General features: G+C 43.9%; 3 protein-coding genes, 1 long non-coding RNA gene and 1 pseudogene across 13 annotated transcripts; 2 read left to right on the forward strand and 3 right to left on the reverse strand.

Moving 5' to 3' along the window:
• The first annotated feature begins 18410 nt into the window (after positions 1-18410).
• On the forward strand, positions 18411-75006 carry ADRA1B (adrenoceptor alpha 1B). Of its 2 annotated transcripts, XM_016954140.4 has the most exons (3): positions 18572-19944; positions 27586-27693; positions 73873-74522. In XM_016954140.4, the coding sequence occupies exons 1-3, from the start codon at positions 18996-18998 to the stop codon at positions 74478-74480; spliced, it is 1665 nt and encodes a 554-aa protein (XP_016809629.4). In that variant the 5' UTR covers positions 18572-18995; the 3' UTR covers positions 74481-74522. The 2 variants fall into 2 exon arrangements, with proteins under 2 accessions (XP_016809630.4, XP_016809629.4); XM_016954141.4 differs by lacking the exon at positions 27586-27693 and having other exon boundaries at positions 18411-19944; positions 73873-75006.
• Positions 35101-39849, reverse strand: LOC134810125 (uncharacterized). The gene is made up of 2 exons (XR_010157397.1): positions 39735-39849; positions 35101-35776 (listed from the first exon to the last, which is right to left on the reverse strand). It is a non-coding gene; the product is annotated as an uncharacterized LOC134810125 (long non-coding RNA).
• Positions 51699-53486, reverse strand: LOC129144112 (glyceraldehyde-3-phosphate dehydrogenase-like; annotated as a pseudogene).
• Positions 75007-89700: 14694 nt separating the features above from the next.
• On the forward strand, positions 89701-167437 carry TTC1 (tetratricopeptide repeat domain 1). Of its 2 annotated transcripts, XM_001140840.6 has the most exons (9): positions 89701-90642; positions 110956-111189; positions 112495-112853; positions 137105-137165; positions 138648-138760; positions 145096-145132; positions 151415-151563; positions 153027-153081; positions 166825-167437. In XM_001140840.6, exons 3-9 carry the CDS (start codon positions 112524-112526, stop codon positions 166956-166958), a joined length of 879 nt encoding a protein of 292 aa, XP_001140840.2. In that variant the 5' UTR covers positions 89701-90642; positions 110956-111189; positions 112495-112523; the 3' UTR covers positions 166959-167437. The 2 variants fall into 2 exon arrangements, with proteins under 2 accessions (XP_001140840.2, XP_009448346.1); XM_009450071.4 differs by lacking the exon at positions 89701-90642 and having other exon boundaries at positions 111093-111186.
• Positions 164716-221081, reverse strand: PWWP2A (PWWP domain containing 2A). Of its 8 annotated transcripts, XR_010157395.1 has the most exons (5): positions 220365-221049; positions 194689-195653; positions 191098-191202; positions 182530-182649; positions 178707-180048 (listed from the first exon to the last, which is right to left on the reverse strand). XR_010157395.1 is itself a non-coding variant. In XM_009450066.5 (4 exons), the coding sequence occupies exons 1-4, from the start codon at positions 220946-220948 to the stop codon at positions 180035-180037; spliced, it is 1683 nt and encodes a 560-aa protein (XP_009448341.1). In that variant the 5' UTR covers positions 220949-221068; the 3' UTR covers positions 178707-180034. The 8 variants fall into 8 exon arrangements, 6 of the variants coding, with proteins under 6 accessions (XP_009448342.1, XP_009448341.1, XP_009448343.1 ...); XR_010157396.1 differs by lacking the exon at positions 182530-182649 and having other exon boundaries at positions 220365-221081; XM_009450066.5 differs by lacking the exon at positions 191098-191202 and having other exon boundaries at positions 220365-221068.
• Between the last annotated feature and the right edge of the window lie 67277 nt (positions 221082-288358).

Here is a 288358-nt window from a genome sequence, read left to right on the forward strand (position 1 = left end):
CCAGAGGCTGGGATGACAGAGGGCTCGGGGCTGGCACAGCTCCCGCATCTTATGCCATAGCTAATAGGGCTCCCTGCCACTTCCGGCTCCCATTCCCTTCCCTCTCTTCCCCTCTCCTCACCCTGCCCAGCCAGGCAGGCAAACCACAGGCAGAGAAGCCCTGGCGAGCCTGATCTGTGGTGTCTCTGCTGGCTCTGTTGATGATTCCACTTAAAGGAACCAGTTGTGTTGGCATCTGGGTCCAGCAAATGTGTTTGGTTGCTTCTAGAATGCCAAAGGGAGCCACTGAAGCTGCTCTTAACCCCTGCTGCCCCCACAACCCTGCATATCACTGGTTCCCTGTGAACACAGAGAGCAGGAAGAGTGGGAGAGAGACTGACTCAGGAGACAGCTGTAAGACAGGAGGGCAGAGAGAACTATCGCCCATAGATTTTAGCAGCTTCTGGATCACAGAAACTGATTCCCAGAAGTGGGGTGTGTGTGTGTGTTTGATGACTGAAACTCTGATAAACATATGATTCTCAACAATACTCAGCAGTTTATATCTCTAATGTATGTTTGGAAACTAGGGGTTAGATTGAGAATACATTAGAGGCTGTTAGCAAAACAAACACATGTTTATAGATTTCAACAAGGTGATTTTTAAATAGTTCATTGTTATTTGAAAATACTAATTATTGGCAGTCACTATCTAAAGATTTTATCTGCATTTTTGCATTTAATCCTTAAAGCATCCTATAATGTTACCATGGCCGTATTGATTGTTTTGTTTGGCAGTTTCATCACATCTATGTTGGTATCAATGAATAGAAGCTGAGAAGAGACTTGGAAGGGGGATCCTTCTGAGGACAAATTTGAGCTACTCACTTAAAACAGTTAAAGCAAATGGATTTTATTTAGTTCAAGGGCCAGCTACAATTGAAAACTAGTGGAGGCCAGGAGCAATGGTTCATGCCTGTAATCCCACATTTGAGAGGCGGAGGCAGGAGGATAACTTGAGCCTAGAAATTGAAGACCTGCCTGAACAACATAGTGGGACCCCATCTCTACAAAAAAAAGTTTTTTAATTAGCCAAGTGTGGTGGTGCACACCTGTAGTCCCAGCTACGTGGGAGGCTGAAGCAGTAAGATTGCTTGAGTCTGGGAGGTTGAGGTTGCAGTGAGCCTTGATCATGCCACTGCACTCCAGCCTGGGTGACAAAGTGAGACCCTGTCACGAAGGAAGGAAGGAAGAAAGAAAAGAAAAGAAAAAAAGAAAAGAAAAGAAAGAATGGAAGAAAGAAATAAAAGAAGGAAGGGACGGAGGGAGGGAGGAAGGAAGGAAGGAAGGAAGGAAGGAAGGAAGAAAGGAAGGAAGGAAGGAAGGAAGGAAGGAAGGAAGGAAAGAAGGAAAGGCAACTAGTGGAAGAACTGGGTTGAGATATCTTAGAGGATTTGGTTGGGAAAGATTCTGAGATTAAGTCTGGGCTCAGTGGGAAAGACTAACATGATTGACAGCCAATGCCTGGAGAATTGATTGACAGCCATGTGTACTGGAGAAAGAAGCTTCACCGCATGTCATAAGTATTTATCATCCTTGCTGAAGAATGAATTCCAGATCCATCCTCCTGAGCAGGACTCCTAAGTATGCCCATACTGACAGTGCTCTGCACAGCTCCAAAAGGGTACCACTCATATAGATTTTGATGTAAATGGATCCCCCTGAAATGGTACAGTCATAACCTGCACAACGGCACCCGGCAGCCCTGCTCCTGTGATGCCTTATGGAAATGAAAACTGTGGTAGGAGGCAATGAACTGGACTGTAAAGATGGGTCCTTAAAGGGTAGACAGCTCCAAATCGGAAGTAAAGAGTCCTTGGCCCTGCTATTAATGTGTTGTGTGTCCTCAGGCAAGATCTTTCTCCTTTCTGTATCCGTTTTATAGCCTGTGAAATGACTGTTTTAGACCACAGGATCCCCAAAATCTCTGCCAAGAGATTTATCTGGAATGTATAGTGGATGTAAGATGAGAAGTAAGGCTGTAACTTTATTTTTTCCAAATACCCAATTAATATATTGATAAAGGTGATATTTCCTTTCCTCACAAATGCCTTTATCAACACAGTAATTCTCATACGTGCTGAATCTAGTTTAAATAGTCTATTCTAGTCCAATAATCTGCCAGCCTGACCTTCTGCCAGTAGCACTGTTTCAACTACAGTTACATTATCAAGCCTTTTAATCTGGTAGGGAAATTCCCTCCACCTAACCTTTTTTTCTGAAAGTTTTTGGTTATTCTTAAGCATTTATTCTACCAGAAGCACTTTGGAATCATTTTATTAAATTCCCTCCAAATTCCAGTGATATTTTCAATGGAACGACATTAAATTAATAGGTTAAATTGAGAAGCATTGACATCCTTACAGTGCTCCCAGAAGTGGAATACATCTTTCCGTTTATTCAAGGCCTCTTTTATTCCCCTCAGTAAAGTTTTGTCACTTTCTTCATATAGGTCTTGTACGTTCCTTGTTAAAGTTATTCCTGGGCATTGCATATTTGGTTGTTATGGTGAGTAGAATCTGTTTTCTTTTATATTTTACAGCAAATTCATGCTGGCATATAGCAAGCCATTGATTTTATTTTTATAGATGTATTTGTACTACTAGATCTGTCCGGTGTAGTGAGAGCCATGAAAGTGACGAACCTTAATCAGAAATAGCCCCTGAGGGAGAGAGAGAGTCAGCAAAGGGGAGCAATGTCCTCACTTCTCTTGTCTCTCTCCCTTCTGCCATACCCCCCACTGACAAAGCCCAGCTGGCAGCCACATGACAGGGAGCCTGGTTGGGGGGTGGGCAGCCCCCCAGCCATGCAGAGCAGTGCAAGACAGGCCATGGAATGGACTTGGGACAGACAGGCTAAGGACCAGCTCAGAGTGTCTTCATAAGGACTGTGGATTGCTTCTGAAAATTACATCTGCTCTCAAAGAATGAGTACTTAATTCCACCATGATGGTCACAAGAATGTGCAAACTGGTTTGAGAAGAATAATGAAAGAGGAGAGAAAATAGTTTTAATTGGACTATGAAAACAAGCTTATGGCCTCCTGAGGTGACTACTCCGAAGGGGAAAACCTGCCTATGGATATACTTATTATTATATATTCATTATATTATGTTTTACTATTATACATGTTATAGATATTAGACATATAATATATATGTACTATTTTTAAGTAGGTACATTAACTTATAATTATTTATTATGTAAATTCCAACAAGCTCCCAAAGAGTCAGAGATCAAAGATAATCCATTCTCTTGAAGAACCCAGAGAAATCTCATTTTCCTCCCTCCTGCCTTCCTCAGAGGATAAAGGCAGAGGGAGAAGTGAGGGGTCTTGTCAGCAGGTGCACCCTTCACCCTTTGCTCTTCCAGCACAGCCAAGTAAGTCAAATAGAACCCCACTAGGATCACTACAAGAAGAGGAAGGAGGAGGAGGAGGAGGAAGGGGAGGAGAAGGGGGAGGGAGAGGGGGAGGGGAGGGGGAGGGGAGGGGGACGGGAAGGAGAATTTCTGAATACCAGTATAAATTGATGAACCTGTTATAAGTTATAATTTTAATTTCTGTATAGTTCAAATTTCTTATAATTAACCAGATATGTTGCTTTGAGAAAAATCTCAAAAGCCTTCCTGAAAGCTTCTTGAGGGGCTTCTTGTTCATCTCAGCTCTTCTCGGCATGTAGAAGTAGATGCTCAAAGAATGTTTGCAGTGACAAATAGCCCAATTCAAAAGTAGACAAAGAATAGACATTTCTCCAGAAGAGATATGCAAATGGCCAACAAGCATAAGAAAAGATACTCAACATTAATAATCATCAGAAAAACTCAAATCAAAACCACAAGATATCACCTCACACCCATTAGGATGGTCACTATTAAAAAACAATAACAATTGTTAGTGAGGTTGGGGAGAAATTGGAAGCCTTGCACACTGTTGGTGGGATTGTAAAGTGGAACAGCTGCTATGGAAAATACTATAAAGCTTCCACAAAAAATTAAAAATGGAACTACCATATGATGCAATAATCCCACTTCTCAGTATATATTAAAGGAATTGAAAACAGTATCTCCAAAAGATATTTATGCACCCATGTTTGCTGCAGCATTATCCTCAATGTTGTGGAAGCAACCTAAATGTCAGATGAGTGAATAAAGAAAATGTGATATATACACTATGTACACACAATGGAATATTAGCCTTAAAAAGGAAGGAAATTCTGATGCATGCTACAACATGGATGAAACTTGAGGACATTATGCTAAGTTAAATAAGTCAGTCACAAAAAGGCAAATACAATATGATTTCACTTACATGAGATAAGTAGTTGAATTCATAGAAACAGAGAGTAGAATGGGGCTGGGGGAGGCGGAATGGGGAGTTGTTGTTCAATGGGTCTGCAGTTTCAGTCATGTAAGATGAACAAGTTCTACAGATCTGCTGTACAAAGAAGTCCATAGAGTTAACAATGCTGTAATGTGTACTTAAAAACTGTTAAAGGGGTAAATAGATGTTATGTATTTTTTAACCACCATTTAAAAAAAAAAAGGAATGTTTGAAATGAGGTGAAGTTGAACCTATTCAAAGACAAATGACTGACATGCTAACTCCTGGGGCCCTCCCACTCTTCAAGGCCCCACCCTGGGTGACATTTCCTGTTGCCATATCTTAGTCAACAGTCCAGTTGATGGTAGAGTCAGTGTTTTTCCCAAGTTTGTGTCTCCCACACAATCCGACATGATGCCTGGCACAAAGCCCTTGCTCAACCGATGTCCATGGAACAAATGAAAGAGTGGATGTAATGGATCCTCACTTTCCCCATCTATAAAATGTGGAAAACACCTGCCTTTTAAGCAGTGTGTGCAGTGGAGAAATTCCTCTTCATCCCTTTGCTGGTGGGAGGTGAGAATGTGGGGGTTTTCCTTCCTCCTATGCCTCTGGCGTGTGTCTATTCCCCTCCTGATGAGTCATACAGGAATCAGACACTGTCGCTCTCGGACAGAACACGTCAGGTACTTGCTTGGGAGCAGCAGGCCCATGAATCTGTGCTGCATCCCCCGCGGTTACCTAGGGAACTCTGGGGCACAGCCAGGAAGGGGGACTCTGCAGACAGAGAGGGCTCTGGCCAGTGTCCCCACCTCTCCCTCAACAGCCCGGCAGGACCTTACCATTCTCTAGTTTGGAACCAGCATCCTGTCCCTCTGGAGGACCCAGGCAGTCCCCAGCCAAGAGGCCCTGAAAAGCATCAAGGTTCCCACCCCAAATGTTCAAACAGGCAGAAGCAATCAGTTAGCAAATGACTGCACCAGGAATCAGGGCAGCTGGGACCTGGCCCTGCGTCTTAGCCCTTCTGCGTACACAGGCAACAATAAGTAAATCCCTCTTCCTTCCACTCTCTGTCCATGTGAAGCCTAAATGACGCATATACTAAATTGCTTAGCATAGCCCTGATATCTAGCAAACAATTAATAAAAGCAGCTGTAAATTTAACTACTATTTTTGTTATTAGTAGGAATAGTGGTATATTATCCTCACTATGATCCTCCAAGTGTTATCCCATTTTACAGATGAGGAAACTGGACTCAGTGGTTAAGTGACTTGCTCAAAGTCCTTCAGCTAAGAATTGGATCCACTGGTAATGGCCAAGTAGCCACTTTAAAGGGTAGAAATTATTCTGGCAACTCCCGTGGGAGTGTGTGGGAAGGGCGGCCACATTCACTCAGCTCCATTCACACCCAGACAGGCTCTCTTACTGTGGCTGCATAGCAACCACAACACCTCCAGACCTGGCTCCAAACCTCACATCCCCTCATCTTCAAATCCCATGTCTTAAGAGCACCTGGGTACTCCTTGGCTCTGATTGGGTCAGGAGTCCTCCCCTAGAGCTGGAGGGGAGGGTCCGCCTGGGCCTGACAGGTGGAAGACTCAGGGCACAGCTTCCGTTACAAAGGGAGGCTAAAAGTAGGCTGGGGTCCAAACAAAAGTCACCTGACCTGTACACACACACACCTGTATGTGTGTGTGCACGTGCATGTATGCGTGTGTGTGTGTGTAAATACTAGAAAGCATTTGTTGAAATGTTAACAACGATGTTCTCTTGATAGTGAAATGAGGCTGATTTTCTTTTCATTTTGTATGTCTTTCTATAGTTTTGCAATGAGCACAATTTACCTTAATAATTTTTTAAAAGCTGCTTGCATTTGTTTAGTATTTAAACAATGAAAATAGCATACAGTTATTTTTAAGACTATGGGGCTGGACATTAGAGACCTCAGTTCTGGTTCTGGCTCTGAGTGACCATGGTCAAGTAACTTGCCTGGCCTCAGTTTCCCCACCTGGGAAATGAGGAAAGGGCTACACAATTTCTACAGTCCCTTCCAGCTCTGATTCTAAATGCCTCTCTCCTATGAAGGCACAGCACATGAAAAAGTGTGGATAAGCTAGGTTCTAGGAGACCTGCTTTAATTCAAGGAAAGTAGTTTTTCACAAAAAGAAATTAATCCTGAATGCAAATGGGTACATTTGTGGAACTGAAAAAGTTTCCTTACAAATCGTGTGTGCTTCCCAGAACCTTAATGGAAGGCGCCTCCTCAATGGAGACCAGGTGACCTACTCCAGCCCAGAAAAATCTCTCCCTCCCTTAGACGGAAGAAGGATTAGCATTACTGAGTGAGCCTACTATGTGTCAGGCCCACTCCAAAGTGCATTATACACACTGTCTAATTTAAATTCATAGCACTTGTGATCATCAGTTGTTTGGCAAGTAACAAGATACTGAAGTCTCCTGAAGTGTTGTTTAACTGCCACACCATTATTGAATGTGAGTCCATGACTCTCTTCCCATAAAGAGCCTTGGGAGAAAGAAATACTTTTAATTCATCCTTGTATGAACTTCAGACCCTAACACAGTGCTCAATAAATATCTGCTAATCACTAGAATCTTCCTCCTATCATCAGTGTTTGATGGGCTCCATAGAGTCAAGAATTTGACCAGCTCATTGGAGCACACAGCTTTAGTTAAGAAAGTGATGATCTTAGTTAAAACTGAAAGGAGAGGAAGAGGAGCCAACAGATCAAGTCACTATCCAGTGTTAGCAGGAACCTATCTCTTTGAAGAGTTCATAACATGCACCAGGCCTGTAGGAAATAGGACATTGGTAGACTTTGAGAACAAAAGGTTAGAAAAGGTCAGATTTGGGGGTTGCTGGAAGCAACAGGAGACCATTGGGATCTTGGGGAGGGGTTATAGTTGAAAGGAAGAGAGGGTTGCAGAGAGGAGAATAGGTTTCTAACACAAAATTCACTACAGAAATAGAAAAATTGTGATAGACACATAGACAATCAAACAAAGCAAGCCTCCTCCTACACAATTTTGCATGCTGGAAGCTAAGGTTGCAGGAATGCAATGGGCATTTGGAATCAAAAAGGCTGGGCCAGAAACAAGAATGATAACTTTAAAATGTCTAAAAAGAGAATGCCATTGAAAGACAAAAGTTTCACAAATACTGCTTTATTTTGACTTTCAGTTAAGGCTGAGATCAAACTGTCCTTTTCATTCATTCATTCATTCACTCACTCATCTAATAAATATTTACTGAGCACTTACTAACCATTAGACAATGCACTAGTCCCTTGGAGGAACAAAAAGAAACACTGCCCTGCTCTCATTGAGCCTGAAGCCTAGGGAGAGAGACAGAGCGTGATCAAAGAGTCATATGCAGAAGTATGTAACCACAAACCATGGCAAATGCTATAAAAGAGAGAGAGGTGATTTTCTGGGTGTGGAAAACAAAGGAACCTTGCCTAGACTGAGTGGGGAGGGGCAGGACAGTCTTCCCTGAGGAAATGACCCTGAGCTGAGGTGTGATGAATGGAGACACTAGGCAAGAATAAACTACAGCAAGTGAAAGTCAATGCCATTTTTTTTTTTTTTGAGTCAGAGTCTTGCTCTGTCACCCAGACTGGAGTGCAGAGGTGCAATCTTGGCTCACTGCAACTTCCGCCTCCCAGGTTCAAGCAGTTCTCCTGTCAGCCTCCCAAATAGCTGGGATTACAGGCACACAGCACCACACCAGGCTAATTTTTGTATTTTTAGTAGAGATAGGGTTTCGCCACATTGGCTAGGCTGGTCTTGAACTCCTGACCTCAGGTGATCTGCCAGCCTCAGCCTTACAAAGTGCTGGGATTACAGGGGTAAGCCACCGCACCAACCACAATGCCATTTTTAATGAGCCCAGTGGAGGCAAGACTGGCCAGACTGGCAATCAGAAAACCTGGGTTTAAGACCTGCATCCTATAAGAATCCTCTCTATGAGACATTCAACCAAGTTAAGAACCCTCTCTATAGACATTCAACCAAGTTATGCATATAAGAACCCTCTCTATGAGACATTCAACCAAGTTATGTGTATAAGAACCCTCTATATGAAACATTCAACCATTTTACAGATGACCTCCATTGGATCATCTGTAAAAGTGGGGATGTTGGACCAAAATAATGTTTCTTAAAATGTAGTCTTCTGCAATCAAATCATTGGGTTACTTACAAAAATATAAATTCCTGAACCCCATTTCAAACCTGCTGAATCAGGATATCTAAGGCTGAAGCCCAGGAATCTGCATCTTAAGGCTTGCTCTAGATGACTTTTATTCCCTGTAAAGTTTGAGCATAGCTGGCTATGCAGACAAACCTTTGCCTACTCAACATTCTACATTCCTTCCTTTCTAAATTCCAGGCTCTTGATGGAGCAGGACCAAGAAGGGGAAAAGTGAGCAGTTCCCTAGACTGAACAAAGGAAAATTCTAAAGTTTTTGAGTGGCAACAAAGGGCCAAACTTTCGCACCCAGAGATGATCCAACTATTTTAAGGAGAAGTTCCCCGGCTTGACTTGAGAGCTCCAGACTGAATACTCCTTTTTCTTTTCCATTTAGTCCCTGGGATTTAATTGAAAATACAAATTCCCTGGCTTTCACTCCCTGCCCTTTGCTTCCTTCTCTTCATCCCCTTCCCAGAGGACCTGGAAGATGGAGGTTCACATGAGTCCCCCTGCCTTCCCTGCCCTTCTAGGGTATGAATGGCCAGCCTCCAATGAGATGATTTATAGCCTTCGAGCCTCTTTGGTCTGATACACAAGGAAAATTCCTGTTGACACTAATTGTACCAATGGCCATGAATTATAGTCCAAGGACCTGCCACTCCACCTGCTGAACTGAGCTGGGTTTCTCTCCCAATGCACAGCAAGTTCACTGGCCAACTGCCTGCCACACCCCATTCCCCAAGCTCACCAACACCCACACCGGCTTGATCTCCAACCTCACTGTGGATAGAAATATTTCCAACAAGCCCTGGCTCTCTGGATATGGCAATTTCAGAAGTTGCCTCTCAAAGGCCAGATATATTATTTCTGCCTACCTGATAAGATTCTTGTATTAGAATGAGATAATTCATGTAAAGTATATAACAGATGCCTAGTACACAGAAGTTCTCAACAAATGTTAGCTGTTATTATTTGTATTGTTGTTCTTTTACCAGCCGCTGTTTGTTCAGGGCAATTTATGTCAGAAAAAAAAAATGCATCAGTGACGTCATTTGGCAAGTAAAGCTCTGTAAGGATAGCTGAGAGATTAACAGAGAAAATCTGTACCTAAATACTCCAGATACTGAGAAATCTTTTGTGTGTTTTTAAGATTATACAAAAATATCCATAATAACTAACATTTATTGAGAGCTTTCTAGGTGCCAGGCACAGTTCCATTGAATCTTCCCAACAACTCCATGTGGTAAATACTATTAAAATCCCCATTTTACAGATAAACAGATGGAAGCTTAAATAAATAAAGTAACTTGCCCAAGGTCACAAAGCCAGGAAGTGGCAGGAGCTAGAATTTTATCTGTCTAGATGAAGCCAGTTTGGTGTTTAATAAGCTACCTCCTTAGGGCTAACTGGCATTTCTCATGCTGTCTTTGTCTTTGGCATCTATAGCTGTGTGTTCTCTCTCTCTCTGTCTCACACACACACACACACACACACACACACACGCAGAGTTGGTTGCCATCATGGGACCAATAATTTTTGCCCTCCTTAAAGACAATTATTGAATCAGGTCTCCCACCCTTCTTGGAAGAGTTAAGGCAGGATCCTGACATAAACTCACTTAAGGTTCCCCAGGAAGTGTTAGGAGGAGAGATTCAATCCTCAGACCTCACCATGGAGACGGGCACATATTTGTGTTGTGCACACAGCCCAGCACAACTTCTGCCTCTCTGGACTGCCTGTGCTCTAATCCCATTTCTGAGTAATTTTGGACAAGTTAATGAATCTCTCTTATCTTCAGTTTTCTCACCTGTAAATTGGAGCTAACGGTATCAACCACGCTATGGTTTGAATATGGTTTATTTGGCCCCATCAAGTCTCATGTTGAAATTCGATCCCCCAGTGTTGAAAGTGGGGCCTGGTGGGAGGTGTTCGGATTTTGAGGGAGGATCCCTTATGAATGGCTTGGTGCCATTCTTGCAGGAGTGTGTGAGAGCTTGTTGTTCAAAAGAGCCTGGCACGTCCTCCTCTTTCTTCCTCTTTCCCCACGTGATGCCAGCTTCCCTTCCCCTTCCACTATGGAGTGGAAGTAGCCTGAGTCCCTCACCAGAAGCAGATGCCTGTACCATGCTTCTTGTACAGCCCCCATAAACCTTTCTTCTTTATAGATTATCCAGCTTCAGGTACTCCTTTACAGCAGTGCAAGCGATTAAGACATACCACGGAAGTGTTGTTCGGAGAATTAAATGAGATGACGCATATGGATTCACTTGGCACAATGCTGCATGCATAACTGCACTCAGTAAGTCATAGTTAATTCAAATGGGGCCAAAGAAAGCAGGCAATGCTTACCTGTAAGTGGGTAGCACTCCAAAGGGCAGGGGAAATATTTGGGGCCCTCCCAGGCACTTGCAATTCACACCTCATAGCTAATTGCCATTATACCAGGCTGCTCCTGTCTAAAAGTCTCCACAAAATCTCCCCCATTCCCCAAGCACTCACTCAAGAAGTGCCACAAGAAGCCAAAAAACCAAAATACTGCCTCTTTCTCCCCTCATCTTTTCAGGACTCCCAAGGCAACCTTCCAAATCTTTTGGTTTGGTGTCCAGTAAACAGCAGAGACACACTGGGCATTTCCTGTCCCAGCATTCCTCAATGCACGATGAAGATGGGCAAAGGAAACTGCCTCTTTCTCACGCTGCTCCCCCCTTCACTATGCTCCCCGTTCCCAAGTCATGCCACATGCTATTTCCCAAGCAAGCCCACACTCATTCCAAGACCCTACACTGCCACCTCTGCCAGACAATGGAGATGAGAAGGCAGAAACCGCCTTCTGACATCACTCCCTTGCCTTGCTCCCCTGGGGCCTGGTCTGTCCTCTCCAAAGCTGGGCTCTAACACTTTGTCCAGATACAATTTTTAGATGACCCCAAGGAAAGGTTCCCACCACTTCCTTTAGACTTTTCTGAACTTGGTAGCTACAAGTGAAAATCCCCCAAAAGGGTTGGATGGTTTGGTTCAGAGAGCACAAAAAAAGGAAGAAGAGAAAGGATGGAGAAACTTGAGATTTGTGTCATGTATTTATTTCCTTATTTAACTCACATCCCTGTTCAATGTCAGACACAATTCTCTATGCATCCTCCATTGCACATTCCCGTTATTTATCTTAGACTGTAAACTACGGGAGGACAAGGAAGGCCGGCATCAATTCACTACATTCAGTTCAAGTTCTGTTCCATAATAAATGGTGAAACACTTAATTAGTTCTATTGCCCAAAAGTGAAAGAGGTTATGCCTAGACAAAGAGAGTTACAACAGAGAGGCTCCTCAAACAAAAATAAAAGCAACGAAATGGAAATCAATTGATCAAGGGGCCCTGCTAAGGACTTGGCACTTAGGAAGCCCCTATAAGGAATTCAGGAAAAGTGTAGGGTAAAGAACGTATCCACAGCTGCATCCACAGCTTGCAGCAAATTCTCAATAAGGTCTAGAACCCAAAAAGTTTTAAGAACCACAGGTAAAAGACAGCCTTTTCCCTTAAGAAATTTGGAGTGGAAGAGATACGTCTTATATATACATACATACATATACACACACACATATATATCCTACATACATACAAACAGGTTTAAATTATAGAGAACATCAATATAATAATAGTAGAGTTCTTTGTTGAGTGTTTTTACGAGTCAGCTCCCAGCCTGAGCAACACAGACTATATACAGTTCATTTAATTTTCACAACCACCTAGAATGTGCATTATCTCAAGAAATAGAAAGCATTATCCTCTGGGCACAGATGAAAATAAAGAGGCTGAAAGAGTTTATGTAGCTTGCCCAAGGTCACACATCTGGGTCAACTAAAGCCGGGATTCAAACTCAGAATCTGTGCCATGCTGCAGAAACAGATGAAAGTGGTGGCAAAAACAAGTTGTGGGCATGGAGTCAAATCTCCTGGCTAGTGACCCTGGCTCTACCTCAGACAAATTTCTCCCTCTTTCTGGGCCTTCTGTGTTCTCATATGCAAATTAAGAGCATTAGACTAGATGAAAGGTTAACAAATTTTTTCTGCAAAGGTCCAGGGAGTAAATATTTTAGGCTTTACAGGACAGACGGTCTCTGTTGCAGCTACTCAACTCTGCCATTATAACCTGAAAGCAGCCATAGACAACACGCAAACAAATCAGCAAGCTGTGTTCCAGTAAAACTTTATTTGCAAAAATAGGCACAAGGCTGGATTTGATGGATGAATTGTAGTTTGCAGACTCTGAACTAGATGATCTCTAGAGTTTTCTAGTTCTGACACTTCTGTAGTCTCTGATCCTGACTTGTGGCAGTGCAGCCCAGAGGGACCAAGGCCCTGAAATGTCAGCTGTAAGGAACCTATTGCCATAGGTATTTTTTGCTGTTTTTTTGTTTTGCTTTGTCTTTTGTTTTTTGCAGTTTTTTCTGTTTGTTTGTTTTTTGCCTTTGATGACTTTAGGACGTGTGGTTGGGAAATAGATCCTGGCAGTAGCAATACCAAGGAAGCTTGGGAGGACTTTTGCCCCAGTAAAATCTCTATCAGCTCCCTGCCCTGGATCTGTGATGTGAACAGTGACATCTATCATGAGAAGGTCATGGGGCAAACGGCTGCATGCCCACCTTCAAACCAGACTGCAACTTTAAAGATCTTTTCCAGAGAAATTCTGGAGGCACCAGATTTTTGGGCAAAGTGATAGTGGCAAGCCCATGGCCAGCAAGGGTCAGCCAGAGCCATTCAAGAAGGCAGCACACACTCCCCTTCACCCTCGATTCTGTAGCAGCATGGGTGGGTTTTGGCAGCCTGTTTACACTGTCCCACCAGAATAGCACGAAGGCATAAGAGAGAATGGATCTGCTCTCTAGTTCAGAGACAGCAGGCCTTTCGGATTCTCCCTCCGGCACCCTGTGCCTTCACACCCCAGCCCCCGCCTCACTCCCCAGCTCCCAGGCTCTCCCCAAACATGTGATGTGCATTCAGCCCCTGGGTGACTTTCAACCCCTGGGTGACTTGCCAGTTAATCTTTACCAGCCTGCTGCAAAGGGCTGCCACTGAGCTCTCTCTGCCTTACCAGGGAGTGCTGTATGACTGGCAGTTCTGGGTTGGGGGAATGCATGCTCACCAGAGAGTGACAAGTTGTAATTACCAGAGAGAAAACAGTCCTGCCCAGAGGGAGCTGAAATTCCTCACTCTTGGGAGCCTCTGACCTGCTGCCTTTGGAGGTAGAAGAGAAGGCTTTGCTGTAGTTAGTGTACCCCACCCAGAAGAAAGAATGCATCTCATCCTCCCACCAGGGTACAGGTGGGGCAAAAATTCTTCTTCGAGTCCCCACAGACCCTAGTGTACCTCCTAAAGCAGATGCCTCACTCCTCCAATTCCTTTTTTGTGTTTAGCCTCATTTACTGGGTGTTGTGTATTTCAGCTGTGCCACTTGTTAGTCCTGTGGCCTCAGGCAAATCGTTTAACCACTCTGGGCCTCAGATTCCTCATCTATCAAATGTCAATAATAATAGTACCTACCTCATAATGTTATCATTAGGATTAAATGAGATAATGTACAGAAGGCACTTTGGGCCCAACGCCTGGCACCTAGTAAGTGCTAACTCCTAACAGATAGTATTACTATTACTCTGTGCTGAGCACTTTACACACATTTTCACATGTCATCCTCACCATAGCCCTGTAGAGCTAGGAACTATTCTGATCTTCATTTCACAGGTGAGGAAACTGGGCCCAGAGTGGTTAAGTGACTTGCCCAAGAACACACAGCTAATAAATTAGTGGAACTGGGACATAAACCCAGGTGTGTCTGATCCAGGCTCTTCATCACTTCACTCTCCTGACCAGGGTCATAGTAAACATTAAATGACAGAAGTGCAATTAGAATCCAAGTTAGCTCTCAACTCCCTCAGCAGATCAAGTGCTGGCCTGGAAGGCAAGGAAGACTAACCTAAGGTGCTCCGCTGGGGAACCTTTTCTCCCAGACAGCTCTCCCTTTCTCTCCCCTCCCTGACCTCTGCCTTACTCAGGACCCTGGTCACATTCTGTTCTCTGCTGTTATTTCCTTCAGGCTAACATTGAACCTTCTGCTGCCTTTTTCTTTTTTTAATCTCAGTCTGGTGCAGAGAGAAGGATGCAAGCTTTGGAGCCAGACAACAATGCTTTGAATACCAATGCTACTTACTCACTGAATGGCCTTGGCCATGTCACAGAACCTCTCTGAACGTCAGTTTCCTCATTTGTAAAATGGAGAGAATTCCTCCCTTGCATTGTTGTGAATTTGAGTAAATGCACATAGATTGCCTAACACAGTGCCTGGCACATAGTAGGTACTCTCTGAAAGGTGCTTTAGCATTATCATCATCTCCCACAGCACCTAGCTCAGTGTTAGGTTATTGTTTGCTTGGTTTCATTCATCTTTGGTTCACCCATGGTACTTAGCATGGTGCTTACACAGAGTACATGCATCTCTATATGCCTGGTCGAATTGAAAGCTAGAGAGAGCACCATGAAAAACTGCATGATCACAGGTGACAGATCTCCTCCCATAGATGTCTTAAGCAGATCCTTGAATCTCCCATAGCTTCAGTTTCTCTACAGGTCAACTTCAGTGGCAGCTTCCCCTGGAGGGTTCGCAGAAATGGGAGTTCTGCAACATCAGAGGTTTCTAATGCAATAAGATGGATAATGAAAAGATTCTTCTTCCACAAGCGTCGAGTGAGTCAGAGCTCTGTGCTTGGCTTTGCCCCAGGGAGTACCGAGAAAATGAAATATCGTCTGTATTCTCATGACACCTAAACAAATGGTCAAGTCCATGGGTCAAAAATCAGCCAGAGGGGTTAAGAGGCATCTCTAGCAAAGGAAGGGGAGGAGCAGCAAGGAAAGCACCATTAGCAAAGGTTGCTGTGTGGGGTCCTGCTACACGGCTGTTATTAAGGCTAATACCTGTTCCCCTTACAGTGAGATCTTTGTTTTGCCTTCACGAAACACACTGGTAAATGACAACAAGTCTGAAATCTGCAAGGATTTTGAACTTGTCAATCTGGCTCAATAATTTCTTCCACATCCTGACACCTGAATCAAGACATAAGTTCTCATCTAGGTAACAAACTATTTTCTTTCACAATGAGGATAAACCATCTCTGAATCTCAGATTTGCTCTTTTTTTTTCATCCTGGCCTTTTGCCACCACAGAAAAATGTCTGATAGGCTGAGTTTTCACATTGCAGCTGGTTACTGTGATTATGTAGACACAGCCTCAGTAAATTCAATGGTGTGTTGCTGGCTGTTCAATAGCTGGTGAAATTAATGCCCAGGGAAGTGGGAAATGGGCCACCACAATCAAAATGTGGATTTGGAACTTGCTCTTTATTCTATCCCACCCTTACCCTCCCCTACACCCCTGTCTTTGTGCTAATGCCAGCTACGTGCCAGGTTACTGGTATTCTCTTCCTCCTCCCTCTCCCCTTATAAGTAAACCAGCTCAAGAGAAGCCCCATTATCTTAGACTTAATGATACATTGGGAATGGTGGGAACTGAGTTCATGATACCTCACTCTCACCCCTACCCTGGAAGATGCATGAGAGAAAGGATAGCAGGTGCCTTCGGGGGCCACTTTATCCAGCAAGAGAAGCTGACCACCTGGAGCTACGGGATCTCAAAGATCATCTAAGCCAGGTCCTATCTGCAGACAGACTAGTCTGAGCCACCCAGGACCAATGACAGCCTCTCCTTTTAATAAAGACCCCTGACAGAGGGCTGCCAAGTTCTTCCAGTCTCACACCCCACTGTGTAGGTCACGAGTGGCTGCAGGAGCAGAAGGAGCACTGTCCTGTAGGCCAGGGAAACAGAGTTTCCTAACCAGCTCTGCACCTGACCATCTTGCCAAGTCTCTTTCCCTAGTGCACCACCTCCAACACAGGAAGATAAGCAAACCAAGGTTCTGAGAGCTTCTGAAGATCTAAATCACTATAAACTTGTGAATCTCTTATTATCAAATCTTCAAATACAGCTTAGGGCAATTTAATTATAATAGAAAATAATCCATTTTCAGGACTGTCTCTGCCACAGATTTCTTAACCCAAGGGAAATCCCCTGAAATTGTGTATTTTGCACATGTGTGGAGTCTGTGCACTTTGCTGGGAGTAAATTAAAACCTTCGATACGTGTATGATAACCACCTGCCTCCCTTCTCAAAAAATAAAAATAAAAAGAGGTTAAGAACTTACCTCTAGGTTGAGAAGCTTAGATGTAAGTCATCCTGAGTGACTTCTATTTTCCCCACCCGTGAATATCAAGTTATAACAAGTATCAAGAGCAGAAGGTGAGAAACCCAAGATGCAGGCTTGTGAACTGGAGTAAAAGAAGGTATCAGGCTTTACTTTTCAATCTCCAGCTGCCACTGCCCATTGCTCTGACATATATCTGCTAGCCTATGACCTCAGGAATCAACTGACTCTCTCTGAACCACTGTTTCTCATCTCTCAATGAACAATGGTTTTGCTTCTCTCAAAGAATTGTAAAGTCTCAAAGAAACTGAGTAAATGCATGGCTATCAGTAAGCGCTCAATTCATGGGAGTCCCTGCCCAGCACCAGTGGCTCAGGCCCCAAAATTAACTACTCAAAAGGCAGCTCCATCTATAACAGTGGTTCCATCCCCTACCTTGCCCCGGGGGAAAAGTATGACACAGTAGCTGAGTACCCAACTTTGGGAGAGACCCCACAGTTGAGTTCAGTTCCCAGCAGCTCTCCTCCATGCCTTTGTGAACTTGGGCAAACAGCTAAACTTCCCCATAATTTGGTGTCTCATCCATGAAATAGAAATGGTGAAGAGTGTATTCTTTCTCTCATGAGAGTCATGAGAAAATGCAAAAAGAACTCAGCACACTGTCTAGGACAAAATAATTGTTGGATAAATGTGAACTAACATAAAGTTCTTTGGCTTTTTCTTTCTTTCTTTCTTGGCCCATACTTTCTCTTCTAAGTACCATTCACCCACCTTTGGGAGTGCGTCCCTGTGACTGAATGTCCAACATGGATATCAGACAGAAAGGAAAAAACTCAACAAATAACCAAGATCTTCTACGTCCCTTCCCCAGGTCTCTGACCTCCCTCACCCCCACTCCCAGATAGCCAGCTAGCTTCCTCCCTCAATTCCCTTCATGTTTCCTCAAGTATCACTTCAGTGACATCCCAAGCACCCACTTAACATTTCAAATCCACTCCACAAACACCCCACTGCATTTCCCCCTCCTTACTTTATTTTCAGCCTAACACCTGTCATCACATTACACACCTCATCATTTGCTTATTTAGTATACTGTCTGTCTTCTGCCGGGAGAAGCTACGCTCCTAGAGGGCAGGAGTCCGTCTATTTTGTTCAGTTGCTATGTTCACAGCGCCCAGAGCCAGGGCAGAGAGTGGAGACTCAGTAACAATCGGCTGAATAAATGAGTGAATGCCTGAGCGAATGAAAGGATGAAGAGAAGCCAGATTTTACTGGGGCCAAAGAGTTTGCACGGGGCGAGGGGAGCCAGATGAAGGATGAGGGCTGGCCTCAGATCCGACTCAAGTCCCTCCCACCTGCCCAATCCTAGAATTCTCTTTCCCTGTTTTAGGTGCTGGACAAGTTGCATATCCCGTTAAATCCGGGGCCCACTCCGGGAGCCCCCTATTAAAGGTAAGCAGCCCCCAACCCACCTTTGACACGGAAGAGTGACTAGCGGGGAAAATAACGCCAGCGGGCCGCCTAGGGGTGGGTGACCCGCGATCTCCACGCCCAGGTCCCGCCCTCGTGGCCCCTGCCCCCGCCCCGCCCCCCGCAGAGGGCGCGCCCTGGGAGCGGCGGGGGACGCGGCTGGCTTCCCGGCTTGCCGGGGTGGCGGCGTCGGGGCTGCGGGCGCCTCGGCTGGACCCGCATTGCCCCCTAGTGCCGCGCGGAGTCAGGGCGCCGGGCTCCCCCGCCTGATGTCACCGCCGTGCAGTCAGCCCAGAGGCGGCTCATTGAAAGCAGACCCTCCTCGGCGCTCGCTGGGCGGAGGACGCGCCGCGGTCCGCAGACCCGAGCGAGCTGGGCACCGCCGGGCGCCCCCGGCCCTGCCGCCCCCTCCTCCCCGCCGCTCCCCCGCGAGCCCGGCCAGGCGCGCCTGACGTGGACCATTAAACTTGGAGCTGCCGCCTCGTCCCCTCTCCTCCTCCTCCTCCCTCTGACAGGCGAGCGAGCGGCTCGGTGCAGGCAGGAGACGTGCTGCCGGGCTGGACTGCCCGGGGGAGATGACTCCTCGCCAGGAGGGCGCCTCTGGGAAGAAGACCACGGGGGAAGCAAAGTTTCAGGGCAGCTGAGGAGCCTTCGCCGCAGCCCTTCCGAGCCCAATCATCCCCCTGGCTATGGAGGGCGGACTCTAAGATGAATCCCGACCTGGACACCGGCCACAACACATCAGCACCTGCCCACTGGGGAGAGTTGAAAAATGCCAACTTCACTGGCCCCAACCAGACCTCGAGCAACTCCACACTGCCCCAGCTGGACATCACCAGGGCCATCTCTGTGGGCCTGGTGCTGGGCGCCTTCATCCTCTTTGCCATCGTGGGCAACATCCTAGTCATCTTGTCTGTGGCCTGCAACCGGCACCTGCGGACGCCCACCAACTACTTCATTGTCAACCTGGCCATGGCCGACCTGCTGTTGAGCTTCACCGTCCTGCCCTTCTCAGCGGCCCTAGAGGTGCTCGGCTACTGGGTGCTGGGGCGGATCTTCTGTGACATCTGGGCAGCCGTGGATGTCCTGTGCTGCACAGCGTCCATTCTGAGCCTGTGCGCCATCTCCATCGATCGCTACATCGGGGTGCGCTACTCTCTGCAGTATCCCACGCTGGTCACCCGGAGGAAGGCCATCTTGGCGCTGCTCAGTGTCTGGGTCTTGTCCACCGTCATCTCCATCGGGCCTCTCCTAGGATGGAAGGAGCCGGCACCTAACGATGACAAGGAGTGCGGGGTCACCGAAGAACCCTTCTATGCCCTCTTCTCCTCTCTGGGCTCCTTCTACATCCCTCTGGCGGTCATTCTAGTCATGTACTGCCGTGTCTATATAGTGGCCAAGAGAACCACCAAGAACCTAGAGGCAGGAGTCATGAAGGAGATGTCCAACTCCAAGGAGCTGACCCTGAGGATCCATTCCAAGAACTTTCACGAGGACACCCTTAGCAGTACCAAGGCCAAGGGCCACAACCCCAGGAGTTCCATAGCTGTCAAACTTTTTAAGTTCTCCAGGGAAAAGAAAGCAGCTAAGACGTTGGGCATTGTGGTCGGTATGTTCATCTTGTGCTGGCTACCCTTCTTCATCGCTCTACCGCTTGGTAAGTTGGGGACTAGCAGGAGGGGGACTGGGCATTTTTGGACCTTGGGTTTACTGATGAGCTTACTCTAAAGTTTTTTGTGGGTTTTGTTTCTTATGCAGTCTGTGCGTGTTCGGAGATTGAATAATATTGTTTGTTCTGCAAAGGGTTTGCAGATTGGGGAGCTGGCTAAAAACCAACTCAGGTGTTAGTAGAACACGCTAAGGTACTAGCTTCTGGAAATAGAACCAGGGAAGGAAAATCTGGTATGGGGAATGACTCACTCAACAGCCTCGGTTTAATAATTAAAAAGGATATTCACTGGGCTTGAATATCACACCGGCGTTATTTCAGTAGTAATGATGTGTCGGCTAAGGCAGCGTCACTAATGCAGCATACAAAATAGTTTGTAGTTACTGCAGACGCGGCATTTGGGAAGCAGGGAGGCAGCTCGTACACAGAAAGGCAGCATTCATTCAGCATTTCCAGGGCTAGAGCAGAAGCCACGCTTCTCAAGAGCTTTGCAGAGGCTGCATTCTCTCCCTCCCCTCTTCACTGACAGCTATCACCCAGATATACTACGTTCATTATCCGTTAATAAGAGCATTTTACAGCCACACAGCCCCAACCAGCCTTTAAGTTATTGAAAGCTTGAGATGTGAAAGAGAAGATGACTAGAGGGTCACACATTTTTAGTTTTTACCCAAAAATGTTTCTAACTCTGGTGATTTATGGAATGCCCAGAATCAAATTATAGTTGTCCCTCATCTCAGCTGACAGACACCAAATCCTGGTAAGATGGAATTCAGTTGCGTCCTCCCCCTCTTATGAAAACATGTTCGTCTTCTTTTTGTTTGGTGGTCCTACTAACTGAATTGTTCAAAAGGCTACCTGATGTTTTCTAAGGAAGAAGCCAAGGTCTGGTTAGCAGGTAAACCTAAAGGGGGGCATCTGTCACATGCTGTCCACATGGCCTGGGGATCCCTTGTCCTTCCTCTGAGGCACTGATCTGCTTTGATTCCTTCTCCTATCCCTGGAGGACACTACAGAAAATGAATGGAGGGAGGTTATCATGACACAGTCATGTGCCATGATATCAGGAGAGGTAACAGCTGCTATATGCCTCGGACCACATATGCCTGCAATCACACCGGAGTCTCAGGTCAGACCCAAATATAACCAAATCCCTCAAACAGCTATAAATTCTGAAGGCACACTGCTTTCAAGAGAAAAATGCAAACAGAAAGGAAGCAAACAGATATCGAGTTTCCATTTAAAAAGAAAGAAAAAGATTTTCAAAAGCCGTCTAACCTTTTCTCCATGTCATCTTTTCTAAAGCAGGCCTGCAGGCTAATGCCTTTCAGAAATATTTTCAATGGTTAGTGTTAAGCAGAAAGGGTTTGAAAAAGTTCTACTCCCCAGGCGTGATCACATACCATTGCAGGGAAGCTTGCTTTTCTTTCCCAAGGTCTCAGGGTTCTTTTGCAGGCTTGTTCGGTTTACAATGGATGACAGTTCACACTGCATTGGGTCATTACAAAGATCATGGTTGTACATGGAGCTGATGGAGGTGATGTGGCCTCTTATTAGCCATATGACCTTGGCCAAATGACCACTCCTGTATGAGCCTCAGTTTCTTCATCTACAAAACAGGGCTGATTAATATTTGCTCCATGGAGTTTGCATTAATGTATAGGAAGGACTTAGCACAGTATCTGGTGTATAGCAGATGCTCAATGAAAGTTAGCTATGAGCAGTACAAACCAAACCCCAATCTCCCCTTCGGTATAACTGTGTCTTTTCTCCTTCTCTACACATTTGCCAATCCCACACCTGTTACTAAAGTCTTGGAAGAGAATTGAGTCTTTCTTCCTTTGCCCCTGGCCTCCAGCCTGCAGAGGCTGTGACCAGAGCATGCTCAGGAAGGAGAAGGCCTCAGCAGGATGCAGGAATGGATCAAAGGTGCAGGCTTTGGCTTTTAGGGGCAGGGGAAATAGCTCCAAACAGGTAAGGAGGCTTCCAGCATATTCAAATGCGAAGAACACGGCTCTGGTGATCAGGAGCAACAGAGTTCCCATTTGAGCTTTGCCATCAATTAGCTCTGTGGCTCTAGGCTTGCTGCTTTGCTTCTCTAGGCTTCAGGCCTCACACCTGGAGAACGAGGAGGTTGAATTAGATTAAGGGATCTCAAACTTTGAGAACTATCAGAATCACTTGTGAAACTTAATAAACAATGGTAGCTGCCTGGGCCGAACCCCCAGCAAATAGGATTCAGTAAGTCAGAAGGATACCAGGAATCTGTAGGTATAATCAGCCCACCAGGTGATTCTGAAGAGGTAGTCCACAGACCAGGCTTTGAGAATCACTGGCCAGAAAATTTCTCAGTTTCCTTCAGGCCCAGCTCCCTGGAAGCCAGGGTTTTAAATGCTGCCAATCTCAGACCTTTCCCAGCCACATCGTAGTGTGAGATGATGTGGCTTCTCTCTGGGTCTTGCTCTTCAAGTCATCAAGCCCACCCTCAGTTTCTTCTTACTCACATTACCCCCATTGTCTCTCTCCTTTCTGTCTGTGCCTTTCTGAGACTTTGTCCCCCTAGCATCTCAGGTCCTGAGCTTCCACACAATAAAAGGTGAGAGGTTCTTGCCACCTTGATGCTATCTTGTTTCTCTTCTCCTTGCGATGAAAACTTTCCGACTATCATGCGACGATCTCCCAGAGATCTTCCAGTGATTTGTCCCTGAGCCGACCCCATCAACATCCTTCTTCCCTGAAAACCTAACAGATAATGTGGGGAATGTGGACTCTAGGACTTGAGTTTGAGATGGGCTTCAAAAAGTACTCAAGAGCTTCAAACAAAGAAGGTACTTAATTACTGTTTTCCTAATGATTCAGGAAGAGCATTCCAGCAAAATAGAGACATGAGTTTCTACTTCCTCTGAGTTGAAATAACACCCAAGCAAAAGCAGCATGATATAGAACAATAACTTCTTTGGAATCTGAAGAAGGTTCCAAATTCTAAATTTTCCGTGAAAACTTTTTCACTCATAAGGGGAGGAAGCAGATGTGGGGGAGGACTGTGTTTGGCAAAGGGAGAAGTGCAGGTAGGAGCAACTTCCAATCGGTGATAGACTTTCAGGTGCCAGGATGGCACAAGATTTCCATAGCTGTGTTTGTTTTCTCCGTGGGAGAGAAGGGTTGGGATCTCTCCTGGGAAAGAGGGAAAATAGCTGTGCCCCCTACAGGATCCTGTTCAGGGGCCCCATTTGTTTTCCTTCATCTCTTATTTTTTATTTCTGGGAGCAGGGTTGGGCTGCCTGCAGAGCAGGGCCTCTTGTCTCCTCCTGAGTTCTCCCCACCTGGGACACCCTCTCCAACGTCCTCCCCACCCTTTCCCTGTGGCCTCAGACCAAGTTGGACCAGGGACCAGTGCTCACTTACTCAGGAGCAGGAATGGACTCCACCAAACAAGGACCTCTTTATTTGGCCCCTGGAATCAGGCCAGGGAGGGACAGGAAATAATTGGAATAGAATATAGCAGTATTTCTTACTCCATGAGCCATTTGCAAGATGTCAGAGAATCTTCAGCTGCCCAGCATTAGAATGAAGACTAACTTCCAGCCCACCTAGAGAAGGCCTTGTCAGGGTCTCAAGAAGTGGCTGAGCTATTGAGGATGTGCGTTGCAGCAGTGGGGGAAATTGGGGGATGCAGAGCCGGTAGCAGGAAGTGCTCGGCAGCCAACCAGTAGCTGGGCTTAGTGAGTTGTTTAGAAAACACTGGAACCTTGCCTTGCTCCAAATCTTTCTTCTGTCTTTTAAAATGCTGGAAGGCACCAGGAAGCCATTATTGAACTAACTGCTTTCCCCTCCAAATAAATGAAGGTCAATTTCAAAGAAACAGTTTTGTTCTCCATAGTATTGGAACAAAATAGAAATCCCTCTCTCCATTGATTTGATCCTCCAGCCCTTTCATTCAAATGGGGGCTGACGAATTTCTACCTTCCACAAGCACAAGGTTCTCAGAGATGACTCAAGACAGAGCCACCCCGACAAACACACATTAATCTTCCAGCTCTGAGATTTCAAAACACAGGGATTTGAGTTGCCCACAAATAAATCAGTTGGTTTGAGTACTTGGCAAGGGGGAAGTTTTTACACACGGGAATCCTTCCTGGAAGAGGGAAATCCTACTAAAGTAAAACCCATTTGACCATGTATTAAATCACTAATAAGGACTTCCTAAAGCATCTACTACATGCCAGGCACTGTACCAGACACTGGGTTATCAAGCCAAAAACAAACATGGCCCCTGATTGAAGAAGGCTTACAGCCTGGTGAGATTGTATTTGTTATTGGATACATACCATGTACCAGACATTCTGCTAGGCCTCCTACAGACGTTATCTCATTAATCCTCACAGCTACTCTAACAGGCAAAAGTAACTGCTCCCTTTTTATGGATGAATATACTGAAGCTCAGAGAGGTAAAACTTCTTGTCCAAGGTCACACATCAAATAAGTGATAGGGCCAAAAGTTGAATCCAAGTCCGTCAGAACAGACCCATACCTGTTCCAGTACACCAAGGAAATGTCTGGCCCTTTTGCTGTCTGATAGCAACCTGTTTTCATAGCACATGTACTCCAGGAAACCCAGAACCACCCTGTCAAGAACTAGTAATGATGCTTCTGTTGCAAAATCTGCCTTTCTTCCACTGCCTGCTCACTTCTGAAAAAATAACCAACCTATGACATATCAGGGCAGGTCATCCATGTTCTAGCTCAGGGCTCGATGTTCTCCTGTACTGTGTATGACAAGGGTCTCTCAGGATTGGGCATTTTGTCAGCCACCCCAACCAAAAGAAAAAGTGGGAGGGACCTTGCCCTTCTAGTGATGTGGGTTCACATCTTTAATCATTCATCCATTCACTGGATAAATATGTATCTATTCAGTGGGTACTGTGTCCAGGCATTATACTGACGATATAATGGTGAGCGAAATACTTAATATTTCATAGAATTTGGCTCTAGTAGGGAACACAGAGATGTTGAAAAACACACATGCACAAACAAACATGAACATAAACTGCAACAAGTGACTTGAAGAAAAGGAGTGTGATGCTGCTAGAATTCTAAAACAGGGGTTAGTACATCACAGGTCCCTGAGGCAGTGACATTTAAGTGGAACCCTCAACGGTATGGAGAAGCTAATTCAGTGAAGGGGGCTGATAGAGGAAGAAAAGTGTGGGCAGGAGGAGGGGCACACTTGAAAGTCCTGAGGCCAGAGAGAGTGGAGAACTAACAGAGCCCAGAGAATTAGAAGGGAGGCAGGTGCGTGTCAAGGCCAGAGGCATGGGCAGAGGCCGGGCCATGCAAGGGCTTTTAGGCCACATTAAGGACTTTAGATTTTTATCTTAAGTGCGTTGGCCACTACAGCAGGGTTCGAAGCAGATGAAAGATACTGTCTGAATCATGTCTTTTAAAAGTGACTGCAGCCACTGTGTGGAGCATACACTTCAGACGAGACAGGTAGGAGGCTTTGCAGTGGCAGTGAGAGATGATGATGACCTAGACTAGGCAGGGGCAGTGGAGGTGGAGAAGCAGACAGCTTCAAGACCTGGGGATGGGTTGGTGACGGCATAAGAGAGTCCGCAAGAGAGGAAATGTGTTCAGAATAACCCTGGGGTTTCTAAGTAGATGGAGGTACCATTTGTTGAGAAGGGGAACAGAGTGGGAAGGGGGAGCCTGAACACAGCAAACAAGATACCTCCCAAGATTTTCCTCTGAATACATCATGCTAGGAACAATCTGCCAGACACTCTCATAAGTCAAGTAGACAGAATGTCCAACCCAAAAGCCAGGGGCTGTGAGCAACAGCAAATCTAGCTGCTCATCAGAAACATCTGGAGGAGGGGGCTGTTTTTAAAAGAATAGATCCTTGGACCCCATTGTAGATCTCTTGCATCAGAGTCTCTCCTTGTAGTGCCAAGAATCTTAATTTTAACAAGTTTCCCAGGTGACTCTTATGCAGCCAGCACCGCACAAGTCCTCCCTATGCCTAGAAACCCCTGGAAAGCTTTGCAGAGCAAGCATCGTCATCCCTGTCTTTACAGTGAGGGAACTAGAGTTCAGAGAGGTTCAGTACCTTGCCCAAGATCACACAGTTAGTAAACGGTAGAGTCTATCAAACACCACATTTGGCACTCAATAAACATTCATTATATTATTCCTATTGTTAGTACACTTCTTCTCCAACATTTATCTGAGATCTGGCACCCAGAGATTTTACTGGCTTATGACGAATCAGAAAGTTAGGAAAATGCTGTGTTCTTTTAAAAACTAAATGTATTTCATGTAAATGATTGTCTTTTTCTTCTAAAGACTGTCTTTTCTATTTGGGGACACTGAAATAGCACTTCTTTGATGGAACGATGGTAATTAGTGGCAATAGTGTGTGAATGTCTCTGTGCGTGTGTATGTGTGTGTTGATATCCTACTTGGCAAAATTAAAAGTTAGTACCCTATGTCAATCCCTTTCAGAAATTTTTTTCAAACTTTACTGAGTCTCCTAAAGTCTTGGAATCACAGAAGACACCATGGCGGCTAGACACAACAAATATTTGTGAGGAAAACGGGAGGGAGGAAGGAAAGAAGTGACGGCAAGAAAGAAGGAAGGAGGGCTGGGTGAATGAGTTAGCCTCAGCTTTGATGTGAGATTCGGAGATCTGGGGCAGAGGGGCAGGGAGGGGAAGAATGATGTGTGAAGAGCTATGCCTGTCAGGTCTGACAGGATGACGGGGCCAGTCCTGGTGGCACCCACCCCTGCTGGAGCAAAACGGCTCACAGAAATGCCAGCAGGTGCGTGTGTAGCTGCAGTGCCATCACGGATGCATCTATTAAGATATGTTATGCAGGAAATGCCTTTACCTGAGTGTGTGTGTGGCTAGTAAAAATAACTGATGTCTGCCGGGCAGCACTGGAAGTTGCTTTCTGCCATATCTGCAGAATGTTTCTGCAGTCACTGTGCTTCCTAACCACATTTGATAATAGTAATACTAATAGCTACCATTTATTAGGTCTCATCGAGTGCCAGGCTTACTGTGCTCTCCATGCTGGCAAGGGGTTCTTTCTCTGTATTCCCTCATTTATACCTGTCCACAGGATTGTGAAGTGGGCACTGGTATTGTCCTCATTTTACAGATGAGGAAACAGAAGCTCAGAGAGATTGAGTGATTTGCCTCAGTTTACCCAGCTGATCAATGACAGAACATGGACTCTAATGCAGGCAGTCAGATGGGTTCATCATTGGAGCTCTCCTAGAGGTGGGGCTCTGAGCCAGATTTAAGAAAGTGCAGGAAGGAAACTGGGGAAGCCAGAGTTTATTCTAGAAGGAGGAAAGAAAAAGCATGTGGCTGCCCGTCATTCAGCAACCAAGAGGCACCATATCCTGGTGAGACCATAAAGAAGATAAAAATAATTGGGTCGTTCCTCTAGGAAGATAAGTCAAAATTTCTCTCGTATAATTGATGCTTTAGAAGACTTTTTTCAGCTTCACAACTTATTATTGGTAATGTCACATACAGTTTTCAGATTTTTATCAAATTTGGAGAAACACATAAAATTTAGAGGACTTTTTTACAGTTTAGTTTCTGGCTGCATACATTTCAGACCCGGATTCACCACCACCCACCCACCTATGTGTGGTGCCAGCACCATGGGGACACTCTTCCATCATGAATCTGCCTCTGGTCCTGCCTCTTGATGCCACAAGATCAGGTGAGTTGGCATCGTGGGCAAGAGAGTATTTCTAGAAGCTGTTTTTTCACTTTGGAGTTACTGTGGCTAGTGGTGACCTAGCTATACAGAAAGAAAAGACTGTAAACCACATACGTATATTCAACAGAACCCACACAAAATCTGTCTTAACTCAACTCTTAGCTGGTTCCCAAAAACATCCATGGCCCCTATATTACCACCTGCATACGGAGAAATAGGAATAATATTTAAATAAGGGGAATAACCAATTGCATTAATAAACCTTACTTCTGAAAACTTTGTGTGGCCATGGTGGGGGCATTGCAGGGCCCCTGCTCAGGTCGTGTAGGGTCCCATGAAGAGGGAAGCCCTAAGGCTACTCTCCTCAGGGCTCTCTCCAGCAACCTCGTGACTGCTCTTTCTCCTCTACCTACTGTGGACGTCTAAGCAGTGACCAACTCTCTGCCGAACACGGGTGCTCACACAAGCTGAATGAATGAATGAATGAGTAGTACGGAGCCTAGCAGAAGAATTAAGAGTGCACTCAATTGAAGTAAAATTATTTGCCACTTCCCAAATACACTTTGCATTTTCTTTTTTGTGTGTGCATTTGTTCCCTCTCCCACCAGTGTGTTTCTCATACCCTCTGAATATCCAGTTCCTGCTCGTCTGTAAACATGCGATTCTGCTGACACCTTTCTCGCGAAGTCTTCCTGGATCCCACCCTTTTCCCCATCAGTAATCACTCCCTTTATCCCTGGTTTATGGTGCTTGTCATGTTTCTCTCTGGGGATAAAGATGGATGTGCACAACTTTTGCAGCACTGCCAGGCTGCAAACCTTTGCAGGGTCCAAGTTCGAATTGTCTTCTTGTCCTTCGTGCCGAGGGATGTGTACATAGTAAACTCAATAAAAATAGCAATGACCAATAGGATTCATACAGCGTGTACCAGACTTCTTCTAGTATTTGAACCTCCCACGGCCCACCAGATAGGTATTCATGCTCTGCCCATTTTATAAATAAGGAAATGGGGCCGGCCATGGTGGCTCAAACCTGTAATCCCAGCACTTTGGGAGGCCGAGGCGGGCGGATCACTTGAGGTCGGGAGTTCGAGACCAGGCTGGCCAACATGGTGAAACCCTGTCTCTACTAAAAACACAAAAATTAGCCGGGCGTGGTAGCGGGCACGTGTAATCCCAGCTACTTGGGAGGCTGAGGGAGGAGAATCACTTGAACCTGGGAGGTGGAGGTTACAGTGAGCCAAGATTGCACCACTGCACTTCAGCCTGGCAGACAGAGCAAAACTCTGTCTCAAAAATATTAAATTAAATTAAATTAATAAGTAAACAAATAAGGAAATGGGCTCAGGGGGGTTAAGTGGCTTGTCTCATTCCTCAAAACTACCACAAGTTCATTAAAAAGAGACTGTCATAGACTGGTATTCTAAAACCAAAGTGCCAATCTGGGCCTGGTCATGAAGCCAGTGAAGCGAGATTGGCTAGGTCAAGACCCGTGTGGACACAAGGTAGGATCTTGAAAATGGATGGCCTCTTCATTCTTTATCAAAAGGCTGCCGTTCCACCTGCCTCTGGGGGAGATTGTCCCATTGCCAATTGGCCCTTACATTCCCTCACCCTCTAGCCATGGTCACCTGCCTCTCACCTCTGAGAGGGATATGGTCAGAGTTGATCCCTGCAGAAGCAGGAAAAGAGGAAACTATTCCAGTGACTTTATAGCAGAGCCAGATAGAGACCTCTAAAGGCCTAAGGTATTGAAAAGGGAATAATAAAATTATAAATTAAAACATGCACACACACACACACACACGTATGCATAGAGCCCTAAAAAAAAGGTAAGGAAGGCCAACAATATTCTGATTCTTTCCATGGAGGTAACTTTGATTTCTTTAATATCAGATTATTTCACCAAAAATACAGGTGCCCCAGCTTTGCGAATGCTCTGAAGACACACTGGGTCTTTCTGTTGGGTAATACATCACTGTTTTCTAATAGGGTGACCATATGTCCCATTTCACTGAGATGGTCTCCTTTTATGCCTATTATCAAAGCATAATTATAATTATTATAATAACCCTTTCTTATTTTCAAAAGTGTCTCAATTTGAACAATAAAAATGTCTCCCTGTTTTAAAACCTGGAATAAGGGTGTTTATAGTGCAGACATCAAATAGTACACCAGTTTCACACCAGAGCCTGAGATGGGGAGGAAAGAGAAACTGGCACTAACAGCCTCAACAGTCCAGGGAAAGATTCATGATGAGAGAGCAAAGCCATCATCCGTTTAAAAAGGAAAAATGTGACTTACTATGTGTGTATTTTGTGGGAAGCAGGAGTTTTGCAAATGTGGGCTTGAAATTTTTAAATAAAGTGTTCATTTATTTTACTTGCCGTGATGACATGAGTGAGTGGCTGAGCTGAGATTTGAATCTATGGCTGGCCAGCCCTAAATACTTAGGGAATAAATGATTAAATGAAGGAATGGATCAATTTCAGCACAAGCTAAAAGGTGCCATCTGAATGATGGGTGTCTCCAGAATGCAGAGGAGACAGAAAGAAGAGTGGGCTGAAATAAGATTTGGGGGAGGAAAAGGAAAGTGAGCTGTGTTTTAAGGACTTGTAAGGCTGGAATCAGTGCAGGGGGAGGGCCATCTTCACCCCACCCATCATCACCCCTCCTGGCATGACAGCACCATGAGTCAGCTCAGGATACAGTAGAATCTGTCCACATTGGCAGGCTCTGCTCTTACGACTCTATTGACAGCACACTCCTGGCCACACTCACCCGCAGCTCATCTGACCACCCTTTGAACACTCAAGTGCCCCTCTCTGGTGCGAGCACAGGAATTGTGCTATAAAAGTTGCACCAACGAGCAGTTCAGTTTAAAATGTTCAGAAACAGAATGTTCTAGCACATGTAAGTGGCCCATTCCTCCTAGAGCCCCATTTAACTTTTTCCAAGTGTGTCTGCCTACAGTGTCTTGCTCCCCGCTAAGCTTTCTCTCTCCTGTTGGGATGAATTTGGGGCTTGGTTTTGCACAAGAATTTTTTGAAATTCTTCAAGACAGAGTTTCCTGCCAGGCTAATGTGCATTGCTTAGAGGCTGAGCTTAGCACCCTGGCCGTGCCCCAGAAGGAGGTTAAAATGGGACCAAGGGCAAGCCGGGCTCACTGTCATTCGCAGGCGTCAGCCCCAGGGCTCACACCACCAGCACTGGGCCGGGCAGAGATCCAGGGAGGCAGCTGGTTGGGGAGGAGGAGGATCCACCAACTGGAACAGCAACAAAAAATTGCATCTCCGATTCATATATTCAGGCCATTAATCAGCCCCCGGCATCAAGAGGAAGCAGTAGGGTCCCTTCTCCCAGCTTCTAGGGACACTCCCCACAGCGCCCATTTGTGATTCCTTGTCCCCAACCCTTTAGCATTTACCTTAACACCAAGGTTCCTTGGCTCCATTGTTTCGCGGACCCCTTTAGCAATCTGATGAAGCCCCTTCTCACAGTCAACACATCAAATAAAAGACACAGGATTTCAAAGAAAACCAATTATATTGAAATACAGTTATAATGTTGAAAAAACAAATTTATTATAGAGTAAAAAAAGTCCTTTAACATATTAAATAAACAAGATCTAGCAGCAAGTCAAATAAATAACTACTATAATTTTGAAGTACTGACAAGTGGAAATATTTCAAGATATCTGCAACAAATGTAATGTTATATCACAGATCTGATTTCTATTGGTGACAAATCCTGCTGACTCTAGTGTGGCTGCTTGCCCACTTTCCTATCAAAGGCAATGCAAACTTTCAGCCAAAGTTTAGTTTGGGTTTTTTTTGGTTTTTGTATTTTTTTTTTTTTTAAAAAGAGGGTTTTTTTCTCACCCAAGTTTATGGACCCTCTAACTCCAGAATAAAAACCCTGCCTCGGGACATTACAAAGATGTACTTCAGGATATGAGATTTTCTATACTTTTTTTCTTTACAATGTTTTGTAAAGAATGCCTGTTTTTAGACTTAGGACCACAGGGAACTTGGACCGTGCCATCATGCCTTGTAACTATTTTGCATGATTACTTGTAGCAATTTTTAAAAATCAACTAGTTTATTTTTTAATGATGCATAGATTCTTATTTGAATCAGAAAAAAAAATGAAAAAATTATTCTGCTCTTACCTACCCCACGTTCACACCCAACACTCTCAGTATTTTTTCTCCTGAAGTAAACATTGTTACCAGATTGTGTATGCTTTCCAAAATAGTCTATTTATTTGTAAGCATACATATCCACATGCGTATATGTATGTTTGAGTGTTTTTGCATGCAGAATGTGTGTGTTTTCACTCTGTTTATTTTGATTCGTGGTGTCATTTTAGAAACACTTCAGTGAAAGTTTCATTTTTCACTCAACAGCATAGCATATCTTAGACATAGTTCTGTGTCAGAATGCATAGAGTTACTGCTGGTTTTCATGGCTGCGTAATAATCCATTTTACAAAGTGTCCTATTTTACTTACCAATTTCCCAGTTGATTGACATTTAGGTTATTTTTGGTCTTTTACTACAAACAATGTTGGATGAATACTCTTGTATATATGTCTGTGCCCACATATTCAGGATAAATTCCTAAAAATGTAGTTGCTGGGGCAAGGAAGATTTGGTATTTTAGGTTTAACCTGATTATGCGTAATAAGAAATTTAAACTATAGTAAAATGTAAAGTGGTGTTAAAACAAATAGGTTAGGCCAGGCGCGGTGGCTCATGCCTGTAATCCCAACACTTTGGGAGGCTGAGGCAGGCGGATCACCTGAGGTCAGGAGTTCAAGACAAGACTTCCAACATGGCAAAACCCCTTCTCTACTAAAAATATAAAAATTAGCCAGAGAATCGCTTGTACGCAGGAGGCGGAGGTTGCAGTGAGCTGAGATCACACCACTGCACTCCAGCCTGGGTGACAGGGTGAGGGTCCATCTCAAAAACAAACAAACAAACAAAAAAAATAGGTTAGATATACATCTACTAATCTGTCAGGAGGATTGCTCATGATATCTAAGTAAAAAAGCAAGTTATAGAGTAATGTCTAACCCAACTTTTAAAAGCTATTTATTAGTTTAGTTACCTCAAGGGATAGGATGGAGTGAGGAGGAGTAGATTATTAGCTTTTTTATAACCTCTGTATTATTTCACATGGTGCAATAAGCAAATACTCTATTTGTGATTAAGAACATCAAATTAAGAAAATGTGATAGAATACAAATTGGGTTTCAATAGAATTATAGTGGGGACTATTAAACATTTTTATAATTTTGGAAGAAAAACTATCAATGGCCAAAAAAGAAGATTGTTGTTCTTAGTCATTTTCAATCTAATTTAACATATATATAATATATTATATATTTTTTATAATATTTACTATATACATTTTATAATATATATATTATATATTATATATATTTAATATATCTCCCGCTCTGTGATTACCAGCCCCGGAACACTTAGAAATTGCTTTGGCCCATGCTGGGAGCAGTGACTCATACCTGTAATCCCAGCAATTTGAGAGGCTGAAGCAGGAGGATCACTTGAGCCCAGGAGTTCGAGACCAATCTGGGCAACATAAGGAGACCCCCATCTCTACAAATAAAAAATAAAAATTAGCCTCATGTGGTAGCACAGGCCTGTAGTCCCAGCTACTAGGGAGGCTGAGTCGGGAGGATTCCTTGAGCCCAGGAGGTCAAGGGTACAATGAGCCATAACCACACCACTGTACTCAAGCCTGGGCAACAGAGTAAGACTCTATCTCAAAAAAAAAAAAAAAAAAAATGAAGAAATGACTTCAGCCCTTTCCTCTGCTGGTTACAGCCCTGCTCATTCCCCCAGTTCAAAATCATGCTGTCAAGTTGTTGATTTTTTATTCATTTCAAAATGAGAAGAATTTTCTCTTTCTTGGTAGCAAAAGCTAATTTATATGTAACAGCAAAATATAAAAAAGAAAGGAAAAATCATCCATAATCATATCACCTGCCTCAGCCCATTCAGGCTGCTGTAACCAAATACCTTAGACTAGGTAATTTATAATAAATGACAGAATTTATTGCTCACAGTTCTGGAGGCTGGGAAGTCCAAGATCAAGGAGCAGGAACATTCAGTGTCTGGTGAGGACCTGCCCATAGATGGTGACTTCTATGTGTCCTCACATGGCAGAAGGGGCAAACAGGCTCTTGAATGCCTTTTATAAGTACACTGATCCCATTTATCAAAGTTCTGCCCTGGTGACCTACTCGCCTTTCACATGACCCACTTACCAACACCACTGCACTGGGGATTAAGTTTCAACATATTACTTTTGGGAGACACAAACATTCAGACCATAGCACCATCGATATAACCATGTTTAGTATTTGCCTATGCAACTTTGCAGAATTTTCTATGTGTGTTGTTGTGTGTATTAACACAAGTTGGATCACCCAGTGCTTTTTTCACTGATCAGCAAGTCATCCTGACTGACTTCTTATCATATCGATGAATCTGAGTCTTTTCATTTTTTTGTTTTTCCTTTTATTCTTTTCTTTTTTGCTTTTAAAGACGGAGTATCACTCTGTCACCCAGGCTGGAGTGCAGTGGCACAATCATAGCTCACTGCAGTCTTGAACTCTTGGACCCCCTTACTTCATCCTCCCAAGTAGCAGGGACCACAGCTGTGCACCACCACACCCAGCTAATTTGTAAATTTTTCTGTCAAGATGGGGTCTCCTCATGTTGCCCAGGCTGGTCTCAAACTCCTGGCTTCAAGCGATCATCCTACCTCAGCCTCCCAAAGTGCTGGGATTACAAGCATGAGCCACCCTGCTCAGCCTTTCCCATCTTTTTAATGCTGCACTGAATTCCATAATAGAAGGTATCGTAATATACTTAACCAATCCACTTACGTAAACAAGCCATTTACACCAATAGATAAGACACACACAAGGTATCAATTTACAAGGTACAAATGTGGAGTGAAGAGTCTGTCTCTCTCACTTCCTTGGCCCCAGTCATCCAATTCCCCTCCATGGAGGCAACTACTATTATCAGTTTATTATATATCCTTCCAGATATGTTCTATGCATATATAAATATATTTATATAATATTTTTAATGGAAATAACATAAACACTATTCCTCATTTTGCTTTTTTCACTGAACAATGTATCTTGAAGTTCTTTCAATTTCAATGGAAATTCCATTTCCAAATAGAGTAGCTTCATTCTTAGTAGCTCCATAGTATTTCTTTTTTTTCAGATAGATCTCCATGGAAAGACATTGTAGGTTATTTTAAATTTTTGTTACTACAAAACAGTATTTTTATACATCACCAATTTCCACATGAGTAAATGTATCTGTAAAATTTTGTAAGTGAACCATTCTGAGTAAATGTTTTCATGTTTATAAATATTACCAGGTTGTCTTATGTAGAGATTATATCAATTTACATTTCAATAACTGACATTTGAGGGTGCCCACACATTCACTAAGAGCTGTTATCAAACTTTTGGATCTTTGCCAACTTAACAGGTGGAATTTTTGTGAATGAGGTTAAGCATGTTTTCATATGTTTAAAATAATCCATTCCCTCTTGATGTGCAATTTGTTTTCAGTTTCTAGCTGTGATAAATATTCTGTTACACACATTCTTTTCCTTAATATCTTTAGGGCACTTGCCCTTTAGGATTTCATTGGGATAAAGTCCACTTTGAATGGTTAGATCAAAAGGCAGACTCCCGGGAAAGGCCTCAGATGTATATTGGCAAATTACTCTCTGGGAAGGGTGTAGCAATTTGGACATCCACAAAGTCTGTTTCAACACTGATGAAGAAGCCAGTTTTTATGCTGATAGCTTCTCACTGCCTGAGGCACAAGAAGTTTCAGGCATCTACGTTGACTTCCTCCTGAGGTGATAAGATGTCTTGAAAGCTTCAAATCCTTGCAGCTAATTTGGTGTCAGTTTTCCAGAGTTCAGGGCTAGCTAGCTGCCCTCTTGGGATGCAACACCCATCCATCAGAGGAGCCAGAGGAGACAACAGCTTCAGAATGTGTGTATTTTATCCAGGAGCTAAGAAAAAAAAGCAGTCAGCCACAGCGTATAAACAGATTTGATCTTTCACACGTGGTGGGCTGCCAGGCCCACCACAGTCCACATCAGTGGTTCGAGGCTCCAGGACTGACGTCCCAATTTAAAACCATAACAAAATAAAAGAAAACACTGTTGCCATCCCCAGGAAAACAATGCAGTTGGGGGCACTCAAAGGATGAGTTAATAAGGAAGGATTCCTCTAGGCATCCAAGCTCACCCCTACCCCACCGTGGGGGCCTGTGTGGATTGAGGGAATGCAGTAGACAGCCTATATTTAGATCAGGGCATGGCAAATGCACCACATTTTAGTTGCAAAATTCGGATTGGCCCTGGAAGATGCCAGACTCACGAATTGAAAATTCAATTGAGCACCACTCAAGAAGCAAGGAGCTGGCTGCTTGAGCAGATTCTGCCAGGGAAGGAGCCCTTTTGAGAGGGAGCCAATGGGCCCTGGTCAGTCAGAGGCATAATTTAATCCTACCCTTGAACTACTGATCTAGAGGGAGAAGCTGGGTTATCTTTAAACTGTACTAAATCTAGAGGTGTTGGAACCAGCAACTAGGACAAGGCAGGGGCTGGGTGAACTTTGACCCACTTGCCACAGGGTTGGGAATGGCACTAAGCCAGAGGCCTGGGCTCACCAAGTGATTCCCAGAATCTGACCAGGAAAGCCCTTCCTGTCACCTGCCTCTGTCACCGCCTTCCCACCCCCTCGTCTTGAGGAAGACGGCTGGCACCTTCTCTTCTCTGAGACACCCTTGTTAGCTCTTCAAGACTCCTGCTTGAGTTGCTGTACTAGAAGGAATAGGGACTTGAAGGCCAGGTGGTGGCTCACTCCTATACTCCCAGCAAGCACTTTGGGAGTCCGAGGCGGGCAGATCACTTGAGGTCAGGAGTTTGAGACCAGCCTGGCCAACATGAAACCCCGTCTGTAGTAAAAATACAAAAATTAGCCGGGTGTGGTGGCAGGCACCTGTAATCCCAGCCACTCAGGAGGCTGAGGTAGGAGAATCCATCGCCTGAACCCAGGAGGTGGAGGTTGCAGTAAGCGCCGAGATTGCACCACTGCACTCCAGTCTGGGAGACAGAGCCAGACTCCATCTCAAAAAAAAAAAAACCACAGGGACGTTGAAATCTGACATATCTGTCTGGCTCTGCTGCTCAGCTTACTAAGCCTCAGTTAACTCATCTGTAAAACGAGACCAAAATCATCAACCTCAAAGAATTGTAGTGAGGAATAAACAAGAAACGGATGAAAGGGACTCAGCTGGGTGCAAAACACTAGTAAATATTTCATAAACGTCAGCTATTAATAATATACACGAAGCCTCTAATCTGGCATCCACTTCAGAGGAGATATTTAAGTACCTGTTAATATTATGATCATGACAAATTCGATGAATGGGCTATGTGTTTTGAGGAAACAAAAATGAGATAGGTTCCTTCTCACTGAATAGTTGGGAAAATCGTCTGTTAGAAAAGGGCAAAAGAGTAGAAAGCTAAAGTTTTTTTAGAGTGCCAGGTATGATGTTCACATGGTCAAAAATAGCAGATGACTTTACCTAACATTTACGGTCATGTTTCTCTCTTTTTAAAATTGTTTCAATATTTAGATTTGTGATATTTCAGTCATTCCAAAAAGTACAAAAGTAATTTGGGACACCCATGAGTCTTCCATCCACATTTAACATGTTGCTGAATTTGCTATACATCTTCTTTTAAGAAATAAAAATGTTACAAATATATATAAAAGGCGCCCCACCCCTCATCTCATTTACCTCTCTCCTTCCCAAAGGCAATTACCACAATGTCTGTGATCGAATGGACTTTCTTCTCTACAATTTTTTTTTCTTTTGAGATAGGGTCTCGCTCTGTCACCCAGGCTGGAGAACCGTGGCGCAATCTCGGCTCACTGCAATCTCCACCTCCTGGGTTCAAGCCATTCTCAGGCCTTGGCCTCCCTAGCAGCTGGGATTACAGGCATGCATCACCACACCTAGCTAATTTTTGTATTTTTAGTAGAGACAGGGTTTCGCCATGTTGGCCAGGCTGGTCTCCAACTCCTGATCTCAAGTGATCCGCTCACCTCAGCCTCCCACAGTGCTGGGATTACAGGCGTGAGCCACCGCACCTAGCCTCTTCTATACATTCTTAAATGTATACTCTTAAGAAGCAAGAATAGTGGTCGAGACTGAGGCTCTGGCTTGTCAGTCCTGGGTTCAAACTCCACTCCTGCTTCTTTACTACCTGTGTGGCCTTCAGCAAATTGCTCAACTCTGTGATCCTCTTTTCTCCCATCTCTAAAATAAACAAACAACAGCTAATTTTGTTGGGTGTTGCAAAGATGAAATAAGACTATTCATGTAAATCAGTAGTTCTCAACCAACAGCAATTTTTCCCCAGGGGACGTTTAGCAATGTCAGGAGACATTTTTTATTGTCACACTGGGGATGCTACTGGCATTAACTGGGAGAGGCCAGGTATGCTGCTAAACATCCTACAATGCAAAGGAGATCTCCCACAACAAAGAATTACCCAACCCAACATGTCAATCATTGTTGAAGTGGAGAAAACCTGACATCAAGCATTCTGTCACTTTATAAGGGCTCAATGAACATTTGTTCAGTGAACACAATAACATAAATTATTATAATTTGTTCTTTGAAAGACATTGTGTTAAACAATTTTACATAAATTATCTCACTGGTATCCAGTGAGTTGCACCTTCTTGATGAAAAGAATGATGGACAGCAAGCACTGTTATTTCTGCATGTCTGAGGATGTCTATACCATTTGTTAAATCAAAATGATAAGCCTATTAATAATGTAAACTTTCAGACTGATAGATTAATTGGAAGTTGTTACTTGGAGCCTATCTTCTCTTTGCTCTCCGTGAAAAACAAATTGTATCAGTGCTTTTAGCCAAAACATTAGTTTATTCAAACCACAAAAAAAAATCCCTTCAACCTAAGCAGGCCCAGAAACTGGCGTGGCTGTAAATAAATAAATAAGGCATCAAAATTAAGAGAATATTTTTGGCCCCTGTTCACAAGGACTGGCTCTCAAGGACTCAGGAAGCCACAGAGGCAGGGTAGAAAATGGGAAAGAGGAAAACAGCCAGAGCTCTGCTTCTCTGACTCACCCCAGGCTCAGGTGGACTTGGAACACTCTGTCCTGGAGCTGCTGACTGTGTTGTCAGAGAGCATCCACTGTGAGTGGCCTTATCCAGCGGGTCTTCAAGCGGGGTCCTCAGCGCAGCAGCATTGACATCACCCAGAAACTTGTTATAGATGACAAATCCTAGATCCCACCGCAGAACAACTGAATCAGAAACTGGAGGTGCACCCCAAGCAGTCTGGGTTTTCCCAAGCCCTCTGGGTACTACTGATGCATACTTAAGTTTAAGAACCACCAGCCTAATAAGAACAGACCTGAAGTTCCCTGTATGTGTATTTCCTGTTTTCCCACTATAGCCATGAAGCACTCCAACACCAGCTCAGATGTGGAGGAATCCCTGCTCGCTGGCACTTGCCTGGTGTCAGATGCTTGGCACATATTCCATAACTCCCAGCAGATTATGAGGAAGTTGCTATTATCTCCTTTCCCGATGAGAAAACCACAGCTTAGGGAGTTTAAACAACTTGCCCAGGGTCATACCTGCACAAAAAGGCTGGAACCAGGATATGTGAATCTCAGTCGGCCTCATGCCAGATCCTAGCCTCTCTTTTGTTTTTTTGTTTTTTTTTTTGAGACAGAGTCTCAGGAGTCTCGCCATGTTGCTCAGGCTGGAGTGCAATGGTGCGATCTCGGTTCACTGCAACTTCTGCCTGCCAGGTTCAAGCAATTCTCCTGCCTCAGCCTCCCGAGTGCCTGGGACTACAGGCGCGCACCACGTGCCCGGCTAATTTTTCGCATTTTAGTAGAGACGGGGTCTCACCGTGTTGGCCAAGCTAGTCTCGAACTCCTGACCTCGTGATCCTCCCACGTCGGCCTCCCAAAATGCTGGGATTACAGGTGTGAGCCACCATGCCTGGCCCAGATCCTAGTCTCTTAATGATGACATCATACTATGACATCACACTGCCCATTGAGGATGAAAAGAAACAGAACAAAAGAGATCAGCACTGCTCAGGCCAAGTTGTGAGCCCTGTCAAGTTTGTCTTTAGTGACCCATAGTCACTGGTCCTGGGGTTTGCCTGGCCTCAGGCAATCCTCTGAAGTTGTTAACCCCCCAGGTCATGACACTGCCCCACTGGAGGCCAAAGCTTCCCACACCTCAGTGCTCTCCTAGGCTTTTCCTCTTACTAGCTGTGTGATTTTGAAGCTGACTCTTCTCTTCTTATTATCAGTGATAATAATACATTCATATCAAGGTTGTTAAAAGAATTAAATGAGATAATATATGTGAACATATCTAGCCCAGTGACTGTTGCACAGCAGAAACGAATTAACTCTTGGTTTTCTTTCATCCTCCTCTACACACCAGCAACTATCAAAACTCCATCCAGAATCCATTCTGTTGAAGTATCTTGTATTGACCAATTAGCTAATATGATGAGCTAATCCTCAGGTGTTAATTCATAATAATGGTTTTCTGCATTTGCCTCCAAAATGACATCTGCATTTCAACCAGGGGCCCTTATCCTCAAAGTCTTCCAACCATGGAGTGATTAATGATGGAAACGTTAGGGAATATGGAAGACCACTGGGGGGAGATTTCCTAGCCTTTCTCCACCCCACATATCACTCCAATATCATATCATTAGCGTAAGTGGATGGGGAATCCCAGAGAATGGGTAATGAGACTAGAACAGAAAATATGCCTTCAAGGCTGCACCTGGCTTCAAAGTGGAAAAATGAACTACAGGCATCTGAATCTCAGGATAGATGTGAACAATGCAAAAAAAGAAGTGAAATCAAAGACTAATGGGTCATTTGCCAACATTTAATACAATTGCTTAGGATTTCCGTAGTTGAATGTAATAAAGCTTCATTAAAAAGTAGTTATAACAACTAAGAAGACCCTAATTAAATTAGCCTTCACTGGGCAAGCTGCTTGCGAGGTCCTAATTAGGTTATTTGCGGCCATTGGCCTAGCCTGAAAACCAAAGAAGACTCTTAAGTCCTCAGCGATGCCTAGAAAATCCAGTCTCTGGCCTTATGCAGGAAATGCTGAGAGACTCTATCTAAATTTGGGGGCAGCCAGTCCGAACCTATCTTAGCTTTCCAAAAGTCACAGTACGTGGCCAGAGTGAAATCCCTTAATAGGTCCCACCACTCTTAGGAATCAGACAATTTTAAAGATGGAAAGGGCATGTAAAGGTGGAAATGCCAAGAATTTCATTTTACAGATAAGAAAACTGAAGCCATGTGAGAAGCGATTAGTCCAAGGTCCCTCAGCAAGGGGCAGTGTCCCCAGCCCCTCTAGTCTTCTTCCACTGTGATCTGGAATAAACATAGAACTCAGAGCTACTGGTTTTCATTTGAGAAGGAAGAGGGAAACAAAGAGTGCTGGATTCTCAGAGGCTCCTTTCTTTGAAGGAGAGAGAGAGAGAGAGAGTGTATGTGTGTGTGTGTGTGTGTGTGTGTGTGTGCGCGCGCGCGCACAATGCACTGAGGATAGTTCAGCCCAAGGTAAATTGCTGACCTGCTTACAAACTGTCTTTGCAAAGATCTTCCTAGAGCACAGATCCGCTCAAGCTGGTACCCTGCTGAATTACCCCAAGGTGACTTCTGAACTTCTGAGTGTGACAGAAAAGACTCTTCGCAATTGGAATCTAACCTACCCCATCTCCCAAGATAGGGCTTTGTGCTCAAACAGATCAGAATCTCAGCCCTGTCCCTCACTAGCTGTGCAACCTCAGGCAAGTTACTTAACTTCTCTCAGCTCTCATTTTTTCTGCCTGTAAGACAGAGATGACATTTTACTTACCTTGTTGGGGTGATAAGAGAATTAATAGACAGTAAGGCAGGCAATCACACGTGGCCCCTGCTATTGCTCCTCCAGCCACACAGGAGCAGTCTCCCTTCCCTGAACACACCTGGCTCTATCATGTCCCAAGCCTTTGCCAGTGCAATTCCCTCTGCCTGTAACACCCTTCCTTCTCTCCTGTGCACTGTGAATTCCTCCAGCTCAAATTTAATGTCTCCTTTGCTGTCTTCCACGATTCCCCAGGCAGTGGCTACTGTCTGTGCGATCTCTGTCCTCACTCCATGCCCATCAGAGCCTTGTCACACTGGGCTTCTTGATGTCCATCTCTCCCAGGAGACTGGCTCTCACCTAGCATGGGCCTGGCACAGGGACAACTCAGTAAGTGAATGAAATCTGATCAGAGCTGTGAAGAGGAACTGTGAGGATGGAAAAAGATTGATTCCAATGTCACTTCTGCTCTTCTACCAAAGCTGAAATATAGTTGAATTCTGTGTGTACTGGCAAAGACTTTGCTTGACCGAACTTTAGTCTAGCTCCTGAATCTTCTTCTAGACTTATCTGTGCACTTCTTTGTAAAACCCAGTTTTAGGAAGAACCATGGTGAGTCAGTTCAGAAAGAACCACCCACATCGATATCTAATCAACCTCAATATCTAATCACTCTCAATATCTGATCAGGCCTCTTATCCTCCAGTATCCCCCCAAGTGACATGTGATTACCCTGGCCTGCCTTCAGCAAGAACCCTGTTAGTTCGATTTAGCCAGAATCACCCTTACTCCTGATGTTTTATCTTAGTAATTTTCCATCCACTGCCCCCAACCCTGCTCCTTGGCCATAAATTCCCTCTTGCTTATTCTATATTCACAGTTGAGCCCAGTTTGTCTCCCCCACTGCAAAGCCCATTGCAGTAGTTCCTAAACCTATCTCAATGGTTCTAAATAAAGTCTTCTTTACTGTGCTTTAAGAAGGATCATTAAATAACATTTTCTTTAACAGTATATATACACACACACAAATGCATACACACACACATGCATATACACACACTTACACATACACACACACTCCCCCTCAAGATTTTAGCAGCAATTATCTGTGGTAGTTTTTATTTTCTTTTCCTGCTTCTCTGTAGTGAGCATGAATTGCTCTTGTACAAAGAAACAAAACAATATAAAGACAGTTCTTTAAACTGGTGAGCTAAAAGGAGATACATGAAATGCCAGCTTTCCAAGCATAACTCTGCAAAAGTTGGGAGTTACCTGAATTTCAATGTGGTACAATTCTGATTTAACGCATGACAATCTCTGAATTTCTTCTCTGTGTTGTCTGTGACAAGAGCTAACTTGGAGTTGCAAGGTGCATACTAGAAGGTGGATCACTTCTCTGATAACTTTATGGGGACCTCTTGGGTACTGTCAGTCTTTACACACAGGAGAGAATAAGTACTGTGCTATCCGATACAGTAGCCACTGGACACATGAGTGTAATCATATTTAAATTAATTAAAATTAAAAATGCAGTTCCTTGGCCACAGGAGTCACCTTGCAAGTGTTAAACAGCTACATGTGGCTAGTGACTGCCATATTGGACAGCACAGATTTAGAACGTTTTCATCATCACAGAAAGTTCTGCTGGACAGTGCTGAGGTGTTTTTCAGCTTGTTCCAAATATGGCTGAGATGTCTCAAGAATAAACACATCCATTTGGCCCATGAACATGTTCTTCCTTGTTCTTGTTCTAAAAACTCACATTTATGGCAATGTAGAAGGGCACAGCCACTTTGAAAAACAGTTTGGTAGTTCCTCAAAAGTTAAACAAAGGGTTGCCTAATGACCCAGCAGTCCCACTCCTAGTATACACAGGAGAGAATTGGAAACATGTCCTCACACAAAAACTTGCACACAGATGTTCACAGCAGCATTATTCATAATGGCCGAAAGAAGGAAATAACTCAAATGTCCATCTGCTGAAGAACAGATATGCAAAATGTGGTATATCCATACAATGGAATGTTATTTGGCCAAAGAAAAGAGAACAAAGTATGGACACATGCTACCACACAGATGAACCTTGAAACCGATACGCTAAGGGAAAGAAGCCAAACACAAAAGGTCACATTTTGTCATATAATTCTATTAAAACAAAATGTCCAAAATAGGCAAATGCACAGAGAGAGAAAGTAGATGAATGTTCGCAGAGACTGAGGAGAAGGGGAAATGAGATGAATGCTAATGGGTACTGGGTTTCTTTTTTTTATTTTTTTTTGAGACGGAGTCTCGCTCTGTAGCCCAGGCTAGAGTGCAGTGGCGCGATCTTGGCTCACTGCAAGCTCCAACTCCCAGGTTGACATCATTCTACTGCCTCAGCCTCCCGAGTAGTTGGGACTACAGGCGCCCGCCACCATGCCCGGCTAATTTTTTGTATTTTTAGTAGAGACGGGGTTTCACCGTGTTAGCCAGGATGGTCTTGATCTCCTGACCTTGTGATCCGCCCACCTCGGCCTCCCAAAGTGCTGGGATTACAGGCGTGAGCTGCCATGGCCGGCCGGATACTGGGTTTTTTTAGGGGGTGATGAAAATGTTCTGTAATTAGATAGTGGGGTTGGTGTACAACTTTGTGAATTACTAAAAACTGCTAAATTGTACACTTAAAAGGGTAAATTTATGGTATGGGAATTATATAGCTCAATATGGCTTTTTGAAAAAAAGTACTGTTCTAATTGGGAAACAACCTAAAAGTCTATCCATAAGCAGGTAAGGAAATAAACTCTCACACATTCGTACAGTGGACTGTGATACAGCAGTTAGAAGGAATGAATTAGATCTGGATACTAATTAAGAAAGATCTTTAAGATAAATTGTTGGCTGGCCACACCTGTAATCCCACCACTCTGGGAGGCTAAGGCGGGAGGAACACTTGAGCCCAGGAGTTCCAGAGCAGCCTGGGCAACACAGTGAGACCCTCATCTCTACAAACACACAAAAAAGACAAATTGTTGGGGGGAGAAACAAGTTTCAGAGCATTGCATATAGTATGAAATGTTACATTCTTTAAATCCCAAATATTCTATTTTCTATGAGTATGTGTATGGAAATACATAGAAAAAAACTGGAAGGTAATACACCGAAAAGATGAAAATAGTTCCCCATAAAGGAGGGATACGAAATTAGGGATGGTAGTCAAAAAAAATTGTTCTTAATTTTTAAAAGAAAAAGTATTCATTTATTACATGTGTAATTAATAATTTGTAATGCTTTCTTTATTAAAATAAAAACATAAATTAGATCATCTTTGGGAGGCCAAGGTGGGCGGATCACCTGAGGTCAGGAGTTCGACCAGTCTGGCCAACATGGTGAAACCCCGTCTCTACTAAAAATACAAAAATTAGCCGGGCATGGTGGCGTGCACTTGTATTCTCAGCTACTCGGGAGGCTGAGGCAGGAGAATCACTTGAACTCAAGAGGCGGAGGTTACAGTGAGGCGAGATTGCACCACTGCACTCCCGCCTGGGTGACAGAGCAAGACTCTGTCTCAGAAAAAAAAAACAATGAAAAATGAAAACTAAAAATAAATAAATTAGATCATCTCAGTGGAGGATAAAGAGAAATATAATACAGAACAAGTTTCAATATTATAAACTACCTAACTATAATGAGGTACTTTTTCTGTTTGTAAATCGAGCTCTCATATTCTCCCAGAGAAACAAACTTACTCTTAAACTTTGCTTAGCTCTGAACTCTCTAGGGCTGAAAGTAAACCCACGGGGCCAGTTCCTCTAGTTTAAGACCCTGATGAAAGAATGCCACACATGAATGTCCCTAACTCCACAGCTCCAACCTGATTAAAGATCGTTAGTCTAATGACTTCCACCCTGTGTAACCCGTCAGCATCTCTCCCTAACCAGATCTATCTAGGTAAAGCCTCAAAATTCTTTTATGCTTGCTGTAGGCTGAGCCTCCACTGAGACGATTGAGAATACTGTGTGTGGCCTACTTAGGGGATTTCAGGGGTTGGGGAGAGAAAGAGATTTGCTTTTCATTTGATTTTTTTCCCAATCTTTTCTTCCTCAGATCATAGGAAGAAAAGATAAAATTTTAAAGGAACACGATGAAACATTTTCTCATTTTGTAACTAAAATTTTGTGATGATTTCTTTCCAATCAGTATATTGTTACCTGGGTGACTGACTGACTACCACAATTGGCTCTCATTCTCTCTCTCTCTCTGTCTCTCTCACACACACACACACACACACACACACAAACACACACACACACACACATTCTCACTCCCCAGTTTTATTCTTCTTGGTTCTCTCTTCCTTTAAAACCAATACCTCTTTACCATTCAATGAGGTACCTTACCCAAGATTTGCTCATTTATTTATATCACATCTTACAGAGACCATTTTCACCTTTACGAACTCAGATTCTTAATGTGGCAGGCCCTGTTTCCTTCTGAACCTTTCATGCAGAGTTTTTTTGTTTTTTAACAAAACTCTTCTAAAGACACCAATTTACTCAGGATGCCCCAGGAACAAATGGCCCCATTTGTCACAGTGGAGAGCCGTGGCTATCAGCTTTCTCGCTGGCCACTGGCTCCTGGCCAGAGTGTCGTGCTCCTGTGCTTTCGTTTATTACCTGTCTGACCATGGTGCAGTGTCCTGCAGGCTACTCATTATTCTAGATACAAATTCCATCTGCAGTGCCTTTTAAAGAATGATCTGAAGTAGCACAAGGTCTCTGTTAATCAGTTAATTATTGTACATCACACAGAGAAAGGCTAACACTTAGCCAAAGAAACATCAGAATGATGCTGTGAAACCTGGTCTCTCGACAGGCTGTGTTACCATTTTGTCAAAGGGCCACTAATAAAAGATGATTGCTTGCTCATGATGAATGAATGAGAGAAACTAACAATGCCTTACAATTAGCACCCAGGGAACACAGCCACCATTTACCATGTGCCAGGCACTGTGCTAAGTGCCTCATATATATTACCTCCTTCAATCTTTACAACAACCCTGGGGGAGATGGGGGGTGGGGGGAGAAGCTTGTTATTAGCCTAAATTTACAGATATGGAAATTGAAATTCAGACAGTGAGAGGCTTGTAAAGATCACACAGCCAGATATCTATTAAGTACCTTCTCTGTCTTGAGTACTCTTCAAGGCACTGCAGATACAAGAGTGAAAAAAACAGGCAAAGCCACTGCCTCCATGAAGCTTACAGTCCTGAGGGGTGGGCATGGACAAATCGTACCTATAAATAAGCATGTGATATCAGATAATTGCAGGTACTATAGAGGAAATATGATGGAGTGGTGTGCTAGAGAGGAGCAGGGTGGTGATGATCAAGAAAGAGCATGAGCTCAACCTGAGGAAGCTGATTGAAAAAGAAAATAATTAATTTTAAGGAAAAAGAGGGCCGGGTGCGGTGGCTCACGCCTATAATCCCTGCACTTTGGGAGGTCAAGACGATCACTTGAGGTCAGGAATTTGAGAGCAATCTGGCCAACATGGTGAAACCCTGTCTCTACCAAAAATACAATAATTAACCAGGCACGGTGGCACGAAGGCTGAGGTGGGACAATTGCTTCAACCTGGGAGGTGGAGGTTGCAGTGAGCCCAGATTGCACCATTGCACTCCAGCCTGGGCAACAGAGTGAGACTCTGTCTAAAAAATTAATAAATAAATAATAATAAGGAAAGAAAAAGGAGAGAAAGCTGCTTGTTGAGATCATGGGCTTGAGTGACTAGAAGGAGCCAGCCCTGCAGGAATCTGGGGGAAAGCATTACAGGCAGCAAGGACAGTAAATGCAAAGACCCTGAGATAGGAATGCATTTGACATGAGTGACATGGAAAATGGCAGCCAGAGTGCTGGACTGCACAGAAGGAGGAGGAGAGAGGTGGCAGATGATGTCAGACAGGAAGGAAGCATGGATATCCTGTGAGGCCTTGTAGGTCATGATAGAAAGGTTAGCATTTTCTCTAAATGCTATTGAAAATCATGGGAGGGTTTTGGAAAGGGAAATAATATAATCCGATTTCTGGTGGGTTTTTTTGTTTGTTTTTTTTTTTTTGAGATGGAGTCTTGCTCTGTTGCCCAGGCTGGAGTGCAGTGGCGCGATCTCGGCTCACTGCAAGCTCTGCCTCCCGGGTTCACGCCATTCTCCTGCCTCAGCCTCCCAAGTAGCTGGGACTACAGGCGCCCACCACCATGCCTGGCTAATTTTTTGTATTTTTAGTAGAGATGGGGTTTCACCCTGTTAGCCAGGATGGTCTTGATCTCCTGACCTTGTGATCCGCCCACCTCGGCCTCCCAAAGTGCTGGGATTACAGGCGTGAGCCACCGCGCCCGGCCCGATTTCTGTTTTTAAAGACTTCATTGGGTAAGTGGAGGATGGATTGTAGAGGCTTAAGGGTAGAGACAGGGAGGTCAGTTGTGAGGCTGAGGCCGTGCTCCAGAAGAGATGATGGTAACTTTGGATTGCATTCTGTTCTTACCTATAAAAATCTAGACCATCCAGGAAAAAGCCTGATCCGGGATTTACAGAGAATTCCCTGGTAAATTGACATGAGGCTTCTCCAGGATTTATCCCACCTCATGCTGAATGCATACAAACTGTGTGACATTTATTTCTCTTTAAATAAACTTTTTATTGAAGTATGACATGCATACAGAAAAGAGCACCAATCAGAAGGGATGGCCGTGTCAATATTCACAAAATGAACACATCCCGGTAAGCAGCACCAAAATAAGAAAGAAAAGATTACCAGTACCCGCAAAGCCTCCCCATTTCTCCTTCCAGTCCATCTCTGGCATTCCAAGTGTGTGTCTGTCACATGTTTTGCCAGAATGACGTGCTGTAAATCCATATTCTCAGTCTTGCTTATCTCATGACCTCTTTTTCTAAACCAAAAGTTGCATGCCTTCTGCAATCAGAGATTTCTGATACTACCAGCCACAATGATTTGAATTTTGTATTCTGTGATATATATTATGAAAACAATTAAAATTATAGTATAATATTGAATATGCTTAGATTCTATTGTTCCCTCTCTTAAGAATCAGAGCTCATACATAAACATGGCATAGATTCTGGAAAGACTGCAGGTTACCTTGTCTAGAATCATCTGGAATCCAATGGCACAGAGTGTAGGACCATGACACATGAGTTTGCAGCATAGAACAAAGACATGATTTCAGGGCTTTGTCCAGAAGACAAGACACTGGTGGAGAACTAATATTTACTGAGCACTTATGATGTCCCTAGCAGTGAGCTAGGTGTTTCAGTATGTTATCTTATTTAATCTTCACAACCCTTTGAGGATGGCATAATTGTTTCCATTGTACAAATAAGAGAACCATAGTTAGCTGGGTACGGTGGCTCACATCTGTAATCCCAGCACTTTGGGAGGCCGAGGTGGGCAGATCACCTGAGGTCAGGAGTTCAAGACCAGCCTGGCCAACATGGCAAAACCCTATCTCTACTAAATAATAGAAAAATTAGCCAGGTGTGGTGTGGATGCCTGTAATCCCAGCTAGTCCAGAGGCTGAGGCAGGGAGAATTGCTTGAACCTGAGAGGCAGAGGTTGCAATGATACGAGATCGCACCACCGCACTCTAGCCTGGGCAACAGAGTGAAACTCCATCTTAAAAAAAAAAGAAAAGAAAAGAAAACCATGGCTCAGAAAGGTAAAATAATTGACCCAAGTTCTCAGGGCTCATAAGTGGCAGAGCTGAGCTTGCAACTAGCTCTGTCTGCCACCAAATCCCATGCTTATTTCACTCAACCAATGCAGCCTCTATACCATTTTTTTTCATTTGATCTGCATGAAATAGATTGAAGTATTGGCCTCAATACTTGGTTGTTGCAATAAGCCTCATTTCTTTTAATGGTTTCCCTTTTACATTCTTTTTTTCAATACACTGGCTTTCAAATTAACGCTAAAGCTATTCATAAATGAAATGGGGGACCTGGCTATGACTTTGCTTCTTTCCAGAAAGCAAAGGCTCTTTAAGCTTGAAGACGTTGAATGCTTGCTGTAAATCCAGGAAAGAAATGAATGAGCACAATTTAAATCTCTCCAGCCTAGAGTCTGGCCACGTGAGGGACACGGGAGCTACATTGCATCACCATATTATCCGTTTTTGAGAAAGGAGCCAGCAATTAGCACAAAAATTTAGATTAACCACGTTAACATCTCTGGGAGAGGGATTCACATTCTCTGGCTTTCTGCAAGCTCTTCCAAGCTCAAGCTGTCCCTGGATTCTTTGGCTTTGCGTCATGAAGGGAATTGATTTGATCAATTACATTGCTGCTGTCTAATTAGTAAGCATGGCCACACTGGCCCATCGGTTTCACAGAGATTAAACTTGGAATCCTGACTGCAGACCGATTTTCATAGCTGAAAGTCTCTGTACCTTCATCCTCAATCCATACCAGTTCCCTGGAGTTAATCATAACAGGACTTTGACCCAGGGCTGGAGGCATGTTCTCCAAGTCCGGACAACAGGGCTTCCGGAGTCTTCCTGCATTACAGCACAGATTATTTTGTGAAAGCTCCGCAGGTTAAGAAGCTGGGCCTTTTCACACATGCTATGCACTGCCCTTCACAAAGCACTTTATGCTCACCCTTTCATTTGAGTTTCCTGGTATCTCAACAAGGAAAGAAAATATAACTCTCATTTGAACATGAAGAAAGGAACCTTCACAGAAATGATGATTCAAAGCCACAAAGCGTTTTTCAACAGAAATCAGTCATCATGTTTTCAAAAAGTAACTTTTATTGGGTTAGTTACGTTTTATTACAAGAAGTTATATGTGTGTTTTCATTGTAGAAAATTTAAAAGAATCAGAAAAACAAAAAAAGATAATAAAAAGCCACCCCTTAAACATAACCACTGAAATGTTGAAAACATATTTATTCAGCCACTTTTCTATGGCATATCAAATGTACTATTTTGTAACCTGTTCTTTGTCTCTTGACGTATTATGAACACGTTTCTAATCATATTCACTGAGTTAATTTTTACTGGTTGAATTGTATGTGTCATTAAGCCAGTCACTTATGTTGAATATTTGGGGTTGTTTCCAATTTTTAGTTATGATAAATAATGTGCCAATAAAATCCTTGTATCTAAATAATAACATTTATTGAGTATTTATTTTGTCTCAGATACTGTACTAAGTGTTTTACATGTATTATCTCATTTAACCCTTCCAAGAACCCTATGGATAAATAATATTATCTCCATTTTATAGATGAGGGAACTGAGTCCTAGAGAGAGGTTAAGTAACTTACCCACAGTGACATAGATAATAAGTAGTGATGTTAAAATTTAATTCAAGTCAGCCTGACTGCAGAGCTAGCACACTTAACCACTAAGACAAATTCTTAAAATTGTAATTTCAGGGAAACTAAATACATAAAACTGTAAGGCTTTTGAATCACCTTACTCAATTACCCTCCAGAAAGCATATTCCAATTTATACTCCCACCCTCAATGTATGAATGCCCATTCATTCACATCATCATCAACATGGGGTACTACTCAATTTGTATTGTTCATTAGGGAAAAATGAAGCCAAATCTTCTGATAGCTCGTTCACGCTTTTAGAGCATGCATGCAACATGGTTCCTGATCAAAACAGTGATTTTCTCTAAATCAATGGCTCTTATTCTTTTTTTGGTACATGGGCGCTTTTGAAAATCTGAGGGAAGCTATGAAACAGCTACGCAGAAAATGTACATATGCACATCAAATAACCTCTTATTTTTCAGTGGCTCACAAACACCATTAAGAACTTCTGGGCTTGCCAGAGGATTGATGCATCAACAACATGAAAACTAAAACTAAAAGCAGGACTAATACACTCATTCTTCAAATGCTGGTCTTGCCAGATTGTTCTTTTAAACAATCCTGAAGCATAAGAAACCAGATCAGGAGACACTGGAATGAAATGCCCAGGCACTATAACAGTGTATTTGCCATGTGGTAGGAGGTACTAGGTCAAGACTCTCTCCTGAGGTCATGCTGTCCTCCACTAAGATCAGCAAGATCTCAGAGCAGATGGACCAGCCGGCACCAGCCTGCCTCCATTTGTGCACTTCAGCAGCCTCAGAAGAATAAGTGTTGGATTCTCTTGCCAAATGCACTTCTTCACACGCTGGCGTTTTTCATTATGTCCTCTTGCATCCTGCTCCTTTATGGCTTGCAAAGCCTCGTCCCAGATAAGTCAAACCTCCACCAACCCTACCCACTCCCCTCCTGTCACAAGCAGTGGATCAGGGCAAGCAGGGAAGAGAGAGTGAGGTCCAGGGCCTCGCCTGTCCATCTGCTCTGAATGCTGTTGTGCCAGGCAGATCTTTCTGTGAGCCCTCCTTGACCAGAGCACGTGCTCCCTGGGAGGAATGGGGCAGTTTTTTGTAATGATCCATCAGGGAAGTTTTCTGTAATAATCCATTGAGGCTCAGTGACATTTCAGGATTAGGGGTGAAACATCTGGTTCCAGCTTGCAAGGAAGGAGGCGGACAGAGGAATTAGCAAGCTTAAGTGATCTGCCCTTTTGGGTGACCCTAGTGGAGAATTTTTTCTTTTTTTGGCTGAGCACAGGGGACTTTATTGATAGTACATGACAAGGTGGGGCTCCCTAGGCCCCTCCCTCTTCAGGGGGTCTGTATGGAAACTGTGAGGAGGGGAGAGTCTCAGTGTCATGGGGGACTGTGTGTGGCAGGGACTCCCCATCAGTGAGGGCTTCTCGCTTCCTCTCATGCTCTCGCTGGGGCTGGTGGTCCAGGGGTGTTACTCCTTGGAGGCTATGTGGGCCATGAGGTCCACCACCCTGTTGCTGTAGCCAAATTCATTGTCATACCAGGAAATGAGCTTGACAAAATGGTCTTTGAGGGCAATGCCGGCCCCAGCATCAAAGGTGGAGGAGTGGGTGTCTCTGTTGAAGTCGGAGGAGACAACCTGGTGCTCAGTGTCGCCCCAGATGCCCTTGGGGGGACACTCCAATGCTCACTTCACCACCTTCTTAATGTCATCATATTTGGCAGGTTTTTCCAGACGGCAGGTGAGGTCCATGACTGACACGTTGGTGATGGGGACACAGAAGCCCATGTCAGTGAGCTTCTTGTTCAGCTTAGAGATGACCCCTACCCACAGCCTTGGCAGTGCCAGTAGAGGCAGGGGTGATGTTCTGGAGAGCCCCGCAGCTGTCGCACCACAGTTTCCCAGAGAGGCCATCCACAATCTTCTGGGTGGCAGTGATGGCGTGGACTGTGTTCTGGAATCTTTCCACAATACCAAAGTTGTCATGGATGACCTCGCCCAGGGGCACTAAGCAGTTGGTGGTGCAGGAGGCATAGCTGACGATATTGAGTCTGTTGTCATACTTCTTGTGGTTCATGCCCATCATGAACATGGGGGCATCAGCAGAGGGGGCAGAGATGATGACCCTTTTAGCTCCTCCCTGCAAGTCAGCCCCAGCCTTCTCCATGGTGAAAGACGCTGGTGGACTTCACAACATATTCAGCGCCAGCATCGCCCCATTTGATTTTGGAGGGATCTTGCTCCTGGAAGATGGTGATGGGATTTCCATTGATGACAAGCTTCCCTTTCTCAGCCTTGACAGTGCCATGGAATTTGCCATGGGTGGAATCATACTCGAACATGTAAACCATGTAGCTGAGGTCAATGAAGGGTCATTAATGGCAACAATATCCACTTTACTAGAGTTAAAAGCTGCCCTGGTGAGCAGGTGCCCAATACATCCAAATCCGTTGACTCCAGCCTTCACCTTCACCACGGTGTCTTGGGGATGCAGCTGGCAATGCACAAGAAGATGTAGCTGTCTGTCGAACGGGAGGAGCAGAGAGCCCCTAGTGGAGAATTTAGCACGGTCTGGATGGATAGACGAGACCACTGTGAGACAGGGGCAAAGAATGCAGTCTGCTCCTCGGGCCGGAACCTGAGCTGCCCTGGCCTGGCTACCCACCCATAGCCACCTTTGGGGTCTCACTGTGCACAAAACCACCTCATCCTAGTCAGAAATACGGAGCAGAGTGGTGAGGGGAACAAGGGCTGTTGTGCCCTTTTATTGTCTGGCTTAGTTCTATCTTTTCATCCTTGCTTATATTTTCCATCCTTTGAAAACTCACTCTTTGCTCTGTCCTCTCACTTTTGTTGCTGGCATTGCTCGTCCACAGATCATGGAAGGATTTTTGAGTTAGGCATCTCTTCTCCCTCCACCTTCTTGGAGGCCCAGAACTTACTTTCACAAGGCCTGGAGATGGCAAAAGGATGACTTTTCAATTCTAAATTATTACAGTTTCTCCTGGATTTGGCTGGGAAAATGAGTCATCTGAAAACTAGTGTATTCACAGTCAAACGCTTATCCCCTACACTTTTCAGTCCCCTGTGTAATCTGCTACACTTTCTTAAATTGCCTTTTGGTACAGGAGGCCCTTCTTATTCTTGGGGGATATGTTTTAAGAACCCCAGTGGATGCCTAAAACCGTAGATAGTACCTAACCCTATATACACTATGTTTTTCCTATGCATACATATCTACAATAAAGCTTAATTTATAAATTAGGCACAGTATGAGATTAAGAATAATAATAATAAAATAGAACGATTGTAATAATATACTGTAATAAAAGCTATCTGAAAGTGGTCTCACTCGCTCTCTCAAAGCATCTTATTGTATGTAATATAATATTTTTGGACTGCAGTTGACCTCAGGTAACTGAAAGCATGGATGGCGAAACTGTGGATAAGGGGGAAACTACTGTCCTTGGCTTCCTAGTGGCCTGCCTCACCGGGTTAAAACAGCAGCACATGGGAGAGCAGGAGCTCATGGGTTGTACTGAGATAGCTCCGTGACTGAGTAAATTACTTCTCTTATAAGTGTCAATTTCAACATCTGTAAAATGGGGGCAGTTAATTGCATCTCCCACCTAGAATTGTTTTGGGTATGAATGAGAGGTGCATGTTAGGGGTTATTACAGTGCTTGCCACCTATAAGCTCTCTGTACATGATAACTACTCTTATTGTCATTGTTATAAAATTCAGATCCCCACTATCTTCTGTATTTTTCTTTGAATTTTGTCATAAAGACAGAGTCCATTTCTAATTATTGTGAGAATCAGCACACATTCTCCACCTTCTCTGTAATCAGGACACTGCGTAAGAAGCCAGGCCTCCCCTCTCAAGAGCTGAATAACCTTCTTACATTATAGGCTTTCTGAAACACACTTGCCCTGTTGCAGTTACACAGGGGGGATGCTATTTCCTGCCCTTCCAGCTCCTATGTCCTCAAAACGTGAATATGGAATCACTTTTATAGGAACGTTCTTTGAAAGTGACAATGTCAAGAGCTGGATGTGGTGGCTCACATCTGTAATCCCAGCACTTTGGGAGGCCAAGGCAGGTGGATCACCTGAGGTCGGAAATTTGAGACTAGCCTGGCCAAGATGGCAAAACCCCATCTCTACTAAAAATACAAAATTAGCTGGGAGTGATAGCACACACCTGTAATCCCAGCTACTCAGCAGACTGAGGCAGGAGAATCACTTGAACCTGGGAGGCAGAGGTTGCAGTGAGCCGATCGTGCCACTGCACTCTAGCCTGGGCAACAGAATAAGACTCTGTCTCAGAAAAATAAAAAATAAAAAAAAAGATAGTGGCAATGTCAAATAATGCCTCCTTTCCAAAGTATCCCCACCACACATCTCTCCATCCCTGCATGTAACCAGCACCTCCCCATCTTCTTCTAGGCACCCCCACACTCAGTGTTCCAAGGGAGTCACAAGTCTCCAGTCTGTGGCAATCAGCACTGGGGTGTGGAAGGGCCAGTAGCTCTGGGTCAGGCCTCAAATTGAAGCCTGTCTCTACCACTGTGTAATCTTGAGCAAATTCCTTAATCAGGCTGAGCTGGCATTGTTTCATCTATAAAATGGGCTAATAATTATGCCCACCTCAGAGGCTTGTGAGGACTGAATAATTAGTGAAATCTCCTTGCTTCCTGAATCAGTGTTAATCTCCTTGCTCAGATGCAGGCATCTAAGAGATGTTCAATACAGACTTGCTGTGAAGGGGAGCAAAGCTCGGGGACCTCCTGCTGAGGGCGATAATCCAAAACCTATGCCAAATTGAGAATGGAGCATTTATCTATGTGAAAAGAGCTGGTGAAAAAAAAAAAGAAAGAAAATGAAAGCCATTTTCTACCATCACCATTCCCAACTCTCTCTCCCCGGCTGCCTCTCAACAAGGCTGACACCAAAGCTGCCAGAAGACAGGACAGAAATGCTCGCCTGAAAAGAGACATACGAAAAGTGACAAAAGACATTTATATGAATTTGGAACTCCTGGAGCAAACTGGGAGGGAAAGGGAGAGGAACGGAGATGGGAATGGACAAGGAGGGGGTCAGTGAGATCCGCATCAATAGTTCTCCTCCATGCTTGGTGTCTGAATCAGCTCCAGCTGCTGTAACAATGTACCTTAGACCAGTTGGCTTATCAACAACAGAAATTTATTCCTCACAGTTCTGGAGGCTGGAAGTCCGAGATCAGGGTGCTGCTATGGTCAGGTTCTGGTGAGGGCTCTCTTCCAAGCTGCAGACAGATGCCTTCCTGTTGTGGCCTTACACGGGATAAAGATGGGGAGGAAGCTCTCTGGGATCTCTTTTATAAGGGTATGAATCCCATTCATGAGGGCTCCACCCTCGTGACCTAATTACCTCCCAAAGGCCCCACCTCCTGATACCATCACGTGGCAGGATAGGACTTCAACAAATGGATTTTAGGAGGACAATCACTCCATTGCGCTTGGTATGAGTGATTTTTCTCTTATGGAATCATTGCCTCTGTGTGGTGCAAATAGAGGAGGCCACCAAGGGAAATGGAGCCCATGAGTCAGGAGAGGCCACAAGGAAGGTAGTGTCCCTGCCCTACGACAGGAATCGGGGGACTCCAAGGGAGGATTTTGAACTTCCAGGGTTATGGGAAAGGGATACAGGAGACAATCTCACCGAACTTTCAAGGAGTAGGAAGGCCTCCTCCACCTGGCATCCAAGCTACCATATGTAGCCAGCACAGGCAATAACACTGAACACATTCAGACCTTTTATCATTGAGATTCTCAGAAAACATTCTTGTATGGCCACAGTAAGCCCACCCAGCTGGGTGTCCTACAGGACATCTTCAAGTTGTACTGCTACCTGGAAGGTTTCCCCGCTGTAAGGAGACTTTGAGGGCTGGAATTTTGGGGTCATTTATGGCATGCCGGTAGACCTAGACTGAGAAGCAAGATAAGGGTTCATCTTGCTGGAACCTGGAGAATGGCATGCATTCAGCAGCAAAGACTAATCATTTCATTATACAATATTTATGATGCCAGGCAATGTGCTTAGCCTTCAGGATACAGAAAGACAAGAAAGGGCTCTGGTGAGAAGACAAGACACCCTGGAGATGGTGTACCAGCGTCATTCACTCTGTATTGGAGAAGTCCTGAGGGCTGCGGGTGTCAAGGAAGGTATGAGTCCCAGATGTGGCCTCCTCAGGGAGGAATGTGTGCCAGACTGAGCCAAACAAGCAAGAGGTGACACAGAGCCATCCAGGGGTCCCGACATAACCTTAACCTGTCATATCAGTTTGGATGCAGGAAAAGTTTTGATGCACACCAGCCAAAGGACAGAACAAAGGGATGAGTCAGAAAGAAGAGGGCAGGGAAATCAGCGAACAGCTGCTGAGAGGAGAGATGAAAGGGACTGCATGGAGCCTAATGGTCTAAGTGGCCCAATCTCAGTGTTTTACCATCTGATTCCCCAAGGCTGGAAATTGTCCCTGTTCTCTTGTAGAGCCTTTCATCCTAAGACACCTGTGCCTCTCTGCCAGCCAGCAGGTTCATCTACTGCTTAGGAAGGAAGGATTCAGTTCTGTGTGGCCTGTTTGTCCTAGGCTCAAAGAAACTCTGGCTGGAGAAATATCTGCACCTTTTTCCCTAATTTCCATTCTACCTCTAAAAGCTGAACACAAGGCTAAGAGTCAGAGAAGGAGGGGGCCCTGGTAGCTAATGCGACCCCCTTGTTTTGTACATGGAGAAGCTGGAGCCCAGAAAGGCCATGACCCAGCTTGAAGGTCTACCAGCTACTAGCCCTCTTCTAGCTCTTTTCCCATCCCTATATTTTTGACCTTTGTCTCTCCCTCAATCTTTCTCTTTGTCTCTCTCTCTCTCTCTCTCTCTGATTACCAAAGAAATATTTGAGGCCAGGCATAATGGCTCCTGCGTGTAATCCCAGCATTTTGGGAGGCTGAGGCAGGAGGATCACTTGAGCCCAAGGTTTTGAGACCAGCCTGGGCAACTTAGGGGAGATCCCATCTCTACAAAAAAGTTTTCAATTGGCCAGGCCTGGTGACACTGAGTAGTCCCAGCTACTCAGAAGACTGAGGCAGGAGAATCTCTTGAGCCCAGGAGTTTGAGGCTGCAGCAAGTTATGATCACATCACTGCACGCCAGCCTGGATGACAGGGGGAGACCCGTTTCAAAGTAAACAAACAACAAAAATGTTCATTGCAAAAAGAATTTTAAATACAAAGTGAAAATGTTCACATAAACACATTCCAGAGATAACAGCTATGAACAGTTTGGTGTATACTCACCCAGATTTCCAAATTTTATTTTTTTGTTGGCTGTAACTATACCAAAACACACACACAGAGGTTTTTTTAATAGAAATCCAAAGCATTCTAAGCATTCTTCCCTGAAATTTGCTTTTTTGCTACTTAATTTTGTTATGGACAATTGTTGACAGCTTACCATTTTAATAAATGTATGGTTTTTCATTATGTAAATGCTACATGGTTTAAATTATTTCCTATTTGTGGAAAGCATTACTGCAATTTTTTATACTGTCATCTTTGCTGTCTTTCAAGAATACTTACGTAGGCTAAATTCCTGAATGTCAAATACTTAGATCAAAAGCCATGCTCATTTTAATTTTATTAGATAATGCCAGTTTTCCACCCAAAATTTACATCTCCGCCCAGAATGTATGACAATGTCTGTTTTCCCACACACTTGCCAAATTGAGTATAAGCACTTTTTAAAATATCTTCCACAAAAATATACCTAAAATATTTTAATATTTAATATTTTGCTTTTTTTTCCTGAGACAGGGTCTCGCTCTGTCACCCAGGCTGGAGTGCAATGGTGCAATCTCAGCTCACTGCCATCTCCACCTCCCGGGTTCAAGCAATTCTCCTGCTTCAGCCTCTCAGGTAGTTGGGATTACAGGCATGCACCACCACGCCCAGGTAATTTTGTATTTTTAGTAGAGATGGGGTTTCGCCATGTTGGCCAGGCTGGACTCGAACTCCTGACCTCAAGTGATCCGCCCGCCTTGGCCTCGGAATTCAAAAGTGCTGGAATTACAGGTGTGAGCCACTGTCCCCAGCCTTATTTTGCTGCTTTTTAATTTACATTATTTATTTTGTAAAGAAATTTCAGGCCAGGCATGGTGGCTCACTCCCATAATCCCAGCACTTTGAAAGACTGAAGTGGGCAGATCACTTGAGCCCAGGAGTTTGAGACCAGCTGGGGCAACATGGTGAAACTCTGTCTCTACCAAAAAAAATACAAAAACTAGCTGGGTGCCATGGTGCGCACCTTTAGTTCAGCAACTCTGTAAGCTGAGGTGGGAGGATCACTTGAGCCCAGGAGGTGGAGGCTGCAGTGAGCTGAGATCATGCCACTGCGCTCCAATCTGGGCAATAGAGAGACTCTGTCTCAAAAAAAAAAAAAAAAAAAAATTTATATTTTTCATTAATTCATTGGGTGTCAATTATACTTACTCTTCTTATTTGTTTATTCATATGATTTAGTTTTCTATTGAGTTTTCTCTTATTTATTTGAAAGAGAGCTTTGTGTGTTAGAAATATCATTCCTTGGCCAGGATCATGCCCGTAATCCCAGCACTTTGGGAGGCCAATGCAGGTGGATCACCTGAGGTGAGGAGTTCGAGACAAGCCTGGTCAACATGATGAAACCTTGTCTCTACTACAAATACAAAAAATTAGCTGGGCATGGTGGCAGGTGCCTGGATTCCCAGCAACTTGACGCCAGAGAATCACTTGAACCCGGGAGGTGAAGGTTGCAGTGAGCCAAGATCACACCATTGCACTCCAGCCTGGGCAACAAGAGCAAAACCCCATCTCAAAAAAAAAAAAAAGAAAAGAAAAGAAAAGAAAAAAGAAAAGAAAACAAATATCATTATTTTACTGTCATTTGAATTACACATATTTCTCTCAATTCTTCTTTTGTTTTTGAAATTTGTAGCCTTATAAAAATGTCTAGACAAATTCATCAATACATTTATTTACAGATCCTGGACTTTTAGCTGTGCTTAAAATGGTCTTTCTTATTTCATACTTATAAAAATATGTACCTATATCCTCTTCTAATACTTTAACAATTTTTCTATATTTAAGATATTGGATCTGTCTAAGTTTATTTTAATGTAAGAAATAAAGTAGAGATCCAGCCTTATTTCTTTCTTAAATAGCTATCCTGTTGCCCCAACTTACAGTCTGTTTTTTCCCACCACTTAGTCTGTTTTTTCCCACATGCATTGAAATGGCATATAAAATTCTCATGGATATTTGGTTCTCTTTCTAAACTACATAATTTCATTGATCTTTCTTCTGCCTTTTTCTGCACTTCCTGCCCTAGGATTTTTTTTAATTACTATGATTCTATGACAGGTTTTAATATTTACAGAGCTGAGTTTACCCATTTTCCTCATACCCACTCTTTTACCTTTCCTCTTTATTTCCATTGATCTGGATATTTTTCTCATGGTTATTCTTCCAAATTCCATATTCTTCCATAAATTTGGTTTTGGATTATTTAGCTCTCCACACAACAAAAACAACAACAACAAAAACCTGTTGGGATTTTAATTAGACTGTTTTGAATTTTCAGATTAATTTGGGGAAAAGTGAAGTTATCTTGGATAGAGACTTCCTATACAAAAGCAATCTATGTATCTTCATTTATAGATGTCTTCTTTTATGACCCTTTATAAAGTTTTATAGCTTCTTCATGGTAAGTCCCACCAATGCTCAGTTTCTAAAAGTGTTCTGCAGGGAAATTACTATTTCCAATGAGGTCAAAGCATGGAACAAACTCAGTCTGGCATCAAAGATGGAAGCTTAGTGCTGCAGAAACCATTTCATCCCATCTGCTTTCAACTCTGGGCTTAAGCCAAAAGGTAGCTCCCCTACTGGAAGTTGGAATGGGTCAATCAGTTAATCAGTGGTAATCAATGGGCACTGACTGCATGCCCAGGCCTGTGCTAGAAGGGCAAGACACAGACCTCATCTTTAAGGAGCTTTTACAGTTCCCAAAGAGTTAAGAGGCACACCCCCTAACAATGGCACTTTATATTAACCCATGTACTATGGACTCTCTTTGATGGTAAATAAAAAAGAAGAAGTCTGGAGCAGTCAGGAAGGGTTTTGGGAGGAGATGGAAACTGAGCTGTGTGTTGGCACATGAATGTCATTTAGGTAAGTAAAGAAGGGAAAGGAATCAAATACAGGCAACAACCATTTATTCAGCACTTATTATGAACCCGATACTGAGTTAGGCACATGAAAAGGACGTTATGTGCTCAACAAGTATTTTTACACATTCACTGTAACAAGCTCTGTGTTGGGTGCTAGAGAAACCAAGACAAATAAGATTGACCCTAGCCTTAAGGAGCTTGTGAACAAGAAAGACAAACCCGTAAATAAGTTCAACTGTTATGATGGAAATCTGTAGAGAGAAGAGCAGAGACTTTTAATCTGGGGACTGTGTACTTCCTGGACATCCGTGGATGAGATTCAGCAGGGCTGTGAGCCCCTGAAATTACATGGCACTGAATTATCTGCTTAACCAGTATTGTCAAGTTAAAAGTGACACAAAATTCCTGGCTTCTAGATACTTGCATTTTAATAGCCAGATAAAATATATGTGAAGATATCATTACTTCTAGGAGTTGTCATTTGTAGAAGCAAAATAATATTAATTGTAATAAAAATTTTAAAAATGTAAAAAAAAAAACCATTACAAAAAAACCTAAGTACCTAGTTCTGGCCTTCCCCACCCCAGAAGTATTCTCAGAGTTTAGAAATAATATTGCGTATTATGGAAACTAATTTGAGGCCAGGAAGATTAGCGTTTCGATCATAACTCTACCACTTAATATCTGTGTCATATTGGGTGAGTTCCATACACTCACAGCTTCCATTTCCACATTTGTAAATTGGGAGTTACGGAACCCAAGGCACCCTCGTGCCTATTGTGAAGATGAAAACATTAATAGGTTGGGTGTGTAAGTCATCTGGATCTTAGCGGGTCTTCTCATGCTGTTCATTCCTGCCTTCTGCTTTCACACTTCAGAGGAAAGTTGTTATGAGAAGAAAGAATTTGAGCCAGGCCTGGAAAGGATGGAGAGAAAAGGGTATCTCAGACCAGTGTGGACAGCGTGAATAAAGGGAAAGGGGCCAGAAAAGTCAATGCTCTTGCAGAGAATCAGTCCATTGCAGCCACGTTGAATAGGTCTTACGTTCTAACCTAAGCAGTTTGAACTTTATCCTATAAACTAGAGGAGTCACTGGAGGATTGGGGCCAAGGGGGTCAACCCCATAGTGAGGTGGCTCTCAGCCCAGCCTGTGCTCACCCATGAATCCCAAGATACACACAAAAACAGTTCTTAAAAGTAAAATTGTAATGCAGGCTAAGGCAATACTTCTCACCTCAGGATCTTGTTAAAAAGTAGATTTTGTACTGAACATGGGGACACCTGCCTGTAGTTCCAACTACTCAGGAGGCTGAAGCAGGAGGATCACTTGAACCCAGCAATCAAGGCCAGTCTGGCCTGGGCAACATAGCAAGTTCAGATCCAGCCTGGGCAATACAGCAAGACCCCAGCTCTAAAAAAAAAAAAAAAAAAAAAGCAGATTCTGATGCACTGGATCAGAGATTCTGCATTTCTAACCAGCACTCAGGTGCTGCTTATCCATGAACCTCATTTTGCATAGCCAGAGGCTAATGCATTTTGGTTTTATTATTTTTATCACTATTATTCATGCAACACCTGTTGGCTGAGTGCCTTTCACGTGTCAGGCACTGTGCTAGGTAGGCCTTGGGCACAGAGAGAAGAGTCAGACATGAACTCTCTTTTCTAGTCATTCATAGTCTAATCAGAGGAGATGAGATATAGACCTAAGCAATTGTAATCCAAGGTTGAAAGGGATAAATGCCACATTTTAGTTTCAGAAAAAGTGCTTTGACAATTCAGCGTTCCCAGTTAAGGGAGAAATCCCCTAGTGTTTAAGGAAATGAATAAATGCTCCTTTTCCTTATTATTAAACGAGTAAAAACCCACACTTCAAAATTGGATTTTAATTACAGTCCACCACATACTAGGCATGTGACCTTGTTAACCTCTTAAGCCTTAATTTCCTCCTCTGCAAAATGAAATACATAGTAGCAGGGCTGTTGGAGAATTACAATAGAGAATGTTTGTAAATGTGGTACCTTAATAACTGGTTTTGGAATGGAGTTGTTGCAAAAGGTGGCTCTGGTTATTATTGTTTTCAGCATTTGTTTTAAAACTTAACATGGCTCTATTGGCCCAAAGATATTGTATTCATTGGACAAGTTTATGATCTCATTCCAGGGTTAAGTGGCAAATAAAAATGGAAAAACCTTGAAGGGAATTTCCAAATCCAAGGAAACCTCCTTTTACAAAGCTGGTGCTGAAAGAAGCAGCATATTATTGTAAATTTTTCCAGTTTTTACTGGACCAAATTGTTTCAGCTGAGGAGATGTGGTTTGGCTGATGGTGTAGCCAAATGCCCCTAATAAGAGCCACACTGCAAAGGAGTTCCACTCCATTTACAAGAGGATCAAAACAGTTTCTCCACCCACTGACTCCCCTGAGGTCATTGGCTTGTTTGACACTGACTGTGAAATAAATCAAATCAAATTTACAATCCCAGAGTCCCAGAATGTCAGGGCCCAGAGGGATGTTAGAAACCACCCAGCCCATGGTTGGCATTTTGTAGACCAGATAAATGATGCTTTAGGTCCCCATGCCACACTGCAGTCTCTGAGCCTGCTCATTGCCTCATTTCTTCAGCCAATATTGAGTGAAGGCCAATGGATTTAAGAATATGTAAAGTCAGCGCTTTGGGAGGCCGAGGCGAGGTTAGGAGTTCAAGACCAGCCTGGTCAACATGATGAAATCCTGTCTCTATCAAAAAATACAAAAATTAGCCGGGCGTGGTGGCATGCACTATAGTCCCAGCTACTCGGGAAGCTGAGGCAGGAGAATCACTTGAACCTGGGAGGTAGAAGTTGCAGTGAGCCGAGATTGCACCACTGTACTCCAGCCTGGGCAACAGAGTGAGACCCTGTCTCAAAGAAAAAAGAATATGTAAAGAATAAAAAGATTCCTCCATTTATGCCCCACAATAAGGAGATAGGGACAGGGGACCACAGGCACATCAGGAACTAACGAGGGGGCTGCTGGGGGCTTAATAACAAAAGATTTCATTTAAAAACTGTCTTTCTCAGGGACCTCAGACTGGTGCTGCCATCTGTCTGAGTGGTGCTGCCGTCCGTCTGATTTCATTTCAAACCTCTCAAATCATCAGGTTTCATTTTCATTTCAAATCTCTCAAATCATCTCATTTCATTTTAAACCTGTCTCTCACTTGTGAGGGACCTCGCACTGGTGCTGCCGTCTACCCATTTCTTCATCTGTAAAATAGGGATAATCCCACCCTGCTCAGGGAGCTGTTGTCAGGATTAAATGAAACAGGAGCTAAAAAAGTTGACAGCACATAACAAGGACCCAATACGCACAGCATCTTTTGGCTTGTTTTTCAGCTTTTTTTTTTTTTTTTTTTTTTTTTGAGACAAGGTCTCGCTCTATTGCCCAGGCTGGAATGCAGTGATGCGATCATAGCTCACTTCAGCCTCAACCTCCTGAGCTCAAGCAATCCTCCCACCTCAGCCTCCCGAGTAGCTGGTCCACAGGTGTGGGGGCCACCACACCTGGCAATTTTTTTTTTTTTTTTTTTTTTTTTTTTTTACTTTTTGGCTTGTTTGGTTTTTAGCTTTTATTTCTTCTTTTTCTTTTCTTTCTTTCTTTTTTTTTTTTTTTTTTTTGAAACAACGTCTATGTTGCCCAGGTTGTTCTCAAACTCCTGGACTCGTGCGATCCTCCTGCTTCAGCCTTCCAAAGTCCTAGGATTATAGCCATGAGCCATTGCACCTGGCCTTTTAGCTTTTAGATAACATTCATTGGATTTTCCCCAGTTACAGAAGGAATTTGTGTTCATGGAGAACATTTTGGAAAACACCGAAAAGCACAGAGAAGGAAAATTCACCCATAATTTCCCCACACTCAAAGATAAGCACAGTTGACATTCCAGGACACACCCTCCCAGACCTTTCTATACATGAGCATTATGTTGAGACTTGACAGTGAATAAACAAAAAAAGTATATATATATATGTATATCTCCACACACGTAAGTATGTATATTTTGTTTTCCTGTGAGCTGCATTGTGGTGATTAAGAGCCTCTGTCACAGCTGCCTATATTTAAATTCTAACTCTATTAGCTACTAGCTCTGTGGCCTCGGGCAACTTACCTATCAAATTTGAGTTTCTGTTCCCCTGTGTGTAAGAATCATGGCCCCCCAGGCCAGCCATGCAGGTTGGACGCAGTCATCAAGAATTGTTGTAAATGACAGTATGAATGGTGCCTTCTAGAGCACAGTCATGAGGGACTGCCTTGGGAACAGTGGCTGTTGAAGGAGTAACTGGCCCAACAGTGGTTAAGCACTTAGCCCATCACCTGGCACAGAGTCAGAGCTTGTTAAATGGTAGCTACTATTCTACAGACATGCCCTGAGGTTTTGATGAGTGGCCCTCAGGTTCACGGAGGGTTGAGACCTCCACTGTTCATTGTTCACTGTTCAGATTTGTTGAATGGCACCTTAAGGATGACCTGCTGGGGCCATGTCCAGCCAAGAAATGTTTTTCCCTGTGTATATCCTGCTCAATGTGAGCCTTTGATCCTTGCACTTCTCAGTCCCTCTAAATCGCCCTTGGGCACTCAAAGACTAAGTGATGTGGGGGGCTCACGGCAACATCGATTTATCCCTCCTCCCCTCACCACCCCACCCCGGAAAAAAAAGAATAAAATAATAGAAATGCTTCCCACATGTGGTTTCCCAGGGCTGCACCTACATAGCAGGTGAAATTCACTATGGATTTGGGTGATGTGCAAGATTGAAATGACATCTAGAGATAGCACAAGAAACCGTGAGTCACATATTCAGTCAGTCCATCAGTGAGCAAATATCTATTTCAGCACCTACTACGTGTGCCAGGGCCTGGGCTCTCCAGAGACAAAGTGGTTCCCTGTTCACTTCTCTTTCAATCCTTTAGGTTCCTCAGAGAGCAGTGCCTCTCAGTTTAGGGCCAAAATGTCTTCAGCACCTCTCAACCACTGCTAATCTCCCTTTTCGAGAAACAGGGAGCAGGCCTCATTCACACCACAGTCTGGAGCTATCCAGGAGGTACAAACATTGTTTTGTTTTCATCTTATTTTCTCCACCATGATGTTTTATTTATAGTAAATGATGCAAGTTTTAAAATAGAGATAGAAAGCTTCCTTCAAAAGAATTGAGATACCAAAAACTAATTGACGCAAAGAAAAGCGCTAAGTAAATGGTGGTCCAGGTGGCAGAATGATGAATGCTTAGCAAGCTTTAGACCTGGGATGGGGGAGTCTCAACCCTTTGAGGGTTACTGATCCCTTTTAGACCATGATGACAGCTATGGACCCTAACCAAGAAAATATAGGAATGTTGCCCACAATTTTAGCAGGTTCAGGAACCACGTGGAGACCATAATTCAGCTGGTATTGGAAAGAGCAGTAGGGTAAGTCTCAATGCCCACACAGCACATAGACCTCATCCTCTTCACCACCTTCTTCATCTTGGTAGCAGTGGTACTGGTGGTAACAGCGGTGCTGGCAGTTGTAACAGTAGCAGCGCTCAAAGCAGTCATCATAGCTATACTTATTGAGTGCTTTCAATGTGCCAGGTACTTACCAAGCCTGAGCTCACCTCATCCATACAGAAAATAATTATTACCCTCCCCATTTTCCAGGAAACGAAGCCTCACCAAACTTAAGGATCTTCTCCAAGGTCGCCCAGCTGAGAATGCCAGGGCTAGGGTTTGAACCCAGATCTACCTACCTGTGATGTCTGAGCAGGTCCTTAACCACTAAACTCCACTGCCTCAATAAATATTTGCTGAAGCAAATGAATGGCAACTTGAACAGGTCGTGGTGGCCACTCTGCCATTCACCAGTTGAGTGACCTTGAGTGAGTCACTCCCCTCACCCTCACTGGCCCTCCATTAAGGAAGGAGGCTTCCCAGGCCTGGCGAGCCATGATTCCAAGAGGCAGGGCAAGCAGCATCAGGAACATTCCATGAGCAAGGGAAGCGGAGGCAGGCTCAGGGCCAGGCTCGGGAACATGCACAGGGGGTTAGTGGCATTGTTCAAGAGCCCAGCGCAGCCCTGACTTCCAGCACAGAGTGTCCAGGCCTTCCAGGAACCCACACTTCCTGTTGTATTTACTCCCCTCACCCAGCAGCTTCACCCACCACACTCTTCTCCAGTGACAGGTCTGTTTGGCTGCCCAGGGGAAACGATCCCTGTCACACATCCTCTTACATGCCTAACAGGCTTAGCATCTTGTTACTTAATGACAGCTTCTTGGTTTCCACCAAGGCAGGCCAGTGCAGCAAACAGGACCCCCCTAATCCCAGCAGCTACTGTGCTGGCAGAGGAAGAAGGAGGAAGGAGGGGGCCGAAAAATTTGTGGCATCTGTGGCAGCCTGGCGGTCCAGTCGCTGACCCACACTGCCCCGCTGTGGTGAAAGTCTAGGGAAGCAGGCACGCCCCAGCAGGGATGGGCAAGGCTTTGGTCTCTGACTTCATGAGGGATCTGAATTTATTATTTATTTATTTTTTTTTTTGACACAGACCAGGCTGTAGAGCAATGGAGCGATCTCAGCTCACTGCAACTTCCACCTCCTGGGTTCAAGCGAGCATTTTGGCTAATTTGTGTATGTTTAGTAAAGACAGGGTTTTACCATGTTGGCGAGGCTGGTCTCAAACTCCTGACCTCAGGTAATCCGCCCTCCTTGGCCTCCCAAAGTGCTGGATTACAGGTGTGCGCCACCATACCCAGCCAGAACTCTGAATTTTAAGGCTGAAAAAGACCCAGCTCACACCACTCAATTAAAGAAAGAAAACAGGCACAAAACTGGAAAGCAGTTCACCCAAAATGATACATGTAGTAAAATAGACCCCAAATATGTTTCCTAAAATTAGATTTCCAGCCCAATCAGGGATTTACAGGGACAATAATTATTATTTAGTTAATTACTATTCATGCAGAGTTGACTGAGTGACAGACACCTGGGATCCAGAGTGCTCATAAGGACTCTACATGTTTTTACCTTGCTTAATCCTCACAACAATCAGAGAGGTCAGTGCTATTATTAGCCCATCTTACTGATGAGGAACTAAGGCTTAGGGACAGTATGAAACTGGCCCAAGGTCACATGGCCAGAGCCAGGATTCTATTCCAGGGAGTCCCATTCCCATAAAAAAGGGGACTCCCTGTCAGAAGTCACTGAGGACTTGTTCAGGGTGCAAAGGAGGACAAAAGAAAATGAAATGCAAATGGAACAAGAGGGCAAGATCAGTGTTCACCTACCAAACAAGTGAGGATTAAAAAGGCTGAAAGAGCCCAGAGGTGGGGAGTTGTAGGGAAAATGTCAGATTCAGGCACAGTTGATAGGTGGGTAAATTAGTACAACCAGTTCAAAAGGCAATTTGGCTGTCAGGGCTTAAATGTGGAAATGACCCAGTGATTCCTCATGTGGAATTTATTGCACAGAAACACCCAAATGTGCATGAAAAAGTGAATGCATGTGGCTTTTCATCACTGCAGTCCGTAATAGCCAAAAATTGGAAATCACCTATAGAGAAGGCATTAAATAAAACTACCATCTATCCAGACAGTAGGATGTAATGCAGCCCTTGTGGGGTGGGGAGAGAAGTGAAATAGCACGACATACTTTGACAAGGAAATATCTTTTACATACTGTAAGCAAAGAGAGCAATTTGGGGAAAGGTATGTGCAGTATGACCCCATTTTTTTAAATCTGGAAGGATTCCAAATAAAACTGTTAACTCTGATCCCTTCTGCTTAAGTGGAGTATTTTCACTCTAGACTTAACAGATTTTTTGTAATACATATTTTTTAAATTCAGCATGTATTACTTTTGAAATAAAAAAAATATACAAATCTGGAGGGGAAAAGAAAAGAAATGAAGATATAGCTCCTTTCCAGAAGGAATTTACAATCTAGGTGATGAACTAGGATTCAGCCAGACCTGGGATGGCTTAACATGAAAAAGCAAACAATAAAATAACAAAATATGATCTGCTTGTATGAATTCTATGGGGTGCAGAATAAATAAGTCCATCTGAGTTGGGTGGGGCTAATTAGGGCTGAGTTCCTGGAAGAGAATGGGTCAGGATATAAAGTATATTTAGAAAATGGTCACTATTTATTATTTTCAAGATGCCAGACTCTGTGTCAAGTATTTTACATGGATATTTTCATGTGTTCACAGTAACTCTATGACACAGATATTGTCCCCATTTTACAGATGGGAAAATTGAGGCTGAGATGGCTAATTAACTCTTCTAAAGCTGAACAGCCAATAACTCAAGAGAGGTTTCAATACGGGTCTGTGTCATCCCAAGTTCTGGGTTCCAGCCACTTGACCACACTGCCTTATCAGCCAAGGGCAAAGAATGGCCCTTGGCTTCTTCTTCTCAGAGGAATAAACAGTGTAATGAGCCCAAACCCAAAATGTGGCAGTAAATGCCCATGAGAAAAGTTGGCATCACCCCCTCACCTTTGGCTGAACACTTCTCAAGGCCATGGTCCTTGGAGGGTACATTGTAAGAAAACAGAGGCAAAAATCTAGCCCATCATTGTCCCTGACAAGGTGCTTCCAGTGTGATGAACGTGAAGAACAACCAAAAAACGTATGCCGCGCAGACATAGGGGGAAAGTAAAATTTATGCCCCCTTCCTAATGCTACATTTGTTCTGTTGAATGGCCTCTTAGCTGCCATGGTGCAACACCACACCCCAAACTCATCTCTGCATTCCCACAGCTTGTCCTCATGCCTAGCACTTAGCAGGAGCTTAGTGTTTGTGGAACGGATGAATGAATGAACAAGTGAATGGACATATAAAAAGCTAAATAACTATGACTATCATATACTGGTCTCTTGATCCAAAAAAATGGGACCAACAATAGTACCTTCCTCACTGGTACCTTCCGATTATAATTATTAAATAAGCTAGCGGTGTGAAGAGTCAGCACAGGACCTGCAGAGCACACACACAAGATAAATGCTGGCTATGATGAATCTTAGCTATTAGCATTATTGATATTTGTGTAACCTTTAAAAGAGCCAGTTTCTCAGGTTGCATCCCCATTAATCCATTTATCGCCTATTTCACAACCACCTTCAATGGGGTTGGCACCAAACAAAGTTATAATTTTTTCCTCAACAAACATGCTTTCCTGCTCTAGATCCTGTCCATGGTTTTGCCATGTTGGCCAGGATGGTCTCGAACTCCTGGTCTCAAGCGATCTGCCCACCTTCGCCTTCCAAAGTGCTGGGATTACAGGATCCCACCTCGGGCCATGGCTCCAGCCTCCATCCTGGGCCCTGTGTGTCCTCATGCAAAGTAATGTGCTGCCTGTATACACACTCATCCCTGTGTAATGCACAAGGCTTCGAAACTTTACCTCCCTCACTCTACTTCTTCCCCAAATTTTCTTTTTTGTAGAGACAGGAATCTCACTATGTTGCCCCGGCTGGTCTCAAACTCCTGGTCTCAAGTTATCCTCCTGCCTTGGCATCCCAAAACGCTGGGATTACAGACTTGAACCACTATGTCTGGCCCTCTCCAAAATTTATTCTCCAGTTTCCCATTTTGTCAAGGCCAGTTTCCTATGTTCTTCAGACTCAGTGACAGAAATAAGCCCATCCCTGTGGACAGAGACAACTCCCCGCATCAGGGAATACTAGGTGCTCATACACCATAGTTGCATTTCGGCTGGGGCCTTCTGTACAGAGTCTTAATCCAAAAGAGTAGCTCCAATGGTGAGACCCAAATCTAATGGTGTGAGTCTTGTCACAAATCGGGTCACAAAATAGTGCCCTCCCTTGTCTCACCTAGACCAAACCTAGAAAGTAGCCCACTGCCTCATTTCCCCCAACCTAAAAAGAGGTCAGTACTTACACTTGGCACTTACATCCAGGTATGGATAACCCTCTTTCTAAGTTGAACTCCTGGCTGACTTACTCCTGCACCAGGAGCCCAGCCGTTGCCCCCCAGCAGCCACTACTGAGTTACTGGGCAGAGAATTAGGAGTCAGGCTCCTGTATTTCTTCTTCTTGATTATTTGAGGTTTGAAACAGGCCAAATCTCAAATAATCAAGAAAGTGAAATGCTACAGAGAAGAAATTCAAGAGCAATCCAAAATCAAAGATGGGAATCCTTGTGGCATCTGTGCCAACCACCTCAGAGATTTCCAGCTACTCTCTAGGTCTTGGTGTCTCCACCTGCAAACTAGTTGGACTTGGCAGTTGCTAAGATCCCTCCCATTCAGATATGCTCTAAGAGTGTTGGCTCTTCTTTTCACAAATAGATTCAGTGATGATCCCAAAGACCAGGCCCTTGGGAAGCTCAGTATGACAAGTCAGGAATACAAAATATGCCACAAGCCACGTGGCAGGGACAGAGACATGGTTAGAAGGTACAAAATGTTCTAGAAATTATTCTATTTTTTAAGATATTTAAATTTGTATATACAAGAGGAAAAATCTGAAAGTATACACACCAAAATATGGTATTTTGGCACTGCAGAGTTATATGTGCTTTTAAAATAGTTTCTCTTTTTGCATTTTTATATTTTCTCATCTTTACACAGAGTATTATTAATTGCATCTTTTTTAAAAAAAACACATTTTTATTCAAATAGAATTTAGTCTAAATCCCAGATATATTACAAGCATGCTGTGTGACCTGGGGCAAGTCATTTCACCTCTCCAAGTTTCAGCTGACTTATATTTAAAATGGAAATTGTTTTTAATTTAATATTGCCATAAAATGTTTTGGGATCTCACATTCAGAGGGGTGAGTTAATCATGTTTCTTATTCATAACGTCTCATCATCATGAGTCTATGCCAGGCCTCTCTCTTATTATATTGATTTATTTCCTTTTATTCCCATTCCCATTTCCCTCTGCCTCCACCCCTAGGCATTCTGTCTTTAATATGTTTTTGTTAATTTGAATGTGTTTTTGCAAAATGCATGTGGTTGTTTGGTGAGCTACTTAAATGGCATTATGTCATAAATCTCATTCTATTTCCTACTGTTTTCACAAAGAACCATGTATTTCAGATCTTTCCACGTGGTCATGTGGACATGTCACCCTGGGCCTCTAAATGCTGCATAATATCTAAGAATGCATCTACCCCATTCTACTTTTCCCAGGGAGGGACATCCAGGTTGTCTCCCACCTCCTGTCACTACAAACAATATTGCCATGAGCCCCCTCATATATGAACCCTTATGGACTTGTGTGAAAATTCATTGAGATCTGTGTCCTGGAGCAAAATGGCTGAGTCACAAGGTGTATGTATACTTAGACCAAGTGCTAGCAGAGTCATCTCCAGGATGTGTGTACAGCCTGTGCCCCCACCAGCCATGCACAAAGCTCCTCGTGTCCCCACACCCCACACCCCTGTGTGAACTTGGAACTATGCAGCTTCCTAATTTTTGCCAGCCTATCAGGTATGTCCCTTTGTGGTTTTCGTTTTCGTTGTTGTTTTTGGAGAGACAGGGACTTGCTCTGACACCCAGGCTGGAGTGCAGTGCCACGATCATAGTTCACTGCAGCCTTGAACTCTTGGGCTCAAGGGATCCTCCTGCCTCAACCTCCCAAGTAGCTAGGACTACAGGCACGCACCAACACGCCTGGTTAATGCTTTCTTTTGTAGAGATGGGGTCCCCCTGTACTGCCCCGGCTGGTCTCAATCCCTTGGGCTCAAGTGATCCTCCTGCCTTGGTCTCCCAAAGTGCTGGGATTACAGGCATGAGCCACTGCACTCAGCCTCTTTGCGGTTTTTATTTGATTGCCTAATATTTTGATTATCTTTTCATATGTTCATTAGCCCTTGCGTTTCCTATTTTGTAAATTTCCTGCTACTTTCCATTGCCCACGTTTCTACTGGGAACACTTTTTCTTGCTGATTTGTAAGAGTTCCTCACATATTCTAAATATCAATCCCTTGACTGTTTTGGTCATTGTAAATATCTTCTCAGATTCTTGCCTCATGATTCGTCCTTTTGAAGTATTGTTTTTCTTCACCCCTAGATCAAAAAAAATAGTCTTTTATGTTGTTCTCTTTTACCTTTAAAACGTTACCTTTCACATTTAGGTCTTTAATACACCTGTTTTCCACGGAAATAAGTCGGCATCTACTTCATGACGTTTTGTGAAGGATAAACTAATATCGGGAAAGCACCTAGCACAGTGCCTGACCCAAAAGAGATGTGCAATTGTGGGCGATTATTGTTATCACTTAGCTTGAAGGTGGCAAGTGCTGCCGGAGGAAATTATAGGAGCTTAGATGCTGTTTAACTAGATCAAGAAAGGTTTCATGGACAAAGGCGAAGTTATTGAGGCTGGCCCTAAAAATGAATGTAGGATTCATTCATTTTGAAATGCAAAGGGAAGTATTCCGGGCAGAGGAACTGGCTCGGGGAAAGGCCTGGCGGCAGGAACGCTGCGGGTTGACAATGTTGAGGAGAAGCATATTGGGGCGAGAGCTTGACTACTCACAAATTGCTGTCTTTCTGCCCGTGCCCACCCCCCTCCCCACTGCAGGCTCCTTGTTCTCCACCCTGAAGCCCCCCGACGCCGTGTTCAAGGTGGTGTTCTGGCTGGGCTACTTCAACAGCTGCCTCAATCCCATCATCTACCCATGCTCCAGCAAGGAGTTCAAGCGCGCTTTCGTGCGCATCCTCGGGTGCCAGTGCCGCGGCCGCCGCCGACGCCGCCGCCGCCGTCGCCTGGGCGGCTGCGCCTACACCTACCGGCCGTGGACGCGCGGCGGCTCGCTGGAGCGCTCGCAGTCGCGCAAGGACTCGCTGGACGACAGCGGCAGCTGCCTGAGCAGCAGCCAGCGGACCCTGCCCTCGGCCTCGCCGAGCCCGGGCTACCTGGGCCGCGGCGCGCCGCCGCCAGTCGAGCTGTGCGCCTTCCCCGAGTGGAAGGCGCCCGGCGCCCTCCTGAGCCTGCCCGCGCCTGAGCCCCCCGGCCGCCGCGGCCGCCACGACTCGGGCCCGCTCTTCACCTTCAAGCTCCTGACCGAGCCCGAGAGCCCCGGGACCGACGGCGGCGCCACTAACGGAGGCTGCGAGGCCGCGGCCGACGTGGCCAACGGGCAGCCGGGCTTCAAAAGCAACATGCCCCTGGCGCCCGGGCAGTTTTAGGGCCCCCGTGCGCAGCTTTCTTTCCCTGGGGAGGAAAACATCGTGGGGGGGAGGGGAGGGCGGGGCGGAGGGGGGAGGGGAGCGTCCACGCCGGGTAGACGTGCGCCCCAAGGGGAACCGGGGGGAGGGCCGGGGAGAGGGGCAGCTGCTTTTCTGGCAGGGGCATGGGTGCCAGGTACCACGCGGAAAGCCGGGCCGAGCATGCTGAGAGCCTGGGGGACCCGACGCCGCCGGGATTTACCTCTCTCTCTCCCTCTGTGTATATATAAACGAGTCCCTCTCTACTTGTATTTAACCGTGGGTGCACGTGAGTGTGTCTGTGCGGTGTGCGTGTGTTCCGCTTGTGTGTGTGTGTGCGTGGGGCCGCCCTGTGAGGGCGCGGCGACTGTGCGCCCAGGAGGCAGCCGGGGGCGTTGTGTGTGTGTCGTGACTTCGTACCTCTCAAGCCCCTCCTTGTACTTCACTGAAGGATGGCACTTTGGTGGGGTTGGAAACAAAGTCGACATTAAAGGTCATTTCTCCTGTTCGGCTTTGAGTGGTTTGTGGACGAGCGGCAGGCAGAGCCTTGCGTTTCCTCTTCCTTCCGCTTCGGATTTGACCCGGTCCTAGGTCTTAGGGTCCTTCGCTTTCCTTTCCCCTGCCCTCCAGTCTCCACCCCAGAAGAGCCGCTCTCACCACGTCCTGAGGACAATTAGTGCTGGCTCCCTTAGGTCCCATTGACGCCTTTGCGGTTACTGACCTACAGGGCTGCACCAATCTGGCCCTGTGGCTGAACGTGACGCCCTGGACTTGCCTAATAAATCCTGCTTACCTGCTTTTGACCCTTAGCAGAATCTGAATCCTCCTGCGGCTCCTTCCTGCTGTGACCAACACTGAGCAATGTCTGGCTTGGTCCTGATCCCTAGAACCCCAACCCCAGCTGGGGTTCCCCGGCCAGTCCCCTAAATGGGCCTGTTTCCTGAGAGATGATGAAGCTCAGGCAGAGAGAGGGGCTGGTTCCCTTCCCCTCCCCTTTGCATCCCCAGGCCAGCACTCCACTGATTGTTTGCCTGTGCCCACAGAACTTGAAAAGACATCCAAACTGCAGACGTTTCTGGATAAGATATGGATCCTTGGGGCCCAGCAACATGCAGGGTCACAAGAACCCTCCCAAGCTCTGCTGACTTGTGACCCTGCCTGGAAAAAAGCACTGAGGAAGGTCACACAGAAAGGTGGAGCATTCTTTGGAGTCGATAACTTGGGTTCTAGTCTCAGTCCTACTACTGATTTATTGTATGAAATGCAGAGACTTACTTCCCTCTCTGGCTCTTGGTTCCCCATCTGTGTAATGGTGGGGTTGACTCTAAGGTCTTTGCTGCCTCTGAAAGCCCCTAGTTTGAAAAGAGAATAAAGGACACTGAGCAAAATATGAAACATTTTTCTTCAGAGATTCAGAAAAGCCTAGGAGGAACGCTCTTCCCCCATCCCATCCCTTTTTTTCTTTCTACTTTGCTTTTCTAAGTTGAGCTTCATAATTTTGCAAATGGCAAGAACCTCTTCCAATAATATTAGCACATTGATCATTCATTCTGTAGGTGATTGAGAGAGAAAATACTTAAAGGGGAAAGAGCCAGTGATGGATGTAGTTGAAAAGTATAGGGGTGTCAGGTATGGCTGGATCCAGGGGCACAAACAAGATTGTCAAGTTACTCACAGTCTCTTACTCCTTCCTGTAGCTTCCATCTTTTAGTTCTGCTTATCTTTGTGTATTACCCTAGTTTCCTTATTGCAAATGCCTTCCTCATAACATTCTTACAACTTGATATCCCCAAACGGAGAAACAAGATTGCCCAGCAGTTCTGTCAAAAAATGAAAAAGAAAAAAACCAGCTGGGTGCAGTGGCTCACGCCTGTATCCCAGCACTTTGGGAGGCCGAGACGGGTGGATCACCTGAGGTCAGGAGTTCAAGACCAGCCTGGCCAACAGGGTGAAACCTCGTCTCTACTAAAAATACAAAAAATTAGCTGGGTGTGATGGTGGGCACCTGTAATCCCAGCTATTCGGGAGGCTGAGGCAGGAGAATCGCTTGAACCCAGGGGGCGGAGGTTGCAGTGGGCCGAAATCACACCATTGCACTCCAGCCTGGGTGACAAGAGCAAGACTCCGTCAAAAAAAAAAATCCTAGGAAGCCAGAGATTCTGTATAACAAACCCCTTAAGACTTTGATGAAGGCTATAAACTCTGTTTCCATAAAAACGCACATACCAAAAAAAAATTACATTTTCATTCAATTTTAGATGCCGTACCCTTGTGTAAGATCTCACTATCCATGGTTTATATGCTCTGAACTGGATTTTAGTAATTTTCTAGGCCAAATCCCTCAATTTTACACATGGGGAGACTGAGGTAAATAACTTGACTGGGTCACACCAAAGCTGTAGAACCCAGGTCTTCTGCCTCTTTGTCCAGTACCTTTTACGTTCCCCTGTGCTTTGTCCAGTACCTTTTACATTCCCCTCTGCTACCATCCTGTAGTTAAGTACATCCTCCAACAGAGAGCAGTCCTCTTCTTGCCTGAATAGAGAAAAGGGGGCCCTAGGAAAAGAAAAGGCCCAACTCCATTCCCGGAGAACAAGGGATCATTTGGGGAAGTTCTGAAAACATTGTGTTAGGATCACAAATCTTCTAACAAATCTTACACAGAAATCTGATATAAGATCAGCCCATAGTGGAGTGGAGAGAAGACAGAGCCTCCTCAGCCTCCTCCTCTTCCTGAGACACTTGCTCTGGCCTGCCCCAATCACCCTGGGGTTCCACAGAATGATGTTTAAAAATCACTGGTCTAGTGTAAGCAAATGGAATTTGGAGTCAGTAGGGCCTTGGTTCAAGTCTTGGCTCTGCATGACCTTGGGCAGTTCATCTTGCCTCTTCTGGTCTAGCAAATGGACATAATCATCACAGCCCACCAGGACAAACAAAGGATTCAACGAGATCATTGTAGTATAAACACCGAAATGCAAATCACTGGGCAGATGCAAGTTATAATTTGGACCTTGGATATTTGAAGCCACAAGGCACCAAAGGCATTTCCTGAGCTGCTCAGTTCTGATGATCTCATTCATTACTGGTGTTTGGAGGTCACCCAGGCAGCATAGAGAGGCGGTAGCAGCCTCCTGTTTCTTTCCAGAAGGAAGACTGGCCAAGTAGTGGCTTACATCCCCTAGAGGGTGCTAGGGTCCAGATCTGGCCCTAGCCAGAGTCTACATTTTGCTGGCCTTTCCAAGTCACTTCCTTGTAGCCAGGCCCTAGGAGGACCCAGAGTTCATCAAGAACCCCTCAGGCAGACAGGTCCTCTCTGTTCTGATCTCCCAACTAGCAGCAAAGCAGCCGTAATTTTTCCTCTCCAGCCACCCAGACTGCTGGGTCACTGTCACCACTGAAGCATGCACAGGAATAAATCTGCCAACCCCAGTCAAGAGGCCAGTGGCTTGGCAAGTGGAATACTAGTTAATTTTCCAGACCTGGACTCAAATTCCACCTCTGCCAGTTAGTAGCTGTGTGACATTGGGCAACTTACATCATGGGTCTAAACCTCCATTTCCTTAACTATAAAATAGAGATAATAATACTAATTACTTCATAGGGACATTGGGGGATCCAATGAGATCATGAGGCTAAAACAGTTGACACCATGCCAGGCACTCGGTGAGCATCCCATGAACAGTAGCTATTAACAGAGGTAGTCATTCTTCAATTATTTACTTGGATGTATGAAATTTGGAAAATCTGGATATAGAGACAAAACAATTCAGGTTTTTTTGGTCAGATTCTAGGTTTTAGGACTTAGGGTCCACCGTGAAGAAGAAAGACATAAATTTATCACGGAGTAAAAGAATTTTGTTGGCTGGGTGCAGTGGCTCACACCTGTAATCCCAGCACTTCGGGAGGCTGGGTGGATCATTTGAGGTGGGTGGATCATTTGAGGCCAGCAGTTCGAGAACAGCCTGGCCTACATGTGAAACCCTGTCTCTACTAAAAATATGAAAATTAGCCAGGCGTGGTGGCATGCACCTGTAATCCCAGCTACTCGGGAGGCTAAGGCAGGAGAATCGCCTGAACCTGGGAATCAGAGATTGCAGTGAGCCAAGATAACTCCCAGAACGAGTTATCTCACTGTCTCAAAAAAAAAAAAAAAAAATTGTCCTACAGCATGAAGACGCATTACTTAAAAAGGTCATCAGTCCAAACTAAAAATAACATTTAAACATTTAATAAAAGTTATGGGACATTCCAGGTGACAAAACCAAAATGGGTAAGGGAAGCATACACGTGTTAGGATTAGCACATCCTGTGTCAGAAGAGATGGAGGAGGGGACCAGGACAGTGGCCCTGAGCATGCAGCTGGATTCAAGGCCCAGCTCTCCTACCCAAGTCAAGCACTTACCCTCTTGAGGCCAACCACTTTGTCTGTAAATTGGGGATGCAGTTAGCAGCTACTTCACAAGGTTGGGATGAATAATAAGTGAGAAAAAATATGAAAGAGCTTGGCACAGAGTGGACACTATTTTTATTAACTATGGGGGACCTTGTATATCCTCCATTCCAGCAGTTCTCAACTTTTCCTGAATCAGCAGTTCCTTTAAGAATGTAATAAAAGCTAAAGAAAAATGAACATAGCAAGCTCAGACTTCACCTATTATTCCCACCCCGCTAAATCTCCCAAAGGACACATGGAACCCAGGTTATAAACTTTTCAACAAATATGGCTTCCTCAATATATAGAAGAAGCCAGAGAGAACATACAAGAGTGATGAATCTGGCCCCGTGTTAGACATGTGAACACAACACGGAAGGAGACCAAGACCCAGGCTCAGGGAACTCAGCCTGGGTGAGAGGCAGCAGGTCAGCAAGCAATCCCTTCAAGTACATCAAAGGTAGAGGGTGGCCCACTGGAGTCCTCACTTGGTGAGACCCCAGTGTCAGGCTCCATCTCCCATTGGAGGGATGGGGGTGATGGTGAAGTGCTCCAGGCTCTTGCGAGGAGGTTGCCCCCCAAGATTGGTTGGATTTGGAAGAATTAGCATCCTTCCACAGTTTTCCCAGCATATACCTGGACCTGCCTTTTGAAAGTTAAGAGCCGAGAATTTGACACTTTTTTCTTCAGCTTCCCGTTGACAGCCATTCCCTTGGGCAATGAGTGGCTGACTTCCAGCCGACTTGGCTGGAGTCAGAGGTTAAGTGTCCAAGCTAATTCACTGAAGTGTGGGTGTTGAGGTGAGGAGGGGGCACACAGGAATGACCTGCCCTTGTTCCCTCTCTGATCTTCTTTCCTACCATCCCAGTTTGCTACTCTTCAAATGATAGGAGCAGTTGGAGCCTCACAACTCCCAGCTCAGGGACTTTGCACTTGTTGTCCCCTCTGCCTAGAGCCCCTTCTTTCCATGTGGCTTCCTCCATCACCTCCTTCTCCTCTTTGCTCAAATGTCACCTTCTCGGTGATCATCCGATTTCTCTGACTGTCCAGTTTAAAAGTGACTTCCCTACTGCCAACACTGTCCAGCACTCCCTATTGCCCTTTCCCACTTAATTTTTCTCCATAGTACTTATCACCACCTGACATATATTTTTTAAATTTATTTACATGTGTATTGTCTGTTTCCCCCCACACACACTAGAAATGTATATTCCATGAGAGTGGGGATATTTGTCTGTTTTGCTCACTGTTGTGTATTCTCAGCACTTCATGTAGTACCTGACACATTGCAGGTGTTCACTAAATATTCTTGAGTGAATAAATGTGTACTACCCTGCCATGACTGTGAAAATGCTATAATAGCAGAATAGAGTGCTATGGGAAGCACATGGCAGGGGGTCCTACCTCTAAATTGATGGAGCAGTTCTGGTCAGGGAGGGCTTCCTGTAAGAAGTGGCATCTGATGAATGTCATCTGGGACTCATTGCCTGGCAACCCTGGTGTTTCCATAGTTAGTGCTCTCCCTTGTGCTCCTAAGTGGGGATGGAGTCTGAAGGCCTGCCGTCTGATTCTGGCTCAGCCCCTAAGTCCCTGGCCCTCTCTAGGGCTCTGTCTATTATCTGTACTAAGCCAGAGACAATAGCTAAGCTCTGTGGATCTGTCACTCCAGCTTTTGTTCTCCCCTCCTCATTGCACAGTCCTCAGATAAGCTATCTTTGGAGACAACTTCATTGGGATTAGTAAGACAAACAGCTTTGGCCCTTGCTCATGGCCTTATTCAGAGAAACAGCATCTTCACAAGAGATTTACAAAACTGCTTGGGAGCAGAGGAAAACGCTAAAACCTAGTGAATGCTCTCAAATATTGTGTCAGCCACTACTGTCAGAAGCATGCTATGTCCTCACCAAACAGCACCTGAAACCCAATCAACCACTGACACCTGTACGGTACTTCATTCACTCATTTGTTTTTTCATTCATTCATTCTACAAGCTATTTATTCTTAAACACCTACACAAAGCTTGGAGCCAAGGACTTGAGCAAACCCTGTCTTTGCTGTCATGAAAATTTCATTCTAAAAGGGGAGCTTGTACAGTCATCTCAAAATGGCCAGATGTAGTGGCTCACAACTGTAATCTCAGCACTTTGGGAGGCCGAGGCAAGAGGATTGCTTGAGGCCAGTACTTTGAGACCAGCCTGGGCAACACAGTAAGACCCTATCTCTACAAAAAAAAATTAATTTAGAAAAACCTTACATACAAGGTAGAAAGACGTTTGTGTAACACACGAGTTAAGTATTAGAACCATAGAATCAGCTAGAACTGGGTGACAATCCTGATTTTCCCATTTATTAGTTGTGTCTTCTTGGGCATGTCACCTATCCTCTGAGAGGGTCAGTTTTCTTATTCTGTAAAATGAGAATAATACCTATCTTAAAAGGTTGTCATGAAGATCAGTTACACTTGGGATGTAGCATGTTTAGTACAGTACCTGGCACATGGTACTTGTTCAGTAGATGGAAGTTATTAAGCACCATTGTAGGCATACCAAGAAAGGGCTTTGGGAATCCAAGGGTTCATGTCCATTTGCACAGAATCAGAAAGGCTTCATGGAGGAAGTGGCATCTGAGATGGGTCTAAAAGATGTGGCTGGCTGGGCATGGTGGCTCACACCTGTAATCCCAACACTTTGGAGGCCGTGGAGGGCGGATCACCGGAGGTCAGGAGTTCAAGACCAGACTGGCCAACATGGTGAAACCCCATCTGTACTAAAAATACAAAAATTAGCTAGGCGTGGTGGCACATGCCTGTAAACTCAGCTACTCTGGAGGCTGAGGCAGGAGAGTCACTTGAACCTGGGAGAAGAAAGTTGCAGTGAGCCAAGATCATGCCACTGTACTCCAGCCTGGGCAACAGAGCAAGACTCCGTCAAAAAAAAAAAAAAAAGAAAAAAAAAAAAAACACGTGGCCAAGTAGAGAGGGCAAGAAGGAGAGCAGAGGAGACAAAGCATGATGAGGAAGAGGAGAAGATGGGGCTGGGAAAGGAAGCCAGAGGCAGATCAAGGCAGCAGAAGGAGCCCCACCAATGTAAGCGGACCATCGTGTGTGGAGAGCCTAAGATTTGCCATAGAAGAGGGAAAGTCGTGTTTCAGGGGGTCCACTGGGCAGCAAAAGAGAAAGGTGGAAGGAGGGACTCCAGGCTAGGAGGGTAGTTAGGGGGCCCTGACAACTGGCCAGCAATGAGGATTCAAGCAGGGAGTTTCAAGGTGAGATCTGTGAAAGGTGGCTGGATGGGTGGTCACAGAACTGACCCAAGAGTTTCCATGTCCGTAGAGTTGCCCCATTACGGTTTTCATGTGACAGGCTGAACAGGTACAATAATCTCCACCCGAAAGAGGAGGAAAATGACACTCTAAAAGATTTCTTTCTTAGGTCACATAGCTAGTGTGAGGGAGAGCCCGAACAAGACTCCACACTGCCTGGCCCCAAATGAGAAATGTTTTCTCTTACTAGATCTTTCTATGTGACAGATGTGTTTCAACCCCAGATTATGATGCCCAAAACATAGCTCAGATGAGTAGTATTACAGCCTGGTCATTAGGACTTGGGCTTGTGGTCAGAAAGAACTGCACTCAAATCCTGGTTCTGCTACTTGCCAGCTATGTGGTCCCAGACAGGTGATTTAACCTCTCTCAGCCTCCGTTTCCTGATTGGTAAGACTGGCAGAATAATAGAATCTTCTTCACAAAGTTGCTATGAGAAATAAATGAGCCAATGCATGTAACTGAGAAGTACTGGGCATATATAGGAAATGCTCAACTAATAGCCAACAGTATTAGTGATTAGCATTATCTAGTGTGAGGAAACAGGAAAAATGGAGACTTAGAATTAGCCATCAGGGAAGCTCAAACCTCTCTGAACCAGGGGTAAGAGGTATTAGAGGACTCTCTCTCGAGGGTACATTATGAGATGCTTCAACTCTTCTGAGATAAGTACTATTTTGGGAGACCTCACAATAAAAAAAACCAGAAGAAAACAAATCATAAATCCAAATCATCTGAGCAAGGGCAGATACTAACTGGGGCTAATGAGCAAATGTTGGGGGCAAAACAAGGTCCAGGAGCTGGACTCATGAAGAGACTTCTAGGCCAGGGGCTCTCAAACTTTCCAACTGAAACCCATAGGATGAAATACATTTTACATTACCACCCAGTATACATAGAGAAATACAGATATGCAGATATAGATACAGACATAGATCAAGATTTCTGAATCCCGGCACTATTGAAATTTTGATTTGGAGAATTACTTGTTGGGCAGGAGTGGGCACTTTTTGCAAATTGTTGAATGTTTAGCAGCATCCCTGACCTCTATCTACTAGATGCTAGCAGCATCTCCCACCATCAGCTGTGACAATCAAAATTGTCTCCAGCCAAATACCTTCTGGGGGGTAAAATAGCCCCCAATTGAAAACCTCTGATGGATAGACATGTAAGAAACAAAAGTTTCATGAAGGTTACCCATATTTACAAAATGTACTCTAATAGTTCCCATTTTGTATTATTAGATGTCACTTTTTGTTTGTTTGTTTGTTTTAAGATGGAGTCTTGCTCTGTCACCCAGGCTGGAGTGCAGTGGCGCGATCTCGGCTCACTGCAGGCTCCGCCTTCCAGGTTCACACCATTCTCCTGCCTTAGCCTCCCGAATAGCTGGGACTACAGGCACCCACCACCACGCCCAGCTAATTTTTTCTATTTTTTAGTAGAGATGGGGTTTCACCACGTTAGCCAGGATGGTCTCGATCTCCTGACCTTGTGATCCGCCCGCCTCGGCCTCCCAAAGTGCTGGGATTACAGACGTGAGCTACCGCACCCAGACTAGATGTCACTTTTTTAAAAGTGCTAATTTGGGGCTGGGCACGGTGACTCACGCCTGTAATCCCCAATGATGCATACTTAGAAAGGTCTGGTGGTTTTAAAATATTTCTGCAGATTCTTTGGCGCTCCTGTCATTAAGAGGTGAAGCCTAATCACCCACGCCTTGCATGTAATGCAGCAGAAGTGACCTGTGGGACTTCCAAAGTTACATAAGGTGATTCTGTTTCCACCTGTCTTTCTTTCTCGGAATGCTCACCCTTGGAACCCATCCATCATTCTATGAGAAAGTTCACGCCACATGGAGATGTTCCTACCAGCTAAGGTCCCGGCCAACAGTCAGCCTCAACTGTCAGACATGTAAATAACTCCTAAGTGAGAATCAACTAGCTGAGCCCAGCCAATCCCCATAATGGTGATGAAAGTAGCAATAATAAATGACTGGACACCTAACAGGTGCCCTAGAAAAGTCCATGCTGTCTTGACAGAGCTAATAAAATGATGGGAAATATTTGAGGTCTGGTATCTTCTGGTCTTGACTTGCAAAGGAGTCAGAGGGCATAAAGCCAGGAAGAGATGTGCTTTCTTGTTTGACTTTTTTCCCATCCAATTTAGGTAGGCAACTTTGTGTCTCGGGGACCTCCAAAACTTAATATCAACAACCCAGAACATTGGGACTAAAACCACAATGTTAGAACAACACATCAATGAGGTAGGCATTATTACTGTCTCATTTTTAGGCTTAGAAAAGTCAAGGTAATTAGTCCAAGATAACATGGCTTCTAGGTGGCAGAGCCAGGATTTGAGTCATGCAGCCAACCAACCTTGTTCTGTGCACCCCCAGCCTGGACAATCCTCCTTTGTACCTGGGAGGAAGCACCTCTCATCCTCTTGCTCCTCCAAGCTCCCACCTACCTCTATCCTCTTTCTGGTCTCTAGCTTTTAGAAAACAAAAGCCAGGAAAATTGCAAGTTTCTCCTGCTTCCCTCCCTCCCCAACACCTCACTTGAAGGAGGGAGGCACGAAGCCTGCTACCTGATTGAATCCAGGGAAAGGATGGGTGGGGGCAGAAATATGAATGAATATCACAAAATATTATCCAGTCACTCACTACCTAAATGTTTCATCAGTCCCTATCCGAAGGCAGTTACTAAGATGCTCTGAACGTGCGTGCACACACATGCAGGACGTGGCTCTGACTCAATCTGATGTGGATGACGTTCAGTTAATCCTGCTGAAGGCCACTCCTCAAAATCTTATGTAGTGCAGGGATTGATGAGGATGCACCTGCTGCAGAATTCAGGGTTGAAAGTAACCACCTTCCTTCCCCTTCAACCTGACCCAGGATGAGCCCAAAGGTTTCTCATGAAGGGATTCTAAAGGCAGAGGCTGGTGGCTTCCCCACCAGGACAGGGTGAGCAGGACTTCCCTGTCCCAACCAGATCCCTCTGCTGCTTCAGAAAGCCCCAAGGGCCAGCTAGTCCAGGGCTGTGATCTGTCCAAGAGAACACCCTGGACAAGGCTTTCCTCTCCACCATCCCCCATCCCCACCCGGAAAACTCCTGCAGAGAGATGTCAGAGAGCACCAGATGCCTTCTGTTAGGATTCTCCCCATTACAAGCCTTAAACCCCATGTGTTCTGGCACCACGGTCTCTCACTCCCATTACTAAGGTAACAGAGACAGGTATTCCTTCAACACCCGCTCACCGCGTGCCACTGGGGCCTCTTCTCAGCCAGACACGCTTAAGATACAGTGATGAACAACGATCTTCATCACCGCCTTGGCCATGGGAATGTGGCAAGGGTGCCAGCCGAACCGAAATTAGGATTTGAAGTTTGATTGTGTCTGCTGCATTAGTGACTCCCAGGTCCTCCCAATCATCTGTTTGCATAAAATGGCATGCATGGGTCACAGGATTCTGCAAGAAGTGGAATTTTGCAGGTGGGTCTCTCGGGGCAGAGAGACAAGATTTTTTTTTCTAGCATCACTGATCTCTCCTTTTCTTCCTCTGTTGACCCATGTTGCCTTCCAGTTACCAAACTACTCTGGTATTTCCCCTAATTAAAGCACTCCACGTTTATATTCCCTGACTCCACTTTCCCTCCCCGCGTTCTTGCTGCCATCCACTGAAGATGGCTTTCATCCTTACTTCTCCTTGAGAACCCTGCTTGTCAAGGTCATTAAGGGCCTTGATGCTGCCAGAGCCAAGGCCTCACCTTCCTGCACCTCTCAGCAACATTTGGTGTGACTGATACACTGCTTTTTATTTTTGAGCACTTCTTTCATACTGCTTCCAACCTCGCTGACCACTCCTTCTCAGTGGAGAAACTTCTCCTCTTCCCAATCTCTAAATGTTGAGGTTTCTAGGACTCAGTCCTTAGGCCTTTCTCTTCACTCCCTGGTGACCTCCTCCACTCCCATGACTTTAAGTTTATCCACAATGGTGACTCCCAGATTATGTCACCAGCTCAGGCTTTTCATAGGCATCTCAAACTTAACATGTTCCAAACTGACCTTTTGTTTCTTTCCCACAGTGGCTGCTCCCCCATCTCAGGAAATGGACCAATGTTCCCCTGATTGCACAAAATAAAAAATCCTAGAGCATTCTTGACTTCTGTCTGACTCTTAAACCCCACATCAAGCATCAGAAGCTGCCCAGAATCCATCCATTTTGCACCACCTCCACTGCCACCACCACTGCATCTTCTCCAGCCTGAACAACTGCAGTTGCCTGCTAACTAACCTCTGTGCTTCCACCTCAGAAAACTGTCAATTTGCAGCTCCTCCCCAGCTACCAGAATGATCTCTTTGAAAAGTAAATGAGGCCGGACGTGGTAGCTCACGCCTGTAATCCTAGCACTTTGAGAGGCCGAGGTGGGTGGATCACCTGAGGTCAGGAGTTCGAGGCCAACCTGGCCAACATGGCGATACCCCATCCCTACTAAAAATACAAAAAAAAAAAAAAAAAAAATTAGCCAGGCATGGTGGCGAGTGTCTACAATCCCAGCTACCTGGGAAGCTGAGGCAGGAGAATTGCTTGAACCTGGGGGGCGGAGGTTACAGTGAGGATCAGGCCACATCACTCCAGCCTAGGCAAAAGAGCAAAACTCTATCTCAAAAAAAAAAAGAAAAAGAAAAAGAAAAGAAAAGTAAATGAGACTATGCCTCTGCTGGAACCCTCCAGTGATTTCCCATCACAATAAAATCCACACTTTGCAATGGTCTGCCCCTCTCTGATTGCTCTCCCACCTCTTCTGACACTACCCCCTCCCTCACTCCACTTCAGCCACATGGGTCCCCTTAATGAACACACCAGGGACAGTCCCTTCTTAGGGCCTTTGCTCTTGCTGTTTCCTCTGCCTGTGCTCATTCCAGATATTTACAGGTTTCACACCCTTCAGGACTCAATAAGTGACCCCCTAAAAGAGGCCCTGATTACCCATTCTAAAACAGATCATCTGTCACTCTGCAGCTCTTTACCTGGTTTTACCTTTTAATTATCACATGTAATGAACTGATCTATTATTTATTTCTTTATGGGTTATCTCCTCCATTGGAATATGAAATCCACCTTAGCAAGTACTTTAATTACTTTGGTTACTTCTGGATTCCTGTATCAGGGAATAATAACTGGCACACAGCAGACACTCATTAAATATTTATTGAATGAATGAATGATGTCTTAATATCTGGTCTCTGGCCAGGCCCCAAGTAGTAGCATGCTAAAGCTGACTTGTACCGGCTCAGAGCAGTTTATAAGCATCTCTGTTCAACTTTGTGTTCAGTGACATTGTACCGACAGCTTGAAATATGCTGATGGGAATATGTACACCACAGAAATTGACAAACACTACAAATCAGGGCTCCTTTTTCTTTTCTTTTTTGTAGAGCTATTTACCAGCACACCAAAGGGTCTGGAAAAGGACTGGAAATAATCTTGGAAGAAACTCTTTCCTCAAAGGACTCTGGATCACTGAGAGGCCAAGCAGTGCTGCCTCTGGGCCCTGGTGACAAAGCCTGATCCTGCATTGTGAAGAGGAGCATTCTGCTTGGAACAAGGCACTGTGGGACCTGAAGGGAAGAGAGTTCCATCTAGCCCTTGAGGCTTTGCAGCTTTGGGAGGGCTGGGACATAGCATAGCCCTGAAGGAGGAGGAGAGCTCACAGAAGCACCAGAAGAATCAGCAGCAGTGACTACTCTTTAATGCAACTTGCTGAAAGCAGTTATTAAGAAGGTGGTGGGAAGAAAGGAACCCACAGGGCCCCCAGAAATATCTAGGGAGCCTTTTTAAGAGGGCCTGAGTTTCACAGGTGAGGACTAATAGACAGATTTTCTTTTAAGAGACAATGCTCACCCAGGCTGGTATGCAGTGACACAGTCATAGTTCACTGCAGCCTCGAACTCCTGGCTCAAGGGATCCACCTCGGCCTCCCAAGTAGCTGGGACTACAGGTGCATGCCACCATGCTCTTCTAATCTTTAAAATTTGTAGAGACAGAGCCCCACTATGTTGCCCAGGCATATCTCAAGCTACTGGCCTCAAGTGATCCTCCTGCCTTGGCCTCCCAAAGCACTGGGATTACAGGTGTAAGCCAGTATATCCAACCTAGACAGAAAATATTGATTATTCACACTCACATGACCTAATTTGCACCCTCTGACTTGTGAGACTAGAGAGAGTCATCTTGGAAAAGAGGTGTGTGCTCTGAGGCTGGCTCTTTAATTTGAACCGACAGCTTTTAGTACCAAGAGCTGGAGCTGTGATTCTCAAACTCAGAGAGGAGAAGAATCCCTCAGTGAGCTGATTAAAAATACCGACTCACAGTCATCTCCAGCCCCGTCTAACGGATTTAGCAGATAGAAATAAGACCCAGTAATCTGCGTTTTAAAGAAATGATACAGTTGGTCCATGGACCAGATATTGAGAAGCATTGCACAGATGGTCAGTGACTCAGGAGGGCTCGATTTACGATCTATCCACTTTACGATGGGTTTTTGGAGACGTAGCCCCATCGTAATTCCAGGAGCATGGGTGATCCAGCTTACATTGCCGGGTAAGGGCTAGGTTTTACTCCCCCCTCAACGGCGCCTACTGTCTTAACGGGGCCCACTTTGCTAAACACCGAGTTGGAAAAGTAGCTTCCTCTCTTTCCCAATCTCTGATGGTGCTGCTTCCAGGTGTAACTTCTACCTGCCCTCTGCCTTAAGGGTCCCTAGAACCCAGGATGGCTCCAGAGAAAGTAAGCTTGTCATCGACCCGTCACTTCCCAGGTGGTTAACGTCCACACCCTGCCCCCAGCGGCGGGGGAGTCAGGCCTACGGGCTAAAGGACGGTGTTGTAAGAAGCTGGACGAGCCCGGTTCCAGAAACCAAACAGCAGTTGTTATCATGCCTTTTAAATCACGCGTAGAGGTTTCAGTTTCTTCCTCTGCAGGCGCGTAAATATTTGCCTTTGGGTTTCTGTGTTTTCTGCCGTTGCCAGGAGCTCCGATCCTCCTGCGGCGGGGGCGCCCAGGTGCGCGGGTCTCTCCTGCGGGCTCAGCGGGCCGGCGCCGCGGCGTCTCCAGCAGAGCGCAGCAAAGAAGACGAAGCCTCCCGGGGCCTCTCCTCGCCGCCTGGAGCGGGGCATCCTTCCTCCGTACGTGCAGAGACTGGGAAGCAGCTCTTTAGACACTGCAGTGACCGAGCCCGCTCCACGCCCCTTTCCCCTGAGCAGGTGCTTGACGTGGGGCATGCTCGGCGTTGAGGTGGACCCGCGCGCCACCCGCTGGCCAACGCGCCTAAGCGACAGGAGTGCAAAGAAACGAGGCTGCTTGGCAATTCAGCTGGTGCGGCCCTGCGGCACTTCCCTTATTCCTTCATAGATGCAGCCAGATATTCTAGAATTCTAGGTTAGGAATGCTTAACCTGGGGTCCGTGCGCTGGCTTCAGGGAATCTGGGAGCTCTCTAAAATGCTATAAACAATGTAATATTTTTCTGGAAAAGGGGTGCACACTTTTCATGAGTCTGACTAATTTTATATGGTCTGTGGACCAAGTGCCAGGCAATGTGCAAGCCATTGGTGGTAAGTGGTGATCAAGCAGACGTGTCACTTCTCCTCGTGGACTTTATAGTCTTTGTGGTAGGCTGAAGAATGCCCCCCCTCCTCGGCCGGCCGCCCAAAATATGTTCACATCCTAATCCCTGGAACCTGTGAATGTTACCCATTATGGCAAAGGGGACTTTGCAGATCTAATCAAGTTAAGGATCGTGAGATGGGGGAATTAGCCTGGATTATCCTGGTGGGCCTGATATCACAAGGAGTCTTATAAGAGGAACACAAAAGGAGACAGACAGAAGACAATGTGACAACAGAAGCAGGAGAACAAAGGGACAGACATTTTAAGATGCCACACTGCTGACTTTGAAGATGGGAGACTTTGAAGATGGGGAAAGGGGGCCGTGAGCCAAAGGATGTGGGCAGACTCTGAAAGCTTGAAAGGTCAAGGAAACAGCTTCTCCCCAGGAGCCTCGGGAAAGAATCCCACTGCTGACACCTTGACTTTAGCCCAGTAAAACTGACTGTAGACTTCTGACCTCCAGAACTGCAAGATAATCAATATGTTTGTTGCTTTATGCCACTATTTTGTAATGCTTTGTTACAGCAGCTTTAGGAAGCTAATATGCATCTCAGCAGGTGTCAGACTCTAAAAGTGGTAAGAGACCACAGTCCTTTACAATGCTGAGATTCTCTGTATCACTGGCCCTTCCCCTCTCCAGAAGGAGACAACCAAGAAACAGAAAGTCCAACTGACACTACAGAAGTAGATTTACTGAACTCACCCATGCCATAGAGGTACGTCTACACCTGAGTCCCTTTCCTAGAGAGTTTCAGAACTAGTTAGGGAGATAAAATTCAAATTACATCTGTGACCGGGCATGGTGGCGCATGCCTGCAATCCCAACAGTTTAGAAGGCTGAATGGGAGGATCACTTGAGCCCAGGAACTTGAGACCAGCCTGGACAACATAGCAAGACCCCATCTCTACAAAAAAAATTTTAAAAATTAGCCAGGTTTGGTGATATGCACCTATATTCCTAGCTACTCAGGAGACTAAAACAGGAGGATTACTTGAGGCCATACATTGATGGCCATTTGGGCTGCTTTCTACCTTTTGGCTATTGTGAATAATGCTGCTATGAGGATGGGCATATAAATATCTCTTCCAGACACTGCTTTCAATTCTTTTGGATATATGCCTAGAAATGGATTTTTTTGAGGAACTCCAATACTGTTTTCCATAGCGGCTGCACATTTTACATTCCCACCAACAGTGCACAGGGGTTCCAATTTTCACCACCTCTTCACCAACTTTGTTATTTTTCTGGTGTTTGGTTTTTTTGTTTCTTTGTTTCTTTGTTTGTTTTTGAGATGGAGTCTCGCTCTGTCGCCCAGGCTGGAGTGCAGTGGTGTGATCTCGGCTCACTGCAACCTCTGCCTCCTGGGTTCACAACATTCTCCTGCCTCAGCCTCCCGAGTAGCTGGGACTACAGGTTCCCACCACCACGCTTGGCTAATTTTTTGTTTTTTAGTAGAGACGGGGTTTCACTGTGTTAGCCAGGATGGTCTCGATCTCCTGACCTCGTGATCCACCCGCCTCGGCCTCCCAAAGTGCTGGGATTACAGGCGTGAGCCACCGCACTCTGGTGTTTGTTTTATAGTAAGCACTCTAATGGGTGTGAGATGATACCTCACAGAGATTCTGATTTGCATTTCCCTAATCATTAGTGATGTGGAGCATCTTTTCATGTGCTTATTGGACATTTGCATATTTTCTTTGGAAAAACATTTATTCAAGTCCTTTGCTCATTTTTTAAATCAACTTATTTGTGTTTGTTGTTGATTTTCAAGTAAGTCTTTTAAGTCAGTTTTTTTGGGGGGGTAGGATTTATATAAAATAAAATTCACTATGTAAAATGAATTTCACTATTTTAAGTGTAAGATTTTAAGTGTATGATAGGTTTTGACAAATGTATGCAATCATATAACCAACACCACAATCAAAATACAGAACATTTTCATCACCCCAAAAATCTCTCTCAGGCCCCTGTGCCGTTAAACTCCTCTTCCTTCATCAGCCCTGACAACCACTAATCTCCCCTATAGTTTTACCTTTCCCAATTGTCTTATAAATGAAATCATACCCTATGTATCCTTCTATGTCTGGCTTTCTTCCACTTAAAATAATGCCTTTGAGATTCATCCATGTTGTTGTATGTGTCAGTAATTCATTCATTTTTATCAGTGAGTGGTATTCCAGTGTATGGATATACTACAATTTGTTTATTAATTCACCAGTTTATGGACATTAGATTGTAAATAAAGGTGCCATAAACATTTGCATACAGGTCTTCCTTTCTCTTGAATGAATACCTAGGAGTCAGATTGCTGGGTTGTATGGTAAGTGTATGTTTAATTTTATAAAAGCTGCCAAACTGCCAGGTGCAGTGGCTCACGCCTGTAATCTCAGCACTTTGGGAGGCCAAGGCAGGCGGATCACCTGACGTCAGGAGTTCTAGACCAACCTGGCCAACATGGTGAAACCCCGTCTCTACTAAAAATACAAAAAAATTAGCCAAGCATGGTGGCAGGTGCCTGTAATCCCAGCTACTCGGGAGGCTGGGGCAGGAGAATCACTTGAACCTGGGAGGTGGAAGTTGCAGTGAGCCCAGATCATGTCACTGCACTCCAGCCTGGGCAACAGAGCCAGACTCCATCTTAAAAACAAAACAAAACAAAAAAAAAACCTGCCAAACTGTTTTCCAAAGTTGCTGTGCTATTTCATGTTTCTCCAAACAATGCATGAGATTTCTGGCTGCTCCACATCCTTAGTAACACCTAGTATATTATTCTGTTTCATTTTTAGTCATTCTAATTGGTTTGTAGTGCTCTCTTGTGGCTTTAATTTGTATTTCCCTAAAGCCTAATAATGTTGAACATCTTTTTATGTGCTTATTTGCCCTCTGTGTCTGTTTAAATCTTTTGCTCATTTTTATTGGTGATTTTGCTCTTCTTATTGAGATGTAAGTTATTTATTTACATTATGTGTAATTCTTTTAACATATATATGCTTTGCAAATATTTTCTCCCAGTCTTTTCGTTTCTCCTGTCTTTTCATTTCTTTAATAGTGTCTTCTGAAAAGCAGGCATATTTAATTTCAATGAAGTGCACACTTTTTATTGTCCTATAAGTAATTTTTTTATTTAAAAAGAAAGCAGGCTGGGTGTGGTGGCTCACGCCTATAATCCTAACACTTCGGGAGGCCAAGGTGGGAGGATTGCTTGAGTCCAGGAGTTTGAGATTAGCCTAGGCAATGTAGGGAGACTCTGTCTCTATAAAAAATGTAAAAATTAGCCTGGCATAGTGGTGCGCACCTGTAGTCCCAGCTACTTGGGAGGCTGAGTCCAGAAAATTGCTTGAGCCCAGGAGTTGGGGGCTGTAGTGGGCCATGATTGTGCCACTGCATTCCAGCCTGGCTGACAGAGCCAGACCCTGTCCAAAAAAAAAGGAAAGCAAAAAACCCTGCTTGCTTGATGAAGCTTGTGGGGAGAAACAGTTGGTCTTTCAGTTAAGGAATGCAGAGTAAGGAGAAATTAGAGTGAGCCTTCATTGGACCAAACGGAGAGGAGAGGAGACAATTGCTTTAGGTTCAAACAACTTCCAAGCCTTCATTGTCTCTCTCTGCCTCATAAGCGGGGGAAAGTGGAGCTCCCCCATATAATCAATTAATGGCGTGAATAAATGTATAATTGCAGACAAGAGTAAGTATTACAAAGGAGAGATGCACAGTGCTCTGAGGGCTGATCACCAAGTCCCAGGCCTAGTTGGAGGTAGGGAGGGAGGAGATGTTCAGGGGTGACTTTCCTGAGGGAATGGAGCTTGAGCTAAGCTATTTTATTTTTATTTTTTTAGAGATGGGGGTCCTACTATGTTGCCCAGGCTGGCCTTGAACTCCTGGGCTCAAGCAGTTCTCCTGCCTCAGCCTCCTAAGTAGCTGCTACTATAGGTGTGCACCATTATGCCTGGATTAAGCTGAGCTTTAGAGGTGGGGTGGGAAGGGAGCATTGCAGTCAGAGGAAACAATTCAGGCAGTGGCTTTCGCCGGAGGGTGCTTTCTGAAAGGCCAGTGTGGATGGTACTGATTGAAGGAGAGAGAGAGAGTCATAAGGAGGCTGGGAAGGTAGGCAGATCTTGAGGGTTTTGGGTGTATTTTTGTCTTCATCCTAAGAAATTGGGAGGCAAATTTCCAGTTTTGCAGGTGATGTGATCCAGGTGGGCATTTTGGAAAGCTCAATCTGGTTGGGGGTGGAGGGGTGATGGATGAGAGAGGGAGTTTGTGCTGCATTAAAGTTAATTTATCCTCCTCACTACGGTGGGTATAATTTTTTTTTAGTGAGAACAAGTCTTGACAATGATGCGGAGAAATTAGAATCCTTGCACACTGCTGATGGGGATGTAAAATGGCAAATCCACTACAAAAAAACATTTTGGCAGTTCTTCAATCAGTTAAACATAGAATAAGCATTTGACCCAGCAATTCCATTCCTAGGTATATCCCCAAAGGAACTGCAAACAGGTTACTCAAAAACTTACACACAAAAGTTCATAGCATCTGTATTCATAGTAGCCAAAAGGTAGAAACAATTCAAATGTCCATCAACAGATAAAGGGGTTTTTTAAATGAGGTATATCCATACAATGGAATATTATTTAGCCATAAAACAGAAAGAAGTACTGATATATGCCACAACATAAACAAATCTTGAAAGAAGAAGCCAAACACAAAAGCCTACATGTTGTAGGATCCCATTTATGTGAAATATCCAGATTAAATCTATAAAAACAGAAAGCAAATGAGTGGTTGCCAGAGCGGGGGAGAGGGAGAAATGAGGAATGACTTAATAGGTACAGAATTTATTTTTGGAGTGATAAAAATGTTCTGGAACTTGGTAATGGTGATGGTTGCACAACATTATGAATGTATTATGTGTTACTAGTAGGAAATTTTATGTTATATGTATTTTACTGCACTGAAAAATTTAAGTTATTTTGTCCTCACCTCCCCCTTGGGACCCTACTTCCCTCATCTATGCAAGAAGGAAGTTGAGCTCACTGTGCCCTTCAGGTTCTAACTTTCTAAGACACCATAAACTGCTCAGGTAGTGTACTTTGCACTCTGCCTACCTATAGGATAACTTAAGTAGAGTACCAAATAGGCAACAATAATACTAAACCACAAAATTTAAAAGTTACTCTCTTTTCAGTCTCTTTTGCTCTTTCTGATTGCGTCAAGTTGAAAGTCTTGCTTTGGTGCTAGTGCAAAGCAGGTTCACTGTGCACCAATTGTTTGCCAAGTTGAGATAGAAATTCACACACACAATCCATTACATGAAATGGGCTTATTACTCACAGATAGGCAGCAAGGGACAACAGAAGCCCAGGATTCACAATTAGCCAGTCCCTCAAGGCTCAGGAAAAGCTGCCTGGGGCAGATGAAGGCTCTTCTGCACATGCCCCTCTTGCACCACAGCTGAAGGACCTTGGAAAGCAGCTCATCCTGGGTTTTATATCAGGGAATATGGGACTCGCTGAGCTAAAGCATTGAAGTCCCTCCTGTTTCTAGGAGGGACTGAAACAAAGCCCAAGCTGTTCCAGTCAGCTTCTCCAAATCTTAGGATGTTATATTCCCAGAACATTCTATAGTTATTCTTGAGAACTATAAGTAAGATGAGGGGGAGAACTAGGTCCAAGGCTACCCAGAGAACTGTCTTACTAGTAGACACCTAACACCCCTCTAATACTTGCTAATCTCTTTATGTGTGGGTTTTTTTTTATTTTTTACTTTTTTACCTTTTTGTAGAGACAGGGTCTCCCTATGTTCCCTAGACTGGTCTCAAACTCCTGGCCTCAAGGGATCCTCCTACCTTGGCCTCCCAAAGCACTGGATTACAATCCTGAGCCGCTACCCCCAACTTGTTTGTTTCTTTAAGTAAAGAGATATCAGACCTCAGCCTCAGAAATTTAGGCAGACAACCTCAGAGCTCAATTTTAATAACATTATTTTGTTTCTATTTTACCTATTTCTACTAAAAACATCCTTTTAGCACAAGTGACACTAGTATTTCAACTGTACAGATGACATAATATTTTTATTCTTAAAATAAATTTTACTGAGTCAAAAAGTGATAGAATTATTTTTAAATTTACTTAAATAACAGAAGATTGCAGAAATACAAAAAATCATAATGTAGATATGCTAATCACTGACGTTTGAGAAACAGTACACTATTCAATTACTGATGCTACTACTTGGGAACTGAAAGCAGGACTTACAGCCCATCAATCCTTTAGAAATTATAGGTTGTTGGCTGGACACAGTGGCTCACGCCTGCAATCCCAGCACTTTGGAAGGCTGAGGCCTGCAGATCACTTGAGGTCAGGAGTTCAAGAGCAGCCTGGCCAACATGGCAAAACCCTGTCTCTACTAAAAATATAAAATTTAGCCAGGTGTGTTGGCAGGCGCCTGTAATCCCAGCTACTCAGGAGGCTGAGGCAGGAGAATCACTTGAACCCAGGAGAAGGAGGTTGCAGTGAGCCAAGATCATGCCACTGCACTCCAGCCTGGGCAACAGAGCAAGACTCTGTCTCAAAAAAAGAAAAAATAAGAAATTACAGGCTGTGGACAAAGCTTTGGCTAAGAACAGATCATACCTGCTTCATCCACCCCACTGTGTCACTTTGTGGAGCAACAGCAATGGGCCAGGGAGGCCTGCAGTTTGGAAAATAAAGCTGAGGAGACAGAAACTGGCTTCAGGTCCAAGACCTTTTGTGTAGGCCCTAGGAGTAACTGGGCACACTGATGTGACTGAATCACAGAAGCCCTCAGCATGGAAAGGGACGGCAGGGAAGAGAATGCCCAGTCACTCTCACTGCCTCCCATATTTCACCTATCCCGCAGGGGTGAGAGAATCTTCTAGAAATAGGCCTTCATAAGTTGTGCTCACACCGCTGGTCATACTCACCCTTCCAAGGGGATGCTACTGGCGGTGTCAGTTCCTGTAAGAAATAAGCATGGTCAAGATGACTCTCAGAGCACCCCCCACAAGACTTCATATTCCTTCTCATCATTCATCTTGTGCCAAGAGCCGTCCAGAGCAGTAATTACTAAGGAATCCCAAATGAACATTATTTCTAAATCTAAGATCTAAAGGGCTGTTCCTTACAAGGAATAACAAAAGCAACTCACTGTGCCTTAGCCCTTAGGAAAATCTCCCTAGATAAGAAAATGGAAATTTGAGAGTTTTCCTCATGTCCGTCAAGCTGATGCCTTGAAAGCCCCCAAATTTTCGTATAGACAGCTGGATTAAGTAGCAAAACAGAGCTCCCTGGGGTGGTTGTGGGGAGAGGAAAGGAGAGGGAGAATCTCAATAAATGCTAAAACATCACTGGGATAAATTACAGGAAAAGTTCATTGGTCTCATTCCTGTTAATATCACTTCTGGAGAGTGGTACTGGGGCTCCAAGTTAGTCCTATTTTAACGCTTAGATTTTTAAAATTGTGTTATTTTTATAAAGATGATGATGATAAAGGGATATTAATTAGAAGGGATTCCAAATTTTAGCCTGCCCAGTGTACTTCTGGGGACCCAACCAGCCCCCAGTAGAGAGAGACGTGTGCCTCACTTCTAAGCCCGACATCTAAGGAAGCCACTTTGGCAGGCATTAACATCTTCAGTGGTCCCTAACCATCAGTGCTAAGGAAGTAGTGTCAAAGAAAACAAAAAAGCCAGGTAGATAAATGGCACCATCCTTCGACAGAACTGTAGGCCAAGTGTGCCTTCGGGAACCACAGGCCATCCTTGCCCCTTGAACCCTTGTAAGTCCTACGGGCTCACGCATGCCCCGCACGACCCACATGGCCCCAGCTCATATGGAAGAAAGCCTAGCAGAGTGGTCACTGGAACAGGGAAGGCATCTGGAGTCCAAAGCTTCTTCACAGCTCCTACAAATTCTCTACCACTTCTCATCCCACTTTCTTCCTGTAAAGTCAGCACTGCTGGCAGAAGAACTATCTCGGAGGCTTAGGCAAAACATTTGAGGAATAAATGAGAAGTTGCTTTAGTCCCCTCAATTTACACAACCCTCTTAATTGCCTCCATGCCTGTGGTTGTTAGCCACTAATTATTAGGTGTTTCGTCTGTGTCAGCATTTTCATAAACTTTTCCTCTCCCTGGGACATGGTAAATATTTCCTCAGGCTGACTTTGAGGCAGTGGACCAGAGCTGCAGCTGGAGAAAGCAGGCTGGGGTTGGGGAGGGCTTAATGGGATTTTGAGTCTGTGTGAGTGATTTTTAAGCTGTGAGTCAATTTGGTAGAAAGAGCACTGAACTGCAATCCACTGAAACAGTAATAATAATAACAGCTGCTTTTTGCTGTGCCAGGCACTGCCTAAGTCCTCTGTATCTTCTAATCCTCACCAAAAAACCTTAAATGAAGGACTTAGGGCTCAGAGAGAGTAAGTCACCCAGCCAGGAAGAGCTGTGTATCAGTTAGGGGAGTGAGTTTGGCTGCACATAACAGAACACACATAACAGTGGCTTGAACAAATCAAAAAGGGCTGTTTGTTTATTTTTTCTCTCATATGAGAAGTCTGGAAGTAGGCAGTCTGGGGACAGTGGGGACAGTATGGCAAATCCACACTGTCAGGAGAGGCCCATGGCCCTTCTAGTGTTTCCCTACTCTGTCCTTAAAATGTGGCCATAATGTCCCTCTTCCAGGCAGGAAGAAATATGGCAAAGACAAAAGGCACATACAGGGCCAGGTGTGGTGGCTTATACCTGCAATCCCAGCCACTCAGGAGACCAAGGTGGGAGGGTTGCTTGAGCCCAGGAGTTTGAGACCAGCCTGGACTACATAGCAAGATCCCCTCTACAAAGAAATTTAAAAACAAAAAATTATCCAGGCATGGTGGTATGCCCCTATAGTCCTAGCTACTCAGGAGACTGAGGCAAGAGGATCACTTGAGCCAAGGAGCTGCAGGTTGCTGTGAACTATGATTGCACCACTGCACTGCAGGCTGGGCAACAGAGTGGGACTCTGTCTATAAAAACAAACAAACTGGCCAGGTGTTGGCTCATACCTGTAATCCCAGCACTTTGGGAGGCTGAGGCCAGTGGATCACCTGAGGTCAGAAGTTCGAGACCAGCCTGGCCAACATGGTGAAACCCTGTCTCTATGAAAAATACAAAAATCAGCCGGGCATGGTAACGGGTGCCTGTAATCCCAGCTACTCGGGAAGCTGAGGCAGGAGAATCGCTTGAACCCAGGAGGCGGAGGTTGCAGTGAGCCAAGATCGCGCCACTGCAATCCAGCCTGGGTGACAAAGTGAGACGTCTAAAAACAAACAAACAAACATTCTCCTCCAGTGTGGCAAAAAGAATTTTTGAAATCAAATAAAAACAAACAAAAAGACACATACAGCTGAGTTTGCCCTCTGTTACAGAGATTTCCAGAAAGTCTCATCTCTCTGCTTCTACTGTGTTGGGTGGCCAGTTTTCTACAAATGCCTATTGTGTCACTGGCACTGTGCTAAGATTTTACATATATTGTTACATTTATTCCTCATAACAGCCTTATAGAGAAGGAATTACCAACCTCTGGGTTCTAGCTTATTCCCTGCTATGTGGCTAAAATGTCTTAGATAAATCACATTCCCTCTCTGGACCTCATTTGTTCATCTGCTTTATGAGGGATTGGACTAGATAAGGAGTTCTTAACTTGAGATCTACAAACCCCTAAAGGGACAATGGATAAAATTTAGAGGGAAGGGTCATGACTTTAGATGGGGGGAAAATTACATTCTTATCTTCACTAACTTTTTTTTTTTTTGAGACAGAGTCTTACACTATCACCCAGGCTGGAGTGCAGTGGCCCAATCTCGGCTCACTGCAACCTCCGCCTCCCAGTTTTAAGCAATTCTCCTGCCTCAGCCTCCCGAGTAGCCAGGATTACAGATGACCACCACCCCGCCTGGCTAATTTTTGTATTTTCAGTAGAGATGGGGTTTCACCATGTTGGCCGGGCTGGCCTCAAACTCCCAACCTCAGGTGATCCTCCTGCCTCGGCCTCCCAAAGTGCTAGGATTACAGGCATAAGCCACCACGCCTGGCCTCTAACTTTTAACTGAAATTTAGTTTTTCCTTCTTTTATGAACTTAGCCAATAGACCATAGTAACATTAGCAGAGCTTTTGACTTTATCACCAAAAGAATATCAGATATTTCATAGCATATTACAGTTGTTTCAGATGACTTGAAATATTCAATATACTCATCACTACTTCAAAATTGTGGTAGTTATTACACCTGCTATACTTAATGTGTTAATAAAAAGGAGTGTGTGTGTAGACAGAATATATAGATATGTAGATATATATATCTTGCTAATTTTATTGTTAGTATTATAGGAACTGTATTTCAATATAATTTATTTCTTTCATATTCCAGTATATTTTGTTTTATGCATTTAAAAAAATTTCTCTGAGAAGGGATCCAGAGGCTTCAGCAGCCCACCAAAGGAGTTCATAGAACAAATGAGATGAAGAACTGGACAGAGATCTCTTTGTCCCTCCGGCTATAAATATAACTCTGTCATAAGCTATCGTGGTCCTCCTGATCAAGTCCTTTCAGCTCTCAATTTCCTCAGTTTCTCTTCTGTAAAATGGAAGTAATACTTGCTTTGTCTAGCTCAGAGCTGTTAGGGGAACCAAAGTAATCTTCATGTAAGCACACACGAATGCAGAGCTTACGCATTTTCAATTACACAGGATCGGCTTCTGTAGTGCTGAGTGAATGTTGAGTCTTACTATATTCTTCAACTTGAGACCTATTTCCCAGAGACGCTGATGTTTTTCTGTCACTTCCATGTAAGTGTCCTGCTACAACCATATATTATCTTTTTAGTGCCAGTTTAGGACTGAATTCATATAAAATTCAATAATAAAGGGGGAAATGCATCTTAAGTGCACTTGGATGGAACTACTTACGAAAATAGAAGATAAAATGAGATTTCGCCAATGGGTCTTGTAGCTCCAATTATCTTAGGCTCTTTGAAAAGCTTGAGTCAATGTACTGTGATTTTAAGTTATAGATCAAACACAGTTCATTTTGTCTACAACTTCTAAACCGGGATAAATGGACAAAGGACAGAAAAATAAGGAAAGTTGGTTTGTCTTGTTCATAATCTGTGTCTTTGGATATCTGTGAATATTTATTAAATATTCATCTAAAAGTCAGCTTAGGTGGCTATAATTAATGTTTCAAATAGCCAAATAAAGATCTACAAATATATTTTGTTTGTTTGTTTGTTTGTTTTTAGGACAGAGTCTTGCTCTGTCGCCCAGGCTGGGGTACAGTGGTGTGAACACAGCTGTATTAATCCGTTCTTGTACTGCTATAAAGAAATACCTTACACCCTCTACCTTTGTAGCAGGGGATCTTGCTATGTTGCCCAGGCTGGTCTCAAACTCCTAGGCTCAAGCAACCCTCCCACCCTGGTCTCCTGAGTGGTTGGGATTACAGGTGTGAGTCACCACACCTGGCCCTGTATATGCCTTTTATCTTTGTCACATTTCTTCCTGCCTGAAAGAGGGACATTATGGTCACATTTTAAGGACAGTGCAGGAAAACACTAGAAAGGCCATGGGCCTTATCTGACAGTGTGGATTTGCCATTAAAAAAAAAAGTGGGTATGCCACACACTTTTAAACAAGCAGATCTCACGAGAACTTACTATTGTGACCACAACACCAAGGGGGGTTGGTGTTAAACCATGAGAAACTGACCCCATGATCCAATCACCTCCTATCAGGACCCACCACCAGCACTGGAGATTACACTTCAACACGAGATTTAGGTGGGGACACAGATCCAAACCACATCAAAAGCTCACTGAAACTTCAATCTCCTGGGCTCAAGTGATCCACCCACCTCAGCCACCCAAGTAACTGGGACTACAGGCACATGCCTCCACACTTGGCTAATTTTTCATTTTTTGTAAAGATGGGGTCTATGTTGCCCAGGCTTGTCTTGAACTCCTGGCCTCAAGTGATCCTCCTACCTCAGCCTCCAAAACTGCTGGGATTAGAGGGATGAGCCACCATGCCCAGGCTATGAATATCTTATTTGTTAAATTATGTTTAAGAAAGTACTTCAAATTATGTTTGAAGTACTGCTGAATGCTTTCATAGTCTTTAACTAAAAGACACAGGGTACTGTGAGTGAGGTAGTCTACATGGACAAGCAAGATAGTTCCTAAACAAGCTACTATTTTGATCAGTTTCTCCAAATATTTATGGAAATACTCTGAGATATTTATGTTGGGGAGGATGTTTGATTTGCACACTGGAAGCTATTCTTTTTTTCTCGCTTCAAGAGAATTTCAGGATGATGTTGGGGTTTGAGTCATATAAATAATGCCGCTAAAAGTCAGGCTTGAGGAAATTTCTATGCTACTAAAAAAGAAAAAAGAAAAGCCTATTTTTTTTTTTTTTTTTTTTTTAGACAGAGCGTCTCTCTGTCACCCAGGCTGGAGTGCAATGGTGCAATCTTGGCTCATTGAAACCTCCACTTCCCAGGTTGAAGCAAGTCTCTTGCCTCAGCCTCCCGAGTAGCTGAGATTACATACGCCTGCCAACACACCCAGCTAATTTTCTTATCTTTAGTGGAGATGGGATTTTACCATGTTGGCCAGGCTGGTCTCAAACTCCTGGCCTCAAGTGATTTGCCCACATCGGCCTCCCAAAGTGCTGGGATTACAGGCACGAGCCACCATCCCGTCCTGAAAAGTCCACTTTTATATGTATTTTTTAAAAAATCAACTGATTATGCTGGGGGAAGTGGCTCACACCTGTAATCCCAGCACTTTGGGAGGCTGAGGCATGTGGATCACTTATTTTTATTTTCCTTACACAGGGTCTTACTCTGTTGTCCAGGCTGGAGTGCAGTGGCTCAATCATGGCTCACTGCAGCCTTGAACTCCTGGGTTCGAGTGATCCTCCCACCTCAGCCTCCTGAGTAGCTGGGACTACAGGCATGTGCCACCACACCCAGCTGTTACTTTTTAAAAGACAGGCTCTGAGTATTCTACATATGTTAATTCTCTTATGCATCCCAGGAGCCCTGGGATGAAAATACTGTCATTGTCTCCATGTTACGAATAGGGAATCTGAAGCTTACTTAAGTTAAGGAGCTCGTCCAAGGTGATAGGACTTGTTGGAGCAGAGCTGGGATTCAATCTTGGCCAGTCTGATATCACAGTTCATCTCTAAAACAGGAGTCAGCACATTACAGACCACAGGCCAAGTCCCCCCTGATGCCTGCTTTTATAAATAAAGTTTTATTGGAACACAGGCATTCTTGTTCATTTATGTGGTGTGCATGGCTGCTTTTGTGTGACAACGGCGTTTGAGCAGTTGTGGATAACTGGAGTGGTGGAGGGTACAGTCATCCTCTTTAAAATGTGAGCCCCCAGAGTGGGAACTTCCAAGCTGAGATCTCAATCCCCAGAGTGAGCTTGTTGCTGAGGAATTTGTAGTTTAGTCAGCTCCCCAAAAACCCACTATCTCTGCTTTGACCTGAACAGAGGATGACAAAGAAACCTGTCTCCTTTCTGGAGTGAAAATATTTCCTTCCCCTTCAAAATGAGTCGAAATGACAGCTGAAGGTGTTCTGTGCGGTGCTTGGCACCCAGTCAGCACTCAGCAAATGTCCCCTTCCTTCCGACACCTGCCCTTGCCACCAGCTGGACCAAAATTGGCCACCTGCCTAAACTTGCAATGGTTTGTATATCATGGGACACAATGCTTTATGCTTTAAAACAAACATTGACATTTCATATAATAAAGTGAGGGTTGGAAGTAAGTTTCACAACTCAGAATAAACTGGGTCCAGCTGATGAGTGCGAGGGTGGGGGGTGCAGTGAGGGGAATATGCTAGGTCAGCCAGGTCAGCCATTCCATTATGGTTGAGGCAGTGAATTATCTTTCTTTGTCCAGAAGACCAAGGTGGAGGGAAAAAGGGGAATGAGCACTCAAGTGAGTGGGAGCAGAATGCTTGCCTGGGCAGCCTCTGGATGACTCTTTCGAAGAGTGTGTCAGTCTTGGTCCCTCCACCCATCCAACACCAGCATTAAAAGCCTAATCTTTAACCAGGCTCTGAGCCATTTGCCTGACACTGAAAAACGGCTGAGTTTTCCTGCCAAATATATATCCACATTTTTTTTTATAGATATAAATCACCTTCAAGTCACTTCTCTTTGCAGTTAAGGTTACTAAATCTGCCCAGCACTTTTGTTCTTTAGAAGAATATAGACTTTGTGGTTAGACTGGGTTTTAAGTCCCTGATCCATTCTACTAACTGTGTGACCTTGGGAAAAACTTTTAACCTCTCTGAGCCTCAGTCTTATCATTTGCAATAACAGTACTTACCAATTTCATCCACCTGCATAACAAATATTTGAGTGCCTATTGTGTGCCAGACACTGTGAAAAGCTATAAATTTCACAGCAAATAATACAGACAAGATCCTTATCCTTGTGGATCTTACCATCTAATAGAAGGCACTATAATAATCAAGTAAATAAGATTATTACAGATGGTGATAAACGATACGAAGGGGATATAGAGGGTGATGTAATAGAGTGAGCCACTTAAGTGACATTGAAGACCTGAAGTGTGAAAATGAGCAATAACCATGGGAAGAGCAGTTAATGGTATCAAGCCACAGGAACATGGAGCACAGAGGTGTGGGGATGGGAAAAGAGGTGTTGTTTTAGGGCCGGGCGTGGTGGCTCATACCTGTAACACCAACACTTTGGGAGGCCGAGGTGGGCAGATCACTTGAGATCAGGAGTTCAAGACCAGCCTGGCCAACACGGTGAAACCTCGTCTCTACTGAAAAAAAAAAAAAAAGTACAAAAATTAGCCGGGTATGGTGGTGTGCGTCTGTAATCCCAGCTACTTGGGAAGCTGAGGTGGGAGAATCGCTTGAACCTGGGAGGTTGCAGTGAGCCAAGACTGCACCACTACACTCCAGCCTGGGCAACAGAGCAAGACTCCATCTCAAAAAAAAAAAAAAAATGTTGTTTTAGGAACAGAGAGTAGTATAGTACCAAGAGGGAAGGTGGTACGAGATGAGGTCAGAGAGGGAGGCAGAGGCCTGATCACATGGGCTTTATGCATAATGGTAAGGATTTTAGATTTTATTCTAATCAGGGTGGGAAGTCAATAAAAGAATTGTACAAGGTTCATATTTTCTTTTCCTTTTTTTTTTTTTTTTTAATCTCTGAGACAGGGTCTGGCTCTGTCACCCATGCTGGAGTGCTGTGGTGTGATCATGGCCCACTGCAGCCTTGACCTCCTGGGGTAAAGGAATCCTCCTCACTCAGCCTTCCGAGTAGCTGGGACGACAGGTGCGTGCAAAGGCACCTGGCTATTTTTTATTTTTAGAAATAAGGTCTTACTATGCTGCCCCAGCTGGTCTCGAACTCCTGGCCTCAAACACTCCTCCTGCCTGAGCCTCCCAAGGTGCTGAGATTACAGGCATGAGCCACCATGTCCAGCCATGATTCGTGTTTTGAAAAGATCAGTTTTGATGCTTTGTGAAAAGATTATAAGAAACAAGAGAGGTCAGGGTTACTGTAAAGATTACCTGCAATTACAAATGTAATGGGCACAGCCCCTGATGCATGTAAATTCTCTATGAATAATAGTTAGTTGTTCTGGAAAGTCTAAGCCTGTCCTGTCCAGTACACCAGCCATTCTCCACATGTGATTACTGAGCATCTGGAATGTGGCTGGTGCAACCAAGGACTTAAATTTCTGATTTTATTTAATTTTAATTAATTTAAATTTAAAAACTGATATTCAATTCAGTTACTGGGAAGTATGTTTGAAAAAACTTACATATATGAATCAATTTTTTAAAATATAGATTTTATGAAATGTGAATGCAGACTCAAGTATTTCTGATGAAAATTTGATGTCCAAATTGAGATACACTATAAAATACACACATGACCCCAAAGACTTAGTAAGAAAAATAGAATGTAAAATAACTTGTTACGGCTGGGTACGGTGGCTCACACCGGTAATCCTAGCTCTTTGGGAGGCCGAGGCAGGCAGGTCACCTGAGGTCAGGAGTTCAAGAGCAGCCTGGCCAACATGGCGAAACCCCGTCTCTACTAAAAATACAAAAAATTAGCTGGGCATGGTGGTGCATGCCTGTAATCCCAGCTACTCAGGAGGCTGAGACAGGAGAATCACTTGAACCCAGGAGCTGGAGGTTGCAGTGAGCCGAGATCGTGCCACTGCCCTCCAGTCTGGGCAACAGAATGAGTGCGACTCCGTCTCAAAAAAAAAAAAAAACACACTTGATAAACATTTTTATATTCATCACATGCCCAAAGGATATTTTAGACATATTTGATTAAATAAAACATTAATTGCATTTAATAATAGTAAATATTAAATTAATTTTACTTATTTTACTGTTTTTAATGCCGATACCAGGAAATTTAAAATTTGACCAGGTATAGTGGCTCACACCTATAAGCCCAGCACTTTGGGAGGCCAAGGCTGGAGGATACCTTGAGGCCGGGAAATCAAGACCAACCTGGTAAAAATAGCAAGACCCTCTCTCTACAAAAAAAAAAAAAGAGGCACGATGGCATTCGCCTGTAGTTCCAGTTGCTTGGGAGGCTGAGGTGAGAGGATGGCTTGAACCCAGGATGTCAAGGTTGCAGTGAGCTATGATTGTGCCACTGCACTACAGCCTGGGTGACAAGAGTGAGGCCCTGTCACAAAATAAAGATAAAGTAATAAAATATGTGTGGCCCAGTACAGTGGCTTATGCATGTAATCACAGCATTTTGGGAGGCTGACATGAGAGGATCACTTGAGGCCAGGAGTTTGAGACTGCAGTGAGCTAGAATTATGCCATTGCACTCAGCCTGGGTGACAGAGTGAGATCCTGTCTCTAACAAATAAATAAATTACATATGTGGCTCACATTGTATTTCTATTGGGCATGCTGATCTAAGGGAAAACAAAAATGTAGACATAAATGCACAGGATGCTAATTCTTGATTATGTCTCATCAGAAATTTTAATTCAAAGATTGGAACTGGGAAAAAATACGAAACAAAAGCATCTTTTGGAAACACTGTAGGAATGCATAATCTACATCATAATTATTTATTTATTTTTATTTTATTTTATTATATATTTTGTTTGAGACAGAGTCTCACTTTGTTGCCCAGGCTGGAGGGCAGTGGCGTGATCTCAATTCGCTGAAACTTCTGCCTCCCAGGTTCAAGCGATTCTTGTGCCTCAGCCTCCCGAGTAGCTGGGATTATAGGCCTGTGTTACCACATCCAGCTAATTTTTGTATTTTTAGTAGAGACAGGGTTTCACCATGTTGGCCAGGCTGGTCTCAAACTCCTGGCCTCAAGCAATCCTCCTGCCTCCGCCTCCCAAAGTTCTGGATTACAGGCATAAGCTGCCATGCCCAGCCTTATTTATTTTTATATACATCTCATTCTCAAGGAGTTCTTTTAGCATCCCTGACTGTTCCTGGATTTTAGACCCTCCTTTGGCAAGCTCAAGAAGCTCAGTCCCGGGGAAACAGAGAGAATGGAGCTCAGGACTTAGAGGGTCCCAGAATGTAAGGTTTTATCCCCAAAACCAACTGGGCTCAATACAACTGATTAGGTGATGGACATGTGTCATTAAGAAACCACTGACCTGCTCCCCCCCCAAAAAAAACACTGAGGGAAACTGATTCTTTTGCTACTTTCTTGATTTATTGCTATACCCACCACTGGACCTAGTATGATGCCTAGCATTTATTCATTATTCAATAATTTATGTTCAGCACTGATTCTTTCAATAAACTTGGGTGCTCAGTTCCCTATCTGGGGGGTGTGAATGAAACCTTCACAAATATTGCCACTATTAATAATAGTAGTAGTATTCATTAACAATAGTAATAATAAAATCACTATTAGTAATTAATCATAATAATGGTAATATCTATGAGACCTTCATTAATAGTAATAATGATTACAATAACAACAAACACTTATTGAGTACTTACTGTGCTGGGTGCTATTAATATTAAAGCGGCCAGATGCAGTGGCTCACTCCTGTAATCCCAGCACTTTGGGAGGCCAAGGCGGGCGGATCGCTTGAGCTCAGGAGTTTGAGACCAGCCTGGGCAACATGGCAAAACCCCGTCTTCACAAAAAATACAAAAATTAGCCAGGTGTGGTAGTGAGCGCCTGTAATCAGTCCCAGCTACTCAGGAGGCTGGGGTGGGGAAGATTGCTTGAGCCCAGGCGGTCAAGGCTGCAGTGAGCCGAGATTGTGCCACTGCACTCCAGCCTGGGTGAGAGAGAGAGAACCTGCCTCAAAAAAATTTTTAAGTATTTTTTCTATCTTGAGCACTTCATTTTCTGTGTTTTAGATAAAACATGACACCATTTAATTCTTACAACAACCCTATAACTCCAAAAGTGTCAGTATCTGCTTACTCAACTCAGAGAGCTGAGTGGCCAGTGTTTTGGCCATAAATTTCTGAAATAGGATGTTCACTGATCCCTTACAACTGTAAACAGGGCAAACATGGTCTCTGCCCTGGGAAAATACAAACAGAACCACCCTCTGAATCAAAAACATTTCTTGTCCTTTTACAGGATAGTTGTAAGGACTAAGAAACAAAATCTTCATGCTTCCAGGAATGGATGAGTTGGCTTTCATCATTAAAAATTTGTTTTTTGCTTTGTGTTCTACATACACTTAAACAGCATCCAACTACTTGTTGTTCCTAAAAATGCTTCTGATATTTTTATGCTCCTGATTCCATGTCCTTCTACCTATCCTGGTTTTTTTTTTTTTTTTTTTTCCCCACTAAGTGAACTATTCCTCTTTCTACAGCCTAACTCGAGTATCTTCTTAGTGAAGACCTACCAAATTGGGCCAGTTGCACTTTGGTTTCTTTTGGCATAAAAAGAAAGGCAGATTGCTCTTCTTTTGGGCTCAGTAACTTCTTTATTTCCCTTCTCCACTCCCCCACTAGTCTGTGAGCTCCTGATGATGGGGAAGGGCAAGGATTCTGTCTTATTAGGCTTTCTGTCCCCAGCTACTGGCACAAGACCTGCCATATAATATTTTTGTTGCTAATATTCATTAAACACTGTGTTCCTTGTCTTCTAGATATTTTTTTCTCCCGCGCCCTGTGCTCCTTGTCTTCTAGGTATTTTTTCCTCCCAACAAGCTTGTGAGGTAGGTACCATTGTTACCGATCCCAATTTTTACACATGAGGTAAATTTATACATTAAAAAGTTGGCTGGGCCCTGTGGCTCACATCCATAAATCCCTGCATGTTAGGAGGCTGAGGCGGGAGGATTGTTTGAGCCCAGGAGTTTGAAACTAGCCTGGGAAATGTGAGAATTTGTCTCTTAAAAAAAAAAAAAAAGTAAAATAAAAACCTTAGAAGCATAAATAACTGGCCCCAAAATCACACTGCTACTCAGTGGCAGAGCCTGAATTAGAACTCAGTAATCAAATAAGCCACCTAAAGCATTTTTCACAGCATGCGGTGCTTAATAAGCGTATAGTCTATGAATATTAGCAATGGGAATTATTGTTTAGAGTTGTACAGCTAGTAAAGGAAGCTGAGACCGTAACTCAAGTTTTATGGGTTTAGTTACTTATTTATTTAGCTCCAAAGTTTACAGTCTTTCCATTACACCAGAATTGAATTAACAGGGCCGCTTAAAGAGGCTTAACCATTTGCTTTTTTTTTTTTTTTTTTTTTTAAATATAGACAGTCTCCCTCTGTTGTTCAGGCCAAAGTGCAGTGTCGTGATCACAGCTCACTGCAGCCTCTGACTCCTAGGTTCAAGCATCCTCCCACCTCAGCCTCCTGAGCAGCTGAGACTACAGATATGCGCCACTGTGCCCAGCTAATTTATACACACACACACATATGTATATGTATATATAGATAGAGATGGGTTTTGCCATGTTGGTCAGGCTGGTCTCGAACTCCTGGCCCCAAGAGATCCTCCCATGTCCACCTTCCAAAGTGCTGGGATTACAGGCATGAGCCACCACACTCAGCCTCCATTTACACTTTTTAAATTCTGGGGGTATTTTTTAAAATTCAGAAATACTAAAACCAAAATAGGATATATTTTTGATGTTTTCTTTTAGCATATAAAGCTTTCAACTTACAAAAAAATACAACTGTATGCATAATCTCATTTAGATGGAAATTCAAGAAACAAGTTTCATACTCTTCCTGAAAAAGTCTCTTCCAGCTATCTATCTCTGCAATAGGTTCTGTGAATTACAGAAAACGAATTCTCTGCTGTCATTGCTGGTTACCTGTCTGGCTACCTTGAGGATGGGTACTATATTTCAATTCTGTGATCCCAGCACAATGCCCAGGGTCTAATAAACATTCAGTGAACATTTCTCGAATGAATGCATAGGGTAACCACTCTTGGTCTCAGGGTTCCCTTATGGTCTTAAATATTATTGAAGTTGGTCTGAGTGCAGTGGTGTTTACAACTAACTGATCACAACCAGTTACAGATCTTTTTGTTTCTTCTCCACTCCCACTGTTTGACTTGGCTAGCCCTTGAAAAATAAAAATGGACCGGGCGCGGTGGCTCACGCCTATAATCCCAGCACTTTGGTAGGCCGAGGAGCGAGGATCGCTTGAGCCCAGGAGTTCGAGACCAGCCTGAACAACATAGTGAAACTCCGTCTCTACTAAAAATACAAAAAAATTAGCTGGGCGTGGTGGCGCGCACCTGTGGTCCCAGCTACTCGTAAGGCTGAGGCAAGAGAATCGCTTGAGCCCAGGAGGTTGAGGCTGAAGTGAGTAGAGGCTGTGATTGCGCCACTGCACTCCAGCCTGGGCGACAGACTGAGACTCTGTCTCATAAATAAATAAATAAATAAATAAATAAATAAATAAATAAATAGTGAAACGAACACCACAGGGACAGACTTCCTTTTGTCCTTTTTTCTCTTCGTGCAGAGTAACGCGGAGTCTTGCCGTAACCCAAGATGGCAACCATCTCTCAAATGTCACGCCGTACAATGACGTCACACAGCGACTATGCCTTTCCTCCCTGAGAGTTTCGCTACATTTCCCAGGATGCTTTGCCAAATAGCGACGCTATTAGTCGTCATCGACGGAAGTGCACCTGACTGAGCGGAAGTAGGAGCTCTCAGAGGCTAAGAAGGTGGAGACCGGAGAAGCTGTGAGGTTGTGAGTAACCCCGTGGGTCTAAGCGTGTTGGCTGTGAGGAACAAAGCTAGGGAATAATCTGCTGGGAAGCGCGAGGCATCACTTCCCTAACTGTAGGAGCTCAAACTCCTGTGTTCTTCCAGTAGACCTGGGAGCGAAGAGAAGCAAGACATTGCTGTGGAGGCGAAGTCTCCGTATTAAGATCTTGCTGGTTTTTTAAGTTTTCTTGGCACATACTAGGGCAAATTCAGACTCTTGTCGTGATACAAGGGTCGTTGGCGTGATTTTGCTGCGACTAGAGCAATTTACGTTCTTGCAAATCTGTCGCAAATTTTTGCAAATATCTGGGCTGCTGATGCTCTGACTCAGCTTCTACAGCAGTGGTTCGCAATTGGCTGCATATCAGAATCACCTGGGATGAAAACATAAATAAATAAATAAATAAACCTGATGCCCTTGCTTGACGCGACACTAATAAATCAGAATTTGGTCAGGGTCTGAGCAGTGGTATTTTCTAAAGTATCTCTAGTGTTCTCTTGGGCAGCTAGGGTTCAGAGTCACGCTTTCTAATGCCTGACTCTGGCCCCCACGGTAATCCTGATTAGGGTCACCTGCGCCAGGGTTCCCCTTCCAGTGTAAGCTGCGTGGGCTCTACCACACGCATTTGGGTTAAAGTAATCACAATTTTGGCACGGATTTTATTTTGAAGTCTACTAGAAACGTATTCTTGGGCTTCCTGTGGTGGTGCTAAAAAGACGGACCGTAGTTTCTTACTCGTGCCTTGGTTATTCATTCTGAATGGAGATTAGGGCTGCTTCCTTTTTCTTGTCACTGTTTTAGTTTCTGCCTAATTTTTGCTATCCAAACAGAACACGAACGGTGGAACGTGGAAGAGTTACATTAAAAACGGCTTCTTTTGTTGCTTTTAAGAAGTTCTGGGCCAGGCGCGGTGGCAGGCGCCTGTAATCCCAGCTACTCGGGAGGCTGAGGCAGGAGAATCGCTTGAACCCGGACGGCAGAGATTGCAGTGAGCCGAGATCGCGCCACTGTACTCCAGCCTGGGCGACAGACTGAGATTAAGTCTCAAAAAAAAAAAAAAAAAAAAAAGAATCTGGTACCAGATTTGACCAGAAAAGGGGTCTCAGTTAAAATGACGATTTGACATTATTATTACTTATGATAAGCTGTATTTTTAAATAATGAATTCCAGTGAAAGGAAGTTACGGTGTGGTTTTTGGCTGTAATGCAGAGGTTTGTTTAGGTTTGAAACAGAACTTCTAAAAATATAAGCACCATTACATAGCAGTTTTGTTTTGTTTTCCCCAGCTTTAGCGTCACCTCCCTCACTGGGCAGCATGGGGGAGAAGTCAGAGAACTGTGGGGTTCCAGAGGATCTGTTAAATGGTTTGAAGGTTACAGATACTCAGGAAGCCGAGTGTGCTGGCCCTCCAGTTCCTGATCCCAAAAATCAGCATTCCCAGAGTAAGCTGCTCAAGGATGATGAGGCCCATCTCCAGGAGGACCAGGGAGAAGAGGAGTGTTTTCATGACTGCAGTGCCTCATTTGAGGAGGAGCCAGGAGCGGACAAGGTTGAGAACAAATCTAATGAAGATGTGAATTCCTCTGAACTAGATGAAGGATACCTAATAGAACTGGAAAAAAACATGTCGGATGAAGAGAAACAGGTAAGTATTTTATTTATTGTGCAAGATCTGCCACTTACACTGCATTTTAAAATGTGGTCGATACTGTATCATAGACCACCTCATCTGTGGTAAAGAATAACTTGCCCCTTTGTCTTCTTATGGCTTTAGTAGTGTTGGATCTGAGATAAATCGGTGGCGTGACAGGGAAGCACTTGAGTGTGTCTGCTTAACAAAGAAATTTTCATTATTTTCTGTGAACCTTCAGTTATGTTCATCTTGTACTTCAGGAGTCTGTAATGTAACAGTCTTTTTGTTTATTTTCAAAATGTATATATACTTTTTAGTTTTCTGTTATGACCTTTTCTATGGTTGGCTGCTGAGATTTCTGTAATGAACATTTTATCTTTATGCTACATTTATGTTTATGAACATTTCCTGTTTATGCTAATCCCTTGTTAGCAAAATATGACTGCCTGAATATCTTGGTGGGGTTTTGGTTGCAGAGGTCTTGAGGAACAGAATTGTGTATGATTATAGCTAGCTATCCTTTGTTGAATGCCTACAATGTGCCATCCACTGACTTAAAATGTTACTTGTGTTTTCATTAATCATCACAACATGCCTATGAGATACATACTGTTATTTCCCATAAGGAAACAGCTTAGAGGGATGAAGTAACTAGCCCAAGATCAAACACCTAATGAATTGCAAAACTAATTCTCAAATCAAATCTGTTGGATTCCAAAGCTAGAGTATAATGTATAATGTAATAACAAAAACATCTGTCTTCCTACAAAGCAGATAGACTAATAAAATGTACACTCTCCTGTTTCTTTGCCCTGGGGCCACACCCTTAACTGGGCAAGCCTTCACTTTTGGAGACTGAAGTCCTGCTGTCCTACTTCCTTCTGATTGCACAAGCAAGGTAGTCTCTGAAGAGTTACTGTAATGTCTTGAGTTTGTCTACAAAGAACTTGAACTAGATTGTAGTTTATGCCACTAAGGAGCTTACTCACTGAACAGGTTGTGATACATTGGTATTGAGATGAGATAATAAATGCTCAGCCTAAGCCTAACAGTGGGGGTGGGAAGGTAGCCTGGGGTGGGTAGGAGCATCTTCTCTTTCTCTCTCCTTAGACGCTTTTCATTATCAAATCAGTTAGCTTTAATGTGAACGTGTTCGCTTTTGTGCTAGTGTGCGCCACCAGAACAGGAGGAAAAAGGGCAAAAGTGAGCCAAGTTCATAAACTACCACAGCAAATACAGCTCAAAAAAATTAACTACTGTTCCATAACATTATAACAGGTTTCAGGCTTTTTAGAAACACTGATTATGCATCTATGTTAAAAAGTTAGTAGTGCTTTTCTGATACCTTAATATATTTTGCCCTGAAATTATATTAATTTTCTAGTGCCCTCTGGATTTGACAGTTGAATGGTTTGGCTCAAGGTGTCACAAAGTCTGATCCCCACCTCTAATTTAGTAAAACTTTTTTTGTGTCTCCTAGACCAGAAAATCATACTTTAAGTTCTATAAATACTTTTATGATTTTTTTTTTTTTTTTTTTAAAGACAGGATCTCACTGTGTCATCCAGGCTGGAGTGCAGTGATGTGATCATGGCTCACTGCAGTTTCAACCTCCTGGGCTCAAGTGGATCCTCCCACCTCAGCCTCCTGAGCACCTGGGACAACAGGCTTGCACCACCCTGCCTGGCTAATTTTTGTGGGTTTTTTGGTAGAGACAGTGTCTCACCATGTTGCCAAGGCTGGTCTCCAACTCCTGGGCTCAAGCAGTCCTCCCACTTTGGCCTCCCAAAGTGCTGGGATTACAGGCGTGAACCACCACACCCAGTGAGGATAATTATTTTTATTGCCTGTAAGTTTAATATTCTAAGTAGAACAATACTTTTTTTCACTTTTTTCCCTCCTTTTAAAAATTGAGATATAATTTAGTGAAACTGTATATCAGTTCTCATGTGTAGAATGCAATGAGTTTGACAATTGTATACACCTGCATAGCTCACGTTTCTATCAAGATAGAGAACATTTCCATCATGTCAGAAACTCCATTTGTGTGCTTTATCAGTCATTCCTTTCCCAACCCCGCCAGTCTCTGGTTAACCACTCTTCTGATTCCTGTCCCATAGGTGGTTTTTTCCTGTTCCAGACATTCATATAAACATAATCATACAGTAGTATTCATGTTTAAAACATAAATATTTTCTATTCATTTATATATCAGTCTAAGTGTTTTCATAGCTAATTTGAAAATTTGTAAGAATATCTCATAACAGTAACATACTGCAGTGCTAGTCTTATTATTTAGAGAAATGTAAGCCACTGACTCTACTTTAAGGAAACAACCTGTAAGAGTGCAGATTGCCTTCAGCTAACTGTGGTACTACTCTTATTAGGTGTTTGTATGCTATTTTGATAAATATCTTTCCAAAATTTTCAAGAAGCCAGCGAAACAGATTGAAGAAATGTCTTCTGCATATATGGTTTGGCTTTAATAGCTCATCAGAAACAGGATAGTGTTATATTTGAATCTTTTAAAATAAAGTTCAGATAGTTCAACAATGACTAAAAAAAAAATGGTCAAAAAATGTGAAAAGACTCAGCCTCATTAATAATGATGAAAAATACAGGCTGGGCGTGGTGGCTCACGCCTGTAATCCTAGCACTTTGGGAGGCCAAGGCGGGCGGATCATGAGGTCAGGAATTCGAGACCAGCCTGACCAACATGATGGAACCCCATCTCTACTAAAAATACAAAAATTAACTGGACGTGGTGGTGTGCGCCTGTAATCCCAGCTACTTGGGAGGCTGCGGCAGGAGAATCGCTTGAACCTGGGAGATGGAAGTTATAGTGAGCTGAGATCAGGCCTCTGCACTCCAGCCTGGGTGACAGAGCAAGACTCTGTCTCAAAAAAAAAAAAAAAAAAATACTAACTAAAACATTATGTCTCATCTATCAGATCAGAATATTGATCTGATGTTGACAAGGAGAGGATGTTGGAACTCATATACTAATATTGGGAATTTAAATTGTTATGTCACTTCATGGGATGCAGATACCAAATTTTTATGTGACCATTTCTTTAGATAGGGCTATCAATAGACTCTTCTACAATGATAGGAATGTTCTACATCCTGCACCATGCAGTATGGTAGCTGCTGACTACATCAGGCTGTTGAGCACTTGAAATGTGGCTATTACGGCTGAGGAACTGAATTTTATTTTAATTAATTTAAATAGTCATACGGGATGGCTCACACCTATAATCCCAGCACTCTGGGAGGCTGAGGCAGGCAGATCACCTAAGGTCAGGAGTTCGACCCAAGACCAGCCTGGCCAACATAGTGAAACCCCATCTCTACCAAAAATAAAAAAATTAGCCAGGCCTGGTGGCGGGCTCCTGTAATCCCAACTACTCAGGAGGATGAGGCAGGAGAATTGCTTGAACCCAGGAGGTCGAGGTTGCAGTGAGCCGAGATTGGGCCATTGCACTCCAGCCTGGGAGACAAGAGCAAAACTCCGTCTCAGAAAATAAATAAATAGTCACATGGGCCAGGCATAGTGGCTCATTCCTATAATCCCAGCACTTGGGAGGCTGAGGCTGGAGGATCACTTGAGCCCAGGAGTTTGAGACCAGCCTGGGCAACATAGTGAGACCCTGTCTTTCAAAAAAAAAAAAAAAATTTTTTTTTAATTAAAATTTGTTAAAAAGCCTTTAAAAATAAAAATAAAAATAATCACGTGTGGCACAAGCCTGTAGCCCCACCACTCAGGAGGCTGAGGTGGGAGGATCCCTGGAGCCTGGGAAGTCAAGGCTGCAGTGAGCCATGATCACGCCACTGCACCCCAGCCTGTGCAACAGAGTGAGACCTTGTCTCAAAATGAATAAATAAATAATTTTAAAATCGTCACATGTGGCTAGTAACTACCATATTGGACATGACAGCATTAACACTGATTCTCTTGTAGCCATTTATTTCAAGGAAATTATTAGAAATATACACAAATGTATATACATAGATGTGTTGCAGCATCATTCATAATTTTGGAAAGCTAGACAGTGTTAAACAGGGTATTTGTAGTATAGTAAATTTATTTGGTCTTTGTCCCTGGTTCCTGTTACAGAGCCACTAGAACCCTTGGAATTTTCTGATAGTGTAGTGTATTTTTTTGTTATTCTTAATGTACCCCTTTTGATGACACCTGAGTTCATCCTAATGAGATAACTTTTAGGATCTGGCCTATCTATAGCCTAAGGAAGGATGGGGCCAGTCACCAAAAAGACTAAGTGATTAGAGGTTTAGAGGGTTGGAACTTTTGGCACCACCTACCAAAATCCAGGAAAGGAGGAGGGCAAGTGCTGGAGATTAAGCTCCGTTAAAGCTTTTTTCTTCTTGTGTTTTGAGCCAAGTCTCGCTCTGTTGCCCAGGCTGGAGTGCAGAAGTGCGATCATAGTTCACTGCAGGCTTCAACCTCCTGGGCTCAAGCAATCCTCCTACATCAATGTCCCAAGTGGCTGGGACCACAGGCGCCTTGCACCACACCTTGCTAAATTTTTTTGTGTTTGAAATGAAGTCTCACTATGTTGCCCAGGCTGGTCTCGAACTCCTAGACTCAAGCAATATTCCCATCTCAGCTTCCCACAGTGCTAGGATTACAGGTGTGAGCTGCTGCGCCTGGCCTATAAAAACTCTTGAACTAGAAATCTGATGAGCTTCCAGGTTGATGAGCACATGGAAGTGTTAAGAGGGTAGCACCCAGAGAGGGCGTGGCAGCTCTGCACCCCTTCTCCCTCTACCTTTCCCTGTGTGTCTCTTCACCTGGCTGTTCTATATCCTTCATAATGTCCTTTATAATAAACTACTAAGTGTAAGTAAAGTGTTTCCCAGAGTTCTGTGAGCCATTCTAGCAAATTATTGAACCCACAGAGGGGGTGGTAAGAACCCTGTGCTAACCATTCAGTCGGAATCATAGGTCACAACCTGGGACTTGTGATTAGTGTCTGAAGTGGGGCCAGGCTTATGAGACTAAACTCTTAACCTGTGGGATCAGATACTGTCTACCTGGAGATAGTGACAGAACTGAATTGAATTATAGGACACCCCGTTGGTGTCCATTGGAGAATTGTTTAGTGTGGAAAACACTCTCATCTGGTGTCAGACCTATTGGGAGGGTATAGTAGGAGAGAAAAATGTGTTCTTCCCAGAGTATTACTTAAATTTTGTTGTTATATTTATGTAGTGTACAATGCAGTTGTTAAAGGTAAATCTTGGCCGGGTGCAGTGGCTCATGCCTATAATCCCAGCGCTTTGGGAGGCCAAGGTGGGCAGACCACTCATGACCAGGAATTCAAGACCAGCCTGGCCAACATGGTGAAACCCCATCTCTACTAAAAATACAAAAATTAGCCAGGTATGGTGGTGCGCACCTATAGTCCCAGCTACTTAGAAGGCTGAGGCACGAGAATTGCTTGAACCTAGGAGGCGGAGGTTGCAGTGAGCCGAGATCACGCCACTGCACTCCAGCCTGGGTGACAGAATGAGACTCTGTCTCAATAAATAAATAAATAATTTTAAAAATTTTTTTGAAAAGATGAATCGTAGGTATTGACCTGGGAAGCTCCCTGTAATATAATGTCAAATTAATTAATCAGGTTATACAACAGTGATGATTTCTTTTAAGGCTATGTGAAAATATGTTTATACATACAAATTTGAAGGGTATACACCAAAGTGTAAGCAGTAAGTAACTTTGAGAGGTGTGATTATTAGGGAATTTTAATTTATATGTAATGCAATTTTGTAATATTTGCTTTTTTTTCAGTAAGCCTGTATTACATTATTCCATTTTAAGAATATAAATAAATAAAAATTGATTACTTTACAACCAAACTGTGTGCCCTACCACAAAAGCACATGAAGCTGACCCCTGATGATTTGGGAAAGAAGTGCTATTCCGTACAGGGTCTATGTATTATTAAAGGTTTCTTGTTGGACACAACCAAATAATAGTAGCCAAAGTCTGTTAATCAAGCTAACTTCACTTGTCCTGTGGCTGGGAAGATAATTCAGGCTCAAGTGTAGTGTCACTTCTCAGCAGGACTCATAAATCAAGAATAATTGAGGAGGAAAGCAGTTAAGATTTGGTAAAAACAGGAAAAGCTCTCAATGAGAGTATAGTGTATTTGTGTGTTTATTTCAGCAGTAAATCTTAACTATTTGTGAAAGCTTAAATGTAGATATAACTACCCACAGGAATGGAATTTTAGCTAACATTTGAGATGTACTAGGTATGTGAAGCAAATAACTGGTTCTGAGAGGCTTGGCTAAGGTGAAGGACAAATGTAGCAGCAGAAGAGAATTGCAATAATAACATTATGATACAAAAATGCTATCTTAGTATGTTGAAGCTGCTATAACAAAATACCTTAGACTGGATAACTTATAAATAATAGAAATTTATTGCTCATAATTCTGGAGGCTGAGAAGTCCAAGATCAAGGTGCCAGCAATTATAGTGTCTGGTGAGGGCCTCTTCCTTACAGATGGCACCATTTGTGTCCCTACATGGCAGCAGGGGCAGGGCAGCTCCCTTCAACCTCTTTTATTAGGACACTAATCCATTCATGAGGTTGGAACCCTTATGACTTAATCACATCCCAAAAGGACCCACCTCTTAATACCAACACAATGGGGATTATTTCAACATGAATTTTGGAGGGACACATTCAGACCATAGCAAGTGTTTATAGTATTAGGACCTATGGCACATACTGCAGAATGCTAGTATTGATTCCATAAGAAAATCGCCTTTTATGGACTGCTTGTCACAGTGCAGTTTCTTAGGTCTCATGTGTAAATTTCCTAGGTAATTCATATGCACATGCTGAGGCTTGAGGACCACTGTCATGGGTTTTGCACAATCTTCCTTCATTAAATAGCTGTTGAATGAATAGCATCTTTTTCTCCCCCATGAGAGCCAATAATTGGCCTTACAAGTTACAGAATTTTTTTTCTCACATTTATTCAAGTAATATTTACATTTCTTCCACCCACTAGACATTGTTTGAGGCCCTGAGGGATACAGTGGTGAACAAGACAGGGTTTCTGTTCTCTCATTGGAGAATTAGGACAAAATGTTAAGATGAAGGATGGGTTGGGTTGGAAGGATGATGCTATGGTTTGAATGTTTTCCTCCAAAATTCATGTTGAACTTAATCCTCAATGTGTAGTATTAAGAGGTGGAGCCTTTAGAAGGTGATTAGAAGAATTAGTATCCTTATAAAGTATACCAATAAAAGACTTGAGGGAACCTGTTGGGCCCTTCTACTCCCCTTCCACAAAGTGAGGATGCAGAAAGAAGGCACCATATTGAAGCAAAGAACAAGCCCCTTACCAGACGCGAAATCTGCTGGTGCCTTGATCTTGGAATTTCCAGCCCCTAGAGCTGTGCAAAATAAGTTTCTATTATTTATAAATTACTGAGTCTGTTATTTTGTTATAGCAACCTGACTAAGACAGGTGGAGAGGACTGCTTTAGATTGGCTGGTCAGGAAAGCCTCTCTGGAGAGGTGGCCTCTCAACAGAGACTTAGGGGAGGGTGGCGCTGGGAGCAGCCAAATGTGTGACCCTCTGAGAGGGAAGCATTGCAGACAAAGAGAGCAGTTGAATAAAGCCCTAAAGTAACAACAAGTTTGGTGTTTTGGCATGTTCAAGGAATGGAAGAGCCGATGGCTGAAGCATGATGATTAAGGAAGAGAGTGGGCTGATAGTAGGCAAGGGTCTGATTATGGAATAGTTCCTAAGCCGTGGTAAAGAACTTGAAGTTTTTTCCAAGTGCAGAAGGAAACAGATGGATAATTTTAAGCCAGGGAGAGACGGAAGTTATTTACATTTTAATAAGAGAATTCAGTTCTTATACAGAGAATGGAGGGGTATGAGGATGGAGGAGGGACATGAATAGAACATTTGAGACCAATTAGGCTCTAATGCAGTAGCCTGGTGAAGATGATAGTAGCTTGAACTGTGGATCTGAAGAGAAGTGTATGATTTCGGGATATATTTCAGAGGTAAAGCAGACCACACATTGCAGTGGATTCGATTGGCGGGATGGAGTGAGACGTTAGAATGATTCCTTGTCTTCAGCTACTGGATGGATGGTGTGGCCTTTATTAATATGAAGAAGATGAAGGAACTTTGAACTCATCCAGGTTCTGGTGATTTAATTCTTTCCTGCAAACAAACATTTTTTATTTGTAAGCCAAAATGCAGATTTAGTCATTTCAATGGGTTTGCTCCCTTTCACTAGTGGTTTGCAAATGGTATTCATTTACATGTACACATAAGGGATCCAAAAGTCTGTTGCTTGGTGAACATGGATTCAGAATGCCTGGTATCTGGGATTTTAAAACATTAGGCTCTGAAAATTTTAAGGATTATTCTTTAAGGTCATTTTCTCTCTAGGAACCATTATCAAAGCTTAGAAGTTTCAGTTTAGAACAGAAGTTATATTTCAGTCTCTTCCCTCTGTCATTTTTCCTAAATTCCACATTACTTAATCTTTTGGATTTCCATGTTTCTGCCACCCTATTGCACCATTTTCATAATCTAATTAATGTTGTGGCTGTGGGTGTGTTTGCAGGGAATACTCTCTCGATTGCTCCCAAAAAGTTTTCAGTAACTTCTTCCATAGTGGCCTGCATAGTCCTGTTAACGTCATGAGCAATCTTTCTGATTTTGTTGTTTCCCTTTTCTTTCATTCTTTTTTTTTTTTTTGAGATGGATATTCCCTCTCTGTCGCCCAAGCTGGAGTGCAGCGGTGCGATCTCCGCTCACTGCAACCTCCGCCTCCTGGATTCAAGCAATTCTCTCTCTGCCTCCCGAGTAGCTGGGGCTACAGGCGTGTGCCACCACGCCCAGCTAATTTTTGTATTTTTACTAGAGACTGGGTTTCACCATATTGGCCAGGCTGGTCTCGAACTCACATCATGATCCACCCACCTCAGCCTCCCAAAGTGCTGGGATTATAGGCATGAGCCACTGTGCCCTGCCTCCTGCCTCCCTTTTCTTTCATTTCTTGTTTTCTTTTTTTTGTTGTTGTTTTCTGTTGGTTTATTTTCAGACAGAGTCTTGCCCTGTCGCCCAGACTGGAGTACAGTGGCATGATCTTGGTTCACTGCAACCTCTGCCTCCCAGGTTCAAGTGATTCTCCTGCCTCAGCCTCCCAAGTAGCTGGGATTACAGGTGCCCACCACCACACCCAGCTAATTTTTGTATTTTTAGTAGAGACGGAGTTTCACCACGTTGGCCAGGCTGGTCTCGAACTCCTGACCTCAAGTGATCCGCCCGCCCCAGCCTCCTTTTCTTTCATTTCTAATGGGCATCCTTTGGAACTAAGGTGGTCAGTTTTACCAACTTCTTAGAGTTACCACTGTTGAACTTAATGCTGTCTACAAACGATTAAATCAAATCCTAGAAGGAGCTTAGATTTCTGATCCCAAGTTTGTTTATTTTTATTTTTGTAGAGGCCCTTTCACTTGGCCTCCCAAAGTGCTGGGATTACAGGAATGAACCACCCTGCCTGGCCTGATGCTGAGTTTAAACCAGTGGAAATAAGGGTTGCTTGCTCTAAAACAGGGGTCGTCAACCCCCGGCCATGTACTGATACCAGTCTGTGGCCTGTAAGGAACCCAGCCACACAGCAGGAAGTGAGCAGCAGGCTAGTGAGCGAAGCTTCATCTGTATTTACAGCCACTTCCCATCGCTTGCATTACTGTCTGAGCTCCACCTCATGTCATATCCATGGTAGCATTAGATTCTCGTAGGCTTGTGAACCCTGTTGTGAATTGCACATGCAAGGGATCTGTGTTGCCTGCTCCTTACAAGAATCTAATGCCTGATAGTCTATCACTGTCTCTCGTCACCCCCAGGTGGGACCGTCTAGTTGCAGGAAAACAAGCTTAGGGCTCCCACTGATTCTACATTATGGTGAATTGTATAACTATTTGATTATATATTACAGTTTAATAATTATAAAGTACACAATAAATGTAATGTGCTTGAATCATTATGAACACCCCCTTCCCCAAGACCCTAGTCCGTGGAAAAATAGTTCCCCACAAAAGCAGTCCCTGGTGCCAAAAAGGGTAGGGACCGCTGCTCTAAAACATTTGGAAGTTAGTGAGGTGTGTTTACATTATTTGCTGGCAGAAAAGTTAAAATGACGTTCAGTATTTCCTGTGTTTATTAAGAAAGGTCACTTTGTGTAGATCAGTGGTTTCCAGACTTTATTGTGTCTAAGCATCACAGGAAATGTATTAACCATGCACAGCCTGAGAAGTGTCTGACACCACACACCTGTGAGGCAACAACCAGGCATCTGTTTTGTTAGCAAGCCTCCCAGGTAATTTTGATATAGGAAGAACTGTGGCCACACCATGGGAAACAGATCCAGATGGACACAGATGACTAAGCTTCCAAAACAAGAAGTATTGACCTAACCCGTACATCGACTGCATCCAACATCGGAAGAACTGAATAGGGGTTTTCTTTTACCTACATCCGTTGATCAAGGTCTAAAAACAACTTGTTGGGCCGAATTTAAGCAGTCCGGACATAGAAAATTTATTTCTGTTAAAGATTGAGTTTTGGGAAATAGAATTTTCTGATTTAAGAAACAAGGGACTATTTCCAAGATTAATTCCTCATAGATCAGTCATTTTTTTCCTCAGAAGGATAACACCTACTGAGAGGCAGGTTCTAACTGTGGCTTAGATCCAAAGATCCTCCCTCATGCCTCCCTAGAGGACCTGTAAAGGTGACTTGTGGAAAGAACAGATATGTCTTTATGTATGTAAAGCAAGTGATATCTGATTTCAAAGAAGACAAAACCAAAAGCTTATTTTTTTAATGATAAGGAATTCCCTTCAAAATAATTATAGAACTGATGTCCCTAGCCCTTCCAGTATTTGCATTCCAAGTGTAGTTTTCTTGTCCCACCTAGATAAGACTAAAGCAGAAAGTTTTGTTGCATGTGCCTCCACTTTCCAGCAGTTGAGCAAGTATGTACCTCTCTTTACGCTCTCTTTTACTCCAGCGATTGATCTCTGGGTACTGTGATCCCTGGGTACTGTGCTTGGCATAAAGTGTATGCCGTTTTATTTTGTAGCAATTACTTCACAAAACTGCAGAGGGCAGCAGAGAGCTGCTGATAGATTTATAATATGGACATAAGCTTGCCGGAGTGAGAGTCTTGGTTTTCTCCCTGTTTGTCTGTTGAGCACATGCTTACCATAGGATTATTTAAATATGAGATTATTTTTTAAATGTATTTCATGCAAGTTTTTAACTATTTAATAATGATAGATGGGGTATACACTTATAAGCTCAAAGTCAAGTGTGTTTATGTTGTATTCACTGACCTAAAGTAAAAGAAATACCCTACTCAGCCACTGCATTGTAGTCTGCTGAAGAGTGGTTTATTTATAAGGGACTAGAGAAGCACTTTCTAACATTTTGCCATGCTACCCAGGATTTTAAATTATATCAGTTGAAGTTCTCTAGCTTGGATTTTTGGGTTTTTTGGAGGGTGGTTTTTTTGTTGTCAATTAAAAAATTATATTCAAGCTACTTCTAATATTTTAAGCAAGTGAATCAATCCATTTGAAGCTCTTAGCACAATGTTTGGCACATAATAAGTATTATGAGTTTTGGCTCATTGAATGAGTTACACAGCCATGGAATCAGGCATCTAATCTAGTATAGGTAATTAAGCAGATAGGGGTACTATGTTAGTAAATAGGAAATTACAAGGTAAGATTATAGCCAAGTCATGGATATTTGCTTTACAGGAAGAGTCTTCACTTAGCAATAGTAGCATACCATTTCCATTTTTCATCCTAACTAGTATTTACAGTAATTTGTCTTCTTTATAGAATATCTTCTTTATGTAAAGCAGTTTATAATATTTAAATCCTTGATTTGCTAATTTTATTCAGAAAGGACACTTGTAATAGTTTCCACCTTTATTTCTTTGTTAGTTAAATGAAAATTAACCCGCATATGCTACAGATTCAGGGTAATTCTAGAAATTGAGTTATTCATTCAGCAGACATTTGTTAGTACCTGCAATTAATAGACAAAATAGGCCGGGTGCAGTGGCTCACACCTGTAATCCCAACACTTTCGGAGGCCGAGGTGGGCGGATCACCTGAGGTCAAGTTTAAGACCAGCCTGACCAACAAGGTGAAACCCCATCTCTACTAAAAATACAAAAAAAATTAGCAGGGCCTGGTGGTGTGCGCCTATAATCCCAGCTACTCAGGAGGCTGAGGCAGGAGAATCACTTGAACCCGGTAGGCGGAGGTTGCAATGAACTGAGATTGCATCACTGCACTCCAGCCTGGGCAACAGAACAAAACACTGTCTCAAAAAATATATATATATATTAGGCAAAATTGGTTTTCTTTCTTTTTTTTTTTTTTGGAAATAGAGTTTTGCTCTGTTGCCCAGGCTGGAGTGCAGTGACGCAATCATGGCTCATTGTAACCTCTACCTCTGGGGCTCAAGTGATCCTTCCCCCTCAGCCTCCCAAATAGCTGGGACTACAGGCATAAGCCACCACGCCCAGCTAATTTTTTTGATTTTTAGGAGAGACACGGTCTTGCTTTGTTGCCCAGGCTGAAGTTTTCTTGAAGAATATGGTTTTCTCTGTCAAGAAACTTATAATTCAGCTAGGGAGACATGTAACTCTGCTTACCTTTTCATTTTAGGTAGTTTCGTGTTTTATCACGAAACAGATCCAGATGGACACAGGTGACTAAGCTTCCAAATACAAGGCTCAATGGGGACAAAGCCGTGTGCACAAGGCATGTCACATGTTGCCTAATCTTTCCACTCCTATGTGCTTCTTGTGCTTCTTCTTTTTCTTCTTCTTTGCTGCCTTGCTGTCTTTTGATGTGTGCCTTGCCCTCTTGCCTGTATCATTCTCAGAGTCTGAGCTGTCAGAGTCAGATGACTTCCTATTCTTTTTCTTCTCCTTCTTTCTTTTTCTAGAAGGATTCCTTGTGGGGTCAGGCTTCTCAAACTCTGCTGACTTTGCCTCTTCCTTTTCCTCTTCCTCATCAGGTATCAGAGAGTATTTGGTCCCACCTGGTTGCATGAAACAATCTTTTGTAAAGTGGCCTTTACAGCCACACTTCTTGCAGGTAGTGTTCAATCAATATACTCTGGTTAGCATGTAAGTGTGGGGGGTGGGCAATGGGTAGAGCCTTCTCTGTGCTGTGTACATAGCACAGTGCCTACACATTCTGTGCCATAAGTATGTTGAAAAACTCTCATTACTGAGGTAGGTAGGGGTTTAATGTCCTTACTGGAGACTATATTTAGCTCTTGAAAGATAAAAATTATTTCCCAGGTGGAGAGTTCTATTTTAACTTTTTATTTTTGAAATAACATTTTTCAGAAAGTAGCAAAAAATAGATTCCAGCTTCCCTTAATTTTAACAGCTTACATATCCATAGTGCAGTTATCAAAACCAGGAAATAAACATTATTACAACACTATAAACTGCAGACCTTATTCAGATTTCATCACATTTTCCATGAACATCATCTTTTCTGTTCCAGGATCCACTGCATTTAGTTTTCATGTTGCCTTAGTTTTCTCTAGTTGATGACAGTTCCTTTATCTTTTTTAAGAGAGACAGAGTAGCCCAAGCTGGAGCACAGTGGCATGATGATAGCTTACTGCAGCCTCAAACTTATGGGCTCAAGTGATCCTCCTGCCTCAGCCTCCCTCATAGCTGGGAATACAGGGGCTTGCCATCACACCCAGCTAAATTTTTTTTTTTTTTTTTTTCAGGATATGGGGTTTTGCTTTGTTGCCCCAGTTGGTCTCAAACTCGTGCTCAAGTGATGCTACCACCTCAAGAGTAACAGTAATAATAATAGAACAGCCTAAGTCCTGTGGTCCAAGCCCTTGATTCAGTGAGGAAGAGGTTTGTTTTTGTTTTGTTTTGCTTTGTTTTTTTGAAACCAGGTCTTGCTCTGTCCCCCAGGCTGGGGTGCAGTGGCACGATTCCATAATTCCACTGTAGCCTCAAATTCCTGGGCTCCAGTGATCCTCCCACCTCAGCCTCCAGAGTAGCTGGGACTGCAGGCATGAGCCATCATGCCCAGCTAATTTTTGTATTTTTATTTTTATTTTTTTGTTTTGTTTGTTTTTGAGACGAAGTCTTACTCTGTCACCCAGGCTGAAGTGCAGTGGTGCAATCTCAGCCCACTGCAACCTCTGCCTCCCAGGTTCTGGTGATTCTCCTGCCTCAGCCTCCCGAGTAGCTGGGATTACAGGCGCCTGCCACCACACCTGGCTAATTTTTATATTTTTAATAGAGATGGGATTTGACCATGTTGGCCAGGCTGGTCTCGAACTCCTGACCTCAGGCAATCCACCTGCCTCGGCCTCCCAAAGTGCTGGGATACAGGTGTGAGCCACCGCACCTGGCCTAATTTTTGTTTTTTAGTAGAGACGGGGTTTTGCCATGTTGCCCATGCTGGTCTCAAACTCTTGAGCTCAAGCAATCCACCCTCCTTGGCCTCCCAAAGTGCTGGGATTACAGGTATGGGCTACCACACCAAGTGAGATTTATTTTTAACATAGGTCTCGAAATGACTATAGGTCAGAGCTCTGGAACTGAATAACATGTTTTGGAGCAGTGTCATCCTCTTTTCAAATGCCCTAGTTCTTGACACCAAGGGAATTAAAAGTGACTTTTTCTTTAGAACTATGAAGCATATAAGTTCTGTGAGTTCACCTTTTTGCAGCAGCTTCTGTGCGTTACTCAGTTCTACTTCCTGCAAACAATTCTTTATTTCCACACCTGTGGAAGACAGTATGGTCTTGTAGTTAAGAGCGTGAACTTTGTTGTTTTGTTTTGTTTTGCTTTGCTTTGCTTTGTTTTATTTAAAAGATAGGGTCTAGCTTCGTTGCCAGTGCAACTCCTGGGCTCAAGCGATTCTCCCACCTCAGTCCCTCAAGTACTTGGGACTATAGATGTGCACCACCTCACCTAAAAATATGAACTTGGAAATGTTAGATCTGTCCTAGCTCTATCATTTAACTTGGCGTAAAGTGGGATCATAAGGATTAAATGATTAGCAGGTAAAAGCAATCCGGAACTGTTAACTATAGCTAGTAAGTCAGAATTTGGTGAGCATAGACCATAAAATATTTCAGGTCTAGAATAGAAATTAGAAGAGCTCTTTAAAAATCATTTTTAGATACTTGGTTTTCTAAAGGTTGCAAGCATACATTCCACAGTGTTATAGAAGTATGACAACCTCAATTATTTAGCTCCTTCAAGTTATGAAGAAAAGTTGTTTGGCTAGGGATGTCGGGGTGAGAGAATTTAGAAAGGAGTACACTGGAAGCTTCTGAGGTTCTGGCAGTGTTCTCTATCTTAATTTGTATAGTAGTTTTGTGAATGTATATTTTGCAACAGTGTACTAAGCGGTACATTTCTGTATGTTTTTCCATATGTATTGTACCTCTGGTTGTTTAAAGAATTTCTGATATTGGGGTATTGAAATCTTCAACTAATGTTGTATTGTCTGTTGCTCCTCTGAATTCAGTCAGTTTTTCCTGTATGTATTTTATGGTTCTGCTGTTAGATATGTATACACTTATAGTTGTTATATTTTCCCAATTTGTTGACCTTTTTACCATTATGAAATATCCCCTTTTTTGGTCTCCAGTAATATATCTTGTCTTAAAGCCTGTTTTGTCTGATAGCACTTCAGCTACTTAAGGTTGCTGTTTACACAGTATCTTTTTTTTATACTTTTATTTTCAACCTGTATATGTCTTTGAATGTAAAGTATGCATCCTATAGTCAACATATAATTGAATCTTTTTAAATCCAGTGTGATAATCTCTGCTCTTTGAGTTGTTTAGTCCATTCATATTTTATCTGCTTATTGATATGTTTGGATTTACATTAGTCATTTGTCTCTTACAAGTCTCATGTGTTCTTTATTCCTGTTTTTTACTGCCTCTTTTTGTATTAGATAATATTTTCTGCATGCTATTTTAATACTTTGGATTTTATTAACTGTTTACTTTTTAGCTATTTTCTTAGTGGTTGCTGTAGGAATTGTAATGCACATCTTTTTATAGTCTAGTTTTTCGGGATTCTTTTTTTTTTTCTTTCTTTTTTTCTTTTTTTGAGACAGGGTCTCACTCTGTTGCCCAGGCTGGAGTACAGGGGTGCAATCATGGATCACTGTGGCCTCCACCTCCCTGGGCTCAGGTGATCCTCCCACCTCAGCCTCCTGAGTAGCTGGACTACAGGTGCACACCACCATGCCCAGCTAATTTTTGTATTTTTTGTACAGATGGGGTTTTGCCGTGTTGCCTAAGCTGTTCTCAAACTCCTGAGTTCAAGCGATCTGCCTACCTTGGCCTCCCAAAGTGCTGAAATTACTGGCAGGAGCCACTGTGCCCAGCCCTACTTTAGTTTAATAGTACCTAATTTCAGTGAAATATATGGATAGAAGCTTTGCTTTACCATAGCTCCATTTCCTCTCCTCCACTTTGAACTATCGTTGTCATGTACATTTTATCAATATATGTTGTAAACCTAACCACTGAGTGTCATAATTACAGCTTTTTATAATCTTTTGTCTTTTAAAGAAATTAAAGAAGAGAGAAAATAATATTAGAGTCTTATATCTGCTTACCATTTCTGATGTTCTTCATTTCCTCCTGTGGTTTTGAGTGACCATCTACTGTCATTTCCTCCAGCCTGAAGGACTTTAATATGTTTGTGAGGCAGGTTCCACAGCAGTAAATTTTCTTTGTTCATTGTGAAAGTCTTTATTTTTCCTTCATCTTGAGGTAGTTTTGTTAAACGTATAATCTTTGTTGAAAATTTTTCTCATTCACATTTTAAGTATATCATTACACTGCCTTCTGGCCTCCACTGTTCTGGTGAGAAGTCAGAAATTAATAGTCTTGTTCTCTTCTATCATTTTTCTCTTGTGGCTTTCACATTTTCTCTTTGTCTTTTTCTCTCACCACTCTGATACTCTGGTGTCTTCAGATGTAGATCTTCTATTCTACTTGAGGTTCACTGAGATGAGCTTCTTGGATCTTTAGATTAACATTTTTCATCAAAATTTTAAAGTTATCAGCCTTGGCCGGGCGCGGTGGCTCATGCCTTTAATCCCAGCACTTTGGGGGGCCGAGGCGAGTGGATCACAAGGTCAGGAGATCGAGACCATCCTGGCTAACATTGTGAAACTCTGTCTCAACTAAAAGTACAAAAAATTGGCCGGGTGTGGTGGCAGTTGCCTGTAGTCCCAGCTACTCGGGAGGCTGAGGCAGGAGAATGGCGTGAACCCAGGAGGCAGAGCTTGCAGTGAGCTGAGATCACACCACTGCACTCCAGCATAGGCGACAGAGCAAGACTCCGTCTCAAAAAAAAAAAAAAAAAAAAAAAATTATCAGCCTTTATTTCTTCAGATATTTGTTCTGTTCTTCTCTTTCTTCCCTTCTTCTGGGTCTTCCATTCATGTCAAGAGGGCCCTGTTCATTTTTCTTCAGTCTTTTTGTTTTCATTCTTCGGCTTGGATAATTTCTTTCGATACAACTTCAAGTTTACTTATTCTTTTTATTTTTATTTTGAAGCAAGGTCGCACTCTGTCACCTAGGCTATAGTGCAGTGGCACAATCATGGCCTCAACTTCGTGGGCTCAAGCGATCATCCCACCTCAGCCTCCAGAGTAGCTGAAACCACAGGTGCGCACCACCACACCTGGCTAATTTTTTTGGCTTTTTGCTAGAAACAGGGTTTCGCCATGTTGCCCAGAATGGTCTAAACTCCCGACTCAGCCAGTTCGCCCACCTCGACCTCCCAAAGTACTGGGATTACAGGTGTGAGCTACTGCCCCTGGCCTGCCCAGTTTTGTGGTTGGCTTTAGGGAAAAGGATTTGACAACCTCCTTACTTCACCACCTCAGAAATTCCACCTATTTTTGAACTGTATAAATAATTTTTTTAATTTTCAAAAAATCAGAAAGGATGAGAAAAAAACTAAGCCTTAAAATTGACCATAAACAGAAACAAATTAACATAACAATCATGAATAGATTATATAGAAAAGATAATTCCATTAACTTTGGACACAGACTCTTGACTGCAACAAAACCTTGAACTTTACATAGTAGGTTCATTGTTGGTAATGATATTTGTATAGTAATTTTGGAATCTTGTTTTTTGTAGGATAGAGCAAATTAGTAAAGTGGCTATTCTGAGAACCAGAGTTTTCACTGTGGAGGAATGTGAGGAAGAATCCTGGGTTGTTGGATTTCACTTGTATGTGTTCTTTTGGCTCATAAGGGTTTCATTTTGTTTAAGATGTATTTCCTGGGTTTCTTCATTGAGAGGGCCTAAAAGGAGTAATACCCTAGTAACAGTGAACACACTAACACCCAGATCTTTGTTTCTAAACACTATTCCACACTAAAAGAATCCAGGACTCGGCTGAATGGGGTGGCTCATACCTGTAATCTCAGCACCTTGGGAGGCTCTGGTGGGAGGATCACTTGAGCCCAGGAGTTTAAGACCAGCCTAGGCAACATAGTGAGACCCCCCCATCTCTACAAAAAAAAAAAAAAAAACTAGGCGTGGTGGTGTGCACCTGTGGTCCTAGATACTGGGGAAGCTGAGGTGGGAGGATTGCTTGAGCCCAGGAGGTTGAGGCTGCAGTGAGCCATGATCTCTTTAGCCTGGGTAGTAAAGCGAGACCCTGACTATAAATAAATAAATAAATAAATAAATAAAAATTGATCTAGGACTCCTTGGAGATATGGCAAGATCTAGGGTAGGCAAAGTACAGAATACTACACCCGGAATATTATGTAAACCTGCAACAAAGTTCACCTTTGGGAGAATAAACCCAGGTAAAATGCCCATGCAAATCCTGGAAGTGGGCTAGGGAGGCTTGAACTGGAAATCCTAGAGAACTCAGTACCTGGAGCATAGTTTAAAAGGGCCGTATGGGATATGGGTGGGGCCCACCAGAGAGGAGGGCCTTGACAGGAGCCTCTTCTGCCCAGGTCTGAGGGCCAAAAAGCGCTCTACAACACATGAAACCATTTAAGCATTAAGTAACACTCCAAATTTTTTGCAGTGCTTTTATTGTGTTTATAATTTAAAACAATCTGTGAGGCAGAATTGAATTACAAAATCAAAAGCAGTATGTACAGTCTGCATTCAAAGAAAGGTAATGTGGGAAAAGAACTGAAAGGTGGCCCCAGGGAGGAGCTATGGTTTGTACTAGACTTTGAAAACTACAGAAAATTTGGTGTTAGAGAGTTAGGAGGAGGATATGGAAGAGTTATTCCATGGAAGGACATGGGGGCACATAAGCAAACAAATGGAATGAGGGATAAGCATGGTAAGCTCTGAGAGACAATAGTGAGATCAGACTGTCTAGCAGAGAGGACTTGTGTTGCATAGCTTGAGTAGGTTGGAATAGAAGCTTGATGTAGTGTGAACAAGAGATTTCTGAATCTTGATTTTTCTCGTCTGTAAAATGAGTCAAGACCTCCATGCCCACCTCTCAAAATTATCTTGAAAAACAAATGAGCTGATGTATGTGACAGCAGATTTTCAGCAGTGAAGCGCTGTACTGGTATAGGTTGTAATGAATTTTGAATACCACGTTGAGAAGTTTACAGTTGTGGTAGTAACTGTTGAAATAAACTCCGTTCATCAAGAGCATTGGCTGTTTGGGGCTCTCCTTGGCAGTTCCTGTGATTATTTACAATGCAGGATAATGTCACTGTTTCCCCCTAAGTTTTCAGTGATGGAGAAGAAAGTACTGAGTAAACAGCCCTATAAAATTTGTTTGGTTTCCATTTCTATGGAAGTATAATTCAAGATCAGATGTTTCCCTGTGAGGCCTCTCTGGAATGTGTTAAAAGGCATTGTGGAGGTATGTAAGGGTTTTAACCACATTAGAAGCTTCTGTTCATAGAACAGAACCTGGAAAGACTTTCCTCTGATAGTGCTGCAGAATATCAGCACTGCCAGCTCACATATGTGTGAATGCTCCTGGCACCTAGCACGCTAAGGAAGACCTATACACTATCTATCATATCTATCCTTGGATTCCAATAATATTGTACTATATGCCTGTCATCCTTTGGAGAAAGAATGTATTCAGCAGAAAAAAACTCCAGTCTTTGTACTGGGATCATCAATTCAGTCTCGGCACAGCTGGGAAATAGTTCAACTTTCTCCTCAAAGTGCTATTTTTAGCTGTTTCCAAGGAGATGTTCAGCATGATACTGATAATTGCATTACTCTTAATTTGCACAATCTGTGGAGAGGGAAGCAGCAGTTCTTTTTCAATGTTTACTACTCAGTGGGCCACTGGGTTGTGATTTATCCATTGAAACAATAGGATGCCTCACTTAGAATAATTAACCTTAGCTCACACCTGTAATCCCAGAACTTTGGGAGGCCAAGGCAGGTGAATCACTTGAGGCCTGGAGTTCAAGACCAGCCTGGGTAACATGGCAAAACCCCCATCTCTACTAAAAATACAAAAAATTAGCCAGGTGTGGTGGTGCATGCCTGTAAACTCAGCTACTCGGGAGGCTGAGGCATGAGAATCACTTGAATCTGGGAGGTAGACGTTGCAGTGACCCAAGATCATGCCACTGCACTCCAGACTGGGTGATGGAGTGAGACTCTGTCTCAAAAAAAATAAATAAATAAATAAAAAATAACCTCAGAATTACATTCTGGAGCCTTTCGCTTTGCTACCTCAACTTTCAGTCCTTCAAGTTATAAAGGCAAGATGAGGGCTGGGCACACTGGCTCACTCCTATAATCCCAACACACTAGGAGGCTGAGATGAGAAGATTGCTTGAGCCCAGGAGTTCAAGACCAACCTGGCCAACACAGTAAGACCCCATCTCTACTAAAAACAGAAAGAAATTACCTAGGGGCCGTGGTGCTTGCTTACAGTCCCCGCTACTCAAAAGGATTGCTTGAGTCCAGGAGTTCAAGTTTACAGTAAACTCTTATGGTGCCACTGCACTCCAGCCTGGGCAACAGAAGGAGACCTTGTCTCTGAAAATAAAAATAAAGACATGGTAAGTATTTCTCGAGCTGGCTGCTCAGGCCGGCCCGTAGCACTGATTCCTTTCTGTATACTTGAGACATGGTTTTGCCCATTGGGAACTTGATGTTATAAATTTCCCAAAGAATGATTGGTCTCCTAAAACATGAACACACATACACACGCTTACTTCACAAGAGCCTAATCCGGCAGTCTGATTGATTCATCTGTGTTCATAGAATATTCCTAATGAGTTGGCTCTGAAGAGAAGATTATAGATCAGAAAATAGCTTAAGATTTACAGTCAATGCTAAAGAAATTGAAAACTCTTAAAGAGTGGGCATTAAGATCTAGTAACTTGATGATTTAACCCCTCTCTAAAGAATTTGTTTCTTAAATAACTGTTAACTGAATTTGTTATGTTGTCTTGGCTCTCCAACATCCAACACCCTTCCTATTTGGAGGAACTCTCTTGTGTTGTAATCTTGTTGAGTGGCAGTACCCCATGTCTCTCACTTCATCCTCTGATAACCAAGGCTTGTGATCGATGCTTGGTATATTAGATGCTTCTGACCAAGACCTTAAATCTAGATTGAGTGAAGCAAAGACAATGGAATGGTTAGAGTTGATTTGCTGTCATTGCAGCCCTGTCCTGGCAAGTCTTTCACTAAAAGACGTGCATTCTGCTTCTTAACAGAGCCTCCTTGAGTTCTACCTGCTTTCTTTTTTTTTTTTTTTTTTTTTTTTTTTGAGACGAGTCTCACTCTGTCGCCAGGCTAGAGTGCAGTGGCGCAGCCTTGACTCACTCCAGCCTCCGCCTCCCAGGTTCGAGTGATTCTCCTGCCTCAGACTCCTGAGTAGCTGGGACTACAGGCGCCTGCCACCACACCCAGCTAATTTTTTTTGGGGGGGGTATTTTTAGTAGAGACAGGGTTTCACTATGTCGGCCAGGATGGTCTCAATCTCTTGACCTCATGATCTGCCTGCCTCAGCCTCCCAAAGTGCTGGGATTACAGGCGTGAGCCACCACGCCCGGCCAAGTTCTACCTGCTTTCTAAGCCTATTCGTTAAGCCTCTCACTGATTCTGTGAGCACTGATATCTTGCCAATAAACCTGCCCCCTAAAGTTTTTTGCTTAAGATAGTCTTTTGCTTGCATCCAGTAACCCTAATCAATACAGTAGAGATCATTACAATCTAAGCATCTTTCTTATGGGTAGTACTAGGTAAATATGGCCATATTCTTATTTTTTTTTTTCTGAATTCCTTTAGCATAGCCCTTCCCTCAGATACATTATATCTTAAAATGAATTGTTATTTGTACCTGCTGTGTGTCTGGCACATAGTACGTACCATAAAAATTAGATTCACTCTATACTTACCTTTTAGTTTCCTCATTGAGATTCATCAAGTGCTCTGTTTAATCCATAGTGTAATAATAAGACATTTGGGAAGTACCCGGTCTCATCAATAGCATATTGACAAATCTTTTCCGGAGAAAGAATGTTTTTATTTTGGTTCCTGTATTAATCCATTTTCACACTGCTATTAAGAATTGCTGAGAGTGGGTGATTTATAAACAAAAGAGGTTGAATTGACTCACAGTTCCACATGGCTATAGAGGCCTCAGGAAACTTAACAATCATGGCGGAAAGTGAAGAGAAAGCTGATGGTTTTAAAGTGTGGCGCTTGAAAACCATCAGTTCTCATGAAAGTGAACTCACTATCATGAGAACAACATGGGGGAACCGTCCCCATGATCCAGGGTCCGTCCCTTGACCCGTGGGGATATTTGGGTAGGAACACAGATCATATCAGTTCCTCATGTTAAAAGGACCAATTGTTTAGGTTCCAGGCTTCTCTTGTGCATGAAATACCCTGCTAACTGTATTTCCTCCCTTTGAAATTACTTAATCAGAATGCTAACTGTATTTCCTCCCTTTGAAATTACTTAATCAGAAGCTTCAAGAAGGAGGAAAGAGCCCAGCACAGTGGTGTGCACCTATAGTCCCATCTACTCAGGAGGCTGAGGCAGAAGGATCACTTGAGCCCAAGAGTTCAAGGTTATAGTGTGTGTTGATCACATCTGTGAATAGACACTGCACTCTAGCCTGGACAACATAGTGAGACCCTATCTCTTTTTTTTTTTTTTTTAAGGGACTTTGGTAGATTTTCTGTTTTTGGGGTTTTTTTGTTGTTTTTGTTTTAAAGCACTGTCAAAAGGTGGCAGGCAGACAGACTCTTCTGGTTTGGCTTGTGCCAGTTATATTGTTAAGATGTTCCACAAAAAAGTGCACACACTCAGCATGTGTCTACTTTGCTTTGCAGGATAACATTCTCAGCCTTTGTGTTTGATGAGTTTTTGGCCATCTATGTGAGTTTCTGAGTTGTTTGAATAAGCTAAGAAAAGACAGACTTATTTATTTAGGTTTCTTCACATTTTCCTATGTTAACCTGCTAACAGTATACTGCCCTAACCCTACAGACATGGCTTGTACCCACGAATGTGCTCTCCTAGCATACTGTGTCTCCTTCATGACACAAACCATGAAGAGTTCTTATAAGGATTAAAATACTTATTTCACAGAAAATAATAGCTTATTTATTGAACCCTTATTTGCTAGTCACTGTATGGGCAGCTTTATGTATATTATGACATTAATCCATTAAACAGTAGTCCATAATACTGTTAAAGCTTCATTTTTGAAATGAAGAAACTAAGGCTCAGAAAGATTCTGAAACTTGTCCGAGGCCACATAACTAGTAAGTACTAGAAGCTACAATTTGAATTTACACTGGTATGCACACCAGTGGGTATGTTATTTAGTTTCATTTCTGAGTAAGTAGAAATTAAGTGATACTGTAATTATCATTCCATTGCAAAAGATAGAAACATAGAAAGCAAAGGACATGCCAAGAAAACCTACATTTTTTGTTTTAAACATCAAGAATGCAATTGATAATTAGCCTGATGGTCATGTGTTTTTTTTCCTCTATCACTGTACAAGGTTTTGGTGAAACTGATGCAGTTCTCAAAAGTCAGACTGTTGCCTATTAAATAGACTTGTGCATAAGGAAAGCTCACCTTTTTGTTCACTTATAATAATATTGTGAGAAATTATGTAATTCTCTGATGTCTTTCAGAAAAGAAGAGAAGAGAGCACTAGACTAAAGGAGGAGGGAAATGAACAGTTTAAGAAAGGAGGTAAGATAACTTTCAGCACTGATAATCTGGTCATCTTGACTCCTCATCCTGTTGTAGAGTCTATGAAGAAACCCCAAAGAACATTTGAAGAAACCCCAAAACCAGACTTCACAATACAGTGTTGCTTCCCAGTACCTTGGCATTTTGAGTTTTTAACCAGGCCAAATTATTCATCTGATGGTGACAAGTTACCATTTGTCTCTTGGCACATGCATAGTCTTTCTGTAATCCACTATCTGTTAGTCTAGAATCAGGGGTAAAACTCTTGAGCTCTTGCTTTGGAAAACACTAACCTGGAATGTTAAAGGTTATGTGCTGCATTGCTGTGAAAGCAGAGTCGCCGCTCCTCACTTGCTGTGGGGTTGTGAAAGCAGCCTGACTGCTCTGGTATGGCCTAGGGCTGCCTGTCCTTTGGTTGCTCTTTCTTTCTTTCTTTTTTTAAATTCTCCAAACTGCTTCAGAAAGGTTGCTCTTTCATGTGCCATTTTCTTTGGATGCCTTAAGTAGGGAGATTCTTCATGTCCTTCTGCATTTTCTACATTTGCTTAGAAATAAGTTGGTGGGGTTCATTCTGATCATTTGGGGTAACTATTTGATCTTAGAGCAAAAGTCTTCTGTCACATCTTAAAGTGTATATGCTTCAGAAATCTAGGAGTGTTAACATTTTCCGCTAGTTATTTTCAGGTTTTTAATTTTTTTCTTATTGTTTTCCAAAAGTTACCCTATTACCTGATTTCAGATTTTAGGGGTTTTTTTTTCTATATCTTGGTTTAGTAATCATTAATATTGTTTTCTAATAGAATAAACACTTCTAATTTTGGAAGCATATTTTTTGTATGTTAATATTAAATATTTCAAACCTGAGAAAGGAGTACATAGGCAATTTTCTATTAGTATCCTGACCATAATTCTCTTTTTCACCATTTTCTCTTTTAAGGTCTTGATTTAAATATTGATTTTTACATTGTTCCTTTTAGCTCTATCAAATGTCTCTCTTCAAACATTTCACGGATGCTGTTTTAGCCAGGTTGACTGTATGAAAGCACAACAGATTTAATGAAAACAAATATGTATAATTTTTTTCTTTATCTCAGGCCATGGATCCCAGAGTTTAGTCTCTTTCCTCTGTCCAGTTCTGTAACCTCCTTTGAAAACTCCTTTCTGAATTGCCCAGCCAAATGAAAACTGAACATTGAGGGAATGCCAGGACTCCTGAGTATTGAGGGCTTGTCACTGACAGCATGTTCAGCTGTCAGTTCACCAAGCACAGCCTGTGAGATTGGCACAAGCAAGCACTGTTCCTTTAAAGAGAGAAGAAAAGAAGAAATGATTTTTACTGCCCCAGACTTAATAGACTGTTACCATCTTTTAACTCAAAACCTTCATCCTATGAATGGAAAACAGTGCTTCTGAGATCCTGTGGAATATAGTAGTATCAGGAATAAAATCAAAATGACCATTCATCCTTTATCTTATCCTCAGATTATATAGAAGCTGAAAGTTCTTATAGTCGAGCCCTCGAAATGTGCCCATCCTGCTTCCAAAAGGAGAGGTCGATTCTATTTTCAAATAGAGCTGCAGCAAGGATGAAACAGGTATGTATCTGTGACCTTTTCTTTTTAAAAAGCACATGGACTTGCAGTCTTTTCATACCATAGTTTCTCTCCAGAAACTAGCATAGAGGTTGCTGCCTCCCTTTTCCTGCCCATATATTTCCCTGATGTAAAGGCCACAGGGAGAATAGAAAATCTTTTGAAAAACTTGAGTCAGATTACTGTTAACATTCCCCATTAAAGTAGCTGAGTGAATACTTTCATGGAAGGAGGGCTGGCAAATTTTTTGCTAAACTAGGTCAGGTTAATGAAGCAATGAGCCAAGCAGTGCATGTCCTAGAATAGCTCTAGATCCTTATTTTAGGCCTCTGGAATTCTAGATAAACATGCAAAGGCACAGGGAAACACTGGTAAAAACTCTGGGCTTTAAAGCATCTTTAAAGATGGTTATTCCCAGGATTCTGACTTTTCTGTTCAAAGTATGGACACTTGGAGAAATCTCCAACAGCTGGGATAAAAGGTACCCTTAAATGCAAAATAGGTGTCAAGGAACTTTGAAAACATTTTGTATTTCCAAAGGACTGAGAACCTAGTATAACAAGGTGAGTATGGAATAGGTGAGAGTACAAATATATTTGTTTTATACCATGACCTTATTAAAAGTTAGATTTGGGCCAGATGCAGTGGCTCACACCCGTAAACCCAGCACTATGGGTGGCCGAGGCGGGCACATCACCTGAGATCAGGAGTTCGAGACCAGCCTGGCCAACATGGTCAAACCCCATCTCTACTAAAAATACAAAAATTAGCCAGGCATGGTGGTGGGCACCTGTAATCCCATCTACTCAAGAAGCTGAGGCAGGAGAGTCGCTGAAGCCTGGAGGCAGAGGTTGCAGTGCACTGCACTCTAGCCTGGGCGACAAGAGCAAAACTCTGTCTCAAAAAAAAAGTTAGATTTGTTTCTGATTTGTCTGATTTTCCTATTTAGTCTTCATACTCGTTGGATTGAAATGAGAGTGGTTTTTTTTTTTTTTTTTTTAAACAATACCACTTTTTAAACTATGGCTACTTACATCCAAAGTACAAAGGATAGGTTATTTAAGATACCTTTAAGCAACCATGATGCTGGCTCAAGATTGGAAGTGGCAGTGTTTTCATTTGTTTGTTTAGATCAGATATCTCTTTGATACTGTCTGAAATTCTCAAATGCCTCTACCACAGTCACTTTAGGTAACAAGGTTTTTTTTTGTTGTTGTGTTTTTTTTTAAAGGCCCCAGGGCAGGGTTGGGGGGGTGGGTGCTTGAATGCTTGGACATGCAGAAAGGTTACGGTTTTTTTTTTTTACCAGAACTTGTATAGGATTCAATCTTCAAAGCAGAGTATTTTTGGAGTATTTCATGTGGCATGAGAGAAGAAATAATTTTATAGTATACAAACCAACATTTTGTATTAGAGAAAACAAAACAATTGGTTTAACTTTATTTAAAACAATATTCATTAATGTGTCCCACCAGCAATCAGAATTAACATCTAACAGTTTTTACACTTACTGGAAAATTCTGATCTTTTAGATTTGCTTCTCCATTTTGCCACATTTTTAGACTGGATACTGTCATTGTGAAATAGGATCAAGGATGTGCCTTCAGTATCAGAGGAAATGCACCATACCCAGGTGGCTCCTGGGATTTGGGATTCTTTGTTTCTACAGTTGCCCAAGTTATTGATATTTCTAGGTTTGGGCTCGCATAAATAGTCTGGTTCTTGAGTTAGGAAAATGTATGGTCTTGTTAGTATTTTGTCTGTCACATCTGAGGAGAACTCAAAAGAGCGTTGCTCTATGATTGTTGCCTGTTCAAAGAATAGTTTTGTTGGTGAAGTTTTCTGTTCTTTTAAGTTGCGTTCCTTTTTTTTTTTTTTTTTTTGAGACGGAGTCTCACTCTGTCACCTAGGCTGGAGTGCAGTGGTGTGATCTCGGCTCACTGCAACCTCCGCCTCCCGTGTTCAAGCGATTCTCCTGCCTCAGCCTCCTGAGTAGCTGGGATTACAAGTGCCCGCCACCACGCCAGGCTAATTTTTGTATTTTTAGTAGATACAGAGTTTCACCATGTTGGACAAGCTGGTCTCGAACTCCTGACCTCGTGATCCGCCCACCTCAGCTTCCCAAAGTGCTGGGATTACAGGCGTGAGCCGCCGTCCCCAGCCTTAAGTTGCATTTTTAATACTTTATGAAGACTCTAAAATGAGAGACTTGATAACTTCTAGGATTAGTACCCTGACACAATTTAAGGAGCATATTATATTCTAAGTTTTTCAAGGAAATGATGGTTTAACTGCTTTAAGAGGTAAAGATGAAGAATTTCTGAAAGGCAGGTTTGCAAGCTCAGCATCCCTGACTCAGTGCCCCTGGCCACACTTCACATTTCATATCTGGAGAGAGAAAAGGTAACCTGGAGCTAGGGCAGAGTTTCAGCTCTAGGTCTCGCTAGCTACACAAGAGCAGAGCCCTAAAAGAATAGGTTCTCTTTTTTTTTTTTTTTTAACTACTGTCCTTATATATTATATACATTGTTTTATATGTATAGTTAGATTTGTTTGTCCTTATATGCTGTGTACATTTGTTTTGTCATTATATATTATGTATACTGTTTTATATAGATAGATAGCTACCTATATATAAAAATTATGAAAGAATGGTAAAGTTGTGATTTTTTTTTTTTTCCACACACTCCACTTTGGGGACTACCATTGTAAGCAGCAGACAACACCTGGGTCCTCTGAGGTATTAGTAGACTATGAGCCTCAAACAAAAGTTTCTGCAATAAAATTCCATAATTCCTTGATTTGAGGAGACAGTGGATAAGATGCACTACAGCTTAATAATCACTTCTAGGCACACAAAGAATACCACCACAACAGTTGTACACATAAATTGTAAAGATTTATTTCTATTTCAGAAACTGTGAAATTGTGTGTCTTTGACTTACAGAAATGTGATAAGTTGAAAAAATATTGACTTATATAAAGTTATACAGATTACTTACAGGACTTCTTAGAGTTTTTGATATTTGAATTGGTATGCTGAACATTGAAAGAGAAATAAAAAAAGGTCCCAGATGACCCTGAAACCTTTTTTGTTTTGTTTATTGTGGTAAAATACAGATAACATAAAGTTGGCCATTTTAAAGTACAGTCATGAGTCACTTAACAACGGGTACACATTCTGAGAAATGTGTTATTAGGTGATTTCATCATTGTGCAAACATCATAGAGTATACTTACACAAATCTGGATGGTATGGCCTACTACACACCTAAGCTATATGGTATAACCTATTGCTCCTGGGCTACAAACCTGTACAGCATGTTTCTGCACTGAATTACTATAGGCAGTTGGAACACAATGGTAAGTATTTGTGTATCTAAACAGAAAAGGTGCAGTAAAAATGCAGTATTTTTTAAATGGTGCATCTATATATATAGATACATACACACACACACATATGTATACACACACACACACAAATACATATACCGTGTATGCCATGAATGGATCTTGCAGGACTGGAAATTGCTCTGGGTGAGTCAGTGAGTGAGTGGTGAGTGAATGTGAAGGCCTAGGACATTACACTACTGTAGACTTCATAAACATCTTAAATTTAGGCTTCACTAAATTTATTTTTTTAATTTTTCTTTAATAAATTCACCTTGGTTTACTGTGCCTTGTTTTCTTTATAAACTTTTAAATTTTTTTAAACTCTTTTATAACAACAGCCTAAAACATAAACATGTTGTACAACTACAAAAATATTTTCTTTATGTCCTTTTCTCTTCTGAGCTGGGGCAGGGTCTTGCTCTGTTGCCCAGGCTGGAGTGCAATGGCACGGTCATTGCTCACTACAGCCTTGAACTCCTGGACTCATGCGATCCTCCCACCTCAGCCTCTGCAGTAGCTGGGTAGCTGGGACTACAGACCTGCACTACCACTCCCAGCTAATTTTGTTTGGTTTTCTTTTAATTTTTTTTTTTTAATTTTTTTAGAAATGGGGTCTTGTGTTTCACAGATTAGTCTTGAACTCCTGGCCTCAAGTGGTCCTCCTGCTTTAGCCTCCCGAATCACTGGAATTATAGGCGTGAGCAACTGTGCCCAGCTATATCCTTATTCTATATACTTTTTTCCATTAAATAATTTTTTTTTTTTTTTTACTTTTTAAACTTTTCTGTTGAAAACTAGGATGCAAATACACACAGTAGCCTAGGCCTACACAGGATCAGGAGCATCAGTATCACTGTCTTCCAGCTCCACATCTAGTCCCACTGGAAGGTCCTCAAGAGCGACACATACATGAAACTGTCATCTCCATCTCCTATGATAAAAATGCCCTGTTCTGGAATACTTCCATACTTCCGATAGGACCTGCCTGAGGCTGTTTGACAGTACACTTTTTTTTAGTAGAAGGAGTACACTCTTAACATAATAAAAAGTAGTGTATAGTAAATACATAAACCAATAACAGCCATTTATTATCAAGTATTATGTATGTATTATGCTTTCTTTCTTTCTTTTTTTTTTTTTTGGAGACGGAGTTACTCTGTTGCCTAGGCTATAGTGCAATGGCGCTGTCTCAGCTCACTGCAACCTCTGCCTCCCGGGTTCAAGCAATTCTCCTGCGTCAGCCTCTCAGGTAGCTGGGATTACAGGTGTGTGCCACCATGCCCAGCTAATTTTTTTGTATTTTTTCTAGAGATGGGGTTTCACCATGTTAGCTAGGCTGGTCTCGAACTCCTGACCTCAGGTGATCCTCCCACCTTGACCTCCCATAGTGCTGAGATTACAGGCATAAGCCACCATGCCCGGCCTGTGTTATATTTTCACATGACTTGCAGTGCAGTAGGTTTGTTTACCCCAGCATCACACCAACACCTGAGTAGTAGGTTATGCCATGATGTTATGACGGCTACTATGTCATTAGGTGATAGGAATTTTTCAGCTCCGTTATACTCCTATGGGACTACTGTTTTATACACAGTCTATCATTGATTGAAACGTCATTGTACAGTGCATGACTGTATACAATTCTGTGGATTAAAATACCTTCACAGTGTTATACAGCCAACACCACTATCTAGTTCCAGAACTTTTCCATCATCCTAAAAGGATCCTCCACACTCCTGAAACTTTTTTTTTATTTTCTGAGATAGAGTCTTGCTCTGTTGCCCAGGCTTGAGTGCAGTGTCGTGAACTCAACTTACTGCAATCTCCACCTCCTGGTTTCAAGCAATTGTCCTGCCTCAGCCTCCCAAGTAGCTGGGACTACAGGCACCCGCCACCACACCCGGCTAATTTTTGTATTCTTAGCAGATACAGGGTTTCACCATGTTGGCCAGGCTGGTCTCGAACTCCTGACCTCTAGTGATCCGCCCACCTTGGTCCTCCAAAATGCTGGGATTACAGGCATGAGCCGCTGCGTCCAGCCCTGAAACTGCTTTTGATTGAATCCTGAAACAATTTGGCTGACACTGCTGTGAAATATTCTGCAAAATATTTAGTATTTGCTACAGTAGGCATTGTGAGAATATTGAACACTTATCTGAAATACCTTATTTCTGTAATACAAAAATTCCTAATTTCAGGAAAATGGACATTTTAGAGCTGCAAGACATCTTATATAACATCCAGTCTACCCCGCTCCTATTTTAGATGAGACAAACTGAGCCCTAGAGAAGGAAAATAGCATGGGTAATGTTAAAGAGCAGGTTATTGTCAAAGCCAGGACCAGAATTCAGTTCTTTGACATCCAGTGTTCTTTCCGCTATGTCATGCTTCTAGATTCAGAAAGTTCAATTAGTTAGATATTTTGTTTAAGAGTTGTGTATTTTTGTTTGATCAGTGGATAAATTAAGGTTTATAACTGAGACTACATGACAAGCCACACTGTGTGTCTGTAGGTGGAGCATCTGTATACTTTCTGAAATATACCACTTTGGGGTATGATAGTGTAACCACTAGCCAGAGAGGAGGGTAATTCAGTTATTCACATGTCAGTCATTTGCCCTGTTTTAGGTCACAAAGTTTCTCAGTGTCAGCATTCTAATGTAAAGTGTCTTGCAAATGTAATAGGTCAGTTAGAACAAAAGACACTTTCAGAAAAAAGCGACTTGAATAAGTGTTACCAGGAGGCCTTCAGATCAGAGCCATCCCCATCCCCGTGTTAATTTTGAGTTTTGTCTTGGAAGTAACATTCAGGTTTTTACATAATTTCTTTGAAAACCATTCTGTATCTCCATAAGCAGTTATTAGTGATCAGATCATGTCATTAAGCCTTTGGGCCATTAAGATAAAACTAGGGCAACACATATTAATACTGTTTTTCTTTTTAGGACAAGAAAGAAATGGCCATCAATGACTGCAGCAAAGGTACAGCTTTATTATCTTATTACATGTTAACATACAGGAGCATTATGTCAGACAGAGGGGCTTTGGGTCAGGTGTGCACTTGTACATGTGTACCCTTCCTCTGGGGCCTTGCAAGAGGCGACTTTATAATTATTTTCAAAGATACTATATAATAGTCAGAGTAACTGCTTTTGAATGGATAGTTCAATCAGTTTCTCCTCTACTGGTAAATACATGAAGAAAAATTCAGTGCTCTAGCCTGGGCAACATGACAAAACCCTGTCTGTACCAAAAATACAAAAGTTAGGCATATGTGGTGGCATGCCCCTGTAGTCCCGGCTAAAGTGGATCACCTGAGCCCAGGAGGTTGGGGCTGTGGTGAGCCGTGATTATGCCACTTACTCCAGCCTGGGTAACAGAGTGACCCTGTCTCCAAAAGAAAAAAGAAAACTTCAGTGCTCTCTTGGCAACAGAACTCATGGAATAGAATTTACCTCCTGTAGTCTCTGAATTACATTCTGTTGAGATTCAAAGTGAAGATCATAGCTGCTATTAGAGCATTTGGATCTGTGTGTTTTGAGAAGGGGGACAACTGTGATGAGGGACAGTTTCTGTTAGTGAATTGATAGTCTTTTCAAGTGTCATAATTCTTCCAAACCTACTTCACATCATTTTTTTTTAACCCTTTCAGATTCTACACAATGAATCAAGCCTTTGCTATATGATATCTAAGTTCTATTAAGGTCTTATCACCCCACTAACTTTTATAGGGACACCTCAGACATAGGGTCACTACAGTTTTTTTGTGTTTTGGGGTTTTTTGTTTTGTTTTGTTTTTCAAAAATTGCCTGATAGGCCAGACAGGTGCCTTGCCTTTCTCACCAACTTCATGTGGAGAATATACATAATCACTTTTTCTTGCGGCTTAGTCTCAGAAGTTTTTCTAGCAAATCACTATTTTTGTGTTTTCTATTTTAGTTTTTCTTCTTTGGATAATAGTTTCTGGGAGAATTATAGAGTGGAAGAGAACCTTATATGTTATCTAGATCCCCTGTCACGCTAAGCATATATTCCCCTGCTGTTACCAAAAAGGGGTCCTGATCCAGACCCCAAGAGAGGATTCCTGGACCTCTCACAGGAAATAATTCAGGGCAAGTCCATAAAGTGAAAAAGCAAGTTTATTAGAGAAATAAAGAAACAAAAGAATGGCTACTCCATAGGCAGAGCAGCAATGTGGGCTGCTCAGTAAAGTATACTTACAGTTATTTCTCGATTATATGCTAAGCAAGGGGTGGATTACTCATGAGATTTCCAAGAATGGGGCAGAGATTTCCCAGAACTGAGGGTCCCTCCCCTTTTTAGAATATATAGGGTAACTTCTGAATGTTGCCATGGCATTTGTAAACTATTGTGGTGCTGGTGGGGATGTCTTTTAGCATGTTAATGCATTATAATTTGCATTTAGGGAGCAGTGAGGATGACCAGAGGTCACTTCCATCGCCATCTTGGCTTTGGTGGGCTTTGGCCAGCCTCTTTACTGCATCCTGTTCTGTCAGCAGGGTCTTTGTGACCTGTATCTTGTGCCAACCTCCTGTCTCATCCTGTGACTAAGAATGCCTTAACCTCCTGGGAATGCAGCCCAGTAGGTCTCAGCCTTATTTTACCCAGCCCCTATTCAAGATGGAGCCACTTTGATTCAGATGCCTCTGACACTCTTAATTTTTTATTTAATTAATTTGGTGCCCTCTCTACTGGCTTTCTTTTCTTTATATTTGGTATTTCCTTATAGTATCTGAATGAAACTGTTTCTATATTATAATATAGAAGACCACTTCTGATCTGTTACCACGTTGGACTGGAACTAACTCTGAATGTACTGTTTTGTTTGGAAGAAGTTATTTAACCTATTTCCTTTATGTGAGGATGTGTGGGTTTGGGAAGTTTAAATTAGGAACAAGCTGCTGGTTTTCAAAGCTTCTTTCTCTGTAACCAAATGGTGAAAAAATGCCTTGTAAGCGTGATTAGCATGGTATGTTGTAAGAAATAGTTCATTTCCATATGAAACAGTTTACTTCCAGCTGCAGCCCGAAGTGTAGGAGCCTTGCCTAGAAAATGAGGGACAGGAGAAGAAAGTGTTTTCCAACCAAAGTGTATTCCGCATTTGTTTTTGGATTTGCTTAAACTAATATTTATGTGGTTAGACATGGTCGTTATGGATACATGCATTGTATTCATAGGCAAATTACATTTATATCAATATGGTTTGTTTGTATCGAGAGTCCCCGACATCCCCCACCCTACACACACACACACACACACACACACACACACACTCTCTCTCTCTCTCCCTCTCTCTCTCTCTCTCTCTCCCCTCTCTCAATTCATAAACCTTGGCAAAGAACTTAGCTTATTTCTGAGGTCATATTGGAGCTCCAGGGTTTTCATCTTTGACATAAAGTTTAAGTTCATTCTCACCTCAGTCTCCTAAGTAGCTGGGACTACAGGTGCACGCCACCACACCCAGCTAACTTTTTTTATTTTTTATTTTTTATTTTATTTTTTGGGACAGAGACTCGCTCTGTCGCCTAGGCTGGAGTGCAGTGGTGCCATCTTGGCTCACTGCAACCTCTGCCTCCCAGGTTCAGGCGACTCTTCTGCCTCAGCCTCCTGAATAGCTGGGACTACGGGCGCATGCCACCATGCCTGGCTAATTTTTGTATTTTTGGTAGAGACAGGGTTTCACCATATTGGCTAGGCTGGTCTCGAACTCCTGACCTCGTGATCTGCCTGCCTCATCCTCCCAAAGTGCTGAGATTACAGGCATGAGCCACTGCCCCCAGCTCAAGATTAGGGTTCTTTCAGAAAACCTTCTCCTGACCCAATATTCTCCTTCAATTGCTGTACCATTTATCTGATCCCTTTCATTGAAATAATTGTCTATACTTGGCTGTCTCTACTTTGTCTTATCCTATTTTTCTCCTTACTTCACTTCCATGGAGCATTTGTTTTATCCATGCCATTGAAACCCATCTTGTAAAGGTCATCAGCAGTTTCATCTTGCTCAATTTAGTCGTTGCTTCTGTAGCCTAACTTTACTTGACCTTACCTGCATTTAATACAGTTTATCATTCCTTTCTCCTTTAAAATTCTCTCTCTTAAATTTAATGAACTCTATTCATTTTTTCCCTGCTTCGTTGGCTATTCCTTCTTATTCTCCTCTGTTAGCTTTTATGTCAACTTCAACATTTTGGAAGTCTCTAGATCTTAGTCGAGCGTGGGACCCTCTTCTTTTTTTTTCCCCTCTGTATTTTCTCCCTAAGTGATCTCATTCAGTTCTGAAGCTTTAAATACTATCTATAAATTAGCACAATGTAGCCATTCCACCTTGTGTGTATATTTCAAAACATGTTATGTTATGTTTATGTTATATACCATAAATATACACAATTTTTATTTGTCATTTTAAAAGTTAAATTAAGACAGAAGGAAAATGCACGGATTTTTTAACCTAAGAAATTAGAGCAACAGGCCGGGCACAGTGGCTCACGCCTGTAATCCCAACACTTTGGGAGGCTGAGGCTGGTGGATCATGAGGTCAGGAGTTTGAGACCAGCCTGATCATTATGGTGAAACCCTGTCTCTACTAAAAGTACAAAAATTAGCAGGGCATGGCGGCACGTGCCTGTAATCCCAGCTACTCAGGAGGCTGAGGCAGGAGAATCACTTGAACCTGGGAGGTGGAGGTTGCAGTGAGCCGAGATCAGGCCATTACACTCCAGCCTGGGTGACAGAGCAAGATTCCATCTAAAAAAAAGAAATTGGAGCAACAAAAATGCAATTAAGGGAAACAAAAGGAGTATTTTCATAAAGATAAAAGCCAAAATTCATGAATTTTAAAATATAAAACTAATAAATACATGCCATGTGTATGGCAGAGTTTCTGTCTTCAACTCTGACTTCTACCCTGTAGTCTAGTGTCCTGTATCCCACTGCAAAGTTGTTCTTTCTTCTTGGATGTCTGGTAGGCACCTCAGATTTAACGTGCCCAGCCCCCATACACACACAAAACTTGCAGTTAGTTTTTTCCATTCTAATAAATGACATTACCATCTGTTCCCGTGCTTATGTTAAACCTTTGGAGTCATCCCTGATTGTTCTTTCGTGTCACATGGCTAATTGATTAATTAGCAAGTTCCATGGGCTCAAATTTAAAGACATACTTAATGTAATCCGGCTGCTGTTTTCCATCTCTACTATTTCCAGCTTAGACCAAGCTAACATCTTCTCTCATCTGGACCACTGCATTAGCTTTCCAGCTGATCTCACAGCTTTCAGTCTTGCCCCACCCCCCAACACTACAGCCAAAGCAGTCCTTCAAAAATGTAAATCAGAGTATGTCTGAAGCTTGCTTGAAAACTTTCCAGTGGCTTCTCATCACACTGAGGAAAAAGTCCAAACTCCTTTCCCTGGCCAGGAAGGTCCTCCATGGCCCTACATTTCAGCCTCTGATCCCCAGCCTGATAACTCACATGCCAGAGTTATTCTTGTTGGTCCCTCTTCCTGGCACGCTCCTCCTTAGCCTTTCACATGGCTGGCCTCTCTCACATAGTCCCTCTTCATATTCTGAGACCACTTTCTGAAGTTACCTCATTTCTTGCTTCACTTGCATTTCCATGACCTTGTTTTATTTTTCATTATAGTACTATGACTATTGAAATTATATACCTGTCTATTCTTGCCTACTAGAATAGCATAAGGCTTCATGAGAACAAGGACTGTGTCTGTCTTGTTTACCACTATAGCCCAGAGACATACTACATTGGACGTATATATTAAGTACTAAATAAATGTTCACAGAAAGCATGAATTTAAAAATTAAGGATAGATTATGAGAAAAGAAAAAGTTCTAGAGCCAAGACATTGCTTTTTTTTTTTTTTTTTTTTTTTTGGGACAGAGTATTATCTCTCTGTTGCCCGGGCTGGAGTACAGTGATGCAATCGCCACTCACTGCACGCAACCTCCGCCTCCTGGGTTCAAGTGATTCTTATGCCTAAACCACCCGAATAGCTGGGATTACAGACCCACACTGCCACGCCCAGCTAATTTTTGTATTTTTAGTAGTGATGGGGTTTCGCCATGTTGGCTAGGCTGGCGGTCTCAAAGTCCTGACCCCAATTGACCTGCCTGCCTCGGCCTCCCAAAGTGCTGGGATTATGGGCCTGAGCCACCACACCCGGCCAGCACTGCTTTCTAATAGAAAAAGAAACAACTTGGAAGAAATTAGAAGAAATGCAGTATGTTGAACCAAAACATAGCAAAGGATTATTAGAAGGGCAGCTGATGCTGGATAAAGGAAAAGATATTATGCATCAACCACCTCATAGTGCTCGAGCAGTAGTTTGAGGGTTGAAGGAACAGTGAGGATTTAACTAGAAATATAATCTTAGTACTCAAGACCTAGAAAAAAGAGAATGATAGTCTGCCACCAGATTGGTTTCCCTTAACTCTTTAATTTGTATCTTCAAATTCTCTCTCACCTAGCCTGGCCAACATAATGAAACCCCATCTCTACTAAAAATACAAAAATTAGCCGGGCATGGTGGCGCATGCCTGTAATCCCAGCTACGTGGGAGGCTGAGGTAGGAGAATCGCTTGAACCTGGGAGGAGGTGGTTGTAGTGAGCCAAGATCACACCACTGCACTCCAGCCTGGGCGACAGAGCGAGACTCCGTCTAAAAAAAAAAATTCTCTCTCACTCTTTCACTGCGCACTTGAACTCTGTTCTGGCCTGTCCTGGACTGGGTAAATGACAAGTAGGCAAAAACCAGGACTTGGAGTATAGACCAGGATATGGCAAACTACAGCCACAAGCCAAATCCAGCCTGCCACCTGTTTTTGATAGCCTAAAAGCTAAGAATGGTTTTTACAGTTTTAAATCATTGGAAAGCAAAAGAAAAATATTTCATGATAATGTGAAAATTATGTGAACTTAAATTTTAGTGTCCATAAATAGTTTATTGGAACACACCTATCCTTTTTTGTTTACATATTATCTGTGCCTGCTCTCGTGCTACAATAGTATCATTGAGGAGCTGCGACACAGATGGTCTGTCTGACCCACAAAGCCTACAATCTTTACTATCTTGCTCTTTATAGAAAAAGTTTTCCAGCATCAGGTATACACTTGGCAAATGACTCTTCCTTTCGTATCCTTGGAGGATGATTGATGAAGGAATCTGATATAGCAAAGATATGTAGGCCATTTTTCTTTGTGATAAAAATTATTTCTTCTCTTTTTACAGCAATTCAATTAAACCCCAGCTATATCAGGGCAATATTGAGGAGAGCAGAGTTGTATGAGAAGACGGACAAGCTAGATGAAGCCCTGGAAGACTATAAATCTATATTAGAAAAAGATCCATCAATACATCAAGCAAGAGAAGCTTGTATGGTAAAACCTAAAATTTTTAAAATATTTTTCCTTCTATTCTTTGTGTTGCTACCCAGTGAGTCCTAAATAATCCTTTCAGACACAATTAAATTCCATTTCCGTGCTGTTGAGGAGCTTATCAAGATATATGGGAGGCAGCCGCAGTGGCTCTTGCCTGTAATCCCAGCACTTTAGGAGGCCAAGGAGGAGAGATCACTTGAGGCCAGGAGCTCGAGACCAGCCTGGCCAACACAACAAAACCCCATCTCTTCTAAAAATACAAAAAATTAGCCGGGTGTGGTCGTACACATCTGTAATCCTAGCTACTCAGGAGGCAGGAGAATTGCTTGAACCCAGAAGGCAGAGGTTGCAGTGAGCTGAGATCATGCCACTACACTGCAGCCTGGGCAACAGAGAGGATCATTGAGCCCAGGAGTTGGAGGCTGCAGTGAGCTGTGACTACATCACTGCATTCCATCATGGGCAACAGAGTAAGACCTTGTATCTTAAAAACAAACAAACAGGCTGGGTGCAGTGGCTCACGCCTGTAATCCCAGCACTTTGGGAGGCCGAGGAGGGCGGATCACCTGAGGTCGGGAGTTCGAGACCAGCCTGACCAACATGGAGAAACCCTGTCTCTACTAAAAATACAAAATTAGCTGGGTGTGGTGGCACATGCCTGTAATCCCAGCTACTCGAGAGGCTGAGGCAGGAGAATCGCTTGAACCCAGGAGGTGGAGGTTGCAGTGAGCTGAGATTGCGCCACTGCACTCCAGTCTGGGCGACAGTGTGAGACTCTGTCTTAAGAAAACAAAAAATACAAATGAATAAAAAAAAAAGTTAAAAATACAAATATAGCACTGTAAACATCTGATATGTATCCTTTCAAACTTTTTTCTGTATATATTTATTTGTTAAATTTGTATTGATGTCCTCCTTTAGTGTAGACTTTCTATTAAGAACTGGAAACAGAGCCAAACAAAACTTTTTTTTTTTTTTTTTTGAGAAAGGGTCTCTGACACCCAGGCTGGAGAGCAGTGGCACAGTCATGGCATACTGCACCCTCAACCTCCCAGATTCAAGCAACCCTCCCACCTCAGCCTCCTGAGTAGCTGTGACTACAGACACATGCCAACACACCCAGCTAATTTTTGTATTTCTTGTAGAGACGGCATTTTGCCATGTTGCCCAAGGTGGTCTCAAACTCCTGAGCTCAAGCGATCCTCCCAACTCGGCCTCCAAAAGTGCTGGGAATATGGGCAGGAGTCACTGCACCTGGCCCAAACAGAACTTTTGTCTTTATGTAGCGCACCACAAACATAAATACTTGGGGTTTTTTTTTTTATTTAATAGGATCATAGACATATACTTAACTTGATCTTATTTCCACATTAGGATTCTTGTGTTTCTCAAATTCAAAATAAAGGGAAAGGTTTTGGTTTTTTTTTTTTTTTACCAACCCTTGTTTCTCCTCTTTTCCTCAGAGATTACCTAAGCAAATTGAAGAACGTAATGAAAGACTAAAAGAAGAGATGTTAGGTAAGCTTACTTCTTACTTTGCTTGATCATAAATAGCTAGGAACCTAGGGTGGGGACATAGCGAATACTAGAGGAGAACACATGAGTTAGAAAGTTTTGGACTCTACCACAAGGCTACTGACTTCTGAGTTATTTTCACCCCAGAAAGGGCAGCGTGGCTTAGAGAGGGTGTTGGCTTTTTTGGAAACCGGATTTCCTTTTTGATTTTCTTGGAAATTTTTCTTGCCTGCAAGAATTTAAGCATAATTCAGTTCCCTGGGATTATGCTTAAATGGGATTTAAAATCCTAGGATACCACCAACCTCGATTTCAGATAACAATTACATAAAAACAGTTTAGTTTCTTCACTGAATAATCACTCCTTGAGGTTCATTAGGATGCAGTCAAGATCATGAGAATTTTTATTTAGAAAATGGCACTCAAAGTCCCTTTAGTGTTTGAGAACACACGAGAGGGCAGGAATTAGGAGTAAAGAGAAATCAGACTGGGGGTAGGGGTAGGGCAAATGGATTCATTTGATCCATGTTTAGTTATTTCTCGTATTTGCCAAAGCATTTTAGAGTTGGAACCTCCCACGAGCAATCTGCTTAAGAAAGAGGAGTGAGGGTTCCTGAACACAGACTTAAGTCTTTTCCACTTGTAACCTGTCTGATATTTCGCTGGTGAAGATCTGCCATGTATTTTCCTTTTTGAGTATTTTCTAAATCTGTTGTTTGAATTACATTTTATAAACTGCAATCATGTGGCCCTAAAGGAAAAATCATTTAAAATAAATTGAGCCTGTCTGGCATTTATGGCCTTCAGACATCAGCATCCAGACAATGGGAACAAATTTCCCAAAGGATCATTCTGATAGCCAAGTTGATTGAGAGGAGGCCATTAACCTAGACTATCCAGAGACTTTGGCCCCTGCCGGGTAGACTCAGACTGTAAAGACTGCTGCTTCAGATTCAGGATAGCTCTGGAGCCTTCCCCAGATTTTCCAAAAAAGGGAGGGGGATGGGGGAGCTTTTCCCCTAATTTACATATTTAATTAAACTTAGCCAGGCACGGTGGCTCCTATAATCCCAGCACTTTAGAAGGCCAAGGTAGGAGGATTGCTTGAGCCCAGGAGTTCCAGGCCAGCCTAGGCAACATGGTGAAACCCCATCTCCACAAAAAATTAGTCAGGCATGGTGGCATGTGCCTGCCCATAGTCCCAGCTACATGGGAGGATCACTTGAGCCCAAGGGTTAGAGGCTGCAGTGAGCTATGATGGTGCCACCACACTGCAGACTGGGCAACAGAGCATGACCCTGTCTCAAAGAAGAGGGAAAAGAGCATTTTCTCACCTATTTTTTACTAACAATGATGCTCTATTTTAGCAAAAAAAAAAAAAAAAAAAAAAAAATGTTTGCATTTAGTATTTGAATTTCTTGCTAAAAAAGATGACCTTGTGAATGGCCATAGTAGATCTGGAAGGCATTGGTCTCTTAGTCCATTTTTTTAAAGCCAGTCCAGTAAAGGGACTGGTGCAAACTGAATCTTACTGCCTATTGTTAGTTCCAGATGGAATTAAAACTTCCATTTGTCCTTGTCTTTATAAATTCTAATGCACCAGAATTTTCTGTCTCTAAGGCTTTGGGTTTTTCTTATGTCATTCTCTTCATTTGAAAAAATTCAAATTGAATTCATTCCCTCGGTTGCTTCTAAAATGAATTCACCTGCCATTAGACTTAACCAACTTAAGTTGCTTTGTAAATAATATGTGTTGTTACACATGTGTAGTTTGAATGGCTAGATTCCTTTTTTCCCTTAATGAGTATAAAAATCATGAATAAGATACTGCTCTAGGTGTTACCCCACAATAGATAACCTAGAAGAGAGAAATCAGTCTTTACATGGAATTTCAGCCCCCACAAGAGCTTTTCTGGTATTCCTTCCTCCTTGTTGCTGATGAGGTAACTTTGGTTCATGTTCTGTGAGATCCCTAGAGGCTAGACATTCTGAATGCAAATTAATATCACTTAGAAGTTCTGAGCAAGCTTTTCACAGTGGACTGCATCATCTTTATGCTAGTTCCTGTTAAAATGATGGCTTCTATGGAGAATAAGCAGTTAAAAATTTTTTAAATTGGGTAGTGTGGGCTGGGTGTGGTGGCTCACACCTGTAATCCCAGCAATTTGGGAGGCTGAGCCCGAGTTCAAGACCAGCCTGGGCAACATGGCAAAATCCTGTCACTAAAAAAATTAGCCAGGTGTGCTGGTGTGCACCTGTAGTCCCAGCTACTTAGGAGGCTGCTGTGGGAGGATCACTTGAGCCCAGGAGATCGAGACTTCAGTGAGCCACAATGATGCCACTGCACTCAAGCCTGGGTGACAGAGTGAGACCTTGTCTTTAAAAAAAAAGAAAATTATAAAATCAGGTAGTGTGATGCCTATGCCTACAGCTTTTGTTCTTTTTATTCAGGATCACTTTAGCTTTCAGAGTCTTTTGTGGTTCCATAAAAATTTTAGGATTTTTCTATCTCTGTGAAGAATGTCATTGGTGTTTTGACAGGGATTACATTGAATCTGTGGATCACCTTGAGTAGTACAAAATGGGTTTTTATTTAGATGTGTTCAGTATTCTTTAACTTGTTTTTTCTTCCATCTCTGTAATTTCCTTTTCATTAGAAAGAAGAGCTATGTACCCCTTGAGGGAAAAAATCCTGATAGGAATTATTAGTGGGTAGAAAAATTATTTGCTTTGCCCTTTCTAGCCCATCATTTATAATCTTTAGAACAAGAGACCCAGGGTGGCCATTAGTCCTAGTGGCACAGTCCTTGCTGATCACAGAAGATGATCGTGATAGCATCAAGACGATCACTTGAGGAAAGTGGTCAGCAGCTGGAGTGGGGGTTGGTTGTTTTTGTTTGTTTGTTTGGTCCTTTTCTCTGGGATAATTAGCCTCCCAGCCATAATAACCAAGGAATGTAAGGTTTAAAAGGACTTAAGGGTATGTGTGGTTGATAGTGTGATGAGATGGAAATAGAGACCCTGGACATAGCATCCCAGGAGGCTCAGAGCATTTTTGAGGAGCTAGTCATTGATGCTTTATTTGCTTTCTCTCTAATGGAATGATTTCACAGTTTTCTTAAATAGCTGGGAAAAAAGTTGGCTGGGTACAGTAGCTCACGCCTGTAATCCTAACATTTTGGGAGGCCAAGGTGGGAGGATTGCTTGAGCCCAGCAGTTCGAGACCAGCCTGGGCAACATGGCAAGACCCCCATCTCTGCAAAATCTTTAAAAATTAGCCAGGCGTGGTAGCACAAGACTGTGGTCCCAGCTACTCGGGAGGCTGAGGTGGATTGCCTTAGTCCAGGAGGTCAAGTTTGCAGTGTTACGATGGTACCAGCCTGGGCAACAGAGCCAAGACCCTGTCTCAAAAACAAAAAAAGAAAGAAAAAAGAAAAGAAAAATCTCATGTGAAACCACAATATAGAAAAAAAAAAAGTAGCGTTTTATAGAAATTCAAATGTACGGTATAGCATTTATAATCAGAATAATCAGGTTAGTTTGAGGAACATAAAGATTTGAAGTCAGGTTTCATATGGCAGACACAGCCTTTATGAGTATATCTAAGTCTTTATGGGTATATTTCATTGTTTCAATTTTACAGTAGTAAATTTTTGCTCACATAGGTAAATAGGAAAAAAAACATTTAAAAGTAAAACTGACGAGACACTTTCAGCTACCCTGAAGCTCCTCTGCTCAACTGTAAGATACTTAGGACAAACTCCCAGGGTTACTGCTCTGCCCTCAGGAGTCCCTTGAGAAGTGTGGCTGTGTCACCTTATGGGAGGAGTGCCTTCCTGGGGGTTGGTTCTTTGCACATGAGTCATTATTTATGGCAGCCATGCTGGGAGGGCAAGAGGTTTGTACTGGGATGATGATACAGGTCTCCAAACAAGCTTTGATTCCAGATAGAAAAGAATATAGGGTAAAGACATCTGTCATCATTTGCAAGTTATTTTATCCCATATGCTGGCCCAGCCAAGAAGTCTTTCAAGCAAGTGAAATTGTCAATAAAATCTGTATGTATATATTTTTGGTTCTTCCTTGATCTGTCATCTCAGTTTATTGAACTATAAGGTAGCAGATAGAGTCATCTACTTTCTCCAAAAAGTAACCTAGGCTGCATGGGCTACTTTTCACATTGTCTAACGGGGAAGCCCTACCCAGGCAGCTTTAGCCCTCTAATCACTAGAGATGGGTGTTTACAATTCATTTTTTAATATAAGCTCTCTCATCAAGATTCTAATCACCAGTTGCAAAGCAAGTTAACCTTTTGGAGCTGCATCTCAGATATGGTGCCCAGAACATCAGCACCTGAGAACCTGCCAAAACCATGCCAAAATGCATGATATCAGGCCCTACCCCAGATCTACTGAATCAGAGATTTAAGATGGAGCTCAGCAATCTAAGTTTTAACCTCTCAAGTGTTTCTGATGCACACTCAACTTTAATGACCCTGATGAGTTGAGAGACGGAGTGTAGAGGCAGCTCAGGTGAGGGGTTAGAGGCCAGAGGAGGGCATGGCTAAGAGGGGCGTTCAGCTCTGCTCTGAGAGACACCTCCTGAGCAAAAGCAGCCATGGCACTGAGTTTTATCTTTTCTTCTTTGTGTTGTAGCTGCAGCAGAGAAAAACTAGAAAGCAAACATTTCAGAATGTGTGGTCTTCCAATTCACTAGAGTTCAGATCTCAGCTCTCTATTTGGACAAGTTGCCACTGGAGGAATAGAGTCAGTTACATTCCTACTTACTGGGTGTGCAGGGGATAACAAGCTTCCCTTGCCCCAGGTGCTGGGTAGGGACTAGGTCCCAGAACACAAGTATGGCTTGTATTCTGACCATTCCATGCTCTTCCTAACTTAACCAAGAGCTGCCAGGTGTCTATCCCTACCTTGACCTAGAGCAGCTACTTGAAACTTATCTACTTCCCTCAAAGAAACCATAACACAAAGACAGGGCATTGCCCCAGTAATCCACCTTCCTTTCACCAGCACCTGCTGCTGCTCCCTGCCCTGGCCACTCTGGCACACATATGGGCCTTGTTCATAATCCAACCCAGGTTTTCCACTCATACCTTCACTTTCTAGGAACATATTCCTGGTGTCCTGATTCTTAAAGTCACTCAGTTGTTCACTCCTGGCCACTAGCAATCTGATGAGGGCACATTGTGAGCTGAATTAAGAATACCATCTGGAGCTTGGCATGGTGGTCATGCCTATAATCCTGGCACATTGGGAGGCCTATGTAAGAAGATCACTTGAGCCTGGGAGGTCAAGACTGCAGTTGAAGAGTTCAAGACCAGCCTAGGCAGCATAGCAAGACCCTGTCTCTACAAAAAAATAGAAAATTAGCCCGGCATGTGGCATGTGCCTGTAGTCTCAGCCACTTGGGAGGCTAAGGTGGGAGGATTGCTTGAGCCCAGGAGATCAAAGCTGCAGTGAGCTGTGATGGCACCACTTCATGCCAGTCTGGGCAACAGAGTGAAACCCTGTCTCAAAAGCAAAATATATATATATATCATCTTGTATGAGTGCCATATTCAAGAGCTATATATGGAGATAGAATTAACATGTCATTGCCAAGTTCAGCATATTCTTCTGGCTATACCTGGACATTGTGTGCTTTTCTGCTTTGCAAGTAGTAGAACGTCCTAGAATCAGCTTCCTCACTGAGGCTTACAAGAAAGATTGACTTGTTACCACCCCTCTTAAAGCTGCTGAAGCCATACATGTAGGTACAGAAACCCAGTCTTTTTTTTCCCCCACATTTCTCTTCATACTATTCTGCCTGATATCTGTCATTACAGACTGTACACTTGCAGGATTTTGCACTCTGGCCACATGGCACAAGAAACCAATTCCTTGTTGTGGTTGGTTGTTCCCTCAGTAGAGAATATCAGTAGCTTTTCAGTGCTTTGCTTTTGTCTTCATTTCCTAATTGCTATCCTGAGGCTTCTCTTAGGAGAATAGCTCCCACTCCTTTGAAAGTTCTTGGTAAGGCTTCTTTCAGCCCTCGAATTTACCCAAGGTCAAATACAGGCGCACCTCAGAGATGTTGCAGGTTCAGTTCCAGACCAGCACAATAAAGCGAGTCACAAGAATTTTTTGGTTTCCCAGTGCATACAGAAGTTATGTTTATATAATACTGTAGTCTACTAAGTATGCAACAGCACTGTGTCTAAAAAAAAAAAAAATGTACATACCTTAATTTTAAAATACATTATTAAAAAATGCTGACGATGAGCCCAGCCTTTAGGGAGTTGTAATCGTTTTGCTGCTGGAGGGCCTTGCCTCCACATGGATGGTTGCTGACTGATCAGGTTGGTAGTTGCTAAACATTGGGGTGTCTGTGGCAGTATCTTTAAATAAGATAGCAAGGAAGTTTGCCACATCAGTTGATTTTTCCTTTCATGAAAGATTTCTCAGTAGCATGCAGTGCTGTTTGATAGCATTTTACCCACAATAGTTCTTCCAGTATTGGACTCAGTCCTCTCAAACCCTGCTGCTGCTTTATCAGCTAAGGTTATGTAATATTTGGGGGTTTGTGCGTGTGTGTGTGTGTGTGACACAGAGCCTCATTCTGTTGCCAGGCTGGAGTGCAGTGGCACAATCTTGGCTCACTGCAACCCCGCCTCCTGGGTTCAAACAATTCTTCTGCCTCAGCCTCCCAAGTAGCTGGGATTACAGGTGTATGCCACCACACCCAGCTAATTTTTCTATTTTTGTAGAGATGGGTTTTCACCATGTTGGCCAGGCTGGTCTCGAACTCCTGAACTCAAGTGATTGGCCTGCCTCAGCCTCCCAAAGTGCTGGGATTATAGGCGTGAGCCACTGTGCCCGGCCAGTTTATGTAATATTCTAAATCCTTTGTTGTCACTTCAACAGTGTTCACAACATCTTCACCAGGAGTAGATTCCATCTCAAGAAACCACTTTTTTTGCTCATCCACAGCAAGCAACTCCTCATTCGAGTTCTATCATGAAATTGTAGCAATTCAGTCACATCTTCAAGCTCCACTCGAATTCTAGTTACCTTGTTATTGTCACCACATCTGCAGCAACTTCCTCCACTGAAGTCTTCACCCCCTCAAAGTCATCCATGAGGGTTGAAATCAACTTCTTTTAAACTCCTTTAATGTTGGTATTTTGACCATCTCAGCAGCCATAGCCATGTGAAGTGTATTTCTTTTTTTTTTTTTTTTTTTTTTTGAGACGGAGTCTCGCTGTGTCGCCCAGGCTGGAGTGCAGTGGTGCGATCTCGGCTCAGTGCAAGCTCCGCCTCCTGGGTTCATGCCATTCTCCTGCCTCAGCCTCCTGAGTAGCTGGGACTACAGGTGCCCACCACCAAGCCCAGCTAATTTTTTGTATTTTTTAGTAGAGACGGGGTTTCACCGTGGTAGCCAGGATGGTCTTGATCTCCTGACCTCGTGATCCACCCACCTCAGCCTCCCAAAGTGCTGGGATTACAGGCGTGAGCCACCGCGCCTGGCCAATGAAGTGTATTTCTTAAATAATGAGACTATAAAGTCAAAATTACTCCTTGATCTATGGGCTGCAAAATGGATGTTGTGTTAGGAGGTTTGAAAACAACTTTAATCTCCTTGTTCATCTCAGAGCTCCTCAGTGACCAGGCACATTGTCAGTGAGCAGCAATTTTTTGAAAGGAATCTTCTTTTCTGAACAGTAGGTCTCAACAATAGGCTTAAAATGCTCAGTAAATTATTCTATAAATAGATGTGCTGTCATCCAGGCTATGTTGTTCCATTTCTAGAGCACAGGCAGAGTAGATTTAGCATCATTCTTAAGGGCCCTAAGATTTTTGGAATGGTAAATGAGCACTGGCCTCAACTTAAAGTCACCAGCTGTATTATCCCCTAACAAGAGAGTCAGCCTATCCTTTGAAGCCAGGCATTGAATTATTCTTTCCTGTTGCTTTGAAAGTCCTATACGGCATCTTCTTTCAATATAGTGCTGTTTCATCTACACTAAAAACATGCTTAGTGTAGCCACCTTCATCAGTGATCTTAGCTAGATCTTCCGAATAACTTTTTGCAGCTTCTATGTCAGCCTTTGCTGCTTCACCTTGCACGTTTATGTTATGGAGATGGCTTCTTTCCTTAAAGCAGCTTCCTCACTCAACCTTGGTAGGATTGAAGAAAGTTAGGGCCTTGCTGTGGTAATCCAAGGCTTTGGCTTAAGGGAATGTTGTGGCCGGTTTGATCTTCTATCCAGACACCTAGAACTTTCTCCATATAAGCAATAAGGCTGTTTTGCTTTCTTATTCATGTGTTCATTGAAGTAGCACTTTTAATTTTGTTAAAGTCTGGCTCTTCCCTTTACTTGAACACTTAAAAGTCATTACAGGATTATTAATTGACCTAATTTCAATATTGTTGTGGCTTAGGGCAGAGGGAAGCCTGAGGAGAGGGAGAGATACAAGGGAATGGCTGGTCAGAGGAGCAGTCAGAACATGCACCGCACTTACCATTTCAGTTAGCTGTCTTATGCGGGTGCAGTTCATGGCACCCCAAAATAATTAAATAGTAACCTCACAGATCATTGATTACAGATCACCATAACAGGTATAAGAATAGTGAAAAGGTTTGAAATATTATGAGAATTACCAAAATACGAAAGAGACATGAAATGAGCACATGCTATTGGAAAAATTGTGCTGACAAACTTGCTCAATGCAGGATTACCACACATCTTCAATTTGTAAAAAACACAATATCTGTAAAGCACAAAAAGCACAGCACAACAAAATAAAGTCTGCCTGTATAAGAATTTCAACTGGGCATGAATTTTATCCTTTCTATGCTGGGCTCTCTTGATTTGCCTTTTGCTCAGAGAAAAGCTAGAGTTAGCTGCATGCCTTAGTTTCCTGCCTCACAGGAGGAAATGTGGTATTAGGATTTAGTTGTATGCAATTTGTTTCATCTGAACAGAGGAGAAAGTCCCAAAGGAGCCATTCCATCGAATCCATGCCCGAGTGATCTTAAGGAGATGAAAACACAGCATTCTTGGTTATGCTCAGGGTAAACTGCCTGATGCACAGTCAGTATCTCCAAAGAGAAATTATGTATAACAAATCAATTGGGTTATGGTGATATGCTACTTGGCAGAGAAATTAATATTTATCAACTGAACCCAGTGGCAAGCACTCGGATACCTGTCTCTAAACATTCTGGTCTAAGCACGAGTAGTTCTGTACTCTTCTCTTTGCCATGGGATCTAGTCTGATAGATGAGATCCTAATAGTTCAGGACATGTGGACATATTCAGGCTGAGTGATGGTGCCACCTGTGCTGTAGATGGAAACAAGGAAACCTCATTGATTACTGTCCAGATAGGGAAGACAGAATTTGACAGCCAGTGGAAAGTGTGGCAGATAGGCTAGTTTGGCACATGATCCTATTTGGATACAAGGAAGCTGCTTTAGCCTCTGAGCACCCAACCTGACTCTAAACAGCAGGCAGAAAAACGTATGCATGTGCATATATTTAGGAGACTGAGCTCTACTGAAGGCTGTTGCTTCTCTGTCATCGGCACAAACAGCAAAAGGTAAATTTTTCAGTCACTAAAAACTTGTTGATTCTACCATACTGTTTTGCCCTGTTCTTTGTGTTCCACTGACCACACTCCGGCTTCAGAGCCCATCTACCCAAGCATTGTAGAAATTTTAATGTTTGTTCAGTGAATAAATGGGCTCTTTCCCACAATGTGGGACTAACTTTCTGTCAGAACCACCCCCAGGGTCTCCCCTTCTGGTTCATTCTTCATTTTGCCACAGGATTACTAACCCTGAAAACTCAGTTCTCAAGCTGTCAGTGGCCTCCTGTGGCACGGGAACCGTAGACTGACGGGCCTGGCTCAGGACAGCCTGGCAGGAGGCACCTGCCTGCCCCGCTTCAGCCCCATTGGACACACAGCTCGCCTGCCTATCTCTGTGCATTGGCTCACGCTGTTTGGGCTTGCATGGACAGCACCTCTGTCTCATATGGTTGCAGTCCTATGGCCTTTGGTGCCTGGTTCAAGTGTAAACTCTTAGACAAAGATAGACCAAATCTCTTCTTTCCTCCACCCCTTTCCTGTCTTCCTGCCCCAGCCAAAGGAATCTTCCCCTTCCTGACTCTCATAGCATTTTATAACTCAGCTACATATGAATTTGGTTTTGTGTGTATGTCTTTTCTTCCTTGTCAAATTCTAAGCTTGTTTTGGTGTATAGACCATGTCATGTATCTTTGCATCTCTACCACACACAGCAAGGTGCCACACACATGTAATTAGTACATGTTGGTTGAATTAATCTATGTCAGGTGACCTTAGGTCTTCTCTAACGCAGAGACTATTTATTTGTGTGCCTTTTATTATGTGTCTACTACCTGCCAGGTATTATATATATGTAATCTCATTTAGAAAGCAGAATTTCGCATTTTCTTTTTTTTCCCCCCTTAAGTGATGGTCGGTGAAACTAATGTGAAATGTTATAAAGGCAGAGATACTGGAATTGAAGGAAAAAGAATAATTATCTATGTGTTAGTTTGGGTCATCCAAAAAACAGATGCCAAGATAGGATTAAAAGTACAAGAGATTTATTGGGGGAAACACCTGCAAGGGAAAATGGGGCTGGGAGCTGGAGGCTGTTGGCAGAGTTGGCAGACCCCTGTGGAGGAGGAAGGGCCGGGGGAGGGGGGAAGTTTTCCACTGGAGTGTGGTGCTGAGAAAGTTTCAGCAAAGCCATTGGGGAGCCAGTGCTGCCCCTCAGACGAGTCCCTCCCATGCTCAGGCATTGGCTGGAAGCAGCAGGTGGGAAGGGTGGCCTCTGCATGAATGTGCTGATGGATGTTAGAGTGCAGCCACTCTGTCCCCTGCATTTGGAGAAATACATCTTCATGACTGCCACACCATAGAATCAACCAAGCTAAAAGTTCAAAGGTGGCTTGTGGCACACAGGCCCTTTAGCCAGTTAGGCAAAACGAGGGCCTGGGAAAGAGAATTCTTCCTCTCGTCGGCAGTTTGAATATTTGCAGTCTTAGCTTGGAATGGTCTTTCTGCACTAGAGGGAAACCTCCTTTAGTGCAGACCAGCCTAAAGCCAAACCATTGCTGCCTGAGGAAGCTGCCATCTCTGGAGCACGGTGACATGCCACCACCCTGGACCTATTCCCATCCCCCGGAGCACTGTGGCATGTGGCCTCTTCGTGCCACTGCAAGGTCAGAAAGCACCTCTGGGCACACCTCCGTCTTTTGGGTCTGCCTCCCCACTAGACTGAGCATTGTGCATAGAAGCTACTTTTATTCTTTACATCCCAGTGGCTCACATGATAGATGCCAAGTAAAAGTTCCAGTTTGTACTTTAAATTGTTTTTCTGGCACTGGAGATGGGCTTGCAGTGATCCCTCCATCCATGTAATGGCCCTGGGCTCAGTGGACCATCCAGAGTAGGCTTCTCCACCATGGAGCTGCCCCTCCTCGGGAGTCTGATGTGAGTGGCTCTTGATACTCATTTCACTTCACTCACTCCATATCACAAGAGCCAAGGATTTCCCAGTACCAACATTTTCTTGGGCTGCTTTTGATGGTTTTTTTTTCCCCCTTCCTGTCCTCTTTTTCCAACCCCAGAACAAACTGCCAGCGTTCCTGGTTGGTGTTGCTAACTCAGGTCACCCTGAGGCTGCCCTGTCTTTCTCTTGCTTGTTGTGAGCCCCTCCCTCTACGCCCATGTGCCCGAGGCTGTGCCACTGCTGTGTGCAGGCACCCAGGGTTTATGCCAGTGATTTCCTGACACAAGCAGCAGCACAGAACGTGTGTGTCCCAGGTTTAGGTTTGGGAGGCCTGCCTGGAGAACGGCCATCCCAGGTTCTGGGAGCTTTCTCAATTTACTGTTTTATCCAAAGATGGGTTGGCCTTTCTCTGGACATAGTGAGCTTCCTTGGGCTAGTTCTTAAGCCTGAGACTAAAAGTTCTCACCATGAGTTATTAGGGAGGCCTGTAAAATGTAAAGGCCATGCGTCTTTTTTGCTCTGTTACCCAGGCTGGAGTGCAATGGTATGATCATGGCTCACTGCAGCCCTGAACTCCTTGGGCTCAAGCAATCCTCCTAACTCAGCCTCTGCATAGCTGTGACAACAGGTGTGTGCCACCACACCTAGCTAATTTTTAAATTTTTGTAGATACAGGGTCTCCCTATGTTGCCCAGGCTGGTCTCAAACTCCTAGGCTCACGTGATCCTCCTGCCTCAGCCTCCCAAAGTGCTGGGATTACAGGTGTGAGCCACTGCACCCAGCCAAGGCCATGCACCTTTTAAGTTCTTTACCTGGGCTTTACTCTAAGATGGGAGGCCTCAGAGTGAGAAAAGCTGCTAAGAAGTGGGAAGGAGCCTGTACCTCTGGTGATTAGGGATTTCTCTTTTCGTCCACCCCCATTCTCACCTCCACTGGAAGTAGACCTGTAAGAAAAATTAAAGCAGTTTAGAAAGGGTTGAAACTGTTTATTCACCCATCCCTGCCAAAATTTTCTGGAACATTCCTAGTTTCAAATGTTCCTTATATCTTAAAACAGCATAAGAACTGTTTTTTGTTTTTTAAAAAAAAATTTGTAGAGATAGAGTCTCACTACGTTGCTCGGGCTGGTCTTGAACTCCTGGGCTCAAACCCTCCTCTTGCCTCAGCTTCCCAAAGTGCTGGGAATACAGGCATGAGTCACCATGCTTGGCAAGAACCGCTGGCTATATACCATGACTTTTTTTTTTTTTTTTTTTTTTTTGAGACGAAGTCTCACTCTGTCACCCAGGCTGGAGTGCAGTGGCGCAATCTCAGCTCACTGCAACCTCTGCCTCCCAGGTGCAAACGACTGTCCTGCCTCAGCCTCCCTAGTAGCTGGGACTATAGGCATATGCCACCACCCTCAGCTGATTTTTGTATTTTTTGTAGAGATAGGGTTTCATCATGTTGGCCAGGCTGGTCTCGAACTCCTGACCTCAGGTGATCCACCCATCTCGGCCTCCCAAAGTGCTGGGATTACAGGCGTGAGCCACCACGCCCATCCTATATACCTCACCCAAGTCGTGTAAATAAAGCCTGAAACTTGGGAAGAGGAGGCTGGACTATTGAGGTCTTATTGAGGTTGCTGTGCAAATGAACAAGATCCCATTTCTAAGAAATGGCTAGTCTGGTATAGAAGCTAAGGATTTGCTTAGGAAAGCAGGAAGCTCTTGAATATGAATCCAAGCTCAGTGGAAATGGGCTGAGTTGAATTAAATTTAGCAGGTGGCTGCTGCAGTTCTAGAGAGAAGAGACTTGGAGGGACCTCTGCCCTCACTACCAGGCAGACCTGGCTTGGCAGGGTGCCTTGAGCCTCACTGGAACAGCAGTTGGTTTTCCCAGAACTCACCCCAGAAGCCTGTGTCCTCTGATAGTACTGGCCAGTTAGGACAGGAGGCTTTGATTCCCAGAGAGAGCCAGCAGGACTCCACTCTCATCTATGCAAGCACAGGCTTACGGTGGATGGCATTAAAGTGACTGCACTGCTGAGTGGGGAATAGGGGCTGGGAACTCTCCTGGAAGCTTTCATCATATTAAAAGTAGGCATTTCTTTAACTGCAAAGAGATACTTTTATATTTTGTACTCAGTGGTAAGGCAAGATTAATTGGTACCTTCCTGCTTCTGTTCATTCCTGTATTCATTTGAGTTTTTGCTTTTACATTACAGGTAAATTAAAAGATCTTGGGAACTTGGTTCTCCGACCTTTTGGGCTCTCCACGGAAAATTTCCAGATCAAACAGGATTCCTCTACCGGCTCGTACTCCATCAATTTCGTTCAAAATCCAAATAATAACAGATAACAAAGATAACAAAAGCTTTACAAGCTGACTTGGAATTGTGTGCTGCTTGCTGTTAGCTAGGGGAAAGGCCCTGCCAATGTTTAACTTTTAAAAGCATCTTATCTAAAAGAAAGGCTATCCAGTAGAGCCCAGTGCTCCCTTGTCCCTCTTTTATGATCAGGGTGAAATGTACTTCCTGATGTAATGAACCTAATTTGATTTCCATTTTAAGGTGGTGTCTGTGTAGCTGGTGTCCCCGGTTCTGGCTGTCCTATGTCCAGGAAGAAGCCCATTTGTCGAGGCTGACCTTCCTGATCATACACACACACAGCCCAGCAAAAGCCTCTCCTGAACCAAACAAACCTGTTGGTTGGGAGACTGCCCAGACATGATTGATGACGGGTTCCCGCCTGCCTGTCCCCTCCCTGATCACACAGCTAACGAGGCTGCCTCCAGCATTTCCTGATTTCCTCTGTGGTAATAAAAGCTTTCTGTGCTTAGGTCTGGGTTAGGTTGTGAATTTTGTCACGTAACGACAACTAAGGCAGAAGCCTTCTCTGGCTTTGGGAGCAGTGTTGGTTTCAAGCAGGGTTACTGATTCCAGATTCCACAGATCTGCCCAAAGTTTTTGTTGCCTTGAAGATTTATCTTGAAGAGTTGACCATTCTACCATGTACTAGAATTCAGAAAGTCCACCTTACAAGCTATCTTGGGCCCCTCCAGGTTTGTATAGATAATTATAAATCTGTGTTTGACCAAATGTTAATATTTTTAACTTAAAATAGCGTCATTGAGGAATGGTAGTATATGAACCCCAGAACAAAACCATATTCTTTTAAACTACATGAACCCAGAGGTGTCAAAGATAGAATTTTTTTGTGCTCATCAGTTGATGCTAGTGAGAAGCTTGCAGTTGCTCTGGTTTGAGTCTCAAAAGCATTGACATGCAAGTTTCATCTTGGATGTAAATTACACATATAATTCTGTAAGTGACATGCAGTAGTCAGTCATACTCCCAGTGTTAAGGACTATGTGGTTCTTCTCATCTGTTCCTAAAAGCTTTTTATCTTTTTTCTTCTTTTGGTCAAAGTGAACCTCAGAAGAAACTGTTAAATCTGGCATCCAATTTTCCTGAAAATGTGTGTGTGAAAAATCACACAAGTTGTATGGAAACCGTGTGGAATGCTGGATGGTCTGGTAGTCAGTGTTCGGTGCTTCCTGTGCAGCCAGCATTATGCTAGAAAGTGGTTCTCAATTTTTTTTTCTTTTTTTTTTTTTTTTGAGGGGGGTCTCGCTCTGTCACCCAGGCTGGAGTGCAGTGGCGCAATCTTGGCTCACTACAACCTCTGCCTCCCAGGCTCAAGCAATTCTCCTGCCTCAGCCTCCAGAGTAGCTGGGATTACAGGCATGCACCACCACACCTGGCTAATTTTTTTTATTTTTAGTAGAGACAGAGTTTCACCATGTTAGCCAGGCTGGTCTTGAACTCCCGGCCTCAAGATGATCCACCCACCTTGGCTTTGGATTACAGGCGTGAGCCACCGTGCCCAAACTTTTATTTCAGCAGCCCTTCATAGTCTGGAAAAAAAAATTTTAAGAGCATTTCCATTTATGTGCATTCTATCAATATTTAGTATATTAAAAATTAAGATAGAAAGTGTTAAAGTAATCCCTTTGAAAAGTAACATGTTTCCTGTTACTATAAATACTTTTATGTCAGGCCAGGAACAATGGATGGTTTATACCTGTAATCACAGTACTTTGGGAGGCCAACGCAGGAGTATTGCTTGAGGCCAGAGATCCAGACCAGCCTGAGCAACATAGCAAGGTTCCATCTCTACAAAAAAAAGTTTAAAAAAAAAATTAGCTAGGCGTAGCGGCTTCATGCTACTTGGGAGGCTGAGGCAGGAGGATTGATTGCTTGAGCCCAGGGGTTCAAGGCTGCAGTGAGCTATGATCCCACTGCTGCTCTTCATCCTGGGTAACAGCGAGACCTTGTCTCTAAAAAAAAAGTTTTACTGAAATTTTTACAATTTTTATGGAAAAATCTTCCAACTCAAAGACACATTTTAGTGAGAAGAATGACATTTTTGCACATCTCTTTAATGCATGGCTTGATAGAGAACAGCAAGAGTCTCACATCTCCTATATTCAGTTTGTCCTGAGATCACAGTGCAGTCACTGACAAGATAACAGTGAAAAAAATAGACCCTTTAATTTTGTATTATGAAAACAGTTTTCATAATACAAAATTTTGTCTTATGAAAATAGCTTTCATAATACAAAATACAGATAGACACCTTGAAATGGTCTCCAGAACGCCTATGGATCCTTGGACTACATTTTGAGAACTACTGTCACATCGTGCCTTGAGCTCAATGGCTGAGACTTAGCAAAATCAGGGCTGAGATTCCAGAAGGACTATCTGTGCCTCCAAGGAATAGGAAATAGACTTGTTCGTCTAGAAACAGCTTTGGTTAAGAGAAGATGCCCGAGACCACCATTGCCAGGAGTGTAGAGGTTTTGTTTCTTAGGCTTCCTCCTCCTCTTCCTCTCAATCACACTGAAATCTTATAGGATGCTACACAAGGCCAATATTACATGCTCCCAGTGGGTGGGCCAAGCAGTGCATTGTCTGGAAAGGAAAGGATCCCAGTAGGTGTGAGCTTGCTTAAGCCAAGGAGTTTTTATCTGGCACTGTTACTTTGCTGCTTCCAACATTTGTAAGAAAAGATATATTCAAACCTTTTGAAAATGTTTGACCATAGAAAATCTTCAGATTTCAAAAGTAGAAAGTAAGTGTTAAGGAAGGAAGGTGGCCTGTATTTGCCTATTGCTGCTAGAATGTATGATTTTAAAGCTCTGGCCAGGCACCGTGGATCACACCTGTAATCTCAGAACTTCGGGAGGCCGAGGTGGGCGGATCACCTGAAGTCAGGAGTTCAAGACCAACCTGACCAACATGGTGAAACCCCATCTCTACTAAAAATACACAGATTAGCCAGGCACAATGGCGCATGCCTGTAATCCCAGCTACTTGGGAGGCTAAGGCAGGAGAATCGCTTGAACCCAGAAGGCAGAGATTGCAGTGAGCCAAGATCACGCCACTGCAGTCCAGCCTAGGTGACAGAGCGAGCCTCCATCTCAAAAAATAAGTTCTGTGATGCTCCCCCCTCCCACCACCAAAAAAGCATACCAGAATTTACTTTTAAGGTAATCATACTGTGACGTTGTACATATTCTTATTCCGACAGTATTGCAATGGGTCAAAATAATTTTTGGAGGCTGGGTGCGGTGGCTCAAGTAATCCCAGCACTCTAGGAGGCTGAGGCAGGCAGATCACCTGAAGTCAGGAATTTGAGACCAGCCTGGCCAATGTGGTGAAACCTCGTCTCTACTAAAAATACAAAATTAGCCGGGCGTGGTGGCGGGCGCCTGTAATCCCAGCTACCCAGGAGGCTGAGGCAGGAGAATCGTTTGAACCCAACAGGCGGAGGTTGCAGTAAGCTGAGATCGTGCCACTGCACTCCAGCTTGGGTGACACAGTGAGACCCTGTCTCAAAAAAATAATAATTTTTGATCTTTTAGAATTGCCCTGGAGACTCTGAGAAACATTCTTTAAAATATTATCTACTCTTTCTCATCTGCCTCCTGAGTAGACCATGAGCTCATGGAAAGGGCCACATTTATGTTGTTAATAGCACCAGCAGCTACCACTGTATTAGAGACTTAGTAAACTGGTATTAAAGGATATCCACAAGACGTGGTTTTAGTGTGAACAACCATCAGTATTCAAAAGTCTTCTAATTCTGTGCCATTTAATGCCTGTTTTTTCAGATGTCTCCTTCACTACTAACCAATATCTGTTACCTCAAGATCAATAGAAACTAGTCATCTCCATAAATTTTAAGACCCAGCAAGTAATTCAAATGTCAGCTGAGGAGGCTTACTTGCTATTTTTTCTCAGCGGCGCACAGTGGCTCAGGGCCTGTAATCCTAGCACTTTGGGAGGCTGAGGCTGGGGCTGGCAGACTGCTTTAGCTCAGGAGTTCGAGACCAGCCTGAGCAATATGGTGAAACCCCGTCTCTACAAAAAACTACTTGGGTGTGGTGGTGTGTGCCTGTAGTCCCAGCTACTTGAGGGGCTGAGGCAGGAGGATTGCTTGAGCCCAGGAGGTCGAGGCTGCAGTGAACTGAGATCATGCCACTGCACTCTAGCCTGGGCGACAAAGTGAAACCAACCTATCTCAAAAAAAAAAGGCTTACTTGCTATTTTTCACACTCCAAAGAATGCAGTGGGAGACAGAGACAACAGCTTGGTATCACCGAATCAAGGTCAGTAACTTACCTGTGACTTAACCCAGTATTGCCCAAAGTGGCCACCTCACCCTGGAGTTTCTGGACCTAGTTACTCAAGTAAACTTTGTTAGTAGTGTTATTTCGTTAAGTGTGTAGTTCTGGCAAATTTGGAGGGCTCAGCTAGGGTTTCTCAACAGTGAATCCAGTAATCATACCCATGAAGCTCAAAACAACATTCTGTAGGCTGAGCACAGTGGCTCAAGCCTGTGTAATCCCAACACTTGGGGAGGCCAAGGCGGGAGGATCACTTGAGCTCAGGAGTTTGAGACCAGCCTGGGCAACATAGCGAAACCCCATCTCTATAAAAATAAATACATAATAAAAATAAAAAGCATTCTGTAAAGAAGGTCACTCTAAGCCAGTCTAGCCTGTCTTGCACGGCCATGTAGAATGAACATTCAACCTGGCATGTAAGCGTTTGTCTCCTGGTTTTTAAGTTTTCATTTTTTGCATCTTGGATATTTCCAAGAATTAAAAAAATCCCCAACTTTTCCTTTCGTTTCAGTCTCCTCACCTCCAGGCCACATTTCCATCAAGTCTTGTGTTTTCTGTATATTCCCACACTGTATCGTAACTACTTTTCCAGTTTTCACAGAAGCAGCTTTTCCATTGGTTGGGGCCTCTGCAGGAGGCTTCCCCAGGAAATTGGGATTTCTACAACAAATTCATACTCATGTGGTGGTTTTTCTGTGTAGAGTGCACTGTGGATTCATTCTTTCATTTTACTCATGGATCCATGCTGTTAAATTCACCTATTTTAAAAATCTCAACCATTTTTCTAAGAACTAGCTGGGTGCAGTGGCTCACACCTGTAATCCCAACACTTTGGGAGGCAGAGGCAGGAGGATCACTTGAAACCAGGAGTTCAAGACCTTAGCCTAGTCAACATACTAAGACCCCATCTCTACCAAAAAATGTTTTAAAACCAAGCAAGGCATGGTGGCACATGCTTTCAGCCCCAGCTAGTTGGGAGGCTGAGGCAGGAGGATCACTTGAGCCCAGGAGTTTGAGACTGCAGTGAGCTATGACCGAGCCACCACACTCCAGCCTGGGTAACAGTGAGAGACCCTGTCTCTGAAAGAAAAAAAGCAAAAAACAAAGAACTATGCTTTTCCATGTGTGCTTCCCTTCCATCACAAGCACTGCAGCCAGTTTGCTGTGGTGGTTTTTTAGCCTTTTGCTCCTTGTCCCATTCCCTGCAAAACACACATCATCTCACTTTACAAATAACTGTACTTAAGGAGACAGTGTTATACCATGTCTAAATGTGGAGGCTGGGGAGTCACTAAGCCTACATGTTATAGATGTCCCTATAACTTTAGGGACATGGTGGCACTGGACATACATCTGAGCTTCGGCAAAATGACAAGACCTCATACACTGTCCTTCAGAGCTGCTTGGATATAGCCAAAGACATGAATGTTTGTGTAATCCATAAATGCTGAGAGTTGCAGTTCCTACGACGTTTTATGTAACTGAAAGTAGGGGAGTGCTTTAAGAAATGTTGCTGGCCAGGCGCCGTGGCTCACGCCTGTAATCCCAGCACTTTGGGAGGCCAACGCGGGCAAATAGCTTTAGCCCAGGAGTTTGAGACCAGCCTGGGCAACATGGCGAAACCCTATCTTTAGTAAAAATACAAAAAATTAGCCAGGCATGGTGGTACACACCTGTAGTCCCAGCTACTTAGGAGGCTGAGGTGGGAGGATCACCAGAGCCCAGGAAGTCAAGGCTGCAGTGAGCCAAGATGGCACCACTGCATTCCAGCCTGGGAGTGAGACCCTGTCTCAGAGAAAGAGATGTTGCCGGGCTTAGTAGTTATTTCTGGTGCTCCTTTTTAGTCTCTGAGCTGGCCTCTGAGACTACTGGTAAGTAACATTTCACTCAACTTTCAAGCTAGAATCTAAGTTGGTGCAGGAAGACCCGGCGCAGGAGCTTTTTAGAGGCATTTTACTGCCTGAATAGATAGTGGGATGAGAAGCTGGCGGCAGGCGGCAGATGTAAACCTGATGGAAGATACATCTTTGCAAGCATGGTCTGATCCCAAGAACTAAGCAGGCCTGCAAATCCTTTTACCACCAGTTCTGCAGAACTTGGGATGTCAAAGGGAAAGGCTATGATTAAGACAGTTGTGCAAGTGAATGGTTGCTTTAATCTTGGGAAAGATCTTTAAGAGGAAGAGTCCAATAATCCCCCAAGACCAAAGCACAAATCTGAGACACCACGTAGGATGGGAAATATCTTGACGAACCCTCATCCGTTTCCTCTGCTTGTTATCTGTGCTCTCTCCAGATTGCCCTTGGCTTAAGAGGAAAGGCTGGAGCTGTTGGCTCTCAGCTGCGCAGCCCCCATTCAGATGCAGCCTTATGAGCCTGCAGCTGATGGTCGCTGCCAGCTGGATTGTATGTTCCTTCCTGTTGTTTTCTGTGATCACTTCCCTTCATTACTGTGCCGGTTTCCTCCATATGCTCGTCCCTCCCCTTAAAAAATACAGGAGGGATGAGGATAGGGAAGAGAAACTCTTCCTCTGATCTTATCTGTGGATACTGTGTACTTGATACATACCCACACAATCTTAGTCAAATCTCCTTGAAGTGATTTCAGTTAGGATTCTTGCCAGCCTGCTTCCTCGGTACTTGATAGTAACAAGCTTAATCCTTCCATCACCTGGATTTCCTTTAAAAAAGTATGTGCGCATTCCACCAGAAGTGGCTGAAAAATCTGTTCCTTCAGTGAACTGCACAATTAAAAGCTGTACAGGGAAAGGAAGCTATAATTTGCAATCACTTCCTCCTGTTGTGTGCAGAGCTATCCTGACCTCACACTAAACCAGATCCATTAATGCTTCTGAAAATGAAAAATTGATTACTGTGCTTGCTTCGGCAGCACATATACTAAAATTGGAATGATAGAAGATTAGCATGGACTCTGAAAAAAAGTCAATTAAAAAAAATGGATTACTTGCTACCAGCCAGTCCAAGAGGTAGGGTGAAAATAACGTTAGCGCATGAGAATGACTGCTTACAACCCTTCAAGGGGCAGTTTATGAGCTGGGCACAGTGGCTCAGGCCTGTAATCCCAGCACCTGCGGGGGGCGAGGTGGGAGGATCGCTTTCGCCCAGGAGTTTAGAACTACCTGGATAACAGAGAAACCCCGTCCCTACAAAATAAATAATTTTTTTGTTAGCTCGGGGTGGTAGTGCACACCTGTAGTCCCAGCTACTCAGGAGGCTGAGGCAGGAAGACCACTTGAACCACAAGGTTGAGGCTGCAGTGAGCCATGGCTGCACCACTGCACTCCAGCCTGGGCAACAGAGCGAGACTCCGTCTCATAAATAAATAAATAATAAAACAAAAATTAGCCAGGTGTGATGGCAGGTGCCTGCATTCCAGCCTGGGTAACAGAGTGAGACTCCGTCTCAAAAATAAATAAATGAATAAGTAAATCAAAAATTAGCCAGGCATGATGGCAGGTGCCTGTAATCCCCAGCTACTCGGGAGGCTGAGGTGGGAGAATCACTTGAACCCGGGAGGCGGAAGTTGCAGTGTGCCAAGATTGCACCATTACACTCCAGCCTGGGCAACAAGAGCGAGGCTCCGTCTCAAAAAAAAAAAAAAAAAAATCCTAACATCTCCCCAGCGGTTTCGGCCTTGGCTGAGTAGGAACCGTAGAGCTTGGTGAGATGGATTTCTACACCTCATTTTGCCAATAAGGCTGCTGTGTGACTTTGCTGTCAAAGGTCATTGATAGAACTGATAACAGAATCCATGTCTCCTACCTCTTTAGACTAAGGCAGGTTATTAGTATAAAAACATTTCTTTTTTTTTTTTTCTTGAGATGGAGTCTCACTTTGTTGCCCAGGCTGGAGTGCAGTGGTGCGATCTCGGCTCACTGCAAGCTCTGCCTCCCGGGTTCACGCCATCCTCCTGCCTCAGCCTCCCGAGTAGCTGGGACTAGAGGTACCCACCACCACGCCCGGCTAATTTTTGTATTTTTAGTAGAGACAGAGTTTCACCGTGTTAGCCAGGATGGTCTCGATCTCCTGACCTCATGATCCACCCTCCTCGACCTCCCAAAGTACTGGGATTACAGGCGTGAGCCACCATGCCCGGCCAAAAACATCTTTAACAAACATCACCAAGCCACTTTCCCTCCTTTAGACAGCTGCTTCTACAAACTTGCCTCACAAGGAAATAATGAAAGGGCTAACCCTGAAAGTACTCTTAACGCTTAAAGACAGTGTCTTCCCACTGTTTGGCCAGCTCTCTCTTCTTCTGGCACAGTTTTCCTGAATCATACTCTCCTTTACCCCAAGCTCACTACCTTGTTGGTACCAAAGCAAAGGAATTGTTAAGGCCATGAAATTTCATTCCAAGCCGGGTGCGGTGGCTCACACCTGTAATCCCAGCACTTTGGGAGGTCAAAGTGGGCGGATCACTTGAGGTTGGGAGTTCAAGACCAGCCTGGCCAACATGGCGAAACCCCTTCCCTACTAAAAATACAAAAATTAGCCGGGCATGGGGGTAAGCACCTGTAATCCCAACTACTCAGGAGGCTGAGGAAGGAGAATCTCTTGAACCCAGGAGGCAGAGGTTGCAGTGAGCCGAGATCGTGCCACTGCACTCCAGCCTGGATGACAGAGACTCCGTTTCAAAAAAAAAAAAAAAAATTTCATTCCGATTAAGCAAAGATTTGGCAGCATGCTAATCACTAGAGAAAAGGATGCTTAAAAAATAACATATTCTGGCCAGGTGCAGTGGCTCACACCTGTAATCTCAGCACTTTGGGAGGCTGAGGCAGGTGGATCACCTCAGATCAGGAGTTCGAGACCAGCCTGACCAACATGGAGAAACCCTGTCTCTACTAAAAATAGAAAATTAGCTGGGAGTTGTGGCACATGCCTGTAATCCCAGCTATTCGGGAGGCTGAGGCAGGAGAATCGCTTGATCCCAGGAGGTGGAGGTTGCAATGAGCCGAGATCGCACCACTGCACTCCAGCCTGGGCAATAAGAGCGAAAATCTGTCTCAAAAAAATAAATAAATAAATAAATAAAGTCCAGGCACAGTTGTTCACGCTGTAATCCCAGCACTTTGCGAAGCCGAGGCAGGCGGATCACCTGAGATCGGGAGTTTGAGACCAGCCTGACCAACATGGAGAAACCTCATCTCTACTAAAAATACAGAATTAGCCAGGGGTGGTGGCGCATGCCTGTAATCCCAGCTACTCGGGAGGCTGAGGCAGGAGAATTGCTTGAACCCAGGAGGCAGAGGTTGCAGTGAGCCAAGATCGTGCCATTGCACTCCAGCCTGGGCAACAAGAGCAAGACTCTGTCTCAAAAAAAAAACAAAACAAAACAAAACAAAAAAACCTCTTTATTCAAATAATTTCTTATTCTGAGAAAAGAATCATGGCCAGGTGCAGTGGCTCATGCCTATAATCCCAGCACTTTGGGAGGCCGAGGCAGGAGGATCACTTGAGCCCAGGAGTTTGAGACCAGCCTGGACAACAAAGCGAGACCTTGTCTCTATTATTTAAGTTAAAAAAAAAAATCTTTACTTGAAAAAGGAAAAATGAACTTACGCTTTCTTATGTGAAGGCCAGCATTGGTAAGATTTTCAGTTGCTTCTATTGGTTGCATCACTCATTCCCTCCATCTTGTAGGAGTTGTGTCTATAAATATACTGATACATGTATACATGACCAGGATCAGTATGAGTCTCCTGTAGGCCCTCTCAGATAATGAGCACATGGCTTGTTAATCTTCCCTGGTTCTCCCTGTTCCATTTTCATTAGTGAGAAATTTGAGAGAAAAAAGATATTAGCAGAGCCAGATTCCTGTGGTCTCTTTTTTACACTCATTTAAATAAACTGAAATGGGAGAATGTTTGAGATTAAAGCCTTCATGTACTCTGGAATAACAGGCAGCCAAAGGACTGCTTTTCTTGAACAGAAAAAAAAAGTACATTGACCTAAGTTTCTGGGTCAGTCCTGTGAACTATCTGTAGGTTTTAAAAGGCTAATTTTTTCCTGATAACCAAGTGTTTCTGATTCTTAGGTCAAACCCTTGACCTCTCACTCAATGTGCTGGGCTCTTAAAGAAGCAACCATTTATCCGTAAGGGCAGGATTCCTTAAAATTAAAACAAAAGAAAACAAGACAAACCCAGCAGCAGATATTTAATTACATCCAATTCTGAAGGGTAGGTTGTTTCTATCGAAAAGCTGTTATGTTTGTGCACAGGGTCCTAATTAAACTGTTCACCCTTCCTCCATCCTTCGTCATAAAGAGGTCCCATAAAATCTCCTAGTGATTAGAAACCTACAGGCTGTTCTCCTTAGGAAGCATTGCTACTGAAAACAGCTCCCTAAAGTACAACTAGTGATTGAATTTTAATAGTAAAAAAAAAAAAAAAAAAAAAATCTTTAAAAACTAACTCCTAAAAAGTAAACATAATTTGTAAATAACTAAATTTTTAAAAAATCAAAGACTTTATTGGATAAAGGTTACACAACATTCTTTAACATTTAAAACTCTGAGCATACTTAAGATGAGAAACAATTTTTATCATTCAAGTCTACAAAACAAAATAGGCTTATGAAGATTGAAATACAGACAAAAGGTAGCATGAAGCAAAGCTTAAATATTAAGCAACTAAAGCAATGAAAGTGAAATAGCAACATGGTAGGTGTAGGTTTTAAATACCACCAAGTCTCATTTTTTAAAAAATGAAAATCTGGTTTGTAACAAAACACCTTTGAGAATATGCCATGAGAAAAAAAAAAATATTTATATACTTAAAACCTGATCTCTCCCAATTCTTTTGCTTTATATTATTACTTCTTGGTCATTTCCATCACTCTACACAAATAAAGAATTCTAAAGCTTAATTAAAAATCTTGATTATACACTTCATGTATCATGGTTTGGGAGAGTTATCTGGTTCTTGAAGTGAGCCCGAAAGTACTGCTGGTGTTATGTATCTGAAAGAACAAGACTGACCCAAACCAAAGCCCTAGGCCATATAGAGTAGGGCACCCCTATAGTATAGTTCATGTCATCTTTAGAACTCCCTGCTGCTACAGTTCCTGAGCTGACTTTTTCTGATTTGATAAAATATATAATGACTTCATAATACGTAATTTTCCAAACAGACAATTGTAGAATGCAATCAAAACTTTAAATTATTTGCAGTATAATTAGAATTTGCATTAAGCTCATTACACACAAGACTGCCTGCCTTTTCTTCAAGTTGTAAAACAAATCATAGGTATATTAAATGTTTTAAAACTCACCCAGAACCTTCTGTTAATCCTGAGCCTGGGGTTATTAGGTAATTCCAAACGTACACAGTAACATTATGGAAAGTCTGACCACTTGAGCCAAGTGCTCAGTTATCTGTTACGTTGCTTCATATGAATTTTAAGGTTTTTTTTTTTTTTTGGCATATTTTCCCTTTTTTGTAATAAGTAATCAATATGGATTATCTTTCTGGTTTAAAAAATAAATCAGTATTGCCACTAAAAAACTTCAGTTTTATTATTAAAAGTACGGCACCATCAAATATAAAATGCCTTAAAAATGTAGTACTAACAGGTCCATCTGGTTTTCTCATGTTTTCTCCATTCATTAAAAAAGAAAAATTAAGGTTTTTTATATATTTACCAAAGACAAGAAAAAAATTACGGTCTCTATTAGTAAGAATTCATGCTCCATGCATGAAAAGTTTGACACTGTTTTAAAGGATCCTGTTCCTGCCACTTGTTGTCCCCCAGGGCCAAGTCCTACTGACACCTGTTAGAATTTCTTGCACTTAGGAGGGGCTCTCTGTGGAGAGAGGTCCACATCAAAATTTAGACGTTGTCACCTTTTTTGAACTAGATAAAACCAGTAAGGATACAGACAATAATAAAAGGCTTTCCAACTCAGCAGAATTAAGAACTAGCTCTTGGAGTATATACATTTGCACTCCAAGATCAACACTAGCCTATCCACTTTGAGTCAAAATTTGAAAGGTAAGAATGTAATTATGAAAATGTGCACAAAATGTTAAATACTAGTGGCAAATAAATATATCTTAATATGTTCTAACAAGCAAACATATATTCAAGATAATACAGCCCTGCTTTATTAAAGAAGGAAAAGATCCAAATTGTGTTTGTGGGGTGGGGCGGGGCACTTTGCCATCCTTTCAGCAGGATGTTATTTTCTGTTGTTTCTACTGGCACCTTGAAGGAAACATTGGCCTTGGCATATGTGACTATTGCTTTTCATAGAAGAGCCATTTTAGAAATACCTTTGCTCATATCTGAACTGATTAACCTAAACCTTGGAGAAAGCACAAAGTTTAAGTATGAAAAATAATTCAGCATTTCTGCATCATCCCATGCCTTTTAGGCCTGTCCAAACTGTACTGATAAGAACTTCACATTCCAAAGAAGTTACTGTCAGTGTTTCTTCATATATAAAATTCAAGTGAGTTCTTACGTGTGTAATTCACATCATTTTTCTCATCTCATGCATAATTTATTGCAAGTTTATTTTTTATAAAATATTCCCTAATACCTTTTCTTCGGTTTAAGACAGCACAATTTGCAAGTGCCCCTTTATAGACTGTTGTTTTTAACCACTGCCTTAACATTTACTTCTTAGTGCAGCTTTAAAAACTCCAATTTCATTCAGTCCTGATGCTCTGGTGTTCTCTGTGTCATTGTGGTACAGGTCCATGAAACCAGCAGCCTGCTAATGTCTTTGTGCTGAAATATAGTAAAGAAAAGGAAGAAAATGTAGTTAAGCACAAGTAATTATATGAGGAAAATGATGTCCTTGTTGTTTAAGCCCTACATAGATTGTGGGATCACACCTGATTTTTTCTTTTAAATCGGTTAAACCTGACCGATGTTGTTTTGAGAAAACAACTTACTGCCACTCTAAACCAGCAGAAATATTCATGTTATTTCTGAAGTATTATCAGGCCAGTTTCCAACACAAGTAAAATGGCTGTCATCTTTACATAATCAATGTGCACTTGAGTGTTTTTTTAAAATACTTGCTTATAAATGCCTAGTAACAGGGGAATTTTAACTTTGTTCCTTATATCGCCATTTCACAGTACAGTGCTCTGAGAGTCAGCTTAGTTGCTGGGGACTGCTATGAAGCACCAACAGCCTTCTACTAGCACAGACTAGCCTACAGTTTTAAGGAGCAAATTTATATACAGAGCCAGGCTATGTACAAATCAGCAGCAGGTCACACTGTCCACATACTTGCAAAGAGCAAAAAAAGAAGGGAATGGAGGGTGCCTCCCCAGAAGTAGACACAGCACATCGGAAGGCATGAAGAGCACCATTTTGATACTAGAAGACAACACATGTACACTGGTTAGACGGACCAGTATCCCTTGTTACATCAGCAAACGTGATTCTCAGCAGAGGCCTCTTCACCATACCTCCAACAAGAAGCAGGACTCCAAGCGCACTGTTTATAAAGGGCAAGGCTTATACAAATTACTGCTAAATAGCATGACCAGAATGATCAACACTACTAACCTCCCTCTAATACTACGAAGTAGAAAGAAGCCCACTGAAACCCTCTACGATCCCTGATTATGCCTCTCAAACCTGGAAACCCAAGTACCAACATGAGTTTGAGTTCCAAAAGAGATGATCCGTGGAAAGAAAGATGAATTTTTGGTCAAATGCATACCAAAAATGGCATTTCGGTGGAATAATAACAAACACATCAAACACAATGCAACAAGGAAAACAGAAAAACCACTCCGTCCTTCCCATTATTTAACTTCCAAACATTTCACAGGAGGTACCTTCCCCATGATTTGACAGAACTGACTTGATTTTGTGTTGCCTTCCGGTGTTCCCATGCTTCCTTCGCTTACTAGATCAAGCCCTACAAAATACATTTCACTGGGTATTCTATCATGTTTCTCCTCAAGCAATGAAAAGTGACCTCTAGGGACAAATACTACACACATCAAGATGAAAGATGAATGTAGTCCTTGCTTCTGGAAAAAAAAAAATGATTTACACTGTTTTAAAATTTGACATTGAGCTCAGTTTTTACCTTCTAAAACTAAGATACTGTACCAATATGATTGCAATACTAATAGATTAAGGCTCACACAGAACTTTGGAAGCAAATGTTCCCATTTTATAAACTGAAGGAAGAAAAGGTAAACACCCAATCCCATGTAAAATTCCTTTTCCTTCTATTTATGACTCAATATTTGGCTTCAATTTTAGTGAGGCCTATTTAAGTTCAGTTAAAATCTATGGCAGGAAAGGCAAGGACTCAAACAGATCTTACTATTCCTATGAGAGGTGCAGAAAAATAAAAAACACTATTCCCTGAAGAGATACGCATCTTAAGGGTAGCTACCACTCCTACGCAGATAAGTGTCCAAAATCCCAGCTGCAATCTCTAATCCAAAATTTGCCATTCTGATCCAGCCTGCAAATTACAGCTTCCATGCAACTATACAGTTCTTCGCTAGCTGTACAAACACCAGAGGGTTAAACAGCCTTACTTCAAGGAAGCAATAAAAGTAGTAAGTTTCAAAGCAGTGCAAACACACAGAAATCCCTGAACTTTTCCTACCCTATAAGGGCCCAAAATAAGCCTTTTAGGCCTTATCCAAGGAGTTATTAATAAATGTACTTAAAAAAATAGACTATATTTCAGCACTATCTTTTACCACCCTCTGGAATTTTGACTTGCTTTATGTAAATGACAATGGTTTTGTGACTAATTCACTAAGAATATATATACACATATGTGTTCACATATATATTCTTATATATATACAGTAAGAAGTAATGACTAAGAAGTTTAATGAATATAAAAGTGACAAAAAAATACTGAGATAGTGAAAAGATAAAAGAAATCCAGTATTTTTGACTTTCCATGGAGACTCAGTTGCTATTTGACATAATTCTGCAAGGTCACACCCAACTTCTACCACCCTAAGAGAATCTGCTCTCAATTCACAGAAGCTCACAGGAGACTCCTCTTTTTTGGCATGGCAGGTAGTATCAATGGAAAGTTATTTTCATTCATTAAAACTATCACCTACACGAGGCACACCCGGCTACCAAAGTCAATGAAAACTAAAGAAAAAGAACTAATGAATTCTTATAAGTCTAGCCTAATCTACTTCAGGAATGATTAAGTGATGACATGATGCCCTCTTCACTTTGTGGCAGGGCTTAAAACAGACAGACCTGCCTGTTTCACTGTTAACTTCAATGCTCCCAGTCTGAATCCACAGTGGTCTGTCAGACACTGTAAGGGAGCAGCAGGACTCGTCACTGTCTGATGTAATAGCTGCCATTTGTTGAGACCTATGGTAGAAAAAACCAAGTTAACAAAAATAAAGCATTCGAGTTTTTTAATCCATCCATTTTACCAAAAAAATAGTTTTAAAATAAGACCAAAATTCAGGTGAATTTTCATAACAAATTTATTCTGGATAACTTCCTCGCTTCACAGAAAGAGAAGCTTTGGTACTAAATGAAAACAGACTTGAGAGCTGTGTAGACACAACAGCCTTTGCCAGGAGAGGGCACTCTCCGGCTCAAGTCAAATCCGCAGCAAGATGCAATGGGGCACACCAAGATTCTGCCCTCCAAGCAAACTAACAAATGAAAGGGGAAATGCTAACTCACACTGGATGTTCCTAACAAAAAATGTTTTACTAATCTCACATTAGCCTATGTTGGAGAAGTCCTGATCTTCTCAGTCAGTATTCAAAGATAAGGCTGAACCTGTCATCTCTGTCCACACTACATAATTAATGAGCTCAATGACCCCTTTTTTTTTTTTTTTTTGAGACAAAGTCTCGCTCTTGTTGGCCCAGGCTGGAGTGCAGTGGCACGATCTCGGCTCACTGAAACCTCCTCCTCCCAGGTTCAAGTGATTCTCCTGCCTCAGCCTTCTGAGTAGCTGGGATTACAGGCGCCCGCCACCACACCTGGCTAATTTTTTATATTTTTAGTAGAGATGGGGTTTCACCGTTTTGGCCAGCCTGGTCTCAAACTCCTGACCTCAGGTGATCCACCTAACTCGGCCTCCCAAAGTGCTGGGATTATAGGCGTGAGGCACCATACTGAGGCTCTTTTGACCCTTTTTAGCAAAATGACCAAAAACTGCCTCAACCCCTTTCCACTTTAATCCCAATAACCATGCTTACATACCATTCAGGACCTAAATTTACTGTGTGAGGTAATACCTCGTTGAAATAACAGTTATAACAAGATAAGCTTTTTTATGACACTTAAGCTTTCAAAACAGACTTCAAATACTAAGCATAATTTAAATGAAGGACTGCTATCTTAAGCCTAATTTTTAAACATATTGGCTTGTTTGCTTACTTTCCTAACTATAAATAAAAAACAATTCACCTATCACATCAGTGTAGTCAACTCTGAGATCATTAGTTAGATAACATTCAGTCTTTATAATTGTTTTTTTAATGCTAAGTTAAATTAGAAGCAGCAGTATATAATGAAAACCTATTTATAAAAGGCTTTTCTGACACTGAAAAGATTTTGTATACACCTGATCTAGAAAAATAATTACTTCTGAATTTTAACTTGGGAAAATAATTTTTTAGGGTGAGATTTAATAATGAGGTATTTATCCTTTTGTTCATGGAAAAACTTAATATACTATCAACTATAACCCAACAGCAATCACACAAGAATAAGGGAATCTGAGTGCACTAAAGAAATTATCTTTTGAACCTCTCCCTCTACAAGTAAAACTTGTTAGGTTTCAGCAATCATTCTAGAGAATCTGCTTTTCAATTTTAAGCAAGGAGAGTCAAGATATATCAAAGAATGATCTCATGTTTCCCTGTGCAATTCCTCACCTGCAACCCCCTGAAATGCCAAAATATCAATAAACCAGTCCCTGGTCCACAGTGCCTGGTTTGTGAGTCTTTTGTGCTAATGTTTAAGATAATCTTCCCCTCAATGCTTTTAGGATCTCGAGGCTTTTCTTTAGAAATTTACCACTAGCACAGGATATCCATTAGGAAGAGCCAGGAGACCCAGCTGTGATGCAGTAAGTGGAGGGAGAGACCCATGAAAAGGCGGCAATTTCATCGGAAATTACTTATTTTGTCCTTTGAGAGAAAGCTTAAGTGCAACAATGGCAACTATTCTTGGGAAGCAGCAGAACTGTAATGGGCAAAACATGAAAGAAGTAGAGTTTACGCTCTTAAAGAAAGCCCACAATTAAAAACTAAAAACTTAAGAGCATAGACATGTACCTATTATCTCACTGAACACTCAAAATGAATTTTCTTAATACAGTAAAGCATGATGCAACATGAACAAGCAGGAAAAGCATCAACAGTATCTCATCTTACAATAGCCCTTCTGGCTTTCCAACCTTAGTGCTATTTTTCTAACCAGCTCTTTTAGACAAACTGCATGTAATTCTTCCCAGTATACCAGGACTCACACCAAGATGTGCCACACTCAGCCAGATTCCTTGCTAAAACTAAACTGTTGGGGGAGATGACAGATTTGTGATTAACAGCATCCCCAAAATGACCCATGGGTAAAAATGACTATCCTCTGGAAAATATGGCCAAACCACACACAGTTCAAGGCGTTGGAATGTGTGGCATTTCCCTCCTAGAAAGAGGAGACAATCTACTCAATCATACGAGCAGCAATAAAAACGAAAATGTTCAAATTATCTCCACTTTTCCTCCATACGGCAAAACATTAAAATAGTAAAATGCTACGGTCCCAGGGAAGCACGGCATCTATACAAATCAGCTAATTTACCCAAAAGCTGACAAATGTAGCTTTGTAGTTCTAACATCTTTGTAAAGTTCTCCTAATAGGACCTCCACTGCATTGGGCCCTACCAGCTCAGACACTTATGTGTCATGGAAAGGGTTCAGGATGTGTGGGGCATCTGAGATGGTCATCGGTCATTAGGACATGTCTGAACCAGAATTGCTCATCATTCATTCACAAGAAGACAATCATTTCCCCCCATGCCAGGCCCTGTGTTTGGCATAAGGGAGAGTAGAATAGGAAAGTGAGTACCAGATCACTGGAATTTGTGTGTTAAATAAATGAATGGGGCAAGAGTTGAAATATGTTAACACAGGTCTCCTTTAACCATAATCCTGACCTTCGATTCAGTTAACCTCTACAAATGCCTATTAAAACTAGTGAGTCCATGCTACTTCCAGAGACTTGTGAATAATCATGCTATGATTTCTCAAAATTTTCAGGTACAAATAACATTGTTATATTTCCATTTATACTGAGTATATGTTGCAGAATGATAGTATCGAAAGCTACCAGAATTTACCGTGCAACACAAAGTGATTGCAGTGGTAGCAATGATGGCAAGTACTTATACAGCCTCATGCAAGACATTTTTTTTTATTGCTTTAAATATTCTTTTAAATTCTCACAATTATCTTATGAGGAGATACTATTATTCTCCTTATTTCACAGGTGATGATATTGGGAGTAACCTGCCTAAGATCACATAGTGTGTAAGTGGCTGATCAAAGTCAGGCTTTGAATCCAGCAAATCTGGCTCAAGAGCTTGTACTTTGAGCCATGTGCCTGAAAAGTGAAAGGGAATGGTTCTTTGCTCAATAAAAGCCTGCTATTAAGCACTACTATTGCAAAAATCGTTTTTGTGTTTTGAGACAGGGTCTCACTCTGTCGCCCAAGCTGGAGTGCAGTGGCAGGATGATGGCTAACAGCAGCCTCAGCCTCCCAGGCTAAAGTGGTCCTCCCACCTCAGCCTCCCAAGTAGCTGGGACTACAGGCGTGCACCACCGAGCCCACCTTATTTTTTTGTATTTTTTGTAGAGACAGAGTTTCACCATGTTGCCGAAGCTGGTCTCAAACTCCTGGACTCAAATGATGCTCCTGCCTCGGTCTCCCAAAGTACTAGGATTATAGGCATGAGCCAAGGCACCTGGTCCTAAAAATGTTAATGAATGCTTAAACTCACCTGCATCACTGGCAAGTTATATATATATACTCCTAAGTATCCATTTCTTTCTTTTACACTCAACTCGATGACACTTTCACATTACAAAAAATTTTTCCACAGGCAATAAAAAAATTCTATCATATTTTACCTGACATCCCTAGGCTTTTTCAACAGCTTTTAAGTGAATCTAAATGAGGGACACTGAAGGGTACAAAATTACCTTAAATAGTAAAAAAAGAAAAAGAAAAAGAAAAACAAGAAGCCCTTGCTAACACCTGATATGCATTTTATTTATTTATTTATTTATTTATTTAGAGATGGAGTTTCGCTCTGTTACCCAGGCTGGAGTGTGGTGGCACAATCTTGACTCACTGCAACCTCTGCCTCCTGGGTTCAAGTGATTCTCCTGCCTCAGCCTCCCGAGTAGCTGGGACTACAGGCACCCACCACCATGCCCAGCTAATTTTTGTATTTTTAGTAGAGACAGGGTAATCCAGACAGTACAGTACAGTAGAGACTGTAATCCAAAGTGCTAGGATTACAGGCATGAGCCACTGCACTCGGTCCCTGATATGCATTATAATTACAAGGTTTTTATTTGAGAAGAGGAAAAAAGTGTGATCATAACAGTCTAACACTTCAGCTATGAAGTATTTGGCTTTTCCTTGTAGATACTGACAACCAGGATAGAAAAAGTTATGAGAAGTTTTAATGATGGTTTCTGGTTAAGACTCAGATTTCCAAGTCAGTATAAGCAAGTAACTGTCACATTCTTTTTTTTTTTTTTTTTTTTTTTTTTTGAGATGGAGTCTCACTCTGTCACCCAGGCTGGAGTGTAATGGTGCGATCTCGGCTCACTGCAACCTCTGCCTCCCGGGTTCAAGCAATTCTCTTGCCTCAGCCTCCTGAGTAGCTGGGATTACAGGTGCGTGCCAGCACGCCCATCTAATTTTTGTATTTTTAATAGAGACGGGGTTTCACCATGTTGGTCATGCTGGTCTTGAACTCCTCACCTCATGATCCGCCCGCCTTGGCCTCCCAAAGTGCTGGGATTACAGGTGTGAGCCACCACGCCCGGCTGTCACATGTCATATTCTTTTTTTTTTTGTTTTGAGATGGAGTCTCACTCTGTCATCCAGGCTGGAATGCAGCGGCACAATCCTGGCTCACTGCAACCTCTGCCTACTGGGTTCACGGCATTCTACTACCTCAGCCTCCTGAGCAGCTGGGACTACAGGTGCCCGCCACCACGCCCGGCTAATTTTTGTATTTTTAATAGAAATGGGGTTTCACCATGTTGGCCAGGCTGGCCTCGAACTCCTTAACTCAGGTGATCCGCCTTCCTCAGCCTCCCAAAGTGCTGGGATTACAGAAGTGGGCCACCGCACCCGGCCTTTATAACTGTCACATTCTTATGACACAAAGAAACTTCCATATTTAAATAATGACTGTTTTCAACTTCTTTTTAATGATACTTTACAAAATATCAGAAATGTGAAGAAAAAATATTTAGCTGGGCACAGTGGCTCATACCTGTAACCCCACCACTTTGGGAGGCTGAGGCAGAAGTTATTGCTTGAGCCCAGGAGTTCAAGACCAGCCTGGGCAACATAGTGTGACCCTGTCTCTACAAATAATTTTTTAAAATTGGTCAGGTGTGATGGTATGTGTCTGTGGCCCCAACTATGAGGCTGAGGCAGGAGAATCGCCTGAGCCCAGGAGGTCAAGGCTGCAGTGAGTCATGATTATACCCCTACAGTCTAGCTTGGGCGAGACTGAGACCTTGTCTCTAAATAAATAAATATATATATATATATATATATATATACACACACACATATTTTTTTTAATTCACCTTTAAACCAAGTTTGCAATTGGTGTGTTTTTAACATCAAGGCTTTATGGGCCAGGCGCAGTGGCTCACGCCTATAATCCCAGCACTTTGGGAGGCCAAGGCAGGTGGATCACCTGAGGTCAGAAGTTGAGACCAGCATGGCCAACATGGTGGAACCCCATCTTCCTGCCTCAGCCTCTGGAGTAGCTGGGACTATAGGCATGAACCACCATGTTCAGCCTCATAAATAATTTGTCAATTTTGAATATGGAAGTCATTTAAATTAGTAATGGAATTAAACTACTTTCCAAGTTTTACATACCATCACACTTTTTGTCATATTTTAATAATATGTATACCATTTTTTGAAATTTACTTGCTTTTTCCACTATTTATGTCAGTACAGTTAATGGAAAACAAATATGCCTTGATATAAAAGTTTATGTTACTGGAAGGGAACAGTTTTAACCAAAACCAACTAACTTCTAGGTAAGTGCAGTCACACCAATTCACCTAAAAATTTGGCAGTTACAGTTCTTAAAAATGGAGACACTGGCCGAGCACGGTGGCTCATGCTTATAATCCTAGCACTTTGTTGGGGGCCAAGACGAGAGGATCACTTGAGCCCAGGAGTTTGAGACCAGCCTGGGCAACAAAGGGAGACTTTGTCTCTACTAAACATTTTTTAAAAATTAGCCAGGCATGGTGACATACACCAGTAGTCCCAGCTATGGTAGGGGCAGGGGGCTTGAGGTGGGAGAACTGCTTGACCCCAGGAAGTCTAGGCTGTGATCTCGCCACTGCATTCCAGCCTGGGTGACAGAGTGTGACCCTATCTGAAAAAAAAAAAAAAAAAAAAAAAAAAAAGGAGGGGCTGGGGCACCAATTAGCATTGTAAGCTACAGTTATTTCCTTGTATAGGACTACAGGTTGATCAGGAAGGAATCCTGGAAGTGGGGCAATGCCAGCAGCATATTCCAATCACACCACTGACCAAGAAAAACACTCTTGTAACTTAATTTCCAACACCTTCTAGCAAGTGCCATCCTAATTTTAAAAATCTCTATCAAAACTAAATTACAGATGGAAGGTGGTGATGGTTGAACAACACTGTGAATGTATTTAATGCCACAGAACTGTATAATTAAAAATGATTAAGATGATAAATTTTACATCTATTTAACTACAATTTTTTAAATACCACACAAAAAAATCACAGTGCTCCATTAATATAACAAGGAGAAAGTGATTTCCATACATGCCACAAGGAAAGGAAAACAAAAATCCTGTTTGGATCTATAAACGTTAGGTCTCTTACTTGAGTAAAGATAAGACAAAGAGTTGTTTATCTTATGTTAGTGTCAATTATCCATGGTAAAGACACCAAAATACCCTGGAAAACTAAAAATATACAGATCAGCTATATCACTGTGACTTTAAACTTCCTATTCCTTCATTCAAAAATAGCACAACAAAGCATATTACTATTAGCTAATGCTTTCATTTTTTAATCCTGTTCTTTTGTTGAATGAAGGAATACTGTAAATCTACACAAACTGTAAATTTGGAATATGAAGGGCCTATTAACTAAATCAGAACCAGGTAAAAGTAACTAATGCACACTCGCTATTTTATTTTCTCCTCGAAATTGGCATGGCGTCCTATTTCTGAATTCCCTTATGTCCGGCATGTTTTTTGTTTTGTTTTGTTTTGTTTTTTGAGACAGAGTCTCACTCTGTCACCCAGGCTGGAGTGCAACCTCCGCCTCCCGGGTTCAAGCAATTCTCCTGACTCAGCCTCTCGAGTTCAAGCAATTCTCCTGACTCAGCCTCTCGAGTAGCTGGGATTACAGGCGTATGCCACCATGCGCAGCTAATTTTTGTGTTTTTAGTAGAGACAGGGTTTAATAGAGACGGGGTTTCGCCATGTTGGCCAGGCTGGTCTCGAACTCCTGACCTCAGGTGATCCACCTGCCTCAGCCTCCCTAAGTGCTGGGATTACAGGCATGAGCCACCGTGCCCAGCCACATCCGGCATTTTTTAAGAGATTGTTTTAATAGCTGTAATATAAGAATACCAAAACAAAAACTAAATTTGCCCCAACTTAGAAACTGAGTCTTCATTCTCTCTGGAAAATTCCCTATTGGAGGCCATCACTAGGCACAAATTCCTGAATCAAAACATTAATTTTTCTAGACATTTGCCCATCTCTTTGGCTGTAAGTACTAATAAAAGTGAAAGCATGCAGCACAAACCATAGAAAATTAACAACTTAAAAGGGAAAACCTAATTTTAGATACAAATTATAGACTTAAGGTATTTCCAATTCCCAATTCAGTTATTCTAGACTTGTGACCTTTTAAACATAAGCAATTTTTAGAAAAGTACAACCTGCTTAAATAGGAGTGTAACTCAATTTAATATGTTGCAATTTAGATACTCAGGCTCACTAGTGAAGATATATTCATTTCGTTGATTTTAGTATCAGTTCCCTGTTCTTTGCCTCCAGTCTGTTTTCACATCAAAATTCCTGCCTATTCAACTTAGTACTAATCTACGATTACTATTTACAGATTTTTTCCCCATCAAAACCATCTAGGGACACACCACCACGTTATGCAAAAAGGCTCCAGACTAGTGAATCCCAGTTTCTCTATCACACCGATATATAGGGTTTTTTTTCAGAGACAGGGTCTCACTCTTGCGCCGACCAGAGTGCAGTGGTGTGATCATAGCTCACTGCAGCCTCCAACTCCTGACCTCAAGCCATCTTAGCCTCCCAAGTAGCTAGGATACAGGCGAATAGCTGGGACTATAGGCGTGCGCCACCATGCCCAGCTAAGTTTTTATTTTTCTGCAGAGATGGCAGGGGGGACGGGGGTCTATGTTGCCCAGACTGGTCTTGAACTCCGGGCCTCAAGCAATCATCCCACCTTGGCCTTCCAAACTTCTAGGAATATGGGAATGACCCACCGCACCTGGCCTCTCACAGATAATTGTTTGGTCTTTGGTTCCACATCTGTAAATGAGAGTTGAATGGATGTTCCTTCCAAATGATTAGTCAGCTTCCTGGTCTATAAATTCTAGAAAGTAAAAAGGGAAAAATACTCTGATGCTTTACATTTCTGAGAATTTCCAGAAATAAAGACATTCTTAGCTTTCACAACTCTTCCTTCACTTGGTTTCTCCCCTGGCCAATCCTTTGTTTTAGCCACAACTCTTACTTAAGCCGCAGATTTGGTCTAAGCCAGTTTACTCCCACTCCAAGGGGAAAAAATACCCACTTCTGTTATCTCCATATCAAGAATAAGTGCCTTTTATCATTTCAAAGAGAAATATAAAGTGGCTACAACTACCCAATTCAACTCTATCTCCATCTGCAGTAGATACTGGACAAATTTATCTAAGACATTTCCATTGGAATAAAAGTTTTTAATATTCAGCTATTAGAGTTTAGAATACACATTTAAGATTAGAGAGATTCTTTAAAACTTGCTTCCCTACTGAAACTGCAAATGAAATATGCCAGACTGCCAGTTTAAAACGAAGGGGTCATTTGGCATATCATTTGTGATATGCTCAACCTTTTCCTCAAAGGTGTGTTCTACAAAACTCATTGTTATTTTTATATTCGTCAATCATGTTTTTTTTTCTTCTCTTTCCCCATGGCTTCTGAAACAAATCCAATTTGGTTTATGCCACAACAGCACATTTACCAAGCACTTGACCATATCAGTAATGTCTACTTCAAACTACTGTTAAAACTCACCCAGATCATTACACAAAGCCTTGGAATTACATATTTTGATGACTTTTAAGTCTTTCTGAACTTTAGATTTCAAACTTTTAAAAACACCTGATTGAACAAGTTCATTAATCTGAAACAAATACTTGGAAAATCTTTTAGGATAGTTCCTTATAACTTCTCAACCACACTGTGAATTTCAAAGAATTTTTTTTTTAAGTATAGTTGTTTCTGTTTGCAGGAAAGAATATGTTCTACTCAAGTGAAACATGTTTTTAAAATGTGTGTTTATTATAATCAAAAAGCATTGAGTGAGTTCCCCATAAGAAATTCTACTTGCTTTTGCAAAAATTTGCAATCAGTCAATAACCTTAAGAAAGCTGACAAGACTATTGATTTTCAATCTCCATTAATCTTTTCATTATGAGTTCCATAGTAACTACTCCAAATTGGATTTAGAAATCCACAAAAAACTGCTAAATTTTAAATTTCTAAAAGTATTGAAATTAGATATCCAAAAGTTAAGACACAAAAAGTATGAAAGCAACTTTAAAAATCTTGAGATAAACTTGCCTCCACAGCCAATCAGATATATTTCTCACTACTAATACAAAGCTAAAAATGGAAAATAAGAAATCAAATCTTAGGGACAGATGGACCATGTAGAAAAATAGTAAGCTAAGTTACTAGCCCCAAAAGCAGTGATACATGAGGCAGAAAACCAAACAGAAGAGACCGGTTGTAATTACCCGAATGTAAAAAAAGGAAGCATGTGATGAAATATTAAGACTAAAAATTAAAATTCACACATTTATGAGAAATTGGCAGGAAGGGGATATCAAATCTAAAAGCATTATCAAACCTCTATACTACAAAATCTTATTTTGAGAATATACTGATTCATCTCTCATTATTTGAAGTTTTCTTATCTCAGATAATATATTCCCTGATAGGGCAAATAGCAAAATAAAAGTTTGATTTTCCATCTCTTCTAAACACTCTTACAAAGAATAATTTTCTACCATCTTGAAATTTTTCAAAGCTTTTTGAGAAACACACACAAATAATTTGGATTTAGTTGATTTTATTTACAGCTTTTTTTTGGTTTTTTTTTTTTTTTTTTACATTTCAGAGCATTACACAATTACATTTTCTCATTTTCTGACCTGCAAACAGATACCTTAAACGGAAATTATTTTGTTTTAATTATCAAATTAGGTACATCCAAAATGCAACAATTACACATATGACAATTAATTCACAAAGTATAATTTTACTGGGACATATCCTAAGAATTTAGGAACAGCCAGTCAGGAGAAATCTGACCAAATTTAGCAATCACTATTTACAAATCCAAAATCAAACCTATCTAAACTCCCAAACCAGAAGCTTGAAAGTATTTATTAAATCCCCACTGGACGAAAGACAGTGATGACTAACACCTATCCAGTCTTGACAGTTTTAATCCCAAACACTGGGCTATTTCCCCAGTCTGTAACTGAATTGCAACCATCTGTTTGTCAAACACCTAACCATCTAACTTTTACACCATTATGCGCATAGAAAGGCTAAGTGTTCATTATTTAAAAAACAAGTAGTCATTAAATATCCACTATTCCCCCAGCTCACCAAGCCCTTATTGCAATCCCAAATATGCAATCTGTGTCACACAGTGACAGGCTATATTTCATATATATATATGTGTATATATACATATATATGTGTGTATATATACATACACGGATATATATATATACACACACATATATATATGTATATATACAGTATTAGGTACAAATGGCAATTAACAGTCCCTACAAAAATTCAATTTCAGTTGAGGCTATGGCTCCTATGCCTTGGGATGGTTTCGAACTTCAAAACTGAAAAATACTGCTAAAATCTCACTTCCTTAACACAAAATTTGATTATATGTTCAGTTTAAGCTCTCAGTCTAAAAATGGCTATAAGGTAAGTATTAAAAAGCCAGCCAACTGAGTGCAACTTCTCCCTCCAATCTGGCCACGCTATTTTGTAGAAATTATTCCTAACTAGACTAGAAAATCTGTGGTGACTTCCAATGGTCTTGCCTACCTTACTGCCCATGTTCACGTTTCAAACTGTGTCAACAAAGCCCGCACTTCGGGGGTCAGCTGCTTGGCAGCCTTAGCTGCCTCTGTGATAGCCTTGCGATACAGGCCCTTTCTCTTCTTATTAAAGCGTGACTGGAAGTTTTCTAAAAAGGGGGAGAGTTGTGAAAGAGCAAGGAAAGATGTTGTTGGAGACCCAAACCATGAAATACGGGCCTCCTGTCGGACTAAAAGGCCGTTATCTTTCCGGCTCACAGTTATAGTAAGAATACGGGCTGGCCACCAAGGGAAGCCATATATCTTGGCCCAAACAATGTCCCCTACACATATGGTCCTGCCATCTGGTGTGACGCATTTAGAGACATTTTTGGAAAAGACTTTCATTTTCAAGGAATTACTGAGCTTTTTCTCTTCCTTTGAAGAGGAGGAAGTGGAGGAGGTGGAAGGTGCATGCATACTGCCTGGAGGAAAATCAAAGCTTTCAGAAGAACTACACTCAGAGTTGGAAGATTTCAAATCATCTGTGCTATCAATGCTACACACTGAAGCACTGGAAGAGTCAGATTTCTTTTGATTTAGGGTCATGTAAACAGAGATATTGTTTTTGCTGCCCTTTTTGCCCAATGTCTGTGGTTCATCCTGATCACCAGGCACATGCACTTCATTTGTGTCCTGAACCTCACTGCTGGCCTCTTCAGGGCCTTTTGAGGGACTCTGATTTTCTGAAGGGGCCTCACCTGCTGAGCGGGTAGAGGTGCAGCGAGACTGGGGCTTGGGTGCCATCTTGCCACTCCGCATTTTCTCAAGTCCTGTCTTCAGAGAAGAGTCATTTTCTTCATTCCTGTACCTCTGTGGTTTTAAACGAACCCGGGGTGGAAGGGAACCTGAGCTAGGATTCTGATATCGACGTGTGAAATGGACTTTTGAATGTGCATTTTTGGAAGTAGAGGTTTCATTTTGCTTCTTTTGTGCCTTTTCTTTGGCAATTTTTAACACTTCCCGAGCTTTCGCATGATCCATGTTCTTACTCTGGAGAACTTTTTTAGTACTTAACTGAGCTTTTGATGTATTTGCCTGAGCAGAAACTTTTACTACTCTGCCTCTGCTGTGAGCAATATTTGAAACCTTAACCACAGCATTTCTTTTCTGGCTTTCATTTTGGTTTTTCCCATCCACTTTATGGTCAGTTTTCAGTTTTTTGTTCACAGTAGTTACACTTTCATTTCTCCGTTTTTTATCTTCATATTTAGAAGAGTCACTTGCACTACTACCTTTTCTAATTTCCTTTTTTTCAGCAACAACACTGTTTTTACATTTATCACACAGAACTTGCCTGGGTCGTAGTTTAATAGCATTCATTATTGAAGTGGGTTCTTCCCTGTACATTTTTCGTTTGGGTCGCTTAATTTTCCGAGGAGGTGGCTGAGGTATTGATTGGTTATATGTGTCCCTGATAAACAAAGGGGGAGGATAAGGTGCTCCTTCATGGAAGAGAGGTGGTGGTTTGGAAGTCCACAGGCTTTCAGCCAAGCTCAGCTCGGGATGCGGGACAGGAGAAGGGTCATCGGGAACAGCACCATTTGCTTCACACTTGACTTCTGTCCCTTCTTGGAATGTATTACTTTGGAGCGGCATGGCTTCTGGTTTATCCTTATATTCCCTTTTGGGAAATACTGTCACAGGGATACCATGGGGCCCAAACCTTTGAAAGAAATGTAAGAAAAAAAGAAGACATTAAGTTAACATCTATAATACAATTTCTTAAACGTAAACAACACCTGATGCTTATTTATATAACCTTTCCCGAAAACTATTTCATATTAAAAAACAAGACTACAAAAATCTACTATCTCTTCCCCCAAAAGTCCAAAGACCTTCATTTCTTTCGGTTCTACATTTTTGGTAAAAACAAACAGCTGCCCTAAGCAATGACAGAATAGTTGACTATACTTAAAGTAGATATTTCCAGTCTTGAATCAGAAAGAATGTTTTCTCAGATAGCTTTATGTTAAGCATCACATACATTACATTCACTGAACCATATACAACATTTTCAGTAAATGCAACTACAACTTTGTGAAACACACATATATTTCTTCCTCTGGTTATAACAGCTTTCAAAACCTCCACAAAGCAAATTCAGCCTTAACTATCCAAAACTACTTAATGAGTAAAATCCCATCTCAACTTTATTGGTTAATCACTGAAGATTCAAAGAAAGTTGCTCTTTTACTCTTGCATCCTAACTAGTTACCTATTCTGTCTCCCAAAACACAAAAATATCAAGAACTCAGATACTTAAACTACTTCCAAAGCAAACAGTTACAGAGCTGTGGCTTTCTTTTTAAATCATCTCACATTAAGAAATATATTTGCATTGCAATCCAATAAAAACACTTATGAATGGGCCGGGTGCGGTGGCTCATGTCTGTAATCCCAGCACTTTGGGAGGTCGAGGTGGGCAGATCACGAGGTCAGGAGATCGAGACCATCCTGGCGAACACGGTGAAACCCCGTCTCTACTAAAAATACAAAAAGATTCGCCGGGCGTGGTGGCAGGCGCCAGTAGTCCCAGCTACTCGGGAGGCTGAGGCAGGAGAATGGCGTGAACCCAAGAGGCAGAGCTTGCAGTGAGCTGAGATCACACCACTGCACTCCAGCCTGGGCAACAGAGCAAGACTCTGTCTCAAAAAAAAAAAAAAAAGACTACTTATGAATGTATACATGCATCCATATATACATAAATACACACACTTAAGCAAAAGTTTCACCAAGTACTTAACCTTGTATTTTGTGATACATAATTTCTTTTCTACTCTGGCCTACTTCATTTGTTTTAAGGCTAGTCAGACCCATTAAACTGATTTGAAAACTCCATTACGGGTCCAGACTCTGTTTGCAAACCATGGTACCTAATACGAATCTTTAAAATTCTCAGTTTCTAATAACCTTATTTCATAAATAGAGTTAGAAATAACAGTGGTTTAACATGCCTGGGCTGAATATCAAGAACCTGATCCTTAAAATAAACTTGCTATACTAAGTTTTCTTCACATAAAATCAAATCACACTACCAAATAATTTCAGCATATAGGTTAGCATGTTGACTATATGCACTATTTGATTCCAACAATATCTAACACAATACAACTGTAATGCCAATCCTATAAGGCAAAGGGGCTTAGATCTAAACCCAAAGATTGGCTTTAGGTAGTCAGTCACGTGGAACCTTCAAAACTAGATGCCAGTGTTTTATATATGTCTATATTTTCTACACTACAAATCTTCAGTGCTCAGATTCTCTGAAATGTTCTTTTTTTTTTTTTTTTTTTTTTTTAAAGACAAGATCTCACTCTGTCATCCAGGCTGCAGTGCAAGTGGTACCATCACAGCTCACTGCAGCCTCGACCTCCTAGGCTCAAGCAATCCTTCCGTCTCAGCCTCCCAAGTAGCTGGGACCACAGACAGACGTCACCATGCCTGGCTAATTTTAGTATTTTTTGTAGAGACAGGGTTTCACCATGTTGTCCAGGCGAATGCCTGAGCTCAAGCAGTCTGCCCACCTCAGCCTCCCAAAGTGCTGGGATTACAGACGTGAGCCACCGTGTCCAGCCAGAAATGTTCTTATGCTCCCAAAAAGGTTCAGAATACCTTTGCTAGGAAGAAATCTTGATATTAGGTACTAACAGCTGTGGACAAACCTAAACGTGGGCAGGATTTACAAAGAGCCAGCATACACCAGGTATTATTCTAGCACCGGAATACTTTTTTTCCAAAATTCTTTGTTAGTCTGGCTACCACAAACCAACAACTTACAGCAAATACTTACAAAACATAAAAAGGAAAGGCTTTTTTTTTTTTACCTACGGTAAGACAAGATTAGGTCTCGGATAGTCCAAAAAGGAAAGGTACCCTCCTATTGTATCAGACTGCACAGAAAGTTGCTTTCTCCATTCTAACTTCTGGTAACCAAGTGTTTGCTTCCTGACTACTTAACTCAAAGTAACTTTAAGCATTTAACCCTTTCTTACACAGTACATAGGTGCTCATTAACCACTTTTTCAAAAGATGACAGGACAAAAGAGGGGCTTCTTGTGTTTTAATGCAGAACCAACATAAACAATGTGACTTATTTGATGTGACATCACTACTTGCATTAACAATAACATTTTCTAACTCGTAAGAAGGCATAATTTTGCCCCCATCACACGTTCACGTTTCAATACCTGAATGAAGAGAAGTGCCCTTCCTCTTACTGATTTATAAAATTTTTTTTATAGAGACGGTGCCTCACTCTGTCACTCAAGCTGGAACGCAGTGGTGCGATCATGGATTGCTGCAGCATCAACCTCCTGAACTCAAGCAATCCTCTCATCTCAGCCTCCCAAGTAGTTGGGACTACAGGCACCTGCCACCATGCCTGGCTCCCTTCCTTTTATTAGGACTAACTAAACCATACTTATCTTAATGTTTGAGGTGAAGTTTCACAGCTGTCTTTTATCAACTGTTTGTATCCTCTAAACTCATTTTTGCATGTGTAAAATGAAACACTATTTCTGACCTTAAAGGATTCAGATAAAGATCAATAGGTCAATACGCGGCAGCCATTTTCCTTGGTTAATATTTACTTTAATTTGCTTCATGTAAGTGATTTAATCTTATTTTCAAACTAGTAACTTACAGCCTGATGCAGTGGCTCACATCTGCAATCCTAACACTTTGGGAGGGTGAGGTGGGCAAATTGCTTGAGCCCAGGAGTTTGAGACCAGCCTGGGCAACATAGGAAGACTCCGTGTTTCTACAAATAGGAAAAATTAGCCTGGTGTGGGGGTATGTACCTGTGATCCCAGCTACTTGGGAGGCTGAGGTGGGAGGATTGCTTGAGTCTGGGAGGTCAAGGCTTCAGTGAGCCATGTTCATGCTATCGCACTCCAGCCTGAGCAACTGAGTAAGCCTTTGTCTCAAAAAAAAAAAAAAAAAAAAAAAAAGGCCAGGCACAGTGGCTCACGCCTGTAATCCCAATACTTTGGGAGGCCTGAGGTCAGGAGTTCAAGACCAGCCTGGCCAACATGGTGAAACCCTGTCTCTACTAAAAATACAAAAATTAGCTGGGTGTGGTGACACGCGCCTGTAGTCCCAACTACTCGGGAGGCTGAGGCAGGAGAATCGCTTGAACCCGGGAGGTGGAAGTCGCAGTGAGCAGAGATCGCACCACTGCACTCCAGCCTAGCAACAGAGAGAGACTCCGTCTCAAATAACATAAAATAAAAATAAATAAAACAAATACAAAAACAAAAAACACCTAATAATTTACTAGAGGTTTTTTTTTTTTGGGGGGGGGGGGCGGTTGTTTTGTTTTTTTGAGACAGACTCTCACTGTCGCCCAGGCTGGAGTGCAGTGGCACAATCTCGGCTCACTGCAACCACCGCCTCCTGGGTTCAAGCTATTCTCATGCCTCAGCCACCTGAGCAGCTAGGATTACAGACGCGTGCCATCACGCCTGGCTAATTTTTGTATTTTTAGTAGATGGGGTTTCATTATGTTGGCCAAGCTGGTTTTGAACTTCTGGCCTGAAGTGATCCACCAGCCTCAGCCTCCCAAAGTGCTGGGATTACAGGCGTGAGCCACTGCAACCAGCCAATTTTGCTAGAATTTAGGCTCCTTCCCATGTCTTTAATTTATACTCTCAATACAAGTATGGCCCAGCCAATTACTTTATAGCTGTTTATATCAAGTAATGGAATCTGGTATGTTTATCTTTATGAAGTTCAGTAAGAATGTTAATATTTCGCAACTGGATTGTTTTTGTTCTCTGCTGTTCCCACATAAGCATACAAAATACCCAAGCGTTAAATGCTTTTAGTAACATAGGGAAGAAGCACCTAATTGTGTAATGATGAGTGAAAACTACAATAAGGGGGAAAAAGGGGAAATAAAACTGGTAATTGTGTGTGGGTAGTGAATGCCTGGCAAAGCGGAAAAATATTTCAAAATAATAATAAAACATCCTCAAAGGACCAAAAAGATAAATCACTTCAAGAAGAAATGGGGATCACATGTCTATGTCTTTGCTTCATTTCAGTAACCATGCTGTCACCCTTACACAGATAACACCTAGGGCAGTGTTACCAAACTAAGGATGGAGACATTAATTTTGAAATCAATTTCAGGGGTCACACTATGATTAAAATAAAATCAGAGTTAAGAGTAGAAGTAAATATCTGTAACTGCAATGAATCTGTTTCACACATGTATATAAGGATATATGGATCCAGATGTAAAATAGATTTTCTAAGTAGGCTAAAATGTTTGAGAACCACTAACCTATGAAACTATAAATTTAATAAGAATATAAAGTAGAAACAAAACTATGGTCCCTTAAAAACCCTAATTTCTCCTAGCCTGACCAACATGGTGAAACCCCGTCTCTACTAAAAATACAAAAATCAGCCAGGTGTGGTGGCGCATGCCTGTAATCCCAGTTACTCAGGAGGCCAAGGTTGCAGTGAGCTGAGATCACACCACTGCACTCCAGCACTCCAGCCTGGGTGACAGGGCGAGACTCCATCTCAAAAAGAAAAACAAAACAAAACAAAACCCTAATTCTTCAAGTACAGTCTGTGAAAAAACACATCACAACTCCTCGGAGTGTTTGCAGTGGAAATTCCTAAGCCCTGCCCAAAACATAAATCATAAAACTTTCCTATAGTGGAACTGGAATCTGATATTTTAGCAAGCACTTTTGCTTTAGCTTTTTCTAAGGGAAGACATTTACGTCTCATGTGAATGCTCACCAAGATTTTATTGAACAAGTGTTTAGGTGAAAGGCTGAAAAGGCTGACTGGTATCCCTTGCTTTAAGTTTTCCAAAATAACTTTCTACAACTACTCCCAAGAGTTGAGTAATAAGATACCCTACCCACTTTGTGCAGCATAAAGGCATGTGTTAACGTATTAGTGACTCCTAACCCTTATCCACTTTCAGTCTTTAACCACTACCCAAAGATTCTAAACTAAAACGATTCAGGTATTACGGCTTAATTAAAAATACTGCAACTGTCTGCAAATCTGCAATTCCTTGAAAATAAAACTTTCCGTGAATCTGTAATTCTATTCAAAAAGAAAATTTCTTTTTAATAGAGACGTGGTCTCCTTATGTCGCCCAGAGTAGTCTTGAACTCCTGGGCTCAAGCAATCGGCCTGCCTTCCATAGTGCTGGGATTAGAGGTGGGAGCCACCACAGTCGGCCCCAAAATTCTTTTAAAATAAATATCTTAATAATTTAGGAGTAAGTGCCAAAAAAAAATTTTTTTTTTTTTGGAAACAGAGTCTCACGCTGCTGCCCAGGCTAGAGCGCAGTGGCCTGATTTCAGCTCACTGCAACCTCCACCTCCCAGGTTCAAGCAATTCTCATGCCTTGGCCTCCCAAATGGGTGTGTGCCACCATGCCCCGCTAATTTTTGTATTTTTAGTAGAGATGGAGTTTCGCCATGTTGGCCAGGCTGGTCTCAAACTCTTGGCCTCAACTGATCTTCCCTCCTTGGCCTCCCAAAGTATTAGGATTACAGGCGTGAGCCACTGCACCTGGCCAGTGCCAAAATTTTAAGGGGGAAGAACACTAGGGTTTAACAGTTACTTTGTGTTGCTGGGCACGGTGGCTCACGCCTGTAATCGCAGCACTTTGGGAGGCCAAGGCAGGCGGATCACCTGAGGTCAGGAGTTCGAGACCAGCCTGGCTAACATGGTGAAACCCCATCTCTACTAAAAATACAAAAATGAGCAAGGCATGGTGGCGCACACCTACAGTCCCAGCTACTGGGGAGGCTCAGGCAGGAGAACGGTTTAAGCCTGGGAGACGGTGGCTGCAGTGAGTCAAAATATCGCACCACTGCATGCACTCCAGCCTGGAAGACAGAGTGAGACTTCATTCTCAAAAAATAATAATAAAAATAAATAAATAAAAATTAGCTAGGCGTGGTGGCACATGCCTGTAGTCACAGCTACTTAGGAGGCTTGAGGTGGGAGGATCGCTTGAGCCATGATTGGACCAATGCACTCCAGCCTGGGTGACAGAGACCCTGTCTCAAAAACAAAACAAAAAAAGGCCAGGAGCAGGAATGGTGGCTCATGCCTATAATCCCTGCACTTTGGGAGGCCAAGACAGGAGGATAGCTTCAGGCCAGGAGTTCACGACCAGCCTGGTCAACATAGCCAGATGGTGTCTCTACAGAAAAAGGAAAAAGAAAAAAACAATAATACCCAGATTCATTTTATTTTGAGCCAATGATTTTAGAAACTACCTTGCCTTACAAACAGCAGCAAACTAAATCACGGAAGAGGTAAAACTGAAGCAAGCTTATTGTGGTTCATATTTCATCTCTTTGTGAGACTGGTTACGATGTCAAAGTTTAACCTGAGAAAAAATGAAATAGCTAAATGCAAAAGAAAATTTTACAAAAAGTTAAAAATGGAATTACGATACAATCCAGCAATCCCACTTCTGGGTACATATCCAAAAGAATTGAAAGCAGGATCTCAAAGAGATATTAGCCAAAAAGGTGGAAGGTGGAAGCAACCCAAGTGTCTACTGACATATGAAAGGACAAAGTGTGAGCTAGACAGATAGAGATATATAGATATACAAATATATTATACAAAATAATAGTTTCAGTCTTAAAAAGGATGAAATCATAGGCTGGGTGTGGTGGCTCACACCTGTAATCCCAGCACTCTGGGAGCCTGAAGCAGGCAGACTGCTTGAGGCCAGGAGTTCAAGACCAGCCTGGCCAACATGGTGAAACCCTGTCTCTACTAAAAATACAAAAATTAGTGGGCATGGTGGTGCATGCCTGTAATCCCAGCTACTGGGGAAGCTGAGGCACAAAAATTGTGTGAACCCAGGAGGCAGAGGTTGCAGTGAGAAGAGATCACGCCACTGCACTCCAGCCAGGGTGATAGAGTGAGACTCTGTCTCAAAAAAAAAAGGAAATCATGGCACATGCTACAACATGAATGAGTCTTGAAGACATTAAGTAAGCCAATCATAAAAAGATATTGCATGAATCCACTTAACATGAAAAGTATCTAAAGTAGTCAAATTCACAGAAGCAGAAAGTAGAATGGTTGACAGCAGGTGGAGAAGCAGAAATGGGAAGCTGTTGTTTAAAAACTATTGAATTTTAGTTTTGCAAGATGAAAAACTTCCGGAGATCTGTTTCACAACAATGTGAATGTACTTAACACTATTGAACTGTATCCTTAATGGTTAAAATACATTTTATTTTATTTTTTTTACAATTTCAAAAAACTTTTAAAAATGTGCATCTAAGACAGGCATGCCCATAGTCCAAAGTATTTAGGAGGCTAAAACAGAAGCATCACTTGAGCCTGAGTTCGAGGCCATCCTGGGCAACATAGAAAGAACCAACTATTAAAAAAAAAAAAAAAAAAAATGCGTGGCCGGCCACTGGGGCTCATGCCTGTAATCCCAGCACTTTGGGAGGCCAAGGCAGGTGATCACCTGAAGTCAGGAGTTCGAGACCAGCCTGGCCAACATGGCAAAATCCAGTCTCTACTAAACATACAAAAAGTAGCCGGGCGTGGTGGCATGCGCCTGTAATCCCAGCTACTTGGGAGACTGAGGCAGGAGAATCACTTGAATCCAGGAGGCAGAGGTTGCAGTGGGCCAAGATCACACCATTGCCCTCCAGCCTGGGCAATAAGAGTGAAACTTGGTGTCAAAAAAAAAAAAAAAAAAAAAAAAATGCAGCCAGGTGTAATGGCTCACGCTTGTAATCCCAGCACTTTGGGAGGCCAGGCAGGTGGATCACCTGAGGTCAGGAGTTCAAGACCAGCCTGGCCAACATGCTGAAATCCCATCTCTACTAAAAATACAAAAAATTACCCAGGGGTGGTGACAGACACCTGTAATCCCAGCTACTTGGGAGGCTGAGGCAGGAGAATCACTTGAACCTAGTAGGCGAGTTCACAGATCATGCCACTGCACTCCAGCCTGGGCAACCAGGCGAGACTCCATCTCAAAAAAAAAAAAAAAAAAAATGCCGCCAGGCATGGTGGCTCAAGCCTATAATACTAGCTAATCAAGAGGCTGATCACTTGAGGCCAGGAGTTTAATTAAGTCCAGCCTGGGCAACATAGTGAGACCTGATCTCATAATTAAGTAAAAAATTAAAATATGAAACAATGAAAAAAAAATGTATATCTAGCTAAATATAGAGGGGAAAGTTTTATGAGAAGCAGTACATTGGTAAAGAATTATTAGTGCAAGGGAAACAGTAATTACATAGCGGAGAAACAGGACAACACCCTAACTTGAGGGAGAATCAAAGTACACATTGCCAATGAGGGCACATGGCTATCATGGGCCTGCAGATGTGGTGTTCCGAGAACACGACATTGCCTGCATAACCTAAATCCAAATTGAGGAACAGTCCTTATTACATAATTGCTACATAATTATATTGCAAGTAAATGTAATACATAATCATTTACTAGAGAATAAAAAACACATTGAAGGAAATTTTTATCGGAAAAATTGAAGAAATAATGAAACATGAGATACAAAGTAAAGTACTCTATCAATGTTTCTTTAATTTGAAAACTATACTGTGGCTATAGTTTTCCTTTGATCTTAGAAAAGAAATGCTCCAGCGTAAGTAAAGGAGAATGATGTCTTCAACTCAGTCTCAAACAGTTCAGGAAACAAATTTATTTACATAGAGAATGACAAATTAAATGTGGCAAAATGTTACAAATGAGTGACTCTAGAAAGAGTTTACAAGAATTCTCTGCTATGTTTCAAACTATCTAAAAATAAGAAGCTAAAAAAGTGTTTTTTAAAAGCATGAATTCAGTTTACTTAGTTCCACCAATACACTTCTATGCAAAGAAAGCACACAAAAAAGAAAATCTATCCAACTTAAGTGGTAAATGCCAGCAAATTCACCTCAATTATCACTAAGCATAAGTCTATATGAAACACAGTGAGACCCCCATCTCTTAAAAATAAATAAAATGTTTAAAAAACAAGTATGCTAACTGGTCTGATAGTATAAAACAGTCTCAGCCCTAGGACACAGCTTCAGTAGGTGAGACCAGAATGTACCAGTCAATGCCAAATGAGGTTACAGTCTTCGGAAGGAAAGAAATCACCATGGATTAGTGATCAGGAAATGGGCTTTGCAGGGAATGGGACCTAGAAAGGCTCAAGCAGATTAAGTGAAGAGCAAAACAGGGAGTGGTAAATGGTGAAGACTAGTTATCCATTCTGAATATTATTAAGGATTCAGAGGCTTACATAAGCAATAAAATAAAGGTGATCCATCTGGCAGAAAAAGAGGAGGGCATGTTGGTGAGTGTGCCTGAGTGGAGAGGGCTGCCAGTTTAAGAGTATGATAGACAGAGAATAACCAGTCTCTTAATAAGAAGGCTGGCTGGGAGCAGTAGCTCATGCCTGTAATCTCAACACTCTGGGAGGCCGAGGTGGGTGGATCACTTGAGACCAGGAGTTCAAGACCAGCCTGGCCAACATGGTGAAACCCCACCTCTACTACAAATACAAAAAAATTAGCCGGGCCTGGCGGTGTGCATCCATAATCCCATCTACTCAGGAGGCTGAGCCAGGGTAATCATGTGAACCTGGGAGGCGGAGGTTGCAGTGACCCGGGATGCACCACTGCACTCCAGCCTGGGCAACAGAGTGAGACTCTGTCTCAAAAAAAAAAAAAAAAAAAAAAAAGAAATGAAAAAAGAAAAAGAGGAGACTGGCTGAGAGTGACAGCAATGGCTCATGCCTGTAATCCTAGCACTTTAGGAGGTTGAGGCCAGGAATTTTGAGATCAGCCTAGGCCACACAGGGAGACCCTGCCTCTACAAAAAATTAGCTGAGTGTAGTGACACACACCTGTGGTCCCACCTACTTGGGAGGCTGAGGTGAAAGGATCGCTTGAGCCCAGAAGGTTAAGCCTGAAGTGAGCCATGATGGCACCACTGCACTCCAGGCGGGATGACAGAGCAAGACCTTGCCTCTAAAAAAAAAAAGGACAGAGAGAGAGGCTAGTGAAGTCTTCTGTCTAGTGATGTAATTAAATGTATCTAAATTACTTTGTTAAAAACGTGGCCAGGCACAGTGGCTCACACCTGTAATCCTAGCACTTTGGGAGGCTGAGGCGGGTGGATCACCTGAGGTCAGGAGTTCTAGACCAGCCTGGCCAACATGGCAAAACCCCGTTTCTACTAAAAATACAAAAAAATTAGCCAGGCGTGATGGTGGATGCCTGTAATCCCAGCTACTCATGAGGCTGGCGCAGGAGAATTGCCTGAACCCAGGAGGCAGAGTTTGCAGTGAGCCAAGATCGTGCCACTGCATTCCAGCCTGGGCGACAGAGTGAGACTCCCTCTCAAAAAAAACAAAAACAAACAAACAAACTTAAAGCACAGCTATCCTAGTCTGATCCCATCATTTTAAAATTACAAAGAAGAACACAAAAATAATTCCCTTTCCCTTACATTCTCAAATATGAGCCCTTTTCAATAATGTTTAGAAAGCATACTGGTGGCCAGGCCTTGTGGCTCACGCCTGTAATCCAAGCACTTCTGGAGGCCAAAGCAGGAGTATCGTTTGAGCCTAGGTGTTCAAGACATTGTTGTTACTAAAAATAAAACAATTTACTAAAAATAAAACAATTAGCCAGGTGTGGAGGCACAGGCCTGTAGTCCCTGCTATTCAGAAGGCTGAGGCAGGAGGATCACTTGAGACCAGGAGTTCAAGGCTGCAGTAAGCTATGATCATGCCATTACACTCCAGCCTGGGCAACAGAGACTCTGTCTCTAAGGCAAAAAAACAAAAAAACAAAAAAAAACAAAACAGGCTGGGCGCGGTGGCTCACAGCTGTAATCCCAGCATTTTGGGAGGCTGAGGAGAGTGGATCACAAGGTCAGGAGATGGAGACCATCCTGGCTATGGTGAAACCCTGTCTCTAATAAAAATATAAAAAATTAGCCGGGCACGGTGGCACGCGCCTGTAGTCCCAGCTACTCGGGAGGCTGAGGCAGGAGAATCACCTGAACCTGGGAGGCAGAGGTTGCAGGGAGGCAGAGGTTGCAGCGAGCCGAGATCGCGCCACTGCACTCCAGCCTGGTGACAGAGCGAGACTCCATCTCAAAAAAAAAAAAAAGAACAAAAATGGAAAAAAGAAAGCAAGCATGCCAGAAGGGGACTATAGGGACAAAACTTACCTACTAAAAGACTATAACAATTTCCTCATAAGCCATCAGCCCCAGGTGCTAATGAGAGAAAGAGAAAAAGATTAAGAAAGAGGTTACAGTGAGCCAAGATCGCACCACTGCACTCCAGACTGGGTGACAGAATGAGACGCCATCTCAAAAAAAAAAAAAAAACAAAAATTCGTCAAAGAAAGGTTACCTAACAACTTTAGTCTGAAATCCTTTTCAAATTCAGTCATCCAGCACTTACTAAACACTGACCTGTGCTTAACAGGCTTCAAAGCTGACAATTTGTACTTCCTCTTATGAACAAGTAGGTTTCACTACTGCCAAATCCAAGCCAATCAAGGCAAAACAGCATGCTATCTAATTTAAGACCCAGGACCATGTAGAAGAAATATGATTTCCAAAAATGTCCAAAGTTCACTATATTGAACTGAAGAGCAATTTATGTTTACAGCAAATAGCTGTTGCCTGGGTGAGTGAGGAACAGAGAACTCTTATTTCTAACTGCCAGGTTAACTCCCCAGCAAAACTATAAACTAAGTGGTATGGCGAAATATAGTTAAGTACATTTTAATTAGAACAAGGTTTTCAAACCCCGGAAAATTTTGTATCATTCAAAAAGGCATCTTGAATATATCTACTATTATCTACCATTTACAATTTTAGGCAATTTTGCTTAAGTAACCTCTGAGCCTTGGTGTCTATCTATGAAATGGGGATTAATAGAATTTACTTCAGCAGATTTGCCAGAGTTAAATGAAACAATGTAAACAAAGTATTTGGCACAGGACTTAGCACAGAAATTGAAAATACATAGTAGCTACTATAAAACACAGAAAGTAAAACTTGGCAACCTTCTTAGATTGTAGAAATATGCAGGAAAAAATAAACAAAAATTTAAAACCTCACACATTAAAAAAACAAGAAATATGCAAAAAAGTGAAATTAAGTATTATAGGGATTATGAGTTTTAAAAGGCTAAAATCCACTATTCTATAGTAAGTCAACTACATAAAATTGGTTCAAGGGTAAAGAAATGAAAATTATGGACTGCTTAAACTTATAGATTCAGGAAATCATTTGCAAGACTAATTACCAGCTCTACAATAAGGATTTAGATCAGCCACCCGAGTTGCCCATCCCCACATATGATACATTGCTTAGTTTGTAATTATGTCTCATTGTTAACTAACCATTAACCTTTTTTTTTTTTTTTTTTTTTTGAGACAGAGTCTCACTCTTTCACCCAGGCTGGAGTGCAGTGGGGAGATCTCAGCTCATGCAACCTTCACCTCCCGGGCTCAAGTGATTCTCATGTCTCAGCCTCCCAAGTAGCTGGCATTACAGGCACACACCACCACGCTCAACTAATTTTTTTGTATTTTTAGTAGATACGGGGCTTCACCATGTTGGCCAGGCTGGTCTCGAACTCCTGGCCTCAAATGAGCCACCCACCTTGGCCTCCCAAAGTGCTGGGATTTATAGGCATGAGCCACCGTGACCAGCCTTAACCGGGAACCTTTAAAACAGGCTTAACAAATTGATTGTTCTATTAAATACTTTGGCAAACTACCCCCTAAAAATCAGTTATCTCCAAATATGGTCCAAGAATCTTCTGTATCAGAATCACTTTGTTTAAAATGCAAAATGATGGAATGAAGCTCAGAAATCTATGCATATTTCTTTTGACAACCACTGCCCAAAAGTGTTTAGTAAAGGCATTCTATATTAAATCTACCTAGAATATAACTTAATCTCCAATTACTTTCTTGCAATACCTGCCACTACAACAAGCTTCTGTTCTGGTACTGTGTGTCTGAATTTACTCAAGAATTTAGGGAAAACAGGGTAAATAAATACCAGGAAATAATGATGCACTTTATAGACAAAAATAACTACTAACACATCTTTCATTTTTTATCAATATGAAATTAACTCAGCCATTACAGTGAAGATAAGCACATAATATATAAACTCTTTAGTAGTCCCACAGAAAACCTGATCTTAGGAAGATTAGACCTTGTTTCAACAAGAGCTTTACTTTAAAATAGTACACAGTAAAGTACAGTCTTATTTACAGTAAGAGGTTGAAAACCTCATCAGAAACCCCAAGTCCAGGCCAGGCGCGGTGGCTCATGCCTGTAATCCCAGCATTTTGGGAGGCCAAGGCCAGGAGTCCAAGAGCAGCGTGGCCAATATGGGGAAACTCTGTCTCTACTAAAAATACAAAAATTAGCCGGATATGGTGGCAGGCACCTGAAATCCCAGCTACTAGGAAGGCTGAGGCACAAGAATTGTTCGAACCCGAAAGGCGGAGGTTCCAGTGAGCCAAGATTGCACCATTGCACTCTGGCCTGGGCGACAAAAGCGAGACCCATCTCAAAAATAAAAAAAAAGGAAACCCCAAGTCCAATAAAACATGCCTAGCATAGTTTGTATATAACACATCTAGTGTATAAAATATATTTTTAAGTTTTATTTTTAATTCCATAATTTGTTATAGGATTTTTTTTTTTTTCATTTTTTTTTTCTAGAGTAGCTTCTCCATAGACAGAGCAGGGCTACCCCATAGGCAGAGTGGCCTGGAGGATTCTTTAGACTCAGAATGAAACCAGGTTTAATGCCCAACTAATAATCACTTCTGAAAAAGATCATATTAATGCAACATGCAATGGAAGAGCTCACTCTCAACACATACTGCACAGTAGTGGGCGTCCTAAAGCTGTGTGGGTCAGGGAGTGACTGGCACTTGCCTCTTCTCTGTTTCACTGTGTAAAGCCTTTATTGACATCTTGGCATATAAGCAGAATTATCACCAAAAAAATATTACTTATAATGTACCACAACACAATCATTCAAGCATACTACTTGAGGGCCTAAGTTCTCAACCTGGACACTGTAGTATAAGCTACTGATACCACTACTCACTGCTTCACCAGAATGGCTGTATATTTTTCCCACCAAAAGTAGGGCTATTGCACCATACGTTTCATGGTCTCTGTAAAGAAAAGAAATCATTGTCTTGGTTTATATTTCCTCAAAAAACAAGTAAATTTTCTACAAATTGCTTTCAAGAACTTAGTGAAAACTGAAGTTTCCTAAGGAAATCATCAATTATTTTTAATGCAACAGTACCCCCATGTACACACACACAGTCAGTATTTGTAAAAACATCAATTCTGAAATACAGCTAGCTACCCCCTTTAATATGCACATACCACAAAATTAAAATGCCCAAGCATTTTTTTAAGAGATGGGGTCTCAGTATGTTGCCAAGGCTGGTTCAAACCTCAGGGTTCATGTGATCTTCCTGCCTCAATCTCCCAAAGTGCTGGGATTACAGGCAAGAGACACCATGCCCAGCCAAACAAGTTTTTATTTTTTTTCTTCAGATAGAGTCTCACTCTGTCACCCAGGCTGGAGTGCAGTGGCACAATCTCAGCTCACTGCGACCTCTGCCTCCCAGGTTCAAGCAATTCTCGTGCCTCAGCCTCCTGAACAGTTGGGATTACAGGTGCACACCACCACACCCAGCTAATTTTTGTATTTTTAGTAGAGATGGGGTTTCGCCATGTTGGCCAGGCTGGTCCCAAACTCCTGGCCTCAAGTGATCCACCCACCTCAGCCTCCCAAAATGCTAGGATTACAGTCATGATCCACTGCACCCAGCTACACAAGCATTTTCAAGCATAAACCTTTACTTCATGATTCCTTATTTCCTGTCACATCCCCTGCTCCAAAAAAAAAAAAAAAAAAAAAAGATTCAGAAAGACCTTTCAGGATTTTTCACTTTTTTCCCCCCATTTAAAAGCTTCTGCAAGAAGATTTTTAAGGATTTCCAGGTGGCTTTATAACTATGAGGAGTGAAGAACTACCTCTTCAGAAGCCTGGGCTGAAGGCTTTTGCTCTTTGCAAATAGTCTTGAGTGGTTCAATTTTCTTATGTCTGCAATACTAAACTTAGGACTGTGTTTAAGGGATAGACCTAAAAGTTTGCCAGCAGGTAAGACATCCATAATCATTTCTACTGACCCAAAACAAGGAGAGGCTTTGAAGAGAGGCCTTGATAAGGCTGTGGTTCTTGCCCTTTCAGTTTGTTCCTGAGGGACAATAACTATTTTAAAACAAGGAAATGCAAGAGGATGCAACTGGGAAAAAAAATATATATATATATATATATATATATAAAAAATAATAAAATATATATATATATAAAATAATAAAAAAATATATATATATATCCAGAATGTAAAAAATTCTACGAAGTCCATGGATTAACAGTAAATTGCAAGTGAATAAAAGTAACAGCAGAACTACAGATGAAAAGGACAAGAAAATTAACCAATTGCAATGTATGAGCTTTATTTGGATCCTAATTTGAAAACTGAACAGTCTTGAGCTATTAATTTTGACAGTCCTTTTTTTTTCTGTTTTTGAGATAGAGTCTTGCTCTGTCACCCAGGTTGGAGTGCAATGGCACAATCTCAGCTCACTGCAGCCTCCACCTCCCGGATTCCAGTGATTTTCTTGCCTCAGCCTCCCGAGTAGCTGGGATTACAGGCACACACCACCACAGCCGGCTAATTTTTTTTATTTTTATAGCAGAGATAGGGTATCACCATGTTGGCCAGGCTGGTCTCAAACTCCTGCCTTCAAGGGATCCACCTGCCTCAGCCTCCTAAGGTGCCCGGCCAACAGTCTGACATTTTAACAGTGACTGAATATTTGATGATATAAAAGGATTACTGCTATTATTTCAGGTGTAATAATGGTAGTAAGATTGTTGTTTTTAAAGTCCTTATCTTTTTAGATATCTGCACTGGCCGGACGTGGTGGCTCAAGCCTGTAATCCCAGCACTTTGGGAGGCCACGGCAGGTGGATCACCTAAGGTCGGGAGTTCAAGACCAGCCTGACCTACATGGAGAAACCCCGTCTCTTCTAAAAATACAAAATTAGCCAGGTGTGGTGGCGCATGCCTGTAATCACAGCTACTCGGGAGGCTGAGGCAGGAGAATTACTTGAACCCAGGAGGCAGAGGTTGCGGTGAGCCGACATCATGCCATTGCACTCCAGCCTGGGCAACAAGAGCGAAACTCCGCCTCAAAATGAAATAAAATAAAATAAAAAATAAAGTTCAACAAAAAGGCTGGGTGCAGTGGCTCACGCCTGTAATCCCATCATTTTGGGAGGCCAAGGCAAGCAGATCACCTGAGGTCGGGAGTTTGAAACCAGCCTGGCCAACATGATGAAATCCGTCTCTACTAAAAATACAAAAATTACCCGGGCTTGGTGGTACAAGCCTGTACTCCCAGCTACTCAGGAGGCTGAGACAAGAAAATCACTTGAATCTGAGCAAGACTCTGTCTCAAAAAAAAAAAAAAAAAAAAAGACACACCAATGACTTATTATTTTGCCTATAATAATCACTTAGGCTGGGTGCAGTGGCTCATGCCTGTAATCCTACCACTGTGGGAGGGCAAGGAGGGAGGATTACTAGTCACCTGAGGCCAGGAGGTTGCAACCAGGCTGGGCAACATAGCGAGACCCAGTTTCTACAAAATATATATATATTTTTTTGAGACAGAGTTTTGTTCTTGTTGCCCAGGATGGAGTGCATAGCATGATCTCAGCTCACTGCAACCTCTAACTCCCGGGTTCAAGCGATTCTCCTGTCTCAGCCTCCCAAGTAGCTGGGATTACAGGCACATGCCACTACGCCCGGCTAATTTTTGTATTTTTAGTAGTGACAGGGTTTCATCATATTGGTCAGGCTGGTCTTGAACTCCTGACATCAGGTGATCCGCCCGCCTCGGCCTCCCAAAGTGCTGGTATTACAGGCGTGAGCCACCGCGCCTGGCACTTTTTTTTTTCTTAACTTGCCAGGCACAGCGGCATGAGCTTCTAGTCCCAGGTACATGGGAGGCTGGGGTGGGAGGATCACTTGGACCCAGGAGTTCAAGGCTACAGTAAGCTATGATCACACGACTGCACTCCAGTCTCTGTGATAAAGTGAGACCCTATCTCTAAACAAATAAAATAATCATTAAGACAGTTTAGACTCCTGAAGGAATGCTTACTATATGTCAAAATTTAAAAAGCTAAGATTAAGGACAAAATGAGAACAGGAAAACCCAAACTGAATTTGTAGGGTTAATTGATTATTCTCATCTGCTAGCATTTAGACTATTATCATTAGACGTTGCTAATGAGCTCAGAAGCAGACAGGTAATTTAAACTAAGAGAGCTGGGTATAAAACAACAGTGGCCAGGTGCTGTGGCTTACACCTGTAATCCCAACACTTTGAGAGGCCGAGGCGGATGAGCCTGGGCAACAAAGCGAAACCCTGTCTCCACCAAAATGACGCAAATTAGCCAGGCATGGTGGCATGCACCTGTAGCTGCAGCTATTTGGGAGGCTGATGTGGGAGGACTGCTTGAGCCCAGGAGGTTGAGGCTGCAGTGAACTGTGAGTGTGCCACCGCATTCTGGCCTGGGTGACAGAGCAAGACCCTTTCTCAAAAAAAAAAAAGAAAAAAGAAAAAAAAAAGAAAGAAAAAAGAGCACAAAGTAAGCTAGAGAATGCATGCTTCACTTAAAGGCGTCCAGTTCTTTTTAGAAAGAGTCTCGCTCTGTCATCCGGGCTAGAGTGCAGTGGTGCGATCTCGGCTCACTGCAGCCTCCACCTCCCAGGTTCAAGCAATTCTCCTGCCTCAGCCTCCTGAGTAGCTGGGATTATAAGTGCATGCCACCATGCCCAGATAATTTTTTGTATTTTTAGTAGAGACAGGGTTTTGACATGTTGGCCAGGATGGTCTTGAACTCCTGACCTTACGTGACCCACCCACCTCAGCCTCCCAACTTGCTGCGATTACAGGCATGAGCCACCACACCCGGCCAGGCATCCAGTGTTAAGTAAATACAATGCTAAACAAAATCTGATTTTAACCAGATACTAAAAATATCCTCAAAATTACTGTGTCATTTATGGGCCAAAGAAAGCTACCTAGAAGATAGAAAGGAGGACATAACAAACCAGGGTAGTACAGGGAAAACCAGGCCACCTGGTCATTCTGTTCATTTTACATATAAACTGAGGCGTAAACTTTGTTTGCTTGTGTCTAAGTGAACTGCCCAAAGCTAAATCAATTAGCCTAAGAACTAGGAAATGGAGCTTAGTAAGGCACAATGATTCGCCCAAAGGCACAGTGCTAATAGGAGAGGCTAGTACCAATATTAGAAATTAAAGCCCAGGCCAGGAGTGGTGGCTCACACCTGTAATCCCAACACTTTGGGAGGCCGAGGTGGAGGATTGCCTGAGGTCAGGAGTTTGAGACCAGTCTGGCCAACATGATGAAACACTGTCTCTACTAAAAATACGAAAAAATTAGCCAGGCTTGGTGGCGTGCGCCTGTAATCCCAGCTACTCAGGAGGCTGAGGCAGGGAACTGCTTGAACCACGGAGATGGAGGTTGCAGTGAGCCGAAGTCCCGCCACTGCACTCCAGCCTGGGTGACAGAAGCAAGACTCTGTGTCAAAAAAAAAAAAAGAAAAAAAGCCCAAGCACCTAACACTCTGTCCAGTCAATAATTTACTATTTAGTACCACTTTCTTTTCTTTCTTGAGTTATGTATGTCCAGCTCCTTTTTTTTACAGAATGATTCTCCTCAAAAATGTGTTCTCCAACCAAATAAATCTGAAAATAATGCAAAAAATAATAATACAACAGGGAGGGGAAGCATTTCAAATGATTACAAAAGCAGACTCTTAGTCATCACACATATATTAAATCCTGTGTTCTAGACTCAAACACCTTTTCCACACAGTAGACAGCTCTTCCAATTTTACAAAGACATTTCTGTACCATGCATAACGTCAAGCATAAAATATGGAAGAAATTTATAAAAGCAATAACTAGTCCTTTTGAAGACTGAAGAAAAGCACAAATACATTACACATTTAGTCTCCCAAATGTTAATCTCATTGGAGGCAAGAACTAAAACTTCAGAGCTTACTATGTATTCCCCGGTATTCAGCTAAGGAACTAGTGGAGTCTCCGGAGCCAGGTTTCACAGCTTTTACCCAACTAAAGAATCTGCTTGGCTCCAACAACTATATCCTTTATATTATCTCCACACAGGCAATGAAATCAAGAGAAGCACTAACTTTCAGAAATACGCAACTTTCAGAAACATGCCATTCTTTACTTTCTGCTTAAACTAAAACTTAGCCCAACTAGCTTTCTAATATGCAAGTAGAAAAAGCAAAGGTTTTAGAATGGGATCAACCTACATCTGAATCCTTGCTTTGCCACTTACAAGTTAACTGGCCAAATTAAATGAGCCTCCATTTCCTCCTGTGTAAATTAAAAACATTACCAAGGTTATAAAAAAAACTAAAGCATGAGATACAATGTCTAGCATATAATGGACACTCATAGAAAGCTCCTAATTTTTACCTAGAGGTTGAATTCAATGGCCAAATAAGATACAAATTACTTTAAAGCAACTGATGAATATGGCCTTAGTAGAGTCTAAAGTATCTTGGCTGGGTGCAGTGGCTCACACCTGTAATCCCAACACTTTGGGAGTGTAGAAATGGGAGGATGGCTTGAGGCCAAGAGTTCAGACCTGGCGCAGTGGCTCATGCCTGTAATCCCCAGCACTTTGGGAGGCCGAAGCAGGAGGATCACTTGAGGTCAGGAGTTCAAGATGCGCCTGGCCAACATGGCGAAACTCCGTCTCTACTATAATCCCTTGAACCCTGGAGGCTGAGGTTGCAGTGAGCCAAGATTGCACTACTGCACTCCAGCCTGGGTGACAGAGCGAGACTCTGTCTCAAAAGAAAAAAAAAAAAAAAGAGTTCAGGCCAGGCACAGTGGCTCATGCCTGTAATCCCAGCACTTTTCAGAGGCCAAGGCGGGCGGATCACCTGAGGTCAGGAATTCAAAGACCAGCCTGGCCAACACGGTAAAACCCCGTCTCCACAAAAATACAAAAATTTGCCCAGCATGGTGGAGCATGCCTGTAATCCCAGCTACTTGGGAGGCTGAGGCGGAAGAATCACTTAAACCCAGGAGGCCGAGGTTGCAGTGAGCCGAGATTGTGCCATTGCACTCCAGCCTAGGCAACAGAGCGAGACTCTGTTTCAAGGGTAAAAAAAAAAAAAAAGAGTTCAACCAGCCTGAGCAACATGGTAAGACCCCCATCTCTACAAAAAAATTTAAAATTAGCCAGGTGTGGCCGAGTGCAGTGGCTCACGCCTATAATCCCAGCACTTTGGGAGGCCGAGGCGGATCACGAAGTCAGGAGTTCGAGACCAGCCTGGCCAATATGGTGAAACCCCATCTCTACTAAAAAATACAAAAAACTAGCCAGGCGTGCTGGCATGTGTCTGTAGTCCCAGCTACTCAAGAGGCTGAGGCAGAAGAATCACTTGAACCCCGGGGGGGCGCAGAGGATGCAGAGAGCTGAGATCATGTCACTGTACTCCAGCCTGGGTAACAGAGGGAGACTCTGTCAAAAAAAAAAAAAAAAAAAAAAGAGCACAAACTCAGTAGCCCTGAGTTCCAGCCTAGTCTCTGAAACGGACTGGCAGTCATCATGTCTGTGCTCAATCTCAAGGTTTCATTTGGATGAAAATATAGCTGGCTGGCTGCAATGGCTTATGCCTGTAATCCCAGCATTTTGGGAGGCCAAAATCAGAGGATCGCTTGAGCCCAGGAGCACGAGATCAGCCTGAGCAACACAGTGAGACCCTCATCTCTACAAAAGATACAAAAACAGGCTGGGCGCGGTGGCTCATGCCCATAATCCCAGCACTTTGAGACGCCGAGGTAGGCAGGTTACCTGAGGTCAGGAGTTAGAGACCAGCCTGACCAACATGGTGAAACCCCCGTCTCTACTAAAAATACAAAAATTAGCCGGGTGTGGTGGCGGGCGCCTGTAATCCCAGCTACTCGGGAGGCTGAGGCAGGAGATTCACTTGAACCCAGGAGGTGGAGGTTGCACTGAGCTGAGATCATGCCACTGCACTCCAGCCTGGGTGACAGAGTGAGACTCCGTCTCAAAAAAAGGAAAAAAAAAAAAATTAGCCAGGCGTGGTGGTATGCACTTGTAGTCCCAGCTATTTGGGAAGCTGAGGTGGAAGAACGCAGTGAGCTACGATCCCAGCACTGCACTGCAGCCTGAGCAACATAGCGAGACCCTGCCTCCTAAAAACAAAAACAAAAAAAAACACTGTCTCCTGGATCCATCAGTAAACCCCAAAACTGCACAGGAAAGTGTGCAATTAACATAAGTGCAAATTACAAAATATACTGGCAGGTCCTTTTTTCCAGATTAAACTGTAAAAAAAAAAGGAAATCCAACTAGTCAATCATCAGTCCAATAATAATTCCTTGAATTGCTAAATTTTAGTGTTTTATTTCCTCAACATTTCCACAATTTTTTTTTAAGACAGGGTCTCATTCTGTCACCCAGGCTGGACTGTGTGATCTTAGCTACTGTAACCTCCACCTCCAGGGCTCAAGAGATCCTCCCACCTCAGCCTCCCAAGTAGCTGGGACCACAGGCACAAGCCACCACGCCCGGCTAAGTTTTATATTTTTTTCGTAGAGACAGGGTTTCACCATGTTGCCCAGGATCCTCTGGAACTCCTGCGCTCAAGTGATCTGCCTGCCTTGGCCTCCCAAAGTGCTGGGCCCCTGTAATCCCAACTACTCCGGAGGCTGAGGCAGGAGAATTGCTTCAGCCTGGGAGGCGGAGGTTGCAGTGAGCCAAGATCGCACCACTGCACTCCAGCCTGTGCGGCAGAGCAAGACTCCGTCTTGGAAAAAAATAAATAAATAAATAAATAATAGTAATAGGATCCTTTCACTTCAGAATATTCAAATGGAAAAGGTTCATATTAGGAATAGCTCCTCCAACAAAAGAAATTGCTGTTTCTAAGCACTGATAGCATGAGACCAAAACTCAATAGCAATTCTCCACTAAAGAAAATTTTATAAAAATAAAGCACTAACACAATGAGCACTTATCCATTCCATTTCCAAAAACAACTTACCTTCTGCACCTTCCTTTTGCAGATTTGAAATCCAGATTCTCACACAATCACTAGCCATCTCTTCTGTTTCATTCAACAGCATACACACCAGAGTGTCTCTTACTATTATACACATCAGTAGAGGCCGGGCGAGGTGGCTCATGCCTGTAATCTCAGCACTTTGGGAGGCCAAGGTGGGTGGATCACCTGAGGTCAGGAGTTTGAGACCAACCTGACCAACATGGTGAAACCCCATCTCTACTAAAAATACAAAATTAGCCAGGCGTGGTGGCACATGCCTGTAATCCCAGCTACTTGGGAGGCTGAGGTAGGAGAATCACTTGAACCAGGGAGGTGGAGGTTGCAGTGAGCAGAGATTGTACCACTGCAGCCTGGACAACAAGAGCGAAACTCTGTCTCAAAAATAAATAAATAAATCAATAAAATACAACAATAGAAAGCACACTCACCTTATTCTGCTTTCTAATTATGAAAACAGAAGTGCAGGCCGGGCACAGTGGCTCACGCCTGTAATTTCAGCACTTTGGAAGGCCATGGCAGTAGGATCGCTTGAGCCCAGGAGTCTGAGACCAGCCTAGGCAGCACAGCAAGACCCTGTCTCTATTAAATAAGTAAACAAACATAAACAGAAGTGCAAATGCCCTAATCCAAAATTATTTTTAAAAAAGATACTTGAGGCCGGGCACGGCGGCTCATGCTTGTAATCCCAGCCCTTTGGGAGGCTGAGGCGGGTGGATAACCTGAGGTCAGGATTTCAAGACCAGCCTGGCCAACATGGTGAAATCCCAGCTCTAGTTAAAAAATACAAAAATTAGACCAGCATGGTGGCGCACGCCTGTAGTCCCAGCTACTTGGGAGGCTGAGGCGGGAGAATCGCTTGAACCCAGGAGGCGGAGGTTGCAGTGAGACGATATGGCGCCACTGCACTCCAGCCTGGGTGACAGAGTGAGACTCCGTCTCAAAAAAAAAAAAAAAAGATATTTGAGATTAAATAATACAGAATAACTGCTCTCATCTTTCCCCTCAAACACCATACTTCAATATGAAATTTTAAATGGCTTTTTTCCCCAAATGGGAAAGAAGGATTCCTGGGTCTTGATGGGAGAGCAAGCAAGTTTAAGAGTAAAACATACTAATAAGCCATTGCAAACAGGTGAGATACGATCAGAGCGTGTGCTGTTGCAGGAAACAGAATGGAAAGCCGTGAATGGGAGTCTCTGCACTTCATATCTGCAAAAGAAGAGAATAAAAAGGTTAACTCCAGACTTAGAACAGGTTCTCTTCCCCTGTTGAAAGCAGAGCCCAAAAACATTTTAAATCAAAAAATGAAAATGTGGTTAAGCCAAATTTGTAGATGAACTCAACCTTCTTGTCCTTAATACATAAACTGAATCCCAGGTGTTAGAAGTTACTTGAACATTTTTATGCTACACCACCTTGACATTAAAGGATTTTTTAAAAATCTCCAATCTCTTCTTTAAACTTTTCTTAAACTATCATTAAAATTAGCAAAATATGCTTCTCTGTTGAATGGTTAACCTAACGGGAATGACTTCTAACCGTAAGAATTACAGTTAAAAGGTTCATTTTAACAAATGCTCTTCCCCCTGTAAGGAGTGACAGGTAACCTTTTGGGAACCCCAATGTACACACCCCTTTCTCCAATCCTGCTAAAGTTAAACGTTAGAGGACAGACAAGTGCCTCCTCGCAAGCAATGCCCCCCGCCCCCCCGTCCAACACGCCGTTCTCTGCAAAAATCCATCTGCATCTTGCATTAACCCACCCGCCCAGTGACGGTGACTCCAGGCCAAGTCGCAGAAGAAGACCAGGCGTGAGGGGTGAGACCTGTGAGCCCATCTGCACCTGCACCCTCCGACCTGGTGGCACACCTGCCCCGCAGGCGCCCACCTGGGGCCGGGACCGCCCTCTCCCGGTCTCGCGCGCCTGCCCCACTCGGAGCGCGCGCCACGCGCCGCGCAGGACCAGAGGGCGGGGCCCCGGGCAGTGGGGAAGCGAGGGCTCGGGGAGAGGGGGCCGCCCGGGCTCACTCCCTCCCTGGGGACCCAGCGGACCGGAGCGTGCTGGGGGCGGGCGCGGTACCTTTTGGACAGATCCATGAGGACCCCGGAGAAGAGCTTCTCCCCGAAGCGGAACGACACGACAAGCGCGTCCTCAATGATGTGGTCCAGCGTGACCCGCACCTCCGAGCCCGGGATCAGTTGCGACACCGTGGAGTCCCCGCCCGCCGGCGGCACGAGCGCCGGGGCTACGGGCTGAGGCAGCGGCGGCTCCTCGCGCTCCTCGGGAGCCGGGGGCTGCTCCGGCGGCGATGCAGGAGAAGGTGGAAGTTCGGGCCCTCCCTGAGGCGCGGCTGCCGCCGACTCCGCCACCCGAACGGACAGTTTCTCCTCAGCCTCCAGCTCCGGCCCCACCGCTTCTGGGCTGCGGGCGAGCTCCCCCGGCGGCGGCGGTGGCGGCGGGAGTGGCGGCTCGTCGGCCTGAGGAGCGGATTGCTGCCCGTCAGTCTCGCCATCCGGCACAGACGCTTCAGTGGCCGTGACCGGGAGGGGGTCAGTGCCGGCCTCACTGCCGGGGATGGGCTCCATCTCCGGCTCGGCCTCGCCGGCGCCCCCCTCCCCGGGGGACGCTGCAGTCGCTGCCGCCTCTGCAGCCACGGCCGCCATTTTCTTCCTAGCTTCTCCCTCCTCCAACTCCGGCTGCAGCGGCGGCGGCGGCAGCGGCAGCGCTGCTTGGTTCCCTGGGCCTTCCCCTCCCTCCCGCGAACACTTTCGTCCCGCCCTTTCCCTGATGCTCGTTTCTGGCACCTCGCCATTGGTTGCATTCTACACCCCTCCCGCACTTGTGATATTCCATTGGCCAGGGATGGACGTCTATCATCTAGTCAGTCCATCCTTCCCACGCAGAGTAGGAACTTCTCATTGGCCAGATGTGTTGTCAAGTGTGGAATCTGAGTGGAGGAATAGGGGGCGGAATCAAAGGGGGCGGGGGAAGTCACAAAAGAGGAGCCATATACTCATCGCCTCTTGCTATTGGCTGGAAGAGGAAATAAAGTTTTATGGTTGGCCTACGCTCCTGCCCATTATCAGTCAGGTCTTTGGAGGTGGGAGAAAGGAGGGAATCATATGGCGTGCCACTTCTTTCAAAGGGGCCGAGGGGAGGAGTAACAAGGGAATGCGGGAGGGGAACCGCTTCCCAAGAATCTCTGCGCAGAGATCCTTAGAATAAATGTTATTTCTAGGCGCGGACTTCTTGCGGCCGCGTGTGGGCACGACAGGCTTCTTTGGGAAAGACAACTAAAGTTTGAAATACAATCCTACAGACACTTTTTGAGTGCCTACTATGCTAGTCACTGCACTAGGTGCTGGGGAATGGAATGTTCAAGACGTTCTCCATAACCTCATAGCAGCGGGCTCCAGCGGCCATGAGGAGTACGAGGAGTATTTTCCTTGACTTCTAGGAGTATGATGAGTATTTTCCTTGACTTCTCTCCACTTCCTAGGAACAAAGCACCTACTTATTAATATTTCAGAAATAGGAAAATGCTCATGAAAGAGGAGAGACACCATCCTCACTGGATTAAACTGATGACTGTTCCAGGAAGGAGTCTTGAGACATTGCTGGACTGATATGTGAACACTGCTTGTTCTCTCCAAATCCACTTGCAAAGTGGACGCACCTGGTCCCTGCTAAAGCCTTTTTCTTTCCTGGCTTCTCCAATGCCACGAGAACAAAAGATCTCTCACTTCAGGGTCCTGACGCCCCTACTTCTCTTACTTCCACATCAAGTCTTTTCGTTTGTTATCTCTGGAAGAATCTACTGAACCTATTTCTCTCAAATGGCACCACAGAGTCAGCCTTTTTTCTGGGAGAATGCCTGCAGGAGAGAGGGTAGAAAAACTGCTAGCAATGAAAGTAAAAAAAATAAAGTCCTGAAGAATAATTACAGCTAGTGTCTTTTGAGTACCATGTACCAGGCACTAATACAAACACTATAGCATATCATCTCAATCCTTAAAATTTTGAGGCACAAAGAGGGTGCCCAAGGTTACTCGGCTGGTAAATTGCATAGTCAGAATTTCAGTTTTACATGGAAAAGACTGAAAATAGCAATAAACAAATATCACCATATGCTCTGCCTATTTCAAACCAAGTGGCTCGTGGGGAAAGGCCAGTAGAAGATCCCAATCAGGGAAGTTTCAGAATATCATTTAAAAATACAGAAAGAAACAAATGTACTTAGTGTTCATTTTGTACCAGAGATTTTCCCAAAACTCTGACTTAAAATCCTGTGACTTAAATCTTCTCCCTTTTTTACAGATGAGGAAGCCAAGCCTTAGCCATGTTAAACATCCTAAGCGGGCCAAGCACGGTGGCTCAAGCCTGTAATCCCAGCACTTTGGGAGGCCGAGGCAGGCGGATCACCTGAGGTCAGGAGTTTGAGAACAACCTGACCAACATGGTGAAACCCCATCTCTACTAAAAATACAAAATTAGCTGAGCATGGTGGCGCATGCCTGTGATCCCAGCTACTTGGAAACCTGAGGCAAGAGAATTGCTTGAACTCAGGAGGCGGAGGTTGCAGTGAGCCGAGATCTGCCCACTGCACTCCACTCTGGGCAACAAGAGTGAAACTCCGTCTCAAAAAAATAAAAATAAAAAGATAATAAGATCTTAAGGGTCATACAGCTAGCTAGCAGCAGATCCTATCTAACCTGGGTCCTTCCAAGTACATGACTTTCACTCAATCATTCATTCATCGAAGAGTTATCTCCTTCAGGCTAAATACTTGCAGTAAGCAGATACAGATTCTGCCTTATAGGGTTTTCACCATAATATTTTGTCTACAGTTCACCATAATCAACTAATTAAACACAACATAGAGTCTATGAAATGCCTACACCCTAAGGTCTCACATTGTATAATCTCCCACAGGGAGAAAAATATAGTTCGGGTCCTGGGACCTGATTACCTCTTGTAGTAATTCATTACAAGATGCTGCAATGAGTAATTTACATTTCAGCTTCATAATAGATTGTGGCATACCAAGTCATTGTCCTAAGCCACCATTTCATTCTGTAACTCAAGAGCTTCTACTGGCTCCCAATGCTCACATGGAGTGTACCTTCTTCTGCTTGGCTTTCAAAGCCCTCTCTGTGTTGTCACCTTACCTTTCAAGGTCTCTTTTCCACTACTCTTCAAGCCTCCTAATACTAGAAAGATTTGGTCATATATTATTCATTCACTTATTCATTCATTCAACAAATAAATATTAAAGGGGCCGGGCGCAGTGGCTCATGCCTGTAATCCTAGCACTTTGGGAGGCTGAGGCGGGCGGATTACCTGAGGTCAGGAGTTCAAGACTAGCCTGGCCAACATGGTGAAACCTTGTCTCTACTAAAAATACAAAAAATTAGCCGAGTGCAGTGGCACGCACCTGTAATCCCAGCTACTCAGGAGACTGAGGCAGAAGAATTGCTTGAACCCAGGAGGCGGAGGTTGTGGTTAGCCAAGATTGTGTCACTGCACTCCAGCCTGGGTGACAGAGCAAGACTTTGTCTCAAAAAAAATTAATAAATAATAAATAAATATTAAAGGACTACTGTGTTTCAGTGACTGGACTAGTCAGGCAGAAGGCATGAAATAAAGAATACAAAAGATATCACTTGAGTTCAGGAGTTCAAGACCAGCCTGGGCAACACAGGGGTTTCACTGTGTTGCCCAGGCTGGTGAATATATATATATACGAAAGATTTAGTAACTGCCCTCCTGAGGATTATTTTTCTAGTTGGGGAACTGTAAAATGAGCATACAATGAATAAAAAGATGATCACAGATGTAAGCAATACCATGAGAGAAATAAACAGGGTGAGAGAATAGAAGTAGCTGGCAGAGGGGCTGAAGGGTGTCTCCTTTAGATAAGGTTGTCACAAAAGCCCTCTCTGAGGATTGGACATCTTAACTAAGATGCAAAGGAAAAGGCAACCAGCTATTGATATTGCTGGATGAACATTTGGATGAAAAGGAACGGCAATTGTTTGAAGTTCTGAGGCAAAAGAGGGCTTGGCTTGTTCCAGAAACAGAAGGAAGACCAATCTGGTTGAGGAATGAGCAAGAAGTTGAGTAGATGAGGTTGAAAAGGAAAACAGGACCCAAATCATGTTTTGTACTGCAGATACAAAAGCAAGGGATTCTGCCCTCAGGGAGCTCCAAATCTAGTGGAAAGCCTGGGCTAGCCATAGTGGCTCATGCCTGTAATCCCAACATTTTGGGAGACTAAGGCAGGAGGATTGCTTGAGCCTAGGAGTTTGAGGCTGTAGTAAGCTATGACCATGCCACTGCACTCCAGCCTTGCAAGACAGTGAGACCCGAACTCAAAGAAAAAAAAGAAACCTGGCTTTTACATTTGCTTTTGTAATCTATTCACCTCTGCATTCAGCCTCCTCCTGGCATGGAATTGGTATGGAGGATGCCTTTGATATTTGTTTAATGGATGGCCACATGATATTTGTGGCTGACTAGGTGATTGGATGGATGGTTGATGGATTGGATGGATAGTTGGAGAACTGAACAGACGGTTGAATAGATGAATGGATGGTTGAATAAATAGATGAATGGCAGGGATAAGGAAACCAGCTGATTGCTGAAACAGATCCTCACTCTCATGAGCATACTTTCATCTCAAGCTCTGCAAGATACTATAATATGGTGGCTAAAATTCAGTTGAAGTAAATAAACCTGTAACTGGCCAGGCTCAGTGACTCACATCTGTAATCCCAGCATTTTGGGAGGCAGAGGCAGGCAGATCACCTGAGCTCAAGAATTTGACACAAGCCTGGGCAACATGGCAAAACCCTGTCTCTACAAAAAATACAAAAATTAGCCAAGCATGATGGTGTGTGCCTGTAGTCCCAGCTACTCAGGAGGCTGAGGTGGGACAACCACCTGAGCCCGGGAGATTGAGGTTGCAGTGAGCCATGATTTTACCACTACACTTCAGCCTGGGCAACAGAGTGAGATGCTTTCTCAAAAATAAAAAATAAAGCCAGGCGCGGTAGCTCATGCCCATAATCCCAGCACTTTGGGAGGCCGAGGCTGGTGGATCACCTGAGGTCAGGAGTTCAAGACCAGCCTGGCCAACACAGTGAAACTCCATCTCTACTAAAAAAAATTAGCTGGAAGTGGTGGTGCATGCCTGTAATCCCAGCTACTCAGGAGGCTGAGGCAAGAGAATTGCTTGAACTACTCAGGAGGCAGATGTTACAGTGAGCCAAGATCGCGCCACTGCACTCCAGCCTGGGCAACAAGAGCGAAACTTCGTCTCAAAAAAAAAAAAATAAGCCAGGCATGGTGGCTCACGCCTGTAATCCCAGCACTTTGGGAGGCCGAGGTGGATGGATCACCTGAGGTCAGGAGTTCGAGACCAGCCTGGCCAACATGGTGAAAACCTGTCTCTACTAAAAATACAAAAATTAGCCAGGCATGGTGGCATGCACCTGTAGTCCCAGCTACTGGAGAATTGCTTGAACCCTGGAGGTGGAGGTTATGGTGAACCGAGATCGCGCCACTGCACTCCAGCCTGGGTGACTGAGCAAGACTCCGTCTCAAAAAATAAAAATAAAAAATAGCGCCAGGCGCGGTGGCTCACGCCTGTAATACCAGCACTTTGGGAGGCCGAGGCGGGCGGATCACAAGGTCAGGAGATCGAGACCATCCTGGCTAACATGGTGAAACCCCATCTCTACTAAAAATACAAAAAATTAGCCAGGCGTAGTGGCGGGCTCCTGTAGTCCCAGCTGCTCTGGAGGCTGAGGCAGGAGAATGGCATGAGCCCGGGAGGCAGAGCTTGCAGTGAGCCGAGATCGTGCCACTGCACTCCAGCCTGGGCAACAGAGCGAGACTCCGTCTCAATAAATAAATAAATAAATAAATAAATAAATAAATAAAATAATATAAATAATAAAAAAATAAATAAAACTGTATCTGACTCCCCAGTCATCCTCTGACTACCTATATGATCTGAGCATGATCTTAGGCAAATCACTTAACCTATTTCCTCATTTGTAAAACATCTTAATAATAACTACTTATCAATAGAGATTACTAGGGGGGTTTTTGTTTTGTTTTTCAAGGCTGAGTCTTGCTCTGTCGCCCAGGCTGGAGTGCGGTGGTACAACCTCAGCTCACTGCAACCTCCACCTCCCAGGTTCAAGCAATTCTCATACCTCAGCTACCAGAGTAGCTGGAATTACAGGCACCCACCATCATGCTCAACTAATTTTTTGTATTTTTAGTAGAGATGGGGTTTTACCATGTTGGCCAGGCTGGTCTCAGACTCCTGACCTCAAGTGATCTGCTCACCTCAGCCTCCCAAAGTGCTGGGATTACAGGCATGAGCCACTGCGCCCGGTCTGTTTTTTTCTTTTCTTTCCCTCTCTCTCTCTTTTTTTTTTTTTTTTTTTTTTTTTTGAGACAGTCTCACTCTATCACCCAGGCTGGAGTGCAGTGGCACGATCTCAGCTCACTGCAACCTCCACCTCCCAGGTTCAAGTGATTCTCCCGCCTCAGCCTCCCAAGTAGCTGGGGTTACAGGTGCCCACCACCATGCACAGCTACTTTTTGTATTCTTAGTAGAGATGGGGTTTCTCCATGTTGGCCAGGCTGGTCTCAAATTCCTGACCTCAGGTGATCTGCCCACCTCAGCCTCCCAAAGTGCAGGGGTTATAGGCATGAGCTACCGCACCCAGCCTGGTCTGCTTTTTTATTTATGTAACATATATAAACTACTTAGCGTAGACCTTCAATTATAGCAAAAATAGTTCAATAGTTGTTAGCAACTAAGTCCAAAAACTCATTCTTGTATCTGTGGTTGATCATACTCAAGGGGTGCTGATCCTCAATAACCAAACTTGAGTAAGTCTAAGTAAAAACCCAAACACAAGGGTATTGGTCCCTGGAGAGGAATAACTATGGTTAAATATGGCTTAGTGGTTTTCTCTGGGCCTGGTTTCTCAGGAAATAGAATTATAGACAGAAGATAACATGGAGAACATGGCCATCAAACCATAGGGGCTGAGTGAATTGCTCCTCGTGTTCTGGGCCTATTTCTGACGAGGTAATCAATATTTCTCTTCTAGGCCAGGCGTGGTGGCTCACGCCTGTAATCCCAACACTTTGGGAGGCTGAGGCAGGTGGATCACCTGAGGTCAGGAGTTTGAGACCAGCCTGGCCAGCATGGTGAAACCCCGTCTCTACTACAAATACAAAAATTAGCCGGGCGTGGTGGTGGGTGTCTATAATCCCAGCTGCTCAGGAGGCTGAGATGGGAGAATCACTTGAACCGGGGAGGCAGAGGTTGTGGTGAGCCAAGATCACGCCATTGCACTCCAGCCTGGGCAACAGAGCAAGACTCTGTCTCAAAATAAAAAATAAAAATAAAAAAAATAAAAAGTTATCTTCTGGAATTAGATCACCTGCTCCCAGACCAAGGCTGTGATGGATAACTACTGACAAATATGTCATTTGTCATCTCTGCCTCTGCCTCTGTGTGTGTGTGTGTGTCAGTCAGTAGTTCTCAATGTATCATGTATAGGGGGATCTCTCTGAGAATCTGCTAAAAAGTTATTTTGTGCATATTATATGATTTTTTTTTTTTTGAGACAGAGTCTTGCTCTGTCACCCAGTTTAGAGTGCAGTGGTGTGATCTCAGCTCACTGCAACCTCCAGCCCCTGGGTTCAAGTGATTCTCACGCCTCAGCCTCCCGAGTAGCTGGGATTATAGGTGCTTGCTACCACGCCTGGATAATTTTTGTATTTTGTATTTTTAGTAGAAACAGGGTTCCACCATGTTGGCCAGGCTGGTCTTGAATTCCTGACCTCAAGTGATCTGCCCACCTTGGCCTCCCAAAGTGCTGGGATTACAGACATGAGCCACTGTACCTGACCGATACTATTTATATATGGTACAAAACCAAACAAAACAAATTTATGCTGTTTGAAGTCAGGATGGGGGTTACTCTTGATAGGAGATGAGGGGGAGCAGCACAGCTAGTGACTGAAAGAGAATATGAATGGTGCTTTCTGGGTTCTGATAATTTCTGATTCTTGATCTGGGTACTGGATACACAAGTATGTTCAGCTTGTAATAATTCATCAAGCTCTGCACTTACGTGTACTTTTCTGTAAGTAAATTTATATCAGTTATCTATATCTGCTAGTGGTATTAGTGTCTTAACAACATATATTTATTTCATCACCGTGCTCAGAGTGAGAAACCTAGGCAAGGCTTAACTAAGTCCTCTCTCTTCTTTTTTTTTCCTGAGACGGATTCTCGCTCTGTCACCCAGGCTGGAGTGCAGTGGCACGATCTCGGCTCACTGCAAGCTCTGCCTCCTGGGCTCATGCCATTCTCCTGCCTCAGCCTTCCAAGTAGCTGGGACTAAAGGTGCCCACCACAATGCCTGGCTAATTTTTTTGTATTTTTAGTAGAGACAGGGTTTCACCATCTTAGCCAGGATGGTCTCGATCTCCTGACCTTGTGATCCAACTGCCTCAGCCTCCCAAAGTGCTAGGATTACAGGCATGAGCCACTGTGCCCAGCAAAATCCTTTCTTTCAGTCTCTCACAAGGCTACATATCAAGGTGTCAGCTGGGGGTGTGGTTTCATCTGAAAGCTTAACTAGGGAAGGATCCATATGATGATTAATTTTACGTACCAGTTTGACTGAGCCAAGGGGTACCCAGATTAAACCATATTTCTGGGGTGTTGAGAGAATGTTTCTAGATGAGATTAGCATTTGAATCAGTGGACTCAGTAAAGTGGATGGCCCTCAGCAGTGTGGGTGGGCATCATTCAATCTGTTGAGAGGCTGAATAGAGCAAAAGGCAGAGGAAGAAGGAATTCACTTCTTTTGCTGCCTGCCTGCCTGCCTGTTGGAGCTGGAACATTAGTCTGCTCCTGTCCTTGTACTGGGATGTACATCATCAACTCCCCAGATTCTCAGGCATTTGGACGTGGACTGGAATAACACCAGGCTTTCTTGGGTCCTCAGCTTGCACATGGCAGTTTACACAACTTCTCAGCCTCCACAATCAAGTGATCCAATTCCTTATGATAAATTTCTTCCAAAATATATATATTTGGGCATATGTATTTTGAAAGTCCATTTCCAAGGTAACTCACATTTTCATCTACAGCAAGCTTGTTCAACCAGCGGCCCATGGGCCACATGCAGCCTAACGCAAATTTGTAAACTTTCCTAAAACGTTATGAGATTTTTTTGCGGTGTTTTTGTTGTTGTTGTTGTTGTTGTTGTTGTCGTTGTTCTTCAGCTTTTGTTAGTGTAGTGTATTTTATGTGTGGCCCAATTCTTCTTCTTCCAGTGTGGCCCAGGGAAGCCAAAAGATTGGACACCCCTGATTTATAGGATTCAGTTCCTTGGTGGCTGTTGACCAGAGGCTGCCCTCAACTAATTGCCACATGGGTCTGCTCCATAGGACAGCTCAAAACATGCAACTTGCTTTATCAGAGTAAGCATACAAGAAGAGCCAGAGGAAAAATCGGTGTAAGCAAGAAAGAAGTTGCAGTATTTTGTCGTGTGATCTCAGAAGAGGCATCCCAGCACTTTTGCTGCACTCTGTTCAGAAGCAAGTCACCAGGTCCAGCTATTTACAAGGAGAGAGGATTCCACAAGGGCATGTATGCCAAGAGGCAGGGATCACTGAGAGCAATTTCAGAAACTGATACCACACAACTTAAAAGTTTGAAGAAATGAAAACAAAAGATTTCAAATGGGCTGGGCATGGTGACTCATGCTTGTAATCCCAGCACTTTGGGAGGCTGAGGCAGGCAGATCACCTCAGATCAGGAGTTCGAGACCAGCCTGGCCAACATGGTGAAACCCCATCTCTACTAAAAATGCAAAAATTAGCCAGGCGTGGTGGTGGGCGCATGTAATCCCAGCTACTGAGAGGCTGAGGCAGGAGAACCGCTTGAACCCAGGAAGCAGAGGTTGTGGCGAGCCAAGATCACGCCATTGCACTCCCGCCTGGGCAACAAGAGCGAAACTCCATCTCAAATAAATAAATAAATAAATAAATAAAACTTCCTGCTCTATATGGATACCACACATCCCTTACCACCTGCTTCTGATAACAGATTCTCACTTCACACCACAGGTGAAAGAGCCATCATATTACAAAGGTAAATCTCAATATTAAGGACAATCTCCATAATAAGAGCCAACATTAATCCAGCCACTTATGAGCACTATGTGTCAGGCAGAGACAGCCACCAGATGAGCTTGGGGGAATCAAGTAATAAAATGTGGGTCCTATCCTGAAACATTTTGCCCATAGTCTTCGGGTGTCCTTTCACACAGCTCCCCCTTTTTCTTTGTATATTCCTAACAATTCCCATGTCAACATAATTCCTCAAAAATTGACCCCACAGGCACCACTGTGGAGGGGGTGGTTCTAGGTGAACCATTTGGTTTGCCTGGGACTGAGGGGTTTCCTGGCATGCAGGACTTTCAGTGTTAAAAGTGGGATGCTGCTGGGTGCGGTGGTTCACGCCTATAATCCCAGCACTTTGGGAGGCCAAGGCAGGCAGATCATGAGGTCAGGAGTTCGAGACCATCCTGGCCAACATGGTGAAACACCGTCTCTACTAAAAATACAAAAAAATTAGCTGGTGTGGTGGCACATGCCTGTAGCCCCAGCTACTTGGGAGGCTGAGGCAGGAGAATCCCTTGAACCCGGGAGGCAGAGGTTGCAGTGAGCCGAGATCATGCCACTGCACTCCAGCCTCACAACAGAGTGAGATTCCGTCTCAAAAAAAAAAAATAAAAATAAAAAAGTGGGCCAAGCTTGGTGGCTCACGCCTTTACATAATCCCAGCACTTTGGGAGGCCAAGGCGGGCAGATCACAAGGTCAGGAGATCGAGACCATCCTGGCTAACACAGTGAAACCCCGTCTCTATTAAAAATATTTTTTAAAAAAATTAGCCGGGCGTGGTGGCAGAAGCTTGTAGTCCCAGCTACTCGGGAGGCTAGGGCAGAATGGCGTGAACCCGGGAGGCGGAGCTTGCAGTGAGCCAAGACCGCGCTACTGCACTCCAGCCTGGGCGACAGAGCGAGACTCTGACTCAAAAAAAAAAAAAAAAAAGTGGGACGATGCTGGGTAAATCGTAATGGTTGGCCAGGCTTCATGCAATGTGTCTTGCAGAAATGAACACTAATCCTTGCAACAACCCAGCAAGGAACCGACGCCTCAGAGAGGTCAAAGAAAACTTTGAAAGCTGGAGATGGAGATTAGGATGGGACTAGGCCTGTCAGTCTCCAAAGAATGTACTCTTGGCAACTTTGATCTTTTGGCTATTTTTTTATTTCCTTAGTCATCTCCTGGGACAGGATCCTTGGGCAAATGGCTTATTGGTGTGCATTTTTTGATCAAACCTTCTAGTTCCAAGCCCACAAGTCAAATCTGACCTTAGATTCTAAACATCCCTGATTGTACCCATCCCCTTAAAAAAAATTCTAGGAACATTTATTTACTTGCCTTTCTTCTCAGCTATTAGATTGTTCTTTTTTTATTTTATTTATTTATTTATTTTTGAGACAACGTCTCCCTCTGTCACCCAGGCTGGAGTGTGGTGGTGCGATCTTGGCTCACTGCAACCCCTGCCTCCCAGGGCCCAGGTGATTATCCCACCTCAGCATCCTGAGTAGCTGGGACTACAGGCACATATGACCATGCCTGGCTAATTTTTGTTTTTTTCTGTAGAGACAGGATTTCACCATGTTGCCCAGGCAGGTCTCGAACTCCTGAGCTTAAGCAATCCACCTGCCTCTGCCTCCCTAAGTATTTTGGGAGGCCAAGAGAGGAGAATCACCTGGCCAACATGGCAAAACCCCATCTCTACAAAAATACAAAAATTAGCTGGGCATGGTGGCATGTGCCTGTAATCCCAGCTACTCAGGAGGCTGAGGCAGGAGAATCGATTGAACCTGGGGAGGCAGAGGTTGCAGTGAGCTGAGATTGCACCATTGCACTTCAGCCTGGGTGACACAGCAAGACTCCATCTCAAAAATAAATAAATAAATACATAAATACATAAATAAATAAATAATCACAAAATTGCTGGGTCCAGTCACTCACGCCTATAATCCCAGCATTTTGGGAGGATCATTTGAGCCCAGGAGTTCAAGACCAGCCGGGGCAACATAGTGACTCCTCATCTCCCTCTTCTCTACAAAAAATTTAAAAATTAGCCAGGTGTGGTGGCATGTGCCTATAGTCCTAGCTACTTGGGAGGCTGAGTGGGGAGGATTGCTTGAGCCCGGGAGGTTGAGGCTGCAGTGAGCTGTGATCATGCCACTGCACTTCAGCCTGGGTGACAAAATAAAAGAATCACAAACCTGAGATCATTTTGATAGAATTGCTTCTCTGCCATCACAGTTATTCTCTGTCTCAGTTTCCCTATCTGTAATATGGGAATGATAAGTCATTTCTTTCTTTTTTTTTTTTTTTTTTTTTTTGAGATGGAGTCTCACTCTGTCACCCAGGCTGGGTGATTCTCCTGCCTCAGCCTCCCTACTAGCTGAGATTACAGGTGCCCGCCGCCACACCCAGCTAATTTTTGTATTTTTAGTAGAGACGGGGTTTCACCATGTTGGCCAGGCTGGTCTCAAACTCCAGTACTCAGGTGATCTACCTGCCTCAGCCTCCCAAAGTGCTGGGATTACAGGCATGAGCCACCACACCTGGCCGATAAGTCATTTCTACTTCAAATAGTTGCTGTGAAGTTTATGTTAAATTAGATCACACATGTGAGCCAGTAACTTTTCTCATTATCTTTTCCAAGGGTCTGGAGGCCTGTGTAGGAGTGTGGACATCACCTGGTTCAGCCAATGTAAATTCTGAGCCAGGAACTGAGGCCCAGGCACCGGTCTTAGCATTTACTTCATAGCCATTCACTCCCAAGCAGCTATTTCCATGTTTACCTCCAGTTGTTTCTTTGACTACATAGACAAACACAAACTGACCCGAACATTTAGTTCTAAGTTGCTTTCGTTCAATTTTATACCAAATTCCTATTCTCTACCTTATTTTTATTTGTTTAGTTTTAGAACAGCAGAGATTTTTTAGGAAGGTATGTGTGTACAGTTTTATACAGAAAAAACTCCTTGTAAGACCTGCCTTGTTCATCTCTGTACCTCTATTCCTAGTACAGTGCCTTGCATGTGGTAGGCCTTCAAAAAAATATTTTAGGAGGGCTGGGCGTGGTGGCTCACGCCTGTAATCCCAGCACTTTGAGGCCAAGGTGGGCAGATCACCTGAGGTCAGGAGTTCAAGACCAGCCTGGCCAACATGGTGAAACCCCGTCTGTACTAAAGATACAAAAATTAGCCAGGTGTGGTGGCACATGCCTGTAATCCCAGCTACTCATGAGGCTGAGGCAGGAGAATTGCTTGAACCCAGGAGGCGGAGGTTGCAGTGAGCCAAGACTGCACCAGTGCACTCCAGCCTGGGTGTCAGAGTGAAACTGTGTCTCAAAAACAAAACAAAACAAAACAACAACAAAAAAAGCCGGGTGCAGTGGCTCAAGCCTGTAATCCCAGCACTTTGGGAGGCCGAGGTGGGTGGATCACCTGAGGTCAGGAATTCCAGCCCAACCTGGCCAACATAGTGAAAACCCATCTCTACTAAAAATACAAAAATGAGCTGGGTGTGGTGGAGCATTCCTGTAGTCCCAGCTACTTGGGAGGCTGAGGCAGGAGAATCACTTGAACCCAGGAGGCGAAGGTTGCAGTGAGCTGAGATCATGCCATTGCACTCCAGCCTGGGCAACACAGCGAGACTCCGTCTCAAAATATACATATATCTGTTTGTAGGCCCGGCACAGTGGCTCATGCCTGTAGTCCCAGCAACTTGGTAGACTGAGGTAGGAGAATTGCTTGAGCATGGGAGGTCGAGGCTGCAGGGAGCAGTGATTGCGCCAGTGCACTCCAGCCTTGGCTACAGAGTGAGACCCTGTCTCAAAATAAAAATAAATCATAGAATTTATAAACAAATGACCAAATAAGTAAACGGTTATTTCTAGGTGGTAGGGTTAATGTGGAGTTTCTTTTCTTTTTGGCCATCTACATGTCTCAATTATCCTAATTTTCTAAATTTTCTACAGTGAACATGTATTTCTTAGGGGGGAATCTTCGAATTGTTTTTTTGGCAAATAAACACATAAATAAGTGAATAAAATAGGGCCTGGTCGCCTTGTAATAGGAAGATCCCAAACGTGGCTTTTCTAGACAGGGTGTGCAGAAAAATAGGCGTAACTGGGTTCCCCAGGATCTGATGGGTTGGAGAGACAAGAAAGTTCCCATATGAGAAGCCAGAGCTCCACTAGCCTGGACATTTTGTTCTCCTTTGGGTCATGACACATTGTTTTCTGCCCTGGTATCTCTGCTGGGTGAAGGAGAAAAGCAAGTCCCAGGAGAGTTTTTCATGGACTTTAAATGATTCATAAGGCGCTTTCCTCCTCCAGCGGAGGCGAGGCCTGGGTCTTGGCTGTCTTTGTGGCGTTGCAATGGAGATGGTGCGGCTCCTACCCCCGCCCTCAGCCCCGCCCACCCACTCCTGGCCTGGGAACCTTGAGAGGTAACCCCCTTCCGTATGAGCTGGTTCCTGCATTCAAATCCGAATTCCGCCCAGACTCAGCCCACTCCATCCAGCTCTGTGGATGCGGACTAGGAAGGGAACAGATGAAGCCAATTTAGTTGCCCTTTCTTTGTTCCCGTGACCTTGAGGCACTTAACTCAGCGGAGCTCGCGGTGCAGGGAGCCCGGCAGAGCTCTGGAATGAAAGGCAGGAGACCTTGGAGGGCTCTTGGAGCCTGCACTCTTTCGTTGTGCTTTGGTCACCATAGTGACTTCTGTCTGAAGCCTCAACCCTGCGGTTATTGCTCGATATTCATTCATAATAAGGCCACCCCTGAGTTTTCCGCCCACTGGGGGACCGAGTACCACGTGCATTGAAGTCACAAGGCGGAGGCGCCGGGGCCTTTAAACACTGTGTGTCAGGGAGGGTGGGGCGGGCCGACGCTGGGCACAGCTCAAGTGTCAGAACGCGGAGGAATTCACATTGTATCTGGTCCTCTTCCCTCAGTTTACAGAGAAGGGACTTGCCCAAGGTTTCTCAGCCCTCCCGAGGGACAGCAGGGACTAGAACAGGCACCCCCCCCCCCGCCCCCCCGGTCTCCTGGCCTGGTGTTCACTGCATTCCATCACTCAGGGCCGTGCAGGGCCCATGGTCCTGGTCCAGGTTTTCTAATTTCTTGAACTCTTGGGCTAAGCACGGGGCTCACAGTTTCCATGATTGTCACTAAAGGTAATGGGAATTGATGGTAATCAGCTCATAAACCCTTAGTGAAAGGCCTAAACTAGAACTCCCTTAGCCAGTCAAAAGACTTCTAGTTCCGGTACAGATTTGCAAGTAAATTAGCTCATTTAATCCTCAAAATCACCCTGCAAGGTGACTATTATTATTCCTTTTTAAAGTGAGAAACCTGGGACTTCAACGTGTGTTTGAATAGATCAACTTGGAGTCAGAAGTGAATATGAATCCTCACTCCAGCCCAGGGGACAGAGCAAGACTCCATCTCAAAAAATAAAAATGAAAAGAGGTGAATGTGAATCATGGGAATCCTAACTCTACAATTTACTAATGATAAAGAATTGCCTAAGAACTCATTAATAAAGGCACTGCCTTCTGACTCAGGGAAATCAAGTCCTACCATTTCCTTGCTGTGTAACTTTGGACAGGATACTTGACTTCTCTGAGCCTGTTTTGCTCCAGATGTAAAAACAACATAACAATAGAACCTACTTCATAGGATCATTGTAAAGATTAAACAATGTGTGCAAATCACTTACCACTGTGCCTGGCACTTCATAAGTAGATGCTATTATTTCAATATTTAAAAGTCAAAGACAAAAAGAGAAAGTCTGCATCCCACTGCCAGACTCACCCAGAGCCCAAGGGCTTCCTTTTTGTCAGCCTAGGAACCAAGTGCTTGGAAAAAAGGACATTCCAAGGTGAGTAAAGTGAATTGGAAAGATTATTTTCATAGCTTGATTTTTGTTTTGCTTTTTGGTTTTGTTTTGTTTTGTTTTGTTTTGTTTTCTTGAGACCAAGTCTCACTCAGTAGCCCAGGCTGGAGTGCAGTGGCGTGATCTCGGCTCACCGCAACCTCTGTCTCCCGGATTCAAGTGATTCTCCTGCCTCGGTCTCCAGAGTAGCTGGGATTACAGGCGCACGCCACTGCACCTGGCTAATTTTTTGCATTTTTAGTAAAGCGGGGGTTTCGCCATGTTGGCCAGGCTGGTCTTGAACTCCCGACATCAGGTAATCTGCCTTCCTTGGCCTCCCAAAGTGCTAGGATTACAGGCGTGAGCAACCGCGCCTGGCGATTTTTGAGTTTTTAAGAGACTCAAAACAGGAAAAGAAAGGAAATAGTTGAGTCAGTGTCTCTCTATAGCTTAGCTGTCAATACCTTCCAGAGCTATGCTGCCCAACACAGTGTCCACCAGCTCTGCGTGAGTATCGAGCACATGAAATGTTCCTGTCCAAAATGAGATGTTCTGTAAGTATAAAGCACACATCAGATCTTAAAAATTAGTGGGAGAAAAATATTTCAAAATATCTCATTGGCCTGGCGTGGTGTCTCACTCCTGTAATCCCAACACCTATGGAAGGCCAAGGCGGGTGGATCGCTTGAGCTCAGGAGTTCAAGTCCAGCCTGGGAAACATGGTGAAACCCCATCTTTACAAAAAATGCAAAGAAAATTAGCCGGGTGTGGTGGCGTCCACCTGTAAGTCCCGGCTACTTGCGGGGCTGAGAGGGGAGGATGGTTTGAGCCCAGGAGGTTGAGGCTGCAGTGAGCAGTGTTTGTGACACTGTACTCCAGCCTGGACAACAAGCAAGACCCTGTCTCAAAAATAAAACAGAACAAAACAAAGCATTGATTTTTAAAAAATATTCATTACATATTGAAATACTCATTACATATTGTATTTTAAATAAAATACATTATTGGCTGGGCACGGTTGCTCATGCCTGTAACCCCAGCACTTTGGGAGGCCGAGGCAGGTGGATCACCTGAGGTCAGGAGTTCGAGACCATACTGGCCAACATGGTGAAACCCCATCTCTACTAAAAATACAAAAAATAAAAATAAAAAATAAATAGCTGGACATGGTGGCTCGTGCCTGTAATCCCAGCTACTCAGGAGGCTGAGGCAGGAGAATTGCTTGAACCAGGGAGTCGGAGGTTGCAGTGAGCCTAGATCGTGCCACAGCACTCCAGCCTAGCGACAGAGCTAGACTCCGTCTCAAAAATAAATAAATAAATAGGCTGGGCACGGTGGCTCACCCCTGTAATCCCAGCACTTTGGGAGGCAAAGGCGGGTGGATCACCTGAGGTCAGGAGTTCGAGGCCAGCCTGACCAACATGGAGAAACCCCGTCTCTACTAAAAGTATAAAATTAGCCAGGCTTGGTGGCACATGCCTGTAATCCCAGCTACTTGGGAGGCTGAAGCAGGAAAATCGCTTGAACCCCGGAGGTGGAGGTTGCGGTGAGCCAAGATCACACCATTGCACTCCAGCCTGGGCAACAAGAGTGAAACCTCCTTTCAAAAAATAACTAACTAACTAAATTAAATTAAATTAAAAACATTATTAAAATTACTTCCACCTATTTCTTTTTATGCTTTTAATATGGCTACCAGAACATTTTCAGTTACATGTATGACTTATGTTATTTTGCTACAGGACAGAGCTGGTGTAGAAAAGTCTGATTCTAGGCCGGGTGCAGCGGTTCATGCCTGTAATCCCAGCACTTAGGGAGGCCAAGGCAGGTGGATCACCTGAGGTTAGGAGTTGAAGACCAGCCTGGCCAACATGGAGAAACCCTGTCTCTACTAAAAATACAAAAATTAGCCAGGTGTGGTGGTGGGCACCTGTAATCCCAGCTACTTGGGAGGCTGAGGCAGGAGAATCACTTGAACCCAGGAGACAGAGATTCCAGTGAGCTAAGCTCGCACCACTGCACTCCAGCCTGGGCGACAGAGCCAGATTCTGTCTCAAAAAAAAGAAAAAGAAAAATCTGATTGCATCTTAGCCAGCCTGTGTTGGGCACCTCTGCACATTTCTCTCCTTTAGTTCTTCTTTTTTTTTGAGATAGAGTCTCACTCTGTCACCCAGTCTGGAATGCAGTGGTGCGATCTTAGCTCACTGCAACCTCCACCTTCCAGGTTCAAGCAATTCTCCTTCCTCAGCCTCCCGAGTAGCTGGTATTACAGGCACCCGCCACCACATCAGACTAATTTTTCTATTTTTAGTAGAGACGGGGTTTCACCATGTTGGCCAGGCTGGTTTCGAACTCCTGACCTCAAATGATCCACCCACCTCGGCCTCCCAAAGTGCTGGGATTACAGGCATGAACTACCATGCCCAGACTCTCTCCTTTAATTCTTACAACACTTTTGTCTGGAAGGTATTGTTTATCTACATTTTGTTCCTGAAGGACAAGCTTGGAGATGCCAACTCTTCATTTTGCCAGGTAAGGTCACCAAAAACCCCCTGTTATTATGTACTATTATTATTTTATTAAAAATATGAGTTTTTCTCTTTTTTTTTTTTTTTTCTGAGAGGGAGTCTCGCTCTGTTACCCAGGCTGGAGTGCAGTGGCATGATCTCGGCTCACTGCAACCTCCGCCTCCCAGGTTCAAGCAATTCTCCTGCTTCAGCCTCCCGAGTAGCTGAGATTACAGGCGCCTGCCACCACGTCTGGCTAATTTTTGTATTTTAGTAGAGACAAGATTTCACCATGTTGGCCAGGCTGGTCTTGAACTCCTGATCTCAGGTGATTTGCCCGCCTCTACCTCCCAAAGTGCTGGGATTACAGGCATGAACCAACCTGCTCGGCCAAAAAATCACTTTTAATACCAATAAAATTTAAAAGGTCAACTAGGCCGGGCACGGTGGCTCATGCCTGTAATCCCAGCACTTTGGGAGGCCGAGGTGGGCAGATCACAAGGTCAGGAGATCGAGACCATCCTGGCTAACACGGTGAAACCCCATCTCTACTAAAAATACAAAAAAATTAGCCGGGCATGGTGGCGAGCGCCTGTAGTCCCAACTACTCCGGAGGCTGAGGCAGGAGAATGGCGTGAACCCGGGGGGCAGAGCTTGCAGTGAGCCGAGATCGTGCCACTGCACTCGAGCCTGGGCGACAAAGCGAAACTCTGTCTCAAAATAAAATAAAATAAAAATAAAAATAAAAGGTCAACTATGGAAAACAGTGCTTTGCCCAGATAAGAGCAGTTGACATTTCTTTTTGAGATAGAGTCTCACTTTTTTGCCCAGGCTGGAGTGCAATGGCGCGATCTCGGCTCACTGCAACCTCCGCCTCCCGGATTCAAGCAATTCTCCTGCCTCGGCCTCCTGTGTAGCTGGGACTATAGGTGTGTGCCTCACGCCTGGCTAATTTTTTTTGTATTTTTAGTAGAGACAGGGTTTCACTGTGTTGGCTAGGATGGTCTTGATCTCCTGACCTCGTGATCCGCCCCCCTCGGCCTCCCAAAATGCTGGGATTACAGTCCTGAGCCGCCACCCCCCAGTGACATTTCTTAAGAACATACTACCCTGCAGGTACTGGGCTAATTTATTCTTTGTTCTGTTCGGTTCTGTATAGCCCATGAGGCCAGTGCTATTATTATCTCCATTTAACAGATGAGGAAGCTGAAGCTCTGAGAGCCACTTGGCTAATAAGTGGGGGCTGTGGGATTTGTACCCACATCTGATAAACTCTAAGGCCTATTTTTTTTTTTTTTTTTTTTTTTTTGAGATGGAGTCTTGCTTTGTCGCCCAGGCTGGAGTGCAGTGGCATAATCTTGGCTCACTGCAAGCCCCTCCTCCCAGGTTCACACCATTCTCCTGCCTCAGCCTCCCGAGTAGCTGGGACTACAGGTGCCCGCCACCATGCCCGGCTAATTTTTTTATTTTTAGTAGAGACGGGGTTTCACCATGGTAGCCAGGATGGTCTCGATCTCCTGACCTCGTGATCCGCCCACCTCGGCCTCCCAAAGTGCTGGGATTACAGGCATGAGCCACCACGCCCGGCCGTAAGGCCTTATTCTCTATAAATTCTTCCTCCCCATAATTGCCCCAAAGAGCGATTGCAGTTTGCATTTGGGTAAAAATTTGATGAGATTTTAATTCTTTTAGAATCTTATTATAGATTCATATCCTTTCCTCACCCTCCTCACCCCACTCTGTTCTTGAATTTGGGAAAAGGTAATTACAGTTGAAGTGACACAAGTACTTAAAAGGAAATCAACACATCTGCCTTCATTCTGCATGAATATGGAAGAGAGATTTCCATCTACCCACCTTTCTCATTTTCCCTTCTGATGGGAAATGTCAGGAAGCTCTGGTGCTTGAATCCAGCCCATAGAGAAAAACTCCAGTGTCCCATATCCAGTGGAGGCCACGGCTATATATACTAGGGCCACTCCAAGGCTTCATCTGCATCTTCCAGGCAGTGCTCAAGGCCCCGGGAGACCAGGGTCTGCCGTGGAGTTACCACTCCACTTCCTCCTCTTTCCCACAGGACAGAGGATTTAGGACTGAGCTTACCATGTCTGAGTTAAAATGTATGTATTTATTTATTCTGAAACAAGGTTTTGCTTTGTTGCCTAGGCTAATTTTTTAATTTTTTTCTGTAGAGATGGGGATGGGGTCTTACAGCCGGGCACGGTGGCTCACGCCTATGATCCCAGCACTTTGGGAGGCCGAGGTGGGTGGATCATTTGAGGTCAGGACTTGGAGACCAGCCTGACCAACATGGTGAAACCCTATCTCTACTAAAAATAGAAAAAATTAGCCAGTGGTGGTGGCGCATGCCTGTAGTCCCAGCTACTCAGGAGGCTGAGGCAGGAGAATCCCTTGAACCTGGGAGGCAGAGGTTGCAGTGAGCCGAGATTGCGCCACTGCACTCCAGCCTGGGCAACAGAGTGAGACTGTCTCAAAAACAAACAAACGAAGAGATGGGGTCTCACTATGTTGCTCAGGCTGCTCTCAAATTCTTGGGTTCAAGCAAGCCTTCTGCCTCAGTCTCCCAAAGTGTTGGGATTACAGGCATGAGCCATTCATTACACACGACCTCAGTTGATTTCTGACTTGTCCACCTCCTGGCTCACTTTCAGAAGCTCAGCCCTCAGGGAGATCATGCCAGACTTCTTTTTTTTGAAACAGTGTCTCACTCTATTGCCCAGGCTGGAATGCAGCAGCATGATCATAGCTTCCCTAATTCCCCATCTTCCAAATCTGCAACTTCAGGATTTGAATTTGGAGGTGGAGAAGGTTAGTACTGAGCATGTTTCCTCTTAGGCATAGGAAGTCAGGCATGGGCTGGGCGCAGTGGCTCACACCTGTAATCCCAGCACTTTGGGAGGCCAAGGCGGGTGGATCACTTGAGGTCAGGAGTTCGAGACCAGCCTGGCCAACATGGAAACCCCATCTCTACTAAAAATACAATAATTAGCAGGGCGTGGTGGCAGATGCCTGTAATCCCAGCTACTCAGAAGGCTGAGGCAGGAGAATCGCTTGAACCTGGGAGGCGGAGGTTGCAGTGAGCCAAGATTGCGCCATTGCACTCCAGCCTGGGCAACAGAGTGACTCCGTAACAAAAAAATAAAAAAAGAAAGAAAAGAGAAGTGACTTGCCCAAGGTAATACAGCCAGTAATGGCTGAGCCAAGGCTGCAAACCTGATTTGTCAGACTCCATAGCTTAGAACTGTGATCTAATTTCTTCAGGGTCATGTCATAACTAGTAAGTGATGGAGCCAAATTCCAACCGAAACAAAAAGGAGAGACCATGCTGTCCCCCAGGAAATGCTAGAGATTATAAATGACAAAAATAGGCCTGGTACAGTGACTCACACCTGTAATCCCAGCACTTTGGGAGGCTGAGGTGGGTGGATCACCTGAGATCAGGAGTTCGAGACCAGCCTGGCCAACATGGTGAAACCTCGTCTCTACTAAGAACACGAACAGGTGTGGTGGTGGGCACCTGTAATACCAGCTACTCGGGGAGGCTGAGGCAGGAGAATTGCTTGAACCTGGGAGGCAGAGGTTACAGTGAGCCAAGATCATGCCATTGTATTCCAGCCTGGGCAACAACAGTGAAATTCCATCTCAGTAGTTCAAAGGAAACTTCCTGAGAAGAGAATTTAATTTGAAAATATCTCCGTTCTACCTGGCATGTGATATAAGAAACATTTGGCAGTCTGCCGTGGGTCAGGATTTCTTTTTTTTTTAAATTATTTTTTTAAATTATACTTTAAGTTTTAGGGTACATGTGCACAATGTGCAGGTTTGTTACATATGTATACATGTGCCATGTTGGTGTGCTGCACCCATTAACTCGTCATTTAACATTAGGTATATCTCCTAATGCTATCCCTCCCCCCTCCCCCCACCCCACAACAGGCCCCGGTGTGTGATGTTCCCTTTCCTGTGTCCATGTGTTCTCATTGTTCAATTCCCACCTATGAGTGAGAACATGCGGTGTTTGGTTTTTTGTCCTTGTGATAGTTTGCTGAGAATGATGGTTTCCAGCTTCATCCATGTCCCTACAAAGGACATGAACTCATCATTTTTTATGGCTGCATAGTATTCTATGATTTCTATAATAAATCATTCCCATTGCCAATCTTACCAAAATAATATTCTATTGTTATACAAAAAAGCTAACAAAAATAACTACCATGTTCGGGATGTTTACTACATGCCAAGGACTACATTAATAAGCATTTCTTGTATATTAATATCATTCCATCTTCATGATAGCCCTATGGGTAGATATTATTATTTTCATTCTATACGTTAAGAAATTGAGTCTCAGGCCGAGCACAGTGGCTCACGCCTGTAATCCCAGCACTTTGGGAGGCCGAGGCGGATGGATCACGAGGTCAAGAGATCGAGACCAGCCTGGACAACATGGTGAAACTCTGTCTCTGCTAAAAATACAAAAAATTAGCTGGGTATAGAGGCAGGCACCTGTCATCCCAGATACTGGGGAGGCTGAGGCAGGAGAGTCATTTGAACCTGGGAGGCGGAGGTTGCAGTGAGCCAAGATCGCACCACTGCACTCCAGCCCCGGTGACAGAGTGAGACTCTGTTTCAAAAAAAAGAAAGAAATTGAGTCTCAAAGAGGTTAAATAACTTGCTCAAGGTCACCCAGATGGAGGGTGGTAGAGCCAGAGTTCAAAATGACAATGCTATTGTTTTCATCCCTGGCTAAGCATGAGAAAAATGAAGATTACCAGGCCCTACTTAAAGTCACCAACTTGAGATTTCCCAGGGATGTGGCCCTGGGATGTATTGAAAAGTCTCCACAGGTGACCTGAAGCCCACCAAAAATTGAAGACCTAGCCCCAGTTAGGCCTTAACCCAAAACTCACCCTTATAACTGCTCACCTGCCTGGACCCAGTACTAATCATATTAGTCGCTGTTAGAGAAGAATGTCTGTTTGGTAAAACCACTGATGGCCTTTGTGAAGGCTTTGGTTTAGTGATTAGCTTTCAAGATGCAAACTTTGTCCTTGGAATAGTGGAAAACAGCACGTAGGCTTAGAAATTCTTTTTTTTTTTTTTTTGAGATGGAGTTTCACTCTTGTCACCCAGGCTGGAGTGCAATGGTGAGATCACAGCTCACTGCAACTTCTGCCTCTTGGGTTCCCTGGCCTCAGCTTCCCAAGTAGCTGGGATTACAGGCGCCCACCACCACACCTGGCTAATTTTTTTATTTTTAGTAGAGATGGTGGGTTGCAGGGGAGGGGGTCTCACCATGTTAGCCAGGCTGGTCTCTAACTCCTGACCTCAGGTGATCCACCCGCCTCCACCTCCCAAAGTGCTGGGATTACAGGCATGAACCACCACGCCCGGGCTAGGCTCAGAGATTCTGAGAGGAAGGGTCTCAAAAACCCAGATCATCTAATATCTTCAGAGACAAGGAAGATGCCTTTCACTCCGCCTGGAACATTGCGCCCTCTCCTCACCTCATTAGCGACTTTCAGATCACAATTCCCTTACCTAGCCATAGGAAGCAGGTACTCCCACATAGCTTTCTCTAGTTGTTTTTTTTGTCTTTTGTTTTTTTTGTTTTGTTTTTTTGAGACAGAGTCTAGCTCTGTCACCCAGGCTGGAGTGCAGTGGCTCGATCTCAGCTCACTGCAAGCTCCACCTCCTGGGTTCACGCCATTCTGCCTCAGCCTCCTGAGTAGCTGCGACTACAGGCGCCCGCCACCACGCCCGGCTAATTTTTTGTATTTTTAGTAGAGACGGGGTTTCAGTGTGTTAGCCAGGATGGTCTTGATCTCCTGACCTCGTGATCCGCCCGCCTTGGCGTCCCAAAGTGCTGGGATTACAGGTGTGAGCCACCACACCCAGCCAGCTTTCTCTATTTGTGTGTGATTATTTACTTCTTGTTTCCTTCTTAACTAGACAAGAGAACAAGGAGCACATCTTGTTTTGCTCATCTCTAAATGCAAGCCCCATGCGTACGATATAGAAGGCACTCAATCAGTATTACCTAATCTTTGTGTACCTTCTATGCACCAGTGACTGTGCTGAGCAGTTCATATGTATTATCTCACTTAATTGTTACAACAGTCCAATCTTCATTTCACAAATGAAGAACCCAAGGCATGGAAAGACGAAGTGGTCACTTAATTTTTTTTTTTCTTCTTTTAAAAAATTTATTCTTCAGGCTGGGCGCCGTGGCTCACGCCTGTAATCCCAGCACTTTGGGAGGTCAAGGCGGGCGGATCACCTGAGGTCGGGGGTTCGAGACCAGCCTGACCAACATGGAGCAACCCCATCTCTACTGAAAATACAAAATTAGCCAGGCGTGGTGGTGCATGCCTGTAATCCCAGCTACTTGGGAGGCTAAAGCTGGAGAATCACTTGAACCCGGGAGGCAGAGGTTGTAGTGAGCTGAGATCTCACCATTGCACTCCAGCCTGGATGACAAGAGCAAAACTCCATCTCAAAAAAAAAATTATTCTTCAAATGACAACTTTTAAAAAAATTATAGATTCAGAGAGTATATGTGCAGGTTTCTTACATGGGTATATGTTATAAATCTGAGGTTTGAGCTTCTAATGAACCCATTACCAAGAGTGAATATCGTCCCTCGTAGGAAGTTTTTCATCCCTTGCTTTTCTCCCTCCCTCCCCCCTTTTGGAGTCCCCAGTGTCTGTTGTTTCTACCTTTATGTCCCTGTGTACCTTTTGTTTAACTTTTTGTTACCTAATTGGTTTTCTGTTACTGAGTTAATTTGCTTAGGGTAATGGGCTTCAGTTGCATCCATGCTGCTGCAAAGGATATGATTTCATTTTTTTGTTTTATGGATGTGTAGTATTCCATGGTGTGTATGTACCATATTTTTAAAATTTAATCTATCATTGACAAACAGGTTGATTCCATGAGTTTGCTACTGAAAAGAGTGCTGCAATAAACGTACGAGTACAGGTGCCCTTCTGATAAGATGATTTCTTTTCCTTTGGGTAGATAACCAGTAGTGGGATTGGTGGGTGAATGGTAGTTGGTTTTTTTTGAGATGAAATTTTGCTCTAGTTTCCCAGGCTGGAATGCAGTGGCACAATCTCAGCTTGCTGCAACTTCTGCCTCCCAGGTTCAAATGATTCTCCTGCCTCAACCTTCCAAGTAGCTGGGATTACAAGCATGCGCCACCATGCCTGGCTAATTTTTTGTATTTAGTAGGGACAGGGTTTCACCATGTTGGTCAGGCTGGTCTCAAACTCCTGACCGCAGGTGATCCACCCGCCTCGGCTTCTCAAAGTGTTGGGATTACTGGCATGAGCCACTGTGCCCGGCCTGTTTTAGTTCTTTAAGAAATCTCCATACTGTGTCTCATAGAGGTTGTACTAATCTACATTCCCATCAACGTTGTAAAACTGCTCCCTTTTCTCTGCATCCTCACCGTCTGCTATTTTTTTACTTTTGTTTTTTGTTTTTTTTTTTTTGAGACGGAGTTTCACTCTTGTTGCCCAGGCTGGAGTGCAGTGGCATGATCTCTGCTCACTGCAACCTCCACCTCTCAGGTTAAAGCGATTCTCCTGATTCAGCCTCCCACATAGCTGGGATTACAGGTGTGCGCACAACCACACCTGGCTAATTTTTGTATTTTTAGTAGAGAGGGGGTTCCACTACTTTTGGCCAGGCTGGTTTTGAACTCCTGGCCTCAGGCGATCTGCCTGCCTCGGCCTCCCAAAGTGCTGGGATTATAGGTGTGAGCCACTGCACTCAGCCTATTTTTTGACTTTTTAATAGTAGCCATTCTGACTGGTGTGAGATGATATCTCATTGTGGTTTTTAAATTTGCATTTCTGTCATGATTATTGATATTGAGTATTTTTTCATGTTTGTTGGTCACTTGTATATCATCTTTTGAGAAGTGTCTGTTCATGTCCTTTGCCCACTTTTTAATTTCCTTCCTTCCTTTCTCTCTCTCTTTCTTTCTGACAGAGTCTCGTTTTCGTCACCAGGCTGTAGTGCACTGGCACTATCTCGGCTCACTGCAACCTCCACCTTCCAGGTTCAAGCGATTCTCCTGCCTCAGTCTCCCCAGTAGGTGGGATTACAGGCGCTTACCACCACGCCTAGTGTCTAGAAGGGTTTTATAGTTTGAGGTCTTATATTTAACTCTCTAATCCATCTTGTGTTAATTTTTGTGTATGGTAATAAGTAGGGGCCCAGTTTGCCCAGTTTCATTCTTCTGCATGGCCAGTCAGTTTTCCCAGCACCATTTATTGAATAGGGGGTTATTTCCCCATTGTTTATTAATGTCAGCTTTGTCGAAGATCAGTTGGTTGTAGGTGTGTGACTTTATTTCTGGATTCTCTATTCTGTTCCATTGATCTATGTGCCTATTTTTGTACCACTGCCATGATGTTGTGGTTGCTATAGCTTCGTAGTATAGCTCGAAGTCAGATAATGCAATGTCTCTGACTTTGTTCTTTTTGCTTAGGATTGCTTTGGCTATTCAGGCTCTTTTTTGGTTCCATATGAATTTTAGAATTGTTTTTTCTAATTCTGTGAGAAATGACGTTGGTAATTTGATAGGAATTGCCTTGAATCTGTAGATTGCTTTAAGTAGTATGCCATTTTAATGATACTGATTTTTTGTGCTTAAAAGGCTCAATATCGCAAAACTAGTAAATCCAGGCTGGGCACAGTGGCTCATGCCTGTAATCCTAGCACTTTGGGAGGCTGAGGCGAGCAGATCACCTGAAGTCAGGAATTTGAGATCAGCCTGGCCAACATGGGGAAACCCCGTCTCTACTAAAAATACAAAAATTAGCTGGGCATGGTGGCATGCACCTGTAATCCCAGCTATTCAGGAGGCTGAGGCAGGAGAATTGCTTGGGCCCACGAGATGGAGGTTGCAATGAGCCGAGATCGTGCCACTGCACTCCAGCCTGGGTGACAGAGCAAGACTCAGTCTCGGAAAAACAACAACAACAACCAAAAAAAAAAAAAACCCCAGTAAATCCCAGGCAGTCCAACTCTAAAATTTAAACATTCTATTAGTTCATATTAGGGTGGCTGATAAATTAATGGTTTAATGAGTGGTCTGTGAAGCAGCCATACCCACTTAGCAGCCAAGTCTGATTTACCTGCAGGAGAACAGAGCTAATGCCTGACCAGGCAGGGCTAATAAGAGTGTCCAGGCAACGTGGCTTGAGCACTAGCCCTTAGAGAGATGCAAGAATCCTGGAAAATAATGGGTTTTTGGGGTAACCTTGAAAATACATCCTAGCTTCATCATTTATCCTTTCTGGGGCTCTCTCTGGGCCTCAATTTTTCAATCTGCTATGTGGGTTAATAATTACTGCCCTCAAGAGTATTATGAGGCTGGGCATGGTGACTCACACCTATAATCCTAACACTTTGGGAGGCAAGACAGGAGGACCACTTAAGCCCAGGAGTTTGAGACCAGCCTGGGCAACATAGCGAGACTCTGTCTCCACCAGAAAATTTAAAAATTAGGCATTGCCGGGCATGTTGGCTCACACCTGTAATCTCAGCACTTTGGGAGGCTGAGGCGGGTGGATCACCTGAAGTCAGCAGTTCGAGACCAGCCTGGACAACACGGTGAAACCCCCGTCTCCACTAAAAATACAAAAATTAGCTGGTTGTGGTGGCAGGCACCTATAATCCCAGCTACTCCGGAGGCTGAGGCAGGAGAGTTGCTTGAACCCGGGAGGCAGAGGTTTCAGTGAGCCAAGATCGCTCCACTGCCCTCCAGCCTGAGTGAGAAAGCGAAACTCCGTCTCAAAAATAAAAAAAAAAAAGTTAGCCAGACGTAGTGGCAGGTGCCTGTAGTCCCAGCTACTCAGGAGGCTGAGGTGGGAGGATCGCTTGAGCCCAGGCTGTCGAAGCTGCAATGAGCCATGATTGCATCACTGCACTCCAGCTGAGACCCTGTCTCAAAAAAAAAATAATCAAAAAAAGACGAAAAAGAACTGTTGTATGAAGATTAGATGATCTGAAACAAAAACCACAATGCATCATACCATCATACCTGGCTGGCAGCAGGCATAAAACAGATTTGTTTCCTTTCTTTAATGAATCTCTCTCTCATCTCAATCTGAAGGCTCTCTAATAAGGCTCAGCTGTAGCGAACGTTCTCCAGCTGAGGTGCAAAAGCAGCTATGACCTTTGCTCACATCTGCCTCCTCCCACACCAGACACTTCTTCCTTTCTATTTCTAGCTCATTGTTCACCAAGGTCCTTTCCCCTTTTCCAAGGTAGCTAGGATACAGGCTTGTTAGGCCTGGCTCCCAAATTCCCTGATGTGGCCAAGGCAAGGCCTTAGACAAGTGGACACAGGGGAAGCCAAAAAGAACATAAGCAATGGAAAAAAAATGTATCTTGAGAGTGGAGGTAAGGCTCACAAAGCCCTGTCCCATGACAGTAGCTCAGAAGCAGAAAGATGAACCAGCCAGGTTGGAGAAACCTGAACCAAGTCCCAGTGGGGAGGGCCAGGGTAAAGGGGAGCAGGGAATTAGCAGCAACCCTTATTCTGTGAGCAAAGTTAGGTTAGATCTTTCTTTCTGTCTTTCTGTCTTTCTTTCTTTTTCTTTCTCTCTCTCTTTTCTTTTCTTCCTTCCTTCCTTCTTTCTTCTTTTTCTCACTTTCTCTCTTCTTTGTTTATTTAGAGACAAGTTCTTACTATATTGCCCAGGCTGGTCTCGTACTTCTGGACTCAAGCAATCCTCTCACCTCAACCTCCTAAAGTGCTGGGATTATATGCATGAGGCACGGCACCCGGCCTCTTTCTTGTTTGCTTTTTTTTTCTCTCTCTCTCCCTTTCTCAATCTCTCTTTCTCTTTCCCTTCCTTCCTTTCTTTCTAGATAAAGATCAGGGTTTTTTGTTTGTTCATTTGTTTGTTTCTTTGAGATGGAGTCTCACTCTGTCGACCAGGCTGGAGTGCAGTGGTGCCATCTCGGCTCACTGCAACCTCCGCCTCCCAGGTTCAAACGATTCTCCTGCCTCAGCCTCCCGAGTAACTGGGACTACAGGTGCACATCACCACAACCAGCTAATTTTTGTTTTTGTTTCTGTTTTTTTGAGACGGAGTCTCGCTCTGTCGCCCAGGCTGGAGTGCAGTGGCGTGATCTCCACTCAGTGCAACCTCTGCCTCCCGGGTTCAAGCAATTCTCCTGCCTCAGCCTCCCAAGTAGCTGGGATTACAGGCATGTGCCACCACACCCGGGTACTTTTTGTATTTTTAGTAGAGAAGGGTTTCACCATGTTGGCTAGGCTGGTCTCAAACTTCTGACCTCAAGTGATCTGCCCTCCTCGGCCTACCAAAGTGCTGGGATTACCGGCATGAGCCATCGCGCCCAATCTGTATTTTTAGTAGAGATGAGGTTTTACCATATTGGTCATGCTGTTCTCGAACACTTGACCTCAAGTGATCCGCCTGCCTCGGCCTCCCAAAGTGCTGAGATTACAGGTGGAAACCACTATGCCCGGGCAAGTATTTTTTAAAGGACTGAATGATTTGGGACCTCAGGTGACCTGGTATTAACTGGGATCCATGACAGGCTAGGAAGGACATTGTCTTGGTAGGGGCAGGCTGTTGTAGCTTTTTTTTTTTTGAGATGGAGTCTTGCTCTGTCACCAGGCTGGAATGCAGTGGCGTGGTTTCAGCTCACTGCAATCTCTGCCTCCCAGGTTTAAGCGATTCTCCTGCCTCAGCCTCCCAAGTAGCTGGGACTACAGGTGTGCACCACCATGCCCAGCTAACTTTTTGTATTTTAGTAGAGACAGGGTTTCATCATGTCAGCCAGGATGGTCTTGATCTCCTGACCTCATGATATGCCCGCCTCGGCCTCCCAAAGTGCTGGGATTACAGGCATGAGCCACCGCGCCACGCCTGTTGTAGCATTTTTAAGCACAAGGAAAAGTCAGAATACAATGTAGTTTCCTATGGGTCCTTGGGAGAGAGTAAGCTTCCTGTTTAGCAATGCAAGCAACTGGCAGAGCCTTACCTGCTGGGGTAATGGACCACTTGACTTCTGAAGTCACTTTCCCAAACATCAGTGAGAAGGGAGAATGGGTACATGGAGAGCGTCCAAAGATCTAGGTTCAAATGTCCTTATTTATAGGCAGGGCATCTGATTTTTTTATTCTTTGTTCTTCTGATTAAAACTTTTTTCCAGCCAGGCACACGGGCTCACGCCTGTAATCCCAACACTTTGGGAGGCCGAGGCAGGTGGATCACCTGAGGTCAGGAGTTCGAGACCAGCCTGGTCAACATGCTGAAACCCTGTCTCTACTAAACATACAAAAAATGGCCAGGTGCGGTGGCTCATGCCTATAATCCCAGCACTTTGGGAGGCCAAGGCGGGCGGATCACAAGGTCAGGAGTTCGAGACCAACCTGGCCAAGGTGGTGAAACCCTGTCTCTACTAAAAATACAAAACTTAACTGGGTATGGTGGCAGGTGCCTATAGTCCCAGCTACTTGGGAGGCTGAAGAAGGAGAATCACTTTAACCAGGGAGGTGAAGGTTGCAGTGAGCAGAGATTGCACCACTGCACTCCAGCCTGGGCAACAGAGTAAGACTTCGTCTCAAAAAATAAATAAATAATACAAAAATTAACCAAGCTGGTGGCGTGCACCTGTAATCCCAGCTACTCAGGAGGCTGAGATAGGAGAATCGCTTGAACCCGGGAGTCAGAGGTTGTGTGAGCGAAGATCGCGCCACTGCACTCCAGCCTGGGAAACAAGAGCAAAACTCCATCTCAAAAAAAAGGCCAGGCGCAGTGGCTCACACTTGTAATCTCAGCACTTTGGGAGGCTGAGGCAGGCGAGTCACCTGAGGTCAGGAGTTTGAGACCAGCTTGGCCAACATGGTGATACCCTGTCTCTATTAATAATACAAAAATTAACTGGGCATGATGGCACACGCCTGTAATCCCAGCTACTCTGGAGGCTGAGGCAGGAGAATCACTTGAACCCAGGAGGTGGAGGTTGCAGTGAGCCAAGATCACACCATTGCAATTCAGCCTGGGCAACAAGAGTGAAACTCTTGTCTCCAAAAACAAAAAGAAAAACAAAAATAACAACAACAAAAAAAACTCAAAACTTTTTCCCAGTGAATAAATGCGCATAATGAACAATTCACACTGTTTAGGGAATAGAGTTAAAAGTAAGCCCTCTTTTCATACTAGTTCTCAGGTTCTTGAGTACAACTACAGTCTTCTTTCTTCAATGCATTACATAACCTCAGCTCCCCTAGTTCAAACATTTCCCTGAATTATTTTAATCACGAAATATTTATTGAGCCCCTTCTATGTGGTAGGCACTGGGCCTAACACTGGGGATGACTTGGTAAGCATAGAGACACAGCCGCTGGCCTCAGGGAGCCTTCCCTCCAGCAAGGAAGGGAGTCAATAAACAAGTAATTGCATATGCATAATTATTTAACTATAATTGTGAACACTACATAAAGAAAAATTACAGGGGACTGTGAAGCCATATAAGATCCCTTGCCAAGGAAATGACATTTAAGCTGAGGCCTAAAGGATGGGTAGGAGTTAAGAAAACCAGAGGGAAAATATTTTCCTGCCAGCAGGAACAGCACGTGCAAAGGCCCTGCAGAGGGAAGGAGTTCGGCAGGAAGGATTGAGAGAAGACAGGTGCAACTACACAGAGTGAGAGGGAGGGAGGAGTTGAGGTTCAAAGGCAGGCAGGTCTGGACTCACACAATAATCTGGAAACTTGCTCAAGTGATCCGCCTGCCTCAGATCACCACCACCAGCAACCAGTCTAAAGATGTCAAGAGTTGTTACCTTGACAAGGCCATGTGCCAAGTGTTTGCGGGAATCAAATACTTTCCAGAAGTTACTATTTAAAAAAAAAGTAGGTCGGTCGCAGTGGCTCACGCCTGTAATACCAACACTTTAGGAGGCCAAGGCAGGCAGATCACGAGATCAGGAGCTCGCGACCAGCCTGACAAACATGGTGAAACTCTGTCTCTACTAAATATGCAAAATTAGCTGGGTGTGGTGGCATGCGCCTGTAGTCCCAGCTAGTTGGGTGGCTGAGGCAGGAGAATCTCTTGAACCTGGGAGGTGGTGGTTGCAGTGAGCCACCACTGCACCATTGTACTCCAGCCTGGGTGACAGAGTGAGACTCCATCTCAAAAAATAAATAAATTAATTAATTAATTTAAGTTAATATGAACAAACAGAGAGTTAGCAGTACGGAATTCGAGCCAGGTGGGCAGAATAGGCCTTAGAGGGGTTAGGAGACACCACAAAAGAGCTCACCTGGCAGGAAGCAGAGGGAATGTGGTTTTTTGGTTTTGTTTTGTTTTGTTTTTTTTGAGATGGAGACTCGCTCTCTTGCCCATGCTGGAGTGCAGTGGCACATCTTGGCTCACCTGCAAACTCCTCCTCCCAGGTTCAAGTGATTATCCTGCCTCAGCCTCCTGAGTAGCTGGGATTGCAGGCACACACCATGATGCCTGGCTAATTTTTGTATTTTTGTAGAGATGGAGTTTCACCATGTTGGCCAGGCTGGTCTTGAACTCCTGACATCATGTAATCTGCCTGCCTTGGCCTCCCAAAGTGTTGGGATTACAGGCATGAGCCACCACGCCCGGTGGGGAATGTGATTTTGGAGTCAGATGCTTACTAATGTGTATCCTTAGGCAAGTGAATTACTTCTCCCAGTTTCAGCCTCCTCATACACAGTCTAAGTGCAAAGGTATTGTAAGGTTGAAGAGTAGGGGCTAACATGATCATTATAACAGATTTACTTAATTTTTTTAACAGAAGTTCTTGTTCAGATGATTGTACTTCACATTAAGTTGTAAGAAATTTTTGCCAGTTTTACCTGGACTCATTTTTGTGTGTGAATGTGTGGTGTGAGTGTACTCATTCTACACAATTTTATCACCTGTATAGATTCCTGTGTCCACCATCACAGTCAAGAAACAGAACAGTTCCATGACCACACAAGGATCCCTTGTGTTGCTCTTTCTTTTTTTTTTGAGGTGGAGTCTTACTCTGTTGCCCAGGCTGGAGTGCAGTGGCACAATCTCGGCTCACTGCAGCCTCTGCCTCCCAGGTTCCAGTGATTCTCCTGCCTCAGCCTCCCGAGTAGCTGGGATTCAGGCACATACCACCACACCCAGGCAATGTTTTTATTTTTAGTAGAGACTGGGTTTCACCATGTTGGCCAGACTGGTCTCGAACTCCTGACCTCAGGTGATCCACCCACCTGAGCCTTCCAAAGTGCTGGGAATATAGGTGTGAGCCACCACGCCCAGCCATGTTGCTCTTTCATAACCACACCAAACCTAACTCCTGCCTCTCCTCTTCATCCCTAATCTCTGGCAACTGTTCATCTGCCTCCATTTCTAAAATTTTATCATTTCAAAATGTTACGTAAGTGGAATAATACAGTAAATATTATTTGGAAATTGGCTTTTTTCACTTAGCTTAATTCCCTGGAGATTCTTCTCAGTGGTTGCATATATCAGTATTTCCTTCCTTTTTGTTGTTGAGTACTATTTCATGGTATATAGCTTTCACTATTTGTTTGACTGTTCACCTGTTGAAAGACCTGTAGGTTGATTCCAGTTTTGGCTATTACAAATCATGCTGCTATACACATTTCTTTTTTTTTCTTTTTTTTTGAGACGGAGTCTCATTCTGTTGCCTGGCTGGAGTGCAGTGGCATGATCTCAGCTCACTGAAACCTCCACCTCCTGGGTTCAAGTGATTCTCCTGCCTCAGCCTTCCGAGCAGCTGGGACTACAGGCGCGCACCACCACCCCCAGCTAATTCTGTATTTTTAGTAGAGACGGGGTTTCACCATGTTGGCCAGGACGGTCTCGATCTCTTGACCTCGTGATCTACCCGCCTCAGCCTCCCAAAGTACTGGGATTACAGGCATGAGCCACCACGCCTGGCTGCTATACGCACTTTTTGTGTAACTGTAAGTTTTATTTTCTTGGGATAAATTCCTACGAGCGCAATTGCAGCATTGTATGGTAGTTGCATGTTTAGTTTTTTAAGAATCTGCCCAATTGTTCTTCACAGTGTCTGTACCATTTATATTTCCATCAGCAATGTATGAGTGATCCAGTTTCTCTGCATCCTCACCAGCATTTGTTGTTGTCACTATTTTTTATTTTAGTCATTCAGATACTTATGTAAGTGATAACCCATTGTGGTTTTTAATTTGCATTGCCCTAACGGTGAATAATACTGAATGTGAAAATATACTTATTTCTCATTTATATATTCGCTTTGATGAACTTTTGCTTCATGTTCCAACCAGATTGTTTGTATTTTTTTTTTTTTTAACTATTGAGTTTGAGGGGTTTTTTGTTTTTCTGTTTTTGTTCTTTGTTTGTTGGAGTTGAGTTGAGTGGGGTCTCACTCTATCATCCAGGCTGAAGTACAGTGGCACAGTTATGGCTTGCTGCAGCCTCCAACTCCTGGGCTCAGGCAATCCTCCCACCTCAGCCTCCGGAGTAGCTGGAACTACAGATGTGCACCACCATGCCCAACTGTATTTTAAATATTTTGTAGAAATGGGTTGTCACTGTGTTGTCCAGGCTGGTCTTGAACTCCTGGGTTCAAGCAGTCCTCCTACCTCGGCCTCCTACAGTGCTGGGATTACAGCACACCACAACCGGTCAAGTTTGAGAGTTTTTGCTATATTCTAGATATTAATCCTCTGTCAGATATATGGCTTGCAAATATTTTCTCCAACATGTACTTTGTCTTTTCATTGTCTTCACAGGGGCTTTCACAGAACAAAAGTTTGAAGTTTCAATAAAGTTCAGTTGATGAAGTTTTTATTATATAAATCATGCTTTTTATTTGTATTTATTGATTGATTGATTTTTTGAGATGGAGTCTTGCTCTTGTCGCCCAGGCTGGAGTGCAGTGGCAACAACTCGGCTCACTGCAACCTCCACCTCCTGGGTTCAAGTGATTCTTCTGCCTCAGCCTCTCAAGTAGCTGGGATTATAGGCATGCACCACCATGCCCAGCTAATTTCTGTATTTTTAATAGAGACAGGGTATCACCACGTTGGCCAGGCTGGTCTGACCTCAGGTGATCCGCCCACCTCGGCCTCCCAAAGCGCTGGGATTACAGGCATGAGCCACTGAGCCCGGCGAAATCATGCTTTTTAGTGTCAAGTGTAAGAACTCCTTGCCTAGCCCTAGATACTGAATTTTCACCTATTTTTTTAAAGTTCTATAGTTTTACATTTTACACGTAAGTCTATGATCCATTTCAATTTAACTTGTGTATAAGGTATAAGGTTTAGGTTGAGGTTCATTTTTTGCTTGTGGATGTCTGATTTTTTTTTTTTTTTTTTTTATTGAGACGGAGTCTTGCTCTGTCTCCCAGGCTAGAGTGCAGTGGTGCGATCTTGGCTCACTGCAACCTCTGCATCCTGAGTAGTTGGGATTACAGGTGCTCACCACCGCGCCTGGCTAATTTTTGTATTTTTAGTAGAGACAGGGTTTCACCATCTTGGCCAGGCTGGTCTCGAACTCCTGACCTCGTGATCCATCTACCTCGGTCTCCCAAAGTGCTGGGATTACAGGCATGAGCCACCGTGCCTTTTCTTTTCTTTTCTTTTCTTTTTTTTTTTGAGATGGAGTTTTGCTCTTGTTGCCCAGGCTGGAGTGCAACGAATGGCATGATTTTGGCTCACTGCAACCTCTGCCTCCCAGGTTCAAGAGATTCTCCTGCCTCAGCCTTTAGAGTAGCTGGGATTACAGGTGCCCACCACCATTCCCGGCAATTTTTTTTTTTTTTTTTTTTTTTTTTTTAGACAGAGTCTTGCTCTGTTACCCAGGCAGAAGTGCAGTGGTGCGTTCTCAGCTCAATGCAACCTCTGCCTCCTGGGTTCAAGCGATTCTATTGCCTCAGCCTCCTGAGTAGTTGGATTACAGGTGTGTGTGCCACCACACCTGGCTAATTTTATATTTTTATTAGAGACGGGGTTTCACTGTGTTGGTCAGGCTGGTCTCGAACTCCTGATCTCAAACAATCCACCTGCCTCGGCCTCCCAAAGTGCTGGGATTACAGATGTGAGCCACTGCGCCCAGCCAATTTTTGTATTTTCAGTAGAGATGGGGTTTCACCGTGTTGGCCAGGCTGGTCTCAAACTCCTAACCTCAAGTGATCTGCCCGCCTCGGCCTCCCAAAGTGCTGGAATTACAGGCATGAGCCACTGCGCCCGCTGGATGTCTGATTTGATTTGCTTGATTTTTAACCATTGTCCCCCTCTTCATTACTCATTCCTATCACACAGAAGTATCTTGCGCAACCAACTGTTTTATGACATGCAGCATTAGGTTTTGTTTTGATCCTAAAATAAATTGCTATTAACTCTGAGATTTTTACAGAATCCTCTAAGGTGACTAGAGACCCTCTTAGATATTCCCAAAACAAGTTTGGGAATTATTGCACCAGAAGGCTTTGGGAGTTTGATGCATTGTTGCTTTTCTGACTTACTCATTGATTCCATGTTATACTTACCCATGCTTGTTGTTACCTGTATGGCATCTAGCCATACCACTTTGTTTGCACTGTTTATCTGTTTTTATCTTCACAGCATGCCTGTAACATAGGTATTTTTATGCCTGTTTTCCAGATAAGGAATTGAAGGTGAGAGAAGTTAAATAACTTGCCTAAGGTCACAGAGAAGTAGAAGAACTGGAATTTGAACCCAATCCTGGTTTTAAAGCCTGTGTTGAAAGTGAAAACAACGCACAGAATGGGGAAAAACTTTTGCAAATTATACATCTGATAAGGGAGTTGTATCTAGAATGTATAAAAACACTTACAGATAGGCACGATGGCTCATGCCTATAATCCCAGCACTTTGGGAGGCGGAGATGGGCGGATCACCTGAGGTCGGGAGTTCGAGACCAGCCTGACCAACATGGAGAAACCCTGTCTCTACTAAAAATACAAAATTAGCCTGATGTGGTGGCGCATGCCTGTAATCCCAGCTACTCAGGAGGCTGAGGCAGGAGAATTTCTTGAACCTGGGAGGCAGAGGTTGCAGAGAGCTGAGATCATGCCATTGCACTCCAGCCTGGGCAACAAGAGCGAAACTCAGTCTCAAAAAAAAAAAAAAAAAAAAACCTGCAACTCAATAATAATGAAACAACCCAGGAGGGCACAATGGCTCACATCTATAATCTCAGTATTTTGGGAGGCCAAGGCAGGTGGATCATTTGAGCTCAGGAGTTCAAGACCATCCTGGGCAACATGGCGAAACCCAATCTCTACAAAACTACCAAGAATTAGCCGGGTGTGGTGGCACACACCTGTAGTCCCAGCAACTCGGGAGGCTGAGGTGCGAGGATCACTTGAGCCTGGGAGGCGGAGGTTGCAGAGAGCCAAGATCATGCCGTTGCACTCCAGCATGGATGACAGAGTGAGACCCTGTCTCAAAAAATAATAATAATAATAAGACAACCCAATTTAAAAATGGACAAAGGCCAAGTGCAGTGGCCACATGCCTGTAATCCCAGCACTTTGGGAGGCCAAGGCAGGTATCACTTGAGCCCAGGAGTTTGAGACCAGCCTGGGCAACATAGTGAGACCCCATCTGAAAAAAATTTTTTTTAAAAAAAGGACAAAGACATTGAGTAGGCATTTGTCCAAAGAAGATAGACAAATCGCCAAGAAGCTTACAAAAAGATGCTGAATATCACTAGCAATCAGGTAAACGCAAATCAAAACTACAATGAGATAACACTTCACAGTCACTAGATGGCTATAATATTTAAAAAGACAGATAGTAGCCGGGCACTGTGGCTCACGCCTGTAATCCCAGCACTTTGGGAGGCTGAGGTGGGCAGATCACGAGGTCAGGAGTTTGAGACCACACTGGCCAACATAGTGAAACCCCATCTCTACTAAAAATACAAAAAATTAGCCAGGTGTGGTGATGGGCACCTGTAGTCCCAGCTACTCGGGAGGCTGAGGCAGGAGAATCACGTGAACCTGGGAGGCAGAGGTTGCAGTGAGCCAAGATCATGCTACTGCACTCCAGCCTGGGCAACAGTGTGACACTCTGTCTCAAAAAAAGAAAAAAAAAAAGACAGATAGTAACAGGTTTTGGTCATCAGCTTTCTGGGCCTTGGTTTCTCCACTTATGAAGTAAGGGGTTTGGACCAGTTCTGGGATGGCTGACAGCCTACATTCCGCCACACACACCCCTGCCATGGCAGGGTTCGCCAATTGATGATGGTACATGTGTTAATCAGCCTCAGAATTATTGTCAACACAGTGTTCTCATCAGCTACCACCAGTGGATCGGAGTTAGCACAGAGGTTAGGACCTACCAGCATGTGCCTGAAATGGTGCAATTCTAAAGGTCCACCTAACCCTGATATTCTGATGAATTTGAGCCTCTAGGTTTACAATCACAACAGGAGGAGAATATGAAACTGATAGGAACAGGGGCATTAGAACCAGAGAATCCCGGGTTTGAATACCAGCCATGCTACTTCCAGGTTATATGGAATGTTGGGTGAGTCATTTCTTTCTTTTTTTTTTTTTTTTTTTTGAGATGGAGTCTCGCTCTGTCACCAGGCTGGAGTGTAGTGGCATGATCTCAGCTTACTGCAGCCTCTGCCTCCTGGGTTCAAGCAATTCTCGTGCCTCAGCCTCCCGAGTAGCTGGGGCTACAGGCGCACACCGCCACACACAGCTAATTTTTTTTTTTTTTTTTTGTATTTTAATAGAGATGGGGTTTCACCATGTTGCCCGTGCTGGTCTCGAACACCTGAGCTCAGACAATCTGCCCACCTTGGCCTCCCAAAGTGCTAGGATTACAGGTGTGAGCCCCTGTGCCTGGCCGAGTCATTTCTCTTTATGCCTTGGTTTCTTCTCTGTAAAATGGGATCAGAACCCCTAACACATAAGGTTTCAAAAATTAAATTGAGATGCTACTTATACCTTTTGCTTACATATAGCAGGAACTGCATAAATGGAATGTAAACAGACACAGCCGGCAAATATGTACACCAAGAGACTTGTCTTCCACCTGTTCATACCACCCTCTCCTCCCACAAAGCAGAGAAACTCTGACAAGTGGCTTCTGACTCGTGCTGCTGAGGACACCGAGATGAATTAGACATGGTCCTTGTCCTCAGGATGTTCACAGTCTAGTGGGGAAAACACAGGTACAGCATGTTGGGGCCATTTAGGAGAGAAACCTGAAGACTGTGAGATTTTGCCAGGTAAGTAAATGCTCCTGTAGCCACCAAGGACAGAGAGCGGGTGTAGGCTGATTTTGTACCCCAGGGGACACTTGGTAGTGGCTGGAAACTTTTGGTTATCATGACTGGGGGTGAGGTTGGGGAGAGGTGATACTGGCATCTAGTGGGTAGAAGCCAAAGAACATCCTGAGATGCACAGGACAGCACCAACAACAAAGAATGATTTTGGCCTGGCGCGGTGGCTCACACCTGTAATCCCAACAATCCGGCTGAGGCGGGCGGATCACCTGAAGTCAGGAGTTCGAGACCAACCTGGCCAACATGGCGAAACCCCATCTCTACTAAAAATACAAAAATTAGCCAGGCGTCGTGGCACACGCCTGTAATCCCAGCTATTCGGGAGGCTGAGGCAGGAGAATTGCTTCAACCTGGGAGGCGGCGGTTGCAGTGAGCTGAGATTGCGCCACTGCACTGCAGCCTGGGAGACAGAGCAAGACTCCAGCTCAAGAAAAAAAAAAAAAGAATGATTTCTCCCAAAATGTCAATAGTGTCAAAGTGGAGAAACCCTGGATGAAGGCTGCATTGGGAGTCTTCTGTCTGACTGTCATGAAGAGGGAGACATGAGCAGGAACACATAGGAATTTATAAGCCAGCCTAGACTTTTTCTTGAGGCTCTCAGGAAGACACTGAAGAGTTTTTATCAGTCCAGCGGCAGGACTGAATTTGTACTTTATTTTTCATTTATTTATTTATTTTTCGAGATGGAGTCTCACTCACTCTGCTGCCTAGACTGGAATGCAGTGGCATGATCTCTGCTCACTGCAACTTCCGCCTCCCTGGTTCAAGCCATTCTCCTGCCTCTGCCTCTTGTGTAGCTGGGATTACAGGCGCCTGCCACCACGCCCAGTTAATTTTTGTATTTTTAGTAGAGACGGGGTTTCGCCATGTTGCTCAGGCTGGTCTCAAACTCCTGGCTTCATGTGATCCACCCACCTTGGCCTCCCAAAGTGCTGAGATTACAGGCGTGAGCCGCCACTCCCAGCCTCTGGATTTGTACTTTAAAAAGACCCCTCTGAGGCCAGGCCCAGTGGCTCACGCCTGTAATCCCAGCACTTTGGGAGGCCGAGGCGGGCGGATCACAAGGTCAAGAGATCGAGACCATCCTGGCTAACACGGTGAAACCCCGTCTCTACTAAAAATACAAAAAGTTAGCTGGGTGTGGTGGTGGGTGCCTGTAGTCCCAGGTACTCGGTAGGCTGAGGCAGGAGAATGGCGTGAACCTGGGAGGCAGAGCTTGCGGTGAGCCAAGATTGTGCCACTGCACTCCAGCCTGGGCGACAGAGCGAGACTCTGTCTCAAAAAACAAACAAACAAAAAAGGCCGGGCACGGTGGCTCACACCTGTAATCCCAGCAATTTGGGAGACTGAGGTGGGCGGATCACGAGGCCAGGAGATAGAGACCATCCTGGCCAACATGGTGAAACCCCATCTCTACTAAAAATACAAAAATCAGCTGGGCATGGCGGCATGTGCCTGTGATCCCAGGTACTTGGGAGACTGAGGCAGGAGAATTCCTTGAACTCAAGAGATGGAGGTTGCATTGAAGCCGAGATCGCACCACTGTACTCCAGTGTGGTGACAGAGCTAGGCTCTGTCTCAAAAAAAAAAAAGTAAATTTTATGTTACATATATTTTACCACAGTTAAAAAAAATTAAATGGCATCATCTTATAAGGTCAGTTAGCAAATGGCATCATTTTATAAGGTCAGTTAGAACAGGAGCCAAATATTTATTATGACCACTTTTTCTTAGATGTAGTCCAAAAAAGTGAGAATCCAAGAGCTAGGAGGCCAGAACAAGCAAGTTGGCAAGCGCGGTCTGTGGTCTCAGTCGGGGGTGCAGCTTCACAGCCAAGGCCACGTGGGACTCAGATTTGGCTGCAGAGTCAGAGGAGGATGCTCCTGTGAGTGAGTGTGAACCCACTGACCATAAACATCTAGAAGCAGGCTCCCACACACGCTAAGCTCCTGGCTGGGACGGTCCACCTGCGGGAGCCCTGCGAGCAAACCGCCTGAGGTCCTGTCCTTTGTTTCAACAGGGCAGGAATTTCCGAGCCTGAAGTATTTGCATTTGGTATCTTAACGACTGACCTGTTCCTGCAGCTGCTAAACCACTGATACGCTTTCTCTGAATCCCCTGATGAGCAGTAGAAAATCAGTAAGCCTGGCCCTCTCAGTTTTCATGTCATAATTAGTATTTTATTCCTTGTGGGGAGAGAAAATAGCCCGAACACCTGCTCTCCGAGGCGTCAGTTGCCGGCAGATCTCCTTTGTATACTCTCTATACATATGATTTTAGAGGAAGGACCCTTTAGGAGTCTTAGGCCAACCCACTCATTTCACAATGGAGCCAACACAGTGTCAGAGAAGTAAACAGACTGCAGTGCAAGGGGTGTGGTGTTTCGAATCCCTGCAGGCCACTTCCAAGCTCTGTGCCTGGGTAAGTTATTTAACCTCCGGAAGCCTCATTCCCTCACTGTAAAACAAGGATGAAACAGCTTCCTCTTGGGGATCTTCTGAGGAATGAAGGCCATGGTGGGGTTTTAAGTTCGCTGGCAGCTGGCAGGAGGGAAACTCAGCCAGCACCCCCTCAGAGAATCCTGCCCATGACAGCCCCATCTCTTCACTCTCTCTCGTTCGACCTGGTGTTATTGTATTCTTGACATTTGTCTTTAACTGAAGTTGGTTATGTGTGTACTTTTTGCTTTTGTTACCAGAAAGGTGTCCTCCTGATCCAGACCACCAGAGAAGTTTCTTGAACCTCATGCAAGAAAGAATTTGGGGAGAGTCCATAGAGTAAAGTGAAAGCAAGTTTTTTTTTTTGTTTTTTTGTTTTTTTTTTGAGACAGAGTCTGGCTCTTGTCACTCAGGCTGGAGTGCAGTGGCACGCTTGGCTCACTGCAGCCTCTGCCTCCTAGGTTCCAGCTATTCTCCTGCCTCACCCTCCCGAGTAGCTGGGATTACAGGCACCTGCCACCAGGCCTGGCTAATTTTTTTTTTTTTTTTTTTTTGTAGTTTTAGTAGAAACAGGGTTTCACTATGTTGGCCAAGCTGGTCTCAAAATCCTGACCTCAGGTGATCTGCCCTCCTTAGCCTTCCAAAGTGCTGGGATTACAGGCGTGAGCCATTGTGCCCGGTCTGAAAGCAAGTTTATTAAGAAAGTAAAGGAGTAAAGAATGGCAATTCCTGCCGGTCGCTGTGGCTCACGCCTGTAATCCCAGCACTTTGGGAGGCCGAGGCAGGCGGATCACCAGAGGTCAGGAGTTCAAGACTAGCCTGGTCAACATGGTGAAACCCTGTCTCTACTAAAAATACAAAAATAAGCCAGGCGTGGTGGCGGGCGCCTGTAGTCCCAGCTACTTGGGAGGCTGAGACAGGAGAATTGCTTGAACCCAGGAGGTGGAGGTTGCAGTGAGCTGAATGCGCCATTGTACTCCAGCCTGGGAGACAGAGTGAGACTCCGTCTCAAAAGCAAACATTAGGTCTCGTAAGACTTATTCACTACCAGGAGAACAGTATGGGTGAAACCGCCCCATGATTCAATTATCTGGCCCTCCCCTTGACACATGAGGATTGTTACAATTCAAGGTGAGATTCACGTGGGACACAGCCAAACCATATCAGACACTGAGGTTGATTACATATCTTGGCTATTGTGTAGTGCTGTGATAAACACAAGGGTACAGATAGCTCTGGACAAACTGATTTCCTTTCTTTTGAACACATACCTAGCAGTGGGGTTGCTGGATCATATGGTAGTTCTATGTTTTGTTTTTTGAGGATGATAACCTTTTGTAGGCTCAGGTGTCCCTTTGAATCTGAAAAAAGTCATAAATGCTCTCCTAAGACATGTAACTTTTTGTAATTTTAGGGGGCTCCCAAAGCCTCTGATATTTATCAGAGATCCTCCAAAAAATAACGTCAGCTCAACCCAGACCCTCTATCTTAACTCTTCCTACAACATCCCCAGTGGTCTTTTGTCTTTCCTGATGGTCTTCAAGAGCAGGAACTTCCTGTCTCTCCAGGCAGCCCATTCAAACAACAAGATTCAACAGAAACTTCTTCCCTCTGGTGAGAAGTCAGCTTCCCGGCATCGCTGCAGTGAGCCTGGATCCCTGAGAACAGGTCAGCTCCCAGCTCCTAGACGGTTCCTCAGATGATGGCCTTTAGTCCTTCCCACCCTTCTTTCCTCAAAGGCTTTTTTTTTTTTTTTTTTGAGACAGGGTCTCGCTCTGTGGCCCAGGCTGGAGTGCAGTCGCACGATCTTGGCTCACTGCGATCTCCGTCTCCTGGGTTGAAGCGATTTTCCTGCCTCAGCCTCCCAAGTAGCTGGAATTACAGACACCCGCCATGACGCCCAGCTAATTTTCATATTTTTGTAGAGATGGGGTTTCACCATGTTGGCCAGGCTGGTCTTGAACTCCTGACCTCATGATCTGCCCGCCTCAGCCTCCCAAAGTGCTAGGATTACAGGCATGAGTCCCTGTGCCAGCCCCTTTTTTTTTTTTTTTTGAGACAGAATCTTGCTCTGTTGCCCAGGCTGGAGTGCAGTGGCACCATCTCAGCTCACTGCAACCTCCGCCTCCTGCGTTCAAGCAGTTCTACTGTCTCACCCTCCCAAGTAGCTGAGACTACAGGTACACGCCACTGTGCCCAGCTAATTTTTGTATTTTTAGTAGAGACGGGGTTTCACCATATTGGTCAGGCTGGTCTTGAACTCCTGACCTCAGGTGGTTCACCCACCTCAGTCTCCCAACATGCTGGGATTACAGGCGTGAGCTGCCGTGCCCGGCTGGCTCCCTCTTTTTAAAATTTTTTTAGAGATGGGATCTCACTATGTTGCCCAGGCAGGACTCGAACTTCTGGGCTCTGGCAACCCTCTCGTCTTAGCCTTCTGAGTAGCTGGGACTACAGGCATGTGCCACCAAGCCTGGCTAAATTCCCCCTTAAAGTGAGAGGCATGGAGATGACGGTGATGTTGCTTCTGAAAAGATGTCTTCATTTATGCTGAGAGCAGGTGTGGATGGAGGGAACCCCAAACCCCCTTTACATCCCCTTTTTTCTGACTCAGCCCAGCCTTGGCCAAGGGACTGGATGTACCTTTCCGGGCCTAGATGAGTCCTACTGCAAACTAGCAGGGGGTTGATGAGATTGGGATTACAAATGCAAATGCTTACACTGGGGTCTTGTCAATAATAGAAACGTCTAGGAATATTCATTTCCTCTATAAACAGGTAGGTTCTCTTCTGATTTCCTTGAAACATGCCGCACTCTCAGTCTCGTTTTCTATTTCTGATGAATCCGTAGAGGCAGACTATCTAAAGTAATTTAAAAAAAAAATGCAAGAGTGAAGGAAAATGATGGCGGGGCGTGGTGGCTCACACCTGTAATCCCAGCACTTTGGGAGGCCAAGGCAGGTCGATCACTTAAGGTCAGGAGTTTGAGACCAGACTGGCCAAAATGGTGAAATCCCATCTCTATTAAAAATAGAAAAATTAGCCAGGCATGATGGCATGTACCTGTAATCCCAGATACTCAGGAGGCTGAGGCAAGAGAATCACTTGAACCTGGGAAGCCGAGGTTGCAGCAGGCTGAGATTGCCCCACTGCACTCCAGCCTGGGTGACAGAGCAAGACTGAGTCTCAAAAAAAAAAAAAAAAAAAGGAGTGAAGGAAAATGACAACTGGCACTTGGTCTCAGTGGAGGGGAATAAGAGGGGCCTGCTGACTGTCTATGGGGAACATGTAGGATGCCTACTCTGTCTTTAGGGCAACTGGCACTCAGCATATGCTGATTGGTGCCATGTGGACATGGATGCCCAATGTTAGCAGATCTTACACACTTTCTAGAGAAATTGAACACATCAATTTTTATTTGAAATTTCCCAATTATTAAAACATTGGCTTAAATTTTTCTTAAAAAGTAGGAGGGCCAAGTACAATGTATTCTGAACTGTGAGCTGCCAGCCTGCCATCTCCAGATTAGGTGGTTTTTTTTGTTTTTGAGACAGAGTCTCCATGTGTAGCCCAGGCTGGAGTGCAGTGGCGAGATCTAGGCTCACTGCAACCTCTGCCTCCCGGGTTCAAGCAATTCTCTGCCTCAGTCTCCCGAGTACCTGGGATTACAGGCACCTACCACCACGCCTGGCTAATTTTTTGCATTTTTAGTAGAGATGGGGTTTCACCATCTTGGCCAGGCTGGTCTTAAACTCCTGACGTCGTGATCTACCCACCTCAGCCTCTCAAAGTGCTGGGATTACAGGTGTGAACCACCGCGCCCGGGCTTTTTTTTTTTCTTTTTTCTTTTGAGACAGGGTCTCCTCTGTCACTCAGGCTGGATGGAGTGCACTAGTGCGATAATGACTTACTGTAGCCTCAACCTCCCAGGCTCAGGTGATCCTCCTGCCTCAGCTTCTTGAGTAGCTGGGACCACAAGTCTGTGCCACCTGGCCTGGCTAATTTTTTAAAAAATTATCTGTAGAGGCAGGGTCTCCCTATGTTGCCCAGGCACACCTTGAGCTTGTGGGCTCAAGCGATCCGCCTACCTCAGCCTCCCAAAAGGCTGGCATTACAGGCGTGAGCCACTGAGCTATCCCAGATTAGGTGTTTTTAAAGCTGTCTTTCTGCTGGAATGTTCTATGGAGAGAGCAGTGAACAGGGAAGGAGGAAAAGAAGAAGGGATAGCAGGAGTCACTGGGGAATCTCTTTGAGACCCAGTTGCGGGGAGAGGAAGAAGGTCTGGCCTTTCTACTCGGTAAGGCTCTGTTTAGGTTAACCCTTCTTTTCCTCTTGCTGCTGGCTCTCACTTGGGAGAAACGTAATGGCCCAAGCCTTAAGAGTGTCTGAGCAGATCTGAACTGCATGCTCCAGTGTGTGGCTGGAGAGGCGTGGCTGTGGCTCTGGTGGAAGGTGAGAGGGGAGACCACTATCCTAGTCTAGAAGAGGCCTGAGGCCTCGGCCTCCAAGAGGACCGCTCTCTGTGCCCTGGCCTGCTGCTATCCCTGGAGGAGCCCCGGATGTCCTTCCGACTGGGCCTGTGTGTCAGGGAGAGAGAATGTAGTCTGTGGTCAGTGTGGCTGGCAGCCAGCCTGGCAGATGGCCAGAACCCAGAGCTCGCTGGGAAGGAGCATAAACAAGGCGCCTGGTGGGCAGCTGTGACCCAGAATCTTCCAGCAGAAGAGCAGTGAGGAAGGAGGGGGGAATGCCAGGGGGACCCTCGCCCCGATTCCCCAGGCTGCCCAGCACTCAGGCATCAGTCAGGGACAGCATGGGGCTCCCTGAGGCACCCGGCAAGCAGCTGCCACAGAAAGAACTGGAGGAGCCCACTTTGAAGGGGTCTCCTGAGACTCTGTGATCCCACGACTCTGTGATTCAGCTTTTCTTACACTGTAGAGTCACTCTGTACAGAGGACATCTGTGGTTTTCCCTTGCCGAGCATCCACTCTGCTCCTTCTGTTAGCAGCACCCTAGTTATCCTCCAGGAAACCACCCCGCCTCCACTCAGTCCATGCGGTTTGGGTGAGGCTGACTTTGCCTTTCCACCCTCCCAGCTTGAGGGTGGGCATGTGTGCCCGGCCTGGCCAATCAGCAGATTTCTTATTCCGCTGGATCCAGTGAGACCCAATCCAAGGGATTTTGCTGGAACTCTTGGGAAAAGTAAAATTGCCAGCAATTGGCTTGATGCATATCTGGAGGTGCTGGGGGCCATCTGGTCCTGACATGGGAGGAGCTTGCCTGAGAATGAAGCCATCACAGAGAAAGACAGCATAGAGAGGGAGGGAGAGGACAACAGATTGATTAATTGACATGTGTAAGAGACAGAAAAATAACTGAGACTTGATGAAATGGTTTGAGCTCCTAGATCCAGCTTTAAATGATGTAGTTGGTATCTAATCCCTGGACTTTTCAGTGAAGGGGTCTAGAATATGCTGCCATGGCATAAAAATTATTATGAGCAGAAGGGATTTGAGTTCCTGAAATCTTTGATCTGCCTAAAAGTAGAGCCTCCCAAAAGAACTCAATTATAAATCCCCTCCCAGAGCAATCAGGGAAGATTGACTCTTATCTCTGAAGGTTAGAAGTCACCACACCTAAACAGACTGTCACAAAGTTATCATATCTCCCATCTATTCTCCTAAGGGCCCATCTCTCTTTCCTAAAAGTCATGTGTTCCTGTAAGTGCCCTTCTCCCTTTTCCTTCCTCTATTAAGATGGTATATAAACTCCCAATTCTAATGCCTTCCTGAGTCACATTTTTGTGTGAATTCCTGTAAGGATATGATTAAATGATTAAATCCGTCTCTTCTCATGCTAATCTGTCTTTTGTCAGTTTAATTTGCAGGCCCCCAGTCATTATCCTAACAAGGTAGAGGAAAACTTTTCCCTGCCCCGTCTCCACCTGCTCATCTAAGCTTCCATGACTCCAACATTCTACACAAGTCTATGATTTACCTAAGAACTAAATTCTACTTCATTTTCTTCAAGGCAGAAAGAAGCCAGCAAAGAACCTGGGGCCCTTTAAAACCCACCCTCATTGCTTGGAATTGGAGGGATTTGCCAATGAAATCTCAAGGATCCTGGCTGCATTTCTGCCCTGTCAGCACCCCCGGTGTTATCGGAAAAGGGGGTCCCGATACAGACCTCAAGAGAGGGTTCTTGGACCTCACACAACAAAGAGTTTGGGGAGAGTCCATAAAGTGAAAGCAAGTTTATTAAGGAAATAGGGGAATAAAAGAACGGCTACTCCGTAGGCAGAGCAGCAGCTTGGGCTGCTGGACTAAGGATACGTATTGCTTGATTATATGCTAAACAGGGGGTGAATTATTCATGATTTTTCGGGAAAAGGGTGGGCAATTTCCGGAGCTGAGGGTTCCCCCTCTTTTAGACCATATAGGGTAATTCCTGCTGTTGCCATGGCATTTGTAAACTGTCGTGGCACTGGTGGGAGTGTCTTTTAGCATGCTACTGCATTGTAATTAGTGTATAATGAGTGGTGAGGATGACCAGAGGTCACTTTCATCACCATCTTGGTTTTGTTGAGTTTTGGCCGGTGTCTTTACTGCAACCTGTTTTATCAGCAAGGTCTTTTATGACCTGTATCTTGTGCCGACCTCCTATCTCATCAACGCGTGACTAAGGATGCCTTAACTTTTTGGGAATGCAGCCCAGTAGGTCTCAGCATTATTTTACTCAGCTCCTGTTCAAGATGGAGTCGCTCTGGTTTGAATGCCTCTGACAACAACATATACCCTAGGGAAAACTTGATTTCTAGAGCACAAACCCGCAAAGAGAATGCCATGGGTCCTAGTAGTGTCCTTCATTCATCTGTCAATTCAATGCAAATGTATGGAACACCAACTGTTTTCAAAGATGAAGTTCTTATCCTCAGAGATCTTAGATTTTGGTGAGGAAAACAGACCAGTAAAAAAAATTTCATCAGAAAGTGATTAGTGCTATATTACAGGTAAGTACCGAGAAGCAGCCTGTAGACCAGGGGGAGGCAGTAGGCATGACATAGATGCTTCATGAAAGAAGTGACCTTTGAGCTGAATTCCACAGGATGAGGAGTCAGGCAGGAGAGAGGGTAGAAGAAGAGCTTTCCGGGCAAGCAAAGGAGCAATATGAGGTGCCAAATCCAAGGGATGGGAGAGGCTGTGGCTTGTAAGAGGAATTAGCTGGGGTAGAGTTGGTGTGGGTAGAGATTCCCTATTAGGGAACAGGGTGGCTGGCATGCTGTTTGACAAGCTGGTTTTGATGAGGGCTGCTTCCTACATGTAAGAACATACAGACAGCAAGCAACACAGCTCAGTCCCAAACCTGAGCCCCGGGCAAAGCCTGACTCATGTCCAAAGAGTAGAAAACAAGCTAGTGGATCCCCAGTCAGGGTTCCAAGCCAAGGGGTACAGCAGAGCCTTTGAGCATACGTATTGGTGAGCTCCATGCCCACTGTGGGCACTTGGACCTTTCCCTATTGGAAATTACTGTAGGCCACTAAAGGCAGGGCCCAGCGATACTTTGCAAAGATCTTCATTCTCCTCTCCCGCTCCCCAATTCCTCCTAGATACCCCTTTTTCCCATGCATGTCCTTCAGCTCTGCAGAGCCTATGAGGACAGTAAATGACCATGTGTAAAAGTAGGTGCTTTATGGAGCCAGGCAACCCCAGGTTCCACTCCTTGCTGGGCCATTATTGAGAGTGTGACCTTTTTTTTTTTTCCCCTTTGGCTTTTTTCTGGGGGTTGGGGTGAAGGACACAGTCTCACTCTGTTGCCGAGGCTGGAGTGCAGTGGTGTGAGCATAGCTCACTGCAGCCTTGAACTTCTGGGCTCAAGCAATCCTCCTGCCTCAGCCTCCCATGTAGCTGTTACTACAGGTATGCACCGCCATGCCCAGCTGATTTCTTTATTTTGTAGAGACAAGGTCTTGCTGTGTTGCCTAGGCTGGTCTTGAACTTCTGGCCTCAAGCAATCTGGCTTCCCAAAGTACTGGGATTACAGGCATGAGCCACTGTGCCTGGCATGAGTGTGACCCTTTTTTTTTTAATTTAAAATTTTTTAAAATTTTATGTATTTATTTTCTGAAACAGGGTCTCACTCTCTTACCCAGCCTGGAGTGCAGTGGCGCAATCTCGGCTCACTGCAACCTCCGCCTCCTGGGTTCAAGTGATTCTCCTGCCTCAGCCTCCCAAGTAGCTGGGAATGTAGGCGCCTGCCACCATGCCTGGCTAATTTTTGTATTTTTAGTAGAGACAGGGTTTTGCCATTTTGGTCAAGCTGATCTTGAACTCCTGACCTCAAGTGATCCGCCTGCCTCAGCCTCCCAAAGTGCTGGGATTACAGGCGTGAGCCACTGCGCCCAGCCAAGTGTGACCTTCTGACACAGTTTCTCTGTATCTCTCTCCTCCTCTGCAGAATGAAGATTATAGTACAGATTACATGAAGTAATGCATATATAGTGAAATAGTCATGAATTCACTCATTGACTCTTTTGTCTGTGGAGCATTCCTTTCTTTGGGAATCCATGCTATTCATTCCATGTGCTCTGTTGAGACTTTCAGTCAGAGCCTTGGCCTCTTCCTGGGCACAGGGTAGGGGCACAGACCATGCCCAGCCAGTCATGAGATCCCCTTTTTGGCAACAGTGATTGGTCCCTGAGGTGGGCTGAAGCCTCAAGAAAGCCAACCAGAGCCTGCCTTGGGAAAGGACTGCTTCTTCCTGGGGTTACTGAGCTGGGAGAATATAAATCCCGAGAGAGCCTGTCTATCTGTGGATGAAGTCACTTCTTAGAAGGAAATACAGCCAAGATGACGAAGATGATGTAGACATCATCTTGCATTGCTTGAAGCCAGATTCACTTCCTGACTTCCTAATTCTATGAGCCAGTTCGTTAGTTGGGTTTTCCTTATTTAGTTGGGGTTCCTTTACTTGTAGTCATAAGAATCTTAAATCATTTGGCATGCAAAGCCCTGAGCACAGTATCTGCCACATACGAAGGGCTCAAAGAATTGTCACTACAGTGAGGAGGGTGGAAATGATCTTATTCCCCCTTCATCACCACCGTTTTTACTCCCAGAACACAGTTTCACTTCTTTTCCTTCTGGTCTGCTGGCTGTGTGGGCTTCCCATTGGCAGGAATGGGGTAGGGGTCAGGGATACGGTGACAGGCAAGCCAAACTACCCAGTGCCCACCAGACAGACAGCATGGGAGCTGTGGCCACACCACCAATGTCCCCAGCGTGTCCACTGAATGTGATTGGAATCAACTGCACGGTAGAGCAGGAATAAGCTGGAGTCAGACTGACCTAGTTTAAATTCCATCGCTAGAGCTGTGTGACCTATAAAAGGTCACTTTATCTTTCCAGGCTTCTGTTTTTTTTTTTCTATAAAACCAAAACAATAATGGCCCCTGTTTCTCCAAGGGAAGTCATGAGGATTAAATGAGGAAAAAAAGAGAAACCTGGTATTAATATTGTGGTATTAATATGTTCCGGGCATTGGTCTAAGCACTTTGCAAGCTATTAGTCTAATTAACCTTCACAACAAGCCTGGGTGGCAGGTATTACTATTCTTCCCACTTAAAAGATAAAGGAATTGTGGCCGGGCGTGGTGGCTTACATCTGTAATCCCAGCACTTTGGGAGGCCCAGGCGGGTGGATCACCTGAGGTCAGGAGTTCAAGACCAGCCTGGCCCACATGGTGAAACCCCCTCTCTACCAAAAATTAAAAAATTAGCCAGGCATGGTGGTTGATGCCTGTAATTCCAACTACTAGGGAGGCTGAGGCAGGAGAATCGCTTGAACCTAGGAGGCAGAGGTTGCAGTGAGCCGAGATCACGCCATTGCACTCCAGCCTGGGCAACAAGAGTGAAACTCTGCCTCAAAAAAAAAAAAAAAAAAAAAAAAAAAAAAAAAAAAAAATGAAGGAATTGAGGTTAGTGTGCCCTGAAGTAGAACCCAGCAGTTGTGGTACATCATGTGATATCTGAAAAGCAAGGGAAGGGGCAACAACTGGGGGCCCTGATGGTGCCTCCTTCCCTTTACATTTTCATATCTAGAAGCCTCTACAGACAGCTCTACATTGCTGGGTGCAGACCTGCCATAAAAAGCAAGCTCTCTCCTCTTTTGAGATGGAGTCTCGCTTTGTCGCCCAGGCTAGAGTGCAATGGCATGGTCTTGGCTCACTGCAACCTCCACCTCCCAGGTTCAAGCAGTTCTCCTGCCTCAGCCTCCTGAGTAGCTGGGACTACAGGTGCATGCCACCACACTGGCTAATTTTTGTATTTTTAAAAGTAGAGACAGGGTTTCACTATGTTGGCCAGGCTGGTCTTGAACTCCTGACCTCAAGTGATCCACCTGCCTCGGCCTCCCAAAGTGCTGGGGTTACAGGCATGAGCCACCTCGCCTGCCCCTTCTCTCTTTTTTTTTTTTTTATTTTTATTTTTTTGAGACGAAGTCTTGGTCTGTTGCCTAGGCTGGAGTTCAGTGGCACGATCTCAGCTCACTGCAACCTCCGCCTCCCATGTTCAAGTGATTCTCCTGCCTCAGCCTCCTGAGTAACTGGGACTACAGGCACCCACCACTACACCCGGCTAATTTTTGTATTTTTAGTAGTGACGGGGTTTCACCATATTGGCAAGGCTGGTCTCAAACTCATGATCTGCCCTCCTCAGCCTCCCAAAGTGCTGAGATTACAGGTGTGAGCCACTTCGCCCAGCCGGCCCTTCTCTTTAAAGGGAATAGGAGCAGCCTAAATCACCCCAGCAACTGCTTTGGGGTCTGAGAGAAGCAGATGCAGCAGTTGTTGAAAATCAGGAGGCACTTAAGTAAGGTGAGATGCCAGCTCTATATGACGTTCTTTTGCAAAAGCCTTGCGGGGTCCCCTCATTCCCCTCACACATGCAGACCTCTGTATGACCTTAGTGAGTAGCTGGGAAGCAGTTGCTACCTGCTGTTCTGGAAGCAGGCAGGATCCCACAGGTGACAGTATGAGTAAAGGTAAAAGATCCTGGCCAGAGCACAAGAGATGTGGGGTCTGAGCCTGCTCTGGCAGGATAGAGCATAGCTGGATATGGGAACACTTCCCTTTGACGCAGCATTCTGTCTCTAGGGATTTATCACACAGATAATCTTGCAAAAGCGCATAAAGACTTCAGAAGAAGGCTATTTGCTGCAGCATGGATTGTGATTAGCAGAAGACTAGAAAAAAAAGACCAAGTGGCCAATAGGAGGTGATTTAATTAAACAAATTATGATGCACCTGAACAATGGAATGCTCTGTGCTCTTACAAGAAATGAGTTTCATGTAGATGTGCTGAAACAGGCTGATATATGAGACAAGTTGTTAGTGAAAAATGCAAGGTAAGAACAGTGTGTCCGTTATACTCACATTTGTGGGGGGTGATAAGAAGAGGTGTTTGTGTGTATTTATGAAATCATCTTTTGCTATCTAAATCTATTTGGTTTCTGAATTCAGATATCTAGGGTTCAGAAAGCAAGGAATGCTACATTACTGGAATCTTTGACTCCTACATTTCATTTCAGACAGCAAACAGCAAGAGTCAGATAGCAGATAGTTCATCCAAGAGGTGGTCTGAATCCATTTAGTTTTCTGCGTTGGAATAGTATTTGGATAACTAGAGTAGATAGTAGAGACATCTGTATATGTATAATTCTCACACCTGTTTATATGTGGACTCTCTGGGAAGACACACAAGAAATTGATTAGTAATGATTTTTGCAACAGGGAGTAAGTCGGCCCTGAGGGGACAAGGTGAAAGGCAAACTTAGGTTCTCAGTTTTCATATATGTTGTGGTCATTTTTTTATTTTTCAGATGGAGTCTTGCTTTTATCGCCCAGGCTGGAGTGCAATGGCACAATTTCAGCTCACTGCAATCTCTGCCCCCTGGGTTCAAGCGATTATTCTGCCTCAGCCTCCTGAGTAGCTGGGATTACAGGCGCCCGCTACCATGCCCAGCCAATTTTTGCATTTTTAGTAGAGATGGGGTTTCACCATGTTTGCCAGGCTGCTCTTGATCTCTTGACCTCAGGTGATCTGCCCGCGTTGGCCTCCCAAAGTGTTGGGATTACAGGCGTGAGCCGCTGTGCCTGGCCGTCGTGATGGTTTTAAAACATGGTCCCAGACTTCTTTGAGAGGTGAGGTCTATGTCTTTGCCCATTGAATCTGACTAGGTTTGCAATTGGTATAGGCCAATCAGGAATGGCTGGGGTGACATTTTATGACTTTTTTTTGTTCTTATTTGAGACGGAGTCTTGCTCGGTTGCCCAGGCTAGAGTGCAGTGGCGCGATCTCAGCTCACTGCAACCTCCGCCTCCCAAGTTCAAGCAATTCTCCTGCCTCAGCCACCCGACTAGCTGGTATTACAGGCACCTGCCACTGCGCCTGGCTGATTTTTGTATTTTTAGTAGAGATGGGGTTGAACCATCTTGGCCAGGCTGGTCTCAAACTCCTCACCTCGTGATCCACCCGCCTCAGCCTCCCAAAGTGCTGGGATTACAGTTGTGAGCCACTGCGCCCGGCCCATTTTATGACTTTTAAGGCTAGGTCATGGAAGGGTCATGCAGTTGCTTCCCGTTCTCTTGGATTGCTTGCTTTTGGCATGCTCTCTCTCTGATCCTCACCACCATGCTGGGAGAAGCCCAAGCCAGATGCAGCAGCCCCACAGAGGCACTGCAGTTCACATTCCCATCTCAGCTCCCCGCTCACGGCTAATATCATATGCCAGCCATGTGAGTGTGCAACTTGAAAGTTAAATCCCAGGCCGGGCGCGGTGGCTCACGCCTGTAATCCCAGCACTTTGGGAGGCCAAGGCAGGTGGATCATGAGGTCAGGAGTTCAAGACCAGCCTCGCCAAGATGGTGAAACCTATCTGTACTGAAAATACAAAAATTAGCCAGGCATGGTGGCAGGCACCTGTAATCCAAGCTACTCGGGAGGCTGAGGCAGAGAATTGCTTGAACCCAGGAGGTGGAGTTTGCAGTGTGCCAAGATCGTGCCACTGTGCTCCAGCCTGGGCAACAGAGCAAGACTCTGTCTCAAAAAAAAAAAAAAAAAAGTTAAATCCCAGGCCAGGTGCGGTGGCTCACACCTGTAATCCCAGCACTTTGGAGGGCCAAGGCAGGTGGATCATCTGAGGTCAGGAGTTCAGGACCAGCCTCTCCAACAATGTAAAACCCCATCTCTACTAATAATACAAAAATTAGCCAGGTGTGGTGGCACATGTCTGTAATCCCAGCTACTAGGGAGGCTGAGGCAGGAGAATCACTTGAACCTGGGAGGCAGATGTTGCAGTGAGCCGAGATCGTGCCATTGCACTCCAGCCTGGGCAACAAGAGTGAAACTCTTGTCTCCAAAAAAAAAAAAAAAAAAAAAAAAAAGTTCAGTCCCAGTCAAACATTCAGATGATGTTTTTCCCATGTGACTGCAACAACACCTGAGACCCCAGGTCTCATCTGAACTGGGTCAAGACATAAAACCACAAGAGATCATAATACGTTGTTGTTTTAATCCACTACACTCTGGTGTGTGTGTGAATATTAACTGGAACATTTATATTACCACATGCATTACCTATTCAAAATTCAGAGTATCTTCCTTGTAAACATACAAGAGATGGTGCTAAATGTTAAATGCACAGTATCTATTTTATTCCTCACAAGATACTGCCATTATCCCTGTTTCACAGATGAGAAAACCGAGGCTCAGAGAGGTTCTTCTACTTGCCCAAAGTCACACAGCTCATAAGAGGCATGCCTGCAATATGAAACCAAGTGGCTTCTCAGCTCCAGGGCTGCCATTCATGAGTCCCCACTCAAGTCCGTGCCCACTGTAAACCTGAATTTCCTCAGTGAGCACTTTGGAATGCACGAGGGGTAGAAAACTCAAAGCCACAGGGGCCTGGTCAGTAACACAAAAGGGTGAAGTGGGCACAGTTGTTGGCTCTGTCTGGAGCAGTTTCAACTTAGCTCAGGGAATGGCCAGGCCAGAATTGCCAGATTTTGAATTTTTTTTTTTTTTTTTGAGACAGGGTTTCACGCTGTCACCCAGGCTAGAGTGCAGTGGCGTGATCTTGGCTCACTGCAGCCTCAACCTCCTGGGCTCAGGCAATCTTCCCACCTTAGCTTCCTGACTAGCTGAGACCACAGGCACGCAACACCACACCTAGCTAAGTTTTCCATTTTCTATAGAGACAGGGTCTCACTATGTTGTCCAGGCTAGTGTCGAATTACTGGGCTCAAGAAGTCCACCCGCTTCAGCCTCTCAAAGTGCTGGGATTACAAGCAACACCCACTGTCCCTGGCCAGATCTTTGGAATTTTTAAGAGAAATCAGAAATCAGATTTTTATGTGCAACCTATTTCTGTTTAAATGTTGGCAACTAATTTTTTTTTTTTAACTGTGAAGACTGAGAAGCAGAACAAAAACAACAGCAAAGGGCTGCTGATTTGTCTTTCTGGACTAGCAGATCTCTAAGGAGTCTTTGGCTCAGACATCTTGACTTTCAGCACAGTCTCTGGGGAGGCAACATAAATTCCACTCCCAAGAGGTGGACATGGGAGAAAGGAGAGGGCAGTGGGGAAGATGGAGGTATCCAGCCTCCCCTCATTAAGCCCCTCCAGAGGTTATTTGGGGAATAGGGGTTGCTGGGAAGCCAGGTCACACGGAGCTCGAGAAGTGCGGGAAGGCAGCTGGGCCTGCGATAAATCAGCCGCCATAACCTGCCCGCTTTCCCAGAGTCAGTCTGCTCCCTGGGGTGCAGGGAGCTGGCAGGGCACCAGGGGAGGCTGAATTTCCTTTGCAATGGGAACCCCCCCACCTCCGCCGCCCACACCAGCCATTTTCTCCACCTCTCCTTTCTCACTGCTCTTCCAATGGAAACCCTGCCCTCCCTTCCTCCCCCAATCGACCCTTCTTAGCTGAGGGGGGATTGATCCAGACCTTGCCTGTCTTTCTGGACCTCCCTTCCCTCCCCCTCAGTGGCTTCGATTCCCTCCTGAGCCTACGGCCCATTCCGTCTTCAGCAGACTTGTCTTCCTCTGAGATCCAGCCTGGCAGAGAGCAGCCACGTGATTGATGAGCTAAGACGCTGGGCTGGCAGGCGGGTGGCAGCCAGCCAGAGACAAGGCTCTCACAAGATAGCAGAGCTGCCCCGGGGAGAGCCCGCAGCTACCGGGATGCGATGCTCCCTGGGGTTGCCCCCTTAGTCCCCCCATGCCTGGGTTGGTGGTGGCAGCACTCTGGGCAGAGCAGGTAGCCACAAGTGTCACTGGTTCAGTACCTGGTGCACAGTGGTCCCTCAATGAATGAGTGCTCTCTTCTTTCCCCACTCCAAAACAGAGGCCCAAGTAGATGAACACAGTGAACTTCTTAAAGCTGGAAATGTCTGTCATTCAGTCATGCCACTCAGTTCAGGTGTTTGTAATTTGCCTATTCATTCATTCATTCATGTGTGCAACATGAAGCTTTGCTTGTGGAGGATCAGCACTCCATTGTCACTGCGAGTGTGGTCTTGGGAGGCAGGCTGGTTTGAATCCAGGCTCCATTCCTTCCTAGCTGCGTGACCTTGGGCAGGTCTCTTCACCTGCCTAAGTTGCAGCTTCTCTCAAGGTTGCCATTGCAAGATTCAGCCAGATAATACATGTAAACTGCTTAGAACAGAGCCTAGCATAGAAAAGAGATCAATAAATTCATTCATTCAACGACTGATAGCTGAAGGCCTACATTGGGCCAGGTTCTGGGGCCACAGTCACGAACAAGACAGGTAAGGTCTCTGATCTCAAGCACTTCATCTTTGAGAGAGGAAAGACTGACAGACACATAACTGAATGAAAAAACAAGGACATCCTAGGGAGAGCTAAGAGGATGTAAAATGGCAAGGGGTGATGGAGGGGGCAGTAGTCATGAAGGCCCCTTCAGGGAGGGGACTTGGGAGCTGAGTTTGGATGAGGAAGGGGCTGTCAGGTGAAAACCTGGGGAAACAGCATTCTAGCTAGAGGGAACAGCACATGTTCCTGGAGGCAGGAATAAACCTTGGAATACGTAAGAATCAGAAAAAGAAAAGAGAGACCACTGTGGAGAAGCAAAAGGAAGGGGAGTGTATAGGAGATGAGCTTGGAGACACAGACAAGCCAGATCAGCTAGGGCTTGCAGGCTGGCATAAAGGTTTTATTTTAAGCATAGTGCGAAGTGACTGTGCTTTTGTTTTTGTTTGCTTTTTGGTCTGCATAGCTGGAAAAAAAAAAAGGAATTAATTGCCAACATTTTAAGCACGGGAGCAGTCTGACGGGGGAAATAGGAGAGAGAGCAGCTACCATGGTGGCTTGGGCTCCGGTGGTGGCCATAGCAAATTTAGGAGGGTTTGGGAGGCACAGGGACAGGTCTTTTCCTGGGTACCTGGGAGGAGGGCGATCACAATCAAGGTGTCCATTCTATTATCTCATTTGAGCCTCCTAATGAATGCTGGTGTAGGTCATGTACTGAGCTAGGGAAGCCTGGAGAGACTGTTTCGCAGCCTTTGTGGATAATGGTGATTTTGCTTTATGCAGTGAGTTAAGAATAGAGGGTACAATGCTTACAGGAGGTGATCTCTGTCCTCGAGAATCTAAGGTTTAGTTGGGGAGTCAGAGAAATGAGCAGGCAATGACAATCCAGTGTGACAGCTGCTGTGACAGGGAGGGAAAGGGGGCTCGGTGTCCAGGGGATGCACCTACCCGAACATGGGAGTGCTGGCTTCCTGCTCTTGCCTCTTCTCTGGCCTCCTCTGATCCAGCCACACTGGTCTGTCCATTCTTCTTCTTTTTTTTTTTTGAGACAGAGTCTCGCTCTGTCGCCCAGGTTGGAGTGCAATGGCACGATCTCGGCTCACTGCAACCTCCACCCCCTGGGTTCAAGAGATTCTCCCGTCTCAGCCTCCCTAGTAGCGGGGATTACAGGCACGTGCCAACATGCCCAGCTAATTTTTTGTATTTTAGTAGAGACGGGGTTTTACCATGTTGCCCAGGCTGGTCTCAAACTCCTGAGCTAAGGCAATCCACCTGCTGCGGCCTCCCCAAGTGCTAGGATTACAGGCATGAGTCACTGATCCTAGCCCCAGTCTTTCCATTTTTCTAAAGAGGCATATCCTTCCTGTCTCCCAGCTGTGCATATGCTGCTGCCTCCTCCCAGAGGAGGCACCTATCTCAGCCCTTGTTTCTCCCCACCTATCTCAGCCCTTGTTTCTGTCCCTCCCATGTTCACCCTAACTTAAATTCCGCACCCCCCTTTTTTTTGAGGTAGAGTCTTGTTCTGTTGCCCAGGCTGGAGTGAAGTGGCGCGATCTCGGCCCACTGCAACCTCCGCCTCCCAGGTTCAAGCAATTCTCCTGCCTCAGCCTCCTGAGTAGCTGGGACTACAGGCATGCGCCACCAAGCCCGGCTAACTTTTGTGTTTTTAGCAGAGACGGGGTTTCACTATGTTGGCCAGGCTGGCCTCAAACTACTGGCCTCAAGTGATCTGCCCACCTCAGCCTTCCAAAGTGCTGGGATTATAGACTTGAGCCACTATGACTGACCTCCTTTTTCTTTTTCTTTCTTTTTTTTATTTTTTTTGAGATAGAGTTTCACTCTTGTTGCCCAGGCTGGAGTGCAATAGCGCGATCTTGGCTCACCGCAACCTCCACCTCCCGGGTTCAAGCTATTCTCCTGCCTCAGCCTCCTGAGTAGCTAGGATTACAGGCGCATGCCACCATGCCTGGCTAATTTTGTATTTTTAGTAGAGACGGGGTTTCTCCATGTTGGCCAGGCTGGTCTCGAACTCCTGACCTCAGGTGATCCGCCCACTTTGGCCTCCCAAAGTGCTGGGATTACAGGCATGAGCCATTGCGCTCCAATGACCTCCTTTTCTTAAATGAAATTGTTTAATTGACTGTCCCCTCCCATAAAAATCTGTAAACTTCTCAGTGATGTGCACCTGTAGTCCCAGCCACTCAGGGGTCTGAGACAGGAGGTTCACATGAGCCCAGGAGTTCAAGTCTAGCCTGAGCAACATAGCAAGACCCTCTCTCTTATTTATTTATTTATTTATTTATTTATTTATTTATTTATGAGACTGAGCTTCACTCTTGTTGACCAGGCTGGAGTGCAGTGGTACGATCTCGACTCACTGCAACCTTCACCTCCAGGGTTCAAGCGATTCTCCTGACTCAGCCTCCTGAGTAGCTAGGATTACAGGTGCACGCCACCATGCCCGGCTAATTTTTGTATTTGTAGTAGAGATAGGGTTTCACCATGTTGGCCAGGCTGGTCTCAGACTCCTGACCTCATGATCTGCCCACCTCGGCCTCCCGAATGCTGGGATTGCAGGTGCGAGCCACTGTGTCCGGTCTGGTTTTGTTTTTTTATTATTATTTTTTAACCTTTTTTTGAGACGGAGTCTCCCTCTATTGCCCAGGCTAGAGTGTGGTGGCACTATCTAGGCTCACTGCAACCTCCACCTCCCAGGTTCAAGTGATTCTTCTGCCTCAGCCTCCTAAATAGCTGGGATTACAGGCACATGCTACCACGCCTGGCTAATTTTTGTATTTTTAGTAGAGACGGGGTTTCACCATGTTGGCCAGGCTGGTCTCAAACTCCTGACCTCAGGTGATCTGCCTGCCTCAGCCTCCCAAAGTGCTGGGATTACAGGCGTGAGCCCCCATGCCCAGCAGGAGACGGGGATGGGCGTGGTGGCTCACACCCATAATCCCAGCACTTTGGGAGGCCGAGGCGGGCAGATCACGAGGTCAGGAGTTCGAGACCAGTCTGACGAACATGGTGAAACCCCGTCTCTACTAAAAATACAAAAATTAGAGTCTGGGTGTGGTGGCTCATGACTGTAATCCCAGTACTTTGGGAGGTCGAGACGAGCTGATCACGAGGTGAGGAGTTCGAGACCAGCCTGGCCAACATGGTAAAACCCTATCTCTACTAAAAATACAAATATTAGACGGGTGTGGTGGTGTGCACCTGTAATCTCAGCTACTTGGGAGGATGAGGCAGGAGATTCTCTTAAAACCGGGAGGCAGAGGTTGCAGTGAGCCGAGATCTCGCCACTGCACTCTGGCCTTGGTAAAAGAGTGAAACTCTGTCTCAAAAAAAAAAAAAAAAAAAATTAACTGGGCATGGTGATGGGCGCCTGTAATCCCAGCTACTCAGGAGGCTGAGGCAAGAGAATCGCTTGAACCCGGGAGGCAGAGGTTGCAGTGAGCCAAGACCCACCACTGCACTCCAGTGGCTCACGCCTGTAATCCCAGCACTTTGGGAGGCCAAGGCAGGCAGATCATGAGGTCAGAAGATCGAGACCATCCTGGCTAACATGGTGAAACCCTGTCTCTACTAAAAATACAAAAAATTAGCTGAGCATGGTGGCAGGCACCTGTAGTCCCAGCTACTCCGGAGGCTGAGGCAGGAGAATTGTGTGAACCTGGGAGATGGAGCTTGCGGTGAGCTGAGATCACACCACTGCACTCCAGCCTGGGCGATAGTGAGACTCTGCCTCAAAAAAAAAAAAAAAAAAAAGAGGGGGATGCGGGGGTGACAGCCATGATGGCTCATGCCTGTAATCCCAGCACTTTCGAAGGCTGAGGGAGGTGAATTGCTTGAGTCCAGGATTTTGAGACCAGCCTGGGCAACAAAACAAGAGCCTATCTCTACAAAATATAAAAAATTAACTGGGCGTGGTGGCACACATGCCTGTAGTTCTAGCTACTCAGGAGGCTGAGCAGGAGGATTGCTTGAGCCTAGGAGGCTGAGGCTGCAGTGAGATATGACTATGCCACTACACTCCCGCCTGGGCAGCAGAATGAAACCTTGTCTCAAAAAATAAAAATAGGCCAGGCACAGTGGCTCATGCCTGTAGTCTCAGGAGATTGGGAGGCCAACATGGGCCGATGACTTGAGGTCAGGCATTCAAGACTTCCTGGCCAATGTGGTGAAACCCCATCTCTACTAAAAATACAAAAATTAGTCAGGCATGGTGGCGTATGCCTGTAGTCCCAGCTACTCTGGAGGCTAAGGCAGGATAATCAATTGAGCCCAGGAGGCGAGGGTTGCAGTGAGCCAAGATCGTGCCCTTGCACTCCAGCCTGCGTGACAGAGCAAGACTCCATTTTTAAAAAATAAAAAATAAAATAAAAATAAGAAATAAAACAAAAATCTGCAAGCTCCTATAAAACAGGGACAGAGTATATCTTCTTCACTCCTAGATCCCAATCCCACAGACTGGCACAAGGTAAGTGTTCTCTCCATGTGAATTGAATGAATGAATGCATGCATGAATGAATGAATGAAGGTGAGACTTGAAAAATAAATTGAGAGCTAAGATAATCCCAGGCATAGGGAATGGCTTGTACAAGGGCCAGGAGTCAAGACAAAATGGTATAGTCAGAGAACCGAAGGGACTGAAAGATCTGAAACCATTTTTATCTTCTCTGGGCCCTTAGCCAGGCACACAGGAGATCTTCAGGAAGTGCGGAAGCCTTCCTTCTCTTTCCACCTCTGTTTTGTGAATAGAAAAACAGTAGCAGGGCCGGGCATAGTGGCTCACCCCTGTAATCCTAGCACTTTGCAAGGCTGAGGTGAATGGATCGCTTGAGCTCAGGAGCTCAAGATCAGCCTGGGCGATATGGTGAAACCACATCTCTACAAAAACTATAAAAATCAATCAAGTGTGGTGGTGTGCACCTGTAGTCCCAGCTGCTTTGGAAGCTTAGGTGGGAGGATCTCTTGAGCCTGGAAGGTTGAGGCTGCAGTGAGTTGTGTTCAAGCCACTGCATTCCAGCCTGGGTGACAAAGTGAGACCCTGTCTCAAAAAGAAAAGAAAAGAAAAGAAAAATAGTAGCAGGATGAGATGGTGCCTGAGAGTTCCTAGGACAGGAACTGTGCCTCATTCACCCCGATCCTCAGTGCCTGGTATAGGCTGGCACATAGTAGGTATTCAATAGGTTTTGGAATTGAATGACGCTGAAAAGACATTCAGCTCTCAGGTGCAAAAGCAACGCTATGTGATAATTCCAGAATGTCAGCTCCAGCAAGTTCTTCATAGACCAACCTGCCTCATGTTACAAATGGGGAAACCAAGCCCCAGAGTGAGGAGTGGATTTGTGCAAACTCACACAGCAAGTCAGTGGCAGAGTTGGGATGGGAGCCCAGATATATCCCGACTGCTGGTTCAGATCATCTCCCACTCTGTCCCACCATCTATCAATCCACCTCCCGACCCTTCCTGTCCTCTGACTTTCAAGATGTCAGAAACCAGCAGATTGGAGCCAACAGGAAATCCCCAAGTGCCTTTTAGTAGGGTGAAGGCATTAGGTTACGGGGCGGGCAGATGGGGCGACCCATTAGTGAAGTGACACTGGGTTCCTGTAGGTTCCATTAGTGTCTCCGATTGACCCATTAGCACCCACTGAAAGCCGGAAGCACAGGGACCAGGGACCTCAGAGGGGATGAGTCACTGAGTAAATCAGCTTTGATGAGGCTGAGGGAGCAGAGTTGGAGAGACAGAGGAGTCTTTCCTCTTTCCTTGGAAAGTGGGCTCAAAAGCAGTAAGAGAGTGCCCAGCAGTATCAGGATGACAGGGACCAGGCACAACTCAGAATCATGGCATTTCGGACCTCCAGAGAACCCGATGAACTGACCCATTCTACAGATGTAAAAACTGAGCATCTGAGAGTAGAAATTTGTCTCTGAGTTACTCATGGAGAACCAAGGCTTCCTGCCTGTCACACTATATTATGGGACTCAAGTGTGCCCTAGGAATTACAGCCAAAACTACAGCCACTGTGCTAACTGCTTTACAGACATTATTTCATTTTATTATTATTATTATTATTATTATTATTATTTTTGAGACAGGGTTTTGCTCTGTCACCCAAGCTGGAGTGCAATGGTGTGATCTCGGCTCACTGCAACCTCCGCCTCCCGGGTTCAAGCGATTCTCCTGCCTCAGCCTCCCGAGTAGCTGGGATTATAGGCGCCCGCAATCACACCCGGCTGATTTTTGTATTTTTAGTAGAGACGGGTTTTTGCCATGTTGGGCAGGCTGGTCTCGAACTACTGACCTCAGGTGATCCGCCCGCCTCGGCCTCCCAAAGTGCTGGGATTACAGGTGTGAACCACCATGCCCGGCCTATTTCATTTTATTCTCATAGCAATCCTGGGAGATAAGTACCATCAGCCTGATTTACAAAGCAAAACTCATTCTTCTATGCAGCAGAAACTGTCTGCTGAGCCCTCCAAGGGCATGCTTTTTATTGCAAACACTTCAAGGTGATATTATCATCCTGTTTCACAGGTGGAAAACCCAAGGCACAGTGAGGCCAAGTGACCTGCCCCATGTCACACACATAAATAATGTCAGAAACTCCAGATTGTTTCAGTGCAAAGCTAAAGCTCTCAGCCTATCCACTACATGAATGTGATGAACACCACCCCCACATTCCACACTATGACAGCTGTGTAATGTGCCACCTCCGTGCTTGGCATCCAGACTGATTCATCCACTTATTCATCCGTTCATTCACTCATTCAACACACATAATATTGAGCTCCTGCCGTGTGCCAGGCCCCTGATTACAAGACCAATGTAGCTTACCTTCCACTTGGGGGACAGGACAGACAGACAAGCCATTCCAGCATGGTACAGGTGAACATTGAATGTTATGGCATGATCTAGACATATGGGGCAGAGAAGGCCAAGTTGAGTCTTGCAGGACAAATAAGTGTTGTCCAGGCGAAGAGAGGAGCCAGGACCAGCACATACAGAGGCCAGAGGCATACAAGAGCACCCAAGCAGCACCACAGGGAAGGGGGAATGAGAGGTGGAACTGCAGATTCCAGAAGTGGCTGGAGTTTGGGGTTTAGCCAGGAGACAAATGGGAGCCACTGCGTGGTATGAGGCATGGTAGCATGGATTTGTATATAGAAAGCTTGGGGTCTGGAGGAAGGATGCAGTGGGGTAAGAGGTAGATGCCTGGAGGCTGGTTTGGTGGAGTTTCCAGAGATAAGGAGGGCCTTTAATGATTGATTAGATCTGGGAGTGAGAGGTATGGGGAGGTCTGGTTTCTTTTCTTTTCTTCTTTTCTTTTCTTTCTTTCTTTTTTTTTTTTTTTTGAGACGGAGTCTTGCTCTGTAGCCCAGGCTGGAGTGCAATGGCATGATCTCAGCTCACTGCAATCTCCGCCTCCTAGGTTCAAGTGATTCTCCTGCCTCAGCCTCCCGAGTAGCTGGGATTATAGACACCCACCACCATGCCCAGCTAATTTTTGTATTTTTAGTAGAGATGGGGTTTCACCATGTTGGCCAGGTTGGTCTCAAACTCCTGACCTCAGGTGATCAGCCTGCCTCCGCCTCCCAAAGTGCTGGGATTACAGGCATCAGCCACCATGCCCAGCTTGCTTGCTTGCTTGCTTCCTTCCTTCCTTTCCTCCCTCCCTCCTTCCCTTCCTCCCTCCCTCCCTCCTTCCCTCCCTCCCTCCTTCTTTTCTTTTCTTTTTTTCTTTTTTCTTTCTTTCTTCCTTTGTTTCTTTTTTTTGAGACAAGGGCCAGGGGAGTTTCATTCTGTCACCCAGGCTGGAGTGTAATGGCACAATCAGCTCACCACAACCTCAAATTCCTGGGCTCAAGCAATCCTCCTGACTCAGCCTCCCAAGTAGCTGGGACCATAGCTGCGTGCCACCATTCTTGGCTAACTTTTTTGTAGCGATGGGGTCTTGCTATCTTGTTCAGGCTGGTCTTGAACTCCTGACTTAAAGAGATCCTCCAACTTTGGCCTCCCAAAGTGCCGGGATTACTGGAGTGAGCCATGGTGTCTGGCTGCGGGAGGCCTGGTTTCTAACAGGCATGATAGGCACATGGTGGGCGAGGGCTGGGAATGAGACCCCTGCAAGAGAAGTCTGGGGAAGAGAGGTAAGTTCTATTTTAGACTCAGTGAGGGTGAGAGGCCTGAGGGTGTCCCAGGGCCTGGATTTCAGGCCATTCTCTACAGAGCTTGAAAGGTTTCTAAAAAAAAAAAAAAAAAAAATGCACACAAACTTCGTGATCACTCACAGACATCCCTGAGGAGAGGTCTAGTTAGTGGCTGGACACAGGAATCTGGGGTTCAGAGAAGTCAGAACTGAAGAAATAAACATGGGGTGATTGGCTCATATGTACTTTTTTTTTGAGACGGAGTTCCGCTCTTGTTGCCCAGGCTGGAGTGCAATGGCACAGTCTCGGCTCACTGCAACATCTGCCTCCTGGGTTCAAGCGATTCTCCTGCCTCAGCCTCCCGAGTAGCTGAGATTACAGGCATGAGCCACCATACCCAGTTAATTTTGTTTTTTTTGTTTGTTTGTTTTTGTTTTTGTTTTTTTGAGACGGAATCTCGCTCTGTCACCCAGGCTGGAGTGCAGTGGTGTGATCTCGGCTCACTGCAAGCTCCGCCTCCTGGGTTCACGCCATTCTCCTGCCTCAGCCTCCTGAGTACCTGGGACTACACGTGCCTGCCACCACGCCAGGCTAATTGTTCTGTATTTTTAGTAGAGACAGGGTTTCACCGTGTTAGCCAGGATGGTCTTGATCTCCTGACCTCGTGATCTGCCCGCCTCGGCCTCCCAAATGCTGGGATTACAGGCGTGAACCACCATGCCCGGGCATAATTTTATATTTTTAGTAGAGACAGGGTTTCTCCATGTTGGTCAGGCTGGTCTCGAACTCCAGACCTCAGGTGATCTGCCCACCTTGGCCTCCCAAATTGCTGGGATTACAGGCGTGAGCCACCATGCCCAGCCTATATGTGCTCTTAAATGTCTCAACATGGGAAGGAATCACTTAGGAGAAGAGCGTTGACAAGGAAGAGAAGCAGTTCCAGGACCTCACCTGGGGGGAGCACATTATATTTTCTTGCCAAGTAGAGGAGGAACCTGTGAAGGAGAGTGAGAAGCAGCAGCCAGTGAGGCAGGAGGAAAACCAGGACATTTCTGTGAAAGAACAAAAGCTTTGCAAGAAAGCCTTTTAAGTAAGAGGAAGTAATATAAAATCAATACTAGTGGATGAATCTGGGTAAGGGAACTGTCTGGGGACAGACAGGGCTGGAAGGGAGGGGAACAAAGGACATTGGATTTGGGGCCCAGATGAAGTTGAAGATATGCTGGAGGGAGGAGTAAATGAATGGCAGGAGGAGGAAGTGCCGGTCAAAGAGAACCCCTGACCTTGGAATTTCAGAGGAGGTGTGATGCTAGGATGGGATGTAGGGACGTGATGGTGGGAGGATGGCTGAGGTGGGTGGAGGGCACCATTGATTACAGGGACTAAGAAACAGAGGCCACATGTCAGTGGGTCCTCCAGCTGGAGGCTGAAGTGGTGGTGACAGGAATAAAGATGAAGACAGCTGTGAGCCACTCTGACCAGTGCAGAAAGTGAAGTAGAGCTTCCTCTTCAAAGGGACTTTCCTTCCCGTCTAATTAGGAATAAACAGTAACTTCTCTTAGAAGCAAAATTTATTCAAAGACCTGTGCTAACATTCTCAGAAATCTGCTAGCCGTAATAAAGAAATCAATGTACTTTGTGTTCTTAGCACCCACATTTTAGCCTAGATATTTGCCCTGGCATGCTTATACTGATCCAAGCAAGCA

The sequence above is a fragment of the Pan troglodytes genome, chromosome 4 (assembly GCF_028858775.2).
Source record: "Pan troglodytes isolate AG18354 chromosome 4, NHGRI_mPanTro3-v2.0_pri, whole genome shotgun sequence".
NCBI classification, from domain to species: Eukaryota; Metazoa; Chordata; class Mammalia; order Primates; family Hominidae; genus Pan; species Pan troglodytes.

What these genes read in the sequence shown, in the direction of transcription:
- PWWP2A (XM_527102.8), bottom strand. Translation starts at nt 220,948, where the DNA reads ATGGCGGCCGTGGCTGCAGAGGCGGCAGCGACTGCAGCGTCCCCCGGG. An exon ending in CTCATGGATCTGTCCAAAAG is followed by an intron (nt 195,654 to 220,364) that starts GTACCGCGCCCG and finishes TTTCTTTCAAAG; the next exon opens with GTTTGGGCCCCATGGTATCC.
- TTC1 (XM_001140840.6), top strand. Translation starts at nt 112,524, where the DNA reads ATGGGGGAGAAGTCAGAGAACTGTGGGGTTCCAGAGGATCTGTTAAAT. An exon ending in CTGCAGCAAGGATGAAACAG is followed by an intron (nt 138,761 to 145,095) that starts GTATGTATCTGT and finishes TTTTCTTTTTAG; the next exon opens with GACAAGAAAGAAATGGCCAT. An exon ending in ACTAAAAGAAGAGATGTTAG is followed by an intron (nt 153,082 to 166,824) that starts GTAAGCTTACTT and finishes TTTACATTACAG; the next exon opens with GTAAATTAAAAGATCTTGGG.
- ADRA1B (XM_016954140.4), top strand. Translation starts at nt 18,996, where the DNA reads ATGAATCCCGACCTGGACACCGGCCACAACACATCAGCACCTGCCCAC. An exon ending in CTTCATCGCTCTACCGCTTG is followed by an intron (nt 19,945 to 27,585) that starts GTAAGTTGGGGA and finishes CATACATTTCAG; the next exon opens with ACCCGGATTCACCACCACCC. An exon ending in TCTTGATGCCACAAGATCAG is followed by an intron (nt 27,694 to 73,872) that starts GTGAGTTGGCAT and finishes TCCCCACTGCAG; the next exon opens with GCTCCTTGTTCTCCACCCTG.